Below are 288,358 nucleotides of genomic sequence, written 5' to 3' on the forward strand. Positions count from 1 at the left end.
GTGTTATATTACAGGACGTTCATGCTATAAACATGGATTTTAGGTCTTTTTAATTTGGTATGAGCCTGTTCAAGGATGAAATTTCATCCAGGCAATTCTTATCATTCATTGAGATAGGGACTTTCCTGCCTTTTAAAAGCATTTACTGATAGTATACCAGGGGCGTCACCAGCTTTTTTTCAAGGGGGGTGCGTTTTCACACTAAATGTTTACGAGATTTTTTTGGACAGACATTTGGAATATAGGAAGCTCTCAATCCCTAGACTTTTACTGTTTTTTTAGGGAAACCAAGCGGGGAAAGGGCACCGGCGTAGCTAGGATTTCATCTTGGGGGGGGGGGGGTGACATTTTACAGTCCCAAAACTGCCGATTGTAGCCATATTTTTTTTTTTTTTTTTGCTTTGTAAATTAAAGGGGGGGCGCACCGGGCGCAACTGCTGGCAATCACTGGCAGCAACATCAGGTGAATTGCATAATAATTAAATGCGAGCGAGCAAAGAGAGCGAGTTTGGAAATTTTGACATTTTACAGTCCCAAAACTGCCATTTGGAGGCATATTTTTTTGCTTTGGAAATAAAGGAGGGGTGGGGCGCAACGGGCGCATCTGCCGGTAATTACTGGTAGCAACATCAGGAGAATTGCACAACAATTAAATGCGAGCGAGCGAGCGAGCGAGCTTGAATATTTTGATATTTTACAGTCCCAAAACTGCCGTTTGTAGCCATATTTGTTTGCTTTGGAAATTAAGGGGGGCGCACCGGGCGCAACTGCTGGCAATTACTGGCAGCAACATCAGGTGAATGGCATAGCAATTAAATGCGAGCGAGCGAAGAGAGCGAGCTTGAAAATTTTGACATTTTACAGTCCAAAAACTGCCATTTGGAGCCATATTTTTTCTCTTTGGAAATAAAGGAGGGGGGGGGGGGCGCACCGGGCGCAACTGCCGGCAATTACTGGCAGCAACATCAGGAGAATTGCGTAACAACTAAATGCGAGCGAGCGAGCGAGCGAGCTTGAATATTTTTGACATTTTACAGTAAAAAACAAACAAACTGCTGTTTGTAGCATATTTCTTCGCTTTAGAATTTAAGGGGCGCATCGGGCGCAACTGCTGGCAAATACTGGCAGCAATATCAGGAGAGCATAATGATTATATTCGAGCGAGGGGAGCGAGCGAGCTTGAAAATTTTGACATTTTACAGTCCCAAAACTGCCGATTGTAGCCATTTTTTTTTTTTGCTTTGTAAATTAAAGGGGGGGGGGGGGGCGCACCGGGCGCAACTGCTGGCAATTACTGGCAGCAACATCAGGTGAATTGCATAACAATTAAATGCGAGCGAGCGAAGAGAGCGAGCTTGAAAATTTTGACATTTTACAGTCCCCAAACTGCCGTTCTTAGCCATGTTTTTTCGCTTTGGAAACTAAGAGGGGGGGGGGGGGGGTGCACCAGGCGCAACTGCCGGCAATTACTGGCAGCAACTTCAGGAGAATGGCATTACCACTAAATGCAAGCGAGAGGAGCGTTTGCAGCTATTTTATTTTTTTTTCGCTTTGGAAATTAAAGGGGGGGGGGGGACGCCCGGTGCGCCCCTCCCCTGGATCCGCCACTGGTAGTCAAGGGTGTGGGTTTATGTTCATGACTGGGGGAGGTATGACCAGCGAGGTGGCGTCGAAGTGACCAAGCGGGGAAAGGATGTCCAAAATCTGCACTTTAGAGCATCCCCTAAACTAATTGTGCGTGTTTGTTTGTGTGTGTGTATTATATACATGGTACAAGTTAGGAATTAGCCCAGGTCAAGTCTTTTTATTGGCAATGCAAGACATTTTTATATAGACTAGTATGTACAGCAACACTGCAAAATCAATTATCTAGCTTTGATATAACGAAGCGTAAGGTACAAAGGTGTACATTCTACATCACATTGCGCAACATTGTAGCGACTCTTCGTTCGGATGTACTGAGTACACTGCGCACATCCTGCTGTTATGCAGAATGCCAACCAGGAATCACAATCTTTTGTCGGGTCCGGTCTTTTTGAACAATGTTTCACACCATATACCTATTTAATTGTGGCTAAAAGAAATCATAGAAAAATATCTTATTTCTGGATCATCCTTTCATTCAAAAGCAGTTTACTAACACTTGAACTGCTATTTCGGTTAATCTTTTTTTTTTTCTTTTACCAGCGGATTGGGAGGGGGCGCACCCCCCCCCCCCCCCCCCGTAGTTACGCCACTGCTTTTGGGTGAAATAATTGGACAGATTTCTTGAATTCTAACAAAAAAGCAAGAAAATCTTTTCATCGCAGGAATTATGATTATGTGGGGTGGGGCAAATGGTGCGCTTGCCTTCCGATATTTTTATGGGGGCAACTATTTTTGTTTTCTTTCAAAAGCAAGAAAATCTTCTCATTTCGGGAATTATTAATTATGGGGGGGGGGGGCAAAACTAAAATATGCTTGCCTCTCCATTTTTTAAAATATTTTTTTTTTAATGAGGCTAAGGCTCGCTCTTGGGCTGGCAATATGGATTGGTCAGAAGTAACGTACATAGACCCTACATACTTGTAAGTAGCACACGTACATGCAAACATGTATAAGTGCTCCGTATCGTATGGATGTACAGTACGGTCGATAAATAGTAAACACTAATAGATATGTATAAAATCAGTGCTGCCAGAACCAGGGGTGCGAATTGTTTTTGCCGACGATTTCATTTGTGTGTGTGTGTGTGTGTGTGTGTGTGTGTGTGTGTGTGTGTGTGTGTGTGTGTGTGTGTGTGTGTGTGTGTGTCCCTGGTGCAAAATATTAAAAAAAAATAGAAAAGAATGATTATTTAGCGTCCGGCGTTGAGGTCGCTCGCAGACTGATTTTTTTATTATTATTATTTTTTTTTTTAAGGATCTGAAGGGGGGTGCGTTCGCACCCAACGCACCCCCCCTGGTGACGCCCATGTATACGCGAATTCTGCACGACTATCCACACCATGGTTAGAATTGCCAAATGAAATCAAGAGTCGAAGTGAAAACTTCATTTTAGTGGGGTGTTTTAACACAGTATACCGTATGTATACGCAATGGTGAAAAGAATTTGGGGCTTACAATCAAACAAGCTTGCTTTAGTGAAAGATCCGTCATACTTCATTTTGTACAACCCCGATTTCGACTACATTGTAATTGAAGTGTATGCATGTATAGTATTATACATATAGTTATACATATTTTGTTTGTATATTATTATAAGAACTTGTGCTATAGATTTATTACTCTTGATATTATGAGAAGTATATAAAATAAACTTAATTGAATTGAGAATTGATTGACAACTACAATAGGCATTTTTTTTTTTGGGGGGGGGTCAAATCGATCGGTCGAGGGGTAAAGGTGGTTTTGAGTGTTTGAGAATTTGTCGGATAGGGTCTGTCTCTCGATATACGTCGTTCTGTCTGAAAAAAACGGATACATAAACACCAGATTAATCCCGCAGAAGGGTGTTTCTCGAGATAAAATGGGTTCCAGCTAGTAAATGCATGGAATGCACGACGAGGTAAGAAGGCGAGTGTGAATATAAAAACCCTCAATTTTATACTGGTTTGAACGAGAAAATAATAGGCCTAGCTACCTGGGGGTGTTTCATGAAACTTTTCGTCAGTGATTTACACCGACAACTGTTAAAAGCTACTGAAATCTTTGCGTCTGATTGGCTGATAGCAAATTTGTCGGTGAAAACCTCCGACGAACTCGTTGATGAAACCCCGCCCCCCCCCCCCCCCCAGATTTATATAATGTGAAATGAACACAAAATAGTAAAATAGATGACGGCAAGCCTGGTGAGAAGACATCTACCGGCAAGGAAAATGACCAAAACATCTTGACTTTATGAGGGAGGTGAGACACCTCCCTGACTTTACCAAGTCACCTGGGTTTTTTTTAAGGTATCGTAGGGAGGTTGGTAATAGATGGGACATGTGCATTTTACCAAATCCAAGGTGCTGCAAGGAGGTATACCAGAACCTGCTTGGGTGCTGTAACCAGTGGCAGAGGGTCCTGTGTAGTGATACACCCATTCATCTCAGGCCGCGCGATGGGCTCTCGTTGTCATGCTGTCTGGGGATTACGTCATTGGTGATCGCGACTGAATCAAAAATTGAATGGGTTCGCCTGATTTCCAGAGCTTGAGACTGGATGACAGGTGTATTACATAACGGCGATCCGCTACTACCTACGTGCCTCGTGGTGAATAAACGAGAGTGGTGTGTGTACACTCCGTGCGTGCATGCCTCCATCTGGGGTCTATTAGACTTGAATGAGGGCATGCAGAGGGAATAATACTTTAGGAGGTCTGTATCTGGGATGCCGAAGTTGGCGGAACAACGACAAAACATTTTTAACTCTCGACTTCCTGGGGAGTCTCTTGGTGGAATCATCGGTATAAATTAAAAATATGGGCAATTGAGACAGCCACCCAAAACTGAGTGCGTGCATCCATGCGTATCGCAAGCAAGGCTAGGCTGGCTGTGTAGTTGTGTAGCTCTGCACTGATACTAGAAATCTAGTGTGATTCGGGTGGCTGTCTCAAAAAGAAGTCTTTCCAAAACATGTCTTCAGTCATAGCTTGAAAGATGGCTTCGAGTAAGGCGTTTCTGAGTGTCACCAAAACCCTTCCTCTGGTAAGTATCAGACATGGACACTCCCGCGATTTGAAAATGTGAGAATATGGACAAATCTATAGCGGTACTCGACACCGACGTACGCTCGCGCTTTACACGTGTTATTTGCAGTCGTGATGCATGAAGAACGGAGCAAGAGTTCTACTTCTAGATCCTAGAGTCTACTTGTCTCTAGTCTAGACTAGAACCTAGTTGGATTTCGCATAAAGTGACGATATGACTGAATAAATCTTTTAATATGTATGGCTCACTTGCGTGCTTGGATTAGCCATCATATTCACAGAAGGGTCAATTTAAAAGGCAAGAATTATACAAATTATCATATCCAGAGCTAGACAGAAAGATCCGTCTGTCCGGAGGACTCTTTTACATTTTGCCATTGACGCTGTCCATACGGAGGGGATCCGTGAAGCCAGACGCAGTCTCCGCGGAACATTCCCCGACGGACAGATACAGACCGATCTTTCAGTCAAATCCAGAGCTACCAAGTCTCACGCATTCTGAGTGAGACTCAAGCATTTAGCGTTAGGGGTTGTCTCACAATCACACGCATGACACCCATTTTTCTCATGCATCGGGCAAAGTCTGCAATTTGGGCCCATAATAAGGGGCATAGCTCAAAGGATAAAAGTGATAGTTACAATTGAAGGTATATTTTCCTTTTGTCTTTCAAAATAAGTAAAAAATAGTCACTTAAGTATGCACCTGATCGAACTGTTAAGAGCTTCCGTGGGAGGCCTCGGGGGAGGGGACCCTTCCCACACCCTCGCTTGCGCGCACATTCGCTCGCCGAGATGCCGAGTCACGAAAATCTCACTCATAAAGAAATTTTTGAACTTAGCATCCCTGCATATCAAGTTTGCAGACCCAATGCTATCCATACCGAGAATAGTGATTATTGTTGTTATAACGTGTGTGCATTTAGCCTATTTTAGGCTCTACTTTGTTTTCTCCCTCACAGAAGACAGTAGTGCTTCATAGGTCTTTCCATCACACCAGGATCGTAGGTAACATGGATTTCGCTTCTCTGATGAAAGATAAGACCCCCTTGGAGGTCAGAAAGGAGTTCAGAGAGGGAAATCACTTTCAGTGTCCAGTGGCCGGGGTGTGCAAAGGTGAATATCTAGACCTATGCTATATTTAATAAAAGCAAATTAATGACCCTGAAATGTAAGTACCGGTATGAACTGAGTTATAAATAAGGTTGTATGGGTTACACAAGAATGGTAAGAATCATTTAGTGTCCTCGGTCCGGGATACACAAAGGTAGGCCCTATACTGTAACCCTACCTAAGAACAAAAAAAAAACGAAAAAAAAAACAACACACACACACACATGAAAACCAGTGAAACGGTATACTGGCGTGAATAGGTCATAGCGAAATCAGAATGGGTTAACATTTTTTATGTTGTATAATGGGTATGCAAAGGTGACTATGTAGTTCTACGCAACAGTGAAATTGTTTGCTGAAAGAAATTAGTTGTTCAAATTGATAGGAGATGATAATAATTTTGCCATTGAAAACTATTTCCTGTGTCGGGGGGAATGCAATGGAGAATATTGTCATCATTATTACTACCATTGAATTTTTATCATTATTGTTACAATAATAATTATCATTATTATTATCATCATCATCATCATTATTAATCATCTCTTTCCTTTTCTTTTATAGTTTGCGAACTGCAAAATGATATTCATATGTATTAATGTGCCTCCAAAAGATAAAGATTATAATTATAAGCGAATAATACTTCCAGTGCCCTGCGTAGATGAATGCGTGTAGCAAGGTTTAAGTGGGTACTGGCATATGATTTGCCTGTGGTCTTTGGATTCATGTGCATCAGATACATTGCGCTGGGCTACGTTGTCGTTATTGTAAAAAAGGCAAAATCATAGTATCTTGATTTTCCCATAGCTCTGACTAATGTCATTCTGAGACTTAAGAGATTTAGTTAGCAGTTTGTTTTTTCTTCTCTAATAAGCATTGGTTCGTGAATTATGATTCAATTATTTTCTATTGTAGATAATACGGTTTCTGTTGGATAGCTGCACGGAACAGATTACGTATTTACCTTGAAATCAACATTTCAGTAATTTAAAAACAATCTGTTACAAATATTGTCGTACGGGAAGTTATGAAGCAATTTATATAAAAAAAAACAGATGAAAACTTAATATAAACAATACAGTGCACTTCTGTTATAATGAACACGGTGATAATGAAATGTTGGTTCCTATATAAAGTTAAGATTTAGGCCCCAACAGTTTACGCACAATTTTTTTTATTGTTTATTTGTTCGGTCATAACGAAATTTCGATATAACGAAAAGAAACTACTGATCCCGAGGACTTATAACGAGAGTCGACTGTACTGCCATGCGTATCCCTCATGCTGTTGTTTTTCTTTCTCATTCTCTCTCTCGTTCTCTGTCTTGCAGGGTTTAAGCAGGCTAACCTCATGGTAGTTCACAAGGATTTCGCCGGCGATCTGGCGGAGTACTGCCGCCTGAATTACGGACCCATGGCAAGCATATTCATTTCTAAACCGGGCCAGTTCGACATTCCACCCCTTTCTGACGACTCTGACGTGAGGTTAGTGTTAGTGTTCGGCGCTTAGTTAAGCAGTTTTCGTCTGAACCCCTACCCCCCGATCTGTTACTGAAAATGAAATTAGAAACCCATACCCTTCAAATCCAAGATCACTAGTGTATATAGCCAGCAGGACAATATTATGTAAAAGAGAATATTGATTTCAGTTTGCCTATTATATAGTGCACTCCCAACAGACACGACCTTTATATTTATTGCACCGCATTGTGTTTATGCTAACCTGTGATCACTTCTATAGCGGCTGTGCACTTGAGTTGTCCCTTAGTCACATGACACACTCAGCAACCACTGCGTGATGCACTAATGGTTCTACAGTACAGGAATATCTGTTTGTTACTTTATGAATAGTGTCATAAAATGGGATATGATCAAATAATTATCTCAACTCCTTGCCAGATTCATCGCCTGAAGTAATCCAGTTTGTATTGGCTTATTGGATAATAAAAGTCAGTAATTGTCCCCGCCGAACGAGTTAGAGCAGGGGACTATGAAACGGGCTCCGTACGTGTGTCTGTCTGTGTGTGTCTGTGTGTGTCTATGTGTGTGTGTGCGTCCGTGTGTGATCAAAATGTTCAATTTGCTACTTCTCTGTCATTTATGAGCCAATTTTGATTCTGTTTGCTTTATATGATAGCACTACATGGGAGCATTGAAACTTCTACACAGAATTTCAGTTGTGACCTTTGACCTTGACTTTTGGCCTATATTGTACATTTTGCTACAAAATGCTACTCCTTCGCCATTTCTAACCCGAAATCGATTCCATTTGCTTTATGTGATGGCACTAGGTGAGTGCTTCATAACTTCTTCACAGAATTTTGACCTTTGACTTCTTTGACCTTTGACCTTGATTTTTGACCTACAGTATATTGTACATTGGCTACAAAATGCTACTCCTTCGCCATTTCTAAGCCGATTTCAATTCCGTTTGCTTTATGTGATGGCACTAGGTGAGGGCTTCAAAACTTCTACACAGAATTTTGACCTTTGACTTCTTTGACCTTTGACCTTGATTTTTTACCTCTATTGTACATTTTGCTACAAAATGTTACTTCCGGCGGGGACATATATTACCCTCCGCGTAATTTCTACTTTTCCTTGTTTGAAATGAAATATGCTGAACGACAGAATTTTAAAATAATTTCGAAATACTGTAACATTCTTGACTATCAATGTACATCATGATGTCAAACCTAAGATGATAACAGGCTTCATGTAACATAGAGTTGCAGACATTTTATTCAGAGGTACAGTTTACCTTCGGGAGCAGTGATTTTACAAATTTTCGAGTTATCACATGTGATGCATTTTACGTGTATGTCAGTTGTATCACAAAACATCCTATCATATAAACATTTTGCGATAAAACCTAAAATATTGGGAGATATCACTGTATTTCTCATTAAACCATAACTGTAGATGGTTTAGCCTAGGAACAATTTTATTATAACTATTGTTTACATTTTGTATATTCAATAATAATTAACATTAATTATATTGATTCAAATTTTTACATTGGTTGTTTCTATCCCTAATGCACATTTTAGAACTATTTTGAAGCACTAAAGCTGGGTTTTTGTTTCATCTGTAAATGGTAAATTATGCCTTTATATGCGTTAATGGCTGTTTTAATGAAAACCCTTCGCGGACGATTATTAAGTCGAGTCGAATGTTCAGACGCTGAAAAGTTCAGACGCCTAACATGTCAACGTTTATTTTAACCCAAAGGTAGTTGAAGTGAATTTGGTTGTTCTCATTATTGACTATAATAGCGTTCACATTTCGCTCGCCCCCAAATCCCCCAAAACGCCTCAAAAGACAATGTTGCTGTTTGTTTTTTTTCAATATTTCCTCCAGGACGGACCTATCGGCGTACAATATGTTCGTCAACGGTGAATTCAAGGAGGTGATTCCGGATCTCATGCAATTCAAAGACCAGCTGAACGACTTCTGCTTCTTCTACTTTGGATGCAGCTTTTCATTTGACGAAGCGCTCCTTTTAGCGGGCATTCCTCTACGTAACCTGGAACAGAAGACTTCCAATGTTCCCATGTACAAGGTCTGACGAGTATTGTTTAATTCGATACATACTCATATTTGGGGAGGGTGTGTGTGTGTGTGTTAGACTGTGTGTGTGTGTGTCCTCCACTTGAATATTCATATACACAATGACCTCTGACTTTTAGAAATTCGATTCATTCCAATGGTACAAATCTGGTATTATGCATGACATGCCAGCGCAGCATGCATTGATTGCATTTCCCCCTTCTGTTTTTTTTTTCTTTTGGGCAACACCATACATACGAAGAGAGAAATCCTATCTACCCAGCTAACTTGAGGTATAAAGGGAGAAAACTATATAGTATATATCTTTACGGGTATACAGTCACTTAGCCGTCATGTTTGATATATATGCCATCCGGAAGAACAGTAACTGATACTCGAGCATGGCTACTGATTATATTCCAACCGGCAGACAAATGTTCCCTGTCACCCGTATGGGGTCTTCCGTGGCAACCAAGTGGTATCCATGAAGCCCATCCCCAAGAACCTGGTGGAAAAGGCTTTCCAGGTCACACACCCGATGGTGGACGTCCATGGAGCTCCCATGCACATTGGAGATCCAGGTAATTCTTCATTGGTGAATCCCGCAGAGCGCCAGATCGTGACGACGAGAATACCCCAGTAATTTTCGCCAACGTGAAACTAGAAAACATCAATTCCATTGATTTTTCCTATGCACTCTTGAGTCTTAGTAACATCAAAACAGGAACATTTTTTCGCACTTTTAAGAGACCAACTTTATACAAAAGAGTGTAGTGCTAATAAGGAGGGTATAAAGAAATTTTGTATTTGTTTTTTTTTTTTCTAATTATTTCTCTCACATCTTTTCGTAACGCTGATACCAAAATATTCATTCAGTATTATGTAATGATTCAAAATGCATGTCACAACAATGGGAATATCCTCAAGACCACCATTAGGCAATCTTTGTAATCAATGTTCTCTTCCGACTGACACACATGCTTAATTGGTTACACCAATGCAAATGTCTGCAAAGAAGAACTGAAGAGATGAGAAATGTAGTAGGGAAAATTTCTATGGCATTGAAAAGCCCTTGCAATATTTTTATGCCTCCGCCACGAAGTGGTGCCGAAGGCATGTTTTCGGGTTGTCCGTCCGTCCGTCCGTACGTCCTTCCGCTTTCGTTTACGCGATAACTTGAGTAATATCGACTGGAATTTTACCAAACTTGGTCGAAGTATAAAGTATGATGGGGCAATTACTCCATAAGATTTTGGGTGAAATCGGCCAAAGGTCAAGGTCAAATCATGAAATTGTATCTGTTTACGCGATAACTCAAGACTGGATCGAGCAAATTTCACCAAACTGTGTTGGAGGATGATGTATGATGGGGCAATTACTTCATTAGTTTTTAGTGAAATCGGACAGAGGTCAAAGGTCAAAGATCAAGGTCAAATCCTAAAATTTATCTGTTTATGTGATAACTCAAAACTGGATGAAGCAGCTTTCACCAAACTTGGTCCAAGGATGATGTATGGTGGGGCAATTAGTTGAGTAGATTTTAGTGACATTGGCAAGAGGTCAAAGGTCAAGGTCAAATGGTAGAAGTATTGCTATTTCCCCATATCTATGCAATGCCCGAAGGTATTTTCTTGAAACTTAGTGTAGACATGTACTACTGCGTAAAGATTCTCCAGAGAGAGTTTCATGTCATGAGGTCAAAGTTCAAAAGGTCAAAGGTTATGTGAAAATGTTGCAATATCACTTTTCTCGCAAATGGTTCAATGTATCTTCATGGAACTTGGGACATACGCATATTGACTGGCAGGTATTATCTAGGGAATTTGGGGGTCATGGGTCAATCGTCACGGGGTCAAAGGTCAAGGTCAACTCCTCAAAATTTTACTATATCCCTCATATACTAGTATATGCAATGCTTGCATTATTAGTTTTGAAACTTAATGCCTTACCCAGTGGAGATTCTCTGGGAAATTTCCAGCCACAAGGTCAAAGGTTAAGGGTCAAAGGTCGGGTTTCAATGCCCCCCAAAAGATCTATTTGGTACTGTAATTACACTCTTTCTTCATACCTTGGAAATTACTCAATGCATAAACTTATAAAAGGGTTGGTCAGAAGTCAAGTAAAAATTCTAAATTCCCCAAATATGTGTACCTGTACTCTTAGACAATTATAGCAAACCCAGTTCAAGGAAAGTGAACATTCAAGATATTTCTGACAAACCTGTCATTTCAGTATTTTGCCAGTTATGTGAAACTGTCATCAGTTCACACATTGTGAAGACATTGTACTATACACCTATTGGGAGAATCATGCATTATGGCCGAGGCATCAGTCGCCATAGCGACATTTCTAGTTATTCATATACCATGGTACTCGTTTTTATTCTATCTCAGTACTAATTTACTGTATATCAATTTACTTTAGAAAGTAAAAATGATAGTAATGATGATCATATTAATAAAAGGGGAGTGATAAGATTGATAAGAGTGCTGTATAAAGAAGAAACTGTACATCACGCAAACCATCTTGCTAATTCCAGCTGTGATAGGTGTGGAAGTGGAGAAGGTCTCCTACGGTCACAGCATTACATTCCAGGAGGGGGACGTACCGGTCTTCTGGCCCTGTGGTGTCACGGCTGTCGAAACGGTCAAAGCTGCAAGTAAGCATGTTTTGTCTTTAACTCTTACTCTTGCAAGGGACTCCTCATATACTACACACCATGGACTAATAGATTACCAATCTACAAAAGAATAGAGATAGGTACTCTCCAAATTCCTTAGGTTTAGATGAGGGACAAATGCAAAATTAGATTGAAAATCTCAGTCTGATTTAGAAGTCAATCTAATCTTTTAGCCTAACTACCAGTTTGTCCCTAACCACAATCTCATAGATTGATTTCCAATCTAGGGAATTTAGAGAGTATATTCATTAACTAATTCATGAATTTACTAAAATATGCAAAACTATGATATGAATCGGTATACAGGTTTTCGAGATATAGTAATCTAATGTATTATTGGATATATATAATATACTGGCTTGTATACTAATTTCTATATTTCCTATTCATTTCATTCAATTTCGTTTATTTATTTCCAAATTTGTTTATATGAACTTTACAAACGATTACTGACGATAAAATCATTTTAAATAGCCTCCATTGTAAACAGTTGTTGATTGTTTCATGTAGACACTTCTGTAAATTTCAGTGTTCCGTCGCCATTGATTCTCTGTCGATTTTAATTCATTGTTTCGCTATCGCCCTACACAAGCTTTTCGGGATCTCTCATTGCGCAAAAAAAAAAAGACATTTATTTTTCATATAATAAGATCTGACTCGGGGAAGCTCCTTAGTTCATTGAGAGGATTGTAGGGTAGGACAATGACCCAGCTGAAGCCATTAACTCAAACAATACAATGAAGACTGATATGACTCGTGATATGATTTGTATGTCAACTCCAGTATTCAATGAAATCGTTTAACATGCATGAAAAAGACGCACAACAGCCTCAGAATAGAGCAGATTAAACCAGATTGTGCTCGAATAGAGCCTACAAACAACACATATGCACACATCGTTAGTGGTATTTCAATGTAGTTCTAGGAAGCCAACAAGTGCTCAAAATGCATTCTCCTTTTGCCATCTGGAGAGAAATAAAAAAAGTTAGTCTAATTTGTTTTTCATTGAAATCCAGAGCTCCCTCTAGCGTTCACCCACAAACCAGGGAGTATGATGATCACAGACACGCCCTTGAAGAAGACCGACTCTGACCCCACCCCAGAGGACCTCCCTAGAGTGGTGTGGTTGTCTGAGAAGCCTCTTCTTGCCAGCGTTCTCTCCCAGGCAGCAATGGATAAAATCAAGAAGTTGGAGGAGGCAGCCATTGAAGACATAGGTAAGTTGTGTATCTGATTAATATCACCGACTCAGGCAAGACCGTAAAGACGAGTATTAATGTTTGTGGTTCAAACTACAAAGGTCAATCATTAAACCACGCCTGACGACTCACTGACACGGTATTGGAATAGAGTAATAACAAGCATGATTCCGTATACTTTCTGTTCCGTTGGCTTGAGGGCATTGAATTGCAAAAAGCAGCGTGAATTAAAACGCGCTGATTGCTCTATCAACCTGAATGGTGTGTGCGTGTGCTTTCGTATGTGTGAATATCTTGAATATCTTTACTGGATAACTTTGTTTTTTTTGCATTGTCTTGTTATATTTATTCATATTATTATCACTTATTACATACGCACGTGAATTAATGAATGAATCTTATCCCTTTAATTACGATGAATTAATCCGAACGATCGTCAACGAAAAAAAAAAATACTAGTTTGTAACAGTAATAACCGTTTCTCCACCTGGTCGGGAAACGTCAGTGCTGTAAGCTGTATCGGGATCGTCAAATCAAAATGAAATCTATAATTTGCTTCAAACTTGCAATATTGGAGACTTTACTTACTGTGATTTACGTCGACTTTATCGTGTATAGACAGTCCAGATTGTTCGTAGAACTATTCCTTTCGTGTATAGTTACGATGATATTTCATAACAATGATATATCCACATTTGTCATGAATTTGTTGTACATTTTGTTTTGCCTTGGGTAGGAAAGCGGCAAATTGGCAACCTGCTTGTAGAGGACGATCTATTGAAGTCTGCCCTGTCCCTATCCCACGCAACCTCCGTCGCCATCACCACCGGCTTTCCGGTCAAACTTGAGGGCGACAACGTGTACGAGAGTGACGGGCCTCCTGGCGCCATTGCCATGGCAACCACCCTCCAAGCCCTGGGAAAAGATGTAGTTCTAGTGGTGGATGATGAAGCCGGTCTGGTAGAGCTGATGCAGAAGACCATACAAAGACTTCTTGACCAAGGTAAAAATCTAGAGCAGCTGGTCTCTGTGCACGCACATCGCAAGAGGAGAATTTCAAAACAATGAAAAATATCAAACCTCAACCATCCTTCCCTTTACATGTCAACTACGCTGATGATAAGTCAAATGTTTTGTTGGACCAACCCAAGTGGAATTTTTATCGGATTATAATTATTATCTCTCTCATTAATCTGCATAATACAAGTTTGAGTGGAGATGTATTCTTATGACCTTTCTTGGCAGCTGACAAATTATCTGGCTCTCTCTTTATTTTTGTTTTGAGGGGTAGCACTTTCCATACCATTGCATTTGTACAATGTTTGAAAATTTTCTTCGATTCTCTGTGAAGTTCTCGTGTCTTGATCAACTATCCGCGTCATTCATTATCAATAACTTGCTATCAGCGCTTAATGATTTCCTTACTTGTAATGACCTATGATCATCACCTACAGTATTGTATGTCAAGTGAGTTGTATTCCAGGCTAGATATCTCCCCCTCTATGATTAAGATACACTTTGATTGACGTTGTACTAGTTCGTGAAACGGAAGTTCTTTATAGCAGCAATTATAATGTATCCAGTCATCGTTGAAAAAGAAATTTATTCTCTCCACTCCTGAACATTCAAAAGGACTCCATTTTACACAAAATAGTACACAACATTGCATCCTGTTTATCTCCTGCACTTTCACAGGTGATACATGGAAATTTACATCTTTTTGTCATTGTATACAAATGCTATAACAGTCAAGAAAAACAATGACGAAACTCTATTAAAGCCTTTCAAAGTCACGTTCCGTGTTGATTCTGACATTTTTGTTATCCGTTGTCAGTGCCGTGATCTTGAAATTGCTTGTCCACACCTTCCTGGCATTCTGGCAGACCAGTTCCGGACTTTGCTGAACAGGATTTGACGTCCCTTTGTTAGATGTTCTTTGATGAAAACGTTGGACCTTCGCAAATTGCTTCGAGAATGGTGGCACAGTCTCTCACATTGTACCTTGAGAATTAGACAAGAATGGGACTAGGGCTGTTTGAGTCTCCGGAGCGCTTGTTCTGAAGACGGTTTGGTCTGTCGATGTTGCTTGGAGCGAGTTTGACGCCCGACTTCTGCTTCCGGGTGAGATCCATGACGATGACGCCAGTATCCTCGTTGGGAGATTCAGCCAGGCCGTAGATCCTCAGGCAGTTATGTCTGCTGTATACAGTTCCTGTTTTGTGAGGTCGTCATCAATTTTTGTAAACTTGTTCTCAAAGTCAGCAACAGCTTTTTCAAGATCATGGACAACTTTGAGCCTCGTTTGAAGGTCATGGTTGATAGACTCGTAGACCCGCTGGGTGACAATATGCTTTTGAAGAGTGTCACTGAATTCTTCAATGTTGACAGTTTAGCGCACATGGCGCTCGGGTGACCAGTTGGACTGTCCCTAGATTCAGCAGCACACGGAAATTGCCCTTTGTCCGTGGACAGGGCGGTGTTGGTATCTTCGCCTTTTTTTCCTTTCTTCTGGCACCCTTACCACCACCTTTAGAGGCCATTTTGATTTGAAATTAGTCTCTCGATGCAGCAAGGGGAGTACACGCAATGAACAGATCACAAATAATGATACGTAGTATATGAAAGTGAGTGACGAGGGTAAAATAAGAAAACTTTACCAATGATACTGAGATTGAAGTCCAAAAGTGTCAAGCGCTGTCAAGCGCCCGTCAATATTTAAGTTGACCATGAAGCTATCGCGACCAGGTCATAGAAGCGAATGAAATAATTTTTATAAAAGGGTGCACAACCCGCAATTGGCGTTCAAGATCAGGCTTCCTGGATTATCCTTTTCCAACGCTGCGGAAAATTAATTAGAGCGATTGTTTTACTGACGTAATTTGACTCTGACTGGTTGTTAACATAAAGTGATAAAACATTGTTGTAATGGCGCGATGTTTAATTATATGAAGAATGTAAGATGAAAACTGTCAGTTGTGGACTTGACACAAACAAATGGTGCCCTTACAAGAGTAAGCACATTATGTAGCTTTCCAAAGAATTTAAGGTTTTCAGAATTTAAGTCTTCTACCTAGAACGTGATGACTAGCAATGACGGAAGTAGGTGAAATCAATTTTTTTTTTTTTTCTTTTAGAGATTTGCATTACCTTTCATGAAAACAAACCCTAAGACCTATTACATTTTTTAGGGCCTGTAGTACATTCTACCTGGTATCATCATTCTTGAGTGTAACCTCTACAGAGTCCCTGAAAATTAAGATATTGATACAACATGCTTTAGCTTCCTCAAAATCATTTTCTATACATGACAATACATTTTATCTAAACTAATGTCCTGTGTGTCCACTACCAAGGTGTTATACAACAGTCTATACCAGTCGAGTGCTACCCGCCGCGTGGGGAGAAGGCTTCTGCAGAGAGTGCCAGGGCATTCCTGAAGGATGGCGAAAACGAGTGCCGGTTCGACCACCTCGTCGCCATTGAACGAGCCGGAAGAGCCCATGACGGCGGCTATCACTCGAGTAAAGGGGTGGACAGAGGTAGCAAGATCGGAGGGATTGACGAGCTCTTCGAGGCGGCCAGGGATATGCCCCATGTATTTACTACAGGTGCGTTTCGTTGTCAAGTTTGAGTGTAATACACGTCAACAAAACTTGGCTGTATCGAATGTTGTTGGATCCGGGACTGGAGTGTGATCTGGATCTCTGCATGGTTCTCCATTTGATCTGCAATTGAAATTTGATTCGTGTCTGATTTGAAATGAAGTACTGCAGGTTTTTCAAAAGTGAGAATACATCAACATTTATCTTTTTATGCCTCCGCAACGAAGTGGCCGGAGGCATTATGTTTTCGGGTCGTCCGTCCGTCCGTCCGTCCGTCCGTCCGTCCGTCCGTACGTCCGTACGTCCGTACGTCCGTCCGTCCCCTTTTGTTTTTGTCGATATCTCAAGAACCGTGTGGTGGTTTTACATCAAACTTGGTATGAGGGTATATCCTTGGGGGATAATACTTTGTGTGGATTTTAGGGTCACAGGGTCAAAGGTCAAAGGTCACAGGTTATTTTGTGGAAAAAAAATGAAATTTCATGTTTTTCTCCATATCTCGCAAATGGTTCAAGGTATCTTCATGGAACTTAGTATATATGCTTGTACCGATGGGCAGTGATTATCTAGGGAAGTTGGGGGTCATGGGTCAAAGGTCAGGGGGTCAAAGGTCAAGATCAACTCCTCAAAATATCACTACTTTCCTTAAAATGCAATATGCCTGAATTTTTTTTTTCTTTAACTTGATGTATGACATGTATTACCCAATATATATTTTTGGGGAAGTTTCTTGCCAAAAGGTCAAAGGTCAAAAGGTAAAGGTCAAGTGAAAGTGCTAAATTGCACTTTTTCCTCCATATCTCGAAAGTTTGTTTGTTTGTTTGTTTGCTTTTATTTCTGCATTCAATCAGATGCAATTTGAATGCAAACTTCAAAAAGTACAAAGACAAAGAATAACAAGTGCAGTGAAATAAATCGATAACAGTACATAAATAGATTCACATAGGTGATTGCATTGAGCAATGTAGATACACAGAAACATAAAATAAAATATACAGTATTTTTCAGTAAACAGCAGAGATAATTGAATGCAGGAGACCACCATCATAAGCGATTAAGCTTGAAATGGATGGAGGCCTCATAAAATGACTATCCAACGACATAACTCTCTTGGAGGAAGGTGATCAGGTGAGTGCAGTGCAGTTGCAGGTGAGAGTGCAAGATGCAGTTGTAGGAAGAAAATTGAGATTGACAATAAGATGACAATCTATACTATAAATATTTGTTAGCTCAATTGGTTTGGAGAATATAATTGTATCAAATATCGTTTAAGTGAAGCTTTCAAAGAATAAATACTTGAACAAGACTTTATATTATCCGGGAGATTATTCCAAATATCCGGACCCGAATGTCTTATAGATTTGTGTGTCACTAATAATTTGGGATTCAAAAGGTGGAAATTTCTACATATACGAGTAGGGTACGAATGGACAGAAGTATTGAACCTAAACATGTTATCAAACGATGATGGAAGTTGATGATGTATATATTTGAACATAATTACTGCTACTTGAATAATATTCAAATCAAAAACCTTCAATGTTTTAAGCTCATGAAATAAAGAATCAGTATGAGCCAGAAAATGCGATCCTGTACAAATACGTATAACTTTCTTTTGTAATTTAAATATAGAATTTATTTTGGTAGAGCCGCAAGTGCCCCATACAACATTGCAATAACTTATATATGGGAGAATTAAGGAATTATATAATAGAAATAAAGTTGAACGAGGAAGAAAGAACTTCAGCTTGGAAATTATCCCTATATTTCTAGAAATACACGTTGCAACATAATGTAAATGCTCATTCCAAGTCAAACTTTCATCTATATATACTCCTAGAAATTTTGAATTCATTTTCTTTTCTAATGGGATATCATCAATGTTAATATGTATCAACGTATCTTCATTATGAGAATGAAGTTTGAAATGAATAAAATGAGTCTTTTTTATATTCAAAGAAAGTTTATTAGACTTAAACCAATTTGATACTTTACTAATTTCAATATTTAAAGTGTCATTTAAAATCTTAAGATCTTTATGAGAATAAAATATATTCGTATCATCAGCAAATAGAACAAAAGAGAGAAGAGAGGATGTATTTATGATATCATTAACATAAAGAAGGAATAATAATGGGCCTAAAATTGAGCCTTGAGGAACACCACATTTAATTAAAAGGGGGTCAGATTCACAACCATTAAAAATAACATATTGTCTTCTATTAGTTAGATAATCTTTAAGCCATAAAAGTGCTTGTCCTCGAATACCGTAATGACTAAGTTTGGTGAGTAAAATAGAATGATCAAGAGTATCGAATGCTTTACTCAAATCGCAAAATATACCTGCAACATGTTCTTTGTTTGCAAAAGCACTCGTGATTTTGTCATAAATTTGTATTAGTGCTAAATCAGTTGAATAATTTTTTCTGAAACCATATTGATTGGGAATAAGTAAATCATACTTATTAATAAATTTAAGAAGTCTATTATAAACAATTTTTTCTAAGATTTTGGATATACTAGGCAATAAAGAAATAGGACGATAATTGCTAATTTCATGAGGATCATCTTTTTTATGTACAGGATTAACTTTCGCTATTTTCAGCAGGTCAGGGAAAATACCTTGTGATAAAGAAAGATTAAATATATAACTTAACGGTTCTGCGAGTGGATAAACTATTTCTTTCAATAACATCATACTTATTTTATCAGAACCACAAGATTTAGAGCTATTTAAAGATTTAGTGATACTAATGATTTCACTGGGACTTGTTGGGTTAAAATAAATAGACTCTTGATTTTGGTCAAAAAGATAATCTGTAAAATGAGCAGAAGTATTGCTAATTTTAGTAGCAAGTTCCGGACCGATATTAACGAAAAATGAGTTAAATGAATTAGCATACATATTAGGATCATTTATTTTAATACCGTTTAATGTGATATCATCCGTTGGCGGAGAATCAGGCTTTTTACCTAGGACCTCTTTAATAATTTTCCATGTTGCATTAATATTCGAAGAAACCTTTTTCATTCTATCAGAAAAATATAATCTGCGGGATAAACGAATCAATTTTGTCAATTTATTTCGATAAACTTTATACATATTCAAATTAGATTCAGTTGGGTTACGAATATGTAACTTATACAAAAAATTACGAGTGTTTATGGATTTCAAAATACCTTTTGTAATCCAAGGATTTCTTGGTTTATTTCGGTTACTTTTTATTCTGCATAAAGGAATATTATTTTCATAATAATACAACAATTTATCATTAAAACATTTATATACCAAATTAACATTGTTAATACTATAAATATCTGTCCATTCCTCTAAAAATAAATTCTGTTTCAATAATTCCACATTACGTTTTGACTCTTTATAGTACCATATTTTATCATGTAATTTATTGCGACCCACTTTACATTCACAAATTGAAAATATTGGTAAATGATCAGAAACTTCAGAACATAATATACCCCCCATAATTGTATTATTATACACATTCGAAAATATATTATCAATCTGAGTTGACGAATGTGGATTTATCCTGGTGGGTTTATTGATAATCGACATAAAACCATATGAATACATTAAATGCATAAAATTAAGGGAATTATTGTTATCGGATGTGGGGGAAAAGTTAATGTTGAAATCACCAAAAATAAAAACATGTTTGCTTTCATTACCTATCTTATGGAGATATAAATCCAATTCATCACAAAATAATTCACAATTCAGATCAGGAGGTCGATAAATTAAACCTATAATAACGTTTTTAGAGATTGGGTTCTCAATTTCAATAAATAACGTTTCTGCATATCTTAACGTGATTTCAGAACGGATTTTGAACTGTAAATTTTGCGCAATATAAAACGCAACACCGCCACCCCTTTTTCCTTGACGATCAGCCCTAACTAATTTATGATTGGGTAAATTAAAGATATCTGGGGAGTTTTGATGTAACCAAGTTTCACTTATTCCAATAACAGAAAATTCAAAATTGTTTAAAGAGTGCAAAAGATTTTCCATATATTCAAAATTTTTATTCAAACTCCTAGAGTTTATATGAAGAAGTGAAATATTATCTGAACTATACGATACAATATCATTGAATTCAAGGGGTGTGTAATATTTACTGTCGCGCATAGGCATAATGTCAGCAGGAATATCGGGGGTATTCACATGTGACGACGCCATTCCGTAATACAGAGATGTAAATTACCAGAGATTTGAGAGACAACAACTGCATAGGTGCTAATGTGCATTTTGCAAGTGCATACTTCTGTGCAGGTGTGTGTGCAAAGTGCAAATGTGTGTGGGGTTTCAATATACAATACAAAATTTGGTACAATTAGACCCATCTTGGTCACACTTACAATAATTACTAGTACGCAATTACAACAGATCACCAGGGGATAGCCGGACCACTCAGTATAAAGGTGTTGTGTTTTAAAACACGTACAGACAGAGAATTCAAGGACCGTGACACTTGCCCCAAGTAACTCAAGGTATCATCATGAAACTTACATATTTATGCATGTTCAACCTAACAGTGATTCTCTTTGGAACTGTGAGGTCAAAGGTCAAAGGCCAGGTTTAGATAATGCTATTTTCGCATTTAATACTGAAATTATACTTTTTCTCAATACCTTGAAAATTACTCAATGCATAAACTTATAAAAGGGTCAAATGTCAAGTAAAAATCATCAGTTCCCCAAATACCTGCACTCTGACATTTTAATCATTCATCCAATTGAACGTAGTTCTAGGAAAGTGAACATTCAGCACATTTGTGTCAAACCTGTCATTTTAATATTTTGCCAATTGTGTGAAACTGTCATCACACATTGTCAAGACATTGTACTATAGACCTATTAGGAGAACCATGCATTATGGCGGAGGCATATCAGTAGCCGTAGCGATATATCTAGTTTATGGCTCAAAATGAAGTTTAAGTTATGGCAAATGTGATCGGATATTGTGGGTCAATTCAAGTCTAGCATTTTTCATGTAGGTTTTAAAAAACGGTTGTTTTACATTGTTGAAAAACCGCCATCGGTTTCAGACCAAGAATTGACAGATATGTATTTTTATGCCTCAGCCACCAAGTGGTGCCGGAGGCATTATGTTTTCGGGTTGTCCGTCCGTCCGTCCGTCCTTCCGTCCATCCTTCCGTCCGTCCGTAATGAATTTTGTGGACAGGGTAACTATCAAAACCTTTTGAGGTATCCTAATGAAACCTGGCATGTATGTGTATTAGGGGGTGAAGTTATGCCTATCAACTTTTGGGTGCACATGCTCAAGGTCAAAGGTCAAAAGGTCAAGGTCAAATGCTTAAAATTTCACTATTTCCCCCATATCTATGCAATGCCTGAAGATATTTTCTTGAAACTTAGTGTATACATGTATTACTTAATTATGATTCCCTGGTGAAAGTTTGGGGTCATGAGGTCAAAGGTCAAGTGAAATGTTAAAATTTCACTTTTTTCTCTGTATCTTGGAAATTGTTCAAGGTATCTTTATGGAACAAAGTATATATGCATGTACTGTCTGGCAGTGGTTATCTAGGGGAATGTGGGGTTCATGGGGTCAAAGGTCAGGGGTCAAAGGTCAAGGGCAATACTTCAAAAATTTTACTATTTTCCTTATATTTATGCAATGCCAGCAGGATTATTTTGTTTAAACTCGATGTATGCATGTATAACCCACTAGAGATTCTCTGGGATTTTTTTTTTTTTTTTTGCCAAGAAGGTCAAAAGTCAAAAGGTCAAAGATCAAGTGAAAGTGCTGAACTTGAACTTTCTCCATATCTCGGAAGTGGCTGAAGTTATCTTTAAACTTAGTACATATTTATTTATGTTCTACCCGACAGTGATTCTCTTATGAATCAAAGGCGAGATGAAAATGATAACAATTTATTGTTCAATATGCACTTTTTCTCCATACCTTGAAAATTACTTAAGTGCGTAAACATATGAAAGGATCAAAGTCAAAGTTAAAGTTCTTAAATCCCTAAATACATGCTCTCCTATTCATCCAATTAAACATAGGTCAGGGAAGATGAACATTCGATACATTTGTAACAAACATGTCATTTTAATATTTTGCCAATTTTGTGAAAATGTAATCACACATTGTCCACATGTACTATAGACCTATTAGGAGCATCATGCATTATGGCGGAGGCATACCAGTCGCCATAGCGACATTTCTAGTTGATAATTGTGTCACAGTTTCTTGCCGTATTGTCATGTCCAGGTATCGGAGACGGTGGAAATGAACTGGGCATGGGTAAGGTGAAGGCGAAGACTGCCGTACATGTTCCTATGGGGGACCAGATAGCCTGCACGGTAGCAACGGACTACCTCATCTGTGCAGGGGTGAGCAACTGGGGCGGCTATGCCCTCTCCGTGGCGCTGGCTGTTCTTCGCCTCTGCCCCATACATGATCGGTACAGGCGCCGTGCCGTGGGCGTGCCACCCACACAGGAGGAAGTACTGGCAATCATCTCAGCCACGCCCACCGTCAACAAGGTGGGTGGACCAACGGGTTCCATGACATTTGCTCCTGCAACAATTGCTCCCATAAAATATCTGCATGCTAAGCCGAACATAAATTCTACCCACAAACATAACCCTAACCCTAACCCTAAGTCCTTGGAGAAAAATAAGACCTGAACATATTGTCCCAGGAGCAAATGTCGCGTCACCGGACCATTGACATTGTTCTTATCAAGGAAAATTGAAAATATACTGGAACCTCTCTCCCTTTTTAGTATTAAAATGCCTTGTTATGCTCTGTGGTCGTTAGAAATGAACTGGGAACTAAAAGATAAGGCAAGGGCTGCATTGCAGTCCCGTGTAGAATGATGAAAAAAAAAATATGCACCAAAAAAAAGAAGTTCTGTGCGGATATGGATTAACCGGTGCTTTCGTGCGGGCGTGCAGTGAATTTTAGATTAATGTGCCTCGCAGGGCTATGTTGTATCTTCATTCCCATATGTCAGTCTACAACAATAAGATCTTTTTAGTCACAAAAAGTGAAAATGTTAACACAGTGCTCTCCCGTTGTAAGGAACACGGTTATAATGATATTCTTTGTTACAACGAAGTAAAAATTTAGATCACAGTAGAATCATCTATATTATCATAATAAGTACTAGTACTTCAATGTTTGGCCATAGCGAAATTTGGATATAAAGAAAAAAAAAATCGCCGGTACCGTGCACTTCATTATAACGGAAGTGCACTGTACCAGTGAGTGCCCTGTAAAGCTGCATTCATGGCATCAAATATTGAGGTTCCCCGCCTCTTGACATAAGTTAAAGACTTATTGCAAAATAGTATATCACCCTGTTTTTAAGGTAAGTATATGGAGTGCTCCATCTACCAAAAACTAAATAAAAAACAAACAAACAAAACAAAACAAAACAAAACAAAAACCAATCTTTAGTGTGAGAATGCGTCCACAAAAAACAAGCAAACAAAACATTTGTCGAACAATAATTTGCCAGAGGTCCCATGAACCAATTTTTGTGTTTGTTCTTTCCCTTCTCCTTTCTCTCCATCTTTTTTTTTCTCGTGTTTTTTTTTCTCTGCCTCTCCTTCATTTTTCTTTGTTCTTCTCTCTTCTTCCACTCCTCCTCCTCCTCCTCCTCCTCCTCCATCTTCTTTGTTGTGGTCTCACTTTCTTCTCCATTCTCTGTCCTCTTTGCTCTCTACAGGAGGAGAAGGTGCTACAGACGCTGGTGGATCTTGGATTCATGGATGCCTCGGGAGAGGTGAAAATGGCGGTCGACTGGCTTCCCTTCCATGACGTCCACGCCAAGAAGATCCAAGATATAAGCGATGTTTTACTCTAAGCAGTAAATCAGACTGATCGTCTTTGATGTAATCAAGGGAGTAAATCAAATTGATCGTGGACCAACATTTCAATCCCCTTGGTGATTCAACAGCATGGATGTATCTTTGATTGCTCTTTCTGCAGTCACTCATTGTCATTTTCTAACAACTCGTCATCATATGCATGTACCTTTTATTAACATGATGAAATAATATAACCACCGTGTCAAGGCTATCATACTCGAAAACCACTCTTTCAAAACACACATACGCTATTCACGATACTTTGTAAAATCACATCACACAAACATGTTAAATAAAAAAGAAACAGCATCATAAAAACCAGCTGCCTTTAAAACTCACTGGATTTGGAACATTAAACGTTCAGGATGTGCTAGTATAAGTTTTGTATAATTTGAAATGTTCCATGAAATGGATTTTAAGTATAGTTTTCTTAACCAGTGATTTGAGTTTGTGTCGGAAGTATGCTTGTCTCATGTTGCAGATTTCAAATTTATGGAATTCTTCCGTCCAGTTGTTTTTATTGCAACTGATTAACAAATTGCCCTACATTGACGTAAATAGGCACTGGTTGACCAGTGTTTTAGTTGTATATAGCCATGACTAAAGAAACCATGGGCATACATACTCGGGAAGGATTCGAACCTACGACCCCCTGATCTCTGGACAGGCTTCTTATCCACTAGACCACCGAGCTTCTGGCTGACAGCCAGTGCTGGTTCTGTGTCGGATGTATAGGGAAATTTGTTAATCAGTTGCAATGTTGCAGATTTCTTCGCCAGTAATCACATTTCTGCTCCAAGCCAGGGAAAGGATGTGACATGACAGCATCTTGTCACTGTCGTGCCAAACTCCTTACGGATAAATATTTCCATTTTCGCCTGGTTCACCTCGGAATGATCCACTAGTTACCCTTCGGACCTTGGCGTAGATTTCTCGCAAGGACTGATGTGTCATTGGCTTTGGATCAATTAAAGACAAACATGCGTGCGGAAGATTGGGGGGGGGGGGGGCTATATTTGCAGGATGAAAACTCCCATTTTTTTCTTCAGAAAACGCCAAATCATTTTATGGTTCTTTTTTTCTAAAAGGTGAGTGACTCCTGGTAAACACTCAAATTCACCTCTGAAATGTGTCAGACCTGCCCGAGTACAACGCGACAAGATAAGGTATTAGAAATGAGAGAAGAAATTTAATGTCAGCTCATTTTGATAGTTAGGGATGTCATACGCTTTTTGCAATGGACATATGAACTATCGTCTTTCGCATTTTATAAATCAAACAGCAATTCATCGCATATCTTAGAATGCAAACAAGGAAATAAAAAAAAAACATTCAGACACTACAATTCAGTGGCCAGAATTAATTACCTAAGATTAATGTTATGATATTATGTGTTGTTTTTTTTAATGTGTCAACGTACCATTATGTAAAAATTGGTAAAATTAAAATGAAGTTTTTTCTTAGCTTATATAATAGGCCGAAATGTATTTTTCTATGTCAAATTGGCGCTTAATGGCTCGTGTAAAGTTGTATAACATGCTCAGGGAAAAAACTGCCTATAATACTTAATCTCGAAGTACAACCAAATAATACCATGAAATATGTGTAAAATATATCATGATATGAAATATATTTTCTGTTTGATAAACATTTCTGAAAACTGATAACTTCGGTAACTGAAGCCACGACGGGAACACCCATCTGTCAGGTGAAATATACAATTTTCTTTTTTTCCTGAATGGATTCTGTCTGTTGACCGAGAGACGTAGTTAACACATTGCTTCGGGAGCTTTGGAAGTATAGGCCTGCTGTGTTTGAGCAGTCTTAAAAGTGGATTTTTAAAGATGTTCTTTCAGAAGGTTTCATTTAAACAAGAAATGTCTCCATGTGAATTGACTTGAGAGCAGTCAATCGCTTGTTCATATTTGCTATTGTCTGTTGGTAATGTGTGTGAAAATACACGCTGCAACTCTGTGTGCATCTGCCGTGCATTAAATGCAGTTATGCTCTGTTACATGTAATAATGTACATGGTATTGATGAGTTTCTCTGTTTATTTCTTGTTTCCGCTTGTTTTGTGGCATGACGTTTGTTTCCCATAATATATGCAGTAAAGCTAACGTTTTACTGGAGTGATAGTGTGTGTCATGTCTCATGTGCTTGCAAGCGCGTGTTTGTAAGTTTGAGCTTCGTACGCAATTGAGCGATCGGCTAGTCGACCGACGTTTAAGTCTCTCTGATTATAGTACAATGTAGTGCTTATAATGATGATCTGTGTTTTCCAACTCTGAAGTCAGAAAACATGTTTGCATTGAATCCAAGGTCCATGTAGGCAATGACTACAGTGAAACCCCGTTATAACGAGGTCCGTGGGACCGGCGATATTACCTCGTTATAACCGGTACCTCGTTATAACCGTACGCATCAAAAAACAAAGACAAACATAAATAAGCACAACGTCATATACCCATCAATGAAACTTAAGAACATCCTTTGCGTTGTTTATACACATATTATGGATCATTATTATTGAGAGAATAAAGGGAAATTATTTGTGAATTAGACGAAAAAGTAGGAGTTGAAATGAGTTAATTCTTTATTTTTATTCCGAAAATCTTTCCGCATAATACTTGCACATTATGTTCTTGAGAATTGTAGGCCTGTATTATTTTCGTGATTCTTTCTACATCTATCTCTTCCTCTTGTGTTGAACCATTTTGAAAGAATGATTTTTTTTTTTTCGTTTGTGAAATACAGTGTAAAATGATAATGAAGAAAATGAGATTGTATAAAATGCGTTTGTTAAGTTTTTCTAAACACCAGCGCAAATAGAGTAACATGCATGCGTGGTTTACCGTAACTTGCGAGGTATTTTACGCTGTTGGTGCCCAGCAGGAATGCGATGATTTCATGAATCATTTCGGCTGTAATCTTATACAATGTATGATCGTCGCGCCCGAAGGAATTAAAAATGCGTTCTTTATTTTCTTCCGAAAATCTCTTCGCGTTTTGTACATCCGTTCTTGAAAAATATGGGACAAGATTGAATTTGGAAGGTTGTGATCCTTTTTACGCAAATCTGTACCTGGTAGACCATTCTGAAAGAAAGAAAATCTTCATTGTGAAATGCACTGTTAAAATTGTGATAATGAACAAACGCAGATCTATTCAAACTAATAATTTATGCGTGTGTTTCATTTTCTGTTTTGGGCTAAAATGCGTTATTCAACTATTTTACGCTACTGTCACCTGGCGAGATCGCGATGATTTCAGAATAACATACATGCGTTGTTTACCGTTAACTTGCGAGGTATCTTACGCTGTTGGTGCCCAGCGGGAATTCGATGATTTTATGAACAATTTCGGCTGTAATTTTATACAATATATATATCGTTGCGCCCGAAGGGATCAAAAATGCGTTCTTTATGTTCTTCTGAAAATCTCTTCGCGTTTTGTACATCCGTTCTTGAACTGTTAAATGCGTTTGTTTGTTTGTTTGTTTGTTTGTTTTCTGAACACCGATTAAGTAGGTAAACATGCGTTATTCAACTATTTTTACGCTGCTGTCACCCGGCGAGATCGCGATGATTTCATTAATCATTTCGGCTTTAATCATACACACTCATATTTAAATTATCATTTGTTAAATAATGAACAAGACCAGATCTGTTCAAACTAATAAATGCGTTTTTTTTTTCTTTTTCTGAACACCGATTAAGTAGGTTAACATGCGTGAATATTCAACTATTTTCACGCTACTGTCACCCGGCGAGATCGCGACGATTTTATTAATTATTTCGGCTTTAATCGTCCACAAAAGAACTGGAAGTCAGAACTAAAAATGGAAAGGATGTAATGATTAGTTGCACACGCAATCCAATTGTCCATCTTTGGCCACAAGTGTCGCTACATGAAAAGTTTATGGCTGCGTTATCTTTTTTTTTTTCTCGTTGCGCTGTGGTCTGACCTAATAATTATCACGCACGTATATCTAGCGAAAAAGAAAATGGAATGATTATGTTCAATAATTTAGTAGGAACATCGGAAGGCATTACTGTGTCTTATCGCGTGGTTTAGAAGAAGACATGGAAGGAACGGGTCTCTGCAATATGAAAAAAGACGTGGATAGCGTGAATTCGGTTTTCAATGTTTCGTTTGTCGCGTGTTTGAAAGCGGCAATGTAGTCAAGGAATGGAACCTCGTTATATCCGATCAAATTGCTTATGTTTTTCTTTATCATGATGCACCAAAATTGTCCTCGTTATAACCGGAATCTCGTTATAACCAGGGAGGTGTAAGAAAAGTAAATAAAGGTAACGTGCAGAGGGGCGAGGTGCAATAGATAGTCTTCTTGGAAGCAGGCTTTCCTCTTCCATACAACAGCAAGACAACTTATCTTAATCCCAAATTGAACATTAAAGTGCATTCCACTTTTTTTTTCTAAGATCGTATGATTTGATCACTTAGATCTTACAGGCAGCATTTTGATAGTGAAACGCCACTCTAGGATGTATTTTTACTGATTAAAAAAGAATCAGAATAGACTGTCTGATTGTCATAAAATATCGACATTGACAGTTTCTGAAATAGAGAGAAAACATAAATTTACAGATCAAGGTTCAGGAGTTGTATAAGACTGTATATCACAGCTAATTAATTGCAAATTTGCTTTCATGGTAGACCTAACGGTTGTGTATACATGTTCATAATAATACCAATAGTGGCGTCTTCAAGATTTACAATGTTTGACATTAGCGAAATTGGCGCAGCATTTTACATGTGGACTGCTGGAGTTGATGTACCTGTCATTATTTCTTATTCACGTTCCCGTTAATAGTATCAAGGTCCGTCGGCAATTCGCTTCGTCATGCCACGCAAAGGGGAACCCGACTGCACAGGTGCTCGTGAAGTCAGACTGAATGCAGTGAAAATCGACTGAAAAACTTTGACCTTAAAAACATGTACATAATGGAAGGCTAAATTTCCACAGTTTCATGAAAGAAATATCAGGCACAACACATCCCATGCACGAATACTAAATGAGGCGATAACTAAGTTCCTCGTAGAAAGACGTGCAACAATCGCCTCAAAGCTCTCCATCATGTCTTTGTATGAAAATCACATGATATTATTTTATGACATAATTTAGCGCCCATACTTTTGAATACATGTACATTATCGCTAAACTAGTTTGGCGAGAAGGTACAATATACTGATTGTTTACCTTTATTAAAGAAAGACGTTTCTTCAAGAGAGAAATTAAGTGCAATCCATTATCATTTTTCAAAGCGTAGGAACCTATACATAAAAAAAATACTGTAGTTGGCAGTGATAATGGTGATGATAATGCTAGTGATACTGTAGTTGAAGGACTGGTGTGATTCAAGCACTCTAAACGAACTTCAACGCAGAAAAAATGCCACATCATGGGGCGACACAAATAAAAAGATTTCAAAGTGACGGTTAGATTGATAATGAACTACATGTATTAATTGATATTCAAAATTGCATTTGAAGAGAGGGTCCCTGGAAAGAGCATGCATTTTTAAAAACACAAAAGAACGTCACGGAAGTGTTTTCCATTCTCATTTTGCGACATTTTTGCGCCCTTTCAATTCGTCCTTTCAATTGCGTCCAATCAATTAAATCGACTTTGTGAGGTAAATTAAAAGTCAGGTACAGCTTCAATGTATTCACAGCCACTACGTATGGTCGATGAGGATGTACTCTCAGTGGCGTTGTGCAGCTGACATATTCCTTCCGATAGTTGTCCAGAAATGCACTGGTTTGTGGCGAGACACGCGCTTGCGCAACCCATCCAAGACGATGATTGGACGACCCCGATCACGTGGTCACCTAAACAGGTCTCTCGATTCGCTCGGCTCATGCGCCTGAAGAGACGCTGCCGTTTCCAAGGACCAGCTGGTGAAAAGAATGTGGTGACTTTTGTCAGTTATGCTGTACAAATGCCTTTTCATGCTACATCATCGAACTTGATACAGCATTTCAGATCCACATGAAATTATACATTTTTTGTAGTCCTGCACAATTTCTAACTGGAAATATACTTATCACGATTGAAAGAGTCTTACTTGTAGGTCTAATGATAGCGCATCAGATGTAGACTGAAGATCTTAGAACAGCCAAATTAAAGTTCCATCTTCTCACATTTTACTAAGAAGATTTAAAGCCATCTTATACTGAATGGTAAGGCGCTGATGTCCAACTGCGCCGTTTAACGATTCCGTTTGAAATACGCAGGCATATACAGTCATGTAGGTTTCTAGAACTTTTTACGTGTCTTACGGTGGACGGTCGGCGCTGCCCGTTCTAAAATTTGGACATGCATGCATATGTGGCAAGGCGATATGGGCGGAGCTTAATGTGGAAATTCGAAGAAAATTACAACTTTGCACAAATTATATACTGTGCTTATGCCAGAATCTTGAAAATGACAAAAATGTAAGACTTTTGCTAATTTCACAACGGGGAATGCAACAAGAGCAAAGAGAAATAACCACGTTAGTATGATGTCTTCGGTAATGAAAGCACTTCGGGTGAATTCTGGGAAATTCGGCGAGGTTTTTACTGCGACGTAAAATGACCCAATCTAACAGCAGCAGACGACGCGTCATAGCTAAAACAAATATAAGTGCATTCCTTGCTACTGAAGAAGAGGTTAAATTACTTCGAATTAGGCTAATTGTGATATTCTCCCAAAGAAAAGGTGGCACAGAACGCTACTATACCAGTGCCCAGCTTAGAAACCATCACTGGAAAGGCATATTAAGTTTTTAGAACAGTAGAAGGTAAGGGCCATCACATTTTCGAGTTTGAAAAGCCCACCTAACAAGCGAATGCTGACTATGACTTTAGCCAAAATGTTCGGGGCGGGCACGTGCCTGAGAGACATGGAATTTTACCTTTTTATTTGATAGATTGTCGTTACTGTTGATGTTTTTAAATGACACGGAAAAGCGTTAAATTCACTTGGCATTGGTATGGCATTTATCCCGCTTAAATATCATCACAACGCTCACTTAGGAAAACAGTTATTCCTTTTTATCTGTGCATTGTCTCCAAGACATAGTCCACTTTTGCTTGCTGAATCCATTCAGTGATGTCACAAAATATCAGGCATGGTCGGCGAGTTTCGGTGTAAGGTTTTCGAAATAGAAAGAATTCTTCTCGCTTTAAGTTGCTTTAATCTTTTCCATGAGGTCGGGAATTATAATAACTGGGTCTTGCTTAATCTCTTTTTGCAATTTCATGAAATATTCTTCGTGTTTAATATCTTTGAATGAGCAGTTTAAAAGATAGTGTGAGACATTGCCTTAAAAAAAAAAAAAAAAAAAAAAAAAACCTGAAGCATGACTTAATTGGACAATGGACCCACATTGTCTTTAATTGCATGAATGATACATGTTTTAAGTGCCTGAAACTTCGGATGGAACGTGGTAGACAAAGGTATGATTTTAGAAAAAAAAAAGAAGTGAGTTGATTAACAAACACAATTGCTACACGTGACATTACAATGAAATGTGTATCTTGATAGCCCTACATACCAGACATATGAATTGCATTTCGATCGATAAATCGATACCACCACAGAGCTCTCTCTCTCTCTCTCTCTCTCTCTCCCCTTTTGTGTTTGTGTCCGACTCACCAGGTTTCATACAGAGAGGAAGTTTTTGTTCATTGCATCTCAGGTCATTGAAAATTCCCTCAGAGAAAACTTCAATGCAGTCTTCATTTCCACCGGCATTATCTTGATGAAAGGGACCCCAATCTTCAGAAATCGAGTGGAAAGAGACAAATTACTGCTGTTCAGATTAAAGACAAACAGAATCAGAAATTAGCCTCTGACGAGTAACGAAGTTTTAGTTTTTTTTTAACGCAAAAAATACTTGTTATTCAGCGTTTGATTTCTTTGTAAGTATAGAACGTGTGTATAATCGATTTGCCCATTACTTTTACTTTACTTCATGTTCACAGAGTTATTAAGATGACCAAATTGAATTGAATCAAAGTGGTATATGCATTCCCATCATTTTCATCAGGAATCACCCTCATTTTTTTTTAAATCTCGCCTGCGAATTGTACAGAACCACAGATAAAGGTTTACTTTTATTCTTGATTTATACCAGTAGAATATAAAGCATTGAAAAAGAATCGTGGAGTTGAAATTGCAACATTTCAAATTTCCATTACATTAAAGGGACTGTACAGTACTGGTTAAGGTGGGGATTCATATTTTGAACATTCCTAAGTGAGATAATGAGAAACCTCTTATGAAATATGAAAGAGCATGTAATTTTAAGAAGGATTCAACGTTTATTTGATGAAAATTGGTTTTCAAATGGCTGAGATATCCAAAAAGTGACAATGATATAAGGCGACAGGCCACGCCTTTTATTAAGATCTCTTTGTTTCACCTTTTTTTTTATATCTCAGCCATTTCAAAACCGATTTTCATCAAATAAACTTTTGATACCCCTTAGAATTGCATGCTCTTTGATGACATCTCATAGAGTGGTTTCTGAATATCTCGCAAAACGTTAAAAGCTAAATCCTCACCTCGACCAGAACTGTACACACACTTTACTTCGATTTAATGTAAAGTGCAGAATTGTCTCAACAATTATCTATTTCAGCTTTGTTCGTCTCTATGTTGTGTTTGGTAAATGTGGAGGTTGTGCACATGCGTATGTTCTGTAACATGTTTATGAATATATATCATCTCACGGTCCCACGAACCGGTAAATTCATATGATAAGATTGCATCGTTGCTCGTAAGAAGGAATTGCCTATATGATGATTATCGGGAAATCTGCTGTTCAGGGAACCTCGTTATAACACGGTACCTATGTATCTTCGTTCACTAAAACCGTGTGAATGACGTGCTCCGGAGTTTCGCTCTCTTGTTCCTCGATTGATGGTGTTGCAAATCTGTGATTATCGTTTTCAAATACCTCTTTCAGATGACTTAGGTAGGTTTGCAACTCTCCGTAGTCCACACCCGATGATAAGAAAGCGATCGCTATATATACATATAGTTTGTGATTAATGTGAACCGAATCGCAGATATTTTTTCTATTCTTTCCTCTCATTCTTTTTTTTTTTTCGTTATATTCTCTCATCTCATTCTTCTAATTGCAATTGTTTAAGGTGGGTTATTGCTGTTGACTGCACTTTGACCAAGAGTTTGGGACATCCCAGTTTCAACTCTCGGTCTATAGGTTTATGTCACTCACTTTGTCACTCAATGCGTCATATATGATCGAGAGGTGTTTGACTAACCTTTTATTAAGCTAAACCAAAAAAAAAAAAAAAAAAAACTCTACGTACAAAGTATGACGATGACCATAATACTGTACACTTTTCCTTTCACCCAATCAGCTTCCACATAGAACAATAAGAACATTAATAGCAACACGCAAAGATTTAAAGGTAGCATGCGTCCAACATTTATGTGGCCAAAAAAAAAAAAAAAAAAATCCACGATCATCTTTGTAGGCGTGTGTTTGTGTGTGTGTTTGTGTGTGTAGGTCTTAAGTTATGTTCCCCAAAGATTTGCAAAGAAATAAGTTTAACTCTGATAATTTTGCAGACAGACCTGCTGTTCACTTACTGAAATACTGTTGCTGGTGTCGATCTTCACCGCACACCCAAAGCATGCTATATCTGGCAGCTCGGTAACAATCGAGCCAAGCTTTCTTTTCTCCCTCTATATTGGCGGCATTCAAAAGCTCCACAACAAAATCATTCTCTGACAGTGACGTGATTTGGAGTAACGCCGCGCCCATTTGGACGCAACGCGTCCGAGCTTCGGCTTGTTGCATCCTCGTCGGCACAACATGGAAGCAGCGATTCCCGAGCAGCCACCATCCATCTTGGCACCCGCTCGATACAGAGGCTGTATATGGGATGGCAAATGAATGGAATAAAGGATGTTAATCTCGTAAGCGGGTGGGAAATTGTAGGAGGAAACACTCTGGTTTGCTCATACTGTTTATTTGCAAACATTGGGATCGACAATTAGGTTGTGCTCTTTTTCGCCATTAGAGGAAATCACAAGAGACTGTCACGATCAATGAGGTGATGCAATGATTCATTGACAGGAAAGAAATAAGGAGAAGAAACCACTTATTTACCAGCGAAGAAAAGGTAACGTGCTCAAACAACTGGTTGTCACTCAACCAGCAAGAAAGTGTATAGAGGTTCGTATGTGATTGTGGTTATGACGTGACCCAGGAAAGAAGGAAGGGTGATGACGGGCCATCTCACGAACCAGCCTAAAAGAATTGTTTAGGTTCGCAAGGACTTTCGCACAAACCCCAAAGAATGAAGAATGAAAGATAATTAGTGCACGCAGGTTGATACAAGAACCGGCAGAGAAAAGTTAGTGTATAGTAAGGTGCGAATGAACTATCACAAGAACAGGCTAAGAAACATCAGTACCAGGGAAGCAAGTACAGTCATGACCCTCCGAAAGTTCCGCCCCCCCCCCCCCCCCCCCAAAAAAAAAGGAAAAAAATGTTCCCCTACCCCTGCTGATCGCAGGCGTTCGAGACCAAGTGACTACTCACCTCCTACGGGAGCACAAATCCAACGATTATGACGTGCGGAACCTAGTCCCTAGTAGTGGGAACCTATGAACCAATATTGGCGATTGTCAAACGACTGAAGATGGTATGGTTTGGCCACATCATTACGTCAGATGTAGGCAAAAAGAAAAGCCACAAAAGCATAAGTTTAAGTATTTTCGAAATTGGAAAAAAAGTGAACTGGGATGTTGTAAAACAAGAGTTTAATGAACTGAAGTGGGCGAATGTTTTGAAATGTTCTGATTGCCAGATTTCTTGTGACAATTTATATCAAACCATCACAGATAAAATTGAAAAGCATGCTCCCCAAAGAAATACCGAATAACAGATAAAATGTATCCCAGGATGACATCTGAAATACTGGGTCTGATACGAGAGAGGGACGAAAAGAAAAGTGAAAGCAAAAAAATCTTGTTCAGAAAAGGATTGGTACTATGAATACAAATCGCTCAGAAACAAAATCACGTCAATCATTCGCAAACGAAAACGTGAATTCATTGCATCATGTATCAATGATAATAATGGAGATCGAAATTCGATGTGGGCGTCACTCAAGCATTTACTACCAAACAAAATAACGCACTCTCTTGTCAATTCAGTCAAACTAGGTGATGGTCACTATACGTCACAAACCCCCAAAAATTGTGAATGCATTTAATACCCACTTTGTTAATGTAGGTAAGAATGTTCAGAATGAAATACCTCACGCGGAAAAGTTTGCATTGGATTTCCTTACTCAATTAGAAGATTCATTTCAGTTTCATGAGGTTTCAGTTCAGAAGGTCACTGATCTGTTGAAAAGTCTCCCCAAGGGTAAAGGTTGTGGACCAGAGTATATCAGCCGAATTAATTCACGAAATATTACCATGTATAGTTGTACCTCTTCATCATATCATAAATTTATCTCTGAAGAGTGGGGATGTACCAGAAAAATGGAAAATTTTAAAAGTAACTCCCATATCTAAAAAAGGTAGCAGAGAAGTTATGGACAATTACAGACCAATTTCCATTATGTCTGTATTAGCTAAAGTTATTGAGAAGATAGTATTTGAACAAATATATAAATATGTCACGGATAAAAAAATCCTAATTGAAAACCAATCGGGTTTCCGACCACATCACTCCACCTACTCTGCAGTTTTGAATACAACAGAAGATGTTTTAAATAATGTGGATGAAGGATTGTTTGCTGGCATGGTAATGTTAGATTTTAAAAAAGCTTTTGATAGTATAGTTCATCAGATTCTTCTGGATAAACTCCATTTCGTTGGCATACGGGGTACTACCCACAAGTGGTTTAAGTCATATTTGTCCTCTCGTTCTCAGTATGTTTACATGAATGGAATGCGATCAGAGCAAGCTACAGTTGAATGTGGTATACCACAAGGGTCTGTACTCGGCCTGTTACTGTTTTCATTATACATAAATGATCTCGCTAAAGTAGTCCAAAAGTCTAAACTGTCATTGTATGCTGATGATACTTGCATGTATTACAGTTCCAAAAATGTACCTGAAATTAAGTCAAGTCTTGAAAGTGAATTACAAGCTATATCGAAATAACTTGCTTGCAATAAACTAAAGTTGAATTAAGCAAAATGTGAATTTTTACTAATTGGTACACGAAATCGCCTTAAGAAGGTAGATAAAACAATTACAATATCATTAAATGGTGATGTGATTAAGAGAGTTAAAACTACAAAATATCTCGGCATTGTTATCGATGAGTATTGGAATGGGGAGCACATGCCAAACACATGAAGTCCAAGATTGTTAAATGTGTATACCTTTTAAAGAGGATTCGACCTTGTATATCTCAGAATGAAGCGCTGATACTGTATAAAACTTTGATACAATGTCATTTGGATTACTGTATTGTGATGGAGTTTGGGGAAACACTGGAAAGGGGTACATTGAACACTTAGTACCTATTACAAAAACGAGCACTTAAGATTGTGCTTATGGTGAATAAAAGATACCCAACTGAACAACTTTCCCACCAACTCAAGATTAATAGAGTCACAGAAAGGATTAATGACAGAATGATACTCTTCATGCATAAAATCGTATACGGGGTGGTCTCTGATTATACAGTATAAGTCGCAGGTTTATTTTTCAAAATCCTCATTATGTTACACGGAAGTCAGAATATAGCATCTGCGTTCCTCGAGTCAAAACAAACTATGGGAAAAGACGATTAGGATACAGGGGGGGGGGGCAGTGGCCTGGAATAATCTAACTACTGATCTCAAAAGCGTAAGATTCATATCTATTTTCAAGAAAAAAGAAAGAAATGGTCTAGAATGGCAGGACAGATAAGTCATATATATAATTCTTTGAAGTATTGAATGTAATTTCATATTGATATTTTAATGGATTTTTAGGTATAAATGGTAAATGTTTTGGACGTCTGGAGGGGGGTATATACACGAACTGGGAGGGTGGCACGGTGATATTTTTGTTATATTTATGTTCATTCTGTGATTATTGTGTAGATTTGTGTTATGAAAATGATCATGTTAAACCTTACTTTTGTGGATGTAGTGCAACAAATGTCGATGTTTTTGTTTGTTTTTACTTAAATCATTTCTTATCATGTTAATATAATTTGTGTGCACTGATTCACGGCCCCATTGAAAAACAGCATATTTGCTGATTGGGCTTTTTATCCGTGGTGAAATAAAATGAATGAAATGAAATGAAATTTCGTCACAACATCCCCTCCAAAACCATCCCACATACTACTAGACATGTGATAGGGTGATGTTGAAGGAGGGGGCAGACAAGGAAGGAAGGAATACGGTTCAAAAATATAAAGGATTATACCAGGATAACAGAACGACCTGGAGAGCAATTGCTCTATCTTTCTCATACAATTAATTATACAAATTATACAATTAACAATTGTACAAAGTATATCAGGGGCGGATCCAGGAATTCCGTAAAGAGGGGGCGCGTTTACAAAATTAAAGGGGGCGCACGCACCCCTCCACCCATTTTTTTTTTTTTTTATTTCTTCTGTTTCAACAAAAAAATTAAGGGGTGGGGGCGTGCGCCGGTTGCGGTCCTCCCTGGATCCGCCCCTGTATTACGGTAAAACAAGTATAAAAAAAGGGGCAGCAGCTGTACTTACCGGGAGTTGCTCTCTTAACCTCGCAATATACACCCACGATTAACAAAACAGTCAACAGCGCATGATGACTGAAGAGCAGGAAGCATAGGCTGGGCATTTCGTCAACGCAACCTCTTTCACGATCTACGAGTCTTTGTCTGGGGTAGATATTAAGTTCGTGTTCTGCGACTACAAAATCTGACACGCGCCCACCAGATACCGAAATGAAGTTGAGACCTGCTTCGATATGAGACCTTTTAGAGAGAAACATGTCGTCTGCAAGATGAATGTCACGATCATTTAGCGAACCACACTTCGATTTTAATAATGATATAGATCTCACCATAAAGGCTTCCGTGAATAATTCAATGCGAAATGCATGAACTCGTTTGTGGTTGAGGTCAAAACTGCAATGTGGTTACAATGGCTTGTTAGCAGTCGTTAAAGGTATTAGCCCACATTTGTAAACCTGCAGCAATTGGTCTCATAGTTAGCATGGAGTTTTGGTATGATTGTAGTAAAACCTGTGCAAAATTTCATACTTTCATAAAAATAAATGAAAATGCACCGTATGCATGCGTATAAAAACGCTCGCTAGCTCCGGTCCACGCACGTACTACATGCATGCGATACATGTGTAAGTTAATGTACGTAGCTAGCCCGCGCTCGTAATTCGATTTTGGGTCGGGTTGACCCGGTTTGAAAATTGATTTTAAAACGATGATTTTCTCTCTTTTATCGAATGGTATAGACAAAGAGCAACAGGTGAGGTATGTTACTGTTATAACTTGTACTTGAAGTCACATTGGACCTGTTTTATGCAGTTTTGATTTTCGTGGGTTTGCAAATGTGGGCTAGTACCTTTAAGGTTGCTTGTTATTGCTTTTACAAGACATAATATCAATAGCAATATCAATAGCAATATCAATATCGCTATTAGTTCTTTTCGTCCACCAACCCCCTTTCTCTCTTTCCTTTATTACGTCCCTACTAAGCAAAGCATACTCAGTTCGGGGAGCCTCTCTTCATATTGGTGGTTTACCACCTACTGTGGAAAATTTATGTAAGGCTTACCTGTTCACGGAGATGATACCTTGTTTATTCCAGTCATAAAAGTGTGGGCGTGAATGTGTCCATGTAAGTACGATTTTGCAGTCATTTTCGTACTTTGGTCATTCAGTTTGCTGATCGGGTCATTCAAATTCGGGGAAAAAACGGTGTCTTGAAGATGGTCATTAAACTTCGCTTTTCGATCGTTCAATTCCGCACTTCGGTCAAAAACTTTAGAATCTTGATCATTCAAATTAGAAAGCCCGTCCAGAACTATCAATTTCGTCGGAATGTGAGGGAGTGTGTTTTAGAGCATTCATGTTCGCCCGTGTGGTGGCGTGGAGTTAAGTTCAATTAATCCGGTTCTGTAATGTACAGAGTGCATTCAGATTGTATGCATGCTTTGTTCTAAAAAACTGCCCTTAACAACCACAAAGCTTGCCGGAGGCTTGTCCGACCTGGCAACAACCAAGCGAATTCCTGCCTATGGAATTTAATGGGAAGGAGCAGGTGAATGAAATGCTTCGTTACTTTAGTTTGTTGGAAAAGAAACATCCATGATGTAATAAATTTAATTACAGAAACGGTCTATTTTTAATGATCGCAAAACACGTTTAAATTTGACTGACGCACACACGAAATAAACCGCAAAAACCTGTATATACCTATTACTAAGTATTGTAGTAACCAGTAGACGATCTATACATTTATATATACATACATATATATATATATATATATATATATATATATATATATACATGTACATATAGGAACTTTCCACGTGTTTGACTTCGAATGTTGTACTAGTAATTATAAGAAGAAAGAGTCTCAAATACGCCATGGATCCAACGAGAAGTTTTTCTTATTACAATACAATTTTTTTAAATTTTTTTATTGTAATAAAAAAAAACTTCTCGTTGGATCCATGGCGTATTTGAGACTCTTTCTTTTTATGTACATATATATATATATATATATATAGGCCTATATATATATATATATATATATACTATATATACTATATACAATTTGTACTATATACAACATCAGGGCTAAACACTAACTTTTTTCTCTGGTGGCCCGTTCGGGCCACTAAAATCTTTAAACCTGAATTATTGGTGGCCCGAAAAAGAAATGAAGCTGCCTAAAACAAACAGAAACATAACAATCCTGGACCTTTTTAAAATTTTGTGGCCCTGCGCCATCAGGTCACTGCTAATGCACGTCGTGCCCTGTATATTACATTTGTATAGATATTTATTTATTCATTTACAGTATTTGTTTTGTTTCATTAGGGTAGCTCTGTCAGTGGCTACAAACACTGTTATTCTCAGAGGCCCTACACATACAGTACTGTACATCTCAAAATACAGTAACACACATTGTAGACACATTAAAAAAAAAAAAAAAAAAAATATATATATATATATAATGTAACATGTATGTATATATATATATATATATATATATATATATATATATGTATATGTATACACACACACACACATATATATGTGTATATACATATATATATATATATATATATATATATATATATGTGTGTGTGTGTGTGCATGTATGTGTGTTTATGTATGTCAATTCATATACGTACATAGTATGTATATGTTGGGTATCGATACTCAATGTGCGTACTCATTTCCATATTTTACAAATATTTTCTCTTTTCCATATAGTCTTCTCACTACTGATAAAGGTAGACAAGCTTAGCTGGACATCTCAGATAAACCACTGTATATCATGGTAGATTCACCACTAGGTTACATATCTTCACGGTTGCTGTATTACTCATACACTGTATTCTTGAAAGAATTCATCGGTAGACCAAATGATGGGGACATTTTTATAGCATATCTTTGTTTAATTTCTTCACATTCACTATATTGGCATACACATGCAATAAAACAATATTTTCTATAATATTGTCTCCTCAAGACCATCATAATACCACATAGTGTGTCATAATCAATGAATTTCTCATTTTACTTCACGCAAGACACGTTATAATCCTCCGGTAGTATCATTATTTCAAAATACACCAACGTCAATGAATGTACATATCCAAAAACCACACGCCACAAAAACGCTATCCTTGTCCATGTACTACAGTATTCGGCTAACATGACATTTGGACTTCAGTTAGAATAACAAGTGTCATAATACAAACGGAATACACATACTAGCACCTGAGGTTTCTGTTTGATCTTTGCTGTTGTTATCTAACCGCTTTGCAGAAATGACATCTTCTGATTGCAAATCCGCCCCACCCCATAACTAAAATATCCCATCATGGTATCATGCATGGAGAAAATTGCGGTACCCTCATACGGCAAAATTCAAACAAAATTGTTTGCTGACGGACGCACCTTAAAAAATTGGGACTTTATAATAATAATAATAATAATAAGGTCTGATTTACCCAGGGTAGCCTCTTCAGTGTTGCCACTGCTCTACCAGAGGGCCCTGCCATTATTATTACCCTAGCATTGCCAGGTACCCATTTATACACCTGGGTAGAGAGGGACATGGTGGGCAACACATCTTGTCCAAGGACGTCAGCACTGGGCTGGATTCGAACTCGGGTCCTCCGATCGGGAGTCGAGAGTCTTATCCACTCTGCCACAGCGCCCCCACATGCCACAGCGCCCTGACAAGACTTTCCATCTTGTCAGCATATAAAATGATGATATCACAACCCCCAAAATGTAGTACGACGCATTAAGAAGCATGTGGTACACACGCATGAACTTAATTCCCTTATCATTATTATCATTTTCATTGTTGTGGTCCTCAATTCCATCCAGTTTACCTTCAAATCCAAGTGACGATGATTGTTTTCTATATGGTATCAATTCCGATGGCATTCTGAGGATAATCTACGAATAAAATTGCACATGGCCACCAAACATCAGCATCACGCAAAAAGGTTGGCGTTGAAATTTTATGGACGCAAACAACATACGCAATAGAGAGGCGCCAAATTTGTCCCCACGTGTACCTGGATATAACGCATTCCTTTTCTATTCATGGCTTTTAGAAAGATCTATTTCAACTAGAGTGTGTCACTCTGATATACACGGACTCTTTGGAAGAAGTTGGAGAAAATTTTCACCTAAACAGTTACTGTACTATTTTATTGCCATATGATCCACATTTAGCACATTGCAAAGCAGAATCAGGAGTTCAGACTTTGGACATCATTCCCTAATGTCGTGTCAAAAAGGTATTCATAAAAATAGTTTCCACATCTGTCGTAATTGGGGTTCAATTTGGTGTCATTTTTATTATCGTGCAGTGTGACACGTAAGACAAAGTTGAAAAGCACTTGGAAGAAAAGATTGTCACAACATGATCACATGGCATTGTACGTAACATGAAAGCGTACAGGTTAATAACAATCTCTTAAACTAAAAATAATATCTAAATACAGTGTAGCTACTATTGCAGAAATAAGCCATGGAGCAAAATTATTGTTAGCAACATTTGCACATCCTTTCAGGATGCAAAGCAGCTTAAATTGACAAAAAAACAACAACAAAAACAACTTTAGAGCACAAGTTGCTCACTGTCAAACAGACTAATTAATGCTCTACCTGTCTATTTCATAGATGATTTGTAAAATTATTTACAGATCTTCTCTACTTCTCTGTCCATAAAATTTTCAACACAGACATTAACAAAATTATATACAAAACATTTTGCTGCATGAGAATAAAGAAATGTACATGACAAACATAAATTGTACATAAAAAACACATACATGTACAGATTAAATCACAGTGCCCTGAATAACACAAAAATCTGGTTGATTTAGTATCGTGTATGTGTATATATACACACACATATAGAGATTGTTTGCTGGGTATGTCTGACTGTAAATATGTATTTGGAGAGTTTGGTGCATTGATCAAATAATTTACATGTAAGCTGATTTCAGCACATTCGGGCATTCATTACCACACTTTACCATAATGCTGAATTCCTACCATCAATACAAAAAGTAACAATGATTCAGAAAGTCATGAAATATACCAAGTTCAGGCCGACTTTGATCATGCACGCACATCTGATGATAATCAAGCTTTGAAACAAAACCAGAGTAACGGTGTACACTGCAAATGCATGATAAATTTCATCTACCTCATCATGATTGGGAGTTACGGTTTCCCACGGAATTCTTTCCCAAGGTTGACAAGATTGGTGGCAGATAAATAAAGACAAAACACTTAATAAATAATACTATAAAAAGAAACATACATGACTGTAAAGAGAGTGTCCATTGTGCAGCCAGGTAAGATCCCACATATCGTGTGCAGCCAACATTTTTGGGAAACAGAAAAAAACAAAAGTCATTGTGCTAGTTTTTGTCACGTTCAGCTTCACAGAATCTCAAAAGATTTCCACTTAATTGAAACCATGACAAACGTTAATAATCAAACAATCATGCATAGGAACAGACGCTGTATATTTCCTTGCGTACATACTCTTGCTTCAATTCATATCTGTCTATTTTAAAACCAATTCTGGAGCGCAATTGTAAAGTCTCTATCAAAAATGTCAAAGCCTATCTTCACCATGTCTTAAAAAACAAAATGTGTAGACAGTCAAATGAATCTTCCAACGAGACCTTCTGAAGTATAAATTCCCTTGAAGTGTGTGAGGGACATTAAGTACATGTGAAAGCCCATTCAACAAAAAACACTAAAAGTCAGTCACATCACAGCATGTCTGGAATGAATAGCAATTCCATATAATATTTTCTTCATCACAAGAAATAACAACCATTAAAACAAAAACAATCCCATGAATTGCGGTTTGTTCATATTTGTACTCCAATCACTGGTGAGCTATTAATAAATATAAACTTTGAATAACAAAAGAAAACGTACACACAACTCTCTGTCACGTTTGTGCTCATGTCATTTGGAAGCCAATCATTACAAAATGATCAAAAACTAACTTGAATCTTTGAAAAATGTTGATTATTTTCCATAGAATTGGCAGTGTAACATAAGAGTGAAGCCTTATGCAGTTAAATCTGAACTGCTGTGATCCGAGAACAAAATCCTCTGGTGCCAACATGGCTTGTTGTTCCTACCTCTCCCCACCACCGCCCCCCCCCCCCCCCCCACACACACACACACACATTGCAACCCAATTGTGCATTGTATTTTATGTGGAATGCTCATTCATCACTGTAAGGTTATAAAGCCAGTGAGTTTCTACTTCATCTGTGTATACTCGTGTTCTATAGTATCACACACTGAGACGACGTCCACAAACTATCATGGCATCTGGAGCCAGTGGGAGCTACACTATGGAATTACTGCCATCATACCACTGTTGAGTGTGACAAATTTTAGCTTAAGCATGCACTATGGTTTGGCAAATAAAAGTAAGAGAAAGACTTCACAGTCATTTTTTTTTTTCTGTGTAAACTTCAATTTCATGTCTTCTGTGACAGGTTAAATGGTCCATTTGCATAATTGTGATTAGGCAATGTTATTAACTTACCCAGGACTAAAAAAAAAAAAAAATACTGGAGGTTATCATTGGTCCATGTTTGGCTGTATGGATGTCTGTCAACCCCCACCCCCCCCCATCCCCCCCCCCCCTTTGACCTTCCCTTTATGTCACAAGGCCCATTCTTCTGATTGGCTAATAACACTATTGACCTTCAGATTCACCTTTAACTTTGTGCACAAAGCATCAATGCTCCTAAAAGCCAGGATAGATTCTCTGTCATGATAGCATACAAATGAGCTCACATCAACAATAAAGGCATACAAGAATGATGTCATTCTCTGGAATGTCGAGTGCACGAATTTGGTCTTGTTTATTTAAAGTCTTGTATTATCCTACAGTGTCTGTGTGAAAATTATGAACATTGCAGGTGGTATTCCAGTAGATATCGGTAGGGGTTAAATGTGGACTTTTCATCTTTGGGGATATCTGGGATTGGAGAATGGTAGCTGTGCATCTTCATACACATCCGCACTTGAATTTTATTAAATTGTGCACCGCTGTCTTCTGTGGCATTGCGATGGTTTTCCCAAGTTTCTTTAATGTGTATTTCTAAAATTTTAAAGTCAGTATCAATGGCAGTGAACAACTCTTTTGTTTCCTCACTCAAAACATACTCTTTCCATAAGGTGCCCTTCACTTAGCAATACAAATTCTGCCACACAAACAAAGAAGACATTTACATCACCATGAGAGGTTCAGTCTCAATAATTAGGTCCTATTGATATCCAGAGAACATCTGTTTCCATGATTTTCGAGCAAATGATAACATCCCCAACCAAGATGACATTCTTTGGTCTTTGTGTGTGCATGGTTGTCTGTGTGTCTCTGCATAATATGTGACACAAATCCACTGGGATTACAAGAAATTAAATGACTATGACGGTCACATAGTTCTGATAATTTTGTCTGCTGAAAGCTGCATGTACATCATGTCACAGTCATACTTTGTTTCACTCATAGGATAAGTGAGACTGGAAGGCTAAAGTCTATGGCATACCAAATGGATCACAGATCACCAGGCCTACTCCACAGTTCACACGGACACACGAAACTCATTTGGCCTTCGCTTCAGCTCCATCAAGAGCAACATGCATTTGAACATTTCTGGCAGGCTTATAACAAGTCATGACCATTTACAACCATCTTAGTTTTAAACACACCCATACTCATACCACACAGAGTTCTTGGCTTTGGCGGGATCTTTGTCCTTTTCATCTGGCTTGTTGCTGGAGTCTGGCTTAGATTTCAGTGTTTTATCTGTGGCTGAAACAGGCCTTGATTTGGGCAGTGGGACAGGTGGTTTCCTACTGGACACCTTTCCTTCTCCACCACCTATTCCAGCACCACTACCACCAGCACCAACGGTACCACCACCACCGGTCTTTCCTGGCGACCTGCGGACATTTGACGGGCTCGAGTCTGGTGAGCCTCCGATGTTTGCTAGACGAAGTCTCGCCTCAAGATTTGCAAGGTTTTCCTTGGTGAGCAAGTCCTTGCCCCTGGGCCCTAGTTGTTCGGTGGACTTGCTCACGTCCTTGGCCACGTTTTCTAGCGGGGCTGTCTTGGCAGTGACGGGGGCCCCGTCGGGATATTGCGCCTTTGGCTTAATGACTTTCTGTCCAGCCTTCTGAGGGATGGCATATGAAGGGACGGATGGTACCTTGCTGTCCTCTCGGGAAAGTTGTTTGGAATATGGTCTCGGGGTGTAGGCTGATGACGCAAGTCCAGAGGACCCCTTCCCGAGCATCGACTGCCTCTCCTTGCGAGGAGATTTCACCGTAACAATGTGGTCCTCCTCATCGTCGAGCATTTCAAATTCCACGTCCTTCACCGTGCGTTTGCTTACGTCGGGAGCACTCTCGGTTTCGGGGGCGACTGTGACTTCGATTGAGTCTTGGGAGCCAAAGGACCTCTGGGTGGCAATGGCGGCGGCGGCGGCTTCGGCCTCAGTTTGAGGCGGATGCTGCATAGAAGGAACAAAATGGTAGAGGAGGTGCTGTAGGTACGTTGGTGGGCTTGGCCTAGCTTGCAGTGTCATTTTGCTATCATGCAGACCTCGCAAGCATTCTCTTTTTCCCACATTCCATTTTCATGCAAGCAAGCCGATATGCGACATGCTTCAGTCATCATAGTTCACACGAAATAAAAGATTACACAATATATCAAAAAATCATAATAAGTGGAAACGAGTCATTTCAAATCCTACTTCAACTACAAGAATGGACATTCTACAGCCAAATCCAGACACTCAATCTTTGAAGTCAGTCTGTTTAAAAGTGAAGAAAATGCAATGAATGTTTCACCACATTTTGACGAAGGTTAGAGTTCATGTTACAGTGTCTACAGAATCTAATGCAAGTCTATGATTGGATGTTGCAAAACCTGCCCATATCAAAACTACTTACTTGCACTTACTTGCATTCTATCCATACATGACAAGACGATGATATGTCAGCTCTATTGTGCCTGGATAACATGCACTACCATCTCTTCTATAGATGAGTGAGCTTCTACAGAGCAATCCGATTTAAATCTTATTACTCACTTATATCAAAACCCTAGCCACAAAAAAATTTGGGGAGAAATGAAAGAGACACAGATGAAACATTACAACCCTACATCAACATAACAATTACGATACAAGAAAATCGAGGAATTACAATAAATCAAGATATTTCATTCCATGCAACACGATCAATCTGCTGTGAAATGGTATGACAATAATTTCTCGGATTCTAGCAAATTCTACCTCATGTATGGTATCGAAGGATGCAACATCGTACTATATTAGACATGACACAATGGTTAACTGCTAGTATACATACACAAGTGCACACATCAAACTCGTCTAATCTACGGCAAAGAGTGGATTTGGGATACAGAGAGATAAATGCACATTGGACTGCATGCATGCAAAAGATTCCACAGCCAAATACACTAAAGGAAATGAGGTTGAGATTGATGCAAGACACCATGCAGGCAAGAAAGGTCAAAGGTGAGGTCAAGAAGAATAATCAATGCGACGTGACTTGGCCAACCCCCCTCCAACTTTGTATATTTTACTTCACATTAGCCTTTGGTCACACTTTGTCCTTTATTTAAGTCTACAAGCCACTACTGTACAGTAGAAAAAGTCTCTCTTTATTAAGCAACTAATACATTAGGTGGAGGCTACTCAATTATGCTGTATTTTCTTGTTTTATTATTTAGGTTGTGGGAATTACTGTACAGTATATAAATCACATGAACATCCCCTTAACCTATCCTCTTTGCATATTTTCCACACCAAAAGAAATCTAAATGAATGAAATGTGAAAGAACATCATCAATACTTGTACATGAGACAAAATCATGTCCATTTTAATGAGCACATAGCACCAAAAATGTACACTGAGCAGAACTACAAGGGTAGCATTAGAGGGCTAGTGTTACGTTACAAGAAAGAAATTGCGAAATTGACAACCACAAGCATTAAATACTACAACTGGTTGATCTGTTGATCAGACAATCACATACACAGTAAACCCAGAGAAAATTAAAGAAGCACACTTGCTATCAACAAAGAGTTGGGGCAAATTAGTGTGCAAGAGAGTTACCACCTATGAAGAAGATTGAGGGCGCTCTAATTTCATCACAGATAAGAAGCGATGTCTCAGCGAGATCACATGTTAGAAAGTAAATGAATGTATGTAGGTGATTGTTTGTGTTATTCTTTTTCCAGCTGAAATGATCTCTCTTTATCATCTTCTCCCCCTTTTTCCCCAGTCAATGGGAGAAGGGGTTATAAATGTATCATCAACAGATGATTAGACAACAAAGGTGTGGAGACTTTTACAGCATCTGTGTCTGTATGTTTCAGTGAAGCTTCTGCACAGTACCAATACAAAATTGTACCATTATTGGGGATTGTCACACACATTCTATATGAGTCATGTGGATAGCTGTGAAGCATCCTGTAAATCATCTATTCATCAGCTTCTTATACCACATATATCATGAAATGGATCAGACCTTTTGTAATAATGAGATGAAAAATATCTTTTTGTTTAGGATAAATGAAAGAAAGATATTATTCAGAGGGGGGAAGGCTCAGGTTTGAGTTTCTTCAGTTTGTCTCCCTCTACAAGTGAAAATTTGTTAAGATCGCAACTGCTGATCTGTAAATTAACAAACAAATCAATTTAATTTACAGATCAGCAGTTGCAATCTTAACAAATTTTCATTTGTAGAGGGGGACAAACTGAAGAAACTCAAACCTGATCTTTTTGTTTGTTTGTTTGTTTGTCCTTGTTTCTTGTACAGCATACAATGCTCCAAAGTGTCACTACTTAAATTTACTTTGGATGCTTAGATGAATACAGCAATCACAGTACTGATATATGATTGAAAATCACTTTAATATCACAAGGCATCGTAAAATTTCGTACTTCAGTAATTATCTCAAGCATGGCTAAAATTTTCATTCAAGCATCACTTCTAATTTACCTTCATTTGTTTCACTGGGTATTGTCACTTTTTATTTCAAAGTATGAACTTGGACATATCTTTGCAGAATAATATTCAAAAACCATTTTTGTTAAACCCAGTAGCAAGGAATACATAAATTTTGAAATAAAGTGTACAGAATGAATTTTCTACATGAACCTGTAAAGAGCATGGTGATATGCATGTCAGACATAATGGCCCGAATTCACGAAGGTGGTACAATCTTTGTCCAAGACTGTAGTTTTGTATGGGGCGCCAAGTGTCGCACGGCCTATTTCATTACAAAATAATCATTTCGTCAACGAAATGATCATTTCTGACGAATTAACTGATTTCATACCGAAACAGGGCAAGGAACACTTGGCGCCCCATACATTTGTCCATGGTTTAAACCATGGTCAAAGATTGTACCACCTTTGCGACTTCGGGCCGCTGTCTCCTAAATGATTCTGAGATCACATTGGCTATCTAGTGTTTGTTGGTCTGTTGTGAGTATTGTGTAGAAATGACACAATAGAGATAGGTGAGCTGTCAATCAGTCTTCGTGCTGGTCAATGGAATATGAAGACACAATGCAGGCATGCACCACACGGAATTAATCTTTTACGTGGACACCGAATGACAGCAGACAACAGGCAGAGTGGCAGAAACGAGCGAAGAAAGTGAAGAACGAAAAAACAGACAAATTCACATACAAGACAAACGTAAAATGACAGATACGCCACGAGCCACACAAAGTACACAGATATGCATGCAACAGAGTGAGTAAAGGGGCAAGCAGTTTCACACACAAAAATAAAGAATTAAAGAGAGAGAGAAAAGGCAATCAGGCAACTCAAATTCACATCGACACGAGACATCACAAGTGGGAAGTGTTTGATTCTGTCAGGGTGCCCTTTTATTGGCTGACATTTACTTGCATATATCACAAATCACATCAATGGGATTGGCAGGGCCAGGGTTAATACACAAGGGTAAGTAGCACATCACTGCAGTCAATGTGAGGAAAAAAACAGCAACAAAAAGAAAATCAACCAAAACACTTGAACGATAGAGATAACCTCCAAGTTGAGTCCTATATGAGGTGGATGAGGCAAAACAAATTTGCAGAATCGGGGTTGCATATGGCCATGAGGTACTGTATACGCCGTATATAGCGAGTCTAATTTTGTGTGTGTGTGTGTTAATCAGGACTTCCTCATGATTTAATGAGTGGTTAAATTCGCAATTGTGGAGTACTGCAGGGATGCCAAAAATCGCAAACAGCATTATAGTATTCTGAGGGCTAAAAGACATGTTTTTGCAGAAAAACAGTATTTGTACCTTTTATGCCATAGACGTACGGGTGAAGTAATACAATTTGGCAAAAACAGTTTTTTTTTTTTTTTGTTTTTTTTTGGGGAGGGGGGGGGGGGGGGGAAACAGTACAAATACTGCAAACACAGCAACAGATGGCATTTCTGGTATAACAATGGATGAAGAAATGTAAACATGCTGGTTGCTATTATGCCGGGATCAGAGTTAATATTTTTGTGCATTTTAAAATTCGCAAATAGCGCCTGACTATATGGCGTATACAGTACTCACTCTCTAGACTAAAAATGAAAATAAACCAACTTTACGACAAGATGCAATGTACTATGCACAGTACTCTGGAACTGGGTACACAATCCAAAGGATGAACAACTTTCCAGGGACTTTGTAAAACAGGAAAAGATGCCTGTCCTTATGTGATACTCTGATTTATAACGTATGACTTGCAAGAGCATTCAGCCATTTACAACATCAAGTATGGAAAGGGGCATTTACATGCATTGCTGTATCACCCTCATATCACAATACAGTAACTAGGGAATCAATCAAAAATTTCTATACATATTTACAAAATCCAAACATTCCTCTACATTGCTATAAACATTAAAATGTAGTATCAAAATACACTAAATAAGTAAAAGTCCAGTACAAAATGATGTATTTACACTATTTACAATTATTTTTGACACTAAATATACATGTACAATGGAGTTGTCCAGCATATCATTTACTCTGGATGTATTATCTATCTCTAGTACAAATTTGGCAGGTGAAGCACTGGAAGATTGGCAAAATTGAACGAAAAATATTAAATGCATAAATTATAAGTGTAGACATTTAAAATGCCAATTCCCTCATAATAACTTCTCAAAAGTAATATCATTTAACGATCGTACGCATTTTCAATGCAACCAACATTAAAAATAGTAAAAACAAAAAATATGGGTTCACTTTCAAACTACCTCAACATGAAATGTAAAGGTAAGAATAGTTAGATATCCACTCCTCATAAAATCAATACATTCATTTAAAATTGCATACATATCTCATCAATTTAAAAACGAACAACACACATGGAATGTTTGTCAATATTATTAAAGTGATAACAGTTCAACAAGATCTATAATCCTCTTTACGCTGCAGTTGACTGCACATTACTGCCCCTTTCAGTACGCACATCAATGTAGAGTACTCATCTGTGACGATCTACAGTGGTTGCTCCAACATAATGATGATTGTATTTGGTGATTTCAGATTTTAGTGATTACACTAAATGAAAATTTCTCTACGTTATATTGGCAGTATGTAAACTGATAACCACTTGCTCTGCATATGATAAACACTTAACAATAAAACATGTTGAAAAGACTTTTTTTTTACAATCTTGCTCAAAAGAATCACTTGACATTTTTGTTATCTTCATCTGCCTTTAATAAAAATGTTGTAGTATTTCTTTTTAAATCATTTGATTACTAATCTATCAATTTCTGCTCATCATGTCTTGAGGTATCAAAAGATTCAACAGTTGCAATTGGAGCCTAAACAGATTTCAGTTTTTCTCTTAGATATTGGTAAAGCTTGTAACCACCAGTTTTAATCTTTATCTCCCCCATTTCCCGAGATATTTAAAAACAATGAGCATGAAAACATGTCATTAGATCAACATTTATGAAGACATCTCCATGGAACAAGACGGCTTTGAAATTTGCACACAGAAACTGAGTTGTGGATAGAACCAATACAACTAGAGGTTTATGGCAGAGCAAGTGAACTGTGTTTGCTAGAATATCAAAATAGATGAACTGAATGAGCTAAAAGTAGACTACAGCATGTCCTGAGGTTAAAAAGACAAAATGACTCTAAAACATCAATACCGAATGAGTATGAAAGGTGTTTCACAGCCGTATTATTTGCTAGATAAAATGAAAACATGGGCTACAAAAAAAAAAGGCTCAGTAAATATGTCATACTTATTTAATTCTAAGTACCCATGGCAAAAAAATAAAAATAAAAATAAAATTAAAAAGACGTCTTGAGTGTAATCAACTAATGAAGCAGTAGTTGCAATCATATTTAGATTACTATTCTTTCAAGTCTTTCCACCTACTAATGACAAAGTGATTAGCTGGTGTAGGAGTTCAATTAAAATTCAGTGAGGTCATAACTCCACAACGTAAAAATCTGACCAATTTTGTCGTATGATTCATCTCGACAGCCAAGAGGTCTTTGCTCAATGGCATGGGATCTTTTGGAGCTACCACAACATGCATCAAATGGCAGGCCATTATCATCAAGATGCAGGTAAATTATACTGGTGTAACTTGGGGAGGTGTTTTAAGCAAGCAAACAAGGCATCAAATGCTCAATATTCACCATGCTCCATTGATATGCACAAACATCACAGCAAACAAGGGTAGGAACATTTCAAAATTATCATGAACATGGATTTTTTTTTAAAGGATAAATGCTACCACACATGGACAAAGTCACAAGTACCATGCAGCATGCTTTAAAAAAAGGTTGGGGGCATTGCTCTGATATCATGGTATCGTCTGTGCAAACATGGCCAAACCCAATACAGAAAATATATAAAAGTCTACCTAGCAGACCAGAGTACATTGACTTTAGGGTGCTTTAGACAATTTTTAATAAGTCACATCAAAGTCCTTTCAAAATGAAAAATACCAGCACAAACTAGTCATTGGTAACACATTGGCCTGTAGTCTGTGCCGTCACAGCGACTGAAACCCCAATCTTTCTGTCTGGTTTGAGTATGGAATGCTTTTTGTGTATGTGACAAAGTGTTTTGAAATCCTTATCTATAATACAGGAATGAAATCTTGACTTGTACCTTCAGAACCATCTCTGGGTTTACTACCACTATTTTAACATTGACTCATTTCTTACCCAAGGACTTAGGTATGGAACATTTTAAATGAATATCAAGACTAATATCAAAGTTCAAAACTAGACAGAACATTATATTGATAAAAAGAAGTGAAGTAAAACTAACTTCATAGGCAGCTCACTATAAAATTTCACTGCACACACAAGTTTAATCCACAGCAAATATACATATTTACATCTGGAATAAACACATGAACTGTGTGACAGGTTAAGTCAGTGTTAAGTGCAGAGCAAAGTTATTAACAGAAGGAGAGCACTGCAGCCAAGTTTGTCACTCTCCTAAAAAGATTTAAAAAAGAGACTATTAATTGATTTCAGTCATTCAAATTAGATGCACCTGCTACAGTCCAGCCAAGAAGATTACTGCACTTTTCCAATCTGCTCCCTGCCCATATCCAATTGGCACCTATGGGTGAATTGCTAGCACCCGTTTCATCGCATACGGATGACCTCCCGATTTGTTCATTACTGCCAGGGCCTTCATCCTTCATTCTCCTTTCCACTTTTCCCTTCAACCTCCAGTCTGAGGCAATGTCCGACTCCTCCTAATGCAGCATACTTCCTAGCCTGTCTCAAAGACATATCTATACTTCCCTACTAGCTTAAACACTAGTTGATTGAGGTACTGCATATTTTCTGGTCTTCTATCTTTGTCACACCATTACCATTCTAAGATTCACTTTGCAAGCTTAGAAAGCTTGCTCTTGCCTTTGCGCTTGGTACCTACTTTTACAACGTTTCCGTCGGCATCACGGGAGATCTCGTTGAGGTTCTCCAGGGACCCGGCCCGGAGGTCGGTTAGGATCTCACGGGAGCGGCTCTTGATGCGGGAGAGCATGCCCACGGCCCCCGAACGCTGACGCATCTTCTCGCCGCGGTTGGGATTCTTCACGTAGTGGCTGGCAATGTCCTCGTCGGTTATTTCTGGTTGAGAGGCAATCACATTATGATCTATCAGACATGATTCCTGATTAACCAACATGACATCTGCTCTGGAAATAGCATTACTCATCAATGATCTCTTTCAAATTCAAGTAGGACTATATATCATTTTTTTGTGTGTGTGTGTGCATTTTTCTTACAGCACAGTGCTTCACAATAAAAAATAAATTAGGAGAAGTAAACTTTCTTTAAACTTTCTTCAGAGTTGATTATAGTAAAATGAGTGATACCAAAGCCAAAGCAATGAATTGAGAAAATTTTACGATAACTACAAAATTTGTGACAGTTTGAATGTTGGTGTGTGTGCTTTCATTTGGGTTACCATGTGTCTCTCACAAGTCATCTTTGTGAAATGAAGACGAACTGTCGTTCTAACAAAAAAGCTAAGCTTTGATATCTATTTTTTGGATGTGAATGAAGGAATTACCATCAGTCATCTTTCCTGGACAATGAATCTGAATGCTATCAGGAAATCATGAAGAAAATGATGTCATAACTTTTTCATATATGTCATTTCTGTTACTTTCAAATCTCTCTCTATACACATTAAAAAAAATCTGTCTAGTTATGCTTTCTTTAAAAGTTTCTTTTTGGTGACCATAATTGGTGAAAACAAAAGGAATTATGGTAATGTAATCAATAAGTAGTTTTTATTCATTACTTCCTTTACTTCGTTTTATCTGGAAATATTGGAAAGGTAGCCAAATGTAAAACAAATTCACAAATTTAAGCTTAAAGTGTTGTTAATCAGTCATTGTTAGTCACTGCAGTGATCAAATCAAAAAGATTGTAACAATTAAAAGTCAACTCACACACCAGATCACAAATAGTATTACTTTTCAGATATCAACAGTAATGGTGAAAAGTGAACAAGATTCATCAGACATACCCCACAGTCAAAAGTTATATGCAAGAAACAGTTTTAGATTGTACATCATACAACACAATCATGACATGCAGCATTGCATAATCACAAATTAAAGCAAACAAAATAATTTACTCAAAAGAATCAAGTTCTCAAGGCTATAGAAAATTTGTGTGTTAAAACTGCTCATGGAAAGATGAAACATAAAAGATAGGCATTGCATTATGGCATGAATAAAAAGAGTATTACTGCCAAAAGCAACCTGTCAAATCTTCTACACACTAGCCATAATCTTTCATGTAAGCACGGAGCTACAACTTACCTGTAGCTCCACAATGTAAGTAAACAGGAAAAAAAAAATGGTTAGAAGTAATTGAGTTAGGAGACAGTATAAGTCATGTTCAAGACTAAATTATGAAATATGTGAATGACCAGGCTGAAACTAAAGGTGTGCTGTCACTTTCATTTAAGAGCATCTTCCCTGAAAATATCTGAAACATACAGATTTATATAAATATATATTTTTCTTTTAATTTTAGCCCATCTGATTTCACCAAACTGTTACATCAGTGATCATTACCACTGCCATTTGTGGGAGATCTTGGGGACTTTGGCGTCTTGGGCGGAGACGATTTGCTCTGGGCGGAGGAGTTCGGTGTTGACGTGTGGAGTGGGCGCCCGTTGCTGGGCAACGTCATCGCAGACGTGGATGGCGATTGGTTGCAGCTGGTGTTCAGGGCACCACTACTGACTGACGTGCGAAGGCCATATCTCCGCGTCTCTGATTCTGCGGGTGTTGGGAATCGGTTTGGTGATGGGGGCAGGGAAATGTGGATTTGTATTCAAGAGATTTGCATTGTGCAAGAATGTTGCCATTCATTTAATTTGAAGGTGACAGGCCAGAAGATTGATTTCATTTTGTGCGAGGTTTAAGCGTGTACAATGAGGAGAATGATTATTTTAGATTTTCAGAATATATCCATTTCAAGCAGAAGTTTATTCATTTTTTTTTTTTGAGCAATTAAGGTATGATGTATTTAGAGATAGAGTCATTAATATCGAGGGGCAGTGTGTTGGATTAGTAGTGAAAGAAATGAAAATTAATTGGTTAGTTGCAGGTTAGAAAGAAGACTGAAGCTGCTGCACAAACATCTCCCGTACTTCATTTGTATCAAAGTCCATGATGCATTTTTGTATGAGGTGATATTATCATAATGAAGCATAATGTATTTTTCTTCCATGTTTACAGGCAAAATATATACTCTGACATATTTCTGGTTCCCTCATAATCATGCTTTCTGATTTTAGATTAATAACATGGAGAAGATTTGCATATAAGATTTTTTGATATTTCTACTTCAAGCAAATATCTGTGCAGCAACTAAATTATGACAAAGCAAAGACATAAACTAAACGGTAAACGTATTTGAATGGTATAAAATTGAATCATTAATATCATAATCAGACAAATACAGAAGAACTAAATGATAACAATTCCTTTAGGAATTTGATCCTCCAAGGATCAAACAGAATGATTGTTCGACACATATCATATGACATAATATGACTGAGTAAGACCTGGTTACAGAAATAGAGACATCAAAATAAAATTTAAAGATGTTAAAAGTAAATGACAAATAAACATGACAAATGAGAGAGATATACAATAAACAGAATCAAGCTGTGAAAAGAAAGTGTTGAAAACAACTCATAATTTCAAAGTAACAGCCGTAAAATCTGTCGATATTTCTTGGGATCTTCCACAACTCCCCAATATCTGATGTGGCAATGTGAAGTTAGCATCATTGTGGAAATCAACACAGCATATCAATCGAAAGCAAACAAAAAATCATCTGCAAAACAAAAATTGACAGAGTACTATCAAACTCGACGCTGAAGAGCTTCAATAAATTGCCAGCGATACCGTGTAGCGAATGACACAACAACCTCATAGTTGACTTGTCCACATGATGACACGCACACACCGAGAACAAAAACTAGCGTCTAAAAAAAAAAAAAAGGAGAAGGCAAAGCAAGACCATGCAAAAGAGCGATATATGTGCACACCATGCCATTCTAAACAAGACAAGACCAAAGTAGCAAAGCAAGCACATCATGCACACACACGCATGCACACATGCTAAACAGTCAAAATGCTACCCCGTAAGTATCAGGAAGCAAGTTATAACTTTCTCTCCAACGATGTGTGAAAAAAATCCACAGCAACAACAACTAAAAATGCTTGAATCACTCAAGATGCGCTCACTTTTTATTGTAACTTCAACGGGGTGCTCTGTGCAAGCAACCACAGTCATAATAATACTATAATACACCAGCTCATAATTTATGTCATTCTATTGATTCGTTGTAACTTGCTTCCATCTGCTTGGGCAGAATTCACGTGACATGATAAAGGGGAAAAAAGAAAAGAAGAAAAAGAAATACATTTGACAGAAACCATGGCATTAGTGTGTAAACATTGAAAAGTGCTTCAGAGGCAATGTGTTAGGTAATTCAACTTTATAAAGAAAACACATTCTTTGGTCCAGAAAGGACAGTTTGGATTTTGGCTGTGTAAACCCACAAAACACAGCAGGTATCTTGTTGCTCCGATTTATGACATAAAATCCTGCCTTTTTTTGACAAATTGCATGTGTATCACTCTTGTGAATTGATTCACTTCTACAATGCTACTGTGCTAATCTTCTATGCGGTCTTAAATATCAAAACTAGCTTCATGACACAAAAGAATCTAGTTTTGTCTTCTAACAATCTGCCCAGGACCACGTTTCATCCAAACTTATAATGGATTGTAAGTGAATAAAAGTTATCAATGATTTCACAATTGATGATAACTCTCAGTTGATAAAATGGTGCCCTGGTCAGCATTTGGTTATGATGGAATGAAACAGTCCAGCACTTAACACATGCCCAACACTTTCTTGTGTATGGATGAGATGCATTTGTCAGCACTTAGAAAAAAAAAATCACCTTCCTAACCTGACCAAAAAAATCTTGTATTTGTCACAAAGGCAAGCATTGTTACATTAACTGAAGCACTGTCATGAGCAGCCACAAATGCCATGGTTTCTGTTTCCATCACATAAAGACACATTTATGGCAACATAAGAGTGTACAGAAAATATACTATGTGAGCTAGCTGAAACAAAATGTGGAGGCACACACAAAAACTAATGATTGAAACAAAACAAAGTATGCTGGAAATGAAAAATACTCAGTAGACAAGAAAATAAAAGGGAAACAGAAAGATATCAACACGAGGTGGAGATGAGAAGGGCCAAAAAGAAGAACTAAACAAAAAGGATATTGAAAAAATGAAACAAAACAAAAGAGATTGACGGCGATGGGTGATTACAAGTCTGAGTGGGCATTTACGGAAGGCATACCAGAGTAGCTGAAACTGTTGGAGATAGTTGAAGGAGAAACGCTGGAAGGAGGGCTCTCCTCCACAGAGTACAGGTTACTACTCCGCCGCTGCCCTGTCGATCCAAGGTGATGGGGGGTGTGAAGGGGAAGAGGAGGGGTCGGGGAACGGAAGACAGGAAAGAAACAACAAAGAAAGATAGAGAGATACGAGGATGACACCACGAGAAATGACAAGGAACACAAAAGACGATACATAACAAGGATCTCATGGTAAATGTATCCATGGTGATAGCCATGGTTCCTCTCTTCTCTCGTCTGTTCAGTTCTAGGGACCATCACAGTCAGTTCATGTGACAAAAAACAAACGCAACAAAAACAGAAGAAAAACACAATACAAGCATAGTTGCGCACACACACAAACACACAAAACAGACAAACAAACATGTATTTGACAATTCAAAAATACCACATGAAGGTAACATATATAGACACAAACAATGAACTTGAAATTCACATAAGAGAAACATATGCGACAAATATTGAATCACACTGTCTGCTGAATGCTAATCAACGTTTACTCTGACTTGCTACTGCTAAATTTTGCCCCATGAGCAATTCACTACCACACGCTGCAGTATGAAATTCAACTTCTGGGGTTTTTTTTTCAAATTTCTACAGGTGAATTAGACAGAGGGTGAAAAATAGCCAGCTTGGCTCATTCTGAACTGCACACTATTCTACACGAAAATGGGTTTCTGAATGCTGAGGCTGTCCACATGTCAATTAAACTTTTATGTGTTCATTCATCTTTCAACTGGCACATGAAAAAACACTCATCTTTGGAGGCAGCCACACAAGATAAGCATGATGTAAATGTAGTGGTTCATCAATCTCCAAATCATACACACAACAATCTCAACCCATCTGTATGATATCCATTGATGAGTTGAGTGCCAAAATATCACCTATGCAATCGTATACAGTCAAACCTGTCTTAGTGGCCACCTGTTTACAGTGGCCACCAGCCGTATATGGCTACAAAAAATAATTCCCCCAAGAGAAAAGCCATGTTAAAGACCCTGTCTATAACAACAACTGTTTTTTGTCTCCCTTGGGTGGTTGCTATACAGGCTTGACTGTACAGGAAGCCTTGCTTAAGTCAACCTTGCACGAGTCGGATAACTGCCTAAGTCAAAGGTCTTTTCAAGTCCTCTTCTCGTTATATTCTATTGATTCTAATCCCTCTAAAGTCACATTTTTTCAAAGTCGAAGCTGTTTCTTCAGTCCAAGTAGATTCGACTTAGGCAAGGTTGACTTTATTTATTATTATTTTTTTCATTTCTTTTTCTTTTTCTTTTTGAGGAAGTAGGTGAAGAAATGTCTGAATTCACTGCATAATTCTGAATGATACAAGATACAGGGTCAACTGGTGTCTGGTGGGTGAAAGATTAAACACTGTTGTCATGGCAACAGTGTGAAATTGCCTGCCTAATGCCAGATAGCCTGGTAACACAGACATCTGAGATTCCGGGAACACTGACTGTGGTTGAGGCATTACATGGAGGGAAGACGCTACAAGGGTTTCCAGTTTATATCAGTCACTGGATGAGCGACTGACCAATAACATGTGATGGTCAATGATTGGCTGTCTGAAAGAGAAAAAAAAAATCAGGCAGGGGCTTTATGGTCTGCCTAGAACTGTATAGAAAACAGAGCTATGGCCATGATCCCCTGTGTTCAAATAGGACCAGAAGTGAACCACACCAGTCTTTTCACAATCACAACGGTAGAATTCTTACAGGAATCCCTCCATATACATTTGTATATGAACCCATTGAGGATGAGTCCCAAATATACTCGGGCAGGTGTCTATGGGAAATGCATGTTGTAGCAAAATAAGTCCGTCCTCAACGGGTACATATTGGAGACTGGAGCTGTTGAGGGGGAAAGAAAAGGGTTTCTATAGATTACAGTCCATGGAAATGAGTCATTTGCAAGCTGGGTGTGGGGGATGAGGGTGAATTTGATTAGAACAAATGCAAAAGCAACAACGGCATTAAAGATAACAATAATGTGTCACAGAAGTACACAAAAGCACAAAGCATAAAAAGTGTAAGTTGGTTGAAAAGAGGGGTTAGCTTATACAGTCAATGCTACAAATACTGCTGTTGATTCAATTCAATCAATTTGAATGGTTTCCTTTGTCTGACACGGCATGCACCAAAAATTGTTTGCTGTATCTTATTCCTTTCTATATTGATAATGAAATTTGGGGATGAAAAAGCAATGCAAAAGCTACCTTTTCTATTGTGAGTCACCAAGGCATACTGTGACAGTTGGTGGCACTTTTCTCTTTCTTAATCATGCGTGGTATCCATCAACAAAAGAGTATCCACATGTGGATATTTTGTGAGTGAAAATGTGGCAATTCTTCTACCATGTATTCAATACTGTAGCAAATCATGCACCACAGCGGTTTCTTGACACCATGATATTTTCCCATTGTTCTTCACTGGACTGAATGAATCAACAGCATGGCTGTCAGTGAGACTGCAAGTTTTAATAGAAATGATCAAACAAATGCTGAGAGTTAGTGCAGCAAATAAAGCATGTCTGTTCATCAAACAGGCTTGAAAACACATGAGGGTAACACAAGATCGGTAAGGCAGCAAATCAACACCATAACTAAAAAATGCATTAGTGTAGCTTGACAGCAGGGATGGTTGACAGGTGTCAAAGGAAGCAAAAGAGATAGAGAGGGAGAGAAAGAGATGATATAAAGAGAGAGAGTAGATATTGTTACCTCGGTCGGAGCTGTCCTGTGACTGCGTGTCGGCATGCAACATAGGAGTGCTGACACTGGGCGCTATGCCCTTGTCCAGGGAGTCGCGTGACATGCGCAGGTCCTCACTCGACATACTGAACGCTCCTGGATCCAGCATTGCATCGTCCACATGAGGGGGGAGGGGGTGGGGGTGGTGGGTGGTGGATGGGGAGAGGAGGTTTGTGAAGCGGAATGGAGGTAGGTTGGGGGAGGCGATGGGAGGGGTGAAGAGGGGGGGGCGGGCAGGACGCGATTGGGAGCAGTGGAGGGTGTGTAGCATGTAGTATGGGAGATTGGAAACGGGTGGAACGGGGGTGGGGTAATGCAGGAATGAGCCAGCAACAGGTGGAGGTAAGCGGAGGTGGTAGACAGAAGGAGTCAGAGTGTTTTCAAGTGAAGCGCATGGTGAAGAGCCAGTGAGGGGGAAAAGTGTGAAGTGGAGAGCACCGATGGCAAAAAGAATGTTGTACGTATGAGTAAATGGGTAGGAGAAGGGACAACGGTTTATCGGTTTGGCCATTGTTCAACAGCACAGGGATCAGACCACATTTAATGTGTCAAATTGAGACCCAGGCAGTGCCATCATGTGAATTTCATTTATGGAAAAAGTGCAAATACAATGTAAGTAATGATGGTTGTAGGGTCATGCCAAAGAAAGAGAATTGAATTCAAAATTTGATCAAATCATAAGGGAGTAAAGTTTAGGTTGTTCAAATATTGAGGTTTGTGGTTTATGGGTAAAGTACAATGTAGTGCATAAAACACAAGCCCAGTGAATGGCCGTAAACAGAGGGAGGGTTAAATATATTGGTTGCAATAACATTTCGTAACAGATTTTCATTTCGGAACATAGTGGAATATATAATCACCAAAATCAAATTGATAATATTGCAATACATCAAGCACAAAGTGCAGGTTAAATGTTTAGATGTGAAATCAAAAAATTATCAGAGGATTCCAAGGATGGTGAGGTAAGGTAAAGGTGCAGTGGATGTGTTGAGTAATGACCAGTGTTTATGACAGGAATTCATGGGTGGGAATGACATGTTTTGTGACATTTAGGGAGACGGGTGGAAATAAGAACAAAAATCAATTTTTGAAGGCAAACGTAAAAGAATTTGTGCTAAGCAAGGCACTTGATTAACAATGTTTTACATAAAACTGTCCACATGACTAAAAAAAATATATATGACAATTTTGAACTTGAAGCAGAATACACATGGGTATATTCACAGGCCATTGCCGAACAACCATAGCAAAATATAAACATAATAAACCTCAACATCTAACAAAATCAAAAGCTTCATGAATACTAACTCCCAAAGTGCACAAGAACCCAACACTTTCACTTAAGAATTTCTCCCAATGCATGCAACTATCAACAAAAAACACACATATATTCTTTATCTATTTTTTTTTTCAAGCAATATGCAAATCAATCTCAGCTTTGACGTAATTTCATGATAGAAATGAGACTTATCCACAATGGAAAAAAACATTCAAAGTCTCCCTTATATAACACATAGCATACAAAAATAAAAGGAATTTGCAATCTCTAACGGGTATGACATAACATACATAGGTTAAGTATCTTAAATCCTGTATCATTTCATGTCTCATTGTTCCAATAAGACTTGAGAGTCTATTCCAATTCATCCAAATAGCTGTCAAACGACTTGCAGTTAAACATCCTGTAGCATGGGGGGACTGTGTGTTGCAAATGTTGGCCCAACTCCGATATATCCAGAAATCCAAAAACAAATTGTGTAAAGCTCTATACTCAGCACACACTCAGCAAGAGGATCTTGACTAGAGTCAAATGCTACTATTAAGCATACACTTAGGTGCACATATTCACTGATGGGCAATTCTGTTACAGCAGGCCTGTGCTGGTCGTAGTTTCCAAATGTGCCCCAGATGGGCAGCACATGACAATCGATTCAAATGGGACAACCCTCCCATTACACAGTCTCCCCACATTACAGGGTCTTAAATACATTTGTACAACTCTGAGGCCAGGGCATTCACAGAAAGCAGGGAAAACTAAGATGATGATGATGATGACAACTCTGGCTGGTCTCTGGTAATAAATTCACACAGAACAAGACAGGGACACATCTACCAATGAAAAAAAAAAGTTGGAAAAGAAAAAAGAGGGGCAAGAGATATGAGGAAGTAAGAGACAAAAGTGAAAGCAACAAGAAGGAAATTAAGGGAAGAAAAGAGAAGAAAAAATGAGAGGAAGGTGGAGGTGATAACAACAGGAATATTCTACGACACAAGACAGCAACACCAAAGACAGAGATACGCCGTGGTCATTTCGTCCCAAGTGAACTGCGCACTGGGGAATCTGACCCACGACCCACAACCTTTCTGACCACCAACCTTTGGGCACAGAGTCGGAGTGTGCCTCCATGACATGGGAGGGCATGGACTGCCTATTGGCTGCCGAGGAGGAGAAGCCGTCCCGCTTCCTCCTCACAACCGAGCTGTTACTGTCCAGGCTTGACCGCCTGTCGTCTGTAGTAAAGAGAGTCATGTGGCATGACAGGTCTGGCCTCCATTACGATATTACCCCCCACCATGCAGGGGACTGTGGATTATCACTTTAAATGGGTATCTCTCTCCCTCTCTCCCTCTCTAAGTTTATGTGACATCAGGGCCCTGGTTCACTAACATGGGAACTATATCATGCCAAACATTGAGCCCAAAGTTGGAACAGATTCAGATAAGATCTCGTTGGGATACATACATAAGACATTCAAGATGTATTCTAGAATGTGGCAAGGTGGGTGCAAGATGTTGTTCCTAAATGGCTTAGTGAAACAGTGTCTAACTTCTGAGGACTGATTAATTCCAAAATTGTCCCTAACATTAGTTGAATTGAACTTTATAGCGCTTAGTGAAACAGCCCTAAGTGCTACAGGTTTTAAATATAGTCACTTGGTCTAATACCAGTTGGTCTAATTTCAAAATCGTCTTGCACCAATACCGCTGAACCCATTTGGTATTAACAGGATTAGACCATGTTAGATGAGACCAAATGGGCATTAGACAAACTGGGATCAGACCAAGTGGCAATTTACCATACTACAGCTGGAATAAGTGGGTTTGGAGGTAAACCTTCTTCCTCTGTCTACATTCATCATTTGATAATAGTAATAATAATGACAATAATAATAATAACAATAATAATAATAATAATAATAATAATAATAATAATAATAATAATAATAATAATAATAATAATAATAGTAATAATGACAATAACAACAACAATAATAATAATAATAATAATAATAATGACAATAACAATAATAATAATAATAATAATAATAATAATAATAATAATAATAATAATAATAATAATAATAATAATGATAATAAAAATAATGATAATAGCAATAATAATAATAATGACAATATTACATTTCTTCAGTGGTCAATATTGTATCTTACTTTAAAGCTCAAGGCAGGTTTTAAAGAAATTTATTCTTAAAACATAGGGAATTACACACAAGGAATACCAACATATCATAAAGTGAATAAAGGGCAAACACAAAAACAAACACAAGGTAAATAAAAGTGTGCAAGTTTTTAGTGCTGTTAGGCAAAGCTGAATTACTGCATGAAAAGATTTGCTGTAGATATAATCTTGCATCAAAGAATAAAACAAAACAAACAAATCGTGTCTTGAGTGGATTAATGACTGCTTGTCTGCAAATGATATCAGCATACCTGTAATGTATTTGATGCAGTAAAAAGTATTTTTGTTATAACAAAGAAAAAGTAGAAATAACCCAAACTCATACAACCATATTCAGTCAAGATTCTCCAAACTACAAAAATTTCTGCCAAAGTCAAATTGTAACTTAAAACCACAAAGCCTGTTTCAAATAAAAAAAATAGGCAGAGACAGTGAGAGGCGAGCACTAACCTAATTTCCTGTGTGATTCCATGACAACCGATCCGTCGAGGGAGTCGATCCCGGAGCCGATAGACGAGGCATCGCCGAGGCTGTCCTGGGCGACGTCGAGATGGTTGTCGGCATCCAGATTTCTTCTCCTTTCTTTCTCCTTCTCCCTCTCTCTCGTCTTCCCGCTCTGTCACATTAATTCATGAATAATTTTGATTCTGTATTTTTTTTTAAATATCAGTGAACTTTGCAATCGTTAGCAGTTTTACATATCATTTCATATCTTGTCATTTTTCATCACTCATTCATCACCTCCCACCATATTTCATTGTCATCTAGTTTTCTATTCATGAACAAACTGTAGTCTACCCATACTTGCATTAAATATCAGTTTAGGACTCCTTTCCCACCTTTGACTTTAATAGCAATGTCATACAGATAATGAACCTTGTGAATGGAAAAAATGTTCTGCTGAATTCAAACCCTAAAAACAAACAAATCATTACAATTTATTTCATTACAAAATTGATCTAAAAGATTGATCTGATGCATGAAACAGTTGTTTCACCTCAAGTAAAAACATAATCTGAGTCGCAACTGCTGCATTGCAATCTATCATAGGCTTACAAAAAATGAACAGAAAAAAAAGAGACATTTATTTCTTTATCAGATTTAAAGTGCATCAGTATCAATATCACATACCTTGTAGATTTTCTTCATGAACTTGAAGTTGAGGCCACCTCTGGATCTGTGACAAACACAATAAAGCCACAGTTGTCAAGTGACAGGAAGAAATGAAAAATAACAAACAAACATATGCCCATTTTTATCAATAATCTTTCAATTTCTTGTAGAATTGTATGCTCTTTAATATTTTATGTAAGTGGTTTCTAATTATCTCAGAAAAAGTTAAACCAGAATCTCCATCTCATTAAAAAAAAATATACCATCCCTCTAATTCAGCATTTTTGTATGCATCTACGTTTGAAAGGAAAGTTTCCATATGCAGTCAAAAAAGTATTTAAAAAAAAATTAAAAAAAACCCACTTTGATATCAGAGATATAACACTTCACTGACTACAATTTACTTGTACAACTGATGGAAGCCTTACTTCTTTGTTGGAGATGTGTAGCTCTTGTATTGCTCCATGATCTTATTCTCCAGTTTCTCCTTCTGTCGGCGCATGTTGTGCAGCTGGTCTCTGATCGACAATAAGACATTTACAGGGGAAAGCTTCAATTAATAATTTCCCCATGTGAACAGAAACTGCATTCAGGACTAGAAGGAATGTGGAATGGAAAGGCTTTTGTATATTTATTGATACCACTACAGTCTCAGAACCCTAATGATCAATCATCTTAAGTACACTCATACAAATGAAAAATGGTGATATGATCCTCATGAAAGATTGAAACAGGCCTCGCAAGACATTAGCAGTGTCAACCAATCTGTGTCACCTCTTATCAGTCAACACTTTAAAGTCACGTATACCACAAACTGTTGAAGGATTACCTTTGGTACAATCTTCTCCAGTTATCTTCAGGCTGCCTTCTACACATTAACTTAAAACTTCCTCTGAGTGCTCAAGCTATCTTTTAGTCTCATTCAGATCAGAGTGTCAATCTTTATCTAGAATTATTACTACCTCCACGATGTGGCTATAATTTTGCATGGGAGTTGTCATTTCATGTTGCTGAGAATGCACAGTTATTTAGAACATCAAACACTTCTCTTAGTTTGTGAGTGTATATCAAATATCACAAGACTATTTTGTTTTTTGAGAGGCTTGGAAAGGAAGAGAGAAAACTGTTGCCTACTCCAGTTGTCGCTGCTCCTCGTGGTGTAGCTCCTTGGTCTCCAGAGTGTTGACAAGGAGTTCAGAGTTCTGAGCCATCAGCTGGCTGAGCTGCTCCATCAGTTTACGGTTCTCCTCCTCTAGGTTTGCATTCAGTGTGTTCAGCATCTGGGGAGCACAGGAGGGATAAAAGAGTTTCTCAAACTCAGAATATAATCTCAATTTTTTTTTGAAGCATCATGCTTTGTTTGCTCACTTAATTTTGTCACACCTGACTTCCAATCAGGCTCATATCTTGTATTGATGCAACCATTCTTACATCGCACATCATCCTTTACACAAGGTCGCTGCACACTTGATACATAAGAGGGAATAGAAAAGTGTAAGACATAACGGAAAACAAATTACTGTCCTCATAAAATCATTTTGCCCTTTAAGTATTTTAAGTGAGCATGCTGTATCCTAGCATTATGCCATGAATTGTGCCCAAAAATAACAGCATGTGTAATTTTGAAAGTACATTGTGAAAGCTACCACTAAAAAAAAAAAAATTGTTTTGTTGTTTGTTTGTGTCTTTTCTGTTTTTTACTCTGTCATATCAATTCAAAAAGCTTGGGCACTAGTATGTGCTGTGGGAGATGGCTCTGGAGTGCCACATATGTATACTAAACTAGATATATCGCTACCGCTACTGATATGCCTCCGCCATAATGCATGGTTCTCCTAATAGGTCTATAGTACAATGTCTTGACAACGTGTGATGACAGTTCACACAATTGGCAAAATATTAAAATGACAGGTTTGACACAAATGTGCTGAATGTTCACTTTCCTAGAACTAGGTTCAATTGGATGAATGATTAAAATGTCAGAGTGCAAGTATTTGGGGAACTGATGATTTTTACTTGACTTTTTACCCTTTTATAAGTTTATGCATTGAGTAATTTTCAAGGTATTGAGAAAAAGTATAATTTCAGTATCAAATGGGAAAATAGCATTATCTAAACCTGGCCTTTGACCTTTGACCTCACAGTTCCAAAGAGAATCACTGTTAGGTTGAACATGCATAAATATGTAAGTTTCATGATGATACCTTGAGTTACTTTTGAGATATAGAGGAAAAAGTGCAATTTAGCACTTTCACTTGACCTTTTACCTTTTGACCTTTGACCTTTTGGCAAGAAACTTCCCCAAAACTATATATTGGGTAATACATGCCATACATCAAGTTTAAAAAAAAAAAAAAAACCTTCAGGCATATTGCATTTTATGGAAAGTAGTGATATTTTGAGGAGTTGACCCTGACCTTTGACCCATGACCTTTGACCCATGACCCCAACTTCCCTAGATAATCACTGCCCTTTGGAACAAGCATATATACTAAGTTCCATGAAGATACCTTGAACCATTTGCGAGATATAGAGAAAAACATGAAATTTCAATTTTTTTTTCACAAAATAACCTGTGACCTTTGACCTTTGACCCTGTGACCCTAAAATCCACACAAAGTATTATCCCCCAAGGATATACCCTCATACCAAGTTTGATGTAAAACCACCACACGGTTCTTGAGATATCGACAAAAACAAAACGGGACGGATGGACGTACGGACGGACGTACGGACAGACGTACGTACGTACGGACGGACGGACGGACGGACGACCCGAAAACATAATGCCTCCGGCCACTTCGTTGCGGAGGCATAAAAAGGTTAAACAGCACATTTCCTGTGTCATAGATCATAAAAGAAGGAATAATTTGTTCTTCGGTAATGTTCGTTCATTTGTTTTTGTTTTTTTGTTTCCTTTGAAAGACGACAGCTCCACCTGCTCCGACACGAAATAAGCCTAGATAGAATTCAGAGTTATGTTTGGACCTCTGCACATACCACACCCTCCTAAGAGAGGTACAGCACTGGGCAGAGTTCTACTTACCTCACACCTGTGCTCTAGCTTGGCCCTCTCCATTTCCAGGGACTGGTACTGGTCCCGGGCCTCCGACAGCTGGCCTTGCATGTTGGTGTGGTTCAACTGGAAAGTCCTGGTCCAAGAAACAAAAATGACAAATAGCGTCAAAGCCAGAACCTCTTTATTCTTGCATCCAATGTATGACTGCAGACACACATACATCGCTTAATTGCAACATACATCACTTAAATGCAAACTGACCACTGTTAACTACCTGGCAAGCAACTACTAAAAGATTATCTCAGATATTCCAATCAGAATCTACTGCTTCTTAGGGAAAAAGAAGAAAGAAATCCATATGACTTTTTTTTTTGTGGACATATGGGTGCATAAGATAAAAGAAAATGTTCAGCACACTTACATGCAGGAGAGAAGTCTTCAAACTCTATCATGGAGGGCAAACACAAGCTATTCAAAGTTACTTGGAAGGCATCTCCAAATTACAAGAAACCATCTACCAAAGGTCAAACTGACCAATGCATAAATTAAGTTATGTCCAGTGCTCAATAGCTCTGTTATACAGTTTTGACAGGCGCAATCATGTGAAGACACACAAGAGATAACTCCTATAAATATTACCCATGGTCTTCTCTATGTCGTTACCAGTGTGACCTTTGACCCCGTGACTGACCTTTGTTGACCCTTGATTCCCTTGAGTTCCTCCTCCACCTTGTGGTACTCCTTGTCCATGCGGGTGTGTTTCTCCTGCAGGGCGTTGTACTCCCTCTGGAGGGACTCCACACTGAGGGACTCGGACCGCATCCGCCTCACCTTGGCCTCCTCCTGCTGGAGAGAGCTCTTCAGTGTCTCCAGGTCCTTGTACTTCTTCTCCGCCTCCTGCCGGGTGTAGAGCAGAACCACCAAAAAATGTACGGGTGGGGGGTTGGGCAGTGGTAAGATAAAATGAGGCAGTACTTTTAAAGGGTGTGTACAGTTCTGGTTGAGGTGAGGATTTAGCTTTTAATGTTTTGCAAGATATTCAGAAACCACTCTATGAGATTTCAAAGAGCATGCAATTCCATGGGGTATCAAAAGTTTATTTGATGAAAATCGGTTTTGAAATGGCTGAGATATCCAAAAACAAGGTGAAACAAAGAGATCCTAATAGAGTTGTGGCATGTCGCCTTTTATAATTATCACATTTTTGGATATCTCAGCCATTTGAAAACCAATTTTCATCAAATAAACGTTGAACCCTTCTTAAAATTACATGCTCTTTCATATTTCATAAGAGGTTTCTCATTATCTCACTTAGGAATGGGCAAAACATGAATCCCCACCTCAACCAGTACTGTACAGTCCCTTTAATAATTAGGATATTATACTACAGTGGGTTAGAGTCCATGAAACATTAGTGGATCACATTGGTAATATTTGAAAAACTCCCACTCTTTTGATATTTCATGACCAGTAAAATCAGTGTTGTAGTCACTGCATCCACACATTACCAATAAAGATGTTGGGCAGCTGATTTTACTAACAGGCAGCAGCTATAAGAGTCTTTGTTTTTACACGCATGAACCCTCCTCCTCCTCAGTCCCCCCCCCCCCCCACCCCCCGGAAATCTAACAACTGCAACAGCATAAGAAATGTATAGTGCACACTTGCCCTCACTTAAATTTTCCTCATCACCAGCAAACAGATGATTTCATGTAATTTTCTACAGATTAAAATTTCTCATTATAAGCAATGACAAAAGTCTTAAGAAAGAAAAAGCGTGTCTCTCAACAGAAGTTAAGAAGACCCTTGGATTTGCAATATAGACAACTTTCAATCACATTTTCCCATGATGCAGACACGACATAATCATGTTAATTCATCCCTGCACCACATTTCCAAGAGATGAGTGGCCGTAATATTGAACACATCAGGAAGATACGATCATAATAGAAACTGGAGAATTCACAAACGATGACTGGTAGAAGAATACCAAGTTTTCCAACCCCACCTGGCACTTCTGTTGCACACTCTGCAGCTCCGTCTTGAGGTGGCGGTAGTGCGTCTTCAGCGTGCCGTGCTCCGTGTCCAGCGACTCGTACTCCGTGGACAGCGTCTCGTGCAGCTGCACCAGGTTCTCGTGGTCGTTGAGCAGGGCCTCATGGTTGGAGCTCAGCTCCTCAAAGCGGTCCTTGAGCTTGTCGTAGTCGGTCTCCTGCGTGCTGAGTTTGGTCTTCAGGGACGACATCTGGGCAGAGATGGTGGAGTGTTCCACCTGTGAAGGGGCAAAATAAGACACACACAGGAGGTTAATCAAACAGTATCTACAGCTGAAACAAGGGGGCCAGAACATCAAATCCTTTATAAGGATTAATGAGCAGATGGTGGACAAGCTGCACAGGGCAAATTAAACTTTGTAAACATTTACCAAATACCCCTACTGGGGTATGTCTGATTCCAACAACAGTTGGAATGAGAAATGAAGCGTACACTTCATGTGCACATTATAGCGCTCTATAACAGGTGATGTCCACAGAAAAATATAAACAAACAATTGCATTAATGAGAAATTGAATGCACTTTGACGTATCTCTTGAAGTTTAAGGATTAAGACAGTAAAAACTACACTTCATGGAGTGTTTGTTGTTTAAGACGCTTTATACCTTAAGATAGATGGATCTTCACATATTTAATATTGCATGGTTGTAAATCAGCTGAAGTGCTTGTTACATATCAGACTTGTTTCTATAAAAAAAACTTGAAATGCAAGGAAACACCATCCATGGCACCTTGCAAAACTCCATTCCTCAGCTTACCAGTCGATACTACAATGTTTGGCATTGCAGCTAGTGAAACTACTACCAATATTTGTTCGACAGGGCTCTGGCATACCAAACAATACTGCAGCATCACAAGCAAACAAGGGGGTGGGCAGAGTGCCACTGCCATTTACCTGGAGCTTGGCATTCTGTGCCTGGAGTGACATGTTCTGATCCTGCAGCGACTCCACCTTGGACTGGGAGGACTTGCAGTCAGAGCGAAGCGTGTCAGACTGCTTCTCTAGGTTCTGCACCTGGGTCTGGATGTTGGTATTCTCGGCAAGGAGGGTGGCATTCTGATTCAGGAGACATCAAGAGAGCAGAAGAGGCACTTGTTTAACAATACTAATAATAATTTCAAAGAGAAACACTTTCTTTACCATGATGAGACCTCATTCGTAACCCTTCTGACTTCCAATTGAGACATCCTCTGGCCTGACAATGTCACCCAGTTCCAAATTACCCTGGATGAATTCTCACTAGAAGTGTCCTTCAAAGACACAAAACAAGTCTTTTCCACTTTAATCACAGTCCCTGATTTCCTGCATCACTCATAGGCAAGATGAAATACACTCCTTTCTTCACATTTGAATAAGAAAGCTTTAGAAAACAAGGCATAGAATATGAATGCCACAAACTGTTAATCATCTATCTGTCTTCAGAAAAACAGCCTCTGATATTCACAGAGTCTTAGCTTTGCACTAATTGAATGCACAATCCATACATTTTCTTGACACAACATAAAGCATGGAAAAAACATGAGGATAATCAACCTTGAAACACAGCAAACACTTGTCTGCTTTCATCATACTCACCTTTCTTTCAAGTTCTACGAGATGATCCTTCATTTGCATAATTTGTTTGGCTTGGACTCGGTCACTGTCAGATCGCCTTTGAAATAGATCACAGAAAACAGGAACAAACTTAGCATTATATATACACATCAGCAATGTTTGAGTATCTCTTTAATCAAGTTCCATCCTATGCCACAAATAGATACATCATTCATCATCAGGCAAAAACATATCTAATGTCTTTTCAATCCCATACAGAAACAAGAGACCCAGGGGTCTTGCGCTCACATTGCAAGTTCACCTTGAACACATTCTTGCTGATTATTACCCAAGAACACAGCAAACTTGGGGGCGAGGGGGAATTTGAGGGCCTCCACGGGGGGCATGGTGTCCATCTGTATATTCTATCACACTGGTAAAAATACCTGTCGTGTACATTGAATTTAGGAAATCTGACTATGCAGTTTCAAAAGAGATCAAAATGTAAACATTGGCCCCCAATTCGGTCCCCACCCGACCCCTGGACCTACCATTAACAACCTTGAAAGTACAGTCACCCATGTATTTACTCAGAGTATTTCTAGTCAATCACTTGTGGTTTTAGAGAAGATTTTAACAGATTCATTAATTTGGAGTAAAAGGTGTCCATTTAAACAAATTGACATCTGATCCACCCAGGGATGCCACCTGCCAAGTTTGGCGAAAATCCATTATAGGGTTTTCAAGAAGAAGATGAAAACGTAGAATGCATGATGGACGACCGATGATAAATGATTACAAAAGGTCAACTGAGACTTTGGCTCAGGTGAGTGTAAAAGAAAAGGCTCAAGTGAGCTTAAAAGAAAGAGACGGTGCTGATTGTGAATAAATACATATGTTTCAATTGCTTCACTATTAAGACCGGTTTAGAAAAGGCTATTGACACAGATTGAATGTTAGAAATATTCTTTCATGACCAAAGGTTGATATGTGTTTTTTGACTTTCTGAAAGTGGCCTAATGACGAGAACTCACTTGACTTTGACCTCGTGCGTAGTGTTGGACGACGGTGATTTTGCGCTGCTCGTTTCTTCTTGGAGCTGTATCGTTACTAATTCCTTCTCTTTCTGGACCTTCTTGAGCTCCTCGCTGAGCTGTTGATTCTTGTTCAGCGTAGTTTGTAACCTGCAAGACACAGAAAGTTGCACGAAAATTATGCAAATAAAAACCAGAACATCATCACCTAGCAATATTTCCTTGCATGTCTTGCCTACAAACTGTAAACTGACATGCAAAAAATGAATTCATGATAGATCAAATAGTTCTGGCGCTGAAATGGTTTTACCTCTGTAAACCTTTCAGTAACAGTTATAAATATGTCCACGAATAAACAATGAATGAAACACTGTGGAACTTAGTGAGGCATGATCGAGCAGAGAGCAGCACAACTAGGATGTCTGGTGGTAAGAGACTTCGCAAGACAGACATGAAACAGCCCATGCTCAATCTTTTATACAGTGGATAAATTGTCTCCTTATAATCAGTAGCTGTGGAGGCCATGGATTGGGAGATTAGACAATGCAGAGAGAATCATGTGGTAAAAAGTTTCTAATCATATGCGAGGCCTTGCTCATGCTTTCATTAATCTGTTCCTGTCACTTTACCTGACTTAGTGAAGAGATTTACATTTTCCATGGTGTCAAAAGTTTCAATGGGATGACATAATTAGTATCAGCAAATATAGACTTTATTTTTTAATAGGCAACAACTACAAACACAATATAAATGTGACAAATATGATGACCATTCAGTTGGTAAATGTCACTTACCTGGTTTCTAATGTGCTAATCTTATCATCTTTAATAACAAGGCTCTTCTTCACGGCATCTTCCATTCGACTCTCTAGTGCCTTGTAGCGACTGAAACAAGAAATATTAGATAATCTGCATCAGCACTAACATGTGTAATGCAACACACCTTCTCAAAAAAAAAAAAAAAAATGTGTGCTGCAGTTTCAAAATTGATGTGATAAAATTAGTTAGGCATTGAAAAAAAAACACCTCAAAGGCTTGTTTGAAGAGCAGTATTCATTAATAGAGGATTGAGGCCATGTGACTCTAAGGTAAAGCACAACTAAAAATCTGCAAGAAATACTTTTGTCATATCATAACCGAGACATTGTTCAACATCTCTGCAGGTAAGATTTAGATGATAAAAAAAGTTCATGCCCAAGACTTTGATCATCAAAGTATTAAAACACAATTGTTGGTCATGTCTCTTGAGAAAAAAAAAAAAGTTGTGTGTACACAATACTCTGCCCTTCATATTACAATATTCATGCTGGGATTCACATATACCCAACATCTTCACCAGAAAGTGAATTCATTTCAAGATTTTAAAAGATTTTTTTTATTTTTTTATTTTTTTTGTGGTTCACAAAGGTTCACAACTTGATGTGGATTCAAATTTACACCAGTATTGTTACCACACCATGGACCCCTAGAGTTGAGATTTCAAGCACATCTTTCTATTCCTACAATAGTCAGTTGACCTCAACAGTTGAAATTTCAAGTATATCTTTCTATTCCCACAATAGTCAGTTGATCATAACTAGGCATTACGTATTGGTCTACTCCATATGCCATATATTTGGCAGGAGTTTTCATTTTCATTCATTTTTCAAGTCAAGTGTTCATTGCGAATCTAACAACATGATAAAGATATTTACTCTGATCCCGACATAAATGCAAAGTGCACGCGTACATTTCTCTATTCACTTATTATTGGGAAATCAAATTATTGGGAAGTCCTGATTCGCAAAAAATTAGACTCGCTATGCATATGGCATACATACACACGTATATGGCAAAGTTGGATCATCCTCTCTCACCTCTCGTCAGCGCTCAGCTCCTGCTGTAGTAACTTCTCCTTGTCCAGGCCAATCCTGTCCAGCTCTGAGGTCAGTTTCTCCAGGTCATTGCTCAGCTGCTGGGTCTTGATCTTCTCGTTCACAAGCTCCTGCAGAGTGGACAAGATGCAAAGCAATGCCGACACCTGTTGCTATTGTTCTGCCCCGAAGCGTGAGCGACATGTCAAATTTTGTTGTGGGCATCCATCAATAAACTTTTTCATATTTGGTTAATTCATTTTTTTAAACAAATGCACACCCTGCACATTTTAAACCATTTTCTCGAGTAATACTGAACAGAATAGTTCTAATACGATTCTGGAGAAATGGCCAGTGTCATTAGATGTTCAAAGACTTTATGGCATCAAACATTTTCTTTACTTCAGTCTACTGTTACAATACTGATGCAACTATGACTACTTGACATTATAGTTCCCAAATTGCTTTCTCACCTCACGTAACGTCGCGAGAGTTTTCTTGTCCAAGGTGGACTGCTTGAGGAGCTCCTTGTTCTCCTTCTCCAGCTCCTTGGCGCGGTCGCCAGAGCCCTTGTTACGGCCCACGGTGCGCTGCAGCGTCTTGTTGTCCTGCTCCAAGGTGTTGATGCGGGCATGAGCCTTATCCAGCTGCTGGTCACGGGACTCCATCAGGCCCCGCAGCCGCTTGGCCTCCTTCTCCAGGGCGTGCTTCTCGCTGGACAAGTTCTGCTGCTCCAGCTCCAGGCTCTTGTTGTCCTTCTCCAGTTCCTCCAGCCGCTTTTCAGACAGCCTGCAGGGTTGGGGGGAGGGATCAGGTAAGGGGATGGGGATGGGAATGGGGATGGGGAGGGGAAGGGGGAGGGGGAGAGGGAGGGGGAAGGGGATATAAAGGATTTTACACATCTCTTCTGTAGGACTGAGAGCAGGCTTCTTTTCTGCCCAGCAGACAAGGCGTTTAACAGCCTTCATTCCTAGATCTAAACTAAAACTAAGGCTAAATCTAGGCTCCAAAGGCACAAAACTCTTTGAGCGAATGCAGAGTTCTGCTTCTACTCTGTGACTTAAAGACAGCATAAAACTTGATGCATTTGTCGGTGGTGTGACAAGACCTTGAATCTCAATTTTTGGTGAAAATCATTTTTTTTTTTATTGTCAGACAATCATTAAAGTGATGTTCTGTCCAATTCCTAGTTGTCTTACCCCAAATATAAAGGCACCATGGTGCATCAAATGAAAGACAATCCCATTTGTCATAGTGTTTGGCTGCCATGTATTTCGCTCTCCTGAACATTTGACATTTTTGAGATACAAAGTTTTGTCGCCCAACAGTCGAATGTAAAGTATGTATACTTACTGAATAAATAATAAATACATAAACATATGCAAATACAAATACATACATACATACATACATGCATACATACATATTCAATTCCTCTACAAACTTGTACAAGAGCCATACACTTCACTGTGAGAAAAGAAAGACTCAAGTATCATACTTTAACCAGAAAAACATCAAGACATGTTTATCCAAACATGAGATTGCATGTCTTCAACACGCACCAGGAAATAGAAAGCAAGGTTTGGTTTCGGGACAGTCAATCAGAAATTTGATCCCGCATTTCCTGTATAGGAAGGTGTCAGTGTTGTACAACCAATCTAAACTTGCTGGTGTGCATTACAGATAATATGTCAGCTGCTGTGAAAAGGCTATCATAAAACATGATTACCAGTGAGGAGTTGAAATGCTATACAGAGTCTAAGGTCTCTTCAGGGAAGAGCATTGTTAACCTCAAGGTAATGACGGTCAGTGACGTTTTCAAGGGATCTATAAACTGAGACAAAGACATTCATATTCTCTCTGTATTTTTCTCCAACCTGTTTGATCCAGGACAGGGCAAAGATCACATGGATTTAAAGGCAAAATACTCTGTCATTTCACTTGCCATGGGGCAACTTGTGGTTGTCCCAGGGGCAAGCAGCACATGGATTTGTATCATTCTGTTAATGAGAATATATCTACCAAGGATTACTTCTGGTTATACCAACAACAAAAAAAGACATGAACATGAAAGCTGTGAAATAATAAAAAAACAGTACATATATCAATTAATGCAATTCTTACTTGGCTGACAGCACATCTCTAGAAAAAAAAAACAAGAAAAATGCTAAAACAACTATGTTACATAATATAAAAGACTTATCTGCCATAAGTAGATGTGAACTCATTTATGTTTAGATGAAGAATGCTGATATTGACCACTGATCATCTTGAGTGCATAGTATGCGTGGCACCATGATAGTGACTGGTCATTGGTGACCTGTTCACCATCCATTGATATGGGTGTTCTGGACATAACACTCCATACACTGCTACATAAAGCTGTGAATAACCATAAAGTGTCATGTCAGAACACCAATATTTAGGTATCATTATGTAGCACATTAACATGTAGACATTCATCAGTTCCTAAACTATACCCATACCTCAGTGACTCCACCAGCTTCTTCAGTCGCTCCACCTCTGTCTCCAGGTCTTGGTTCTCCCTCTCCAGCTTCTGGATGGTCTCCTTGTTCAGCTCCACCACCTTCTCAACCCGCTTCTTCTCGCTCTCCAGTTTCATGTTCTCCACCTCCAGCTGGCCTGCCTTGTCCTGCAGGGCCTTCAGCCCACTGATGGTCTTCTCCAAGTGCCTGTTGTCCCGCTCCTGCTCCTCCTTGTCATGTTCCAGCTCGGTGATGCGTGTCGCCATCCCCTTCATGGAGTCCAGGGACCGCTGCAGTCTCTGCGTGTCGGCTTTCAACCGCACGTTCTCGTTCTCCATGTGCTCCAGGCGTTGGATCCTGACCTTGCTGGAATCCAGCGCCTTGGACAGCTTGCTCTTCTCCACCTCCAGCTCCGCGTTGCTCTTCTCCACCTCGTCGAATTTCTCGCACATCAGCTTCAGCGTCTCGATGTTGCGTGTCAGCTTCTCCTTCTCCAGTTCCATCTCCTCGTTTCTCTTTTCAAGTTCATCAATCCTGTCTGTCCTTTCCTTCAACCGCTCATATGACTTCTGAAGTTGCCTGTTGTCGTGTTCCGCCTTGGAGAGCTTGCTCTGGCTCTCCATTGTGTCCTCCAGGAGTTTCCTGTTCTCCTTCTCCACATCCTGTATCCTCTGGTCAACATCCTTCTTGTTGCGCTCTCTCAGCGTCTCAATAGTCCTCTCCAGCTGATCTTTCTCCATGTCCCACTCCTTGTCTAGTCTCTCCGAGTTCTCCTTGACGGTCACAATTGTTTCCTCCAAGGCCTTTTTCTCCCGCTTCAGTGTGCTGTTCTCCTGTTCCAGTTCCAGGTGGTCCTGGAGGTCCTTTGAGCTTGCCACCTGGATTTTCTCCAGTTTGCGGCTGAGCCTCTGGTTCTCCTTCTCCACCTCCATCAGCCTCCCCTGTGCCTCCGTCACGGCAGACTCCTTTAGAGTCTCTACCTCATGCTGCAGACGCTGGTTCTCCTTCTCCAACTTGAGCACTTTGCTGGAGGCACTGTCGTTGCACTCCGCCGACAGGGAATTGACAGCTGCAACAGAAACAAATAAAGGAGATTAAAAAGTGACTTAACTTCAGTTCCTTGAAACTGAAGACAAAGGATTTAAACATTTTGTCCAAACTGCTGTTAATCTGTCAGAGAACATAGCACATTATCAACATTCTGATACTCCTGAATTCTCGGCATACTTTGTCTTCCCAGAGCAATTACTACTCAAACACCTTCTCACAAGTCATATCTATGGAGAAAATGCCTACCAGATGTGCTGAGTTTGGCCTTTTCCAGCTCAACGCCTAGGATGGCAGACTCGTTGAGGCTCTGCTTGTGGTCAAGGCTTAGTCTTGAGACCTCTTCCACCAGTTCCGCTATCTTGGCTCGGTCCACGTCGCGTTCCTCCTCAAACGTCTCCACCTGGGCCTTGAGCTTGAGGCATTCGGCCTCCGCCAGGTGGCCACGGTCGATCTTCTCATTGGCTGCGGTCAGCTGTTCGTCCAGCAATGACTTGGTCTCCAGCAGCACTGTATTGTCCTCCTTCAGTTCCTGTTAGTTTTCACACAAAGTAGATCAAAAACATATTTGGGGGATGGGCATTCTATGTGGATTGACACACTTCTCCAAATTCTTTCTATTTCTTTCATCAAGGTGGCTACACTTTGTCATTTCCTGACAACATTCTCAACTTCATTTTGTAATTCATTCATTTTGATAAGCACTGGATATAGGTGCCAAAGATGGCACAATACACATCAGGAATATAAAATTTCATGTCCTATTCAACACCTGGCACAAAACCTGTATTTCTCTTTTGGCAACCGAGGTGATGAAACTTAAATGAGCAAATGTGTCTTTTTTGGTTCTCTTGGTCTATCATGATCTCACTTACAAAGTGCTACAGCAAACAATATCCATTCACAGTTGTCACAACAGAATCATCCTTCCTTGTCTTTAATGCACTGGTTTTATTAACCACCCAGCTTACCTCTACCCGTTTCTTGAGGTATTCCAGTTCATTGAGTTTCTCCCGATACTTGGCGATCTCGTTCTCATACTTCTCAGCCTTGCTTGCCTTCTCCTTCCACACGTCCAGCTCATCCCGGTAGGCCCTCGCTGACCGCGCATCCTGGGTCAGCTCTAGGTTCTGGACGTCCAATGGAAGACATGAAAAGCGAGATGCTAAACTGCATGTCTTTGGATCACTAGTTTTTTCATGTTTGTTATCATGTATCACATACTCCCTAGAGCAACTTATGACTACTAAATGTAAATCTTTACTTCTTCTTTTGTAAAGGCAAAACATGCTCTTTTAATACTTTTCATCAACTACTACAAGTTACTGAGCAGTCATATCAACACAGGATGTTGGATCATCAGATAAGGTATTGTCTAGTCTTGATTGTCAAGTACATAATAGAATCCTGCTGTAGCCAACAAGAGAGAGAGAATCTACCAAAATTTGACGAGGCATTCTCAAGTGGAAGATGAAAATGTACAATAAGGGCCCAATTTTTTCAAGATTCCTTAATTTGGGGGAATTGGGGCCCCCTGGGGCCCTCTGGGTGGGGCATGGTGCCCAGTTTGATAAATTGAGATCCTGACCACCTAGGGATGCTACCTGCCAAGTTTGACAAAAATCCATCATGAGGTTTTCAGGAAGAAGATGAAAATGTACAATTCAGGCCCCCATTTGGACCCTTCCAACCACCCCCCTCCCCCTACCCCCAAGAGGGGCACCCCTGGATCTCCTATGAACAAACTTGAAACTACAGTCATTAATGTACTCACTCATAGTATTATCTCAGCTCTATAACTTCTGATTCTAGAGAAGATTTTTAAAGATTCCTTCATTTGGGGGGTTTGGGCCCCCTGGGGGCCCCCTGGGCGGGGCATGGTGCCCATTTTAACAAATTGAGATCCTAACCCCCTAGGAATGCTACCTGCCAAGTTTGGTGAAAATGGGTCATGGGGTTCTCAAGAAGAAGATAAAAATGTACAATTTAGGCCCCATTAGGACCCCTCCTCACCCCCACCCCCCCCCCCTCCCTGGGTCCCAAGGGGGGCACCCCTGATTCTGCCATGAACAAACTTGAAACTACAGTCATCAATGTGCTAACTCATAGTATTAACCTAGCTCTATCACTTCTGGTTCTAGAGAAGAAGGTTTTTGCGGATTCCTTAATTTTGGGGGGTTTGGGCCCCCTGGGGGCCCCCTGGGTGGGTCATGGTGCCCATTTTAATAAATGGAGTTCCTAACCCCCTAGGGATGCTACCTGCCAAGTTTGGTGAAAATGGGTCATGGAGTTCTCAAGAAGAAGATGAAAATGTACAATTTAGGCCCCATTAGAACCCTTCCCCACCCCCCTCCCCTGGGTCCCAAGGGGGGCACCCCTGATTCTGCCATGAACAAACTTGAAACTAGAGTCATCAATGTACTAACTCATAGTATAAAAAACCAGAACACATAACACAGGACAAGGACTATGCTCATCTTCAGAGAAAGACACATCAACTAAAAATTACTAAAGAAGTATGCAACATATAATCTACTGCTTGTAGAATAGCAAGACAACCGTGGGTGAAAATAGCTAGAAGAGAATGGATGTCAATATTTGGGAGGAAACCAGGAGACAAGGTCTTTCTGGTTGGGTCTGAAGGTCCACCTTCTCATGAAGCTGAAGGAAAAATCAAGTAATATATCGTTGTCTTTCTTAGTTGAAAAAACAAACAAACAAGAATAAGTTGACCTTCAAACAACACAAAACAAGAATAAGTTGAAAAAACAAGTTTATTTGGGACTAGCATTATACCTCCTGCCTGAGTTTCTGGAGTGTGGCATTGTACTTCTCCACCTCCTCCTTGTACTCCAGCACCATCTCGTTCTTCTCCTCCAGATCCTGTCGCAGTCTCCTCAGCTTGGCCTTGGTCTCCGCCAGCTCCACCGTAACGTGCCGCTTGTCCGTCCCCGGGCTGGTCAGGGACGGGGACGGAGAAGAGAGGCCACGCCCTTCAGCCTGGGACTGGAAATACTCTTTCTCTTGGCTCAGCTCCACTATGGTCTAGGATGGAAGAAAATTGAACAGAGCAAACAACATATCAAAATAATGATGTTTGGGAGGAATTGTTGTGGCAGTTTTCTGAGAAAGTCTGTAACTTTCATGGAAGCATGACAGACTGATAGATTGATCAATTGATTACCTGATTGATTGATCGACTGATTGACTGACTAATTGACTGATTGATTGATTGATTGATTGATTGATTGATTGATTGATTGATTGATTGATTGATTGATTGATTGATTGATTGATTTGATTTGATTTGATTTGATTCAGAGGGGCTGTTGTGGCTCAATGGATAAGGCACTATCAGTTATGAGGTCTCTCGTTGACTTAAAATCATTGGTTCTGTGGTTGCTTGCTTTCAAGCTTTCATTGCCTTTTTAGAAGGCACATTAAACAAATCAAACTCAATTAAATTAGCTGTTTGAATGACAGAATGAGTGAGTGAGACATTAGGTACTAAAACTTGTCACTGACACCTCAGACTCTTGTTTCACTCTTCAGGTTGGTAAGGTTTCATGACATTTAGAAGGGTGAGATACAAAACTTCCCCCCGGGGCTGAAAATTTATATTTAGCACTCCAATTTAACATGTACATAACCTGTCATGTCCCCAAATTGTCAATTTATCATGTTGCACACCCCCTGCACCTTACCAGGGAGAGGAAATCAAATATGACTTTCCCTGAATCAAAAGGAGGTACCGAGATGATAGCCTGTCAAGCTAACAATTTATGAATATCATAATAAATTTGTATGATGAATTCAGAGGGAAAATTTTTTTTCACCAAATCACTCGCTCTGTAAGTCACAGGGGGAAAAACATGCAGTGACTTTACCAAGCGGCTTTCTTTCAACAATGTCATCGAGTCCTGTCTATGCCAGTCACGCTCAAACGAAGAACCTTTTGCAAGAGGAGAAAGTGTCAGCATCTGGCTTTGATGAGCAGAGCACATTGGCCCCATGGGAGGCACATAAAGTGAAAGGAATGTTAAAGGGACTGTACAGTACTGGTTGAGGTAGGGATTCATGTTTTGAACATTCCTAAGTGAGATAATGAAAAGCCTCTTATGAAATATGAAAGAGCATCATATTTTCAGAAGGATTCAACGTTTATTTGATGAAAATTGGTTTTCAAATGGCTGAGATATCCAAAAAAAGTGCTAATAATAAAAGGCGACATGGCCCAACTTTATTAGGATCTCTTTGTTTCACCTTGTTTTTGGATATCTCAGCCATTTCAAAACAGATTTTCATCGAATAAACTTTTGATACCCCTTAGAACTGCATGCTCTTTGACATCTCATAGAGTGGTTTCTGAATATCTCGCAAAATGTTAAAAGCTAAATCTACACCTCGACCAGAACTGTACACACCCTTTAACAACATCCACTTTCACCCTCAACCCAACCCACCTTCCATTGAGTGCACCTCTCAAATAAGATGGAGAATGAATTATGTGACTAAAGGAAGGAAAGTTGGGTGTGTTTCTGTCTTGGGGGGGGGGGGGGGGTTGGTGCAGCACACACCTGTAACACCTGTCACAGTGGGGTAATTTCTATGACTGGGAGAGCTTGAGGTACTTGAATACAAAACACAGAAAGTATTATTGACAACAAGGAGGAAACTATGCACAGGTTACATCTGCAAACTTGTGAGGAGTGTAACAAATTTCAGTGGAATAGCGTGATATGCACTAGCTCAGGACTTAGTTCAGCAGTCATTTTGTGGTCTTGGCTATGTCCACTGCCCTACAGTGATTTTAGAGCCCCAACAGAACAGACAAAGTGCACTGTACATAGGCATGATTCACGGGTATACTAGTCACAATGAAGGAGGCCTGTAGAAGGACAGGAAGTTTATTTCAAACATAATTTTGGACAAGACATGTGCCACATACACATACAAAAACACACACACACACACACACACACACACACACACACACACACACACACACACACACACACACACACACACACACAACACAGCGATAAACCCAAAAATGTAAGTATGCATATTTATGATCTACATTTTGTTACATTAACCCTCCTAGCTTGCTTCGATTAACCAAGCCTTTATGGAAAGCATTATGGTATGGTTTATATGCACACATACTGGTTTATCATCCATGATAAAAAAGTGATTTTACTTTTGTTGATAATATGTTCTTCACACTGTTGCATCTTGCCATCCACATCCATCTACCTTCTGTAATCTTGCAGCAGATCTAAGTCCTATATACAAAAACACAGTAGAAGCTGGTGATAAATGCCACGATGAAGACACCTACATATCACCAACAGGCACCTGGGGAGACAATCCAGAGTTAACTGCCTGACAATATGGCCGCATAAATCACCAGTGGAATAGAAATGGACCTGCACTCCCCCCTGACAATTTACGACCTACTAGTACCCATTGCCTAAACACTATGGATGTAGTGGCAGCTCTCAGCTGGCAATTGACTGTTTCCTGGGCTATTCTTGATCTATCAGCCGACTTAAAACCCCTGACGAGACACTACTAGTAACAAATTACATTTCTACCTGCTCTGCACAAAGAGCATATTTTCCAAGTTATTACAATATCTACTGCACGATATATCACTATCATTGGAACACAGACTACAGTGCAATTACAGTCACACACACACACACACACACACACACACACACACACACACACACACACACATACACACACACACACACACACAAATAACAGGATGGCTAAATTTGGGAAACCTTTGACCTTGAACTTCAATATTTTATCCCTGTCATTAGTGGCATATTAACTGTTTATTCATTTCTATCCCCCCCCCCCCCTTGTACCAGATAATACTACCACTAGATATTTAAAGCTGAACTTACGCCTAGAGAATTGGTCACAAAAGTACAGTGACTTTTGACAAGTTTATACTGTCATAACCTACTATGTTCAGTTTATTTAGTTATTTCAAACCTGTCAACCAACTTAATCATCCCTGGACACTCTTAGGTGAAGTAATGACTGGAAGTAACGATTCTAATGGGAAAAAGTGGAGTGAGCTTTTTTACCCTAAACTTTGATCTTTTTCTTTTGTCATACGATATAAAATTTGACATTTACTGATCTGTGAATAACTGTAAGTCAATTTCTATCCTTTCTACCAAATTGCATTACTACTGGATTATTCTCTTTGAAGTTACATAAGAAAATATCTAATGCGGGTTTTTTTTCTCTCTCCAAATTTCAGTGATCTTTGAGGCTGGACCTTCAGGTACAATGTTTAATTTGCCTAAATCTACGCAGTGCAACTACACCTCAAGTAGTACACCTGGGCCTTGAACCAGGAAGATCCACTGAACATTTCTGTTTTAATTCAAAATATGGGTATGTGGGACTAATGGATGCACCAACCAGCTCCTACTATGGGGGCATTAGATCATGATTCACAGTTTCTATCATTAAAAGAGACTATTCTTCACTTTACTAACATTAAAACTATTCCCTGTCTTCACACTAAACTCTCAAAACACTGTACATGAAAGAACGCCTAAATCAAAATATGTAAGCTATCACAGAACCAAACAAGGGAATGCTAATCTTAGGCTTGTTTCGGTTTCTACGAGATAATGACAACATTGCAGTGTAAACATGAGACAGAGTATTTCTCTACACGTAATTACCACTTAAGCAATGGTCTGAGGTACCGGTAGTCAAAACGAGTTCTGTCATGACTGCGAAATGAGCGCAACAGAAAGGAAGCAAAACAAAATCTATTACAGATTTAGGAGATCATAAATCTATGCATCCACTCTCTCCTTTCTGTGATCATGTAGTTGAGATATACAGTAAAACATACATGATAGGAGGTAATAAGAGTTGGCCTTGGTATGTGTAGGCACATTTACTATACATTGTTGGTTCATGGGACAGAAGTGTCTGTATCTCACTGTGAATGGCATCCTAACTGATGAAATATCCACAGCAAATATGGAAACGTACATCCTACATAAATGAAATGAAACCCCCCCCCCCCAAAAAAAAGACAAAGAAAATTATGCAAATGGTAGGAATGCAAGGTGAAAACACTCTTTTTATTCCCCCATAGTCTTGGCACTTATATAGCAGACAAACACAGAGAAGAAATATCCATGTTGTTGAGCATGACCCTTGAAAAACACTAAACTGAGGTGCAACTTTCAGGGAGCAATGGCAGAAATCACATTTGTCTGAATGCAAACATGATCTTCAGCGGATATTGGATTATCAACCGAGGCATGGTTCCTGCGAGACAAGAAACCCTGTGAATTACTGCAACGTACGGAGTCAAATGACGACTTAAAAATGGCATGATTTCTCAGTCCTGTTTTCCGACTAGACAGAAGCCTGATTATTTTCAGCCAATTAAGTTAAAGGAGCAGAGGAAACCATGTCAGTGACATTATTTTTAATTTATTCTGATTATGTCGCAGTACTTAACAAGCCACAGAAGCTAACGCCCCTATTGTTTATTGTGATGTGTTAGTATGAAGTCACATATGACACTTAACACTGATTATCTACAAAGCTAATTCCTGATAATTATTTGAAGTCTAGGCAGAGAGAGGATGCTGAATACTTGAGACAAATTTAAGCCTGTCAGAGGTTGATTTGCTATGACATAAAGCATGCCTAGTATATCATATGTATAATAAGCCTTCCTTTTTGTAAAAACGCTAAACACTCTTTAATTCCAGAATTTAGAAATGTATTTCAGAAACGTGACCGCCGACAAGTTCTTTCGTCCAAGACCCTTCTTTGACAGACGTGCATGTGAAGTCTATGCTTAGATTTTTACTGATGTGCTGGTGATGCTGGGAAGTGTGGTACTTTACATGGACAGAGGGTTTCAATCTACCTGACAGGGAAGGGCAATTCACTTGAGCCACTATACTGCTGCAGCGAGGCAGCATGTCATGAATCATGCATGGGACTAAGGAAAAGCCACAAGGCTGGGGGAACACAACTCCTTCAGCATTCACTTTAATTCAGCAGAGAGAGAGAGAGAGAGAGAGATGGATAACCATAAGTAGACAGATAGTTGGAGAGAAAGAGACAGACAGAGACATAGACAGACAGACAACCATAAGAACAGAACGGAATAATGAGAAATAAAGACCTGCTCAGTTTTAAGTCATAGCAAAAACAGCATGTCACTATTACTCTGTATGCCTCTATGCTTGTAGTTTAATCTGCGAGTGTACAGTGTAACTTTTCACGAATTGGGGCTTGTAAGACAACTTCCTGAGTCAGTAAGCTCACTAAAGGCGTGTCTTCATCAGCCCGAAGTTCAAACTAGCGGGACATTTTGCGGTCTTAGAAAATAGCCCGATACGGTGAATGTGCGTCTTCATCAGTTCGAACAGCCTGCTTCGGGAAATTAGTCCGAAAATTGACGCATGCGCACTTTGCAATATTACTCTGCCTGAATCGCGGTTCGAAAGTGGATTTCCCCGCTCAAAATCTCCTATATCACCGTATGTACAATTCTACAGCCAGGGAGGTGAGCAGTACAGCAAATTCTCTCCAAAGGGATACTAATAACGCTACTCTTTCTTCTGTCCAGTGAGGCATCTGATATGAAATTAATGAATTGCAATGTTTAAACAAATCCAAAATGCACACAATCTGCAAGAATCTTTAGCCAAGGTAGAGTGGACCAGAAGAAGAGGTTTACCAAAAAAGAAAAAAAGAAAAAAAAAACCCAGCTAGCATGCACGGCACTGAGTTTTAATAGGGAGGTGAGAGAAATCACCTCCCTGCTTTTAAACATGACAACAACAGTAGGCCTATAGTACATGTACACACAAGTGATCCTTGAATACACCGTGTGTGTAATGTACTATACACAATCACTAGCTTGTACATGCGCTTTCCATTGCCAGCTGGCTAACCAGAAGCGGTGAGGGATCGATAAAATTTCGGACTGATGGAGACGCACCCAAAATAGCGCGCTATTTCACGAATTAGCACTCTAGTTGACGAACTAGACCAAGATTTTGGGGGAAATTTTCCCGATCAAATAGCGCACTATTTGCGTCTTCACTACACAGATAGCGCGCTATTTTGACATCGAACTAGATTAGTAACCGCAAGATAGCGCGCTATTTTGAAACTTAGGGCTGATGAAGACACGCCTTAAGACCCACACCGACAAAGCATTTATACGAAACAGTAGTCTGAAGTTTTAATTCCGTACCACACTGGCAATATGTAAATATATGTAGGCCTACATTGCATCTTTATATCTATGGACACGATGCTCTGGCCTGTTGCTAATTTCACACAACCAAATGACTTGGAAAATTTGCCAATATAAAAGCATCTCCACAATATTCATCAAATTCATTATGTCAAAAAAAAATCACTTGCATTTAGTGAAATAGCATTGATGAGTGAAATTTTCTGCGGCACATTTTTGTCCTTGCCTCCATTTATGAAGCATGATATCATTGGATCAGACAAGACACACCATCCAATTTCGTGCAGTCCTATAATTGGAGTGAAAATCCTAATCCTACGAATCTAATCATGTAAATTGGGTTTTCCATGCTTCAAAGACTTGATTTGCCACGGGCAATGGACGGATCGGACATAGGCTCCCTACTTATGCACTGAACATGGAACATCAGCTGACAATCCAAACACTCCCCCTAAACTTCCTACGACCCATCCATCCGCTTCAGCTCTACACAGCAACTTTATTATCGGGATATAACAAGCCCAGGCAGTTTGTCACACTCCTGTTACATTCAACTTTACAACAGTGTATGCCACTGCAAATGGTCCATGGCAGACAAAAACATAACAAAACCAAAACAAGAACCACAACCAAAAACATGCTTGTAAACTGAAAAGGGAAAATGGACTCTGACCTCATGCAGACTGGCATAAAAGCAAGTTTGGTTCATATTTCCTATAAAACGTAGCTGGAATCTCACAAACCTATAAGGGATTTTAGAATCCTTGCATTTTTTCATTCTCCCAGTAGACCATATATCCATAGTGTGGTGGTGGTTGTGTACATTTCTAACATTAATGTCCTAGCATATGGAGACAGTCCTAGACACAGCCCTAGACACAGCCCTTGGGCTCAATGCCAACCCATATGCACCACCATTATTATTCTGGGTTCCAATTTTTCTCAGACCAGAACTGCAATGACTGCAAACGGTTAGTCGCAATCGTTGCATTTAGTCGGACAGCAGCCAGGAAACAATCAATCAGCTTTGGGCGCTGAAGTCACGGCCGGGATTCAACTGCAATAATTGCACACCTCTGAACAAAAGGATGGTTTGATCATCAGCACTCAGAGTCAAAAATTCACATCAATCTTCCCCAAATTCTACACCAACTGGGCCTTCCACAGCTTTGTCTCTCTGTAGTGTCTTCGATATGATTCCATCATGACTGATTTTTTTTTTCTGCTATCTACTTCCTTTCCCAACCCTATAACGTAAACGTCGAAATTTTTCGCGGGATTAATTTTTCGTGCTGAGCAGCTTAAAAACATATTCGCAGGTTCTTGAATTCGCCATGCGCAATTGTCAACCCATCCACAATGTCCAGAGAAAATTGTGAAGATATTTTCGCTGTTATAGAATTCGCGCTGGCCAGAAGTAGCGCGAAATACGCAAAAATTAATGTACCAAAAACATTTCTGCGTTTATAGTACCTCATGTACAGTGTACCTTCTATATTATCAACTCATGTACACACATCTCTCCTCTTTTTTTTTTTTTTAATCAAACTTGGATTTTATAAATACCTTAGAAGCAATTTTGCAGTTTACAGAGTCAAGTCTAAACAATTAGCAGCACATCTGGAACAAGCACATGGGGGGAGGGGGAAGAGGGGGAGAGGACACTAAAAGGAAATGGTACTCTAAATGAGTGAAATCCACATGTAAGCACATTAGATGAAGTCATCATTGTGTCTCAGGCTCCAATAGATTTGCATACCTGGTACACGTGCCTGTCCTTATTACGGGTCCTTCATTTAATAAAATAAATTAAAATTCACAGAGGAAACTATGATCTTTTGAAATGAAGTTAATCATCGAAGGTTGACACGTTTTTGCATTGATGATATAGGCCTATATGGGTATAGAAGGGGAAGAGTGGCTGCAGGATCAATGACCTAAACCTGTGTGTCTGTGGTCTATGAACAAACCAATGGAAGATCTGTTTGGCAATTACAATACATCATCAGGGGATGAGATGGTGGTATTGATTGGTCTGCCGATGGAACAAACGGAACAGATGGAACAGACGTATCCCCCACACTGCGGTATGGGTGCTAGTAGGAGGTTCCTGCATCATTTGCCTCTTTGGCACAGTCAATGTGTTTTTGTTATGGTGAATTAATTTTGAAAGTTGTTTTTGTTTATGAATTTAGAATTGTTTTTGTTTATGAATTTAGAATTGTTTTGGTATATACATTTCAAAGAAAATTAGGCGGACATTTTTCTTTGTTGCAGCACAGCAGAGTACATCATGTATAATGCACTACTGAAGAGATGATGATGTGATGTAAAGTGCTACGAAACAACTTATAGCTTGTAAGAGCCCTGTATAAATTAATTATTGTATTGTATTGTATTGTATTGTATTGTATTGTATTGTATTGTATTGTATTGTATTGTATTGTATTGTATTGTATTGTATTGTATTGTATTGTATTGTATTGTATTGTATTGTATTGTATTGTATTGCATTGCATTGCACTATGGTCTCACCTCTGAGTAGTCGTCCCTTTCTGATGCCAGTCTGCGCAGGTGGTTGATCATGTTCTTGGACACGATCTCTTTCTGGGCCTGGTCCAAGTCCCCCACTTCTCCAAGCTCCAGACTGAAGACATTCTCTGAGTTGTCTGTGATCTGTGAGGGGTAATCAAGCGTTCAAACAGATATGACCCAATCCATCCTTTATATGAGATATTTCAGATTTGGGAGTCTGTTCAAAGTAATAATTCTAGTGTTGAGTTGCTCTTAATGCAAGTGACTGACAAATTGTCCTTCACCAACGTAAGTAAACTCTGATTAATCAGTTATTTTGAATAAATACACAGTAGTCACTGCTATGATGGATCAGATCCATCACTGGCTATTGGGTGGAAGCTTGGTATTTTAGTGGATACAACGTCTGTCTAGCAATTAGGAGGTCATTGGTTTGAGTCCAACAGGAGTTTGTATTTGTATGCCCATGAATTTTATCATGGCTACTACTAAAACACTGAATAATCAGTGTTTATTTACATTGATGAAGGGCAATTTGTCAACCAGATGCAGAAGGGAGTCTTTCCTCAAGTAAAGTTGTACATCAGGTTAGCATCTTTCTGCTTTGATTGAGCTATGGTTGTACATGTACAATCAATAAAGTGAAGCACCATGAACAAGATGTTTTATCACGAGTATTTTTGGTAATTCTGCTTTGAATTAATCTGATCACTAGTGGGGTTTCAAAATGTTTGCTTGTAAGCAGGTATGATGACAGGTACATTGCAAAAAGTAATTCAATTTGTCTGATTGATCATCATTATTAACTTAACTACACTAGAAAAAGGAAAACATGACCTCGCATCCCACTGACCCCGAAAGGATATTGCTCTGAGAATGAAGGTTCCTTCTCACACGGTCATATTTCTTCATAAATACAAGACTTCCTCAAATTATCACACATGGTTCACACTTATGTGGACAACACAGGTATGTCGCTCCAATGAAAATGCCGCTACCTCAAAGTTGTGGATGGTTCCCTTTGCGTGAACCCTGGCTGGCAAAGGGCCAATCATGGAAGATCAGGAAACAATTTGAAACTTCAGTGTTTCCTTCCTCTTTAGTTTATCAAAATGTGGTTGTAATGCTCAGTAGTATAGTAATGTTATGATGATGTTGTCTTTTTCTGTGACCTGTCTGAAAAGATGTGATTCAAGATGAAGCACATGTATTCAGGCACGTGCATCTTGATAACAAGATTAAAGACATAATTGGTTAAAAGCACAATTGATCTGAAGACCTACAGGTCAAAAGAAAGAAAACTCTTTAAAAGTAAACATTTATATAACAATCACTATAATTCATTCAGAAATTGCTCTTGGAATGAAAATACTTCTACATCTCGTAGCAGTGTTGCTATACAGATTGCATGACTAAAGCAACTACAGCCTGTGATATTTAGTTTGACACTTGAGCACCAGTCTATAAAAATATCACAAATATGGCATTTTGAGTTTAAGGTAGAGTACAAGTTCTAACTTAATGACCTAAATCATGTAACAGCATGACAGATTTGTATCCCACTTCATTACTTTGCAGGTAATTGGGACAACAGACAAGCAATGCAGTGGAATTGGATTTCGATTAGAACACTCGGCAGGTTGGAATATCCTCATTTTGCATTGTATGCATGAATTTCCTTCATCCGCCTCATGCCACGCTCTGCTCGGCTAAAAACATCGCCTAATTACATGCCTCAACATCTCATCAGGAATACTCAGGGCAGTGTTATTGATCGCTATTTCCCGGCCATGACACAGTGACGTTAACACTGGCATTCATTAACAGGGCTGTCTATACACTTGGAAACCCATTTCACTCTTTGTTTTCTACCCTACAGTGTCCCCTTGAGACCAAGATCTCTTAAAACCCCCTCGGGGTCTGTAAATGAGGGCAAGTGACAAAATAAAGACTCAAAATATGAAGAGAAGTGAGATGGTGGAATTAGGTGATTAACAAGATGACAAGAAAGCACCTGAAGCTAATCATTGAGCACAATGATAAAGTACTCAGAGCAAGGGTGAGGAACCTCGACCAGTGCAAGTGCTGTATCAGAAATTATCAGTTACATGTATAGAGAATGAAAATAATACAGGAGAATGGAACTAACAGGGGGGACTGAAGGCTGAAGAGTACTACAAATTGTCAAGAGGTAAAAGTGATCCAACTACTCAAAGAAAGATAGCACAGTGGATTAATGACAACTGAACTGAGAGTCAGTCAGTTTTCAGTCATTAGTTATTTTGTTGTTCTTGATGTCAGCCTCAGGGGAATGAAATTAACATCACAAAGGACAATTCACTTGGTTTATATTATGTACAACATAAATGTTTTTTTTTTTCTTTTTTGCATAAACTACATAAGCAAGGAAGAATGACAAGATCATGAAAGAGAGACAGACAAAAAGACAGACAGACCAGGGAGGTGACACCTCCTGGACAGACAGACAGACAAACAGACAGACAGAGAAACAGAGACAGACAGAGAGGGAGGGGGACTACACAAACCAGACAAGCTTGGGGGGGGGGGGGGGGGAGGGTAGCATCTACGGAAGACTTGTTATTAAATAATTCACTAGAGAAGAATGGGAAACAACAAATTAGAAGAGTTGATGGCATAACTGTCAGACATATTCACCGATGATTAATGACAAGACAACTCATCTTTATAGAGCTAGAACTTTAAACTTGTTCCAGAATGCAATATTTGATATCCCCACAACAATGACTGTTTGAATAATCACACAGTAAAAAGTCCCACTTCATCAGTAATCAAACATGCTGATAATCATAACCTAGCTGTCTTAAAGTACTCCTCCAGCAAGATTTCCGCTTTACACAGCATATTTTGTCACAGTACATGCATTAATACATCATCTACGAAACAATTTTCAGTGGGATAATAGCAGATGCATATAAATAACAATTGAAATAAAGACAATTCGCGAGGCAAAAATACAATCAATAAACAAAACAGGAAAAAAAATGAGAAAGTGCTGTACTTGAGGTCATTGCATTTTCTACAGTGTGCGGGTACTGTATGTCAACATCCACCAGAAATCAATAAAAATCTGTGACTCTATCAAAACTGAAAATTGCAATATGTTTTTACTCTACATGATACAGATTTTCCATAGCATATAGCCAGTTCACACCCTGATGTAACCTTCAGATATAGGCCACTTTAATAAGTTTTCATCAGGTCTGATCTCTACGTGGTCTGTGGAAGGTGCACTTAGATAAATTTGCATAAAATTTCCTCCACTTTCCCCGGCACTCCACTCCCATCTCATTTGATCAGGTTGATTAGATCTGAAGCCTGCCAGCTCCGAAGCCTTCGCTTCATTTGTCCAGAGCAGAATCTGTTGACACTCTGCAGCGTAGACAAATTACGCTCCATAATTTGCGCCAAAGATATCGCGGCGGAGCTCCAGTGCCGGTCTGCGCGGCGTTTTGCGTCACTACCGAGCGAGGGGTGGCCGGCAGCGAGTGAAAACGTGAATTGTGCCGCATCACGATCAGATTTGTCATAAAACCCAACTGAATGAAACTCTGTCCCCCTTTCCCCTCCTTCTTCCTGTTGGGCGCTGCCAGTAATTTCCTTCTCGGGAGTGACGAATGGCTCCCTCGCAAGTCTATATCTGTCTTCGCTATTCAAACCAGGGCTAACAGGGAACATCCCTGCAGTTGCACAAATGATTTGCAACACAGAACTAATGTTTTAAATGTAATTTTAACATACTTAAGTGCATTAATGTAAGGTATGTGTTTATCATTCAACATTTCTAAAGATAGGGGCTTTCTTCTCCTTTTTTTCTGATTCTGAAATAGCAGGAAGCTTGACTTTTCGAAAAAGCAGTATGGGGAAAAACTTCATTACAATGCAATCAGCCAGCCATGACAAGATATCAGTGATACTCTGCCATGATACAGGCATTCTACTTCTATGTTAGGCTGACTGAACCAAATCCTTTGTACTTCCACAGTCATAGAGTTCAGAGAGCATGGAAAGGTCTCAGACATGATGATCACCTTTGTGTTCTTTATTTTTCACCTTGCTTCATACAGTTTGTGTGGAGTCATAGTTGTAACTAGGTTTGCATTCATGCAAATTCATGAGACATTCATATAACTTGACCAGTCACGCATCGCTGTGAAGCATTCATATTCTGGATTGACATTCACTTTTAGTTTTGTACATGTACCTAGCATTGGCAGAAACTATGAAGACATGATACTCTACAGCACAGTGCCTAATTAATCTACATAGGCTATGTTTCGTTAACAGTAAAACATAGCTTCTATACCCCTGCAAAAACTGTCTATTTTTTATCTAAAATGGACACAATTGCAAAAGAAATGTGTGAAATAACACTGTGATAACATGACTTCAGTTGGAAAACAGCAAAAATGTGAAATATTAGCCTTAAGGTACACTGCAAGTATTGCAAGCTCAGAGCAAACGCGATCATGGCTGCTACATAATGTTGAATTATTGATTATCAATAATCGACAAATCAGGCCACAGCAGCAGCCATCAATCTTCTGCACAAGAGTGAATTGCATGTAGCTTGTTGGGAAATAGGATTGGTAGGCACAAGCGATCATCACGCAACATTCTACCCTCCCACTACTGAATGGGAAGATCTCTGCTTAAGGAATATCAGTCATGATGTTTTGATCTCAAAATATTTAAAAATAAGTCATTATTCTGGCAAATCGCATCAGCCAGACAAGTTTTCTTCGAAGACCTTTTTGATGTATTGCAAGAAAATTCCAAATGGTGGAAGATGAATTTTGAGCCCTTTTGAGAACTATGCTTTGCCTTTAATGCAATCATTATCATAACAAAAGGTCAGTCCATTTATTCCCAAAGCAACCCAAATTACTACCAACCTCCTGGATGTGCACGACGATCTCCTGCTGGACGTCGAGATCTAGCCGCTTGATCCGCTCAATGAAGAGCTCCTTCTTGTCACTTTGAACGGCGCAGCCGAGCATGAGGAGCAGGACCTTCTGGACCTCGATCAGGGCCTCCTCGCTGAGTGGATCCTTGGCGATGGTCAGCACGTTGGGCAGCTTCATCACTATCAGCTGGTCAAGCATGTCCTGTACCAGACAAAGAGATAGGACACAAGAAGAAGAGATACCATCAGTAATTGACAGAGATGATGAGAGGTCAAAACATGTATTTGCTTAAAGGAATCGTCCGGACCACGCTCATATCATCATTAACGAATAGAGGAGAGTAGAACAAACAGAATGAGGAAAGTTCCACTGAATTCTGATGAAAATACGAAAGATTTGGAATATCAGAGTATTGCACATTTTCACCAAATTACAATCATACATACTGTAAAAAGAGAAATAGTCGTGTGCATATCAATTTTGCAAGAGGCAAGATTCACAAGATTAAAATGCATGCAAAAGTCCTTGTTTTCACTATATGCATTGAATGCCAGTGACAATTCACAAAAATTTCTTCGGGCGAAAAAGGCCATCGGCTCCGATTCGCAAAAATTTCATGCCGCAAAAATATCTTGCTCGACATTATGCTAATTGGCATGGCTACATTATCACCTAATAGCACTTCATACACCACTTGTATCTCTATTTATTAAACCAACATCTTTACAGATCTTTGACTTAGTTCTTGGTATGACATTAATTTCTCTGGGAAGAGGAAAGGATGTTAATGACTGTGGCATGACACCTACCCAGAATCGATACCTTTTTGTGGAGTAAAATCGCTAACAGCCTCAATTAATGTTTGAAGAGGAAAACAAAACTACAGTAAAAAAAAAAAGGTATCAATTTCAAAGTGACGTACACAGCACTTACAATGTACAACTTCAAAGAGAGAATGACAGTTTCAGAGCAAGAATTGTGTTATTTTGTTGCTAGGAGACATAATTACAGATTATGATTATGTTATATCCCTTTTATGGATCCTCAACTATAATGATCTGGGAGCTGGGGAGGCTGCTTACATGGCCTTTTACAGGGATACTTAATACTTCTTTTGTTCACATGGCTGTAACATCTAGTTTTGATTACTATACTTTGTTTATAGGCATCATGGTATTATTAAGATAGAAATGTATGTTTTAGAATCAAATATTGCATATTTTGATTTGTTTGTGTATAGATGTATTTTTTTTTTTGCCGATTTGTTCATGATTATGTAACTGTAATTGCTGAGTGTGTTTTTTATCATGTAAGATGTATTGACATATTATTTTGTATTGTCCTTGGTCTTTGCCTTGCGTCTCCTGTTTAATCCAGGAGGCAACCTAGGCCTTTCAGGTCACATGAAATTCATATCATAAAGAATGTTGAACAACTCCTGCTTGGCATATTTTCTCTACAATCTCTCTTCATGACCCTATTTAAGATACAATCAAATATATTCTGTAATTTCATATCACTTGTGATATGAAATTAAGCCATTCAGTCCTGTCAAAAATATTTTGGTATATCCAGTTTACACACACACAAATACAGAATTCTATGGGAGCCAAAATCACAGTCTTCTGACTAAGAGAGCCCTTTCAAAGTCCCTACGGAATGCCACGTTAGATGACTCACTGACATTCATATGGTAACAAGCTTTCTCTGTAATACTTCCTAGGACTTCACTCTTCACTTTTCACGGTTCTGTTGCACTGAAAAATCAATCGTTTCACTCAATGCATCTATCACATTGAGATAAAATTCCTTTTTCTTTTCTTTTTTGTCAAAGGGTCATTCATTGTAGCACCTCTCTGAAGATTGAACATATATACGTTAAGGAGCAGAAGGCAAAATCAGCATTCTCTACAACAGACAGAGTTTGCCTGTAGATTCATAGTCAAGACTTGATAATTACAACCTGTCACATTACAGGTGGGTGTGACATGTGTATCATCATGGTAATATAGAGAGAAGAAATTGGGGAAAGAATGTTCTACATGGAATGTCTGCCATACAAGAATTCTGGAATGAAATATGGAGAAATGTCATGAATGATCAAGTAATCCTTGACAGGATCTTGAAAGAGATGCAAGCAACACAATTAGTCATCCTCGTCATGCAGAATATGATCTTTCAACTCACATACACACTATTGAAAAGATTAAAATGCAAAGTTTTCCAAAGTTTGTGAATTGGTGGACAACAAATAATGTTCCAAGAGGAAATGACATGCTTCATAAAAAGACTTGCTTTCAGCAAGAGCTGGTGTACAGTTGTATGCATCAAAGCTTTGCACGCTCACTCAAATCTTAGAAATTACCAGTACCACAAAAAATTTCCCACTTTGCACAATCATTTGGTAATGTGAAAAGTTAAATCTTTAAGCACAAACTAATTCTTTAAAAAAATGCCACAAAACTGTAAATAAAGTAGCAGCTAAACAGGTGCCCCAGCTGAAAGTGATGATAGGGAGAGAACCGCGTTGTTTGTGAGAGGGTGGTAATCGATGAGGGAGCAACCTGATCGCATCCACACCAGGCCCAGAGACAGCGAGTCTGGTGGCGAACCGGGAGGTTATGGGAGGGAGTTGATCTCGCGCCTAACTAAACTGAACTCCCTCATCACACGAGCGTGATGGGAATTCCATCAAGGTCTCTTCTTTAATAATCTGATTAAGTCATCACAGTGGTCGGAATTCAAGATGCGGTGGCATTCGGACCTGTTGGAAGATGACTTAGTAATGGTGGATGGGCAGCTGCAAAGGGTAGCCTTGTGAGGTCCCAAATGAGGTGCAATGTGTGGCTTGAGCTTCACAGTTCTCGCATGCAATTCATGTTCGCTCTTAGAATAAAATTCGGACAAATTTAGCTCATTCTTCAGTTTCTTTCCTAGTTGGTTGTCATCTTCTTTCTTGGGGGAGGAAATGTCCTGATTATTGACGTGCAAGTCTCACTCCTGTTTGTGTCACAATCAAAGAGGTAATGCCCATCACATAAATGCAACTTTTACTCTTTCTTTCATTTACTGCCTACTAAAATCACATATATGCACATACTTTGTGTTTGTTTTTTTAAAAATCTCAACAAGAGAATGCTTCCATTCTGGATTGAGTGCACAGAATCACTCACATAATTGGGATGATGACATTCAAGCTCAATTGCTGCAAAGTCTGGCTTCTGCATGGTTTCAAGAATGGTTTCAAGCTATGTTTCATTTCCATGGTAACACAGAGAGGAGTAGGAGGCAAGCCGATAATGCACTGCACAGTTAACCCACAGCTTGCTGGCAACTGGGTGTGCTAGGTACAAACTCTATAGGAAACTACGGCATCTCGGGAGACAATGGGTTAAGTTTAAAACATCATGCTGTAGAAGCTGGATGGATGCAAGAGCTAAGTGAGCCCAGCAGGAACCTAATGAATCCTGTCACATCCTGGAGGACACCACGGCAGGAGTCCCCTGAATCCCTCCCATCACTGCCTCCAGAGAAAATGGTATGCTGGAGAAGATCCGAATGATTGGAGTGAGGAGGAAAAAAATACATTATTTGCTCCCTTCTGTGGCAAAATGTGATCTGAAACACGACCTGAAAACAGGAAAGATTGTTTCCTTTCACCAATATCAGGTGTGATGACAAGAATAAACACATACTCCCATTTTACTTGTGAGGCATGTGGAACCAAAACTACACACTGCTCAACATCAATCCACGCTTATCCAATAAAATAAATTGTGATCTACAATGTATGATCGGTTCTGTTTGATCTCACCAGCTTCATCAACTTGAAGGTCCTTTAAAAAGCACACCAACTACTTTCAAATTTCATAGGATGTATTAACAACATTATCTGGACTGTACCATCGTCTCTCAGTGCATTACGTGAATATGAATTTGCTTGTGTGAAAATTACCAGAATAAATCCTTTAAGAACACAAAACCAGCCAGCAGCTTGTGAAGTATAGCCATATTGCACGAATCTCATTTCTTTTGTCCCGAACAGACTTCACAGAGAAAAGTCTGACCAGTAACTACTTGAGTGCGACTTGTACCAACTCCCATGAAAACTAAAACACAACAGTTTGTTAAATATGCAGGAAAACACCCACAGGTATTTTTTAAACCATTTTTTTAAAGTAAAAAAGGAGGAAAAATATTTCTCCCCAGGCAAAAACAAATACAGCACAACCAGATATGGTGCAACTTTGACCTTATTGTTGTGATCAGGCAATTCAAATCTGCCATATTACCACAGGCAACTGCACTTTGTGATATATTAGTCATATTTCAAAACAGCATTCTACAAGGGGAATGTAAATATGGCGTCCTGGGAGTTGTGACAGGGCATTGCAGACTGGGCCATCCTACATGTACCATTCAGTGATTGATTTTTGCTGGTTCTAGGCAAAGAGCCGCAACTCAACGAGGGCGAACAGTGATTTTCAAGATGGGCAGGCTTGGGTATACCAACCACTGTGTTGGTCCCAAACTTTTGACCTTGTACCATCCATCAAATGGGGATCAGAATCTCTGGTCTGACTCACAACTCTACTCATAGAATGGAATGTCTTTTTTTTTCTGCCTTTATCTTGACAGATAAACAGATAACTCATGTGGTATTACATGCCTTATATTCTACACCGTTGAGAGACGTGACAAATTCAAGTAAGTGAATTGTTTCTTCACCGATTTCTGCCATCACTGTTCTCTGTTTTTGTTCAATCATTACACAGTGAACAGCCACAGTCACATTTGCAGTATTCTTTCAACGGCAAGATATATTGCTAGCTTCATATTTCCATATGATTGCACAGTAAACCTTTAAAAATGTACATGGCTATATACAAGCAAGAAATATTTCCATTCAAGACAAAATACATGAGGCAAAACATCTGTCCTTGTGATCCCCTTAATCAGCTACAATGGCACAACAAATGAAAACAGTAAATGCACTTCATTCTGTAAACTTGTGTGATAGAGCTACTGTATCATGTTTGGATTCTGTACTTCCGCAACAAGGACCCCCCCCCAAAAAAAAAAAAAGAAAGAAGAAGAAGAAGAAGAAGAATAGCAAGACTCAGATTATCTGATGGCGTCTTCGCTGTATCAACCACAGAATAATTCTGAATGGTAAGTTACTTTTTAAATACTTCCATAAAATGCATTCATGCTAAACAAAGGAAAGTTTGCTATCCATGCAACCATGCAATGTGACACCAATATATCCGGATGGAGTTACAAGAGAACAGATTAATACATCACATGCCTGCTGAACTGTTGTATCTCAGTAGTGATTTTGCAAGGCAGAACACAAATCCTACCATAATTTCATCTTCTTTTTTTTAACCGAATTCTTTTTTACTTCAGTTGTTTACTACAGAATATAACAGAAAGCTATGAATGAAAAATGCCAACTATTTCTCCTTCATTTTCATGAAGGCTTGCGACAGTAAGCCTAATCCTCTAAAATTTTCCCTTTTCAGCATGAGCAAAGTATATTGAAGGTAACTGTTCTGCATAATCCTAAAGGTCATTTTTCCAAGGGCCTTTCAAAAAAAAAAAACATATAGGCCTATTTATACGAATGATATCAAGGAAAATGAGCTTCCAGTAAAATCACTCCAGACTTTACTTTTATTCATCAAGCAGTTGAAATGAATATTTCTGCATTATGAAAAATCTTTTCCACTTTGATATACAAGTAGGCCTTCTGTACCATATATCAATTTATTATTATTCAGAGTTAGTCTTGAGGTACAGTCTTCAAGCAACTTCACTAATATTGAGACTACTCTACAAATTGCCATGGTTATAATCAAAAGAATACAAAATGAATGGCTTAGTTACAATCTACTTTCTGTTGTCAAGTCTGTGTTTCTAAAGGGGTCATAGGTTAAGTAGTATTCGGTTTACAGTTGTCAATCTCTTTCCTGGATTTGGTTCCTTTTCATTTTCCTGACAAATTTGCTTCAATTACCTATGGTTGGCATGTTATTGTTGCTTTTCTGATTCACACCTTTCCCCCTTTATGAGACCCATGAACTAACCCCGACTGAATTTACACACTGTGCCTTTGTGTAGGTTTTCCATGCCGTGCATTCCAGAGTGTTCTCATTTCACTGAAATCAGAACCCAGGTTCGTGCCGACTGCCAAGCCGACCGCCTGCATTCGACACTAGATTCTCACACCACTCAGTCGCCGCAAACTTAATCCTACATCAGTCCATGGAAAGAAAAGCTCTACTCCACTGACCTCCACTCTGACTAATTTCAACAAAACTTGACACCCAAAAATGTGGATTCTGGGGAAAAAATATGGGAAGAATGTTAGTTTATTTGTCTTGTGTGGCCTTTGCAACCAGGCTTCAGGTTATATTCAATCATATCATGTTCAGGTCCAGGTCTGGGCAGCCCCTCCTTTGCTAAAGTAGCAGAGAATGTACTGCTTGGATGCACCAGACATAGCAGTGTCACTTAAAGGGGAGATCGTCATATCAGGATTCCATCCACACAATACCACAGAGAAACCGTTTTCCGCGCCTTTTCTAAGCAGCATAAGAGAAGCAGACAATGAGTGTGTTTCTACTGAGCAATGAAAATTCGAGGTGATGCGAGGCGATGCGAGGCGATGCGAGGCGATGCGAGGCGATGCGAGGTGATGCGCAGTGATACACGGTGATGCGCGGCGATGCGCGGTGATGCGAGGTGCTCCGTCGTCCGCCTTTTGAGGTGGTCGATGCGTGGTGATGCGAGGGAGGATTCTCAGTAGAAACACACTGGGTAGCGAAATTTGCAGTGTACCCGATATCTTGAATTATTGGGAGCTTTCACCCCGCGCTTTTCAAATCAGTTCATCGCACACTCCGACACTTGTGTGTACACAGCGACCATAGTTTCATAAGCAATAAGCAATATCAAAACATTTTGAGGGAAAGTTTGAGGAAAATTGGACAATCCATTCATAAGTTATGAATCTTAACATTTCTGCTGGATGAGAAGACTACTACACTTCATGATGTAACATGCAGAGAACAATAAGGAAAATATGAAGAGAATTCCACAAAATTTCATATATTTTTTTTCAAAAAGTACACATTCCCTGGACTTGTTACTGTTGCACGTTAAGGGTAATATCATACCCCCTGCCTTCTAAAAGAGGTAAGTCAAGTGCTCTTTCCTCATGCGCTAAAAGTGAACATATGTTGAATTTTCTTGATATTTTCTTTAGGCCTATATTGTTCTACACAAGTGACATCATAGGATGTAGTAGTCTTCTCATCCAGCGATGGCGGCATTAAAACTTCAAAAATTCATAACTTTTGAACGGATTGTCTCATTTTCCTCAAACTTTCGCTGATGTATTCTACTAATATTGCTGCATTCTCCCAATCCACATGTATATGAAAGTGAACTTGTCCTTTAAGCCTCTTCCGATCCACAATCCAGAAGTACTCCTGCCCCTTCTTCCTTCCTGTTCTTGAGGGGCTGCCGAGCCCTCCTGCCTGCTGCCTCCGTGAATCAGCCTTCTTCCACTACCTTCAGAAGCTCTGCCCAATCTGTGATTACTGCAGGTGATTACTGCAGGCCATCGATTTTCCCCGTTCTTCCTCCCTCCATTGCTGCCGCGCGTCAATATCTATTAACCAACCGTGCTGGCCTCGATAAGGCTACAGTGGGTTCGGGAAAAGGGCACTGCAAGACTTGCCATGTGCTGGCTATGACATGTTGCAGACACTTGGGATATCACCATGTGATTTCTTTTCTCTTTGTTATAAGCAGTGCACAGAATGTGAATAATTCAACTGAATTTATCATCTGTCTACCATTTCTTGCAGCAATTACTGACGTTAGAATTTAAGCCCTTATCACATGGACTTAAGATTCACACATCAACTCTTTTGTATATCCTTTCAAGAGTAGGAACACACTACAGTACCGAAAGAGATTACACATTAAATGCGACAAAAGTATGGGAATATGATCAATTTTTAATGCCATCAACTTTCAGAATTTCTTGGGTTTTTTTTTTAAACAGCTTTCAAAAATGATCACAGATAACCAAATAAAAATGAGAATTTACGCACACAGACATGCATATGGATAGCTCTAAAATATCTGCCATCATCCCCATGAATGTCATGCATTGAGGGCGCCCAGAACTTGCATTTGTGCCACACCACAACCTGACAATTTCTGGAAGGTTGAACAATGAACAGAAGGAAAACACACAGCAGAAAGAGAAGTGCAAAATTAAAGAAATAAGAAAGCAACCAGAGCCTAGAGGAGCCCCACTTCAACGGCACACAAAAAGGGGGCATGCGGTAGGTCGAGAATCAGGTTCATTCTCCGCATGGTTAGAGCGAGAGAACGTTAACAAAAAGTTGCATAAAGAAATGCAACAGTTCTGATGGAGTATCCAATTTACGGGAATACTCGCACGCATCCTCCAGCTCACCATCGATAAGGAGTAATGAAGTTGATAAGTCGAGTCTTGCCATCTCTCCCCCTGCCCACCCCCCGTCCGACATCAACCATCATCGGCTCCCATCGGATATCAAATGCAATCCTCAAGTCCACAGAAGGGGGAAGGGAGGAGGGGAATGGGTGAGGTATCTGGCAGTTGAGGAAGACTACATCAGACAGCCAAGAAAAACTAGAATGCTTAGCAGAGAGGTATCTCCTCCAAAGCCAGGCCAAGGCTTATAAATCTCCGCCGCCATCTCATCAGAGGAGTGACAGATGAGGCAAACTTTCAAAGAGAAACTCCACTCTATGTTGTCACTGACTTTAATTAATAAGGTTCAACCTTTAATACAGAATTGTACAAATTGGTAAGAACTAGCAAAATATTAAGAAAGTCATGGACTTTTAAAGTTTACTTGTCACAAAAGTGTGATACCAGTAAACTAACATATATGCACACGAGATGAGACATTACTACCTCACAACTGGCCGACTGGCTTGCACACAAATCTACACTCATCAAATTTGCGTCATTTATTCTAACCAAGAAAAAAAAAATAATGCCATAACTTTTAAAACTCTCATACAGTCACTCATTTTGCCACACACATACACTCACACTCACTCATATCTTTTAAAACTTTTATACAATCACTTATTTTGACACACATAACACACCTGCATGCATGCCCAATACAACCTACACAAGGTAGACTCAGTACAACTCAATACTTCCTTGATCTAATGTCACATATTTCCAACACTGTATTGATATTGATATCACAGTATTATATCCCTTGTATTCCTATGTAGATAAGCTATACCTGTGTCTTGTATGAATGCATTTTATCATCTATGCATTCACTGCTGTGTTCTGATGCATGCATGCAAACAAAAGAAATTTCCAGGAATGGGCAATAAAATCAAATTGAACTGAAGGTGAAGTAAAGATAGTAGGCCTATAACTTTTGCAGCAAATTAATGAGGGCTGTACTTAGCATTGGCTTCTAGCAGGAGATTTTGGTGTTTACTTAGATTTCTTAGAATCACAACATTTTTTTTTTGTAATCCCATGGGAAAGTTCTGAGGCAACAACAATATCACCCTGTCTTTAGAATCCACATCATGTGCTCATGATTGATTTTTCTTGTTGGTGAAAAGCAAAAATCACCCTTTAAACATTTTACTACTTGAACACAAATAACATGGAATGACATGTTCACCTTCCAAGGTATCATCTCTGTTTTTGATAATGCCACATCATTGATTTCCACACAACTGGATCACCATATTTTTTGCATATGAATACATATGGTATACTGGTTTTAAGGGGTTATGCGTTTAATGCATGAATGCTACCTGCAACAGTAAAGTTTTAGAAATCCATTAAAACACTTATTTGCTTGCGGGCAAAATAAGAGGTCAACATCCTGTGGAGATGTATTGATCAGTTGTTTTTCCTTTGGATCCATTACCCAACATATTAAACACAGAAATGGATAGAATTGCAATTCATGGACTGAAACTGAAAAACAGTCTGTAATCATGTGCATGTGAGTCAAGAGAGGTTTTGCATTACTTGAAGTCAATTGATAACACTTGTAATTCCCTGTAATTGTAACTACCCTCAACACGTAATTTGATAATTGCACTGAACAAATAATTTTGAATTACAACCGCACTAAGGGCAAAACTAAGCCAAAGGCATCTATTACTGCTTTAGAAGTGATTTCATTCTCATTTTTTCTTTTACACTACAACTCTTTTACATGTTTTGAATTGGCCATCTTCTGTCAGACCCTTTCACATTCAAATGTTTTAGATGGATAAAGTATAATATCATGATAGTGTGGCCCTTGTTTCTCCTAATATTTTGTTTGTATTTAATACCATGAATGAAAGTAGTATTTACATTTCTTCCTACGCCATAAGGTAATTGTCATTATAAACTAGAACACTAGAAGTGCCTCCTTTATGGCACCAAGAATTGGGCTGATGTATCCATCCTGTGAGCAACTGTTACATCCTTTTCTAGAATCCTTGATTATGACCATTAATTTGTGTTTACTTGAAATACTACTTGTATGCAGTGAACATGAAATCATTGTATCCCATTTCATACAAGTCAAATAAATTCCAACGATTTCATATTATGCTATGCTCACGTCTAAACCGACGAAGATTTTTTTTTTTCACTGATAAAACCGAATGTCATCCACTTAAATCCCTAATGGTCAGTGTCTCGAAATGTCACTGCTAATGCACATGGCAGTCTTGCCCCTAGGTGTCATGGGGTTAACAAACTCACAGCAAGGAAGCTCCTTGCTCACAGTGATATGAGCGCAGCCTCTATACAGACGGGTGGCAATTAGACAGAAACTTGCCATCACAGATCACCTCCCAGACGTGCAGGACAATTGCTTTTCCTGCATCATCCCACTATAAATAGATAGTGCCTAATGACTTTTCCCCCCTGCTCTACATCATCATCTCCTTGTTCAACATTCCTGATCACAGCAGCTTCTGTTTGCAAAGACTGGTATTACCTCAGTTCCTCACACAACTTCGTGATGTAACAGAAGAAACAAGTCATTAACAATAATTTGAGGTAGTTGCAAGCAAAATATCTTCTTTTCTGAGAAAAATTTGAAAGATGAGCGGAACATCTTTTATTACTTTTTATTCCAGTTCTATTAAATTTCCTGCCATGTACGCTGCTGTAGGAAATCAATTAGACAGTCTACATCCTTCATTAGCCCAGCCTACTAAAAACATGCAGTCATCCAATCACAAAGCTCACGTAGGTAAAACTTCACACAATCAATCCACATCTGATGTTTTCAACATTCATAAGCGACACTGTGGGAAGCTGCTATTGTGGGTTTTAGCTCCTACATGTAGGTATGAAATGACCTATGGCCTGTTCACACTGCCACTGAGTACCTGCTTGGTCATATGCTTGGTATGGGCTAGGGCTAAGCTTCATATCTTCTCCTATTTCATTGCCTTCCCTATAGCCACACGTACGTACATACAATTAATGATTTTTGTGTTGCGATGCAAAACTCAAGTTCATTTGGCACCGTTCACACACGCACTGCACAGGACAAACAAGCATGCTGTTTCAACAACAACAGAAATCAACAGTGACTGCAATGTGGCTACGGGGCATCTGAGTGTACTGACCTACTGTGTCGCATTGCATTGTGAACTTGAAAAACTTGAGTATCTCTTTGCATACCATGGGGGACCCTACACCGCTCAGGGCAAATTTTGGGGATGTTTCCCACAATAATCAAGCAGGACTGATTTTCGCATGGCACTGCTGATCGCGATAATCAACTATTTTTGTGTGTACACAAATTTAACAGTTGTCAAAATGTGATACAAACTCGAGTTTCAAAAAGAGTTAATTTGGGTGTGTGTGGATGGCACATATTTTGTAAACCTTGAGATGAGAGACCAATAAGCCAGTAAAAACTTTCAAGTGCTTGGATGTGGTAAACAGTGACAGCTGCTGCTGATGCACAGTGGCTTCATGTCATATACTGTAGCCTTGTCAAGAGGCCTAGATCGTCTCTATTGTTCTACGTTTTTGTTTCTGTCTTCCGTACCTCACAGCATCACATGCATTTGCAACTAGTCTGAATATTCTTTCACCCTTCCCAGCTGAAAAAGATTGTGGTAATGTCAGTGGTAATGACTGTTTGACAGTTTGATGACATTGGTTTGACAATGGGACTATGAAAATATCATACATGTATGTACAATTTGTAGCTCTGGTCCACAAAGAAAACAGGCATGCCAATATAATGTGCACATATTTTTCCCAATTCACTGTACCACTACCAAAATACATGATAAAAAAACCCATCAAATTTGCAGGATTTGAAAGAATTTTACAGGATTTGAAAGAATTTTACATTAAGCATCTTGTATGTTTTGAAGGATTTTCACATCATGTTTTTAGGTCATTCAATCTAGATCACAAATTTGACCCACTAATAATCTGAGACCATGACCACAGCTTCCCTTAAATTGGCAGCTCTGCAGGTACACCCCATCAGTAGCCGAGTGCATCATGCTGTGTTCACGGGGCCTGGGTCTAGCGGCAGGCCAGCAAAGTGCCACTGCCAGGTGCCACTGGTTGTGACATGTTGCGACAACTGCACTCAAGGCACTGACAAGTCGTCTGCTGCTCGCTGGCCAACTGTTCGGGTGCAGCGAGACTGGTGCAAGGTCAAAAACACCTGAATATGAAAAACAGGCATGAAGCACACCCAACTCGCAGCAAGGGATTGCTACGGCAACCTGCTGGTCTACTTTCACACACGGCTAGGTCAATTTCACACATATTATGATAGATCTGCATTCCTCACCACATACAAGCATGATCTCCAGTTTCACATTCGTAAGAAAAATGTTTCAAACAAGTTTGCTAGTCATGAAAGTGCTGGTACTTCTAAAGTGCAATGAATCTATGATGCTGTATACTATGAAACATACCTGTCATTAAAATTGACAAAGCCACCTGGAATGCATTTGCTTGCCCAACATGTAGGCCTAACCCTTGCATGGATCTGTGTATCACTGTCACTCCACGAACAGCATGACTGTGATTTCGGCAAATCATGTGACAGTCACATGACACAGACCACTGTGCTGAATTGCCAAAAATGACATATTGTAGGACAACCTGGATTCACATTAAAACTTTCTTGAAATTCGTCCTAGTTTGCTCAAATTCTAAGAAACAATAATGGATTTTTTTTTTTTTTTTTTTTTTTTTTGGGGGGGGGAGGGGAGCTTTACTGCATTTGTAACATTCCTTGCATTAATCTTCTTGTTCTTTTTTTTCCTGGGGGTAAATTTTCAAGCTTCCAACTACGTAAACTATGATCATTGTGCTATGAAAACACACACACACACACACACACACACACACACACACAGAAGTAATTTTGAATAAAAGTAACAGGAAGATGCCTCAAGGAAAACTCAAGAATTTCAGGGATATTTTTTTCTCTTTCATTTCCGATCACAAGTCTGAATATCAGGGGGAACTTTATAGTGACAGATGCCATGTGAAAGCTTTTTTTCCTTTGAAAAATTACAGGTACTACTATGAATGTTATGAGAATTCACAAAATCAGGTTTGCAACAGGAAAATAATAAAAAACACATGACATCTACTCAAAACCCACAAAACTAGAAATGTCACTAAGGCGTCTGGTATGCCTCCGCCATAATGCATGATTCTCCTAATAGGTCTATAGTACATGTGGACAATGTGTGATTACATTTTCACAAAATTGGCAAAATATCAACATGACAAGTTTGTCACAAATGTGTTGAATGTTCACCTTCCTTGACCGACAGCTGTAGGTTTAATTGGATGAATAGGAGAGCATGTATTTGGGGATTTGAGGACTTTAACTTGACTTTGACCCATTCATAAGTTTATGCATTGAGTAATTTTCAAGGTATGGAGAACAAGTGCAATTTCTGTATTGAAAAGTACATTGTTACTATTTTCATCTGGCCTTTGACCCTAAAATCACATAGGAAAATCATTGTCAGGCAGAACATGCATAAATATGTTGTAAGTTTCAAGATAACTTGAGCCACTTCCAAGATATGGAGGAAAAAGTTAGTTCAGCACTTTCCCTTGATCTTTGACCTTTTGACCTTTGAGGCAAAAAAAAAGAAAGTTTCCAGAGAATCTCTATTAGGTTATACATGCATACACCAAGTGTAAAAAAAAAAAAATCCTGCTGGCATTGCATAAATATGAGGGAAATAGTAAAATTTTGAAGTGTTGCCCTTGACCTTTGACCCCATGAACCCTAAATTCTCTAGATAATCACTGCCAGTCAGTACATGTTCCATGAAGATACCTTGAACAATTTCTAAGGTACAACTTTGTACGGAGAAAAAAGAGAAGTTTTAATATTTTACTTGACCTTTTGACCTTTGACCTTTGACCCCAAACTTTCACCATAGAATCTTAATTGGGTAATACATGTATACACTAAGTTTCAAGAAAATATCTTTAGGCATTGCATAGATATGGTGGAAATAGTGAAATTTTACATATTTGACCTTGACCTTTTACCTTAAGCATGTGCACCCAAAAGTTGATAGGCACAACTTCACCCCCTCATACACATACATGCCATGTTTCATTAGGATACCTCAAAAGGTTTTGTAGTTACGCTGTCCACAAAATTCATTACGGACGGACGGAAGGACGGACGGAAGGACGGACAGACAGACAACCCGCAAACATAATGCCTCCGGCACCACTTCGTGGCGGAGGCATAAAAACGCAAGAAGGCAGATAAGAGACAAAACAAGAAGGCATTTGCTTGTATCACTTGCGATGACTTGTTATGGAGTCACTTCCTTTTAATCCTGCAGCAAGAATGAGAGAGAGAGACATTTTTAAGATCACTTCACAGGGCTCCAACTCACAGACTGCAGTGACGAGGAGAAATTATACGCTCCCCGTGGATAATTGCTGATCAGCGATTCCATACTGATATGCCTGATGCAGAGCAAGGCATGGTCATTGATCTCTGGGAATCTCCCCCCACTCCCCCCCCCCCCCCCCCCCCCCCCATAATCATCGGTGGGATTGCCATTGACTTGAACAGTCATCTGGGCTCCTCATGCGCAGATCTCCCGAGGATATGGGGAGGCAGAGTGGATGCAGGTAGGCAGTCGGGCAGGGTTCGTGCTGAAGTTAATGAGATGCACATTTATTGGCCTGGGTACGGAGAGAGAGAAGTCCCCGCATCATCGTCTTCATCTACTTTCCCAACTACTTCCTATCATCATCATCCGGGCACCCTCTTGTTTGATGTTGAATATCTTGTGTCTCCATCAGATTAGCATAAAGTAGGTCAAGTGACATCTCCGCTAGTTAATGGTTTGCACACATAGTAAATATGCATCCAACGAGGAGGCACCACCCTCGTTTGACCAGTGAGACACTGTGCCTCCGGTGGTTGCCTCTCCCTTTTACCCTGTGCATTGGTTGCACTGAAGATTAATTGTAGTGTTAAACTGCTACATTTCATCAATTTTGGAGGATATTCACATCTGTCCATGTTGTAGCTTCGTTCATGGTATTACCACGGAGCTACATGTGTTGCAGGTTTAAAACATTGCGCTGTTGGACATTAGGCTGCTACTTTGTATGACAAGCACCACACACCCACCTATGACAACAACATTTACTCATGCTTTCTTGCCAGACACGGTCAACAAGCGGTCGTCATGATGCCTCTGCACATAACAGCATGTTTACGACCCGGAATATGCCCTTCCCACTTTATCTCCCTCCGTATCAGAAGTGCGGCGTACAGTTACCCTGGTAGAGGATAAGATTCAGCGAGGTTTCAAAACATTTGATAACATCTGGTTATGGGCATTGCCAAAAAGCCCCTGCCTTGCACGGATTATACAAGAGCAACATATTTACAGGCATTTACATACACTTCCTACAGGAGTGAAATATACACACAGTCGCTCATATTATCTGCTGATCATATTTCACTGATGATACTCATACAAGTAATGTTGCATAAAATATCACAAACTGCTGCTTATCTGTCCTTTCTACTCTCCTTTTACATGCCGTACTACGCATCAAGATACTTATCACTACAATACATTACCCCCTTCCTCTCACTTCCCACGCAAAACAACAACTAACCAAGCAATAAAAAAAGCAAGGAGCTGGGTTCATAAACCGTTGAATAAAGTCTAAAGAAAAATCTTATTAGGCTAGAAAGTTGGCTGATAGTCTTTATGAAAATTAAAGGGTCAACAAAACTTGGTGTGGAACTGATCACAAATTGCATACAGTGCAAGAGGATAAAGTTCATATTTTTACAAAGAACAATGAATCAAAAGATCAGATCTATCCTGTATATCACCTAATCAGAAGTGGCAAATGGTATTTTCACTTGAAAACTTCCATGATTAATCAACAACTGCAGTTATCAAATCACTGATGTAAAGGTGCTTATCAACGAAGATGACATGTGGATGAGAAATACATTATATGGCTGAAGGAAATTCAACATGCTCATCAGATTTAATATTCTCTAATGATCCCAATGGCCTTCTATAACCTCTAGACCATTCATCATCATGGACATGTAATCAGCATTAATGTGGGGGGGGGGGGGTGAGACAAGAGAATGACAGCCTTATCTGCATTCTTTCTGGGCTGTTGATTACCCTGCCACATGAATCATGAATGCAGCACAGAAATTCCACAATTTTTCAATTCTGCGGCAGCAGGAAATATCTGCTCCATCACTTTCTTTCTTCTCCAAACCATCCTAACCCCACCCCATCTTCCTCACCAAAGGAAATCAGTTTCCAGTGCAATGATCTTGTATTGTTGTTGTTGCTTTTTTTTGGGGGGGGGGTTGACATATTGCAAATCCTGCAAAGAAACAATTAAGGGATACATTTCACTGCGAGTAACAGTAAAAAGCAAACCATTTGCCTGTGGAAGATTAGATCAGCATGTAATCATTATTCCTGCTTGGGGAAGGAAGTGTGTTATGCTTGTACTCGGGGTACAGGAGACGAGATAGCTCGGCCAGCCAATCCATTAAGGGTTGATTAATATACTACTCCATAGTTTCTCTCTGGATCTCTCACATTCCATACCCAAGCACACACACTCTCTCTCTCTATCTCTGCCTGCCTGTCTTGTCTGTCTGTCTGTCCATCTGTCTCTCCTATTCTCTTCTAACACTTTATATCCCATGTACAGGTATGTTCATCTTATTGCTTTAGCACAACTCTCTATTTTCTTCTATCCCCCTCCCATCCTGCCTCTCCACCAAGTTACAAAATGTACACACCATCGGTTATCTGTTCATTATCTCTATCTCTCTCTTTCTTTCTTACTGCCCATTTCTCTGTCCTTTTTATCTCTCCACATCATCACTATAAAGTGTCATAAAGTCTTTCATGAGGACAAGCATGAAAAATATTTAATGTGGTATTGTATTTACAGATCACAGCCATTCAGCTCATAAACTAAAGCAGCTTTTTGCTGGTCATAGTTACTATACTAGTGGGTCTATTGCTCTTGAAATCTACACTCACACAGCCATTAATAGTCCACTCCATAGATTTATGAACTCTTGCCTCTAATTGAAATTATCAATTATGCAAGTGTGTTTGTACAGCATCAAGTTGATCAAACTGATCAGCACAGCTATGAAATTTTATATTGATTTCAGATGTTTCCCATGTATCAAATATCAAAAGCATATGCTGTAAGTGTCATGAAAGTACATGATCTAGACAGCATCATTAAATAATTTCTTTTCTTTTTTTTTCAGGCTCAAAATTCTGCAGAGGATCTGAATTCTTATACATAGACATAAATACAAAATTTCAACATTTGTTCAGTCAGAATTTTTCATCACTTTGTGAGGGTATTTAATAAATCTATCATCGCACATAAACTGCTTACTTGCACATTGGTGGGAATACATAAATTTTACAACTAACATATTTCCTTTCATCCATTGTTACATACCTAGATGGGCACTGACCTTTAAATGAAAGTATGACACGTTTGTAGCATATCCGTAAAACCGCAGCCTAGAAAGTTAAGATTCGAAGAATGAAATCTTATCTCCTCCAGCGGACCTTGCGTATTCACCTTACACAGATTTGCTGTTATTTTTGTTTTTCTTCCTTCCTCTTCCCACTCAATGCCATACAATGCATACAATGTGGGCCATTTGAGACCCACTCCTTACACACTGATCCACATATGAACTTCTGAACTTGGCGCAGGCAGAGTGTTATCGGGTGCCTTTTCATCCTGATTACAGCGTATCATCTCAATAACACAGACATGAATTGCAGATAAGGAATTCATTTCAGTCGAGGACATTTTCTGCAATGCACTTGAGGAAGAAGGTGACACGTCCCATCCATGCTAAAGCGGAAGTTTCCGTATCTTCGAAATATCAATATTTTTGAAATTCCTTTTAGATTTTCTTTAAAATACAGTTATACTACTCAGGCAATGCAAACTGTTGTTAAATTACCCCATTTAGAGGGGTAGCATGTGAAATTAACAGAAATTTACAAAATTCCCAGCTTTTGATCTGATAATCATATCATCCTGAAATTTTCACAAGGTGTTTCACTAATCTTTCTGCATCTGCTGCCTTCCAATACAAAGCTTGGAGAAACTTACATTGTAATCCTTTGCACAGCACACCTAATCATAACTGTACATGTGAGATCATAAGTAACCATTGCATAGTGATCAGGTCACTTTGTCATCTTGCCCTTCAATCTTCTTACGCGATTAACAATAGGTAGGACTAAAATGAACCAGGGGACAAAAAGCTACTTGGGAATAATAATAATAATAATAAACTGTGCTTGTATAGCGCATATCACATTCAGGGAGAAGTCTCTATGCACTTTAAGAATGAAACAATACAAGTAAAGGAAGTAAGGTGAAAATTGGACAGGTAAATAAACAATAGAAAATTAAGATTAAGCTGACACTTATGGAAAAACTTATGGGTAAAGAGAACAAATTCATTACCTACAGTACAAGACATTCTATAAATATTCATAAACATAAAGTGAAGGTAAATACTACTTACATGTACGTGCCTCTGAAATTAATTTCTTTCAGGATGAAGAAGAGAGTAAAGAGAAAATGTACAATATATAAAAAATAGGAAGACATGGAAGGTTGAAGTTTAACCACACAGGATGTACTATTGAACTGCAAATTTTTACCTGGCCAGGTTCTGCCGTGAAAGTACCACTTTTCTTTTTAATTATATCATGAATATATATATAATAATTTTTAACAAGCTTTCATGCCTTGTTTTTATTATGATTACCACTTCAATCAAGTTGATACACACTTTCATCTATGAGAGCTGAAGAAAGAGCTGTTAAGTTTCACTCTTAATTTGATATTGAAGGAAATGTTTAACCACACATATACCGCACATCTTTTATCACTGAAACATAGTTTCTCTCTTATAATCCTTCTCTCTGGTACTATCTCTACAGTCCTTCCTCATCACTCTCTATTTTCACTCTGGTTGTTTTGGTTTTGGTTTTTAACTACATGCATTTCTGTATGCCTATGCATACAACCTCAACTTCAGTTTTACAAAGACAATGCCAGGGTATTTTCTTTTCCCTTGTGGAGTGGAGTGTACACAACCTGTCCACTTGGAGGCCCTGGTACTTTGAGGGATGGTTGTTATGTCTGCCGCCAAGCGATGCCTAGCATCTCATCCATCCTCCCCAGGAGCAGGAGGAGTCCACGGAAACGTCAGATCAGTTCCTCATCAAAACCAATAAATGCCAACGTCCTGGAATTTGGGACATGCTCTGCTGCTCTGTGGTAACAGCCTGGTGACAGTATTTCTTTCTTCTTCTTTTTTTTTTTTCGTTACATACGCATTGGCTTTTTGGCTATATAAATACACAACCATCCACTTACAATTATATAGATTGATAAATTGAACTAGTGAATCTGTCTTGCTATATCTACATTAGACTTGCTGATTCCTGATACCAAAAATGAAGCACTGCAATGAGCATAATGATACCAATTACAATGACATTGGTACAAATAACTACAGAATATCAACCATATCAACAATATCAACATCAACTCCATAAACAATACAACAAACATTGTCCACATCTATGAATTGAAATGCAATGAAACCTAGATGAAATTCTGTTCGAAATCTTCCATAACAAGATTCAATTTCTCAGTCATATTTCAGGAATATCAAATGCCTTACTTGGATTATCGCCCATCCTTCATCTCCCCCTCCCCCTCCCCCCCCCCCCCCCCCCCCCATCACCATCCTCGAAGGCATCAGACAATCACCGGATCAATGCAGCTGGCTCCAGACCTATTTCAGGCTCTTAAGCACGAATATAGGCTCTCACTCCAGCAACTCATTAGAATCTCTCCCAGTGCAGCGGTCCAAAAGTCTGCCCGGTGATGAGCAAACAGGCCCAGGGCATGATATCATCTCTGGTAACCATGACAACAGTCATCCATGCAATTATTTATGGGCAGCAGAGAGACTCCTACATTACTCTCATCAGGAATCTCCTCCTCCCATAACAAAGTAAATATTACAAAAAAAAACTTTCAATTATTGTGCAAGAGATTCCTTCACCCCTCCCCCACCCCCCCCCCCCCACCCCAATAATTTGCATTGGTATGAATTTTAGGGGAAAACAAAAATTCCAACAGTGCTCAAGTCTCCATTAATCAAGAGTTTGTTTAGATTCACTGACGTTTCATCTCATATTGTTCACTCAGGGATGGCAAATCTCCGTCACTAATGTCAGAGATGATGTCACAACTGCATATATCATGGGCAATATTTTCTTTCCCTCCATCAACAACAGAGCTTCATTTTGACAACGGTTTATTTATCTTTACTCTGAGGCGAAATGTAAAGACCGAGTGTCTGCACATTTTCTCCATCCATGACACACTTCCACATTCAGAATTTGAGAATTTACACCATAACTGACAGGCAACAGAGCTCCCCTCCCCCCCCCCCCCCCAAACCGATGCCTTGCAGCCAAAGTGGCTAACAATAATCAATCTGGTCACACATTCAAGGGGAAGAGGAGACACTGCCATGGCCAACATCAGGACTTCACACAAGACACTGCTAGTGCTAATGGATTCATGTGACGCCCCGAAGAGGAGGAATATGCTGACAGACGCATGGGGAGAAAACAGCTAATGAATGCAACTGATGACTTATCAACATTTTTCACCCACTTCTTGCTATATGTGTTATAATGGTGAAGCATAGGGCTTGTATGTCTAGAATTCTCAAATAAAGAAAATCATTTATTATCTCTTCTGCTCAGCATATGTGTTTACAAAATAAACAACAAAAAACAATTAAACAATGTTTCTAGTTTCTAGTAAAAATACATAAAGATACATGTAGATCAATTTTAGAATTGTCAGACTCCCCTTGAATATTTGTCATATCTTCTTTGTCATCTCTGTCCCCTTTGAACTTATTTTTCCATTGTGTCATTGTTGTTTGTTTGTTTTTATTACTGGTATGACACAAATCTATATTTGAGGGTTTTTTTTTAGATAACAATTTCTTAGATACACATACATATACAGAGACACACACATACACACACACACACATACACATGATATTTCTAAGCACCAAATCAGACATACATTGTATCACCACTGACTGCACCAGAGACTAACTACACAAGTGATCTGCAGGGAATGATGAATGCTCTCGCCAAACTCGTCTCGGCCGCGGATTCTACTTTCGGACCATACTCAAAGGTATCTGCCATCAGTCACCAAAGACTCGTCAGCTGAGCAAACAGGTTCACTGCAGCAAATTGGCAACTTGTGTCCGCAATCATCCATCCAAGCACCATCCAAATTGCTAGGTCTTTCCCTCACCTTCCCCTTGTTTTCCTCTATGATATCCCAGCTAAATCATACCCACCCCACCCCACCCCCATCTTCCAAGAAATTATACCCCTTCCCATTCCAACCCACATCTTCTAGATCCTCTATCGTGTCTCACCCAGCCAACTGATTTTTTTTCTCTCTCCTTAAATCAACATCATCATTTCTATGTGTGTATGTGTTTCTGTGTGTGTGTCTACCCAAACAAATACGGAAATTCAATCAAAAGTACCATTTCTAGAAAACAGAAATGAAAGTTGAAACAAAAATTGTGCAGTTCCAAAAAAAATCAGGGTACAATGTGTACACACAGTATGCAGTAGAGGGAAATACTGCATTGGGCGATGCATGAGCTCAGGAAATAAATATAATGATGTGATTCTCCCCTTTTAATAATCTAGCCAACAAATCACCTCAGGGCAGAATAATGGTCTTGACTCAATGCCAAATTTAGCATGTCAAACATGACACACACACAACACACACACAAACACACACATTTGCTGTAGTCACTTTGTGGTATGCAGTATTTGTGCTTGAAAGCTTCAGAAATCTTTTATTGACAAAATAGTTGCTCTGAAGAATGACCTGCCAAAAGTGGCAAATGACTATTGTGGACCATTTCTTGTTACTAAATGGGCCACTCCATTTTTTTTTTTTTTTGGGGGGGGGGGTGATCTGTTTTCTAAACCAGGACACATCCACACACATCAACACACACACACACACACACACACACACACACACACACACACACACACACACACACACACACACACAAATTCATTCAGAATATTTGAGTCATGGAAATGGACTAACTGAGAAGAATAAAAAAAAAATCCATCATAATAAAATTGCTTTGTAACAGATGTTGGCAGGTCCAATAATTGATTGTTGAACATCAACAGTCTCCAGTGTCAAGATTGAGGAAAACAGCTTTTAATACACTACAGGGTGAAACGTTCATAAGTCTGCCAGTCAGATAAACAACATTCCCAGTCACGGAATATCTCTGGGTAATGTAAAGCCAGAAATATTCGTGGATTAGAGCCAACAGTCTTTTTCGCGGCATGAAATTTTCGCGTATTGCCATTGGCATCCAATGCCTTATAGTGTAGACAAGAACTTTTGCATGCTTTTTATTTTTGCAAATCTTGGCTTTCGTGAAATTGCACATGAACATTTCTGGTTTAACAGTAGTCTCCCAGCTGATTTGCATTGTGTATAATTATCCCTTGAACCTAACAGGATAATGGAAAAGTGGAGAGTTTTCGCCTCATTAATTTGCAACACTGGACCAATTTTTAGTGAACTTCCTCATATATCGTGGATGCCTGTATTTCTGTATTTTATACTATACTTCCTTGAAGGTGAAACTCCAAACATTAACACAAACTTGAACATGAAGTGGTTAAAGTATCATAAAAGTAATCCAGTGAACACGGCAGCTTTTGTGAACTACAGAGAGCTCTATTTTTCTCTGGTCATGCTGGAAATATTTTCATACAAGGGAAAAGACACACGGTGATTACAAAGGTGATTTACGGAAATGTAGAGTGATGGACATGTTGCAGCAACTGACATCCATCTATCAAACAATATTTGGACACGCTGCCAAGCGTTCTCTGCCTCTCTGGATGAAACACTCACTGCAACATATTAAAAGCAAGTAAAGCATTCCTCATAAGTTTGTTTCCTCTTTATTTTTCTTTTTACAGGATGAATTGTATATCGTGTATATCGACATTTGTTGCAAAGGTATAAAAGCAGGGCACGTTCCTCTTAGCAAGGGTGTGGATCAAGGTTAATGCTGCAGTACCACAGTATTCAGGATGTACAGTCTACAGGAAGACTGAGCTTCCGTCTGTGGAGACTTCTTATCAGGAACATGCCGAGCTGAAGATTACAAGCAGAGAACACAAGATTAAGTTTCCACACTAGGATAGACAGCAGGAAATGGGTAGAACATTACCAGGATGTTCTTACATAATGATGAACCACATGGTACATCTGCCATATCGATACCCAAGATAAAAAGTGCAATGCATTGATTTCAAGGTTCAGTTCACTCTGTGTATGGTATAAAATATTAATCATTTGTCTGGTTAGTCACACTGCATGTATGACTGTTGTTAATATTTCCATATCTAAATGACAAAGACATGCCATTTTTACACTGTTATTCTAATTAAATATTAGCATTAAATGCCATTATTCAGATGTTTGCTATTTAATCTTATAATGCAGTGCCTATTGGACATACATTGTAGTCAAATACCTCACAGGTGACAGACCATGTATGTGTAATTCTGTAAAGTGGCATCACCTATCACACACTGGCCTTGTCCACTATCATAGCGACAGGACATGATCATGGTCATCTATTGCTTCATCCAGGCTTGCTCAAACCCACAGCTACATACTCACTGCTATCACTGGCACAGCGCGCCTCCTATCGCGTGGCACAGCCAACGGCTATGAAGGAGAACGGCCCTTGAAGAAGAGTTTTATCGCCCGTTTTCCAAGGGAGCAATAAGCTTAAGATCCCTTTGAAGTATTCTTGCTCAGGTGAGCATGACGGCGTTTGGGAGCTGCATGCATCTATCCATGCAAAACTCTTAACTCACTCGATGCTCACTGAAAGTGACCCTTGCTCAAAGCATCTACAATCAAGATTATTTTTAAGTGATTGCTTCACCTTTGACCTACACACAGCACTACTATACAGACACAATTTAGGATGGAGCCTATCTCTACTTTTTTTTTTTTCATTTTTAAACCTACAATTGAACTTTGTAAAAACAGTAATCATGATAGATATCATTTACACCTAAAGCTAGTACGGTACTTGATATCACATATGATCCCAGAAAGTTAAATCTGCTCCAAGGCTTCAGTCCAGTTATAGTCTCCATTTCAACTGTTAAACATTCTTTCTATCAATCATATTTTCTGAAACACATAGGGCCTACATTACATGATATGCTTGATGTGACATGATTGCACAATTTCCAGTAACATGAATGTCTGAAATACATAAATTACCTTTCACTGTTTTGATCATCTACAAATGAAAAATTTCTGTAGAATATTCTGTTCATGATGTATTTAGCTGAGATCTGCTGAGCTACACTTGTAAAAAAAAAGAAAACTTCAGAAGCAGCAGTTTCTTACACAATCTCCAAAGCAGATAGGGTCAGATAGGGTAACAACTTAAATTTATCGAATATGATTCATAATTCTGAGTTGAGTGTGAAAGTTCATGACAAGGTCAGTGTGAACAAGACATTCATTCATGGCACCAATGTCAATTGCCAATGAAGCATCATACTGAATGAATTAATGATGATCATACCACGCCTCTCAATGGTAAAATTCTTCAATTTCTATACTTTAGTAAATCAAATTAACTCTAGAGGATGGATACTCCTGAAGCATCACAAAGTCATTTTGTGTTAGGACCCCGAGACGTAACACGGAAGTGGTTATGACTGTGTGGTTGGTGGCAGCACACACGGAGAAGCCACACTGAGCAACCCACTTCATCTCAACACCACCACAGTCTCCCCTCCCCCGCCCCCTTTTTGCTCCCTTCCCATAAAAGTACTGAAACAGCGCCCTCGCCACGTGTCTCAAACGATATGAGGGGTTTCCTGCATTTTTCGTCATGTGACTAGAACCCAAGCTAACGGGGCACATGTGTTACGTGACTAAACATGACTACACTGCCAGTGTCACAGTACTGATTAGATGAGGTTTTTTTCGGGTCAAACATCAGAATACACAGTTACCAAGGCTGACATATAGGCAGGCTTACAGTGTATTAGAAACAGTGTTTCCATGTGCAGTAGGGACCTAAGTACATGTACCTTCTGTAAAACTATCGTGACGTAAAGCTGCAGGGCAACATGAGTAATTCTTTATGAGACTTCCTGTGCTGCAATAGCCTCAGAGTAACTAAAGCAAAGATCAAGGCTCTGAAGTAAGTCAACTGGGTAGTTGCTCATATCATATTAGCGGAGATCTGTGCTGACTTTATTTTTAACACACTTAATATTACACTGTATCTTTGGAAATCACTGCAACATACTTGAGACCTGTGTGCACACTTAAGTCTCATTCTGACTCTTGACAACAGCTTGTATGTTGTTATCATTGTTTTACTTTTTCTTTTTAACAGTTTACTTGGACCAAGTCTAACTGCAGAATGGACCACAGAACTTAAAAATACAGCACAGTTCAAATGATAATGAATTAAAAGCTGCAAATCTATTAAAAGTGGAAATATCTTTGAAGTTGATAGCAACATTCCTAGTCAGCGTATATTCCCATCAAACAAAACTTTCAATTTTGAAATATGTTATGCAAAACCATTACCAAAGCTTTGACTGACAATTACACAGGACCACAGCGTTTTTTTTTCTTCATTTTATTGAATCTCATGATTCAGTTGGGTCAGTTTGGAGTTTTCACACAATGATCAGCACGGTGCTAGAATAAACAGAGAAGAAATATATTGATAGATAAAGTACACATACATGCAGTGTAAATGGAACACTTATGGCAGCACTTAAGTCTTAACATTGCTTCTTAAGATATTGAGATACAGTGTATCTCTGAAAGCACTAAAGGTCACTAGACGACTAAAGCGTTTAACGTTAACATTTAGTGCGAAATGGCTAGGATAAGTTTTGAGGAATAAACACGGCTTAGTATCCCTGGTGTTGTGGTCGTCTGTGCTTGCAAACATGCTACAACCTGTTGCTAGGCAATGGAACGCAGTGTCGTGATGAATGCGATATATCTATTTCATGACTTGTACCTGACTTGTGGCTGAAACCAAAGGGTAAAGTCCAAGTATGTGCTAGCACAAAGAACTTCTCAGAGACAGAAGTGATGTTATTCTTAGAGGGCCGGTAATGTATTCCACAGTCTAAAGGGCTTTTTACACTTGTAAATTTTTGCTTAGCCCCGGACTATCGGTGGGGCTAAGGGGGGGCCTTAGCCCCACCGTTGGTACGGGACTATCCTTAGCCCACTTTCTGTTTACACTCGTTTTTGCCAAAGTGGGCTAGCCCCACCGATAGTACGGTACTATCTGGCCCTGCAAAATAGCAGGGGTTAGCACCGCAATTGCGGTGCCAAGCAAGTGAGTGTAAACAGAACGAAAAAATAATCCTGGGCTAAGCGACGGAGACGAAGTCCGACCCTCACTGACCAATCAGAAACGAGGCAATCAAGTGCTGCCGGTGCGTGCGTGTACGTGTACAGTACACAGCGTAATTATGAATATTCATGTGGTTTGGAAAGTCCGGGGCTAAGAAATACGAGTGTAAAAAGGTCAGTTTTCTCCTTAGCCCCGGACAAGAGATAGTACGGGACTAATTGGCCAGTGTAAAAAGCTGAAAAAATTGGAAGGGACTAACGATAGTCCTGGGTCAGAGAAAGTCCGGGGTTAAGAAACACAAGTGTAAAAAGCCCTTAAGTATTCAAATTCTTGTGATAAGGGAGATATCAACAAAGGTGATAAGAAATTGTGACTGTGTAGGACTCATGCATGAAGAATTCTGATTCCCGCCAGAGACAAATGACTGTAGTTAAAACAATTTTGTAAACAGTCCTTGTCACAGAGTTGAATCCACTAGAACCACTGCTACAATGAACATGATATTTACTTTTAATCAAATGCATAGTACACTGTACTAGTAATTAAACTAGGCTGAGTGGAGACTTGGTTTGAACAGTCATATGACAGACATTCATGAGCAATCTAGAGGTTGACTGAAGTCAGACTGATGTCTATGAATATATCACTTGAACATGCAACACAAGACACAAGATGTTATTGACTACATTCATACAATGTACAAGCAGCTCCTGAACCAGTAAATACAAAAATACAAAATGTAATTCACTCAAAATCAGCCAGCATTTTGACTCATTCTGCAACCTTGACAGTCAAACAATTATCACTTCACCCTCACAAATATACTCGGATGCAACATACATGTAAATTGATGTATCACCATCAAAGCGCCTCAAATCATATGCAGCTCTACACTCTCGACACACTTGAAAAATTTTATGGCACAAAACAGCTTGCCACATGTACACAAACAGATAGAATAATACAAAGACAATTAAAACACTATGGATACTGTCCCTTCACAAAACAATTTGTTTTTGTTTGTATATAAACTTAGATAGGGTGCCTAACCAAGCAAAACCTACAGTACAGTACCTGGACCCTTCAATTCTCTTTTCTCATGATCACTCAGGTGATTACACAAAACACTAATTTTATACTCAATGAACCATGTGCCAGTACATGTATAAACACCACAACACAACAATTCATCACATGAAGCTGCCCACACAGATACAGAAATATGTAGCTACACACAAGTGAAACAAATCATTTCATGGGATAAGTGTTGTATTTACATTGATTAGCCTACAACTGACTACATTTGGGAACACGTGTTGTGCTAACTTCTTTCTCTGAGGAATGTTAAGCCCTATTCTCTGTTCCCCCCACAGCAGTATGTGCCCTGGCAAAATACTCCTTTACAATATACTTCATACAATGAGGCGATGATGCTCCCAGGCAAAATGGTTGCATTCTTCAGTAAACGGAGCTGACGGGGAACTTATCCCCGACAGCTTACAGCAAGCCTACAAAAGGAAGGATCGGCTTCTTTCGGCAGGGCCTTCTGCTGGCTCTTGCACGCCATTGTTTGAGAGTGATCTGGGAAAGAGATCAATACTACGCGCTGGACCGGCTGACTAACGAAGCGGATCAATTCGAATGCGCTTGCTGCCGAGGGCACCGCATGGATCATAAATGCGGAGTGGCTTTTGCATTTCCCACACCAAGATGTGGCAGAAAGAAACTGCATGTCTCACCGACAACTCGCAAGCCACATGTGAGGAGACAAATGGTACTGTGGGGCTGAATAGGCGAAAGATCTTTGTTAGCAGTGACTGGTGTTTGCATTGGACAGCTGGCAGCAAGATGAATCCATGACCTTGGCATTTCCACTGGACAGAGAGAGACAAGCTCAAGGACTGGACAGTACAAAGCCAAACCACTGTAGAGGACAATGCCAACATTCTGCACAAGACTGACCTCTTGCACTTTGCCGTCCAGCACGTGTCACATGCACTGGACATTGTTATGGATTGTGTAGGCCTATTGTACAGTTTCATACTGATTTTTTTTTTCAGTAATGTGACATCACACATCTTCCTCCATCAGCATCAGTTGTTCAAATCTGAAGATCTTTTTGTTTATAGATAATCAACTATGATTTTTCTTTGTTTTGATACAAAACAATAAAACATTAAAGAATGATTCTTTAGACTGGCATAAAACTAAGTTACAATGCTGCACAAGTCAGGATTTCATGCAAAAAAAAAGAAGAAAGAATGAAAAAAGCTTCAAACAATGCTACAAAACACACTGCATGGCCTTATTTTATGAAGAGTTATAATTGATTAATAAGCCTATTGATTTCTATCATAAAGTCTATGGCAGCCTGTGTAGTAAGGAAATTGATAATACATTCATCTTTTGATAAAACGGGGCCCAGATGTACTAAGCTACGTTTTTGACATGGCATTGATAATCCTTAAATCATTGGTGCTTGGGCATGCTCAATGACTTTGCACACAATCGGATTGGGTGTTGTCCCCTGTTATGATTCACACTTCCACGCACACATCTGCTGACTTCACCTGGTATTTGCGGTTTCCAAATCAATACCTCGTCATCTGCTGTGCTGCTCAACCATTGCCGCACAAACGCAATTCTGCCAATCGCAGCGATTGCACACACAGGGTTAGCAGACTCACTTTCAGTGAAATATACATTAGGAGATTCTCCACACGTTTTAGAGCATTCTACGCCAGCTAATGATTCTTGCCATGTACTCAGTATGATGTATTTAACAGCTTGTAGATACAGTATATCACTGACATTCCACAAATTGAATGATGCATCCAAGCATAAATTTAGAAATCACTGTAATTACACTGCAGGATGTAGGCCTATTTGTCATTATTCACATGTTTGAATGTTGTATCATGTTGGTAGTTAAGGTTACAGATAAATTCACATTTATGATGCAAGAAAGTCTCTTTCAGGGTGATACTGATTTATGAAATTACAGTACTGTACTTCCCACAATTACACAGAAGAACTAACATACACTTCTTGAGTGTAACGAGTGGCAGCGTGTAGATCATTCAGTCTACACGTATTCCACACACTGATGAATGAGGTAACGATCATGATCTGTAAATGATTGTATTGCACAATATTTCTTGTGTTATGCAAATGAGAGAGGCGAATATTGGAGCATTCACTGATACATGAACAAGTTGACGTTTTAATGCTATAGTCAATGAAATGACACCATGTCCACAACCCCTATAGTCAGTCCTTTGAAAGCTATGACACAGAATGCATGTTTACTGTGAGAATCCAATTTTATGGCCATTCCAAAACGATTGGTACCACTTTGTCACCATCTTGAGGGCCACAATAGTTTCAATACAAGCTCTCTGCTTTCCTCCATGGCATACTGTGCATCTGGACCTGCTGCCCATTTAAAGCCTCAATTTGCTCTAGTTCTTGTGAGGGCTGGCTCGGTCCACTAAGTTGTGCAAACTGGTTCTATTACCCCCACATTGGGCTCTTGAATGAGTGCAGTCTTTAAACAGCCACCCTGTTAGAGACTTGAGGTAATATGAAGTGTCAATAGAGACCTGCGTATTAACCATCCTTCATCAAGCCTAATGGATACCGGATCTGACAAGCATGGCACACATGTATTGTTTAGACTAACAGCTGATTATTGACTTGAGCATGGTTTGTTTACACCCACAGACTGCAGATGCCAACAGTAATATGGACAAAGTGCTCATGCAGTATCCAAGAAGTGGCAACTGATAAGGAATGTGATACACAATGTACCACTCTGCAGACCCTGTACACAAAGATAACATACAAACTGTAGGCCTATGGGCCCTAAATGTATGGATACATGTCTGTTCATTTTTCAGGGCTGGTAGACACTATGCACTACGTACATTGTACATTTAAACATGTACAAGCTTGTAGCCAGGCCTGCATGTAGGCCTACACTTCTGCTTTATGATATTAACTCTCATTACATGGAAACTATTTTCTCCATAAAGTAAAATGTTACAATTTCACACAACATTTGTTTCTATAAAGAGATACAATGTAAGTAATGTTATATTTCAAAAATCTTTTTTAAGACTAAAAAATATAATGGCTACTTAGGTGATAATATGTACAACCTGTAGGCCTAGGCCTACCCAATTCAACATACTGACCCAACTCTTTTTTTTTTTTCTTTTTTTTTTGTTGGGGGTGGGGTTCTGTTGTTATAATCACCAGAAAATACAACACTTAGAGGTGTTCACACTTGCTGCAACAATGGAGATCAAGAAAGGAAACCAAGACACCTGGCACACAATTCTCAGTTTCCCCCTATTCATCCATTCTGCAGCTCAGGATAATACTATTTTTGAACTAGGGATATGTGTGCTGCTTGTACATGTATGCCTACATACTTGCACCTCACCCTGACCCCAAAACTTTTTTATGGGTAAGAAAGAGGGAAAGAAAAAGAGAAAGAGTCAGGCAGGTGCAGGATGATTCATTTCATGCCACATTAACTGAACGAGAGAACATTAAATTGGTGTATTTTTCTACATACATATCCCACTTGCCCTCTGTGCTTTCTTTTTCTGTAGGCCAGGTTAAGAATGTTTTAGAACTCCCATGACTCAGCATGTGCAGGCTGCATGTCCACATACCTAAACCCTGACCCTTCACCCCAATGTAAACATCCTACATGTACAGCTGTAGTAGAAAAAACAAAAGAGGGAAGGGCAAACAGGCATACATGCCGGACAACCTACATTTTGTATCTTAAATGAAATTTCGACTGAACAATGAAACATGAAACTCCACACCTAGTCTCCCAAAGAAGAAAATGTTCATTCTTTATAATGCAAGAGGTCAGTGGGATACACCTTTGTAGCACTGCTACTGTAATCAAGCCATTTCTATGCATGGGTGTATGCAAGGGGGGGTCGGGAGGGTCGTACGACCCCCCCCCCCCCCCCCCAAATTTTCAAAAGGTCCACTTTTTGTAAAAGACATTTTTGTTTTTTGAGGGCTTTTTACTCTATATAGGCCTACAACAGGGAAAAAAAGTGACCGGTGTTCCAGCAAATTGTCAAAAACCTCGTAAATTTCGTAACTTAGTTTTAATATGCCATAATTTACCTTATTTCTAAGCCGCACTGCCATGCCGAAAAAGTCACTTTTGTATGCACCAAATGGCCCCATTTTAAGATACAAAATTCAAAAACTCCCTACCGTGGGAGGGGGGACACCCCCCTCCCACACCCTTCCCCCGCTCGGTCGCTCCGCTCCCTCGCAAAGGCAAAGGTCCAAAAATTTTGATTACGACCCCCCCAGAAAAAATCCTGGATACACCCCTGCTATGTATTAAGTATGAATACCGGGTACACTGTCATTCTCATAACTTGCAAATATCAGCATGGTGAAGAGGAAATAGATTGATATATAATAATTGGGATCACCTGAGGACAATGTTATCAGATTCTGGATGAAGGATTTATTATCAAGTGTGCAGCCAGACTCTAGGGTTGCAGACAGGAACAGGAGGCCCTTGACCCTTTGACCCCGCATGACCCTACTATGATAAGGTTAATCTCCCACTGGCCCTAAAGATCTGAGGGTCTGATGACTAAACCACTAGAGCCAGGGGTCACCTAACACTGTGGATGAGATCGAAGGTTGGGCTTTCCTCAACACACTCACTCTTCCATTATGCCTTAGTCTATCGCGGAGGAAACGAGTGAGCAGGCGGATGCCCTGGGGTGGCCGACTGGAAGACATGTGTGAGCTCCTGCTGTTTCAAAAATTACACACACAGCCTGAATCACCTGGAATGTCTCCCCATTTTACCGAGAATGAGACAAACCTCCGGATTCTTGATTTCCTCAGAAAACCACAGAACTTTCACTCCTACATTGATTTAACCTGTGGCTGATCTTCAGTAAATTCTAATCATACATTGTATGGTGGGGTTCTATTGACAAGACTCCTCTATCAGTTCCTCTTTACTACAGCACAGATATATTGTACCTATCAGTTCACCCTGAAGCTGAGGACATCAGAGTAAATGGGAGTAAAGCTGCAAAATCAGAGATTTTGATCCATCTCCAATTCTTCAGTTTGAACAAGTTCAAGTTTACATGAAGCCTAACGTTCCAATCAAATAGGAACAGTTGGCAGATCTAACTAAACACTTTTGTGTGCATAAAACATTCACGAACCTCGTGAGGAGCCAAGATGAACGAAAGTAAAATGCATGTGAAGGTTGTTGTCTACCCAATGCATTGCATGCCAGTCAACAATTAGTGAATGTTAATCATGCCACGAAAAAGGCTGTCGGCTCCAATTCGTGAAAGTTTCATGCCGCGAATGTTTCTGGTTTTACAGCTACCACTCTAGGGGCCCACATTCTGAATCTTATGCAAATTTATGTGGATATTGGCACACCTACCAGATAGAAGGACTTGATCCTCTTCATTAGGGAATCCAGGTTCTGGATGCGAAGATTGATTTCACCATTGACCTCTCCGTTGACCCGTAAGGAAGATGGCCTGGCATCTCTGCACAAAGGAAGGAAACAACAGATATTACTTATTAGTTTGGCAACCTTCACGGATAAACAAGTTGAGAAATTATACTTCTCTATCCAGCAAATTTATAAAGCAAACACAAAATAAACAATAAATTCACAAATAAGCAGAAATAGACTATTCTGATCATGTCAAATTATTTGAATTATCACCAGAAGCTTATAAAATGCAATGACACGATTACATATATGTTGGACCTATTACTATTACGGGAGAAAAACAATAATCTGAACATTTGTTCATAAGTGATTTCCGCCAGCATTTAATTGCTTCGAAGAATTAAAGGACAAGTTGACCTTCATAGACATGTGGGTTGAGTGAATGCAGCAATATTAGTAGAACACATCAGTGAGAGTTTGAGCAAAATCGGACAATCCGTTAAAAAGTTATGAATTTTTGAAGTTTCTGCTCAGTCACAGCTGGATGAAGAGACTACTATAGCTTGTGATGTCACATGAGTACAACGATACAAAGAAAGAATAAAGAAAATTCAACATATTTCAATTTTTATTGCATAACAAAAGAACACTTGACTTCCCTCTTTCAGAAGGCATTGGGAATATTACCCCTAACATACAGTTTGTACGTCAGTCGCAAGTCGAAGAAAAATGTGCACTTTATTCAAAAAGTAAAGTTTTATGAAATTCTCCTTTTATTTTCTTTATATTACTGTATATACAAAGTAATATAGTTATATAGTTGACCTTATATAGTTTGTAAACTTTGATATGAAGGAGGAAGAAGACTTGCAAATAATCTTGTGTGGGTCTTTTTTTTTTTACTTTGTACTGACAGCTGTAGGCCCTGTTTAAAGGACAAGTCCACCTTCATATACATAAGGATTGAGAGAATGCAGCAATATTAGTAGAACACACTAGTGAAAGTTTGAGGAAAATTGGACAATCTGTTCAAAAGTTACGAATATTTTAAGTATCTGCGCAGTCACTGCTGGAAGAGAAGACTACTAAAGTGTATGATGTCACATGTGTACAACTATAAAAGGAAAATAGAGAGAATTTCACAAAACTTTACTTTTTGAATAAAGTGCACATTTCTTCGACTTGCTACTGATGTACACTGTACATGTATGTTATGGGTAATATCATTCCCCCTGCATTCTGAAAGAGAGAAGTCGAGTGTTCTTTTGTTGTGCGAGAAAAATGGAAATATGTTGAATTTTCTTTATTCTTTCTTTATATCGTTGTACTCATGTGACATCACAAGCTATAGTAGTCTTTTCATCCAGCCGTGACTGAGCAGAAAAATATTCGTAACTTTTTAACGGATTATCCGATTTTGCTCAAACTCTCACTGATGTGTTCTATTAATATTGCTGCATTCACTCAACCCACATGTCTATGAAGGTGAACTTGTCCTTTAAAATATTCGTAACTTTTGAACGGATTGTCCAATTTTCCTTTAACTTTCACTGATGTGTTCTACTAATATATATTGCTGCATTCTCTCAATCCCAATGTATATGAAGGTGAACTTGTCCTAAGGCCTACAGCTGTCAGTACAAAGTAAAAAAAAAAGACCCACACAAGATTATTTGCAAGTCTTCTTCCTCCTTCATATCAAAGTTTACAAAGAATAATGCTTTATAATTTTGAAAGTTTCTATACTTGCACTGGTGATCTCGATTTAGAACTCAGGATTTAATACTACAATGTACGCACAAACTACAACTGTCAATGCTGATAGGACAATTTTGTTTTGATGAGTGGGGGCAATTTGTTTTCTTCTGTATTGTGAGGCAGTGCAAGAAATATGAAAACAGTAGCAACAGTTATTGCAAACGTGATCTGTCAGTTTAACCGTTAAGTGTACGTGACAAGCATATCAAAGTACATTAATTGCAGTCTACATGTATACGTACATGTGTACATGTAATATGTAGGTAATCTAGATATGATGGCAACAGCAATAAAGAGTATGAGTCACGGAATGTGAGTTGTGCAGGAGAGGGCTGCCTGTCAACATGGTATGACTCCTGTTACATTCAATGTCACTGCGTACTTTGAATGTCTGCTGACAATCCAAAATATAGACGGCTCATATGATGTAGCCTCGCACTCAGTCTCTGATAATCCCTTTCAAAAAAAGGGCAGTAATTAAATTTCCCCTATCAAGAATCAATTGTGTGAGCACAGTTTGGGCATGAATCACATCCTCTCAGCTCAGATATGCCCCAAAAATCACTTTGATTGAATATTTGCCCTGGAGTTACCCTCATGTCTGGAGTTGTCCTAGTGTGTGAATATGGGCAAGTCCAAGATAACACGCGCGTTACGTATGGGACATTCAGAGACTTTTATGACCTGAAAAATAGTGTTAATGGCCTTTGATCATATTGAACTTTATCATGGTGATTGATATCTAGGAGAAGTATAATCATGTAAAAAATTGAGAAAAATGACCTTGACAATTATATTCTAGAAGAGAAAATATGTGCCGTTACGTATGGGACCAGAAAAATTTTGTTTTTTGGAACATTTTTTTCAACCTCAAAACTCTCTGAAAGTATTTCATTCTACAACTTGTAACTCACTGTGATGAAAGTCACAACACTCAAGATTATCACAGGTAAGTTTCATGTCATTAGGCAAAAAGCTCTAATTACAGGTTCTAATTAAAGACAGACATGACGTGTTACGTATGGGACAGTTATGTATGGGACACTTTGTCCCCCATTCATTTAGTGTGTGGAGAACCATGTTTATGGGTATTTTGCATAATTATTGAAGTAAAATCAGTTGAAACTACTCAAATACTGATCCAGATTGTCAAGGAAACAATATTCCCCAAATATTCATCATCATAGTCATATTCAATCATATTTTTATATTTTTATGACCAACCTGAGTATGCATGCCCTTTGTCCCCCATTCGTTTAGTGTGTGGAGAACCATGTTTATGGGTATTTTGCAAAATAATTTTGCAAAATACCCATAAACAAATTTTTGCATAATTATTGAGGTGGAATCAGTTGAAATTACTCAAATACTGATCCAGATTGTCAAGGGAACAATATCCCCCAAATATTTACCATCATAATCATATTCAATCATATTCTATATTTTTTATGACCAACCTGAGTATGTATGCCCTATTTTTATCAGGATAGTTACTACTAAAGCATTGAATAGTCTAAAGTGTTTACTTCCATTGATGAAGGGCAGTTTGCCATTTAGTTTCAATAAAAAACAACTTGACACAAAAAATATTAATTTTAATAGATAAGCAATACCTGCTGCGTGGAATTCCAGTAATTGAGTAGATGTATGATGTCTGTCTAGCAGTCAGGTCATTGATTTGAGTCACACCTCAGTATGTATACCCATGAATTTTGTTGTGGCTACTATTGAAAACTGAATAAGGACAATTTGTGTATCACTTGCAATTAAAAAAAAAAATTTACTTTATTTCATTTAGTTTTTTATATCACAACCATTTCAAATTGGATCTCCATCAAATTAACTTTGAATTCCTCTAGTCTTAGAATTGTATGCTCTTTAGTAATTCATATTATTGGTTTCCAGTCATCTCATAAAATGTTGGAAACTGAATCCCCATTCCTACAAAACTATACCATCCCTTTAATGCTGATTTTCATTGTGTATTTTGCCATCTTCCCCTCCCCCTTTCTGAAAATTGTTCAGTCAAGTACATGTATTGTTTCAAGTGTCTATAACTAAAAAAGTAGCTACAAAGTTGGGATGCTTTCTCCAGGATGATTGACCATTTGTGTACTGAGAGACCTTCCCAGCTAGTTACATGCATTCACATGCAATATATATGAGGATGTCCCATACGTAACGCATTTGTCCCATACGTAACATTATTTCAATGCCTAATAAAGAACATTTCTTTTACTGTTTTTTCTTTTTTCTATGGTATTTAATTTCTCTAAACAATAAATTAGAACTTTCCAAAAGGGCATTCAAATAACCTTAGCAATTTCAGAAAAAACCTAAAAAAATGACCTCATTTTGTTACGTATGGGACATCTCATGATAGGACACGAGCTAATTTGCATAATCATTTGCATAATCCCTAAATTTTCATACCAAGTTAAACTATTTGATGAACTTCTTATGTCCACATATTAATCAAATATCATTTGCTTTCCTTTGAATAAATATGAATTTTTATAAATGTCCCATACGTAACGCTGTGTTTTACATTTATGCAAATGAAGCCCTTGAAATTTGCATAAATTTACATAATATCATTTTTTCCTCCATGGAAATCAAAACTTCAACTCATAAGCTTTAAAATGATACCAAATATGTCAATATTGAGCAAAGATGAAATTTTGCCTTCTGAGGGGACCTTATCTTGGACTTGCCCATATACATCTCACGAATACAAAAGTATGTTTTAGATTTTTTTTTTAATACTTTAAAATGTTACCTAAATAAATTTTTCCTTAGAATTTATAATCATTGTTTCATTCAAAGGGTGTGTACAGTTCTGGTCGGGGTGAGGATTTAGCTTTTTAACGTTTTGCGAGATATTCAGAAACCACTCTATGAGATGTCAAAGAGCATGCAATTCTAAGGGGTATCAAAAGTTTATTTGATGAAAATCGGTTTTGAAATGTCTGAGATATCCAAAAACAAGGAGAAACAAAGAGATCCTAATAAAGGTGGGGCATGTCGCCTTTTATCATTATCACTTTTGGGGATATCTCAGCCATCTGAAAACCAATTTTCATCAAATAAACGTTGAATCCTTCTTCAAATCACATGCTCTTTCATATTTCATAAGAGGTTTCTCATTATCTCACTTAGGAATTTTCAAAACACGAATCCCCACCTCAACCACTACTGTACAGTCCCTTTAATAACATTGTTACAAAAGTCATTCTTCTGATAAATGTGAGAAAAAAAGATGGTCCCAAATAAAGCATGATAGTACAGTGTAGCTACAATGCTACTGTAAGTATTCCTGTAGGATATATGTAGCATTACACTAAGCATGAACAACAAATAAAGGGGGGGGGGAATATTTGAAAAGCTGTACACCATGTACCCTACTAGTTAGAAATTCACTAGGCTGTACAAAAACTGTAATAAGCTGGCAGCTGCATGAGGCTGCACAATACAAGTCTCTCTCAAGGTCTACAACATGTACTACTGTACATACATAGGCTCTCCAGTCAGCCTCGTAATTAGTCCTGGAATGAACCGCAGACACGGTCCCCTTTCAGATTGCACAACTTTCTCGTTTGTAATTAAAATTCGGGAATACACAGTATCTTCCTCATACAGCATGTTCACACTCTGAAATGAGTCTATACTACCACAAACTGCTCACAACATTTACAGCAATTAAGACAGCCTTGTCACAAACCCTATGGCCTACTAATTTTAAACACAAAGCTCCTTGTACACACATTATACGCATTGTCCACACTTGTAGTGTAGACACCCTGATCCAAAACAGCATCCTATGTAATAGTGGAAATGAACAATGATCAAGCAAAGTCTCATCACCTCAAAATTGTAAGGTTTAATCCATTCAGATTATCAACTAGAACCCAGAGTTGTGCAAAACTCAAGGAAATTGGAAAATGATTCCTGAGCGTGACTGACCAAACTCAATTTGAACTTGATTAAGTTTGCTTTCAGACTTACATCTAAGGACTAAATTGAGTGCCACAAAGCACGTTTCAAACTCCGACACAAACCAATTCCTTTGTCAGTCTGAAAGAGCTCAAAGACACACGCATAGGGAAGACTTCCTCTCCCAACCTGCACAAAACACATCCCATTTTCATCGTCTCCCGCAACTAGCTTGATTTGTTGACACAAGGCACTCCTGCAAACAGCCTCATTGGTAGATAATGAAACTGCAGCATCGTCACCGTCATTTCAATATTGATTCTATGCCAGCAAATGCTGTGTGGAATATGGAATATTGTAATATATGCATGCTTGGCAGAATCAATGACATGTACAATGTATCTTTATCTGAAATGGTTATTTTGTATTTTGTAATTTCAATATCCACAGTAGCACACAATATCTAGAGCATCTCTAGAGTCAGTGCATTCAGCCATTTAGAAAAAGGAAGAATAAAGTATAAACTGTTCACATATATGCAATAAAAGCTGTTTCAAGGAAGCAAATGTGGTTGAGTTTAATAAACAAAAATAGACAGTTACATTTATGGGTCGTTTAAATGTCAGCAAACACTGGTTGCTGCATCAACATACTGTAGGCAAGTAAAAATATTGGTTGGAGCACCATAGTTATCAACTCTGAAAAATGAGAAATGTCAGCACTTGCATATTTCTCAAAGGAAATCACATGACTCCAGTCTCCAAATGATATCAATGAACTCCTTTAGACAGTGTCCAAGGTCTGTTTGTTCTTTCTCAGCAACAAAAAGTGAATAATCATGTGAATAATTACAAGCAGTACACCAGTGACATCACACACACAGACACACACACACACACACACACACAGACACACACATAAACAGGCCTGACTCTGTATCTGTATGCAATAACCAACAGACACAGTACTGCTTGATGTATACAAAGAAACTATCATTAATTTCTTGTTTTTCACAAAAGTTTTGCAATGTGTTTAATGTTTGTTTGTTTTTTTGTTTGTCTGTCTGTTTGCTTGCTTGTTTGTTTTTGGTCATCAGGATGACATTGACTTCAATGTCTTTACCTTGCAGTTACAATGTACAATGTGTAGTTTACTATCCACTATGATGGAATGTTGTCTGTATCTTTAATACAGACAATGAGGATAGCAGAAGACTGTACAGAAAGGAATAGGATATCCCAAAGTGTCAATTTAATGAAGAGCATGTATCATAATATCCAACTGGCCATGATGCAGCATGCATGAATAACAAACAAGGCTGAATTCTTTTTCTAGGCATGTACAATAAATATTGGCAACTACAGTGTAGGCCTACATGTACATTGTAGGTGTCCAAAGAAGCTAGGCAACGAGTGATTATACAACTGAATATGATATCACACTTGCTGGTACACCAAGTACATCCAGCCAGGGCATTTTCTACTCCTACACAGGATTGCATGCTGAGAACTGTCTGTACAAGTATCGGTATGTGGCACTCACATTCAGTATAGTGTACAAGTGTATGTTATTATGAGACTGAGAGACTGCAATGAAATTCAACACCTCCCTGTAACCTTAGAATTCCAGGGTATTTAAAATCAGCAACCGCTTTAAGCGAAGCTCATGCACAACACAAAGCAGTGAATAGGGTTGATATAATGTTTTTTTCCTCTAAGAATTAGGAATACGAAATATGAGACATACAAGCCTGTGTAGGATGGTGAAATTAACACACAATACAGGCATCGCATGACATCACAGGTGTCATTATGAAATCCAACCCGACTATAATGGGACAGTATTAGCAAATAGTAAATGCCTATGAATTTGAAATCATACACTGTCAGGTATACATGCAGTCTTGTATACAGACATTGAAACGGTTTGTGGGATTAGCACATTATATACTAAAAAAAGCCAGTTCGGAGTTTTAACTCACGGGCACATTGGTACGAATGACCTTTCTTTTTTTCTCAGTCGGTTAGGGGCACTTCTCTCATTTTTAGAGTGACACAATGCATCATAAAGCTTTATGTAACAATTTATGGGATTCATCAATCCTGTTCAAACAGAGAATGAAACAACACAGACCAGATGACCAGGATGATCTGTCCATTAGATTAAAATAATAGACTAAAATAATTAATGAAATCATGGCGAATTGATGTTGGAGGTGCAAGCTTCCTTTAAATTGTTTCTTTATGCTCGTAATTGGCTTTTCATGTTTTTGCCTAAATGAGCTGTGAAAATATTTGATCACTTACAAGTGTACACATGTAATGTACCTACATGTATGTTTTACATACAGTTACCTGTTACTATACTTTATATTCAAGCACAGTACTGTAAAACATGATATATTCGCGGCATGAAATTTTCGCGAATTGGAGCCGACAGCCTTTTTCGTGGCATGAAATTTTCGCGAATTGCTACTGGCATTCAGTGCATGTAGTGTAGACAAAAGCTTTCGCGTGCATTTCAATTTCGCGAATTTTGGCGCTCGCGAAATTCACGAAATCAAAATGCACGCGAAAATTCCTTGTTTTACAGTATACTGTACGAGCTGAAATTTTCGCATACTGCTACTTGGAGGACATTTTCGCCTGTTGTTAATTTCGCGGTTGCAAGGGTCTAACTGAACTTAGTTCTTCGCGCGTTGTTATTTTCGCGTGTTGTTATTTTCGCGGTTCAAAGGCGATTAGCGAAATTTGCAAAAATAAAACCACCGCGAAAATTTCAGCTCATACAGTAAATACAGTGTATGTATACAATGTACTTGGTGGAATGATTGCATTTCAAACAAAGCGGATATTAATAGATAAAGGGAAAATAAACAATACAATCTGTTCTCTGATCAGTTCAATATTTGCTTACACCGTGTATCAAAGAGGTGTATACACGCACAATTGTAATTTTACTTCTTATGACTGACTGGTGTGACTGCAAATCACTCCCCATCATCATGTATCACATGGATACCTCTGGCTTTTTCTTTACTTAACCTCACCAAAGAGATATTTTTACTGTAGATTCAAACAGAAATGAAGGTGTTAAAGCTGAACTGTCTTCATATTTCAACAGGCCCAATCAATGCATACAGTAGTCTTTGAGAATGTGGTCAAAATCCCTGCTTGCAATGTCTTGCAGTGATACAAACAATCTCCTTTACTCCACCCAGACCTCTTCAGGTCTACAATGTATACAGTGACAAATGGTGAACTGTAAACTCTACACCTTTTGTACATTCATTCCACTACGCCAACTACACTGTACAGTACCTCCAGTCCCTCAAGGAACATACCTGGTACATACTATTAATGTACAAAGTAGCCTTATACAGCATTTACAGTGTAATAAATTATTTTCATTACTTTCATTCCCACAATTTTGGCAGAAAAGTTTGGTTTACAGCCACTGGATGATTAGGAAAGAGTGAGTCATTCCATCATCTCCTGGTAACATGGACACCTTAAAGAATAACAATACAGCATCTGACGTTCTGCCACTCAACAATGGCCAAGGTCAGAGGAAAGGTTAACCCTGCTGGAGTCATCCAATCTCCTAAAAAGGACCGCATCACTCAGCTGCCGGTATCGGGATACCCGCGAGCCCGGGTGCTCTGTGTACATTACTGCCAATCGAGGCCGAGAGGCACAAATTGGCGACTCGAGATGGCCGTGCTGTCGTCACATTAGGCACCGCGCTAAATAGCTCTTGAGGGTACCAGGCACGTGAAACTTGACCATCACATCATGCACTCAGGCATGTGCACTAAATCTCCTTAAGATATACCACAATCACCCATCTTCCTTTTGATGGCTACTTACCGGTATACATAATACACTGTACGTTATGTACATGTACAGTCAGGTGCAGGATTGCCATTCAAATGTCTTCTATAAGGCTATGTACAATGCAGTTGTAACAACGTCATAAATGGATGTGTTGACAGTACCCGCGTTCACATAAGACCCCGCACTAAGGGGACATTTACCAGAGATCTTATCTTTTTAATGAGTCGTACATGTCTGGTCTACAGTGTAGTTGTGCCACTTTCAGTAAAAAGCACATCAACATATCAGTTCTACACATGTTCATGCTGATCTTTGTAGTCCGTAAGATACACTGTAGCCATCATTAAGATCAATCTGATGCTGCTGACACCTGTTGACCTTTTAGTCAAATCTGGCATTTCTTACTTATCAGTCAAATTGGTTGGTTAAACTGTTCAATTGTGATGAATGAAATTCATGTCATTATTAGTACATTTCACTTTTCGAATTGTTTTCCCGTTCACCTACAGTTTCCAAGCAACCAAATAAAAATGTGGTTTGCCAAAACAAAAACCTAGCAGAAAGGTATTGAGAAATACTTAACAAACCAGTGCACTGTAGTCGATAACATGTACCTGGTACATGGTTTCAGAGCTAAGGACATGTCAAGTAGCAGAAGGCAAGTTCAGTGGCCCATACTGTGTCAAAAAGAAACTCAATGATGTGAACCATGTGATCAGTACACCAGACAGATGCAAAGATCAGAGAATGTGTCATGTCAACATGTTGAAAGAGTGCTATGACAGAAAGTCAGTTGGTGTAACATAGGTAGTGGATAGCACAGTAGAATTCAAGGGTGAAAAGGTTCCACCGCATATCATTTCCAGTGTATGTGTTTAGCATATTCATTAATGTGTGCAAAACAGTTTGATATGATTGTATAAGCTCCGAAAATCCAAGCAAAATCATTGTAAATGGTACCCATGAAAAGAGAACATGGAATTAATACAGCTATCCAAAAGGCATGTGATAGTATGTGATTATTGTAGCTTGACTTGGATTTTACCTCACATTCATTGTAAATAATAATGAGAAATTGTGAAGGTAAAAGAAACCCTTGCTACGGCAAGGCTTTCTTTTTCCCATGGGGGATGGTGTCACAAATGTACACACTAGTAGTTATGTACATATATGTATGATGTACTGTATGCATGGCTGTTTTAATGTGTATGTACACAGCTTGACCAGATTCATGGAGAACATTCTATGTGGTATAGATATAGTACATACAGGCTGACCAGATCAGTGGAGAATTTTCTAGGTGGTATACAATGTAACTACACAAGTACATGCATGTAAGAGGAAATACATTATAACTCACTCAATCTAGAATGATTTCACCCTTTCCAGAATTTTCTGGGAAGTGCTTACATATTTGGCTGAGTGAGGCACTGTCCCTGTAGCCCAATGTGATTGGTAGTTATTCTTGGCAATGATGTTTTGTACATAGATAGGCAGTGAATCATCCAGGATTCCTGGAACTTGGACTGGCTAGTAGGTTGGAGAGAGTTATAGAATGTGCTAGAAGGGGTGAATAGATAGTATATAAGCTAGAGAAATTCTGCAGTAAGCAGAGTACCCAACACCTCTGCTCTGAGAGTTACGTCATTTTTGGCTCTGAAGCGACTTGTTATAGTCGGTCCTGTGTTACCTGCTGACCTGTTATGTTTGTGGAGATAAGGCCTGGGAGACATTTTGCCTGCAGATAATTAATTTGCTTACATTGAAGATAGATTCCATATTTTTATGTCAATGGACATTGCTACGGAAAAGCTGTGACGGGCTGGATTCCTAGCTGGACAATATTAAGTGAATCATCATTCAACGCATCAATTGGACGTGGTCGTCACAACATTTGGACTCTGCACGTTTCGCCGTGGACGTATATCGTGGATTTTATCCCGGATTTATACCGTGGACTATCGTAACCTGTACCTTTGGAGTTACGTCAGAGGAATCATTCATCGGTGCATCGCGGATCATTCGTTTGTGCATCAAGCATCGTATTTGGACATTTCCAGGGACATTGCGTGTAATGCGTACGTAAGTGATTCCATTACTGATTATATTTGTTTTTATTGATCATTATTGTACTGATGTGAAACCGATTACCAGTCTGTACCCACAATATCACTGTTAATAAACCGCCTGAACATCAGTTGATTGTTTTTTTTGTGCGATCATTCTCAGAGTGATTTTGGTCGTAACAAAATTGGGGGCTTGTGTCCGAGAAGTGAATTTAAGCCAAAATTTAGAATTTGGAACGTTCCGGAACTTAGAATATTGGTACAGACATAATACCAGTTGAATTGATTGTTCAATTGTATATTGTGTGTATTACAGTGACAATGTCAATCAGTACAATGGATGTTCAGGCATTTGTTCAGAGGACAGATTTGTCCCTCAAAGATTTGCAAAGGTTACGCAAATGTGATTTGACTGCTGTTGCACAGCATTTGAATGTAGATGTTCCACAAGGTGCAAGAAAGGCAGAGATTCTTGACTTAGTAGCTGGTCACATGGAGCTCAAAGAAGAAATTGACACTCCAGATCAAGCTCAAATTTCCGATCAAACACGGCTTGAATTTGCTAGATTGGAAATGGAGAAAGAGAAGATGAGATTAGAAATGAAGGAAAGAATAGAAATGAAGAGAATTGAAAAGGAAATGGAGCAACAACTGAAATTGCGTGAGATGGAATTGACTCATGCACAGACTGTTGGAAATCATGAAAGGGCTCCCTCTGAATTTGATTTGGCCAAGAACATTCGATTGGTGCCAAAGTTTGAAGAAAACAGAGTCGATGCATATTTTGTGTCATTTGAGAAGGTGGCTGACAGTTTGAACTGGCCACAGGAATTTTGGCCCATGCTCCTTCAAAGTGTGTTTGTCGGCAAAGCAGCCGATGTGTACTCATCTCTCTCAAAAGAGCAATCACGTGACTATGCTACAGTCAAGAAGGCAGTGTTGAATGCTTATGAGTTGGTGCCAGAGGCGTACAGACACAAGTTCAGAAATTCGTACCGCAAACCAGGCCAGACACATGTTGAGTTTGCTCGTGAAAAAGAAATGACGTTTGATAGGTGGTACAGATCCCTGAAAGTGGATCAGGACTTTGATAACCTACGTGAGGTTGTTCTTTTGGAAGAATTCAAAAAGAGTGTTGCTTTCAGTGTGAGGTCACATTTGGATGATCACAAAGTGACAAGTTTCCATAAAGCAGCCTTGATGGCTGATGAGTATGAGCTGACCCACAGAAATGACAACAGACCACCTTTCAGGAATTTCTCTGGAAATAAGAGAGACAAAATTCAGTCGAGCAGTCCAAAGAATGTTGGTTCTGAAAAAGGCACGAGTTCTGAAACTTCATCAGCACCAAAGCCTCAATCTGACAAAGGGTCCAGTACAAGTGCAAATGTCATCAAATGTTTTCACTGTAACAAGACAGGGCATGTTAAGTCACAGTGTTGGAAGTTGCAAAACAAAACAAAGAAGGACTTGGGATTTGTTATGTCAAAAAGTGTCCTACCTGAAAACAGTGTCCCGTTCAGTGAAACACAGGCCATTGAAAGTCAATCTCCCAAATTCAAAGATAGGCTGAAGCAGGTGGATGAGAGCTATCGTAGCTTTTTGTTTGATGGTGAGGTGACCCCATGTACTTCTGGTGAGGCAGGTAAGCCAGTAGTCATCCTACGGGATACGGGGGCCTCTCAGTCGTTGATGGTGGATGGTGGTATGACTTTTCCACCAGATAGTGCAGTGAATGCAAAAGTCTTGATTCAGACTGTTGATGGCAGTTATATGTCAGTGCCACTGTATAGAGTGGATTTGAAGTGTGACCTAGTTTCTGGTCCTGTCACTGTTGGAGTTGTTCCTGAGTTGCCCATGGCAGGCATTGACTTTTTGTTGGGGAATGACTTGGCTGGGGACAAGGTGGTTGCGTCTCCAGTTGTTTCGGAGAAACCAGTGGTGGTTGCTGAAACTGAGCAGTTGCAGGAGGAATTTCCTGGGATTTTCCCAGATTGTGTTGTGACTAGGTCTCAGGCTCGTAGAGCTGTTCAAGATGATGTGGATTCTGTTGATGTGGAGGAGAATTCCGGTGTTCGGTTGGCAGAAACCTTTTTCAAGGATTTGAATGATGGGGTTGCTGTATTAGGCTCCGAGGCTAACAGTGATGGGCTGTTTAGCAAGTCTTCCTTGGTTGAAGCACAGCAGGCAGACTCTGAGTTGAAAGGCTTGTCTCAGACGGCGTGTTCTGAGGCTGAGGCTGAAAAGGTCCCTGAGTGCTATTATGTCAAAGATGGCATTTTGATGAGGAAGTGGAGACCTCCCCATAGGCCAGCTGATGAGGATTGGACGGTGGTCCGTCAAGTTGTTGTCCCTCCTAGTTACCGCGGTGAGATCTTGAGGATTGCTCACGAGTTACCAGTTGGCGGCCATTTAGGCGTCAGAAAGACAAAGGATCGGATCATGAGGCATTTTTATTGGCCAGGGTTGAATGTGGATGTGGCTGAGTTTTGTAAGACTTGTCACACATGTCAGGTGGCTGGTAAACCACAGCATTCAGTGAAACCGGCGCCATTGATTCCAATTCCTGCGTTTGAAGAACCATTCAGTCGGGTTCTAGTTGATTGTGTTGGACCTTTGCCTAGGACTAGGTCGGGTCACAAGTACCTCTTGACAATCATGGATATGTCTACACGGTTTCCAGAGGCTATCCCATTGCGAAATATCACTGCTAAGACTGTGGTAGATGCTCTAGTGCAGTTTTTCACTAGGTATGGGTTGCCCAAGGAAGTGCAGTCTGACCAAGGGTCAAATTTCATGTCAGGCATATTTCAAGAGGTGATGTATCGTTTGGGCGTGAAGCAGCTGAAGTCGTCAGCTTATCATCCCCAATCCCAAGGTGCGTTGGAGCGCTACCACCAGACCCTAAAGACAATGATTAGGGCATTTTGTGAGGAGTATCCCGAGGATTGGGATAAGGGCATCCCTTTCCTGCTGTTTGTAACGAGGGACTCCCCAAATGAGTCGACGGGTTTCAGCCCATTTGAGTTGGTGTACGGTCATGAAGTTAGGGGCCCACTGAAGCTCATCAAAGAGAAATTCATGACTGAGGATGATGAGGTCCACCTACTTGACTGTGTGTCAAAGTTTCGTGAAAGGCTTTCAAAGGCTTGTGAGGTAGCTAGGGAACACTTGAAAGTGTCACAAGACTCTATAAAGAGAAAGGCAGATAAAAATGCCAAAGCTGGAACTTTCGAACCAGGTGACAAAGTTCTTGTACTGCTGCCCATACAAGGTGAACCACTGAAAGCCAAGTTCAGTGGCCCATACTGTGTCAAAAAGAAACTCAATGATGTGAACCATGTGATCAGTACACCAGACAGATGCAAAGATCAGAGAATGTGTCATGTCAACATGTTGAAAGAGTGCTATGACAGAAAGTCAGTTGGTGTAACATAGGTAGTGGATAGCACAGTAGAATTCAAGGGTGAAAAGGTTCCACCGCATATCATTTCCAGTGTATGTGTTTAGCATATTCATTAATGTGTGCAAAACAGTTTGATATGATTGTATAAGCTCCGAAAATCCAAGCAAAATCATTGTAAATGGTACCCATGAAAAGAGAACATGGAATTAATACAGCTATCCAAAAGGCATGTGATAGTATGTGATTATTGTAGCTTGACTTGGATTTTACCTCACATTCATTGTAAATAATAATGAGAAATTGTGAAGGTAAAAGAAACCCTTGCTACGGCAAGGCTTTCTTTTTCCCATGGGGGATGGTGTCACAAATGTACACACTAGTAGTTATGTACATATATGTATGATGTACTGTATGCATGGCTGTTTTAATGTGTATGTACACAGCTTGACCAGATTCATGGAGAACATTCTATGTGGTATAGATATAGTACATACAGGCTGACCAGATCAGTGGAGAATTTTCTAGGTGGTATACAATGTAACTACACAAGTACATGCATGTAAGAGGAAATACATTATAACTCACTCAATCTAGAATGATTTCACCCTTTCCAGAATTTTCTGGGAAGTGCTTACATATTTGGCTGAGTGAGGCACTGTCCCTGTAGCCCAATGTGATTGGTAGTTATTCTTGGCAATGATGTTTTGTACATAGATAGGCAGTGAATCATCCAGGATTCCTGGAACTTGGACTGGCTAGTAGGTTGGAGAGAGTTATAGAATGTGCTAGAAGGGGTGAATAGATAGTATATAAGCTAGAGAAATTCTGCAGTAAGCAGAGTACCCAACACCTCTGCTCTGAGAGTTACGTCATTTTTGGCTCTGAAGCGACTTGTTATAGTCGGTCCTGTGTTACCTGCTGACCTGTTATGTTTGTGGAGATAAGGCCTGGGAGACATTTTGCCTGCAGATAATTAATTTGCTTACATTGAAGATAGATTCCATATTTTTATGTCAATGGACATTGCTACGGAAAAGCTGTGACGGGCTGGATTCCTAGCTGGACAATATTAAGTGAATCATCATTCAACGCATCAATTGGACGTGGTCGTCACAACATTTGGACTCTGCACGTTTCGCCGTGGACGTATATCGTGGATTTTATCCCGGATTTATACCGTGGACTATCGTAACCTGTACCTTTGGAGTTACGTCAGAGGAATCATTCATCGGTGCATCGCGGATCATTCGTTTGTGCATCAAGCATCGTATTTGGACATTTCCAGGGACATTGCGTGTAATGCGTACGTAAGTGATTCCATTACTGATTATATTTGTTTTTATTGATCATTATTGTACTGATGTGAAACCGATTACCAGTCTGTACCCACAATATCACTGTTAATAAACCGCCTGAACATCAGTTGATTGTTTTTTTTGTGCGAATATTCTCAGAGTGATTTTGGTCGTAACAAAATATTGACTGTGCATTGACCATTGCTTTTACCTTTTCCTCCCCAGATGCTGACTTTTATGACACATCAGTATATATTGAAGAGAATAAAACTCACTGAAAGCGCACTGCTTCTACTACTGCTCCAGTTTGCCTGTCTCTCTGACTCAACATACCAGTAAGCAATGTCATTCGTTGTGTGTCCCACCATAAACCCCACCCATAAACCAGTATGTAATCATACCGCCACCAGTGCTAGAGGTGCTCGTATGAGGGCTTTACGCCTGGGTGACGCTCAATTATCCATGTATTAACAGGGTAAAGGAATTCCCCTCTGGATTCATCTCACAAAAGCCGCCTTTGCTCCCTGCAGCCCTACTGACATTTCCAGGGATGACAAATTGAATTGAAAAAACTCAGGGAGCAGTGAAGCTTTGACACCATTTCCGACTGCATGCTCAGATTTGTGATCTCACGTTTAAAATGCCTCCTTTTGCCGAGGGATATATTGCACCGTGTTATGTGTAGAAATGAGTGCTACTTAACTATACTTTTAGGTATTTCATAATGTAAGGAAGTCTGTAAATTACCTGCACGTACACTGTATGACCACACAAGTAAGTGGATACATTTTGTACAAACATACAATTGAATAAATGCAGAAAAAGGTTTCAAATTTACAGTCTTGATAGGTCCAATAACAATATTTGTACCTCAGTTTTACTGTTTCACTGTTTTACCCAACTGGATAATAACTGTGTTAACATTTTTTTTTTCTTATGTTATTATTCCCTGCCATAACTTTGCAGATTGGGACTTGTACGACAATTTCGAGAGTGGTTGAATTTGGAATCAAGAACTACGTGTAGGTATACTGCCGCAATATGAGAAATTAGTATTTAAACAGCTATCCCTTTAGAAAAGACAAGTTATTTTTTTTTTTTGACCTTATACAGCATTGTGGTGCAAGAGGCAATAGTTTTGCAAGTTATTAATTTTGCAAATATTAGTGGACTCACAAAGTTCACAAAACATATCAAACACACACACACACACACACATACAGAGACAAAAAATATTTTGTACCACATACAGTACATTGTACAAGCCTACATCGGTTGTAATTACTGATGTGGGGTACACTTTCAACAGCAGCGAGTGCACTACTCCTTCATTGAAAGGCAGGTTTACTGCGGACGGGGGGGGGGGGGGGGGGGGGGATTATGAATCATTTTAAAGGCAATATAAATCTTATGGATCTGACATAAAGTGTCAGGCAAATACATACCTGGCATGTTAAATGTGTTTTTGCTCCAGAAATTAGCAGTATAGCCACTTACAGATCTAATTTGGGACTGATGGTGAAAGGCAAAAGCCCTGTCACATTATTGTAGCTAATAAATTTGTGTTCATCTGAAAACTGACATATAATACCGATGAAGATTGATCTGATTACAGAGGGCTACAGAAATGAAGTGTCCCCATGGAGAGGGGCTGGCCCTTCATCAACCCAGAATTGCAAGACCGTCAGACATCAGAGGCTGATTAATTTCTTCCACCTCACAGGAAACTAAGCAGTAGGAGTTCATTGAAATTCAGAGTTACTCACACACACCTGTTGACTCTAATTCTGTGTTGAGGCAAAGTATGTTTTCAAGAGCACCGAACACTTTGGCCTGAATTCACGAAGGTGGTACAAATGAAACCATGGTTTAAACCATGGACAAAAAACCATGGAGCACCAAGTGGAATATTTAACTACGAAATCAGTCATTTCGTTGATGAAATGATTATTTTGTAACGAAATGACAACATTTTGAAACTAAATGAACATTTCGTCCACGAAATGATAATTTCGTTAACGAAACGGTCAATTTGTAGACGAAATGACCAATTTTGTAATGAAATATTCCATGCAACACTTGGCGCTCCATGGTTTTTGTCCATGGTTTAAACAATGGTTTCATTTGTTGTATACCATCTTTGTGAATTGGGGCCTTTGTGTCAAAAGCATAATATACACTGTACACGAAACTGTGAACTGTTATGAATTATCCCAATATGCAACCATTATATTCTGTCTAACACGCATAAAATACAATGTAGGCCCTACACCCTTATAAATACAATGTACACAAAATATGAAGACATTTTATTAGATAATACTAAATCCCTCTTCAACAAGTGTTGATAGAATGTATGCTATGTACAATAAATGTATCAAGTATCAAAATACTGAATTCGTAATGTTGTACAGCTGTACATGCTACACACACATTGTAAACTAACTACTTATCACGCACAATTACTGTACAAATTTGTACACCTGAGCGAGTTCATGCATACAACTGGAATTAAAAATAAAAGCATACTGGTAGGCCTATAGATATTCAATCTTGTCTTGGTACAAGCTAAAGCATGTACATTTTGTACAAGGTTGTATGCAGAACTGACATCGTACAATATACTGTAGCTACACACTTGTACATTGTATACACATATCATGTACAACACAAAAAGGGCAGAGGAGAAAAGGTTTGCACAATCCAATTTATATTTTGCTGTCTGCCTGCAAATCACAGGTAAATCAAATCATTTAGGATCACAGATTTTATAACTGTTTTTTTTTTTAATAATCAGAGACTCTCTATCAAAGGTTTTCCACATGGCTTCCTGCAGTGATGACAAACTAGTGTATTGTCGTATACACTACAACTGTACAGCAGGTGACACAGAAACAGCGTATTGTGTTGAAACCGTCACTCAGATTGCATGGAATATTGATCATTTCACAGTTACAGTAACTTTACACTCACTAATTTACAGCCAGCTGCTAAATCAACGAGCAAGAACACTCCTCTGAATAACCTTCTATTAAAGAATGATGCTTTTGATGAAACAGGGATTTGGGGTTTGTTTGATTGTTGTTGTTTTATATGTTGTTGTTTTCTGGGACAACTACTGATTTGTATGTTCTAATGCAATGGAACATCCACACCTACTAAAACCGTGCATAATACACACATAGCTAGCTTTCATACATTGTTACCAATGTATCAACATAGTAACATTCAAGATTTCATGACGACCTACATTGTATCCAGTTTTTCAAATACCTCAGTCACAAGTCATTTTCAAAAGGTCTGCAATGACCTTTAATACTTTATCTGCACATTATTATACGCCCAGAATGTTGTGAACTGGCTTAGTGTTGTACTCGCTAAACACCAACTCACTTTTTGAGGAACAGCTCTTTGGGAAACATTGTCAACTTTTCTTGTGCTTCCTTCCAGTTAAGTAGAGTGACTGATTTTGAGAGATACTGTGCAGTCTGAACTTCAACATATTGTACATCACAGCAAAGTTGATGATAGACATAAACCACCAAATATTGATAAGTTGTTTCTACAACCACATCCCCAGTATCACATCACGAGACTCAAGAATGTGTGCAAGTCTGTATAAAATTACAGAGTAAATGTGCTGTGTGGATTTCCGAGTGTGCCTGGACTGAAATAAAATGCGAGAAGTTAAAAGACAAAACGGATCCTGTCCCCACATGCAGCTGGACGGACTCCTGGCGGACAGTCTCTTCTGAAGAGTAAACAGGAAATTGGGCTGGCGAGGGAGGCTCAATGCCCTGCCAGTCAGCTAACACGCAAAGTCTCTGCCCATCTATAGATGCCGACATAATCCAATTAGGCTAATGTTTCCACTTTTTTTTTGAACAGGCCTAAACTAAATCAAGCAGATTCATTAATCTTGTTTTTCTTTTATTTTCCTTATTATTTTTTTTTATGGAAGCCTTCACCATCATCATGATTGGGGGACATTGCACTTGGGCTGATTTTAAGAGAACTTTGGCATAACAAGTATAGTGTACAATGTATCACAAAATTGACCTCTCTGTTAGGGTTGATGTGTGTTCATGATCTTGAGGGACTACAGTATACAGTGTACATTGTATGCTTCTATGTATTGTTTCAACGGTTTGAATTGTGGCCACGAGTTACAAACAGGTTCATTCCAGGCAAATCAACGTTCAGCATATCTGATGAAGACATGGAAGCAATCTCTAACACAAATAATCCAGGTTCTGTGAGTGTTTTGTTTTTTTCCTTTCATGTGTCATACAGTATTGTTAGTGCTGATACCAGTTTTAATATCTTGATATTCATGGTTTCAGGAAATTTATGTATGAAAAACTTACCTTTCACCAAAAAAATAAAAATAAATAATAATACAGTAGATACTCAACTGCAATGACTTGCCACTGCTTTTGTTTTTAAGTTATAGGAAATTCTCCATGCTTTCCACATGTTCTCTGGAGTAGAGATAGACATCATTAAACATGTGATGACACACACATTTTGAGAGGCAGTAATATCGAAGAAAAAAAAATTATACAGTTTAAGATGGAATGTAACATTTGACATTATCTTGATCATACTCACATTTGTGCCATGGCATCATTGAGTAATACCCCATCCACCAATTCCATATAATCCAGGGGGTCTCCATCCTTAAAAGTCTGCACCTGTTTCCATAAAACACACCCATCACACATAGGGGAGAAAATGTTGACCCTTAAAAATTTACATCATATTAACTTGCTGCACACATTTATATCAAATCTTTTCTACATCAGTAAAATATGTCTGCTATAAGTTTCATTTCAATACATACACAGTAGCAAGCACAACAAAGGAACAAGAACTGATGCCCTCCATTGATAATTATGAGGACAATTTCATATTCACTGATATGAATGATTGATGGAACAAAGACAAGTTAGCCTACTGGCTGTGTTCACGAGACAACTATTAATTGCAGATTTTACTTGTACTATACAAATTTATATAATACGGTACTAACAGGAACTTTCTCCAAAACCTTGTAAGTCAACATCCTTAAAGGCATTATTTATCATTTGCAGATGAAACAAAAACCATGCTTTAACAAAATAGTTCTACAATGTGAGTTAGGGATAGAAACAATTACCAATGTAAAAACTTGAATCAGTATGATCAATGTTAAGTATAGTTAAATATACAAAATATGTTATAACAAAAGTGTTTCTGGACTAAACTGTTTACAGTTATAGTTTACTGAGAAAAATAGTGATATCTCCTTATATTTCACAAGGCTTCATTGCATTTGTGTGTGTGTGTGTGGGGGATGTTTTGTGGTACAAATTTATCTACACATATGAATCAAATGTGATATCCAAAACATTTTTTAAATCACTGCTCCCATTAATGCCTAATGGTAAACGGTATAGAGGTGTATCCTATTAACGAACAATTTTTGTTTTATTGCTCCAAACGGGCAACATTATGCAATAATTCAGCCAAAAATATCCTTATAGATAATTGAAATGCTGATGACTTTAGCTGTAACGAAAATACTTGAAAAATAAGCCAACTTCTAGAAAAAAATCCGTATTTCAAATGACCCTTCCACAAAAGTTGTCTCTTTTTACCGACGCAAATCATATTGTATTACCGAACATGCGCCCTCTGTATGGGGAAAATTGTACATTGTATTTTCGGTCAATGTTTATTAATGCAGGACAACGAACATCGAAATTTTAGCAATTATTACGTAAATTTGAGGTAAATTATATTTTGTTTTGTCTTTTTGCTGCAGTTTAGCAATTTTCGGCACTGGCTTCCCCTGTGAGATAACAGCGCGTAGTGCAATGAATGCGTATTCGAGTTGTTGTACGCGCTCCATTGACAAAGTACGCGTTCGGTAATAGGATACCTGACTATACCTTTAAAGTAAAATGGCATTGATAGATACTTTCCAAGTAGTTTTGCAAACTACAACAAAATCTAATCATGTCTTGTTACTTGTTATACTTAATAGTGTTAAATAACCCAAAATGCATCTTGACCTTGTTGGTGATTCTTACCCAAACTACTAATGGATGACTCATAAACTCCTCCAAAGCTGCAATAGTTGACATTTTGAATTAAATGTATCCTCCTCATTCAGTGAATGTATAAGTGAAGACTATCTCTCAGCTGATGGCAGGTCACATGTCACAAGTATGCCTTGGATATCTTCAGCAAGTGAGGGCCAAGTAATTTGATATTCAGTTGGTTGACACTCGGCCGGCTTTACAGTCTGGTGAAGTGATTTTAACTTGTATGAAAATGACAATCAGTACATCATCACGTGTACGTTACTGCAGAGTTGGAGAACGGTAAATTGAAGAAGACCGACCGCTATCCAGCAGTGCAGCAACTATCAGCCAATATATCCTGGCTTATATGAAAAATCATCCCACTTAATATATATATCAAGAAGGGCTGATCAGCATCAGATCGCCATGACGGTCGGACGGATTCGCCAGTTGATGCAAAATAGCTAGCTAAGCTAGCTCCCTCCTCCGTCCGTCTTGATCGGGCCAGACACGGCCGAAAACGACTGAAGAATACACTTAGCTGAGCTGAGCCGGGCCTATGGAGAAAAACGTCTGGTAGCGTGCGACAAACGGTAGTGTAAATCCTCTAAATTCCCAAATATGTCGCTACTAGCACACATGTAAGGAGCGAGGTGGTGATCTGATGAAGGGCTTGGCTGTAATTTAATGAGAAGTCACCGCTGAAATCCCTCAGAACGGTGAGCAAGTCAGAGAAATATCCGGCAAAGCAAAGATGACTCACCGTCGCGACGCAAGCATGCTCGCCATCATTCGGCGAACGAACACATTCAAAATTTTGTATACAATCCGAACTGCGAATGAAGGGCACATCTCACACGAGATGCTGAGATGGGAAGGGGGCTCTACCGTTCGAACACACACAAAACGTACAGTGACGTACACACACCGAGTACGGTGCTTTGGGGTCTTTCAAAGTTCCATACGCATTAGTCAAAGCACTGACCAATCACAGCTGGTAAATTTGCATAAATTGTTGCGAAGACGTCGAACATCAATCGTTCACTAACAATGATTTTTGTGCGCAACAGGTTGTTTCGGATCGATCAAAGTCAACAAAACTCTTTCGGATCCTTACTCACAAACAAAATCACTGATACTCAATATTCTGAATGACAGAAAGCAATTGACAAAGAGACATCCTTGTACCCACACTACCTTTTCTTTTGGCGAGCGATAACAACAAAACTGAGAATGCCCATGGCCAACGTTCCGTTGTGGAAAATTGATTTTGTCTTGAAGTTGCAAGTCAAGAGGACAGATAATGACACATTCAAATATTGGACTTTATATAATCAGTGATTATGAACACATTTGTCATTGTTTGAGTGAAGAATATCATAATAGCACATATCATGTACTTGTGTTGGCCGGACAGCTTAGAATGTGCCAGATATTCTGGACATTACCTCAATGAGCCTAATTCAAGTGGTTTATTGATTTATGTAGGCAGCGCACAAGTTCAATCCAGTGGCGTTCATGCCTTTCTTGATATTAAACGCATCAATCGCATTACTCTTCAATTTGTATCGATATGAGTAAGACAGGGATGAATGATCACAGAAGAAACCGAAAATTCAAACACTTATATTTACCGATTAAAGGTAAATCATACCCCTTCAAACATACGCACATACACACATGACACAATACATGCATGCACAAACACACAACTTGTCATATTCACTATATTGTATTGTCATTGTGGTGTTGTATTTTGATGTAAGATTTCAAATCATCAAGGAATACTAGTACTTTGACTAGGATCTTTAGTGCAACTCATGTTCTCTGTTTTTATATGCCAATTTTGAATCAAGGGAGCTTGTGAAAATAGTAAATGTCCCCCCCCCCCCAAAAAAAAGGAAAAAATCCACGAGCGCATGCATTCAAATGTACACTAAAAATATGCACTAAAAATAAACGAATTAAACTGATGATAGGTAGGCCTGATGGTTTTCTTCATGGAAAATCAATCTGCATGAATATGACTTAAAGTGAAGAAGACAATCTTATTTTGCTGTTTTTTCTAAAAGAAAACGTGTAAAATTCATGATAAACAAAACAAAACAGTTGAAACAGGCAGGTGCGGAAAGACTTTCCACCTCCCTGGTACAAACGAGTATCTCGGAACGGGAACAAGGCCGCATGAGATTGAGCTTTCTACGTCTACAGCTGGCGCTATACAGTTAATGGAGAACAGAGCCGCGGCGGGCTGCGATGTCAGCTCATTGAGGGTCCAGATATCAGTGGTCAGTGATTGACAGTTCGTTCGTTTGTTTGTTCGTATTTATTCTGCTTCTCAAATCGAATCAAGATATTACATGGATGTGACAAATTTAAACATTATCAAATGACAAAGGAGAAATACGAAAGTGCAGTTTATACAGATACTAAATCTGTATTCTCTTTTTCTGGTCAGACATTCTGAAATTCTCTTGATAGTATATATATTAAAAAAAACTTTAAGTTTGAATACATTTACCTTTAGATTAAAGAAATTTTAAAGAAACCTTTACATTTCAGAATGAGTTATAGCTTTGTAAGCTTGACACCCCTTTATTTGGGGGAGCTTATCATGCCTCACGTGCCCTGGTCTTGATCCATCATCTCCTCTTCCCTCTCCCTTTTCTCTGTTCACTGTACAATGTAGTATAGTCTCCTGTCATTCATTCCACGCTTACTTTCCTCTTTAACTCATTACACGAGAGATGTTTTGTGTTTGTATGTGTGTACTACGTCTCTGTCTTAGTTATACTTTACTTTATTTACCTCTTTTTATCAGTTTTGCACTCCAGTTTGTTTGTTTTTTTATGAGGGGACTGCAGACTACAAGCTCTGCTCTGTAGTATAGGGAACCCGGGGCAAAGTGGACTAAAAATGTTTGTCCAGCCAAAACGGGAATTGAAAGCAGAGTAAAACGAGATTTTTTGTTTGTACTATTACCTGAGGACTACCGCTAACAAATGACAGTAAAATTTGTTTCCAAATTATCAGTTTTATCAATTACTGTGAATTTGAAAAAAGTATGAAAATTCCACTTTGCCCCAGACCGTTGGGGCAAAGTGGAAAACAAAACGCAAGGCATGCGCCGTGCGTGGAAACGCACCAAACTTCATTTTACCCACAAGCCCAGCCGTAGCCCATGTTCCACCTTGCCCCGTCCACTTTGCCCCAACCATGTATAATTTTCCCAACATGCAGCACTGTGACGTCGTCCAACATTTGCTAGCCCTGATATCACGATTTATGGAAGCTTAAATTACTTTGTATTACTTTATATGGAAATAAAATCATTTTGAACTGAATTGACTTAAAGGGATGGTCCTGTTCCTGTTTATGTGGCGTATCAGAATGTTATTTGCTAGTATTTGCAGAATACTTGATGAAATTGTGTTGAGGAAGGATAGTATCAACATCCACGATGGTTCGTTTCACATTACAGGGTAAAATAGATGAGAAAATTACGAATTTAGTACATAGTAATTTGCTGCAAGAAGGCAAAATCTTTCCAACATCTATCAGGATGACCGTTACATACAGAGCGCCACCTGCCGTTTCCATTGCAATACGATACTGTCTCTGCGTTTTGCGAGCCAAACTCCAGCCACCTTCCACGCCTTCCATTCCACCAAGCGACAGGCCCTCCTGACCCCTTGACCGAAACACATCTATTTTTAGGCTTTCCTATCACTCTGCGAGCTCCCCAAGGACTCTCGGCAGAATCTCTCTCCCCTTCTCCCAACTCTCGCCGTACAGACCTACACACACCAGAGAAACACACACAATACCCAATGCCCAGCCACTTGCTTCATTTGGTGTACGGTGGAACACTCACCGGTATCGTAACCCCATTGAACGTGTTGGGTCGCCGATACCGGTATCCCTACCTACCTGGTTATGGAAATGATCCGAATGTCTAGTAATGTGCAGCTCCATCCATTGAATACTATGTATCCAAGGTTGTGCCATTGGGTACTAAACTTTGTGAGTCCGAAGAAAGTAATTGAATGGTTATGGCACCGACTGTAGATATTTCACGTATGTCTGTACTTGAGAACCACCGGCATCAACGATTTTATCATCTATTCGAACATGAAAGTTTGAAGACTAGACACACGTGTACTAGCTACTACACACACACAGAAAAAAGATCCTAGATGGATTTCGATTGAATTTTTGATGTTCAAACCGCCAGCTCAGAGATATGTTTATGACTGTCTTGACACAGGCTTGATCAGCGCATGTGAGGCACTTATTGAATAATCGCGACTAGCCACCCTCACAATTCCCAAAAGTAGGAAAAAAACTCGATCGGTAACTTCCGATTTTTTTGTGTGTGTGTGTGTCAAGACATTTCAGAAAGTATCCAAACAGATAGACGACGCCAATATTTGAAACGCTACACCTATATTGCAGTCTGCCGCTTGACACACATGAAACTAAAGAAGTTTGCATCAAGATTTCAACCTCCAAATGAGCCAAGATACATTAGTATAGACACTACATTTTTAAAGAAATTAATTGTGAAGCTACAGCCCCCCCCCCCCAAAAAAAAAAAAAAAATTGCTGGGGTGAAATTCAGGCAATCTATCGTCCGGTCATTTATTATCATTTTTTAATCAAAATTTACCGCATACAGTCACTTCCCGTTACAACTGCCGAAAAAAAGCTAACGAGCAGAGATTTGTTTACGTGAATGACCCATATTACGGGCAGGTATCACGGAGTACTTCCTTGGTATCACAACGTTTTGTACGTGAAGCATTTATAGAATATAATAGAGACAATACTTGGTTTCTTATCATCAAACGATGATTATAGATTTAGTGTTAATTTACTGTTACGGAACTATTGTGGCAAAGTCTGTATTATCAATCGCGTCATGAATAATATGACTTACCTGCTTGACAAATGGTTCATTCTGCTTTATTCTGCTTAGCGCGTGTAAACAAAATAAGTAAACACGTACCGAACGCGATGTGATGAATCATTTGAATCAAAAATATTTTAATCAGAATTATTTTAAGTAAGACCCCCTGGCAGTGACTTGATTACATATTTATGTTGTATATAAATCATGGAAACTTCTAGTTAGAATGCGGTTACAGCTCGTTATACCGAAGGGTCGTTATTCCGAAGGCTCTTTATTCCTAAGATTCGTTATTCCGAAGGTTCATTGTTCCGAATTTCATTTTCGGATTAACCAATCTTCGGAATAACGAACCTTCGGAATAACGCCACAAATTTTCGGATTAACGAACCCTTTTTCATTTTCGGATTAACGAACCTGTAGGTATAGGGAATTTGCGTGTTTCGGATTAACGACCCTTCGGAATAACGAACCTTCGGAATAGCGAACCTTCGGAATAACGAACAGCACCCTTAGAATGCTATATATACTATCAATTGTCGGGTTTTTGTCACCGATGGGATCGTATGTTTTGTTCAGTATAATTATAGTGGTCGAGATTTCACTGATTTCACTGTGCATAGCATACAAACTGACTTGCCCATGCCATGGATCGAGCTACAATAGAGCTCCACCGGCGATATTGACAGAATGGAGTTATATGGTTCACAATAGGCGTTTTCACATCAGCCCGATAAAAATCCAAGCTCGAGATATTTTTTAATTTCCCAAGTCAGAAAATAGCGCGCTATTTCGAAACATCGGGCTGATTCAGTGAAAGCGCCTATTGAGTCTTACTGAGCGTTATATTGTTATAAACAATGTATACGTTGGAGGCGATGTGATAGAACCATACACAAGTTTCTGTACGGAGGAATCAACAATGTTTTAATCAAATAATTTTTAGTAAGACCCCCTGAAAGACATTTTATTTAGGTTTATTAATTATTCTTTATGGAAATGTCGTGTTACAATTTCAAATCAATGATAGCTTTTGTTACCAATCGTATAATTCGAGGCTGAGATTTTTGTTTACGTGAATGACCCATATTACGGGCAGGTATCGTACGTAGTACCTCCTTGGTATCACAACGTATACGTGATCGAAGTATCTATAGAATATGATAAAGACAACACTTGGTTTCTTATCATCAAACGATGATTATAGATTTTGTGTTAATTTACTGTTACGGAACTATTGTGGCAAAGTCCAAAATCTTCGAGTGATCCCTGCGGTCACTCCAAAATGAGTGAACATGAACATGTTCACTCGAAATTCACTCCAATTTCACTCTAAATTCACTCTTTTTTGTATTCACTCCTTCGAGAGTGAATATTTTCACTCGATCTTTTTTTTAGAGAGTTATGTTTGATAATAATGTGAGTTATGCGACATGCATTTGTAATTGTCAATTGAAAATCAACGACACTGCAATTACCGGTAGGCCTGTAGGACTTGAGTTTCTGAAATTCAAAGTTTTTTCTTAATCATGTCTTTTCAAAGATGGAAATAAAGAAATTAATACATTGAATTGAATTAGAGAAGGAAAATATATACCATTTATTGGCTGGTTCCTTGATTTTGACTGCCAAATCGGTATGTTTAGCAACCAAGGGTCATCTCTATAGGTATGTTAATATTTCAATCTCACTGCTGCTTCTGAACTGTATGAAATTCATGTCCGAAATCATGCGACAAAATAGTAATAATACACGTTTGCATGAATGAAATCACCTTTTTTTAAATAGCTGTGTCTGATACACATACAGTCACTTCCCCGTTACAACTGCCGAAAAAAAAATAAGAGCGGGGATTTGTTTATGTGAATGATCCATATTACGGGCAGGTATCGTACGTATAGTATCACAACGTTTTATACGTGAAGTATTCATGGAATATAATAAAGACAACACTTGGTTTCTTATCATCAAACGATGATCATAGATTTTGTGTTAATTTACCGTTACGGAACTATTGTGGCAAAGTCTGTATTGTCAATCACGTCATGAATGATATGACTTACCTGCTTGACAAATGGTTCATTCTGCTTTATTCTGCTTAGCGCGTGTAAACAAAATAAGTAAACACGTACCGAACGCGATGTGATGAATCATTGAATCAAAAATATTTTACTCAGAATTGTTTTTGGTAAGACCCCCTGGCAGTGACTTGATTACATATTTATGTTGTATTATACTTCATGGAAACTTCTAGTTAGAATGCTATATATAATATCAATTGTCAGGTTTTTGTCAGCGATGGGATCGTATGTTTTGTTCAGTATAATTATAGTGGCCGAAATTTCACTGATTTCACTGTGCATAGCATGCAAACTGACTTGCCCATGTTTAGTGGATCGAGCTACAATAGAGCTCCGATGTATACCTATAATACAAGTAAATTCGACAGGATCATGCTGGAACATTCAACTCCCTAGCAGTTATCATGATGTACATCTCTCAAACACCCCACAGTGAAATTCGACTGCGAAACTCGAAATATATTGACAGAATGGAGTCATGGTTCATATTACACAAATCTTACTGAGCGTTTGTTATAAACAACGTATACATTGGAGGCGATGTGATGATCCATAAAAGTTTCGGTACGGAGAAATCAACAATGTTTTAATCAAAAATTTTTAGTAAGACACCCTGAAAGACATTTTATATGATTCTATATTTAGGTTTACATTATTCTATATGGAAATGTCGTGTTACAATTTCAAATCAATGACAGCTTTTTATGATACCTATACACTCACGTATGAAACAAGGTGTCTTGGCTCATCTGCAGGTTGAAATCTTGGCTGTACATGGAAGGGTGCTGTTCGTTATTCCGAAGGTTCTTTATTCCGAAGGTTCGTTATTCCGAAGGTTCCTTAATCCGAAACACACAAATTCCCTATACCTAGAGGTTGGTTAATCTAAAAATGAAAAAGGGTTCATTAATCCGAACATTTTTGTAGCGTTATTCAGAAGGTTCGCTATCGAAGATTTTGTTAATCCGAAAATGAAATTCGGAATAACGAACCTTCGGAATAACGAAACTTCGGACTGAAGAGCCTTCGGAATAACGAGCCTTCGGAATAACGAACCTTCGGAATAACGAGCTGTAACCGTATGGAAGACGATGCCGTCAAGCAAAAACTCATGTCAATCTATCTCCACAAGCAAAATCTATAACATGCAGTGACCATCATATCACAAAGTGTTTGACAGTGTTCATACAGAGATGTGTGTACATGTGTATTTGTTGTAAATTTTGAACACCGCTTGTATTCGCGTGTCTTTTCCCATTCTTCAGAATAGAACTGGAAATTTGAGTAATTTCGAGACAGTTTTACGTATATATATACATGTATATATATATATATATATATATATATATATATATGTGTGTGTGTGTGTGTGTGTGTGTGTGTGTGACGGAAGGAAAACTTGCAGTATAGACGTTGCAGTGATGTTCAGTCTTGCCTTTATTCCCCAAGCTTTCGGCTGTTTCACCAGCCTTTTTCAAGGGCTTGATGAGACATAAACATAAAAGCAAAATAGCAACCAATATGCATGCATTTGAACAGAAATAGAAATAGTAATAACGACAGGCCTATATATATATATATATATATATATAGATATATATTGTAATAAGAAAATTGGTCTGCTCGGCATCTTGATAATAAGTACAAGAATTAGTAGAAGAACGCCGTAAAAAAAAATAAATCATAGATCTTGAAGATCTTAAAAACGGAGCATAGCTCTCAAATACTGAAAGGCAAGGTCACACTCTTGAACTGATGAAGAGTGTGACCTTGCCTTTCAGTATTTGAGAGCTATGCTCCGTTTTTAAGATCTTCAAGATCTATGATTTATTTTTTTACGGCGTTCTTCTTCTACTAATTCTTTTACTTTATATATATATAATACCTATATATAACATATATATATATATATATATATATACATATATATATATATATATATATATATATATATATATATCTGTATATATAATAAATACTTGTATACATGTACCTATGTAAACCACACCACATAATTTTTTTTCAATCACAATTCTGACAGTGCTAAACAATGTATCTTGTTTGATGTGAAAAGGTAAGTAGTATAAGAAACAAGCCTTATAATAAATAATGATAAATCTGTTGATCTTATATACAATAACATTGGAATATTAAAAAAAAATGCGTGTATTATGGTAAATAATTTTCACATAGTATAAAAATACAACGATAGGCCTACAGACTGCAGCAATTCTCTTTAAATTAAATAGCAAGACTCTTTTGGGCTATTTTGGAGGGGAAAACTATAAAGTATCAACATGGAGACAATTCGCCAACCATAATACAGATGAGACATTGGTGTGAACTATAGATACATGTATCATTTTATAGAAATTGTATACATCACATCCAACTCATTTCGGGCATATACAGATACATAGATGTAAAAGACAGTGTACCAAAATTTTGTGTAGGAATAAGATGTCAATATATTCCTGAAAATCCGGAGATCAGGAGGTCGTAGGTTTGAATTCTTCTCGATTATGTACATCCATGATTTATTTTGTCAAAGATACTTCAAAAACACTGATCAGATTTCTAATGCTTATAAACGTCGATGTATAAAAGGCAATTTTTCAATCGGATGCAGTAAGACGAGGGCTGAAAATGTGCGGCAGTACACCTCCCCGACCATGGATTACATTCAAATCTTTTCCGACAATTCTGATGTAAAAACTGAAACAAAACAACACGGTAAGCCTGAAACTAAGGTCAGAAAGAGGGAGAGAGAGAGAGAGAGAGAGAGAGAGAGAAGGAGAGGGAGAGGGAGAGAGAGAGAGGGAGGGGATATCTTTCCGTTCACAGTTCCTTGCTGAAACATGAGGTCGACAAAGCTGTGAACTTGACGAACATAACGAAACAAGGTTGATCTTGTCAAGGATTACAAACTCGGTCTAGTTTTATTCACCATCATTCAAGTACAATAAAGTGCAATAAAAAGACACTAAAAATAATTGAATTACAAAATAAATAAATTAGAACAAAACAAGAAGAGTTGATCTTGAAGGTGAACCCTACATACATATTTTCATATGCTTTATATTCCCTGGAAGAGCATTTCAGTTGTGGTTAATCAAGTTCCCTCGGTTGTTTAACAGTTAGTTTCTCGTCAGTGTATAAAGTTTATCTTGCAAGTGCTCTGGATCGGCATCTCGCTTTAAAATTATCCCTCTTGAAGCTAACCGAGCTAACCAGTATCCACGATTACTGCACATTATGACCTCGGACAGAACCGGAGATGGTGATATCGGACCATACATACCAACATTTCAAGGGAAATGTAAGTACAATTACAAGACGAAGTGTCAATCACTTTTGAAAATGAATATTTCTGTGATTATTCTTATCAACTCGTATAACAGCTAATGAGGCCAATGTGGTTGCGTGAAGTAATTAATGCACTTAACTTTTTTTTTCATCAATCACAAACACGCAGTTCGTGGTATAAAAAAAAAATCCGAGGTTATTGCTAAACAAAACAGCTAACTCCTGGAATTGGTATTGCCGCTTGAAATTGTTGCCTTTGTTGTTACCGTTTTTTATACCATTGTAATGATTATCATGAATACTGTACTATTATCATCATCACAAATAATTTCATTCTCTATATAAGTTGTCATTACAAACCTCCCGAGAACCTCTGTTTTGATTGAGGAGAAAATATGTTTTGTCAAGATTATTTTGACGATGCTCATAACGCCAGAGTACGTGGAATCCGTTCCAGTTAGTGCTAATGCTATCGACAATAATTATCTGATATCATTTGGCTCCCAGCCATTAGCCTCTTCACGATTCGCGAGATATAGGCATATAGCACACATACAAAAACAAAAAACACCAATGACCAATGACCAGTAACAGGAACAACAACGATAGCGAGACATACTAATAATGTGAATATTATACAAAAATGAATTACTGATAATACTGAGCAGTAACATGTGAATTATCATTATCTTCGGTTTGACAGTGTTCTTCCCAGTCGTATTCAATACAACAATGTATATCACCTATAATAATTCCACGTCAAGCATATCGCTGTGCTTGAAAGCGCAAATTTAAACTTCTCTCTGCCATTATTTTAAAGAGGTGCGAACATTGCCTGTTTGTTAATAGCAAAATTTACATACTTACCGATGTAATAGATTATCTATAAGAAACTTACGGTCGAGCCACATATTTGCAAAGAAAATTCATACAGGGACAATTCACAGGGATAATATGAGAAAAGGATGAGAAAAAATATACCTTTGACATAAAAAAGGAAATGTCTGAAAATCAAGCTTATCCGAGGTACTAAAAAGGACAGATTACGAACATCTTGTGGGAATTTACCAGCACGCCTGTACAGCGTATTGCACTACCAAAGAAATTAACCAGCATACATGTAAACATGTGTGTATACAATGTGTGAACTAATGATTGATCGTTGAGTCAATGTTTTTACTGTTTGAACGTCACTGTACAGTGTAAATTAGGCCCTACGTCCATGTGACGGGGGATGGGCATTCAGGGTAATATCTTTGGAGTGACTGTTGCGTAATGTATACTGAGTATAATATTATTATTTTGTATCGTAATTTGTTGTTTTGTTGAATATGACAAGGGCAATAATAAACAAACATACAGCCTAAATAAACATGAAAAATAAGTGAAAACGCGCTGGCACTCATTACCCATCTATACACGCCTATAGGGGGATTCACACGTATAAAAATTACTGGGTAACAAAACGAGAAATTTGTAACCCGCTAGTAAACTGAGTTCTTTGCACGAGTGGACAAAAACCCAACAAGGCGCGGTCAGCAGCGCAATGCTAAACCCAAGAAATCTTGCTGTTATTAGCACGCTAATCTTTGTCCCGCAGATACGTGTGAACGGTCGACCACAAAAACTCGAATCTTTCATATCCCATCATTCATAGCGCACGCCACAACGGCGTGCACTCGACAATGTATGTGAGGTTCAAGAACAATGCTTGTAGTTTTATCGATTTATCGATAGGCAATTAGCGAGTTAGTATTTCTGTGAGGGAGAAAGGCTGCAAAAATAAAAACAGACAAATAAAGAAACAGACAAAAAGCCCAACAAACTCTAGTTTCCGAGCGCATAGTATACTCTACTAACCAATTAATTTGCAGAGTGTCGATTAACGATTTCAACAAAAACAAAGAAAACAAATAAAACAAAACAAAATAAAAACTCGAGTTTCGGGGAGCTTGGTAACCCGCTATATGGTACGTACAAACGCGGCTACTAAGTAACACTCGTGGACCTTACGTACAATTTCCTTCATAATACCCTATCAGTACAATGAAACAACACGCGCTTGTTCACCCGGATCGTTCGCATTCATGATCATGCATGTCTTGATATTGTGTTTACTATCTTTCCAGTATGTAGAATATCTACGCGCCATTAGCCGGATCCACACGTATAACAACATAGCGGGATGACGACCCAGGATGACGATTGAACTCCAAATCTCGAGATTTTTCCCCCTCTTCACGCGTTTGCATGTACCGACAATATTTACGCAGCTGCCACACAGTAGTGTGATGTTGTCATTTACCCATTATTGTGATGCTCGCTTGAATGATGGAATATAAAATCTGGAGATGAGTAAAGTATTTTCGGTCAGCCGTTTACGCGGTCACCGGGAGCAAATCAGCGCACTATTTCAGAAATCAAGTGCAAGATTTGTTGGGGGTACCGTCGCGATGCTGATCGCGCAAATTAGTGGGATTTTGTGTGCACATTTGCAAAAATCTCGAGATTACGACGGTCATGTAAATCTCGAGATTTGTATCCCGCTTTTTGGCATGAGCGCGAACCCTAATAGTGGCTCTTGTGTTTGTGGGGATATACTTGTGTGCAAAACTTAGAACAATGTACAGTACACTGTATTAAAAAAAAATTACGGCCTAATAGTACACCATGATATAGTCTACTGCCGATTCCACAGCAGAGTAGATTACCAAAGGAGCTGTTCACACAGTTTGAACAACCACCGTGGATACTCGCTGTGATGCCATCAACGTCGTTCCCCAATGATCAACTCTTTAGACAGGTGGGCAGTGGTAGCAGCGGGCCAGATGGAATGACAGGCCTCGGGCTGGGCATGGTTTTCGCCAGGAACGTTCAGGCTGTGAAGGGGCTCAGCCGAACTTCGGAGAGGTGGAGGAAGAAACTTTTCAGGAGAAAGACAGATGGATAAAGCGACTTGTCTCTGGCGATACTTCGTGGCCGGGAATAGAAAATCGGCATGTTCGAACCTCTCCAATTTTTTTAGTGCTTTTGGTTTTGGTTTTGTTATTTTGTTGAACACATCTGCCTGTGTAATAAAGAACAAAACAGAAACATTTTCATATATAATTTTATCATTACCATGGTTCCATGAGTAGACATTTTCTTCAACTGATATACGATTCAATTGCACATCCCGTAGTTTATGTACCAGAGTAAAATGATATTCACACAATGCCTTCCATTCTGACTAATAAGAAATTCGCGGAATAAAAATAAGCGTCATATAGGCCGATATAGGCCTTACGTGTTTTCACATTCTACAAAAACAAAAACACAAAACAAAATAAAGCAAAAACACAAATACACATGCACACACACACACACACACACACACACAATGCGAAAAAGAACAGGTCACGTTTGTTGATATATTTATTAGAATAACATTACCTTTGTTGACTGGCTTCCAATGCGCATTCCTGTCTTTTCTCGATTTGCTCCTGAGATCTATAAAAAAATTGATACAGTGGAATAAGAGATTCATTCTTTTTTCACGCGTAAACGTATATTGAAAGAGTAACGTCGGGTCATACAACGTATCTCATTGACTACCATGATTCATCGTAATATCCCGCGTTCCCTGTTAATGGAATCAATTGAGTTTTCACAAGTTAATTCCGAGACAAACTTGAGTTTTATTTATTCATTTATTTTTGGTGCCCTGTTCGGATCCCTTACAAAAACGTTCAATTCGAATTTTGATGACCCGAAAAAAGAAATGTATCGTGGCCTACCAATGAAAGGAAATTTTTTTTTTTTTCGACACAGTTCTCCGATGGAACCGTCAAAATATAAACTGTTTAGAAGTTTGGTGGTCTGATTTCATTTTCAGAGGTCCCGAGAAACCACTAAAGTGCCACTTGAGATGTAGAGTATCCATAGCCTACTGAAAGTGTAAAAGGAAAAGACATTGGTTGCATTCATAACCGACAATCTATGAAAAATTATACACGCATTGTTCCCAGGATGAATCCCTTTTGAGAAAAAAAAATACATCTGAAGATTTTTTTTTTTTCTCAGAAGGGATTCATCCGGGGAACATAATCATAGCATCCTACGAACCTGACATCAAGCTGTTCTCACTGACTGTGATAACAGATTATGAAATGGAAATGGAATTATGCAACCTGCAAATCATATTATAGCTTGTCAAATTACAAAATCTATTTCATATTTCCATTTATTATAACTTTCATAATTATTCAGTACTTCAAAGAAAAGGGCACATCAAAGCAAAAAGCAATTCATCATGATGGATCTATGTACAGTATGTACGATCTACATAGATGGACAAAACTGACACAGTGAACGAACAACCTACAGTCTTCTACGGCATATACATGTAGAGTCTCAGTCAATTTAATAATAACAAACAGTAATTGAAGAGCTTTGAAAAAAACAAACAAATCAAAATACAAATCAAAATACATATAAAAAAGTATATAGGATACTACGCAGAGAAAATTGAATGAAAATGATACGCAAACACACGCACATTATCATGATGCATCGGACCACTGAACCTCCGCCAAACGGCCAGCGTTAGTCGTTATGTTGCAGGTATTGTATACTTCATTTTTATGATTATGATATGACAGATTAATTACATCATAAGGATGAGCTATGTAATATGATGTAGAAACGGTTATTATAAATAGGGGCTACTCAAAGGTAGGGAGAAGAAAATGACACGACGAGGGTGCAATGCTGCCGCGCCATTGTGTTCCCCTGTTTCTGATACTACCTAGTAGTATACAGTGTAGATCATCCCCTTCCAAATCTCATGTAAACTATACTCGACAGAAATTATGATCACCCCTTCCCCCATTCTCTTTGGGCACATATTATTCACTTTTAGAATTAATAACGAATATTCCTTCATTTTTGACTAACGAATCTCCTTTTTGGAATAACGAGCCTTATTTCGTTTTCGGATCGATACACATAATCTTGAGAATACTATGGACGCTTCAGAATAAGGAAATTTATTTCATTTTCAGATCAACGAACACTCGGCACTAAGGGACCCTACTTCATTCTCGTTTGGCCGATTACCCCTTGCGAATTTCATTATTCAGAAATCTATTTTTCTGAACTTTTTACACGCATAAAACCTTGAAAATCAAGGTGAAAAAATAAAGTAATCAAGCCTTTTGTGGGTCATCCTACATACATCTTTTCTAGCAGGCACAGGATATTCTTCACGAGATAGCTCTCACATCATGCACTTACGGATAAAGATGGGTCGGACTGACTAACTTCTACACTAAATGCCTGTATACTCACTTTTTCACTCAGGACATCGCGAGCTGGGCTGGGGTCGGTAGATCCAGGTGTCGCGTCGGTTCATTTCTACGGGATGAAGGCATCTTGTCCAGTTTCAATAATCGCGATCCCTTCGTTGCCCCCTACGCCTCATTTCGAAAGATTCTATATTCTTTTGCGAGATTTCTGGGTCGGAGACGTATGTATACCTCGTCTTGCAAAACCTAACTGTTTTAGTTGCTCTCGAGTCGGAATCCGTAGAGCTCTATACGCAGCATCACACCGAGGAAAAGAGACTATGCATGTGCCCTCAAGTAAACAAACGGAACGACGCGACGGCTGATAGCGCAGTGCGATCACAGAACTCCACGCACACACGACGTGCATACAGGTCTGCAAATGTGCCATGAACCCCCATGATTACGCAATATTCCCTCGCCGCGCCGTCTCTCTCCCAAATTCACGGAGGTGAAAAGGTCAACCTCCCAGACCAAGCCGTGCGGTACACATCGCTCGCGTGTGCGGAAGAAAACGGTTGAAAAAGCCCCAAGCCCAATGTAGTCAAATTCAAACGGTAGAGGGAGGTAAGGTCGTATCACGGGGGAAAGTGTGGGTCCCACACTTTTATCGGACGACGTATTTTTGCATTTCTCAGCCATTTCTAGACCAATTTTTGTCAAACAAACTTTGAATTCCCCATAAATTTCAATGCTCTTTCATATTTCACAAGTAGTTTGTCATTATCTTGCCAAAAAATTTCATCCCGACGTGCCATCATCAACCAAAACAGGACCTTCCCTTTAAATTGAAATCCATGCATCGTTGTTACCATGGTTTTCGAGATACATAAGCATGATAATTTGGCATAAAATATATAATCATCAATTGTTGGTTTTGAGGTATGCAAACCACATATTTTCCCTAAAGACACACATACAATTATGTATTTACACAGCTCTGATATCAAAAGATGGAGCATCCCTATGGAGGGATCTTGGTGCATGAGCTTTAGATTCAAGACTGAATATAGGTTTAATGCACTGGCGTAGCCAGGGGGGTGGGGGCGATGGGGGCGGTCGCCCCCCCTAAGATTTGGACCGGGGATTTGGGAGGCGGAAAAAAAAAATGCGTGTATATCTGTATGCATGCACATGAAGCGGGTCTCCTTTGCAACCTTTCATCAAATAAGATATTTTTTTGAATATTTCACTAAAAGTGTGCACCAGATCGTTGAATTTCAATTCAAAATATGCAAAATCTCTCGTGCTTGGGAGGGGGATACCCCCTCCCAAACCCTCCCCCTCTGTGCCTCTTTCCCTAGCTTAGTACACTTTTTAGATTTGCAAAAAAAAAATATGAATAATTCTGAGTGCACAAGACTTATCACTTATATCCCGAAAACCTTAGGTTCCCTCATGTATAAGGGGAGTTTCCCCTTTTAATCGACCCTTTCCTCCCTCAGTCCCGCCCCCCATCAGTTGTTTTGTGTTGTTGTTTTTTGTGATTTCCCAAATGTTGATTCCATCAAATATGCGTATACGAGATATCTCAATTTCAACCTTAAAAAGGCAAAAGCTCCATCGGAAGGGAAGGGTGGAGATAACACTCGCCCACGCCTTCTCCCTGCTCGCCCGCCCCTCCCCCCCCCCCCCCCCTTCCGCCATGCATAGAAGTAGACTGTGGCTATACCAAGATCGCTTTATTTCAATTCTAAAAACGCAAAAGCTCCGCGAGCGGGAGGGGAAATCCCCCTTCCCCTAAGCTCTACCTCACTAGACTTTATACATATACACACAGATGGTGCACATTCGGAATAAGAGCTAAATTCCGTGATTTTAACACTTCGATGAAAAAGTATTGCACCAAAAATGTGCACCAGATCGCTGAATTACAGGTCTGAAAACGCAAAATCACGTTCGTGTGGGAGGGGATATGCCCCTATCTACACCCTCGTGTGCATGCTTTTTCTGTTTGATTGCTGAACAGACAGCGTTCATGATATTCAGTGTAAGAATTAATACAAGAAGATTATCTAAATGATACCATTTTATAGGCAAATATTGTTCAATAATAATCTACACTAAAATATACTGCAACCTTAAACAAGTGGGACTGTTTCAACTCGTTAAAACATGCAAAAACATGCATCAAATTGCACCATTTGCAACATCAAAATGCAAAAAGTTCTTACCGTGGGAGGGGGACACCCCCTCCCACACCCTCCCCTCCCCCTTCGCTCGCTCCGGTCGCTCGGGTTCAGTCGCGTTCATGATATTCAGTGAAAAGAATTAATACTAGAGTGTATTTAAATGATACCATTTTATAGGCAAATTGTTCAATAATAATCTACACTAAAATATACTGCTACCTTAAACAAGTGGGACTGTTTCACGTCGATAAAACGCGCAAAAACATGCATCAAATTGCACCATTTGCAACATCAAAATGCAAAAAGTTCTTACCGTGGGAGGGGGACACCCCCTCCCACACCCTCCCCTCCCCCTTCGCTCGCTCCGGTCGCTCGGGTTCAGTGGCGTTCATGATATTCACTGAAAAGAATTAATACAAGAAGTGTATTTAAATCATACCATATTATAGGCGAATTGTTCAATAATAATCTATACAGTAAACAATTAGTATACTGCAACCTCAAACAAGTGGGACTGTTTCAACTCGTTAAAACAAGCAAAAACATGCATCAAATTGCACCATTTGCAACATCAAAACGCAAAAAGTTCTTACCGTGGGAGGGGGGACACCCCCTCCCACACCCTCCCCTCCCCCTTCGCTCGCTCCGGTCGCTCGGGTTCAGTCGCGTTCATGATATTCAGTGAAAAGAATTGATACTAGATTGTATTTAAATGATACCATTTTATAGGCAAATTGTTCAATAATAATCTACACTAAAATATACTGCTACCTTAAACAAGTGGGACTGTTTCAACTCGATAAAACGCGCAAAAACATGCATCAAATTGCACCATTTGCAACATCAAAATGCAAAAAGTTCTTACCGTGGGAGGGGGGACACCCCCCTCCCACACCCTCCCCTCCCCCTTCGCTCGCTCCGGTCACTCGGGTTCAGTCGCGTTCATGATTCAGTGAAAAGAATTGATACAAGAAGTGTATTTTAATTATAATTTTACAGGCAAATTGTTCAATAATAATCGACATCAAAATAAACTGCTACCTTAAACTAGTGGGACTGTTTCACGTTGATAAAACGCGCAAAAACATGCATCAAATTGCACCATTTACAACATCAAAATGCAAAAAGTTCTTACCCTGGGAGGGGGACACCCCCCTCCCACACCCTCCCCCCCCTCGCTCGCTCCGCTCGCTCGGGCTCGGTCGCTTCGCTCCCTCGCAGACTAACCGCCCCCCCCCCTAAGATGAAATCCTGGCTACGTCGTTGGTTTAATGGGGGTGTTTCACTTTGCCCTGTGTTCCTCTTTGCCCCGGGTTCCCTTCCTAGTTTCCAACCATTTTATGTACTTGTCTAAAAATTACAAAATAAATATTGTTCATAGTTTGTTTTTCATTTCAAGTCCCTGTGTCTCCTTTCTTTTGCAAATTTCAGCCTTTTTCATATTTCGTATATTTTGTTATAGTGATATACAAATGCAACTTCCCTTCATCTCTATATACATAAAAGATGATTCCTATAAATTGTCTTCTCCTTAACACATCTTTTTTCGTGTGTGAATATGATGACTTTATGTTCAAGTTCAAGTTCAAGTTCAAGTTCAAATTTATTCGTTTTTCCACAATATATAAACATAAATCTCACTTTCTTGAGTGACAGAACAATGCATGTGATTTGTACAAAGGAAACAACATTAATAGAAAAAAAAACAGTAGCAATGCGTTGCAATAGTTGATGAGGTAACGAAAGTGAAATAGTTGTCTATATACATGCATTGTGTGAAAAAACGGAGGGACCCACTAAAAAGTCACTATGAAAGACAGAAAGGAAAGCAAATTTAATGAATGAGATAGATAGACAGGCAGATATTAAGATATTCAAATTCAAATTCAAAGGAATTTAGATATAAATACATAAACAGGGAAATGTGTCGGTGATATTTTATTGCATTTGCAATCGGTCTGTATGGGTAATTATCACACATTTATATTTTAGCTGGTATGGATTTATATAACTACAAACTTATTTCAAGTGCAAAAATGGATGACAATGATTTTTTTGCGCTACTTTCTTTTCTAAGTGCCTTTACGCATGCAGCTCGGATAGTATAATTTCTTTCAGGACGATACAATGACATCCGAAAGGATGGACAGAATATTTTGTGCTTGGTATAGGTTCTTGCTAACAGCTCATCGCATTGTTAAAGACATTGTTTGTATTTGTATCGGTGCTTCATGACATCGCACCTTTTCACCTGTTTCTACGAATCAATTGTGCTACGTTGGAATTATTTTGTATTATTTGGATATTGAAACAAATGAATGAAATGAAATAGAATTTTCATTCTTAGGCCTAGTTATAGCATGAGGATGCTCTCATAGCTCCGTGTTGTCTTTTTTTCTTCTTCTTGTAGTCTGATGTCGTTTTCTTGAGTTTGTATAATCAGCAATCGAAATTTTGAATAGATGTGAAATCAACCAACTGCAATGAACAGTATATAGATATTAGATCAACTTGATAGGTATATATATACATATATATATATATATATATATATGTATGCGAAAAAGTGCCCAAGGTAAATGACTATATATACATATATATATATATATATATATATATATATATATACATAATAATGTGTGTTGAGAATTCACGTATTGGCTCCACGAAATAAACTGGTAATGCATTCTTTATTGGCAAAAAAAAATGCATTACCAGTTTATATATATATATATATATATATATATATATATATATATACAATTGTATATATATACATAATATATCATAGCAAAGAATAGTAGATTTAAGGATTAATAGATGAAGGAACGGATTAGTTAATGTAAAAATGAACGAATGAATCGAGACATATTCTTATACACAGGAAATTATAGAAATACATTAATGGCAATAAAGACAAAACAAACGAGACATGAAAACTCGTCACATTGAGGACGAGTTAGGTGATACGCTTGTGGTCATCAGATGACAGTCATCTGTGATCGACAAAGAAAAGAATGTGATATAGGCACCTTGAAGTTATATTGAGCGTGCATGCGAAACCGTTTCTGTAACCACTCGGCCACGGGTCATCCACGGAAATGGTAAGACAAAAAAAAAAAACAATGTATAGATATAACAGGGGGAAAGTCAATGCCCACTCAACTAACGTGGCCGTGTGAACATCTATTGCATTGCTAGACGGAAAAGCGGCCTTGTAACGACTGAGGTCGCTATGCCATTTCTGGCAACTTGGGAAAAATACGTCCCGCAGACATAAAACCTATAATCGGCTGGTTTTGATACCTTGCCTTTAATCACAATTTTCAGTGTAATGACGTCATCAAATTACAAAACAATGACATCGTCTTGAAAGACAATTGTTCAAAGTACAACACCTCAGTCGTCGTCATTACATACTATGATCGGTTTGACAAAGTCAACCTGCAAAATGTTGCTGCAGTCGAAGCAATGTGGTCTCCAACACACAAAAAAGAGGGATATGGCGTGTGTGTGTGTCTGTGTGTGTGTATAGGTGCGTTTATATACGAACGTGATTTCTACATGGACGAATATATAATACAAATTGAAGAAAAAAAAGTAAAATAAAAAAAAATTGTTTCGTGATCTTGTGGGGTTCGAACCCGCAACCTCACGTCTCTGAGACGGCGCCTTTAACCACTCGGCCATACGTCTCGACGAGAAAATATGGGGAACGTAAACTTATGTATATGAAAGATACATGAGGAATCGTTTTGTCCACATTCCATTTTCATTTTCAGTTTTAAACTGCAAAATTGTCAATCTGATGAGGAGATTTCAAAGAATAAAATGCATGATTACTGCAGCTTATTGTCTCAGCTACAACATACTAAAGTTTCAGAGGAAATGAAGCAAAATCAGCTGAGATAAAGGTGCTTAAACGTTGTTAAGTCAATGCATGCTTTTAAAAAAAATCACCTCCCATAGACATAACACGTAAACTTGTCCGATTTTGCATCTTTACTTTTAATCACAATTTAAAGTATGATGACGTCATCAAATTTCAAAACCATGACATGGACTTGAAAGGCAAATGTTTAAAGGACAACATATGTGAATTTGGGATAATATTGAGCTTAAACAACAGAGATACGAGCAAATGAATGTCAGAAACAGTACCTCAAAAAAATCAATTCCACTTTTTTTATTCAAAATGACGATATGATCACTTCATCGCGTTTTCCTGGCAATATTGATACTAGGAATGTTATTTACAATTCATATGCTTTTGTAATATGCAATAGAAATATCGGGTCAACGGACGATTTAAAGAGCTATGGCGAAATAAACAAAGACATGTTTTTTCACTATATTTGCAGAAAGACGCGCGCGCGGAATTTCAACTTTGACGCCAGTGCATTCCTTTGTTATAGGTCAACATCGATCGGAAATCAGTGGATATTGTTACTCAAAGTATCAGGAATCCAAATCAGTCAAAAAAATTGCATTTTCATGTTGGTTACGCCCTCTGCGCGTGAAATTGCGCGGACGGACGCGCACGCGAGAAAATGTTTGAAACGCTTAAAATTGTCTGAAACTTCGAGATTTCCCATTGGGAAGTCGTTTTGAGCCTTTTAAAATTTTGACGCGCGCGTAGGCGCGCGTAATGAAGACCTGGGTAACTAGCGTTAAAAAGTAAGATAGAGCGTGACCTGAACTTTATGTCCACCGAAAATGATGCAGAAATGACATCTAGTTATGAAGTTATGATCGATCATGTGACAAGGTCCGAAAATCACAAAATGGCGCCTAGATGACGTCATAGATATGTTACTGTCATGAAAACCTTATTGTGGCTAGATATTGTTATGAGACATGTTGACTGAAAATTTCATGTCATTCCGTAATGTCATTGTTGAGATATTGACGACACAAAATTGTCCAGAAAGAAAGAAGAATAAAAAAAAATAAAGAGAGATTTTGACAATCACAATAGGTGATACGCTGATAGCGTATCACCTAACAAAATGCGATTTTCAAAAACGTATATTTTTGCCCTTCATTTATAGTCTGCATTGTGAAATATGTAACGGGAACCGATAAAGAAAACAGGTCACTCATGATAAGTATTATCACTTGTAGACAGCTTTTGAACTGTTTTTCTTCGGCTTGAAATCTGTTCGTTTAATCAGATGATTTCCCGTTGGGTTTTTTTTTTTTTCACGCCTTTTAGGCGATTCTGGTTCTGCTGATGCTTGGCTTATAACAACCCTATAGCTTGCCTTTATAATGAAGAGCTAAGATATTTTCCAGAAACGCGCAGTCTTTTGTCATTTCTCTCAGAATTAAATCACCATTCTGGAAGGTAACTGAAGTCAAGGCAGACAGGCTATCCTGCAATCAAACTATTCATATCCCTACCCGAGACTGCCACGGTTAGGAAACGGGAAAATTCTAGCTGAGAATATGTGCTGCATGCAGTCAAAACAAAAGGTGAGTATCTGGGTGACTTCTCCTTGTGACGGACATCACCGACAATTATGTCTTAAATCATCGCAGCCTGACAACTCCAGATGACTGTTATAACGAGCTCCAACATGTCAGCGTCAAATTTACAAGAGGATTTGGGCTACTTTGTTGTCTATTCATGGTGCTTATTATAAATACACCGTATTATGGGAGGATAATGATTATTATTGCTAACGATTTCTCATCTCTCATCCAACCATTTTTTGTGTGTGGTATTCTGGGTAATTTTGATTGTCGAATAAGCCACGATTCATATATATCTCTATGTTAAATTCACATAGAACCCATATTCCTCAGTATACTACGTTTGCTGCATAAGTTAGTATAGTACATGACAGTATATTGAACCTTTATACCTCACTTACATATAACTACACTATAATGTATATGGGCACAGGCAGGAAGCAATAAAAGAGTCAGGAGTCAAGAGTCTGTGAAATTACAAGCGCGTTGATTTGACCATGAAGAAGCGGAAAGGTATAAAAGGTATAAAGGTATGAGGCCCCATCTATTTCAAGCTTCATCGCCCACGATGGCGGTCGGTCCCCTGCATTCATTTATCTCTGTTATTCACTGAAAAATACTGTATGTTTCATTTTATGTTTCTAGCTGTGTATACTGCTCAATGCAATTGTTTATGTGTATCTATTTGTGTACTGATACTCAGTACTGTCGTTTTATATCACTACACTTGTTTGTATTTAATTTGTATTTGATTGAAAGCAAAAATAAATCAAATCAAAATCAAATCAAATCAAATTTAAAAAAAGAAGGTTTTATGGCACTGATCACGATTATACACAAAAACAGTAAGTCCTCCATCACACAGGATTTGCATGCATGTGTACTTTATTGCATTAGGTCTAATCTCTCATATCAAGTGAAACAAAGACCATCTTGTCTCCTTTATCCCAAAGTGGTCATTGACCTGTATGTTTTATGGCATTATAGGCCTGATGGTCATAAGCGAAACTAAGACTAGCTTATATCCTTAATCTAAAAGACGGAGTGGTCATTGTCCAGTATGTTTCATGGCATTAATATAGGCCTGGATGGTCCTAAGCGAAACTAAGACTAGTCATCTTGGCTTAATCTGAAAGTGGTCATTGACCTGTATGTTTTATGCCGTTATAGGCCTGGTCCCTCATGATAGGTGAAACAAAGACAAGCTTGCACCCCTCGCCTATAAGCGGTCATTCCACGCCACAATACAAACTCGCTAGGAGCAGCCAGACTCTTATACCTCACCTGCCTCGATTGTGGGAAACATAATATGTTGCAGCTTTCTACCAGAGAACTGTAAGTTCTGCCTGTCTTCGTATTTCCACACTTTACTAACATCATGTGATATCTATATGACATATTGTGTTTAGTATTTGGCTGGATATGTGACGACGAAGAATTTCATCGACGTGCCTGTTATTTACATTATTCTCTGTTCGAAAGACTTAAACTTGAAGTATTTATGACAATTTGTTTTCATTTTATTACTTTATATTTCACTATGCGCATGTATAGTTGTCCACCCGACAAATATAATCTGATCATTAGTGAGTGAAACATTCAGAAGAATTATTGTGTGGGGAGTATCCCCCCCCCCCCCCAACCATCTATGAAGGGGAAGTCTGTTTATTGGAAGGGAATATTCCCCTCCAACATGAGGGAACTGAGGCATTTTTTAAATTGAAATAATGAATCTGGTCATGGGCGGAGATCCCGGGGGAGCGTTCCCCACCTCCGCGGATTTTTTTACTTTTTTGTGGGGGGGGGGGGGGGGGGGTGGATCGTCCCCATCGATTTTTAAAATTCAATGTTCTTATATTTCTATTTTGTTAGCATTCTTTCTGTATCTCCGAACTTGCAATAGTACACATTTTTTATTAAAAATTTGCCAATATTCCATCAAAAGTGTGTAACAAATAGTTTATGGATTAAAAAAGAAATAAAACAATCTTGCTTCTAAAATAATAATATGCAAAAACTCGCTCGTGCATGAATCAATGTAGTATTAGACATCATGGTCCTGACGTATGGAACTCATTACCTGTCACATTTAAATCACGAACAGCACTTTATTTCTTCAATTACTTAACTATCAAAAATATTTATTGTCTAGATATACCAATTCATTGAATTGATACTGTGTCTGACATCAGAACTTGTTTCAAGTATCTTATTTGCATTATGGTCTTGATGCACTTATTTCTGAATCCTTTTTATTCGTAGTTGTCCATTATTCTGAGGTCCATGCACTTCTGTACTTAGCACGATGCAACTTGCACAATCACTCCCACTCTTTTTCGATTCTTTTTTCCACTACCACCTCCTCAGGCCACTATCATTCAAGCACACGCTTACGATATGTGGTCCGATGCATTTTTCACCTTATAAACATTTCCTGTATATGGCGTCGTTTATCATCATCGTTGATAATTTACTTGAACGTTACGTTTGCACTGTATTTTCTTTCGTTCGCAATGTTGAATGATATTATTGATGATGTTATTTTGTATCGAAAATGTAAATATTCATGATGTTATTTTGAATATGTATATTTTTTATGTTGAAAATTGTGTACATTTTCCACAAAAGGTGTGGCACCAAAAATCGTTGTATTTCAATTCTAAAAATGCAAAAGCTCCCTTGTGTGGCAGGGGTATCATACCCTGTCCCACATCCTCCACTAGTTCTGCCGCTGAGCTATACCTTGGGTGCCCCTCCCCCCTCCTCTGCCATAAAACTATACATTATAGGCTCCTTTTCCCGCGCATTGGAAGTTTGTCAGTTTGAGTACGTATATGGAAAGGGACCGAGGGGGATTGTATTCATATTATATGGGGCCACGGGGAGATTTTGCATCATCAGAATTGAATCTAAGCGATCTATGGTGCACACTTTGGGTGAGATAAAAATTAAGGTTTTTTTTCGAAAAAAAAACTGTAGGAAAATTTCCACATCTTGGGAATTATTGTGGGAAGGCAAAATAATTCAATTCAATTCAATTCAACGTTTATTTCATTTTTCGACAAAACATACGTTTCACTTCTTTTGATAACAGAGAATAAGGTAAATAGAACATAGTGAAATGAAAAGACCGTACAACAATAATTGAGGACCTATAGTAATCATACATTGTATAGTAAAAAAGAAACAGAAGTGATCAAAGTGAAGTACATGTATACCGTTGCTTAAAGTGCGAAAAATGGAGGGACCCACTAAAAAGACAGAGCTTGTAGTATGTGGGCCCCGCCCCTAATACATCTACCCCAACATTTTCAACAGTTTCATCATTCATGGGTGTGTGGGAAGGGATATACCCATCCCCTATACATTAGCTTCCATACGAAGAACCATTTGCATTTTTAGAACTGAAAGTAAATGATGTCACATAGGCCCTAGAATTTTTCAATGGAATTAGGGAAATATAGTCAATCAAAAAAGTGTTTTCTATATCTATCAAGGGCAAGGGGAATTAATTGGAAAGGGATATCCCTCTGAGAGAGAAGAGTTTTTTTTAAGTGAAATGACAAATCTGGTGCACACTTTTGATGAAATATTCGGAAATTTGTCCATCTCAAAAGTGTAATAAATATATCATAACCACATTTTGACAGAGTCGATTTTGGTATTATCTCGAGCAATGATGCGAATGTGTGTGCATGTGTGTGTGTGTGTGTGTGTGTGCACTTTACTTGTCACAAAAGCACATGCAATGTATCTCATTCTTCACTTATAATTTTGCGCATTTTAAGTCGATTTTTGCACTCTCGCGATCATACTCGCACAACGCCTCATGCTCATCCAAGCGTGAACACATACCACACAAAAATTATATCGAAGCTCCCGCCTGTTGGTGGAAACATTACAAACGTTTGATAAACATGTCCACCCTTTTCTTGAAAATTCAAACGAAAGTAGTAAGTCGTTGTTTTGTGTCTTCCTTTAGACCTACACCTTCTCTTCAAGTATTGGGCTAGGCAGGCGTGATGCATATTTTGTGTGAGCTACATTGCAGTAGACACATCTTTAGTCCGTCACAAATAACGAATGGGAGCTGAAATAGAATCAAAAATCAATTCGAAGGATATCATCATGTTGGCAGTTTCTACTTATGTTATTTGTGTTTGTTTGTTTGTTTTCGCTTCAGTCGCTCTAGTAAATATGCTGAACAGGGGCGGATCTAGCTTTTTGCCAAGGGGGGCAGGGGCGGTTGACCCAATGACGATGGGTCATGACAAGCAAATCAAAAAAAAAAAAAAAAAAGCAAAAGAAAAAAAAGAAAGAAAGAAAAACATCTTCAAGTTTTTTGCTGCCAGTCGTCTCCCTGATTCCGATGACAAGCAAAACAAAACAAAAAGACCCCCCCCCCCCCCAAAAAAAAAAAAAAAAAAAAAAGAAAAAAAGGGGGCCGTAGATCCGCCACTGCTATGACTAGAGCAGGTAGCAGGGATTCTCTTTCCACCTCCTATTCCCCCACATAACAGTGCTTCCTCCTTGATACATTACTGTGCAGTAGGATTACTCATACGGCATTCCATACTCTCTTTCTATGGCCAACTCATTCAGCACAGCAACTACAAAGCGTCCTTAGAGTTCGGCTGGTGATTGAAATATTTCGTGGTACATTGTATCTGGCTTCGGAACATCATCTTTGAAGCACCATGGCAGAGCAAGAATGGGTAATGGACGGCGTTGTCGGCTTCTTGCACAGTCCAATTTGGAGGGTGCCCATTCTCTCGTACATCGAACAAAATTGCATCGGTAATTATGCGACATTTCACAGAGTTCTGCATTCGAGTTGACATGGTGCTGGTGGTGCTACATTACAGGTAGCTGGTATGCCATTGTATGATATATATGGAGGTGTATCCTGTTACCGAACGATTTTTGTTTTATTGCTCCAAACGGGCAACATTATGCGATAATTCAGCCAAAAATATCCTTATAGATAATTGAAATGCTGATGACTTTAGCTGTAACGAAAATACTTGAAAAATAAGCCAACTTCTAGAAAAAATCCGTATTTCAAATAACCCTTCCACAGAAATTGTCTCTTTTTACCGACGCAAATCGTATTGTATTACCGAACGTGCGCCCTCTGTATGGGGAAAATTGTACATTGCATTTTCGGTCAATGTTTATTAACGCAGGACAACGAACATCGAAATTTTAGCAATTATTACGTAAATTTGAGGTAAATTACGTTTTGTTTTGTTTTTTGCTGCAGTTTAGCAATTTTCGGCACTGGCTTCCCCTGTGAGATAACAGCGCGTAGTGCAATGAATGCGTATTCGAGTTGTTGTACGTGCTCCATTGACAAAGTATGCGTTCGGTAATAGGATACCATTCGGTAATAGGATACCTGACTATACTGCATGCAATTGGAATGGACAGTGCAAAGTAAAGTGCATAGCCGCATTGCATCACACCTTCCCTACACCTTAATACCGGGCTTCAGTGTGATTCTTCTACATTTTTGAACTTCGTAAGAAACATGCTTAACACTGTTAGGTGTGAAATATAAGGATAACTTTCGGCATGGCACTAACTCTACCTGCCTGCTGCAGTCACAGTAGAAATGGACCGAAATATGCCCAGTTGATGCCTGGAGGCTGTGAGCTGTCCTCATCCCCAACAAATTTATTGTTGTTGATGTCCCATTGCTCTACAACATTAGACTTAGTTAAATTCTGAATTATGATAAATAAAATAATGATAGGCCCTTTCATTATTTTTTCCCTAGTGTTTTTCCAGGTACCCATTTACTAGACACAAAAAAAAATCTGTCTGTCCGGAGGAGATTTTTATCATTTTTACATAGGACTCAGTCATTAGGAGGGGATTCCGTGATAAGGCTTGAAGCCAGACGTAGTCTCTGCGGAACATATCCCCAATGACAAGATACAGACCAATTTTTCGGTCAACCAATTTTCTTGTGTATATACTGTACACCTGTGTCATGTCAAGTAGGGCCTTCGTGGGCAAAACATAATTGTCATTGTCAAAGACAAACCCACAGGGTTAACCCCAGCCCAGACCTTCGGTTCTCTTATCATGAACCTTAATATTCACTATACCACATACAGTATTTACATTCACACGAAAAAACAAAAAAACAATTAAAAAACCCACAAAAAACCAGACAACAAAAACCAACAAAAAAACAACAACTGATATGTGGTAGGAGTTTTTGGCTGACAGGCTGCCCCAGATTGCCTGTGTCATGTATACACCATGTATGTAATCATGTTTGAAGTATTTGTGTGAATGTATGTTTATTTGATGTTACAGTCTTCAATCCAGGAGAGGAAAATATTGATGCCTACAAAGAAATTCACAAGAAATATGAAATGCTGGTAAGCCATAATGTTTTACTGACTTCCATCATGATTTCTGTATTTACTTGTATGTAATGTGCATTTGTGTTTTCAGTTATGCAAACCAAGATATTAAAATCTGTTAAACTCATGTTGCATATCATAGTGCTGGACAAATGTTTAAGTTTATAATATATAATGAAATAATGACACAGAAAAAGAGCTGGGGTTTGGGTTTCTTTGTGTTTATTTATAAATATTATTTGCTGTTTGCATTTTATTTTGCTTTTTAACATACAGACTATATCCATTCCTCTAGGAAGAAATGTCGAAATCATGTTCATGGAGAAGAATCACCCTATATTAACTGCATTTTAACCACTGCAGCTGAACAGATTACATCTAACTGCTAAGGGATAGGTCACACTTGTGCAACATGTCCATCTTTTCAAATCTGCTTGGATCGTATTGATTTCAAGATACAAGGAATTGTTTGATATCTTGCAATTGATTTTTTTTTTGACTGAAATAATTAATTTTGTGATGTTATCGTACACAAACCAATGGGAGAGTTGCAAGTTGACGACATTACCTCAAATAGCATGCCTAATTGATTGCAACCAATACCACCATTTGATGACGATATGTGAAACTTTCAAATGTCATGATAATTTTCTTATTTCATATCTGATTCGGATGAAATTTAGCCATGCTGTTTTAAACATTGTGTACACCCTTAACTGCAAGTACCTGGTACTAAGCAAGCTCTTCCTCCCTACTAAACTTGGACCAGGTGGACAGTCTACTGGAGAGCTTTCTTGAGGACCTTGGTATCAACGAACGCGCATTCCTTGATGTCTGCCAAGCATTCAAGAGTAAAAATTCTCAAGCGACAATTGTAAGTGTCATTTTACTGTAAAAACAAAAAATTTTGCGCCCAGGAAACTTTCCCAAATTTCACGAAGAGGTAAGATTCGTGAAAGTATAATGCAGATGAAAGCTCTTTTCTACACGTTTGTATTGAAGGCCAGTGCCAGTTTGTAAAAATTTCATGCTGCAACAAAGGACACCAACTCCAATTCACTAAAGTTTCATGCTGCAAATGTTCCTAGTTTTACAGTACTGAGGCCTTTCAAGCCATTAATACGACTACCCAAGTTGTTATAAACATTTAAGTGCAATATGCCTGAAATTTTCATGCAGTAAACATTATGACTGCACAGGATCTATTGCTGTTGATTTGGCATGAGCTGAGGTGAAAAGCCAAAAGAAGTTTAAAAAGAAAAAGAAATTTAAAGGCAATGAAGTTCATGAGGTTTGTAAATCTGACAAAGAAATTAAACTATAAGAGGAAATGTGCACATTTGGGGATACATAAATTTTAAGTTTAAATGTGAGTAATGTTTGTGTCTGTGAATTTCAAGGTAAACTACACTCTTTTCGAGATTTAGATACTCCAGTTATCAAGCCTATGAAATGTACACAAGTGTAATTGAGACCATGTGGTCTTATTTCAAACTGTGCTTACTGGTATTTGTGAAAGGTCATTTAGATATTTGCAATAAAATTTTCAAAAGTCTGACTGACCTCGTGAAGGGAATTTTCAGAAACTACATTTGATAGGAGGATGGTTATGCTTTCGTATGATGAGATATTCATTTTCTTGTTGGGAATTTGTGGCGTACTGTCAAGGCTACCAACATCTGCATGTGGTAAGCCATAATGTGTACATTCCCCCTCCCACTCCCCCTCCCCTCCCCTCCCCTCCACTCCCCTCTCTTCCCCTCCCCTCCCTTTCCGTCCCCTCCCCTCTCCTCCCCTCCCCTCTCTTCCCCTCCCACTCCCCTCACCTCCAACTCCCCTCCAACTCCCCTCCCCTCTCCCCCCTCCCCTCCCTTCCCCTCCCCTCCCACTCCCTTCCCCTCCCTTCCCACTCCCTTCCCCTCCCCTCCCACTCCCCTCCCACTCCCCACCCCTCTCCTCCCCTCTCCTCCCCTCCCTTCTCTTCCCCTCCCCTCCCCTCTCTTCCCCTCCCCTCCCTTCCCCTCCCCTCTCACTCCCCTCACCTCCAACTCCCCTCCCACTCCCCCTCCCCTCCCCTCCCCTCCCCTCTCCTCCCCTCTCCTCCCCTCCCCTCCCCTCCCATCCCCTCCCACTCCCCTCACCTCCAACTCCCTTCCAACTCCCCTCCCACTCCCCCTCCCCTCTCCACCCCTCTCCTCCCCTCTCCTCCCCTCCCTTCTCTTCCCCTCCCCTCCCCTCTCTTCCCCTCCCCTCCCTTCCCCTCCCCTCTCACTCCCCTCACCTCTAACTCCCCTCCCACTCCCCCTCCCCTCTCCTCCCCTCCCCTCTCCTCTCTTCCACTCCCCTCCCCTCCCCTCCCCTCTCCTCCCCTCTCCTCTCCTCCCCTCCCCTCCCCTCCCACTCCCCTCACCTCCAACTCCCTTCCAACTCCCCTCCCACTCCCCCTCCCCTCTCCTCTCTTCCCCTCCCCTCCCCTCCCCTCTCCTCCCCTCCCCTCCCCTCCCCTCCCCTCCCCTCCCACTCCCCTCACCTCCAACTCCCTTCCAACTCCCCTCCCACTCCCACTCCCCCTCCCCTCTCACTCCCCCCTCCCCTCCCACTCCTCCTCCCCTCCCACTCCCCTCCTCCTCCCCTCCCAATCTCTTCCCACTCCCCCTCCTACTCCCCTCCCCTCCCCTCCCACCTCTACTCACCTCCCTTTTCCCCTCCTCCTTCCACTCCCTCTCCCTATCAGACTGTGCTGGAGCAGGTGTATGCGGCCCAGGACTTTGAGACCTTCAAGGTCATGATGACCCAGAAGAACGTAGAGCTGGAGCTGCAGGCCTTGACCCTTCTGCAGCAGAGGAGCGGCCAGATCCCCAGCATCATGAAGCCCGGGGAGGAGACTCCGGTAGAGCACTCCAAGGCATTGGTGGACAATGAGGAGGAGCGCATCTTACAGGAAATTATGCAGTGAGTTTTTTTTCTTTTTTTTTTTTACCTCTGCCAAGAAAGAAGGAGATTAAGTGATATAAGTGTTGGTTTGTCTGTTTGCAAAATAACACAAAAAGTGTAAATGGATTTGAATGAAACTTTCAGGAAAAGTTGATAATGACACAAGGAACAGATGATTCAATATTAGTAGTGATCCAAGAATTTTTAAAGGATTTTTTATCATTTTGCAGATAGGGTCAATGAACTTGGGAGTGGAAGCTGCACGTATTTGAGGTTTTCGTTAGCACTCTAAAGCGTGTGCTCTGCTCGGGCGAGGCGCTACGTAGCTGGAAGCTGATGACGTGAACAAAAGGCATCTATATTGTGAAATTGGGCGATTTTCAACATGCATGTATGGGTGGTAATGAGCTGCTTGGAGGAGGTCTGCGCTCTACAAGTGCTTTTCTAGTTTTGAATTGTTGTTTTGTTGTCACATGCATGTGAAAGCCTGTTATTATGGGATAAAGCTCAGAACCCTTTAACATGATATCTTGGATGGGAATCCTACGTCCTCGGAAAAGTTGTTTTATCCGCAATGTCTCTCTTGACCGTAGTATAAAAATGGGTACCTGGCTGGGGTGATGATAGTACTAGGACACTCATGGAGGGGAAAACAGTGCCAAATCTAAACATGGATGATCCAAAGATGGATAGATATGTATAGATGTATTTCAAATTGCCAACTCTTCGTGAAGTAAAAGTATCTAATACCAGGTTTTCCTATCCTTTAAGTGTGGCAATGGCATCTTGTACAGTGATGCAAAAGTGCATTTCAAAGTGTGAATGGGGCAACAACTGCTCTCTAAAAAAGTTTTAGTGAAGCAGTCAGGTGTGGACAAGCAATGCACATGAGACTTTATCTCACTGTGATTCTATTGTGGTATTGCTCCACTCCGTGCCCCCTCTCCTTTCAAGGAAATCCAAAGAGGAATACGATCAGATGGTAAAGAGCAAAAAGAAGGCGAGTCATGTGAATCCTGCCATGGACAAGTCACTGGCCACAGGCAAGGAGGTGCAGCAGCTTCAGAAGCAGAAAGAGAAGGAAGAAGAGGTCTTACAAAAGGTAAGGGATCGGTTCCACTCTCAGGCCCACATTCACAAAGGTGGTTTAAACCTGGTTTTAACCTGGACCATGGTACAAATTTAGACCATGGTCTCATCTAAGTGTGAAATAGGCGTACCTTTGACATGCACATATTGATGCATGTATGTTACTGGATGTATGTTGGCATACGCACTCTGTTAATCGTATTTATGCAGAAGAAATTTGCATAAACTATGGTTTAAATTTGTACCACATTTGTGAATTCGGGTGTTAAAATGTGTGTGTGTGTGTTTTATTTTCTGTTTTCTGTTGTTTGTTACATTCACGTTAGAGCTAGAACATTAAGGGCTAAAAATGTATCTTTTCCCAGTTTAAATTGCCAGCAATATATCGGAGAGCTTTACCAAGAAATTGTCTAGCCGACATGATTTGCCGGGATAATGAGGTATTTCTTGTAGAATTTTGACATTGTATAGGTGTGACGTAATGAAAGTTTGTGTACCGATATTTATTCATATCTACTTAATTTTTCTCTATCTTATATTCATCCAAACCAATTATGAATCTAAAAACAAAAACATGTTCTGACAATTAGATACAAAAACCTCTGTGTCTTAGCTACCAGACATTAATTTGGCAGCCTATTGATTGCCAAGTAATGCACATTATCTTCTTGATTGCTCTTTCAGGAATTGTCCTGATTTTGGAATCGACCTGATTTTGATAAGGAAATGTTAGTAGCCCTCCATAAGTACTCACTTTTCAAAGTGACGCAAGGAACTTGTACAACTTGTTGAAGGAGTTGTAAACGTGATCCAATTTGCGACACATTGTAGCCTGCTGCCTTGATGTAAAGTCATGCACCATCAATTCATTTAAAAGAACACCTTTTACCTATTCTCACTATGGAAAGAGATTCAATCATTTACATTTACAAATTTTGTTGTTGTTATTCATAGTTGTCATAAAAGCAAAGTATAATAAATCAGAGATATGATTGTGTTAAATCTTTGCGAGATTTGTGAATTATGTGCAATTTACATTTGCTGGAAGTACTGCATATGGAATTGCCCACAGATACCATATCCTGGTATCAATTACGGTATAGCTGCATTTTTACCACACTAATGATGTTAAAAAGAATAAATAAGAAAAATAAAAATCACTACAATTCATAGAAGAAAAATCTGCCTTCATCAAGGAAGCAAAAAGTAGCCTGAACCACACTCAACGGCTTGTAGTAGAGTGTTGACCCGGTAGTAACGGCTGAATCTTTTTCATCCACAGACTCTGAAGTTAGCCATTTCTGACAGTTCATCAGGAAAGTCAAAGTCTTCAAAACCTGAGGTAAGATGTATTGCTTTTGGCAAATCCATATGAATTGATCAAACAGTTGTTCACAGCCATTTCATCTTTGAAAGGAGGTGGGTTGATATGAATAGTTTCAACTACAGATCAAATTGAGTATAAGACCAACAGTGACTGTAATTTTCTCAGATGTTCTTGTCATCCATATTCTAACGATTGCTCTAATCCATCAATTGCACACGTGAGTGGTAGGCACAAATATGACCCTAGGGATGTTAGAGCAGCTCTTAAAGGGTGTGTACAGTTCTGGTCGAGGTGAGGATTTAGCTTTTAATGTTTTGCAAGGTATTCAGAAAACACTCTATGAGATGTCAAAGAGCATGCAATTCTAAGGGGTATCAAAAGTTTATTTGATGAAAATTGGTTTTTGAATGGCTGAGATATCCAAAAACAAGGTGAAACAAAGAGATCCTAATAAAAGGTGTGGCCTGTCGCCTTTTATTATCATCACTTTTGTTGATATCTCAGCCCTTTGAAAACCAGTTTTCATCAAATAAACATTGAATCCTTCTTAAAATTACATGCTCTTTCATATTTCATAAGAGGTTTCTCATTATCTCACTTAGGAATGTTCAAAACATGAATTCCCACCTCAACCAGTACTGTGCAGTCCCTTTGATATTTAGTAGATGTTTCTAGTTCTCGGCCTTTTTAATCCGAGGCCTGCTTCAGCTCTTATAGATTATTTTGATGCCCAGTTAGATAGAATACAATTTTTTGCCAACATCGTGACCCACCTGTGAGAGCCTTGCGACCCACTAGTTTAGAAGCACAGTTTAGTAGACATGTAGGTCAGGCAACCAAGAAGCCTCAATGAATGTCAGTTTTATGACACCTATACTCGATGTACTTGCAGCGACCACAGTGTACTGTGAAAAGCAGAATCCGTGTAATGCTTCAACATGATTGATTGTGGCGTAGTTGTAGCCATGACAGCTACATGGCATTGTATATCAACTCTTAACACAGGCACCGGTCAGACGGTCCCAGACTGTTAAAAATCACTGTCGGGCTAGTAATTTTTCAGGAATTGTCAAATTTACTGGTCAGACATCACCAGCAGATAAAAAGTAACATTGTCAAGACCAGTTGAAAAAAAAAGAAGAAAAGATCAGGACCAGGCAGCAAAGTTTTTGTTGCAACTGAATGTCAAACTGCCTAACATCAATGAAAGTAAGCACCAGAGTAATCAGTGTTAATCAACTTGATGCAAGAATTTCAGGAATTTGAAGGACCAGATAATTTAAGGGTCAGACCAGTAAAATTGGAAACTGAGTATCTACTAGTCTGTCAGGGACAGGTCGGACCAGCACATATGGTTCATTCATTGCACCACAAACTGCTACCAAGTTCTAGCATTGAATGCCTGTTTTGTCTCCCTAATGCTTGTCCTCCATTAAGAAGTCTTCTGCCAGCAAGTCATCATCCTTAGCCAGCCTACCCAAGTCCCCCACACCGTCATCCACCAGCACCACCAGCAGCGCCTCGTCTGCGAGACCTCTCACTGGCCAGGAGGCCGCGGCCAACTGGTTGCTTAGCGCCAAGGCAGAGGCAGCAGAGAGCAGTGGGCGATCGGATTCACGCATCAGCGTAAGTCATGCATCTAGACTACAGCATATTACAGACATGTCCTGCTTCTCACTTCGTACTTCTAACTTTTTGTTAATGAAGAAAAAAACTCAAACAAGCAATCTAATTTACTTAAACAAGGATACTTTTTGTTATAGTTGACTGTGTAATGCTTTACCCCAGCTGCTGTCTGCCGGTTCATATCTGAGAAGATATCAACATGTACACGTGTGTTACACTCTATCAATTAGATAATAAATTCAGTCAAAGCACACATGACATACCATATTTTTGGATGTATTTGTAATTTGAAAAAACCAAAAAACAAGAACAAAAAACACCTAAACAAACAAAATAAAGAAAACTGTACAAAACTTTCATATCTCATCCACCTTATTATCCACCCTTCTCCCCCGTCTCTCCCCCCCCCCCCCCCCCCCCCATCTTCCAAGCAGAATCTGTCAAATGCAGACCCCAGCGACCTTGAGAAGCGGGCGCAGTATTTGAAGCAGCAACGCGACATGCTGATTGCCAGGAAGAAGAGTGCTCGGGAGAACAGCTTGGATGAGTTTGAGAAGCGCCAGACCACCGCCAGACCAAAGTCGTCTCGGGTGGCCAGACAAGCCATCCAAGGTATGTGTATTTGTATATCTGTGGTTCATCCACACTTGTTGCCTTGCCTTTGCTATTCCACTTTCCATTCAAGTTGAGATCCAGAGAATTAAATATGTCCAGAATATGAGATATATCAAGGTAGGACATCACATGAAATAAGAAAGTAATGATTTTTTTTTTTTTAAATACAAGTTTCATATGTTTTCACCTGTAATGGGGTATTGGTTGCAACCACATATATACTAATTACTGAATGTGCCGTACATATTTCATGTTTTTTTGTATTTTCACAATTTTTTTACAAGTCCAGTACAATGGGCGAAAATTTTTACTGTGGATGATCCTGATCCTGACATGAATGACATCCATGCATATCGTCGCTGGGGCGACAAGACCTCGTATCTACAAAATGTCAAATGTTCAGGAGAGCCAAAAAACACGGCGGCCAAAGCACTATAGCGAATGGGATAACCTTTCCTTTGACAAACCGTGGTGGCTTCATTTTTGGGGTAAGACAGTTGGGATTTGGACAGGAAATCACTGAACCAATTATTTGACCATTAATCAAAAAAAGTCATTTTCACCCAAATTTCAGATACAAGGTCTTGTCACCCCAGCAACGATATATTACTGCTGGATTATGTAATCATTTTATGTGGTAATTGAATTGTTCTTAGGAAAAGAAAAGATAACTAGACAAACACTGTATACATCGAATATTTCGTGAGTTTTTTATTTTCGCGAATTTCGCGAGTCAGCTGCTATTCGTGAAATTAAAAACACGTGAAAATGTTGACTCTGATCCTGATATGAATGTGAGGTACACGTACACATTTCTCCATTCAGTACAGGACTCCACGATCGCGAATTTAACCACTCACGAAATCGTTGGGAAGTCTCAATTCGCGAAAATTTAGACTTGCGAAATATATTGTGTATACAGTAAAGTGTATGTGTGTGATGAAGAAGGTTGACTGTGTCCTTGTCTGCCACATTTTGTCTTCCATTCTCCTCCTGTGCAGGAGATGTCAAACCGGAGCCAGAGGCTCAAGTCGACGAGAAGAAAATGGCGATGAGGAAAGCCCTTGCCCAGTGTCTGAAGAACGAAGTCATCGACAAGAAGTAGGAACAGATCTTGTTTCCCCCACTGGGTGCCAGGCTCGTAGTCTCCATGAGAAATGTGCAAAGTGGTATCTTATCTGAGAAATGTGTGTAGATAGTGTATCCAAGATTGAATTATTGTGTTGTAATCTTATGGGAAGGACCAACTATGTTGGTTCTACCTAAATGAAAAAAAAAAAAAAGAGTACATGTCGGTAAACTGACAGGGTTCTTTGTCACCATGTCTAGATCATGAAGCGAATTGTAATCTGAACCATTTTTTCCCCCCAGGAAGATGAATTGTCATGCGAATTAAAACTCTGACTATGTTAACAAAGGGAAGTGTAATCACTAATGATGTGCTGCCTATAACTCTAGAATGATTGATAGTGGACTTTGACCAAGCTGTGGTCAGATAGAGAAGTAGGGATGACTGAAGTGCTCGACCAAGGAATGCCTTTTTGCTTTTGCTCTATCGGATAATAGATGAGGATACTGCATGCACGAATACTGACATATGCAGATGGCTTTCCTTTTATTGAAGAAGTTGGCATTTGTCTTTTGCATCAGAAAAGGAATATGGGAAATCTATGTGAGCATTTTGATCAGCACTTACTACCACTTGTTGAAACTGAGATTACAAGTCTTAAATTCATTCTTACGTCTTGTTTATTTTACGATCATAGATGTGAGTATTGTTAAAAGTAGAACCATCTCACACTGCAAGTTTAAATGTCAGTGCAACTGTAGCAGATTTGCATGGGTCTTTTTTTTTTTTTTTTTTTTTTTTGTATATGTGTAAGCTCTGAAATGAAAGCATTTGAAATAGTATGCACTGCCCCGAAGATGCATCAGAGGTTTCCAGACAAATTATGAACAAAGTTAGTTCCATTGCATTGTGCTTCTTTCCAGACAAGAGACATACACAGCTAGGAATGTAATGCACATCGCCAAGTCACTTCTAAAACTTCTTCTGACACACTCATCACAATTTAAGTAGACTTTTCAGGCACTTAGAATCATTTACAAACTAAAATACTGTGCTCGTCATCAAAGCATTTTAAACAAACAGACAAAGCCATTGCAACACTTCAGAAACCAGTAGAAAGAGATAGCTAACAGCTTTGCCTCTATTTTAACAATCACTTTTTTTTAATCACAATTTTGGAAACTGCAGTGTATACATGTACTTGTGTATTTTCTTCTTTCTTTTTAAAGGGAAAAACAAACATTAATCAAATTATTAGTGTAAACACACACACACACACAGGGCCTTGAGTAACATTTCCTACCATGTATTTACGGTGTAGCAGTCCTTCCTGTGTGGAATAACTTGTGTGAACAACTTTTCATAGCAAAACTGATGTGCTATTCTACAGATAAATGAGAGATGCTTTTGGGGAAAATGAAACAAAGCAAAGGGCACGCACTTGCTCCAGATTTAGGATATTGAGTGGATAAGAAGAGCAGTCACCACAAAATAAATCAAAATTGTTTTGCAGTGTCCAGCATCCTATGTGTGCTACAAAATGTGGTGGCAAGAGGTAGTAGTATGAGTGCACTGGATTTGATATCTAGTGACCATGACTAAGGATATGCCATAAAGTACTTTGAGCACTTTGACCCTTTGAAGCAGTACTAGTTACAAAACAGTGACCATTACTTCTCTATGGTTGTTTCCAAGAGAATTCATGTGAATCAAAAAAAAAAAAATGTTTCCAGGCTACTTTGGTTGCTTTTAGTGGATAAACTTGTCACATTTCGATTAGCAAAGAGATTCAAAAGTTTTGTGCATAAATTCTCTTGAGACTCACAGTCGTGGTAGTTTTAATATTTAAGGGAATTCCATATTTCAGCAAGATGTTTCCCATTCATTATCAGGGTGTGATCAGTAGTATTTATGGTTCAGCCAGCATTATGCACAAGTTGTGTTGTGCCATGTACCAAGATTTATATTCAACAGTGTAGTTTAGAGGGAGCTTTTTAAGTCCAGTTTGAGAATATATGTATATTTAGTATTTCCTAGAGATGTATTGGGTATGAATAGCCCTATCTATATAAGAATTGACATGTTTGTGTCTGTTTGTGGTAGAAATTGTATTGAACACTAGAAATGATGGCATAATGATGAATGAAAAATCAAAGCAAAATTTATACCCAGTATGTGATGGAGTATGCTCCGTTGTGATGTTTTGAGAAGGCCATGTAATGTGAAAATGAAAATGAATGAATGTGATGGTGCGTATATGAAATTGCAGTGTTTTCATGTAACCTTCTCTCAGCACGGAATAGTTTTATTCTGATTTTATGTTGATTTTATACTCATTCACTCATGGTCTTTCTCACCAGCACTCATAGTTTATATTTCCATGTATTAACATGATCATGAAACCAGAATGTAATTCGAATTTCAAGCTCAAAGAGTAAGCTCCCCCCCCCCCCCCTCCTTTATTTCTTTTGGTCATTGTTGTATAGTTGTTCATGAATGCCTCCAAAACCAAGCCTCCGTACACTTCATATAGTAGTGCAATGCACCAAATTTTCTACAAGTCAGAACCAGGGGTATGGGTATCTTACATCATTTCTGATATGGAGATAAAACACAAAAGGGTAATGTTCTAAATGCCTTGATTGACAATCATGCGAGACCAAATGGTCATACGATTATACATTCCATGACTACACCAAGTGGAATGCTTCAAATTATAAGATTTTTATTTTTTCTTAGATTCTACTGTCCACATTTTCACCCATTATATGCTTACCATAGATTGCTGTGTAGTGGACTCGACTGTGTTTCTTTTCTTGTTTCAATTTCTGCCACACAATTTCTGTATACAGTAGTGGCCATCATTTGTAACCAACAGAGGAAGTCTTAATATTTGTATGAAAATATCCTTCAATTTTGTATTTCCTTTTATTTCATCTTTATTAAGTATTGTTGTTATTATAATAATCTTTTTTATTTCTTTTTTTATTTTAAACAGCCCATAGATGAGACTTGTTATATAGCATCCCTGTAACATCTTTCAGACTTTTGGTAAAATTTTGCTGGGAAATTATGTCCGCTCATGCCTTGAGTTGTGAATACACTTGCAGTTTGTGGATCAGCGTAATGTTGTGCATCAGTAGTAGTGTATTGACTGTCGCATTGTAGATAATGTGCAATATTGCATACTGTATGTGTTGAGTATTCACCGATGGATTCCAGCCACTGTGTGCTGCTTTTAAATCAAACTTTGCAGACTTTATACTGAGTGAACTGCAAGTCATTACACACCTACACAAAGGCATGCATGAAGTGTTGCGAGTATCATACTAGTGGCCTTATTTTAAAGGGATCGTATAGTTTTGGTTGCAACCTACTCAGTAATTTCAGGTTTCTAACATTTTTTGGTGAGACAATGAGAAACCTCTTATGAAATCTGAAAGAGCATGTAATTCTATGAGGAATTCAACGTTTATTTGATGAAAATTGGTTTTGAAATGGCTGAGGTATCCAAAAAAGAGGAATTCTAATAAAGTGTGTTACTCACACTTTATTACAATCACTTTGTTGTACTTCGTTTTTGGATGTCTCAGTCATTCCAAACCCAATTCTCATCAAATAAACTTTGAATTCCTCTTAAAATGGTATGCTCTGTACTATATCATACATGTTTTCTTGGTGTCTCGCAAAAAGTTAAAAGCCCAATTCTCATCTCCACCAATACTGTACCATCCCTTTAAGCATGTGTAGGAAGTATGTGTTTATAAAGCAGACTACATACCAATAATTGTTAATGTGTGTGAAACTAGGTTCCTATATTGATGATGACAGTGCAAACCACTACTTTATTTTATACAGAGGTGATTCTTCTCTGGTAGTTGAACCTGTACACGGCAGCATTTATCTTCATTATCATTTTTTTTTTCCAGATTCATGGAAAATTGTATTATTTCACTCTGTGACAATCACATCTTACAATGTGCTAAAGCTTGCTGTCAAATGTTCAGTGTGTCTTTACCAAAAATGAAAGAAAGAAAAGAGCATGTTGTGTGTATTCATAGTGATGTATTTTGCAAGAGTAGAAACAGCAGACTAAAAAAATGCTATTTTGTATGCAAAGATGTCTAAACAAAAATATAGAAGTAAATTAATGACTTGTACAACTGTATAAGATATCCTTTTGACTGTACAAGGGTGGTACCATTTTGAAAAGCAACCAAATTTTTATTGTTGGTTGTTTGAACAAATTCATCTTTATCAGATATATCATAGAGAGGGAAATAAGAAATCATGCGTACATTATTATTCTTCCCACAGACATGCACATAAATTATATTTTTTACAAGCGTCAAATCTGTTTTGAAATTACCAAATGTGTGTCTATTCACTTGTATAAGAGAGTGTCAAAACCCTTGCAGCGAGCCTGTGTAAAAAAAAAAACCAACCAAACAAACAAACAAACAAAAACAAAGACATGGCAACTTGGGTTTCCTGTATAATACCATCACATCTCATATCAAGAAAAAAAAAAGTAACAGTACCAATGCATGTAGAGATATCTTCTACGATGACGACGACGATGACGACAGCGACAACAACAAACAAACAAACAAAAACAACAACAACATTGTGTGGTTATAGCGTGTTTCTGTGATACAGGATCTAAGTTGGGATAGTGAATACATGACCACCATGATTCTATTAAATAAGATGATCAGCATTTTACTGACTGCCAGTCTAGGGATGGTGAAAGATAGGTTAAGCTTGAACACTGTCATAGCAACAGCCTAGGCTATCTGTGAAAGTTTCCAACTTGGAAAATCTTTGTGTAATGTCTGCAGTATTATTTCTAGCGCATTTGATGTTATTCGTGTCATTCACAGTATAAGCTGTTGTTGTTTTCACATTGCTAGCTAGTGACTACTGCCTACACTTTGTGCCTATTGTGTTTACTAGAGGAAGAGAAATAAAGGGTGAATCCAAGTTAGTGTGCAGTTTGAGAGTGAACATCCAGTTTAGGCTGTTGTTACATTACAATCTTAGATGGTCCAGCCCATTGCTCATGTGTGCAAAACGTAAACATGAATTTTTTCTGTAACCTCACAACTTTTGTTGTTGTTGTCAATGGCAGTGTGAAAAGAAAGCTCAAACATCACTATTTAAATGTAACTGCATTTGCCAATGAAAATGGGCCATGCACCTGATTTTATTTATCATTCCTTATCACATGATTCTTAAATCATATTATGGTCTATCTATTAACATTAGAGGAAATTTTGCTCAGAGAGAAGCAGATAGGTGTACTATTTGTGTTTGTGGACTTCTTTGCATTCTTATCAGGATAAGGCACAAGTTGAAATTGTGAAATTGTGACTTCTTTCTGCCGCTGGAATTAGTGAAAGTGTTAATAGTTGACCATTTGATCAAACCCAATTCAAACAAATAATAATAATAATAGATATGACAGCAAAGACAATCGAGGTGGAGGATCTTCCCTCAAAGCCAAGCTTGATTGTAACAGCTTTTTTTAAGTGATCAGATAACATTTAAAATGTTGTATTATCATTTCTTGAAAGTAAACTCTTAAATATGATAACAGAGCTAATGTGTTTGAAGTGATGATGGTGATTCATATGGTCAAAAAAGAATAAAAAAAAATAAATCAAAAAAATTCAGAGTCGATTGATCTCCACGACACAAGCTTTTCTTCTGCCAATGGCATAGATAACGGGTCAAATTTAAGTCTAGCTCTGGGATGCTACTATGTGGAGAGCATTTTCTTTTCTTTTCTTGTTATGGATGTACTTCTACTTCTACCCAAGATTTTTGTTTGTTTGTTTCTTTCTTTCTTTCTTTCTTTGCATCCTGTCTGACTAAAAAGTACAAAAAAACCCCAAACAAAACACAAAAAGTTGATGTGGGTACACTGCCCTCGGCCAATGATGGTATATGACTGACCTAAGAATGGAACAAACCAAAATTACATGCTATGTCGGGTCATTGTATCCTCAGGAATGACGTGGAATTTGATCTGGAATCGTAGCATTTTTTTTTTTTTAAAGACGTTTAGTGTCAGATATGTATGTATTGGACTGCGTGGAGAAAATTGAAATAAAAGTGCTTCTAGACAGTCACATACTATGATATATTCTGACTTTGTTATTGTTTTTGAATGTGTGTGTGTGTGTGTGTGTGTGTGTGTGTGTGTGTGTGTCATAGATGTCAAGTTCAAAAAATTTTTATGAGTGAGATTTTCATGACTCAGCATCTCGGCTTCTAGAAACACCGGGTTTCTGGAAACCTGTTTAGGAAACCTGTTTTGGAAAGCACAAATTTGCAGCTTTCGAAAAGGCTTTCCGAAAAGGCTCTCAAAACAGCTTTGCGTTTATCGTCTCGTAAAAATTCCCTGAAAGCCGTTTGGAAAACCCGTTTCTGCCGAGAAAAAGAGTTGATAAATGCACACTACGTCTGCTACCCTCCACTTCAATCCACTCATTGTGTGATCTTTTCTGATGATGCTTGAATTTTCTCAACCCAGTCAGTGAATGAGTGTTCAATCCACCCCATACTGGTGACACAAACTCTTTTTAGCCAGTAGCTCATGATTCACTTATTGACCCTATCATGCTTCCCATTTGAACCTTGACCCCTTGACCCCTGAGAGGACAGCCCTGATATCTCATCTATTGTGGCTTTACTCGTTAACACTTGTTCATCTCACCCAAATCTATCATGCTTCTTCAAAGGTTTCTTTTTTTAAACATATTTTCAGGCAAATTAAATTTAAAATGTAATGGAGTTTTGCCCACTAGTACATGTATTGACCACATGCCTGTACATGTATAACCCTGAATTGTTTTTAGATTGATAGAATTCCACTGAATACTTCTTGAATGTTGTGTCAAATACGTTATATTTGTACAGTGCACTCCCGTTATAACGAACATGGTTACAATGAAATTCTGGTTACGATGAAGTAAAAATTCAGGCCGCAACATTGTCCACACTATGTATTTTTATCGTTTTTGTTCGGTTATAACAAAATTTCGATACACCGAAAGAAAACTGCCGGTCCCGAGGACTTCGTTATAACGGGAGCCCACTGTACAGTCATATATTCACATTGAGCCACAATGCCCTACATGAAGACCTTAGGTTCTATTGGTAGAGAGAGAAATACTGTATACGGCAAAATGTTTCGCGAGGTTTTTATTTTCACAAATTTTGTGCTATTTGCGAATTTAAAAACATGTGAAAATATGAACTCTGATCCCGACATGAATGTGTCGTGCATGCATACAATTCTCCGCTCATAACTGTAAACCACAACCGCAAATTTAACCAGGCGTGAATTTGTCAGGAAGTACCAATTCGCGAAAAAACTAGACTCGCTAAATATATGGCGTAAACAGTAATTCATGAGGATAAGTGGGTCTTTGGTAAACAGTCATTCCAAACACACCACCTCCCATGCCATTACACTGAAGAAGGGGCAACCTACTGTAAAAGTGGATATTTTCCAGACTAATTTTTCGCGCTTGGCCGCGAAAGAAGAGTTTCGTGTGTTTTTAATTCCACGGAATCAAGACATCATGCACAGGAACATATGGCAAGCAAAAATATTCGCGTGCTTTATTTTCGTGGTAGTTTCTGGTTTCGCGCGAAAATTTCAACACCGCAAAAATTTCCCCTTTTACAGTACCTGGAAACCTTTGCTTCAGAGGAGACAAACAGTGCTGCCACTACCAGAAACTAGAGCTCAGTTTCTTAGTGGACAACCACTGTTTATAATGTACTACAGTGCACTCCCGTTATAACGAAATGCTCGGGACCGGCAGTTTTCTTTCGTTATAACGAAATTTCGTTATAACCGAACAAATACAATATATAACGAGAACAAGGAAGCCAAGCATATATGATATTCTGTTTATTGAATACTCGTCATACACTGGAAAGCTATGTGAACAATAAAACAAATAGTTAATCTATTTCAGATTATTGTATTACAATAACGCAAATTCCCCTTGGAAACTGTGCGTGACACACCAAGCGAACACACAGTGATGTGACGCGTTCGCCCATGCAGAGACGCTGTAAATGCCTTGTTCCGCTACATATTTTCGAAAGCAATCTGCATTTCATTATAACGGAGCACATTTCTTTTGTTTTTCTTTGTCAGTGGTGCTCGGAAAAGACTTCGTTATAACGAAAATTTCGCTATAACTGTGTTCGTTATAAGCGAATTTTGTACCATAGACTTTAATGGCGATAATTTTGGGACCAGAAGTTTTACTTCGTTGTAACGAAATTTCGTTATAACCGTGTTCGTTGTAACGGGAGTGCACTGTAGTATCACTTCAGTAACCATGGCAGCAGCCAGGCACAAAGAAAAAGAAGGACCTGTGAGCGTTTTGGCCACTGCCATGGTAACATGATTATGTTCACTTTGGTGATTGCCCACCGTCTTTCACAAAAGAAGGGCTTTCACCGCCAATTTAAATACACTGCACAAACACCACAACCAGGTACAAGTACAATTCTTTGCCTCCAGTGTGGAGACTTAGTCCACATATGACAGCATTCACAAACACAACTACAAACGTGCCCACTCAAAAATAACGTCCACATTCTAGTTCATAAGAACCCACTCAGTCGTTAATCTCAGGTTAATGTCAGTCTCACTGTTGACATGTTTTACTTGGCAACCACAAACCAAAGCACTCTGGGAAAATGCAGTTTTCTGTGCAGCAACCAAGACCTGTCCTTACATACAGTATCAAGGTTTCCATAAACAGCAGTTGTTTTTCCCGTTGACTATTGGTAGATTTTAAAGCTTGAATAACACATCTGCACTCCTGCAAACACAAACACACAGACACAGCTTCCAGTAATAACGAAATCGAGTACAAAGGAACCATTTCATATTTGCTTTTTTTTGTTTCATTTGTTCTGCTCCAAAGAATTTATTTACATTTCACAAAAAGGTGTGTCTGCGGTCCATTTTCCGACAGCCAGGCACCCATTATATAGTTCATATCATTGTAACTTCATATCTCTCTCTCTCTCTTATTAAAAAAGTCTGCTACAAATATAAGACCCAGTACTGCCAACTGCCATTTAGTTTCACAATCTCAACAAAACGACAACATCGTCTTAAATTAAAACATTTCCTCTTCTTTTTTAAACAGACAAGAGACATGACGATTAACAAGAGTTACATCACTGGACAGAACCTGAAGGCAACTGATGCATGAATGTTTGCACCAATCCCGTTCCTTGGTTGTTGTTTTTTGTGAAAGTAAATGGCAGAGGGATTTTTTTGACATATGTCACATTATGAGAACCTCTTGAAATTGAAGATGCGAAGACAAGAAAAATGTGTCGGTTTATCGTTCCATCTCTACATTTGACTCACTCTCTCAGGATATACTCTGCAGTCTCCTCACACTGTAATTGTTAAAAAAAAAAAAAAAAGACAATTTTGTGATTCACAGTGAACCTAGCCGTGATGTGCAAATACTGTATTGATGAGGTGTTCCATTCACACCCAGTGCGACGGAACCTTTCGTTCGGCATCTATATCTAATGACTGCGCAATTACACATCATCCCCCAGCAGACATCGTACAGCCGTCGGACCGTTTCGTTTGCCCTTCAGCTGTGACGAATCAAACTTCTAATGGGACTATCATTTAAAATGCATCCTGATGCAATACAGGCTCAAAGAGCAATATCTATGGCCAAGTCGAAATATCGGGAATGAAAATAAAAACCGTCTGTAAAAAGTTCTGAATTGACCATCAAGTGAATTCAAACGAGAATCTGACTGGCAAATATTCAACTCAATAATATAATCCAACAATGATTTCAATTTCATTACTCTCTGTATCATTGGCAATAGGTAGACAAGGGTACTGAAAACATTACAACAAAAATTTGAAAAAAGGGGCACAGAAATATATTACAGGACAGGCACCTTTAAATACAAAATAATTCCACTACATTGTGTTTTGTATTACACTGGTAAACAAATGCTCAAATATTTTGCCACAAAGTGCAGACTAGCTGTACAAAGTTATACAGGTTTTGGTACACTCTGATATTTTACACACAGCATAATAACAAAACACATTGGCTTCTTCTCATATTTTTTCCTCTTTTTTTTTTTTCTTCTTTTTATTTTGTTTTGTACAGATAGTACAGGACTGTAAGATCCAATGATTACACAGCTCCAATCATTTCTGGCATTCACAATTTGAAATAAAACACGCATTACAATAACACCAATACACTGGTATCAAACACAAATGTAATGTAAAGCACTCACTGAGCAAAAGCTTAGAGAGAAAGATAAATAGATTAGAATGAAAAGATTGATAGAACAGGACAGACAGATAGATAGATAGATAGATAGATAGATAGATAGATAGATAGATAGATAGATAGATAGATAGATAGATAGAGAGAGAGATAGAGAGATAAAGAGATAGAGAGATAGGTAGATAGAGATAGGACAGATAGATAGACAAGGGATAGGGTAAAAATAAAATTTGTATTAAATAAGCCACAGAGCACAGACGGGAAAAATCAGTGGTAATCGCATCTTCCATTTGTGCTTTAAACTTGGAATGCATTTTTGTGTATTACATCTACCTATATTGTCTGGAGAACGGGTGACAAGGAGCCAAGTAAAATAGTTGAAAACATGACACTTGTAAACTACGTGCATATCAGAGTCCTGCCTATCTTTAGAGGCAAGACACCAAGTCAGCGCCAATGATAAAACATACAAGCAACAACACCCAAGCTCAACTATTAGTGACTTTCATGATGACACAAGCCCAGCTCTCTGTGAAATGCAGTGAAAACAAATGGGTGACTTGGACATGCAAGCACTGTGTCCACAAGGGAGGCAATCGTGCCCAGGACTTGGTTTGAAAAATGGCCAATTTTACGGCCAAAATTATCATCTCAAATGTTGTTGAATTTTGGTGCTGCCCCTGTATTCATCAACGGCTTTACTTTGCACAATGCAAGAGTGAGTATGTGCGTGTGTGTGCGTATACGCATGGGTGAAGAAATAGGGGAAGATGCAGAGGATCGTCAGGAGGTATGATTACAGGCTTGACCTGGAGTTTATGCAAGGAATGTCAAGAATGAAATCCACTCATTGCTCATGTGCATTACACACCTGTCAAACAAATATCAGTTTCACGGTGTATGGAAGCTGATCTTGAATTTACAACACGAGTTCCGTTTGTATAAACCATCTGCCAAGCATGATGTACAGAGCAACACCGAATGAGTTCTTGGTGACATATTATCATTTGGCTTCACATCTGAACTTTCAATACCTGGTTATCATGCGCGAAACAGGTGTGGAGGTAGCGCTGAACTCGTTTTGTACCGCAACTCACATACTGTATACACCAAATATTTCGCGAGGTTTTTATTTTCGCGAATTTCACGAGTCAGCTGCTATTCGCGAAATTAAAAACGCGCGAAAATATTGACTCTGATCCTGATATGAATGTGACGTATGCGTACACATTTCTCCGTTCAGTACAGGACTCCACAATCGCGAACTTAACCACTCGCGATATTGTCGGAAAGTCTCGATTCGCAAAAATCTAGACTTGCGAAATATATGGCGTATACAGTAGCTTACAGCAAATATGTGACTGCGTAATCCCCCTTAATTACCTATGCAAGTACAAATGGCACCAAATATTTTGAAAAGCTCGGATCACACTACATTGCATATCATCTGCAAGAATGGTGCAAGGAAATGTGTGCCTGCCTCTAAACTAAAACAATCAGATTTTGTTATGAACAAAAGCATGAGTAAATGAAATCCCTCAACAATTTCACTATCATTGCATATACAGACATATGGGCATACAAACAATGACACACACACATGCACACACACACACACACACACACCCTACACACACAAATTCACATCCACAGAGGGAACCCTGCAATTGCAAAGCCATGTCCAAAACTGATGAGCATCTGATACTGGGGACAAACATGTGCGTCACTCTGAAAAGAGTCAGCAAACATCCTGCCAACTTGTGTCCGTTCGCACTGCAGAGCTTGGGCATTGATGGGGGTGTCTGGAGTCATCAAATCACCCCTAAAGTTTTCCTGAGATACGGTGCAGCATAGAGTCTGAGGAGGAGGGGGAAAGAACCATGTCACACGACAACCCAGTCCTGGCGGATCTATCTTCCACACATACTTGCACACTTCGGTTGGTTTGCTCCGACGGTCCACTCAACGCAGGGAAAGCGGACTTTGCACACAAGTTGTTGCCGCTTCAACCAACCATCTCCTTCCCCTGGAGCGGGCAGTAAATCGCACCACAACGAACAATGCCATCCGGGTACCAATAGCACGGTGTCACTTCTCACAGGAAACAGCATGTCTTAAAAGATATGTCGTCAAAATAAAAACAACGTCTCAATGCTGATGCTACAATTTAAAAAACAAAACAAAAAGACAAGATTTGCCATCTCCGTCAATAAAAAGAAAATTTGAGTAAAATACAGCAACACAAGCAGCCAATTTTCACACGCGACACACAGTTGCATAATCCATGCTGACAACCACTGCTTACAGGGTGGGAAGTGAGACGGACGGGGAGGTGGGGAAGAGGGGAGGAGAGAGGTAGTGATGACACCAGGCCTCTAGCTACCCTCAGTTGGCTCAAGCAATGCATCCTCTGATGGATCCAGCCCTTGTTTACTACCCAAGACTGGGCCTCATCTTGTTGATAGGACAATTTCTGGCATTGGGCACGAAGGTTTACAGAAACCCCCCGGGGCTTCACCAGCGGGTGCTCCACCTCTCTCAGAGGGCTAACAGGACCTAAACTTAACACATCTTTCGTTCTGCGAGCTGAGGGGGACCAAATCCCTCCCAGCTGACATGCACTACTGAAAGCAACTAAAAGGGAAAAAGGAGATTGACAACAGCAGACTGGCACAGATGGATGTTGGCTTGTGGTCAGTCTCTCGCTCTCTCTCTCGCTCCCTCTCTGTGTTGTCTTTCGCTCGTTCTCTCTCTCTCTCTCGCTCGCTCCCTCTGCTATGTGGGCGTGCATCCACCCGTGGCTGACCGGCCGGCAGGTCCGTTTGCAGAGACTCAAGGCATTGTTGACTGGTTTTTTGAAGGACGGGTTGACTGAATGGGATGCTGCTATAAGAGACGAGCCCTCTTCAGTGGGGGGTGGTCCTCTGCATCGTCGTCCTCGTCGGAATCCTCATCGGGGTAATCTACTAATCCCACTAATCCTCCCTGCAAGAGGAAAAAACAAGAGATAGACACACGTTCTTATTGTTACAGAGTCTGAAAAGTCTGAAAAAATGTGAAACATCTGAAAAATGGTCCTAAATGCATTAATCTGTGAACATTTCAATGCATTTCAACTGTCAAAAAGTCTGGTAAGTGGGTTTGGGGCAGAGTAAAAAAGTCTGAAATCAACTGTCACATCCCTGTAACAAGCCAGTACATCCAGTACAAGCACGTGCCAGAAAAATCAACCGAGTACTGTTGATGCACAAATTTTCACGGTGCATTAATTTTCGTGTATTTTGCGCTACTTTTGGCTAACGCGAATTCTAAAACCTGCGAAAATATCGTCACGATTTTCTCTGCACATTTTGAATGGGTTGAAAATCGTGCAGCATGAATTCAAGAACCCACAAATATGTGTTTGAGCCACTCAGCGCGAAAAATCAATGGCACGAATATATGGATGTTTACGGTATCAATAATCTTCTTTTCCAGAGAGTGTTACCCTTCACTGTCATTAGCTCATAATCCAGAATTGATGTCATCTTATACTACATGGAATTATAAATTTCATGCATACCCTTGAGAATGGCAAGGGAAACTAGAAATATCCCTGACGGTGATTAATAGTCCTACCTAGTACTTCTGTACTGATACACTGCAAAGAATAACAAACAGAAACTAATGTGCTGTTACCATGGCAACATATTTTGCACTCCTGTTGAAAAATGCATTCTCAACACCTTTACATTGCAGTCAATATGGGTGCCAAATTTTGTTTGTATTGCTTGAAAACTGGAGAAGTAGTTACAATCCACAAAATTTATGACAGGTCACCTGCCCAAACACCCATCTGACTACACGCTGACCCCTATATACCCCTTCAAACTCTGTTACGCAGCGGTATAACTATGTATAGTCTGACTGCTGCATCTGTTGGAAACAACCCAGTGCGAGGCAAACCTCCTACAATTTCTACGCACCTTTGTTGCCACACTGTTCGCTTTCACTTCCGGCGAAGGTGTACCCGTTAACTTCTTGGCGACGCTATTAGTCTCAGAGTCCGAAGCAAGCTTTTTGAGGGGTGGGGTGTTGACCACATTGGACGACGGGATGGGGACAGGGCTGCTGGGCCTGTTGGGTAGTGTGGACGCCCTCTTAGGACTGTTCCCTGAAGCTGGTCTGAGGGGTGTGTCTACCCTCCCATTGCTGGTGCCCAAGTCAGGCCGGTTCAAGAGTGGGTTTTCTACAGACGATGACATGAAATGATCACATTAGCCACGACAGTTTAGTTTTTTGTGTTTTTTAAAAAGCAACCATCCTGCACATGAAAACAAAATGACAAGTGAGTTTACTGCAATGAGTTGTACAATGGTATGGTGTGCAGACTTAAGAAAACACTGCATACAGAAAGTTCAGGCAGCTAAAAGGACACAAGTGAGAAGCAGGTAAGCTGGCCTTACTTACACAATCATTTACAGATAGCAAAGATATGAATTGGGACAAATGACGAGAAATATGATGAATGCCACCGATCCATTTCTGCTCCACAATAAATAAAACTCACAAAGAAAAATGTCAGAGATCCAATATCACCCTGCAGAATAAAATTATTGCAAGACCATAGTGAGTTATGCATCAATAGCTGTCAGGTGGAGTAAGCCAGCAGGCATTCACACCATCCACCTGTCTCACCTTTCTTGTTGCCGATAATCCTGCCCGTGTCTTCCACATCATCAATCACATCGTCGCACAGCTTGGCCGACCGGAAGGCACTGTCCACAACCGGCACCACTGCCTCCGAGTCCTCACCGTCTTCATCCTGGTCAAACCACAGCTCCTCCTCTTCCTCCATCTCCCTGGGGTCCCGCCGAAACCGACTGTTCTGCAGTATGCTTGCATGCCTCAAGCTGCAAAGGTGACGTGCACAAGAACACATGCAATGTAATAAACAGGTGGCATACACATTAGGCAAATTAACCCATTCAACCAATCGTTGTACCGTTCATCATTGTATTTCAGCATGTAACAAACCTACAGAAACCACCACTTAACATCACTGTCTTTCATTCTATTGTCATAACCTTGATTGCCTGCCTACCCTGAATTCTATAGAGATCTGCATTGTTACTACTCCTGATCTCAGCCCAATTAGGACAACTAAAAACAGGAATCATCAACTCCCGACCCCAATCCGTACAATAAAATGTGTACGAAGTAATGTAACTAATGGGGTGGGGGGGGGGGGGAATTCCATACCAATGATGATGTAACTAACTGATATATGCATCACTGTCATCACTTGGGGGTTAAGAGTAATAATACCTGTACCAGAGCCCTATCTCACATATAGTACAAAGTGTGATGTCCTGGCCATTCATCATCACCGAAACTGGTCCTAAACAACTTCACCGCGCCCAAGTGTTTATGTCCACACCTGGTTTCAATCAAAGCTTTAACACAAGATAGTGAAAATATCACTTCGGTACTCTATACCAGGAACAAGCAAGCTTTCTGTCAGTGCCTTACTCACTTGTCAAGATTTGGCTTGGTGTTTATCCTGTCCATGTACTGCTCATACTTGACTTTGAGCCCCTTGAAGGTGGCCACGTAGTCCACATCCTTCAGCTCCTCCCCGTGTTTCTCCACGATGTGTGTCAGTAGCATCTTGATGCCCTCCTACATGACATGGGGAGAGAGGAGATGGGAATGTAAGGCTACGGCTAGGAACAGAGAAAACGACGTAGTGAGGACAGTGGCGCAAGAATTGGCCTCTCCGTTAAGGTCTGACCAAAGCACAAGCAGAACTTATTATCCAAATGAACTCCTAGAATTCAGTGAGGAGGACTTGCTTTCTTCGCACACTCAAACTGTAAATGAGATTACTTCACAGTCTAGATGTACTCATGAGAGTTCATTATCTTGCCATCCCCAATGTGCTCAAAAATTCAGTGAGGGCTTGTTTTCCTAATGCACTTCATAGTAAACTGAGAACTTGCTTTCCTAATACACTCTAAATAAGATTACCTTACAATCCTAGTGTACTAAAAAATAAAAAGGACTTGCAGTCGTTTCTTAGACTAAGACTTTAGATGAGAAAAACTTACTATCCTGATGTACTCAAAGAGTTCAATGAGAGCAGAGTTCAGGAGGTTGTACTTCGGTCCATTGGCCATGAATGACACTACGAGTGGTCGAAAGAGGTTTCCCTTCACGATGTACCGGTCATAGAAGTCGTCCCTCATTGCAACAACTTTTCGAAAAAAGCGGACAGCACCTGCAGAATTCAAAGAGGAGGAGTGATACGTTACGTACTGGGCATCGTTTTCAGTTTGTGGGAAGAGAGCATTCCATCCATGAAGTGCGGCCCATTTATGTTAATTCCAATCTTCAGACTTTATTTCTCCAGTGTCAGAAAATACACAGCAAGCATATCTCAAGTGCAGCTTACGAAAAGGGCAAAGAATTTGCACTATGCATATGTTCAATGCAAGACTGCTTGTTACACAACCGATAATTTGTGTCACATTGAAAGTAAACTACATATGATGCAAAAATGTACTGACCAATCACTCCGTGAGAAATTGGATGCAGACTAGTCTCACAAAAAAGAACTTCAAAACAAAACATGGCACCCTTTACTACATCAAGCATTCATAGAACACAAACTTACATAGAACTAGTCTCACAAAAAAGAACTTCACAACAAAACATGGCACCCTTTACTACATCGTGCATTCATAGAACACAAACTTACATAGAACCAGGAACTGGTGAGAAGACTTGAGTAATACTAGTATCCTTCTCAGGAGGTCTTTGCTAATGATGTAGTTCTTGATGTGGTATGTATGATGCTCAACAGCAAATGTCAGTAACTCTAAGATCAAACTTAGCAGTTGTGACGTCTGATAGTCATCTACAGCACACAAAAGAAAGAAAATATAATTTCGAATGAAGTCGGAAGGCAATGCAGATTCACAGCTAACAGATAACATTTATGTGATCAGAAATTCTATCATTATCTTTGTCAGTGCAATGGCAGGCAGAGAGCTCAAAGACATACACAGGATTACAAACCAAATGCATCAATAAAACAACAAACTTCTGGGGGCATTATTCCCATCTGCCTTTAAACTTTCTGTACATACATGACCCAGGCATTCCTAGGAATACGAAAGACCTCCACTAGTGTATGAACGAAGGAAGGTGCATATAGTAAGCCACTTGAACACATGGTATGTAACAAAACTGACGGGTAATGTGGACCACCAACCTAATTTCAAAAATAAATGTAAACAATGACTTTAGAGGTCCCTATCTCTGCTCTGCCGTTGACATCACTGCCAGTTGGTGATCACTGATAGTGATCCTTCTGTCATCATTTGAGTCCAGCACTGTTAATTGTCTTTTGCCTGTTATCTTAGCAATTGTGGACAAAATTTTTGTAGCGTTTACTCTTCAAAATATGTATTTCGGCATTTTCTAAAACCTGTGGAAAATCAGCACAAAAGCAATTGGATACCTTGCCATCTCACAGAGGCTGGCTTCTAGCTTAAAACAAAACAAGAACAACAACCAAACCCAGACGACATACAACTTCAAAAGATGCCATGACACTATACTGCTTCACAGACAAAGACCATCTTCTGATGGGGTATTTCCACTTATTTTCTGAAAGAATTGACTTCTACTTCGCGTCAGTTGACTGCGCGCATTGTCTTGACATGAGGTAGTGGTTAGTTAGACAAGACTGAGGCACATTGTTAGAAAAACAGCTAAAAATCCACATTTTACCTTTGCTTGGTTTTTCCTCCGTCGTGTTGGCAAGGAGAGGAGCAGTGAGGACGTGCATACAGTGCTTGTAGAAAAACGTCAAGAATTCCGTCTTCTCCGTCTTCTGCAGCCAAGAATGAAGAAAATACTTGCAATGCCTTTTTATAATCATGCTCCATGGAAAATGCAACAAAACTGTTCACATCAATGATATTTCAGCACATCTGGCCAAGAGATGATTCAAAGAGCCAAAGTTCAATACATTTGCAAGGGTTGACACGTAACTCCTTGGACAAAATGTTTTTACCTACAAAGTGTTTCCCTAGCCACATACGTCTATATGGTTACCTAGCAATGCCAGGAGCATTGATAATGCTAGGGCACTCGGTTTTCACACCACAAAGTCTACGGTGGATATGTTAAGATGGTATCATTCTTATCACAGTATGGTAAAAACATTGCGACACACCTCTTTAGGCACCCTTCTCCTTACTAGCACATTTTATCAAACAGCTGGCATTTGGTACCAGAACGGAAAACACCAAAGTTAACTGAACCTTTTTACACATACAGCAATGACTGATGAATGAATATACTGTATACGCCAAATTAGCGAGTCTAAATTTTTGCAAATCGGAACTTCCCGACGATTTCGCGAGTGGTGAAATTCGAGATCATGGAGTCCTTGAACCGAATGGAGAAATGTATACACATACATACGTCACATTCATAGCTTGATCAGAGTCAATATTTTCGTGTCTTTGCGAATAGCACCTGACTCAGGAAATTCGCGAAAATAAGAACCTCGCGAAGTATTCAGCGTATACAGTATTCTTTCAACTCATTCTGGATCAATGAATAAGGCGTCCTCCTGTCATCAAAGTATAAAAGGTGGTAATTTATCATAAATATGGCCTGGGCATATTGTACTAAATGATAAATGTCTATTAGTCATCACTCAGTGCAAAGATGAATACCGTATTCTCCTGCAATAAGGCCGCATCTCCGCATACGCAGCACCCCGACATTGGCTACAAAAAGAAGAAAAAAAAAATCTTTCAAAACTTCAAAACTTTCAACCTTTTTTTTCTGAATTTTGAAAATAAACTTCTTATGTATTTCTACCTGGTTTTGGATGTTTCCAAATTCTTGTGCATGTGTGTGTGTGTGTGTGAGGGTGTGTGTGTGTTTTGTGTGTGTGTAATTCTAAGTTTTGACTGTATGAACACTGAATGACGCAAACCCCGTGTCCCATAATGTGAAGGAAAACTGAGTGGTGTGCTTGATGTTCATGAATGAATTTATGGAATAAATCTTTGTTGAAGAAGAGCGTACACGCTTGTCTTTACATTCACGCAGCTTGCTGTACATCAATAGCAGAGCATTGTGCAGCATGAGATTATTGTAATGCAGTGGCCAGGACAGCTCTGCGAAGCAACATGTTCGTGCTGCCCAAAAAATGGCACGGAAACAACAGCAGTTAGTAGGTGATGACAAAAAAAGTTGTCACTTTATTGCAAAACATAGCGTCGTTTATGAGATTGCTCAATTTCTTGTATGATATCGAGTTGCTCATTAGCACATTGCATAGTCCGTTACACGATTATATGTGTCGGTTCACCAGTTTATTCTCTTTAGATTGAACAGGCCATGATATGGTTGTGCTGGTGTATAGGCCACGCCCTGAGTTTATTACTTCTTTTTCGTAAAAAATTAGTGCAGCCTTAACGCCGGAGAATACAGTGACTTTTTTGAACGCTTACCACATTGCTGTAGTGATGAGGGTCACTATATGACAAATACTGGCCTTTTAACACAATTAGTTGATCATAATCTACTGCCAGGTCATGCACTTGTTCTTAATAATTTCCACCCTCCCCTCCTCCTTCAACATTCCAACATCACTTCAAAGATGTACTGCATTTAACATGGTAATCTGTTTACGTCATAACACCAGATGAATAGGGTCTTTTGTGAAATGCAAAACAAAAAGCTTCTCACCACTCCTGTTGCCATCATGTTTTCTGGATCCAGCAGCATCCGCAGGATGTTCATTAGTTGGAGAGCACTCCCGAGATCTGTGACATGAATGAAGTTAATGCATTTAATCTATATAATATAATCATATTCATTATTTGATCATAATACATATAAAAAATCTTAAAATATACACCAAGACTCGCGGTCTGTTCAAACCTCAGTTACCTCGAGGGAGCTGTGACTATACAGGCATCAGGCAAAACAGAGCAAACCAACCATGTGCTCTCCATTCCCTTTCTGCCCATTCACAGCATGTTAACTTAACCTGCTATACTAATCAGTACGTGTGTACATCATGACACGTTGCAGCTCCATACAAACTGGAAGAAGGGGGAGGGGAAAATTACACATGGAACAGTTGGCTTGGGTTATGCAGCGCTGCACACTGGCACTGGTCCGACGGTCCCTGACCAATAAATATCACTGGCAGACCAGTAACTTTTTCAGGAATTGAGTTTGACCAATAAAAAGTGGAAAACCTGGGTACCTACTGGTCCTACCTCTCTGCTGGACCAGTAGAAAAATGGGTTAGTGTGCAGCCCGGGTTTATGATATGATGTCTGGGTGGAGATGGGGAAGAGCATATGGACAAGACTTTCAATTATAAAGCCTGTTCATAATTAGCTAATGTGTCTTAGCTCCCACATGACATTTCTTTTTTCTCAGTTGGTCAAGCACTTCACTCATTTTCAAAGGGACGTGATGATAATACAAAAGCTTGTCACATGGGGACCTAAAAATTAATCTCAGGAATTCTTACTCAAATGTAGAATGAACTTCGGTAGACCAGGTGACCAGAATGGCAAGTCAATTAACACTTGGAGAAGCATTCATTTCATTGTTTTGCATTTCATGCATGAACAAATTTTTACTATCATCATTGCCAAATACTGAGCTTCATGAACACTCTGTCGCTGTCTAGAGGATGTGCTGGCAAGCATTACTCATAATTATTGCATTACATTACTATGAACATGTGAATGATGGTTGAATTGTGCATTGCAAAAAAAAAGGGTTGACAATAATTACTCAAGTTTTCTAGCACACAAAATCCTCTATCACATGTGAATAAGTAAACAATTCATTGCACATACGCAGGGCTGCACACTAACCCATTTTTTCTGCCGGTCCGGTAAATGCCCCGTTTTACCATTTTTTGCCGGTCGGAACAGAAAATTTACCGGTCAACAACAACAACCTAAAAAAACATTAAATGACTTGCTAACTTATTTTCTTGGTTTTTATGGACGTACCCCCCCCCCCCACCCATGTACATTTTACAGATTAATATATTTTTCATAACTTGCATTATTTATTGCACAAAAAAGATAGGAAAAAATAGAATGTTTGTTTGTGAACAGAATCAAAACAAAATCAGATTGTATCAAATGCGTTTGTGACTTTTTCTAAACATCGGCACACAAACTTGCTGCGTAACCTGCTCTTGGGTCAGTTGGATTGCGATGATTTAATGAATTATTTTAGCTGTGATATTTTCTGGTGCACACGCTACAAGGGTTCTTTATTTTTCTCCCGATAATCTATTCGCATTTGTGCATGCGTTCTTGAAAGGTACATGACATGCAGGGCCGAATTCGTGATCCTTTTTGCGCCCATTTCCACCTCAAATATTAGCGGGATTGTGACGATTTCATAAATTACTTCGGCTGTAATATTTTCTGATGCAAGCGCCAAAAGAGGTTGAAAATGTGTCCTTTATTTTTTCCCGACAAACTCTTCGAATTTCCTATTAAAAGTGCGTTCTTAAAAAGATGCACCACATGGCCGAATTCATGATACTTTTTTCGCCCATTTCTACCTCAAATATCAGCGGGATTGTGACGATTTCATAAATTACTTTGGCTGTAATCTTTTATGATGCACGTGCCAAAAGGGGTTGAACATGTGTCCTTTATTTTTTCCCAATAAACTCTTCGAATTTCGTAAGTGCGTTCTTACAGATGTTCCACACAGCCGAATTCATTGATACTTTTTGCGCCTATTTCTACCTCAAATATCAGCGGAATTGTGTGGCGATTTTCACGTATTACTTGGGAAGTAACTTTTTGTGATGCACGCACCAGCAAGAATGGTTGAAAATGCGTTCTTTACTTTTCTCCCCATAATCTCTTCGCATTCCGTACATGCGTTCTAAGACACGGCCGAATTCACGATCACTTTTGTGCTTATTTCTACTTCAAATATCAGCGGGATTGCGATGATTTCATGAATAACTTCAGCAGTAATCTTTTATGATAAACGCGCCAAAATGGGTTGAAAATGTGTTCTTTATTTTTCCCGGATAAACTCTTCGCATTTCGTAATGCGTTCTAAACAGATATACGACACGGCCAAAAATCATGATTCTTTTTGCGCCTATTGTTTCCTCAAACTTCAACGGGATTGCGATGATTTCATGAATTATTATTCGGCCGTAATCTTTATGATGCACGGGCCAAAAGGGGTTGAAAATGTGTGCTGCATTTTTTTAACCCAATAATCACTTCGCATTGCGTACATGCCTATACGACCGAATTCACGGTCCTTTTAGCGCCTATTTCTACATCAAATATCAGCGGGATTGCGATATGTCATTAATTATTTCGGCTGTAATCTTTTGTGATACATTCACCAGAAGGGTTGAAAATGCGTTCTTTATTTTTCTCCCGATAATTTCTTCATATTTGGCGTTTTCAAAATTATACATTGCATGCAGGGCCGAATTCGATATTCTTTTTGCGTCTATTATTGTTTACTCAAATTCCAACGGGATTGCGAAATTTTCATGAATTACTATTCGGCTGTAATTTATATGATGCAAGCGCCAAAAGGGGTGAAAATGTGTCCTTTATTTTTCTCCCGCTAATCTTTTCCCATTTGGTACATGCGTTCTTATCTACAAGGTATACGACACGGCCGAATTCACGATCCTTTTTGCGCCTATTTCTACCTCAAAATATCAGCGGGATTGTGGCGATTTCATGAATTACTTCGGATGTGATCTTTTGTAATACACGCACCAGAAGGGTAAAAATGTCTTTTTTATTTTTCTCCCGATAATCTCGTCGCATTTGTGTATGCGTTTTTGATAACCAAGACGGCATGCAGGACTGAATTCAAGATCCTTTTTTTTTTTTTTTTGCGCCTATTATTTCCTCAAATTTCAACGGGATTGCGTTGATTTCATGAATTGTTATTCGGCTGTAATCGTTTATGATGCACTCACCAAAATGTGTCCTTTATTTTTTTTCTTTTTCTCCTCTATAATCTCTTCGCATTTCGTACATTATCTTTTGGAAGATACGACGACGGCCGGTCGAATTCATGATCCTTTTTGGGACGATTTCTACCAGAAATATGTAAGCGGGACTGCCATGATTTCATGATTTTTTTTTCTCCCTAGTATTATCTCTTCACATTTTGTGCATGCGTTCTTAAAAAGTACACGGAAGGGCCAATTTCGTGATCCTTTTTGCGCCTATCTTCGTTATGAGAACATTCTGAGCGAATGAAAATATTAATTTGTGAAATGACTGTGCAAAATGAAAATAAATGCAATCAGATCCATTTACTGTATCGCTGAATATCGAATGCGTTTTTACTTTTTCTAAAAATCAACACAAGTAATTATTAGTTCTAACGTAACTGCCACGCTGCTGCGAAGCCGGGATCGGATCGATCTTGCGTTAAAAAATCATGAGTAAAATGACCCAGAAATGCGTGCGCTTCTTTCAATGCTTCTTGTCTGGCATGACCGCCGATTGCAAGCAAACGAGAAGCAGTTACACTGTACATGCTTTGCATCGTTTGCTTTGCATGTATTGCAGCATTGCATGGCAGTGCGTAAGCAGTGCCAAATGCGCAAGCGAGCGCGAATGTAACTGGTCGATTGCTAGTGCTCATAACTATGTTTACTGTACAAATTGCACCGGTAGACATAAACGAAAACTTGCGTAAAACTTGTTGAACAGTGCGATATCTTGCATTCTGTTTCTCCCTGATCGGGGCTGCTCTTTTCCTTTCTATTGACCCCACCAATGCTTTTTTTTTTTACTGGTCATGTCGGACCGGTAACTTGTGGATTTCCTGAAAAGTTACCGGTCCGACAGTGACTTTTACCGGTCTTGGACCGTCGGACCGGTGCCAGTGTGCAGCCCTGACATACGGATGTAATCTCTGTTCATATTCACTGCTCTATTTCCCCAATAACATTCACGATATACTACAAAATGTGAAGAGAAAGTGTCATAGTACAAATGCATCATGGCCACTTTAGACTTGTTTCATCCAGAAGAATATTATACTTGCTAAGATGTGTAAAAATCTATTTCTTGCAAAGCTAAAACAGATCTTATAACTTATCTGACATTGCACACAAAACAAAAGTAGCATTTTGGTGCTGTCCAACTTTACAGCCCAATATTTACACAGGACATGTACATTCATATTGGAATTTATCTGGGACACAGCCCCAAACAAACATGAACAAGGCCAAGGAAATGGGTTTTAGTACCCCTCTGCTGCTGCACAGACACACACACAAACACATTACACTGTTATAAATAACTGGACTTACCTGGATCTGTGTCGCAAATCATCTGCTCAATGACAAGGTTGATTAGAAGAACATCCTGCAGGGTAGGCAATAAATAGAGACAGGCGAAGGTCACACACACTTTTCTCTTCGCAATGGAACATGAATGTGACAGATACACGGCTGAACTGCACAGAGACAAGTGGCCCTCGAGAGCCCAAAAGTGTTGGCAAAATGCAATCATTTTGCAAACTGCACATTTGCTGACTCCTGTTACTCATAGAGGAGAGTTCATTCCCACTCAACTACAAAAGGAGAAAGCCAACTATTGCTGGCTGGTGCTTATTTGTTGGGGGGGGGGGGGGGAATCCATGAATAATATGATGGAAACTAAATACGAACAGTGACTGCAGAGGTACAGAGCACATAAAAAAGATGTAAATGCGACTTTACATGCATTTATACCAACTTTGGACATGTTTTTTGAACACCAGGGCCCCATTTCACAGAAAAGTTGATATGACAGCAACTCTTACTGGAATGGCAATTGTCATGGTAATGACAAGAATCCAGCTTCCTGACTGGCTGTTGCTATGGGAAGTTGTCATTCCAGCAAAGAGCTGCTACCGTAACATCTAATAGGAAACGTTGCCAAGACTTCTATGACCGGAGGAACAAATTCGTAGGCAATTACAGTTCGACAGGTCTATTTTAGAGTCCAGGTAAAAAATAGGGGTACACTAAAAGTCAGATGACAATCTTGCTCATGATATTGGTCTTATTACTCCTCACAAGTGCTGACTGACCTTTGTGGAAAATAAAACAAACACAGTTTTACATGTCACCACATTACAATCATCACTTCCCACACCACTTAAAACTTGAGCGTGGGTGCTACGTCTTTCATCCCGCATGTCAACTTGGCATTAACATTCCTACCCCGTATCATCTTCAGGCCTGAATGAAACATTCTCTGCAATACAACTTGGATGATGAGGTACATTACAATTACTGTTCATGGAAGTTTGCTCTATAAATCATGAAAGTTCCTTTCTTCCGGTGAACCCAAGCTTGAAATATCACTGGAAGGGTTCTGGGCTCCGCTGGCTTCCAACTCATTTCCTGCTATATGAATAATGTGCTGTTTGTTTGGTTTCATTTGGATATCTGTTTTGGTTTTAGGCAGTCAAATTCAGAACCACACATAATATTGCTTGTTCTTATCATCAAGAGCCAAATCAAATTTGCATACATCATCTGGCAGCCAGGACAGCCTAGGCTTTTTACCTTCTTGACTTACATTCCCTGGAGGGATTATTCAACATCAGATTTGCTTTGCTGCCTACTTAGCTCAAGAAATGAATGTAAGAAAACAGCTCTACCACTGACAAGGTGGCTTTCGCTGGTTTCGAAAATCTGCTCTAGGCAAGGAAGAAAGCATCGCAGCGATCAACTTACATCATCCGATGATGACCCTTCGTGCATAATGAATTCCCGCACCATGGAGGCATTGAAGCCAACGACCAAGGAGAAGATATCTATTGCTGCTTGCCTTACATCTGGGTCATCCATACCCTGTTGGGAGAGATGAAGGCATCGTTAGCCTAATTATCACTCATCACTGCCTGCATCAAAACAAGTATGGTGGCGGAATGTACGAACCAGAGCACACACAAGTGGCTTGTGTGTCTTGTGTGTCTATTTTAGAGTCACTATAGTTTGCTAGAATGCCCAGGAGCTGCTTCTCTTTGGCACAATGCCAAAGTTTACCTTGAGCAATACAATTGTTTATGATGTGCCAGAGGGGTTCAGTATCTAAACATGCTTGCTAGCAAAGGGGCATTGACAGAGAAGAATTAGAGCTTGGTCCACATTCCAGAAAACTACATCAAAGTAATGCTTTACTATCAGATCTGGCTAATAACCAATGAGGCATGTTAGGTATAGCTTCATATACTGCAACTGACTGACAAATTGCCCTAGGTGTATATCAACGTAAATAAGCACTGTACATAAGCAGCCACACATACTGCTGGAAATACTGTGAATCGACAATAATCTCACTTAGAAAATGGTAGGGATACACGACACAAATTGATACTCACCAACACTACTTCCAGGGCAGGAAGAATACCTAGACTTGATAACGTCTGCAGAGTCGTTGTTCAAGGAGAAACAAGTGAACAATAAGAGAAACAATCAAATGACACCGTAGATTTCCAAATCCCTGCATTATTTTACGCGACCGACATATTTCACAGCCCCTCCACGTCTACAAGACTAGAAAGGAATAGTGTAATCAGATGTTCACGTGAATATCTTCTCTCTTCAGATATGGCCACACTCAAGTAAAATTTAGAGTATATGTGTAGTGTGCTGTATCACAGGCAAAGACAGAATGTCAGCATATGAACACAAGGGTACATGTAGAAATCATGCCTGTAGAGAGCCATAGATTGCTAAGAATGACATTTGGAAATGCATCATAGGGTTTCACTGCGACATGACTGACAGAGCACAGAACACAAAGAGAGACATAACAGCCTCCTTTGACAATGATTGAGATGAAGCAGTTTTTTAATGTGCATGACCTTATGGGACAGGCCAGTATCCAAACAGGGCCTTACATGTAAGTCAGACATTTCATGAGACTTCATGGATGTGTATATGAACTGAAATACTCAATGGCTTAATATGAATATTTGTCCGAAATTTTAGTATCTTCTAACAAAACAACAAAATTGCCACTTGACATGTTCTCCTACCTTGAAGAAGCCCTCTCTGTTCTGGCAATTCTGCGCAAAGCAGCAGAATTCTTTCAGGAACAGGACGAGATCTCTCCGCCTCTTGTTATCTGTATTCTCGTTGATGAGTTGTGCAAACAGCTCGGGTAAGAACTTCTCGTCATCCTGGATGGAAAGATGGCAAAATCATATGAATCAAAACATCATCACAAGTCTGTCCACCATTCACCTCATTCCATCCACCATGAGTGACAATGTCACAGTATTACCAGACACTCCACTAGCTACATGGCTGGAAAGTAACACTTTTTAGCCAATGTTCGGTGACTTTATGGTCTTTGAACTAGAGAGATTTTGCCCCAAATAAAATCAGCTTTATAGTACCTCAAATAACAAACATTGCACATACTGATGTGCCATATATCACGACAAACCATTAAAGACTTTCTTCTGTTAATAAGATTTAAGGCATACTGATAGACAAATGAACAGACAAGCCAAATACACAATGCCATTACTGTTTAGGGTGGAGGCACTGAAGAAGAAGAAACGTCAGTATGAAGCGCCATATAAATGCAATTATTATTATTATTATTATTAAGAAATATGAATCAATGCGTAGAGGAAGTTAAACTTGACACATTAAGACTGAAATCTGATCTAAAGGAGCACAACAAGGTACACAATCTGAAAGATCTGTTTAATTACTCCAATTTAAAAACACAAATAATACAAATAACTCATAACTGAGTTTGAAGTACTTCCTGATACTCAAGCCTCACATGAATGGCCGATTGTAGGAATTGGCACCATTCTACATATCATTTTACTCATCAGGTATCAGGTAACTGATCAATAAAGCTGAATGCTATGCTTCCTTCTGCAGCAAACATATTTTTAGACATAACTCCTTCATTCACTTAAGGCAATCAAACAGACAGATAAATGTACCATCAATTGAGTAAACACCATGAACTAACAGGGACTATAGTTCAATATCTTAACTGTGATGATTAAAGTGTTCAGTTGATCTCCAAACACTACCACTCAGGCAGGGCTCAATGAATCTCTAAAAACTGCACAGTTGAGGTGATACTGAAATTTTGTATGCCAAGCTCACCTACACTCCCCCCGTACATGAGCGGGATGGTAAACTTTATTAAGATTCAGGTTGTCATGAAAGCAAAGTAGCACATTCAACTGTTAAACATATACAAACATACCTTGGGGAACATTGTATGTTCACCTACACATCCACAGGTGATCATTATTACCACTTCTTCACAAAACTTCACAATTTGCTCATTCATCTGATCAAACTTGGAGAAAGATTTCCGAACATATGGAATTCACTGGCTCTTATAATGGGCTTGAAAATGTGTACTATTTGAACATTTGATGGTATACCACAGAGGAATTCATACAATATTATTTGCAAATTTGTTAAAATGCACTAAAACCATTCTTTATCTTAACCCCTCTCAATTAAAACAGAGGAAGGAAAAGAGGCTGAATTAACATACATGTATTTTGTGTTTCTCTCTTTGGAACATTAAACTTCTGACAAGGCCAACGGTAATATGAATACGAAAGAAAAAACAACAAACAACCACACACACATATACATCCCTAGAAATCAGAACATATCCTTGGTTCATGTCCTAAATATGCTACAGCTTGTTTCCCCTAAAGAACATGATTCACTGCCATGTTTAAATCACTGCCCTTCCCTTTTATACCTGATGACAGCTGCACATCAAGCACAAACATGATTACGTGATATGGTGATTTAATGTGGCAGCAATCGTCGGAATATCGCAGCAACCTGGAATAACCAGGTACCGTGGCTCTTGGGATCCTTATTGCTGATATATCATTTACGGCTAAGGCCGCAACACTCCGATACCTTCACAATAGCTCTGACAAACACGTCTGAGCAAAATCTGGGCACTCTGCCTGTTGGCTTTTCATTGTGTTTCCAGAGGAAGCCCCAGATTACAGCATGAACAGTCATTGGTCAAAGTGTGTGCGGAATAATCAGCTTTTTCTGGTCAGGATATGATCCTCAAACTGCATCTTTGAAATCTTGCGCAGGAAAAGCTTGGAAATTGAGGTACTTTGCTCTATTTCCGCACAGAATTATGCATGTATTAATACCCAAGCATGATTGTACTGGGCAAAGTTGTTTCGACGCAGTCAAGGAGAATGTTATACAAGCGTATAGAAATAACAATAGATGTGAAGGATAAATGGTCCAACTGCTGACTTTACAAAATAGAGCTACCTAAACTTGCCAGGAAAAAACAAAACAAAAACATGAACAAAACAGAGTCCATTTGGACTACCAAAGAATTGACCTCTTAAATCTAGCATATTTAGCAAGCATTTGATTATCAAATATGTGGATGATGCAGTGATGATGCAGAAAAGGATACTGTAAAACGAGGAATGTTAGCGTGCATTTTAATTTCGCGAAGTTTGCAAGCGGCAACATTCGCGAGATTAAATTGCACGCATAAGTTTTGCCTACACAATATGCATTGGATGCCAGTGGTAATTCGCGAAAATTTCATGCTGCGAGAAAGGCAGTCGGCTCCAAACAGCGAAATTTTCATGCCGTGAATATATCGTGTTTTACAGTATTGATAAATATTTTCATAAGTTGGAGAATTACATATGATAGGTGTCAATAGTTTTTGTTTTAACTGTAAATGTTGAGTCAATGTATTACAGTTGTTACGGTGAATGTGATATTGTATGTTAATATGTTTCAGTTTCAGTTGCACCTCGTGACATGTCTTTGGGTGTACTTGTAATGTAATGTACTGTATGTAATTTGTTGTAATATCCAATGTACAAAAAATTCCACTGCAGAACAATATCAAAGCAATCATTCTATTTTCTTTTCTAACACTAATGTTAAAACTGCCCTATTAAAATATCTTTACAGTAACCAGGAGACAGCGCATTTACAGTCCAACATTATTACCATTATAATGTACGGTGTATATAATGCATGATCATACAGGACATTCACCACTCCCCTAGTGAACAGACAGCATTCTAGCATTGCCATCCCAAAAGGACATCTAGCATGCTCTTGGATCCGTAACTACATAATGACCCAAAAATGTTGCGATGATGTGGGCAATAACCTCTTCATGGGGGGGGGGGGGGGGAAATACCTACGTCAATTCAGCAGACAATTTTGAATCTCTGTTTATAAGAGGTTACCCTCATTTTCTAGACAATGTAATACACCTAAAGACGGAATCCCCTCATGTACAATTAAATGTTCAGTCTATGAGGCAGACATGCCACATACTAATCAGGGCTCCAACATATCATCATTTGTACGGTAGTAGACCTTTTCACTTTGAGGCTGTCTAGAAGAGGTCGTGAGCACACTGAGGTAAAATATCACAGACGGAAATTCATGCAACGCTTTTGTTGGCACTCCTAGATGCACAGGTAGCTCGAGCAGAAATTTGACTTATGCCATTTAGCAGACCCTGCCGCCATATCACATCTCCAGACAAAATTTGATGTAAAAGGCTGGGAGAGGGAGGGGATGGAGGACTTGGGGAAAAAAGTGCTCTTACATCTAGTGTACTGCATTCTGAAAAGGTAAGGCAGTGTATTATTGATAGATCCTTATATCACTGTGTACATCAAGAACACCCAAGTCTCCCAGACTGAATGTTCCACTTTTCCTAACACTTCTGGTCAATTCCATTGTGACTTATGGGACAAAGTGACAATTTTCGGCAATTTCAAACCAGTATTTTGAGAAAATAGTTGCATCAAATGCATTTTTCTCAGTTCATGGTTAGATCCATCATATCACAGTTTATGAAAACACCATACTTAGTTTGAAAAGTATCATTGCATTACGTACAGCAATGAAAAATTGCTGTCGTAACTTATGGGACATTTGAGGACCACCGTTTTTCACATGGGAAAGTAAGTTCTGAAATATTCTTACACACAGAGTCTCTGGAAAGATATTTTCTTTCCTGAATGTAGCAAAGGGTTGGTGCTTACCCTGAGCCAAGTGGTATGAATATCTAGTCATTGGTACAGTAGCAGGATAGGGAAAACCAGTGTGACTGATGGGACACAAAAACGTGACTTATGGGACGCTATCAACTACCACATTTTGAGATTGAGAGAATAATATTTACTGATGCCGGAACAAGTTCTAGAACATCATGAAACCAATCTATGACCAAAGAACATTCAGAAAATATGCCATCTGAGAATTACACAAGCTGTATTATGGTCATAATAGTGTATCAGAAATGATACATAAATTCTGCAAAAATTGGCAATTTCATGAAAAATGAAGGTTTTTCGGACATAACTCCACTCCACGTTCACCGATGTTCACAAATGAGGTATCAAAAATCCGTTGTGAAAGGCTGCTTTGAGTAAACAATACCAGATCATCTAATTAAGCTTCATTAATCATCTATACTCAATAGTTTGATTTTCATAAAATGCAACCTTTCCGAGGAATTGACCTGCTAGCAAATTTATTGGTTTTCTTGGTTTGAAGTTTGCAGCAAAGAAAAACCTACATTGTATCAGCATTTACGGGTGCTTACAATAACTGTACCCACAGCAGGGCACTACAAGACTATGTATCAGCTTACAATCCAAGTAGCCCCAGTGTAACAAATATTTGCCTGACAAGCAAGTGCTATTTTTGCAATAATATGCACAACTAATTACACAGAAAACATTGCTTAACTATCAGTGAAGAACACCGATAATATCATCTGTATCAGCAGCCAATAAATCATCTCTTTTTCTATTTCTTTTCGTTAACATGTAACAGAAAAGTATCCCAAAGCATTTACTAAACATTATATGTGGGTATAATACTAACACTCTTTAGTGTATGGGTGTGTGTGTGTGGTTTTTTTTTAAAGAGACCTTGGAATAAGGCGACAACTTTCTTTACACACTGCCTACATTACAGTGTATAGTGAGTTGAAGTCATGTTAGTGGCATCCCACACAGGAACATGATTTAGCCTCTTGCTTCTTTCTGTCAGAGCCAAGCGCCTTCAAGCAAATGCAGCAAAATCTTATCTAAAATGTACCACAAACTGTGCATCATGTATGGTACACCCCTTTCACCACCTCCACGCACGCTAACACCGTAACACACAGGTATGGCACTGACCCACTTTGAAATCAACAACATAACTCAGGAAACAATGAACAATGCATGTTTCACATATACAGTATATACATTGTACCTACTCCATGCTTCGCCTGACACAAGAGTAGAGTGATTACTGAGTATTTTGTTTGCTTTCTGCACCGTGTCAAGGTTGTCATCTCAAGTTTGGGCCATGTGCCAAGAGAAACATACACATATCTGCACTACATGGTCCTCATCCTAGCCTTGAATGCAACCCACATAATATTCAGTCATATTTCAACTTGAGCAACTTTCCAGTATGGTGGCTAATTGACAATGTCTACGTCTGAACATGTGCCTTGCTTGCAAGGAGTGTAACGACAATGTAGTTCACCTGGTTGGGACACACTCTGAAAAAACATGACAATTTATCAAAACTCTACATGCATGGTAGGGCTAAAAATAACCTGAATTGTGACCCAGATAAATTATTGAACAAGCAGATACATGTATAAGGCAGCTGGTGATTTGAGTGGCTGGCTGTAACTTATGTAAACGTGTAATATTCTTGGGAACACACCTGGAACTTCAGTTCTGATACCACACCATACATGTACCTTCTCCAAATCCAGGACTGCCAACAGTCAGGCACCAGAGCCAAAAAAAGGTTTTGAACAGCACTCAGGGAGATATCTTTGTATAATGTATATCTTACTAGTCAATTACACATGTGTACTGTATGCAAATCCAAAATCAACAAGATTTTCACATTCTCACTTCAGAATACTACTGTTTTCAGGAAGCCTCTTGCACAATCAGTGAGACTTGGCAGGCTCTGGAATTCGAGGCAAATATCTGCCTGTGCTTAATTTGGTTCACAACGAAAGAATGATTCCATAAATTACCTCTTATTCTCAATAGCAAATGACTAGTAGGAGTCATACCAAAGAAAGACAAACTATGAATGTGTCTAAATCTTGTGAACCACCCCATACAAGTTACCACTTGAGTTATCACTTGAGCAAATTACAGTGACCTTATAACACAAAGCCTACAAAAGGTCTGGAAACATGCATTTAAGGTCCACCCACTAGTTTCAGGTAGTCAGTTCTTTCTGACAGTAACCCTTTCTTTGGATCTCAATTAGTAGTATGTGAGTAGAAAAGTACAAGTAGCAACATAAAGAATTGACCACACACATAGAGTAGGTATAGACACTACAGTGTGCATCTTCCATGTATCATCACACATGCATGAAAAGTGGTTTCGACTGAGTGCATGCAGGGGCCAGCACTATGTAATCTATGCTGCATGGTTGCATGGAATGGTGTATCATAACAGCGCATCAACTCATCAAAAGATTGCACAAATACTGTCCCTTTGTAGAGTCAGTAGGGATTTTTGAGGTGAAAATAATATGTGATGTGTGTTTACGAGTTCTTTATATTGTATCCGTCTCATAAAGAACAAAGTCCTTTCTCAGCGGTACCCTTTGATGAATGTTTCAAGTTCTAGTTTATCAAATAATATCTTCACAGTGGTGGCCATGGAGAATAAATACCCTTTTTCATTCCACGGGTAATAAAGGATGGCTCAGTGCACTTGATTAGATGCTAAACTTCAGTGACTCTTGTTTATAAAAACATCACTCCCACATGTTTGGTTTTCCATCATTTATTTTAACAGATTAGGTACGTCGAATTGTGATGAATCGTACTTCATTCTACCGCTGAGAACCTCCTCACTCAGATTTTAACACTATCAGAAAATCTTTATCGGGGAACATTTTATTAGTTCTAAGATAAAGCTCATAATGTTCCTGGTTTTGATATTGACCAGAACACAATGATCTGTTCCCTTGAAGTTCAACTTAGCCCATATTCCTTTCAGCAGTGATAATCATAGTGCTTGTTGATAGGATACAAGCCCTACAACAGTATTACATATTGATATACCATAGGTCCACCATTTTTCCCCCCTAAAACATGCCTAGTTTTTCATGTCTCTAGAAAAATTTATCTCAAAGAACCAAGCAACAGTTTAAAATCTAATGAAGTTACAACCCGTTATTAGAGTCTGTGCAATCATCATATGTTGCTGTTACAGGAAGTTCTGTATGTGACAGATCCTACCAATTTACAATGAGCAAATGTCAAAGAAATACGCATATAAACTCACACACACACACAAAAATATAAACAGTAGTCTACGCATAATTGGGTACGACTTTCATGGGTACTCTGCTTAATTGCCGAACAGGCTGAACAAACAGTATATCGTTCTTACCAGATAATCAGGTAGGCATTTCAGTTAAATGGATATAAATTTTTCAAACAAACATGATCTACTTTTATAGTTTCCCATAGAAAATATTCAAAATAGGTCTGAATATAAAGTCTGAATACATTCTGAGATGCTGATAGGCAATGGAGCTCAGTTTCACGTATTAACACGTTAAATGTGCTGAGTATGCTCTATTTGCTGTATCACTACAAAGTAGAGGTACATTTTTCATGTCAAGGATGTTGTGCGACTTTAGCCTTCACGAGAGTCAGACAGACTAGCTGTGGCCGTAGCATGACATACCATGTAGTGTGTGTGATACAGGTAGGTGCATAGTGTGTGGTATCTGTGATTTTTTAATACTGAAACACACTCGGGTAAATCAGCTGCACAGCTTAATTGGGTGAAAAATGCTCTGGGCGACAATACCCAATTATGCGGCGACTACTGTTCTCATTTTTAAACAAATGGGATGACGATCTTGATGTCGGGATTAATTTACCTGAATCATATCTACTATGTCCACTTTGTTGAAGAAGACAAACGAACCCAGCGTGGAGAGCATGTTCTCCTCAAAGACTGACGGCGTTGGGAGGATGACATCCTGAATGTACTGAACCCGGTAAGTCTGGTGGATTTTGTTTAGAAGGTTCCTGTTCGTGATGGGTATCACTTCGTGAAAGCTTGCCTTCGAATTCAAATATTCCCTATGTCTGTGGGGGTCGGTGCAGCTGGGGTCATACTCCAGGCAGCCGACCACGTCGTAGATGAGTTCATCCGAGAAGAGGATCTCCAGGAGTGACGTCTTGTTGAGGAGGATGGTGTTCTTCATAATTTCATACAGAAAGTGCAAGCTCTCCGTGTTCTCGAGGTCCTCACAAATACAAAACAAGTCAATAAGCTTGCGAATGTAGTTCTCCTTCTCTATTGCTATGGCGAGCTTCTCCCTTTTGATAGGCGACTGCAGCGAGGTGCTGAACAGCTCCGCAACCTCTTCCAGTCTGCTGAGTTCACAGGGAGGTAGCTCAATGGGCGTGGCTGCTTCTGGCAGTTCCTCAAACCTGTCCTCTTCCGATTCGTCCACCACATCTTGGGTGATGTCGACTGACGGGTCCTTGCCTTGCACCTGTTGATAAGAAAGAGTAAAGTTTGGATCATCCGAATTCTAACATGACTATAATCAGAATATGAAATCATCAAGCCTATGGATTGTCTTGTTCAATAACAGAACATGTCTTTTACCAGGAGAAAGTATCCTTGCCAGAAATCTCATGTGAATAACAAACACACGCAGCACATCGGCAGACAATTGACAGAAATTAGACGAATGTTTCAGTACAATATCCTCAGTATCGGTTAAGTCATCTGATTTAACATCTAATGGGTGCTGTTGATGAGTCTTTCTGATGGCATTACTGGTAAAAGTTTGAGATATTTATGAGACTGTTCACTATGCATTTCCCCCGCTCCTAACTCAACGGAAATCTACAACTGAAGAGCTAGCGGCGGAGCTGTGATAATGACTGGACATGTCTTTCCCTTGCTGTGATTAGCTAGCAGCAGTGCTACATGTAGCAAAGTTGCTATTCTATGCTAGCCTCAGCTCTCTTTGGCACAGTGCGCAAATGCAGAGACTATGTACAATGCACACACTCTCCCTACCTGATCTTGGCTGCACTAGTGCTGAGGGCAGCTAGCTAACAGCACATGTAGTCAATGAAAATGCAGGCTACAGTTGTCCCATTGATATATCATGGTAAATTTTCCACTTGCTCTACAAGCCAGATGTATTTTAATCTAGAAGGTAATGGCTGTAATGTCAGATAAAGGTGTTTTCAAGAAATGGTTGCATTTAAACTTTTGAGTACTGGCACTGAGATACAAATATTCCCTCAGAGGGAAAGCTGTGTACTTTTTTTAAGGGGTATCACTCTGTTCCCCATATGATCAAAATCATACCGTACAAATGCATGTGCATGCAAGCAATCGTTGATGGGCACAAGAGATCTTGATTGCACACTTCTGAAGTGGCATTGGTGCCTTTTTCATTGGCCTTGGTGCCATTTACAAAAAGAATCAAAGGTCATATGCCTGCAAGTACAGATGTCTTAATTTAAAGGAGACTTGATGCCCAAATAGTGGCTTTAGTGCCTTTTCTATTGGCCTTCGTGCCTTCAGAAAAAAAGAATCCAAGGCAATGTGCCCTATTTTTACAGTTGCCTTAATGCAAAGTGGCCCTAATTTAAAAAACAACAACAACAAACAAACTTAATTAATTTGCGGCCTGAACACTACATTAACAATTGATATGATAAACAAAAACATCACAATCAATTACACTTTCAAAGAATTAAGGAACTGGACAATTAGCCATACTGTTCTTCAAACAGGCGAGTCTTAAGTTTCTTTCTGAAACTGTCGATGTGGTTTCTGTCCTGAATACGGGTAGGGAGACTTGTTCCGATGATGGGGGGCAAAAATGGAAAAAGCTCCATCACCACAACCACATATAATGATGGGAACGAGGACAATTGTGAGCTGTGCTCCACATGATGATCTGAGATTCATATGTGTAGCCTACTTGAGTGAGATAAGTACCTGACAAATGATTTCCCAGATGTCATCACAACCAGCTCTCTCCTGGAAACTGAGAGCCAAGTCATAGTGGTCATTCTCAGACCATACGATCAGAGTTTCCTGGTGAACAAAGACAATGAATGACATGAAATCAATGTTTACAATAATTTCAAAAAAAAAAAAAAAAAATCCGACAATCGTAATTCAAGACAACCAATTTGATATAATATGTTATTGTGCTTGTAGTATGATGACAAAACAGTAATGACTGGACATGAGTTACATCACTGTGTATGTATACAGATGCAGTAATCATTAAGTGATAAAATCCTTTCCTGAATAAAGGAGGGCTCCTTCAAATGTATCTAATTTCACGTATCCAACTATTTCTATAGAAAATCAAAACAGTCAATACTTACATCAAGAGCTTTATAATAAAGTTATTTTACTTTGATGGTTTGGAGATGGAAGTCCATTTGAATTATTTTGATATTTGTTACTGAATTTTGTTTTCTTACATACTTACTGTTACTGGATGACTAAGTTTCACTCACTTTGCAATCTGCATCATCTAAACAGGTAGATTCTTGAATAAATGTAGTAACACTTTTGAAACGGAATGACATCAAAATATATATCTGATCTTTTTCTTTTTTCTTTCCTTTTTAGATTAAGGCAGATTCTTGGATAAATGTAAGAACACTTTTGAAATGGAATGACATCAAAATATCTGAAATTTTTCTTTTTTCTGTCCTTTTATGCTTGCTCTTGGAATTTATGTAGTAATGGTACTGATAAAAAAGAATGGTGACCTGAAGCATAGTTAATTTGGGATTCTATTTATTATTAACAACAAAGTGTCCCATTGTTTTTACTATTTTCTTCTTTTTTCTTACAAAGTTTAAATTATTGAATGGTGTCTGATCATCAGAGGCAGTGTTATGAAGCAATCCTTTACAAGCTGCAAAAATGAATGTTGTTTTTACAACTATTTCAAGGTTTTGCTGTCTTCTGGTAGCATATTTTCATTCCAGCCAGTACAACTTACTTGCATCCTCAATCAAATTAAAAGTAGTATTAGCTAAAACCAGTCAAGTTGAGGGATTTATAACAAGCTTTTATTGTGTTCAGTGGAACAAATGGAAATGAACAGAAAATTGTTTTCATGAAGATAAAACCTTGATGAAAAGCTTTACATATCTTACTCACTTAAACTCATCCCACCCACCCACACACACACACACAAACACACAAAAAATACATGATATCACTGATCATGTCACAACACACACAGAATAAAACGATTTCAGGAAAGACGTACTTTGCACCTGTTGAGATACACAATAACACCCACTACAATGAGGGATATTTTACACCTTGGGTATGTTTTTACACACTCGAGTGCGATCTTGAGCTTTGAACTCCTGCAAAGTATGCATTCATATTCACGCTACGCTTTATGTTTCATAGAAATTGCAAGATATAAATCCAAAGTCCATTAAACACAAATCTATCACGGAATGGCAATGGTATCTGAACTGACATCTTTTAGAGACAGTATGTCATCCTGGATAGTATCAGAGATTATATAAACAAAGCAAAAGGTTGACAAAATCATACTGAAGATTAAGTTTCAGAGTTTACAGATGAGTCAAAGATATGCATGTTGCTGCTGAATGAAATCTTAATTATAGCGTGTTATAGAAATTGTAATCAAGCCTGGTTGACAAAGCTATTCAGTACCAGCACCAGTCTAAAAATCAAGGGAACTTTTCACTGTATTTGCACTAGTAGTAGAATAGAATATCAGCATCTCATTCCACTGTCACCATATCACTGGAGAACATGCACTTTTCCTGAAGTAAAAATCAGTTTTATATCTCAACTGTGTGGCAAGGAATGCAACAAAAACTGACCTGTTGCTTCTGGTATGCAGTGTCTGGCTGGATTTTGGACTCCAGTATAATAGAACCTGTATCAAATTACACACACAAGAAGAAAACATAAATATGAGATATCAAACCTACAATGCATTTGTCTCATTATGTTCACGTAAGAATGTGGTATGAGCAGGCAGAAAAAAACATTAAATAATCAAATAAAGTAAATACTGTAGGTGGAGTAAAATATGCATTGTGATTGGTTAGATTGCATCACATGATTGTGGAAAAACTTCCGTGTAGTAAAGTAGCACGGCCGTGCCACTATACCGAACGCTTACAACACACCTATGCCTTGTCTACGCAAAGATTCGCGCAGCGAGGGACGTAGGACAGACAAGGCCAAGCCTTTTTACATGCGCATGTGTAGAGCACAGGACGTAGAGTCTGCTCAGAAATACGCATACGCGGCTCTGCTAGCTATACATGTTGTACGTACACAAAGTTAGTGTTGCTCTGCATGCTCCGTGCAAGAAATCAGTATGGTGAGTCCAACGTTAGATCAAGCAGGCCTACTTCTAGGTTATAGGCCTACAAAATGTACGGAAAATGCATGTAGAGTGTAGATCAAGGGGCCTATTTACTGTAACTCCAAATACTGAATTATCCCTCATGCAGTTCTACTGGTATTTACCTCAGCCTACAGCCTCAGTGAAACAAAACAACACTCGCGATAATTCAGTATTCATCGTTCTACAATCCAGTATAGTGCATCTCAGACCATGCCCTATTTGTATAATATTGATCAGTCAAATCTAACCACATACAAGCAAACAACTGCAAGATCTGGACAAAGACCATTTGTGCTGAAGATGGATAGCCTTAGGTGAACATTTCTGTGCCACTGGTAGATGCAGTGATTTTACACAAGGCATAAGATCAACAACTTTCAAACAGACAACGCATAATCAGTATGCTTTGCAAATTGCTAAAAACTTCCAAGACAACATAATAAATGTTTGTTTTCCATGACTTTTTGTCAAAAACAAACACATTGTACAATTCTTTGAGGTTACTATGACCACCCAACTGGTAAGGTAACTGCAATTAAAAAAGAAAAAAACAATTCTATTTATCACACACACAACACACACACACACACACACACACACACAAACACAAACATACACACACAACAAACCCTGAAGAGCATGTGATATCAATAGTCCATCACCATGTCTTCAGGATAGAAACACTAATGCATTGGAAGGCATGAATGATGAAACTGGCATACTTATGTAGATGTACAGTAGCTACATTTACATGTACACCGTTAATTTTCTTTCAACCTTTCACGGCATATGTTTCAAATTTTCAAACTGCACCTGCTCTTATGCAATCACTACATAAAAAGACACAGGTGTACCTCCACCTGATGGTGTGCACATTGTAAACAAAGCAAGCAATTATGGCAGGTGCAGATTTTCTCTGCCATAAATACAGCAGAAAGTAAACATGATTTTAAGCACACAAGAAACACATGGCACATTGTGTTCATTCATATTTATAATCGTGTCGCTTGATCATCCATACAGGCCCACTGATGTACATGTACAAATATATGAATACATTGTACATGGCATGCAGCATACTTGCTCATCATCCAATGCAACATTTTCCTCATGCCCCCCCCCCCCCCCTCCCCCCCGGCATTCACTTAAAATTCACTACATGTAATTTTTGCCAGGGACAGGCAAGGTTTTCGCAAGTTTTGTGGTTGTTAAGGGCAACTTTTGTGAATCGAGCATTGATAGAATTTGAATCCACTACCAAAACTGTTTTATTGTCAACTGCAATGACATGTGCACAAATGTCTACATACACAGTGACAAATTACATTCTTGGTAGGTTTCCTTCGTGTATATGTACATGTAGGTTTCAGGTTTTACTACATCCTTTCAATATGAGCTACTATGACCCTTGAGCTTAAAGAGGATGCAAAAGAGTTCTATGACCCAGGTTTACACTATACTCTCCATATCAACACCATGGCTAAAAGGATCAAAAGTTAATTCTGCTTTGCCCATTGCCTATTATACCTGAATATTAAATGTAAGCTTTCACTCAACAATTGTTTTTCCTTTATTTACATGTATAGATGAAATACTTTCCAACAGTGAATGGAGAAGTTTTCATTTTTTTTCTTTCTATAGAAAGACTGATTATTGGGTGCTGAAGTAGAACTATCTCCAAAAGTCTTTAGCCTGATTGATCTGAACAAAGTTAGTTCATGAAACCAAAGCTGTTAATACTCATTTCAACATCTTTTTTTTCTAATATACCTCACTTTCTTTCCATCTTGAACATATTTCTTACCCGTCCAAACTGACATGCTGTAGATGTTTATATCATGCCACAAAATAGGGCATGCACAAACAAGGCTCAAGTCATTACAACTGTTTAAGACATAATTCACTAAAAAATTACTCTGATGTATAAAAATAAACAATTTAAAAAAATGTGATTTCACGACACAAAGCATGATTTTGTCACTTGACAATGGAAGGGAAAATGTGATAATCCTACATTTATAACAGAGTCAAAAGGTGCTGTTTAATGGAAATACTTGAGAATGTCTGGCACAGGTTAACATGCAGACATACTGTACATGATGTAAGATCACACAAACATTCTGACATAACACTGCTAAGGAAGAAGTGAGGATATTATGTTTCTACAAATCCTCAAATCTAAGCAAATCTAATCTTCAAGCAAACCTTCAAGCAACACATAATCCTCAAATCTAACTGTACACATCTCCTCCAAAAGGTAATAGAATCATAACTTGGACCTCATTAACATAGTACATGTTATCTTACACAGTAGTAATAAAATGACAAAATAACCACATAGCAAATAAAGCCACCATGCTAAAATTTTGCTACTAGTGAATTTCTTTTTTTTTTACTAGTGATTAATAATGGAGCCTTCGGCAGAATTTCATGTAAAGAGACTTTATTAGTAGGTCAGCATATATTTTACTATACATACTCTTGCTCAACAAACTAATGGTCTTTCTACAGCGTACTTGGTTGCCATGAAAGCATAAGTCATATACAAATGTACATGCAGGCCTACTGTAATCAGATTAGAAAAGGTTATTGACTGATATGAAGAGCTGTGGTATCAATTTTAAGCATATTTTCCCCCAGCAACTGCAGTCTAACAATACATACAGTACATACATCCATTGCTTGTAGCACATGGATACATTTGTATCTCAGACCACGGGTATCATTGACATGTTACTCACACTTGATAACAATGATGCTAAGATTGACTGACAAGTAATGATGGTATTTTCCTGTGTTTTTGCTGCATGAGAAATAAACATCTACATGGTTACACAGTGAGATTAATACAGTTGAACCTCTCTTATCCGGCCTCCCTTTATCCGGATCTCTCTATTATACGGACGCAATCTCGCCGTGATTTTTTTAAAAAATAATTACGGGAGGAAAGGGGGATTCCAAACTCCTTGAGAACTCCTACACAAACACACATGAATTACATATTACTTCCAACATGATTAACATACATTACATCAAATTTCCTTCCAAATTGCTTACCTTCAGACATTTTAACATCCCCAAACATCCCCAAATCATCGCAAGAACATGGACAGATTATAAGCTCGAGTCCTCTTATATCGCATTGCCACATATAGGTCCATACACAGCCGTCGATATGACTAGATAGACATGCATTGTTTCGAGTCATTGGCTGAGGAACGAATGATATTGAACACTCAAAATTTTGAAGCGTAGTTTAGTCGACTCGTACTGTTTATTTTCAAGATCTACTTGATACATTTCTTAATAATTATTTAGGTAAATCATCCCAAGAATTTATAAAAGAAAATGATTTCATTCTTGCAAACACGAACCTCTATTTTGGGGTCTGTTACTGAGTGTAACAATGAAAACGTTGCAGTATACATATTACTACATGTGGTACTACAATGGGCTACATCAGTACATGTGTATGTATATGTACATGTATAAAGCATTGAGTCTCCCGTATCCGGCCAAATCCCTTATCCGGATGAGCCCCGGTCCCGACTTGTCCGGATACGAGAGGTTCAACTGTACTACAAATTAATACTGCAGCAAAACCCCCAAGCAAACTACTGATGCAGCATTATGGTGAACTGTGTGCATACTGATAGATCAAGAGTATCAGGCCAACTTCAGGTCAGATATAAATCGTATCATCTGGAACAGGTGCATGGTCAACATTAGCAACTGCGCCAACAACATCTAGTCTGACATGGTTTTCTCAAATTTCAAGTTTCTGCTTCAGACAAGCTAACCTGATGCACGATGGCGATATCTCCAGTTTCAACTTTTCTACCACTGCAACAAATGTCTCACCTGCACCTATTGATGTGGTGTGTTTATCCTCTAGCAATATTGGATAGGGTTTACAGACAATACAATGTACACTGTATATTAACCAATCTCATGTTGAAACTTTTCAATGGCATTATTCAAGGCCAGTTTGCCCTCTAAAGAAGAAGTACCTACAGTACAGTGTAAACAACAATCGCAAGAGTATTAGTAGTATGTGGTACAAGCATGTGAGTGAAATTATTATTCCTACGCCACAGCACTTTTTTTCTCTCTCTTTTTTTTTTTTTTTGGGGGGGGGGGGGTCACCACAGAACTATGTATCAAACATTTTGGTCTTGCCAACCCAACTGCACAAGTTACCAGAAGAGACTGATTTTATGTCACAAAGTCTACAGTAGGTACGGTACTTTAGATTTACCCTCATTTATATCTTGTAAAATTGTACATCATACCGGTATTTTGTTGTTATTTTGCACCACAACATGGGACCTTACAAGTTTCATGCATCTTTCTTGGCTAATTATAGTAAGGTACATTGTATATGTACACTGTACATACAGGCAGCACAACCACTCAATCCCTTTAAATTTCCAATTCACATATTGTACCATGTATTTTCTTTTACTGCAATTTTGTGTGATACTATTCTGATATTGTTTACTTACATGTATGGAAAGAATTACTGCAATTTATCACAAGAACTACAGTACATTTTTGTGAAGAAATTTTTTTTCATTTTTGTAATCATGTTTTGTTCAGATAAAATGAAATGTCATTCATAACACAACTAATAAAATAAAACTGATAAATATCACTTCCAATATCACTATTATCATCACTGACATATCTCTTTTTACAGATACAACACTATACAACTGGCAAGAAAATGGTAAATCCTTGTACCTGTACTCTTTCTCTGGATTGTCTAGATGACAATTTGTAAGAGTATGTGTGTATGATAAATCAGTTAATCACATGACTTTCAATATCAAATCATAACATTTTACTGTTCTTGTCAAGTTTTATGAGGGTCAAATTTCAGAGCAAACAGCCTACCAGTACATGCAGGCAGGGAATGCATGCATTCTTTTGCAGTGTTGTCAGCACCAGCATAATCTGTTACACTTTGATTTTGCATTTTGTTAAATTGCAATGCTAAAGAGACGGTGTGGATCATGTTCCTACCCACGCGAGTTGTCCTATGTAAACAGTTGATCATCTTTATTGCCGAGTTGCATGCATCTGTTTGAAAACTTGCCAAAATATTGAGCATTTTCTTCTTCCTCTGCCACACTTAAATCAAGTTTGGTAGAAAGACCTGATGACAGCATCTGTAGCATACAAAAGGCATTTTCACATCAGCCTGATAAAAATCCAAGCTCGAGATATTTTTCGTGATCGCAAAGTAGCACGCTATTTCATTTCCTATTCAAATCAGCCCGAAGAGAATTAGCCTGAAATTTTTTTCGGGCTAATTCGACAGCTGAGCATGCGCAAACAGTGTCGGGTATACCAGTAGAGCGCGCGCTTTCCAAAAATTACCCGTGTGATCGCCATCACACACGCTAGGCACGATGGGATGCATCGCGCTAATTTCTTAAGGCGATTTCACATTATCAAATAGCTCGCTAGTTCGCAAATTATCTCGCTATTTCAGAAATTTCCCAAGTTGGACTCGAGAAGTTTTCTCGATCAGAACGATATGTATTCACATTATCAAATAGCGCGCTATTTCATGATCGGGTTAATTTCCCAAGTCAGAAAATAGCGCGCTATTTCGAAAGATCGGGCTGATGTGAAAACGCCTAAGAACTCCTCAAGAAGCACACAACTCTCATTGATGGTGTGTAGACATGTCATATTTCTACTTTCTGTCAGCCAAAAGGCATGCGATCACACTAAAATCATGATTATATTATGTTTGAACATGAAAATACCAATAAATCTTGAAGCTGAAAATGGCACCCCATTCTTGTAAATGAAATCAATTTTGAAGAACATCAATACACATTGTAGCTCTTATTCTAGTGCCTATTGTTGTGTATACATTGTATGATATGATGAAACTCATTCCAATACATAACCTGTGAGTTTTCTTCCAATCTTACTCTGCTGAACTTCAAATTGAGCTTATTGAAATGTCAATTAAAGTATATCAGTTGGCATTAGCCTGTTAATACAGTATATGCTGTGCAATACACAAGGTTTTAATTTTTTTGCGAATTTTGCAAGTCAGGTGCTATTTGCAAATTTAACACCAAAAAATACTGACGCTGATCCCCACATGAATGTAACGTGCATACATACATTTCTCCATTCATTACTGTACTCCGCAAACACAAATTTAACCACTCACAATATTGCTGGGAGGCCCCAATTTCTGAAAAATTAGACTCGCTAAAAATATGCCATATACAGTAACATAAATCTCAAGTCATAATTTTTCCCATACCACAGCATCCCTCTACTACTGGGAATTCAAAGGTGTGGTGTTTGCTGTTGTTGTTGTATTTGTTTTTTGTGACAACTTTTTTTTTTCTCTCTCATTGCTGCCTTTCACCCCAGAGAGGTGCTGCCTTAAAGTACAGCCATCGATATATTTTTTTCTGTATGCCGGTCTGTCTCTCTTCTGAATATTCAAGAATTGATCCACAGCTGGTTTTTGTCATTGCTCGCTATACTTCTCTATCAAACTGTTACATTTCTCTGATATTTAGAAGTCAAATGGTGAAATAAGTGAAATAACATTGTCTTCAAAATCTTCTTTCATCGCTTTTTTATTTTATTTCTCACTTTTTTTCTTTTTTCTTTTTTTTTTGGGGGGGGGGTCATTTCAATAGATTGTGAGCACATCTCTTATAATTTCTTTACATGTTGACAACTTATCAAACAATTGAGGTATTGCTCATATGGCCAAAATTTTGAAACAGGACCCTAGATAGACGGGCGCTTATGCAGTTTTGTACTCCATCAGTATTTTCATATTCTATGCTAGCCACAACGTGAGATAGGGCCAATCATGCACTTGAGGGTCCTATATTATCGGTACCTCAATTCGGGTACATGCCAAGGTGATGTCCCATGAACCACCATGCACTGATGAGCAGCTGGCAAGCTCCTCTGGTTGTATGGAACGCCGTTTGACAAGCAAGGTGGCTAAAGCCCGCCTCACACTGAGATTTTGACTAGCAATAGCTTACAATCCGTTTCAATACAACACTGAGCGATACAATGCGCCACTGCTCTCTGTTGCAGGACTATCTAGCTTGTGTGTGTTGAGTTCCATGGCACCCTGTCCCTGCTCATGAAGCACATGGAAGGGCATTAAATTTCATCGTATGCACCTTTGTGTTTATACATGTATGACATGAAAGTACACTGCTGAAAGGTCATTTGATTTTATACACAAATATCAAACACAATTTGATAATCACAGATTCATATGCAACTTTGCATGATTCTCATTCAATGCAACGTTTTGGGTGATATTTGCATTTCATGTCAAGTTGCATTTAATTGCAAGTTGAATTTCTAGCAACAGGGCCCAGTTCAATACACGTTTCAAAAGCCAGTATACCCCGACAGTGACAATTCATCACATTTGCTTGCTAATAAAGCGGAACATGTGCCTGTGCCAAGCATATGCGCATACGCATACAGTATGACGAGTAGCGAGCGGATCTTGAACTTGCATTCATACAAATTACATTGTAAATTCTACACACACTCGGCAATGTTTATCACAATAATTTCAGTTTCCTTATTCATGGTCAAAGTTGCATCATAAGACATCGTAAAAAAGCTGAAACAGGCGAGAATAAAAGTCGGTAAAATTTAACACAAAATATAAATTATTCTAGCGTTAGAGTGCTCTAGGTTCTACAGTCATTTTGAGGTCAAAACTGTGTGGCCCCCAAACAACCCCAGGATAGCCAGATATTTGGAACATTGAACGTTAGGCCTAGATTTAGATACTAATCAGAAGATCATGAGGATAATATTATATTCTGCGGTCTCTAGTCTATAGATCAACAATCAATGCAACATCAGGCCTAGGTCTACAACATGTACAAGATCTAGCAATGCCGGCAATCGTGTACTTTATGGCCCTCTATTATCGGTACCTCATTTCCCGGACGCCAAGGTGATATCCCATGAAACACCATGCACCGAGCAGCTGGCGAGCTTCTCGTGCTGCATGGAACACCGTTTGGCAAGTGATACAGTGTAAGGTCACTAAAAGCCTGCCTCACTCGCTGCGCTTCTAGCTGCGCAGCTGACACGTCGAACACTGTGCCATCGCGATATTGCATGCCTTTGCCCTCCGCGGCAGGATTATCAAGCTTTACATTCATACTGTTGGATCGCAGAAACTTTACATGATCATGGTGCAAAGTTGGCAGTAAGCCTGTGATACAATAGCTTCCATTTTTGAACATCCTAGCTAGCCACAACAGTTATGTGATTATATTTTATGCCTCCTTCATCCATCCTGACCCCATCACAAATCGCGCCAACCACCCACGCGGGCGCGGCTTGTGTGTACGTGTGTGTGTGTGTGTGTGTGTGTGTGTGTGTGTGTGTCCATGTAGTGGCTGCCCATAAATCAGTAACTATACACAGCCCGGTCAATGTACACGAGTGCGTGCTTTGCATGGCGCTTGATCGGGCCGATCGGGCAAGTAAATCGGTAACTGTGTAGATCTAGACGATATAAACACTAAACAGACTGACAAATCGGGATAAGATTTTGGTGGGTTTTTTCCCATTATTTCACAGAATAATTTTGGTACTTAAGGCAATGGAAATACTGTAAAAGTGGATATTTTCGCGTGACTAATTTTTCGCGCTTGGCAGGGTCGAAAGAGTATCGCGTGTTTTTAATTCCGCGGAATCAAGACATCACGCACAGGCACATATGGCAAGCAAAAATATTCGCGTGCTTTTATTTTCGCGCTAGTTTCTGGTTGCGCGAAATGCGCGAAAATTTGAACACCGCGAAAATTTCCACTTTTACAGTAATGTGTCCTCTGCAATTCGTTGATTATTGATCCCCTGTTTGAGATATAACGTAGCGTCAATTTATTTAAAATCATGAATGAAGGACGAAAGTTTACCACTGGTTGCGTTCAGTTGTATGCCAATATGCACAGCACCCTGTTTGTTTCTGCCCGATTACGCTGCGCAGGGAAGGCCTGGGTGTTAGAGCAGGGAGGTGGGATCCCACCCCCCTGGTTAGAGCAACCATGGGTGCGTTTATAAGATTTTTTTTTTTTCTGGCCAGAAACAGTGTTTTGAAACACTGTTTCTAGCCGTAACTTGAAACAGTGTTTTAAAACGCACAAAATAGTGTTTCAAAACTGTGTTTCTGTAGAAACAGTGTTTTAAAAATCTTATAAACGCGACCGCGATCTCAAACACTGTTTAAATGACTTCACAATGCCTTGCATGTGCCCTGTTTGACCTTTTGCTGAAGAACAAACTGCACAGAATGAGTTGCGCAATGGCACAGTCTGAGAGAGAGCCCCAACATGCTCGGGGGAAAAGTCTTATAAACGCACTCCTTACAAAACCGTGTTTCAAATCAGTGTTCCGAATCAGTGTTTCAAAACAGTGATTCTCGGCATGCAAAATCTTATTAACGCGGCCTACGTGGTGTACAAGTGCTTTCATTATGCACACGCACACTGACACATCACACTGCATCCCAACGCAAAATCTCATATACAGGAACACAGCACTTGAACCCGCGGTGCCTGATAGGTACTCAAATTCCCACACACTGCTCGATTAGGGTAAAATCTCACACCGATAATATAGGGCCGGAAAGTTCACGATTGCCCAGTGCCAATGAAAGGGAGCATGGTTAAAAATGAAATGCACATCCTACGATTCACTAAATTAGATCACGATAGACTGTAACATTAGGGGATTTAGTAACTAGACTGTATACACAGCTCAGTTGCTGTAAAAACGAGACAGGGCTGTACCAGGATGGTGCACAACGTGAACATGGCGATCGCGTTGAGTTTTGATACTTGACATCATTTTTGTCACCTCAAACTCATTAAAGACAATCTTCATTAATTAGACTTCATGACTATGGTATCGACATCGACATACGCAACTCACAACTTACCGAAAACAAAGATTGTATGCAGCGTGTGCGAACGGTACAATGTCTTTCACTGATAATGTACATTGTACAAATCAGGAACTATAGATAGAGATCGCGTGAACTCCCGATTATTCAAAATGGCCGTCAGTGAAGGACAATGTGTGATTGAGGGTACCACCTATCGTCACCCACTGTAGCTCATTTACTCCAAAAGCGCAGAACAAATTCGCCTGAGTTTTGCCTCAAATATGCCATAAATACTGCAGTTATTGTGACCGTCCTGTTGATTCTGAATCTCCGTAGTGAAATAACGCCATTTTAGTGCATGCAATGCATTTTCTTTGCGCGGCTTAAAAAGGCACCTCAACATCGGCACCCCCTCCCTAAATAGGTAATACACATGAATTTCACAGTCATGCTTGTGTAACTGTGTTTTTTAGTTTGTGTACGAGTTTGTTTTTTGTGTCTTCATTATTATTATTTTCATAGCTTATGGCGCTTAATCCCACGCGTACTTTATCGTTCTATGCGCTAACACTAACAGCTATGATTAGGGTGTCGGATCGCGCCCTTCCTACCTTCGTACCGTTTGCGCCCTATCTCACAACACGCAACTCCCATAGGACGCTGTGCAAAACGCGGGGTGCGCCGATTTTGGCAAGCGATTTTGAGCCGGATTTTGCCTTTATTGCATTTTCCACAGTCGATGCCGACATCAAATCCTCACAAGTTTGGTATCATATGAAAGAAGAAGTTTGTCTTCACATTGTATTAGAGCGCTGGTACATGAGTCCTTCAATAAATTGGTGTAAATGTCGTTAGAAACACGTGGATCCCCATATCTCAGCGTCTGCTTCGGTACTTATGTGTGTATGTGTGTGTGTGTATTGTATGTGTGTGTACCGTACATATACATACGGCCCGCCGCGTCTGCCGCTCGCTGCACACCCAGCTAGCTAGCTAGGGCATCGCAGCAGCTGCAGGCATGCATCACAGCTCTAACAGTTGGGCCGCCAGGGCAAGCCCTGTCAGTAACGTCAACCGGGCCACTTGTGTTGCAAACTGCGCTACCCCGGTCGACAGCAATCAACGCACGATGTTTGATACACACCAATTCCACAATTTACACAAGGATAATGCTAAATGCCATGTGCCTTCGTGTAGACTAGCTTTATACATAAAAGCAACCACAGTCACAAACAAAACACTATTGATAACATTGACTCTCGCTTTTCTCAGACAGCCGATGTGGCAGTTATCACATGAGTTTAACCATGCAAACAAACAAGTTGTACGTACGTAGAGCCACAGCTGTAAATGATCGGCCTACGCGTGGAAGACACGATTGAACAGGAAACTGTGAGTAAGATCGAGTAGACCTATTAGTTACAAATACCAATATTTGTTACTGAACTTCTAATCGAGGATATTTTCAAAAGACTGCTTTAGCCTGTAGGCCCTTTTGTGATAAAATAATGCTTTTATGGATGGTGGTAATTTGGCATCACTTTCACGCGAGTTGCTGCTGGGCGATTACTAGTACTAGTATGCTCCCTGTGCATATTATGCCCATGTGCTGTGTATGCAAGCTAGCTGCCTAGCTACATGTACATAAATGTACTGATACTGGCGCGCGGTGGCAAGGCTAGCTGCCGGAGGCAACATTGCGTGCGCTGTGGTAAAGGCATATGGGCACGGTCGGCTGGCGCATATGGCATCCTCGCTCTGCAGCGCAAATGCATGCTTTCGCGCTAGCTTTATCGCAGTGATGGGGTTGCGTGTGTGGGTCTGCAATGTAAACAACTGCGCCGTGTGTGGTATGTAAGGGTCGCGAGCACGTTGTATACACACACACACATACACAGTCACTACATGCGGTGTGACGACATTGTGGAGGAGTGGCTTCTGCGCTTGCTACGCATATTTTCTAACCGCTGTACGCTCATTATCCGATCGCTTGAGATCCTCACGCGAATGCAACTTTCTGGAGTAATGATTTGGACACATTTTCGAGTGTGCTCGACAAAAAAGTGGGTAATATTGCTGTGATTTGAAAGTTAAATTTCTCGAGATAGAAACATCATTTCGCCATGAAATTTGAAATGTGCCTTAATGATGCAATTCTCTTTCACATGAAATAGTTCAAAATTCATTTTTCAGAGAATTTCAAAAGTTGTAAAAATGCTTCAGACACCCTACTATCATATGCGGGGTGCCGATGCTGAGGTACCCTGCCGATACGTGGTACCCTTACCATACCGTTCGCACACACTGCATGTAATCTTCATTTTCGGTAAGTTGTGAATCGTGCAGACCCTAGACCCCGTCTATGTCAATATCGATAACGTAGACATGAAGTCCAATTAATGAAGATTGCTTTTAATGAGTTTGAGGTGACAAAAATGTTGACAAAAAGACCGGTCTGTATATGATTGTCGGGGATATGTTCCGCGGAGACTGCGTCTGGCTTCACGGATCCCCTCCTGGAGGAGAGCGATAACGTCAAAAAAATAAGACTCCTCCGGACAGACGGATCTTTCTAACAAAAATTGTGTCAAGTATCAAAACTCATGGCGATCGCCATGTTCGCTTTGTTGTTGTGCACCATCCTGGTACCGTACTAGCGTACTAGTATGGGTAAACTCAGCCCCCCAGCGCGTGCATAATAACAAGTTGTAATGCACGCGCTGGGGGCCCCAAGTTTACCCGCTAGGCCGAGTTTACCCATAACTACAGTAGATTCTATCGTCAATTACCGTATAGTCGCCACTTGCATGCATTTCCTATGCACTCCCAGGTTGGCAAACTAACGATGGGCACTGAATTAGTTCGCCGCCTATACTAGCGCGCGTGTTATTAGCGCATGTGTTTATACACACACTTCAATGTAGGACGCATTGTGTATCAGCACGTTTGAAAAACTTTGTTAATCTGCCACCTAAAATCCATTCATATCAAAAACATTCTCGCATTAAAAATGATTTTGTCACTTGTTACATGATATGGTAAAATACATTTGGATTAGAATCTACGTTACTACGTACGATTAATTTGTGTTTTTATGGAGGAAAAAGGTGAATTAGGAATGTCTTTTTTTGAGGGCGATGAAAATCCGTCGCCCCAGCTGATCTCCGATTGCGGCATGCGTTACATGCGATGTGAATGTCTGGCGACTTTTGGTAGTGCCGACTTAATGGTAATCGACGTTACAGCCCCGTCGCATTTTTACAGCGGCTGGTGGATGGGCTGTGTAATGTTTACAGTTAACGTTAGGGATTTAGAGGATTCTACAGAAAATTCTCGATGTTTTTAATTACATTGGCAAGTTTAACCGTTTAATCGTTAATAGGAGATCAGACTAGATTCTAACTGTATTTATTACTAGGATTCTAACCATGCTAACATTACCCGTTAGCCTAACCTAGGTGGCTTACTTTAGTTTTGATCGAGAAAAAGAGGAGTGCATGCATGGCCCATGGGATGCCAAGCAAGCCAAGGATTGATGTGATAAGCTACAAGTAAAAATTTATTTGTAAACTTAGCTGTCGAAGTTGGCATGTGAAGAAAACATTGGCTCTAGTTAGGCCACTGAAAGAAATAGACTATAGAACAACCACTATGTAATAGTCATGCATGAAAGCAAGCTAATTGTCAGTGAACGGCTACGGTACATAAGCTAAGAAGCAAGTGAATAGACCACAGTCTCGTTCAGTAGTTGCCCGCAGGTAAAGGGCCATCGCCTATTGCAGTTGGGTCTAGCTACGTACCGTCCGTTTCCGAACAAACGAGCAAACACATCCCATTCAGTCGGTCCACCAAACATGACGATACATGTCCAGTGCCTTTATCATCCCACTGACGCTCATCATTCAGCACATAAAGTTTAACTCTCCTCCTTGTATCTGACATTTTGGAGGCCAAATACATTCCCGATCCACCAGAAAATTAGGATTTTTCAGGGGGACTTTCTCATGTCGCGATACGACGTATCATCTACGATAAACACTTCACTTCGCAGCCATCTTGGTTGGGCTTTACACACAGCCTGACGGGTTTCCCGCCCTATGAATATACAATTTCCAACTTAGGTGGTGGTCAAAGGTCAATGTTGCTGCGTGCGGCAAGTTTAAATAACTTTTGAGACATCTCCAAGCCGAAGAACTCAGATCTTTGGGACATTGTTGAGTGAAAAAAAAATAACACAAAAGTTAACCATTGCCCTGAATCCCAGGAAAAATATTTCTCATTATTGAAAATCATGCTGATACACCTGTTAGTGTGTTAAGTGGCCATATAGGCCTAGCTCCGTAACAGCAACTGGCCAATACCACGATTTTGCCAACTGTCTAAAATTTGTCTAAAATTGATTGTTTGTTTGTTTGTTTTTTAAATCGAAATTAAAGTTGACCAGTTACTGTAAAGCTTTGATCTCGATTTATCAGTAGATCATGATATAATATTTCCCGCTTCTGAATTGAGTAGGGACTAATGTGTGGGTTATGTCATCACAATCCCGGGTCTCAAAATCATGGTAAATTAATCTCAATCACATAATTCCAGTCACTGGTGAAGAGTTGAAAAGAAAAAAAAAATATCTTGGGATATTACAGTAATACATTGAAGCAATTGTATGGAAGTGGCAAAGTCATATGAAATAGCTTTGTATTTACTTTTCTTCACTGTGCATCCATTTTGTTAGTCTTGTGAGGTATATAAGGGATATTATATATATATATGCCTATATATACTTGGTGATTCTATCCTTCTATGAAGAGTGCTCGATATCCTCAAAGGAAGAGCTTTAAATAACCGAGTGGACTTGTTCCAATACTTCTGTCTATATATATACATATACAATCATATATATATATATATATATAAATGATTGTATCATGAACATGGGGAAGCCCAAGTTGAAGATTAGACCTTTAATGATGCTCACCTTTTGTTAAATATAGAAAATCATCAATGTTCTATTACACTGCATGTTTCGAGCTCATATTTCAAATAGCAAAGCAAAGCAAAAGTTCACTGAAATCAGAAAAAAAAGCAAGTGTTGACACTTAATTCATATTTTTCAATATATAGGCCTCTATTTTTTTGTGAACAATAAGTCACTGTCCACTTCAATCACAATGCAAATCACAAAGGTGTCAATTGGACAACATAATACATTACATGGACAATAATCTAGCATCACCTCTCATGTTAGTTTGAAATTTACTGGAAAAAAAAAATCAAAGCAAACATCCACACAATCACTAAAAACCAGAGGAGGATGATTTTGCAAAGTTATGCTACTGCAATGTTATGAATAGACAACTCAAGAATACTGATCTTCATAAACCCTGAAATAAATAGGATACCTATCGCTTGATCTTGTCACTCTTGCCATGTGCACAGATATAGGTCCCCTACATAAGCCTCGGTCCTTTGAATCATGCATACAAAATCATTGTCAAATTAGAATGAGTATAGGAGAAACCATGCAGGCATCTGGAATAATCTCCAGATCATGCATAGTCATATGAGTCACTACACTCTTATTTCTGCCGAGTCAAAATTTCAACTCTGAATCCGAGTCAAAAATTTTTCACTCCGATCCATGTAAATTTAACACCAACCGTGTACTTCTGACTCAAATCCGAGTTATCATTTTGGTTATCGGACTTTTTACACCTGCGCAGAGTCACATCAGAAATACCCAGCGCGGTGTACATGACATACGCGCGCTACAATTGGACAAAACATGTCATGTGTCATATGTGACGTAGTACCCCCACGAAAAAAAAAAAGCGTCATTTCTCGACGATCTGCCGCGAGATGTCTTGCAACTTTTTGTCTTCCAGATAGACAGTTTTGTGTGCACTTTTCCAGAGGAATGCGGAATGGAGGAATACATAGGAGTTTTCATCGGTGAGTACCCACCTCATTCACAACACTCATATAAATAACTGCCTGAAACATGGTCTAAACAGTCAGTTTTATTTAGGGCAAAATGAACTTTCGACACGGACACTTTGACTGGTAATGGCGTAGCCGTATGGTAGCTCGTACCTTTTGTACGTAGGCTAGCCCTGGGCTACTGAGTATATGCTATACGTTAGAACCAATCTACAATAGATGCTCTATCCATCTAGCTACACCTCCACTGTACATGCATAAAATACACATACGATCTTGATTGCTAATTCGAGCTACCGTACAGCCGCCTACGGCTACGCTATCACCAGTCAATGTGTCCGTGTCGAAAGTTCATTTTGCCCTAAATAAAACTGACTGTTTAGACCATGTTTCAGGCAATTATTTATATGAGTGTTGTGAATGAGGTGGGTACTCACCGATGAAAACTCCTACGTATTCCTCCATTCCGCATTCCTCTGGAAAAGTGCACACCAAATCCGAGTCATTACTACACCAAAATGGGTTACTTACAATGCGGGAAACGACACCGTATCAGAGTGAAATTGTGATCTTTTGATTCGGAAATCCGTGTCATATTTTGCTGGAATAGATTGCACCTAACTGACCCCATTTCCGAGTCAAATTTGACACTTTCCGAGTTAATTTGACGCCACAGAAATGACTCTGAAAGTGACTTGGAATCCGAGTGAAATCCTTTGACTCGGAAGTCCGAGTAGCTTTTACTTGGAAGGAGTTGACTCCCAGCTGGCGCCATTTCCAAGTCACATTTCACACTTTCCGAGTTATTTTTGACGCCGCAGAAATAAGAGTGTAGTGTTTTAGGCGAGGTCACTAATTGCATGCTTCATTTGAACTATACAATTAAGATGGAATCCCATGAAAAGATAGATTTTCTATTTGCTGTGCTCTAAAATGTTTCATAAAATTCTGTTATAATTAATTCAATTGGCATTCGTTATGCTTTCTGACAGAGAGGGAGATAGAGAGGGGGGGGGGGGAGAAGGAGTGGAGGTGAGGAATCGAGTCACGGGAAAGTGGTGAGGGAGAGAGATTTCATTGAGTTGCACAAGAGGAACCTATATCTGCGTTAAAAAAAAAAACCGACTACAAAATAATTTGCTTCCGTGCGTGGAGTTTCTATTTTGCGAACCTACATTGTCGTCCACTCCACTTTGCCATGAAATAATGTTGATTGATACTTGATCAGTGCCCATGCTTATTTTTATTTTGTGCAATAAAATAAGTGCGTGCATGCGTGCGCCTGTGTTTGCGCTTTAGTTATAGATGCCTAAAGGCCGACATTATTTTCTCCCCTGTGACGTGCGAAAATAACAAACATTGCCGTTTAATCGAGCTTAAGGTATTACATTTTGCTTGTTAAGGACCTCACCGAATCATAACAGGAAATATCGAGTCATTATTTTAATTCATGATTATTGGCAGGTGTAAATATGTAAAAATATGTTCACTAGATTGTACATTTCATGGAAAACATCCCCCAGGAATTACGTCTCTTTCGTTAGGAGGTATTTCATGAAGGAATTATTCATCCTCATCACGCAACTTTAGCGGGGCGCAAATAGGGCCAACACTGTATGAAAGTACAAAAGGATTTTTGTTTCCGTGGCAGCCCATTTGCAAACGTCACAAACGTTTGCATGGTTGAAGAATAATTTCTCTCAACATAGTGTATAAAATCTTAGGGTAATTCACCTCGGAGTTACAAAAGAAAAAAGGAAAAAAAAAAACTGTAACCCCGTAGTATTCGAGAATATAACGGTCGGAATTTTTCGGGGTCCGGATAAATTCACTGGAAATCTACTGTATTGCCATCATAAAGAAGTTTCCGGTTTTATTATTCTGAGGAAAGGCCTGAAGAATCCCACCAGCCATAAAGGACTACAGTTTCCAGGGTTGTAAATAGGACCCACTGCGTTTAGTATTATGCCAGTCCTTTTCATGGCTTAACGATTGTTTGATATTTAATTCACGGTTCATAATCCATGGAACTGAATTGTGACTATAGAGGACGCTACTATACATTCTTGATAAGGCTAATCGAGCTGCTGCGGCGTGGTAATGAACTTCCCGTGCATTCCATAGAACTTGTACGTATTTTTATCTCGTCAAATACATTGTAGTCTTATTTCTCTCGTCCACAAGTAGCTTTGGATAAACTTTTGTAAAAAAGCGGCATAGTGAATCTATTTCCCCCACACTTATTTTGTTGGAATGTTTTACCTTCTCAGATTTAAAAAGTTATCATTCCTTTTTGAAGTTTTTGTCAGATTGCCTGTGTTATCATATTCAATTTTCTAGGTCTATCTACATTATTTCAATGTATGTTATTCTATCTTTTTCATTCTGTTAGTATTCAATTCCGTTATTTTCTATTTTGCTTTGCAATAATGCAGGGATAAATCTCCAGATTAACAAATGAGAGGGAAGAATTAAAGGTAAAAAATATACATGTATATTACTTCCAAAATGGGTGTAGTGAATAGGCCTACAATATATATATAATATATATATATATATATATATATATATATATATATATATATATATGTATATGTATATATATATATATATATATATATATATATATATATATGTATATATATATATATATATATATATGTTTCAATTTCTCTGAATATATATATTTTTTCCCTGAGGTGGTTCACATGATTTTTCTACTGTAATAAAATAGAAGCATTACTTTTCTTTTAAAAACTTTATGTGATCAATTCTGACAAATGTGATTCTTTTTGCCATAGTTTACAGGAATGATTAAATCAAAACTCTTTCATCATGGCTGTGCCAAGTTTATAGAGGGCTGTTGTACTTGACACTGACCACTAGGAGCAAAACTACTTGAAATCACAGATGTTGAGAGTGATCACCATTTTTTCTGATTATTATGTGATGTGAAGATCACATTGTAAGTGTTTTGATGAATACAGATTTTGTTACACTTTGGGATGCAACTTTTGTTGAAAATGCATCACTTCAAACAGAATTTGAGATGTAGATGAGCTATAGCCTATAGCAAAGATGATATGATGGGGGAAATTAGTTCGTGTCCTGGATGATGAATGCAAATAACATTTTATCATCAAAGCTTTACAAAATGATATACACTCAGCAAAAAAAAAGAAAGTAAATGCTTTTTCAAGTTTAGATTTCTCATAGAATATTTGGCTGAAAGCTAGTGTATTATATACCATATTGAAGGTAATTTAATTGGCTATCAATCTGGTGGATCATCAAAAAGGGAATTTTACGCATGAGTGAACACCATTGTTTTTCTCTTCCAGGGCACAAAAGTAAAAATTGCAAAACTGAACAATTTGCCATTCATGCGTATGTGCTCTTCCATAGAACAATAAGAACAAATAACAAATTTCACACAAAAAGAAACATGAATTAAGTTGCAAAAACAAACCTTTGATCTCTATGATCTCTTTAAAGACCAAAAGATGAATGAAGACTAAAAATAAAAGGGGAAAATAAAGCATCTTATGTCAAATCTAAATTCAAATGAAATGAGAGAAGTAATAATTAACAAAAATGATAGAAATTTGAGGGGTTTTTTCAAATTTGGAAATTGTAAATAATGTTCGGTTCTTGAAATTTTCACATGGATTCTTAAATCACTAGATTGAAATAAATAAATAAATAAATTCTGCTCATTTAACCATCTTTATGCTTATTATTCCCTTTGTCATTTGAAGTTTGACTTGACAGAACATTTTTGTTTTTCCCCCTTAGTTTCCCACTTTGTTTTCTTAGAGGTTATAAAGAGATAAAGAGAAGAAAAACTTATTTTTCCTATTTCATTCATGTCTCTCATTGTCTTAATCTGGTCTTTTGTTGTCAATGTTATCGTGAAGGGCATTTGCAAATGAAAGAGAACTTGTCAATTTTTGCAATTTTTAATTTTGTGCCTTGGAGGACAAAATCGAATGGGCTTACTCATGCGTAAAGTTTTCTTTCTAATTAACCTATTAGCTTAATAGGCAATTAAATTACCTTTAATATGGTATATAATACATTGATTTTCATAAAAATCTATGAAAAATATGACCTCGAAAAAGTGTTTACTTTCTTTTTTTGCTGAGTGTATAATGTCATGGCGTAAGAAATCCACTGTTAGAGTTTGGGTATAGAGGTGGGAATAGAATTTTTTTCATTTGTTTTGCAAAATAGATTTCACAAAGTTATGTGTTTACTTTGTTTGATTATATGTCGTAACCTGATCATGACAATTCAATGTCAAAATATTGTGACATATCTTTAGCTATTTTTATGGCAAGTACTTGATTTGTTCTTCAAGTAGAATCCATAATATCGTTTCGCTTAATTTGATGGCACATTCAAAGTGATCATGTAAATTTCGTTTTTATTACATAGTATCATGGAAAAACGTTTTGTGTGTAGGGACATGAAAAAAAAAAAGATACCTATGTAGCCAAGACCAATTTCAACGAGGAGGGGATTTTCAGGGTCACTGCAGGGGAAGCTAGTGTTTCTTTGTCACCTGGTTACCTGTTCACACACTTTTGATGACACCAATCTCTGCACTGTAGCTCTATATGATAAAGTCAGTGAAAGGGGCATGTGTTGCTTATGGTAATGTCACTTTATCTTCTAAAAGTAATACTTACAGTATGTACACCTGACAGCAGTGTTAGTGAAAACACTTTAATGTGCTAATATCAATTTACTTATAGCAACAAACAGACAGGCACACGCTCAAAAACATGTGCATTACACAAATACACACTTACATACAGGCATGCACATATCAATCACACACAACACACATAACACCCACATACACACATTTACACATACACAAGGGTATTACAGCACTTCATCAATGGATGAAATCTCTGGACCATCATCCCAAAACCCTGCTGACTTTTAACCCTTTCAGGACGGATTGATTTTGCTACAACACATATTTCCCAAAGACACCTGCCCTTTATACTTGGGGCTTGTCCTTACTGAGTTAAAACACATTGCCCATGTTACAACAACAAAAAAGAAGTAAAAAAAGTAACATATATCTTCAAAACATGTTCATTGTTTGTCTTTCTTTTGACTGAATATATAAATGTTATCCAATGTTATAAACAAATGATGGGGCTCCGTTAAACTGTACTTGCTATAACATCTTACAACAAATGAAGATTTCTCTGTTTCACATTCTTGAAAATGTTATGGTCCTATGATGTTACACATATCATTGTAACAATGCGGTCATATGTAGTATACAAGTGTATATTTTTCGCATATGCATGACCACAAACTTATGATTACAGTGTGTGTGTGGGTGTGTGTGTGTGTGTGTGTTTGTGTGTGTGTGTATAATTATATATATATACATCACATTTACACTGCAAATTGATGTTATCACTAAATGAGAACAAAAAAGCTTTGCAAAAATGTCTGTCACACTTTACTAATGAATCTTATTTAAGTTGCTATTGCCTCCTAATAATCCAGGACCAACAGGGTATGCCAATAGGTCGATTGTGGTATCACCTCAGGTTTCAATGGCAGAGTAGAATACTTGGTAAAGGAAATTTCGACGACACAAAACACTCTTGACAAGTGCTATGAAGTATTGATGTTTATAGGGAATAGAATCAACATTATTTCTTGTTTGTCTCAACTGCCAAGCATCTTTGTAACACCATCAGAAATAAATATGTCACTCCAAAACAATTTTCTCAGAGAAGAGACAATGCAATGCTACATAATTTTCTGCTACAAATGGTAGACACGAATTTAGATTACAAAGAACATTGGTAAACTGCAAAATGCACAAATCATAGTGGTGGTAATTTTGCCTTTTTAAAGAAGTTATTACACTCTTTATCATAACTATTTTGACATTTCTCTCTATTTCTGTTATACTTATCATATATACTAGGTAGTCTCCCCAAATTAATATGTTCGATTACAAAATAATTATGTATGGCAATTTGTCTCAACATAGTAATGATGACTCTTTGTAGTAAAGAGGACAAATACATCTAGGAGGTGACTCTACATATATCAATACACTGTACAATAAAGAATTAAGTTTTATCTGCTTTTTTTATTGAACATTCATTTTAGACATTAAAATAAAAAGGAAAATTTGATTTTTAAGGAATGGCATAATAGTGGTTGAGGTGAGGATTCAGCTTCTAATTTTTTGCCATAAACATAGAAACCACTTATAAAATGCTACAGAGCATACAATTCTAAGAGGAATTCAAAGTTTATTTGATGAAAATTGGTTTTGAAATGATATTCAAAAACAAAAACAAAGTAAAAGAAAACGATCCTAATAAAAGGATTTATTAGTATCTCTTTGTTTTGGATATCTCAGCCATTTCAAAACCAATTTTCATCATATAAACTTTGAATTTCTCTTGAAATTATATGCGCTTCCATATTTCAAGAGAGGTTTTTCTGTATGTCAAAAGATCATCATCTAAAAACATTGGAAACCCGAAGCCCCATCTCAACTTAAACTGTACCATCCCTTTAGGCTTTGAAGCAACAACTACTGGTGTGGTACTGATGCTACTTAATCTGCTGAGAATAAAGATATATAAACTTTATATAGAGAACATGTTTCAAAACAAACATGCTGATGTGGAACAATATAGGCTTTACTAGAGCAGTTCATATATGTTTCAGATACTTGGTTCAAAAGCAGTTTTTGTGACAGCTACAGATATGGTAAATGAAAACTCCATGTATATTTCCAGTCCACTAAAGCATGCTTTGTTGCAGGTCAAAGAAAATCTTAGTCTTCTTATCAAGGGTTATAGATTATATAGATGGTCATCTTTGGGTATGAATCCACATAAACTGGTTCTTTAAATGCAGTGTAGGCAATGTAGAAATCATTACTTGCTCATGGTGAGCACTGCCTGTCAGCGGGCTGAAAATCTGCTAAATAATCAATTGGCTTCATTACTGTATACTTTTAATGTTTTAAAACTTCTTTAATGTGGGCATACTGGATGTTATATGTTATGGGTCAATACTGATCATTTCTTTCCACTTCAGGGAACAATCCACAACAGCATATCAAAGAGATATGTGCAATCACAACCCAAACTCTTGTGATGCGAGACATCTTCATCCTTGATGCATATGAGACAACATCAATTCTGTTCTGTCACTGTAGTGTCACTTACAGACGAGAAGCTCCACAATGGTATTAACTGTGACAAACTGTTGTCATTCTCAAGTCAGCAAACTTGACCCTTCACAGACTGCACATGAGAGGGTTATATTTAGTGTTGGCATGAACACTGTCCACTTTCATCACTTCCTGTCCTCTATGCTGTCCACTGCAGAGGTCATCGCTGGCTGGATATGCATGCAAAGTCACCAACATAGCGGCAATCAGGGAAACTTTGTGGAGTCACAATGGTCGTAACTTGTCACAACATGTACAATGATGTCCTTCATATTCCTTTCTTTTTTTGAATTGTCAAATTCACCACTAATCAGTCAGTTTTCAAAAAGTTTGTCAAAATCTCTCTGCTGATCTGCTCGCTACTGCTCGCATGGTTCCATAAACCTTGGATGGAGGGCTCCCTGAAGGCGCAAATGAATGCAGAAACGTAAGTGAACTATCAATCTGTGAGGAATGTTTACACACTGACAAAGCTTAAAGAACAATAACAAAAAGACTTAAAAACTATTGAAGATGACCATGGCACATTTACTCAGTCCGTATGGATATTCCTGAACTAATATGTCTAGTGCAAAGTCGTAAAAGAAAGCAATATGGGTACTCCCGGCAGCATTGGAATACAAACAAAATCACAATGACACAGATTGATCAGAGTAATTGTTTTTTCTCGTCACCATTTTGTCACATTTTTTGAAACTAATCTCAAGTATGACAGAATCAAAATTGTCTTATTACAGTAGAGACATATCATTTTATTGCTAATGAACACAACCCATCATTCTAACATAGTTATATGCCATGAAATATATATTGGTAACTGCAAACAAATCACAGTGAGGAATTGCACTTTGGTGAGAATATGGTTGTTCTTACCTAGGATCAAATTACATATAGCTGTCCTGGCAATCTTGATGTTTTGAAACGAGCCGAGGATATGGATCTTGGAATCTGCCAGCACGATCCTGGTCTTGGTGACATTCTCAATGGTAAACTTTGTCTTTCCCCCTTTCCCAGCTATCCTCCCGATGGCCCGTGATAAGTGGTCCCCCTTCAGGGGTTTGACGTCGGTCACCTCAAATGACTCCAGAAACAATTCGTCGAGACGCAGCAACGCCAGGGCGTCCTGCATGGTAAACCAGAGTTTATTGTACGATAAATTAGTAAAATATTGGTGCAGACCATTTTCAGATTGTGCAATCCTTGGTTCGACAGACATCAACATGATTTTTTTAAAATGACTAAGCAAATAAAATGACAATAATAATAAGATAAACAGATAAATAAATCTCTATTTGTTTAAAAGACATATGAATACAGCTCATAAACATATCATATGACAAGAATCAAATTATGTTGCGCTTTATCTTGAGATGACTTCTACATTATTGAGATTGGCAAAAGTGCATTATTGCTGCTCAAACCAAATGAAAAGTAGATCTCTCGATTATGACTGATAAAATGTTGTACAACAAGCTCAACAGAAACTTTATGAGTAAGTCCCTTTGCCAATCAGGGGCCTGAAGTCTACACCTGTATCACCATAGAGAGTCATTATTAACTTTTCTCACAAGCCAGTACTCATGGATGATCCAATCTAGTATATTATGTTTGTGAAATAACATGATGTCAATTCTTTCAGGTAGCACAGAACAGTAAAGACATCATTTCCAGACAACGACTGTGACTAATATATATATTACCTCAACTTCAAAGCCAAGAATGAATGCCTTGACAAAGTCATGTCCCTTCTGCAGGGCACTGACCTCTTGTGTCTCCTCAGACGACTGAAAGGAAGAGATCAAGGAAGAATAATGAGTGAAGAAAATTAATGTCGTGGCAAGGTATAAATAGAAATTGTAGTGATACTGGAACAAATTAAACAGGGTAAATGGCATTGCAACATCTATCCAAGCAACCATTCATTATGAAATGGAATCTACACTGCATAATTATGAAGGGCCACACATGTGTTATTACTAGCATGTTTGTCAGCACATTTTTGAAAACTATGTGAAGGATGATGTCCACTTAACCAGTCTCATTTGATGGCCACTTACACATCTCATGATTTGGTTTGTTGGAATGGACAACATTTCTTACAGCACATGCACTAGACAAATACTACCATTGAAATACACACAAAAAAAGGGGGGGGGGGATAGATACTGTACCTACCTAGAGTGCCTCAAGCTTCATAAAATATGGCAGTAATATAAGGCAATTCCAAATATAAGTTCTTGTATTTTGTTGTTGTGTTTTTTTTCTTCATGATTTACAGCCAAAATTTATTTACCCGTAATTCCACTTGTCTTGTTTTGAGGTTAAATCGTATTTGCAGCTTGATATGTTCTACCACAGGTGTGAAGATCTTCATCCAGTTCTCCTTGAGTGGTGTGTATCTGTTGGCAGGAACTGGTATCTTGCGCACTTCTGTGTTTCCTTCCTATATCAACAATTCAGAATTAAACAAGTATTCATTAGCTTTCTTCTCACACTGCATTTGATTTCAAAACCAGGATTGAATAAGATGTGTATCTGTCCATCTTGCCCTATGAGTTTTTGGAGACAAAAAAGGCAGCCCCTACAACTAAACAGTACAGCCATTCATAATTTCATTTCATTTTATCTAATCATTTGTTTGTTTGTTTGGGCTGTCTTGGCCTGGTTTATTCAATATCATGTAGAGTCTACTCTATGAAATAGTAGCTACATGCAAATATCTCCCACATACATTTTGTACATTCCAGTATTACCGGGTATACAACAATGCACACATCTGGTACAAAGACAAAAGTAACTGTACATAAAATCAAGAATGTATATCTGTCATGTTACAAATACTTCAATATTGATACTTGATGAAATAATCAATAATTAAAAGTCAAACATCTTGAAGGAGAGACATGAGTTGGTGAATTGCTACACAGAAAAATCTGTCTGTCTGGAAGGTTTTCTTTTTTTTTTTACTTTATCAGCTCTCCTCCGTATAGGAGGGGATTCCTTGAAGCCAGACGAAGTCTCCGCGGAACATATTCCCCACGACCAGATAAAGAGTGATTTTTCGGTCAAGTAAATTGCATGTATGATGGTACAGAATTAAAATCAAACTGGATCATGATGCATGGTCCAGTCCATGCCGACCATGAGAACAGGGAAGAGATAACATGGTAAGTAGATTAGTACTCTTAGTACACTGTAGTTTAATACTTTAGACTACAATGTAGATGGAGAATTAGAATGAGTGAAACTGAGCATCGAGCATGCAGCGCAAAGCAGGTGCAGTGATCAGTTTGTCTCCATCGACATCGCATCGCAAGGAAACCAAGTGCGAGTGGTTCAGCAGTTGTATTATTAATTAGATTAGATTAGATTAGATTAGATTTTATTCGACTCTTCCGACCCCATTCCGGGGTATGAGAGTACAACACATATAATGGTCATTACAATATCAAAGAATACACGTTTGTGATATATTACAATGATGTATATAAAATAGTCTACACCTACTAAACATACATGTATATACAGTGATATACAAATTGGCAAGCAAGGTTAACTAATCGTATGAACCATACGACCAAACAATCGTGACATACAACTACAAAATATGTACTAGAGATCGAGTATCACTGGATGCTTAATTTTTCTACCACTACGAGTTACAATATCTTCTTTCTTGACTACTGTACACTCAACTTGTTCAGGCTTCTGCAAATTTGCAAAATATGACATGATCAGCCTCACAAATAATACTACTTGTAATCTTTTAAGCTGTCCTAAATGCAAACATGAAAATAATCTGAACATGTGTACTGAGCAAGGATGTTTAATCAAATAATGATTCCTTAGATATAACTGTCGTTCCTTTTCATAGAAGGGGCATACGAAAACACAGTGAAATTCATCACCCATTTCATGTCTATCACAACAAGGGCACTGAACATCCCTTTCATCAAATGACTGTACAAATCTTCTATTATTAACTGGCAACTTATTTGACCTACATCTAAAACGGCTCAATGAAATTCTATCCCTCTTACTCAACTGAACTAAATACCTTTCAAAGAGACTATTTGTCTTAAAAATCCTGTAATTTAAACATAGAGTAAAATATCCCATTTGCAGCAGTTTAAGCATTGTTAAGGGTTTTTCCAACTTGTAAACAAATCAGGCAAATTATTTTCAACCATTTCATATATTATAGACAAGATTATTCATTAACGCAATTGTTTTCATAAAAGAAATTTACCATTGACCGACGCAGTTTTCATGATTTACCAGGGCAAAACCCGGCACAATTTTCGCCGATAAGGGCAAGATGCGACGTAGTATTTCTGCTTGCGGCACGATGTACAATCCCTATGCAATACGCGCGTGCTCCGCGTCCGCGATCTTTAGCTGAACGCCTTCACGTCTCGCGAACATTGCGTAAGCGCCAATTCCCATTGCGAAAGCACGTGAAAATAGCGGGTGCACATGCATTGGCCGCAAACAAGATCGTAATTCTGGCGGTGTTGTTGATGTCTTTCTCGTGTTTTTCTGAATTTTTTTGATGGTAACATCCCCTTTCCGAACAAAAATGGCGGCCCACCTCGGCTCGCGAAAGTTGTATTTTATGTGAGGATATGTTTTCAAAATCCATGAGCATCGGGAAAATGACAAAAAATCAAGTTTCTTGGACCATCATTTCTCAATTGTTATGTTAAGAAGTAACGAAAATTTTATTTTGGATGCGATATGTTGTCATTTAGGTGAGAAAATTTCACTTTCGTCAGAGATTGTGCCCATTTTATGGGTTGTTTTTTGTTGATTGCTAGTGCGTTAGTATATGTGTAGTGTGCATGTAACGCCTAACGGTGCAATGCTGCGTTAAGCGGTATATTACCGTGTATGTTGTACCTGCCACGAACGGCTGCACGACTGCTTGTTGCCGCAGTTACTCTAAACTTTACTCTTAAATTTATTTCACTTGACCAAACATTTGCCATCAAATCCTGTTTAGACATAGATCTAGTCTATCACTTAATCTCAGCTTCAAGGTGCTCAATATCCAGTTATTACTAAATCCAATCCTTCTCCTTTTCTTAGCCATACAACACCAAGGCCAGCATTGTTTAAAATTTCCTCAATATGAGATATCCACTTAAATATTAGTAGCTCATTGGTACCACTATTGACACTAACACGAAAATGGAGGGATGGGGATACACAGAAGTAGCCAACTTACGAGTAACCTCGCTCCTTTGAGCGGAGGGAAGTGAGGTCTTTTCACTGTCTTATCCAAACTTTCTTGTGTTTGAACAGGTAGTGTATCCATCTGATCGCTATCAATTTTTCGTTTCCTGGCTGATTTTGATTTGACAGATTGGAATTCAGCAGATTCCGTGCTCTTCTTCTCGGTCACATTGTCGTCTTCCATCCTCGTGGTTTCAGCAGCACTCGCCATTTTATCGACACACGTACACATATGGATAGTAGGGTAAGCACTATTTGGGCACCCGTCCCGCTTCATCATAAATATTCATCAGGCAGTAAGATACTGTACTAGTAAATGGCAGAACGCTGGAGACGTGCAAAACGTATCGCCGGGAAATGTGACTCCAACTCTCCCGTTTTCGACGGGAGATCTCCCGCCGAAAACCCATTTTTGGAAAATCTCCCGTCCTCCCGTTTGAGATTTAATTTCTCCCGCCCTGGCTCAATGTCTCCCGTTTGAGAGGATTTCTTACTTATTGCTATCGTATGTTGCAAAAATAAGCCTTAAATAGCACCAGAGAGCATCTATAACCCTAGGAACTTCGCGCTTCGCACACATAAACTTGTAGTCCAGTCAATCTAGCGCTTTTTAGGGGGTAACCCACCACTAATTGCAACAGTAGGAATTTCACTGCAGTGAAAGTCGTTGAGGCCTCCTGAACACCATACTAAAAGTCCCAAAAAATCCAGTGGGGCAAAATAGTAAAATTTGCATAATATGCAAATTAGCACCTGTAATGAGAGAAAATTGACAGATCTTAGCTTCCCGTTATCCAATTTTAAAGATTTAAATGTGTAAACTTATATTTTGTAGGTCAATGAACACGATGGATGCCTTTTCGAATTGGTCATACAAAAATAATTTACATAAAATGCAAATTAGCGGTAGCTGTAAGAGTACATTCATAACAACAGTACTCACGTTGGCATAACGCGCGTTTTGCATATGGGGACGCGGGGTTGAGGGGGTAACTTAGGGCGCCTCACAAGGGGCCGCTTTTAATGTGCACCCCTTTTTACTATGTAAGTATTGTAAAGCAATGTATCCTGCATTGATTACATTGCATTTCTTGGAAACAAAAGTACCCTTGCTATAAGGCACGATCGAATTTTGATAGCATGTACGTTTGGAACATATATATTTGCGCTATATGATATTATATGTTTTCTATATTGCCAAGTGAATAAAGGGCACTTTGGGGGCACACGCCACAGGATTGCCCTTCAATAAGCACCCTCTTTATTGCGTACATCTTATAAAGCAAATCTTCTTCTATCATTTTCGTGACTTTTCATTTATATAAGAGTGTATTTTCTGCATTGCCGGACCTACTTTTAAAACCGCTCACGCTAGAACAAATGTATTTGGGTTGCTAATATCTGTATTTCGTAATAAAGGGGTGTGCGTAGGCGTGCATTTAGACACCTCCCCAGAGATTACCTTTGATTGTTCACCTCTTTGACAATGTAGTTATTGTAGAGCAATTTTTCCTCTATTTATTAGTTGCATTTTTTGGAAACAAAAGTGCCTTTGCTATAAGGCATTTCGAATTTCGAAAACATGTACGTTTGGAACATATTATTCGCATTATTATGATATTATATGTTTTCTATATTGCTGTGAGGGTGGGTTGTTTTTTGGCACATCCCACAGGGTTGCCGTTTAATGCGCACCCTCTTCACTGTATAGATCTTGTAAAGTTAAGTCTCTTCTATCATTTCCATTACTTGTCATCGATGAAAATTGTATTTGCTGTATTGCCGGGACTACTTTTACAACCATTCACGCTAGAACAACAGTATACGCGTTGCTAATATCTGTGTTTTGCACTAAGGGGACGTGAGCGTAGGTGTAAATTTGGACACTTCCCAATGGATTACTTTTGAATGTTCATCCTCTTGACAATAAAGTTATTGTAGAGTAATGTCTTCTCTATTAATTAGTTGCATTTCTTGGAAACAAAAGTGCCTTCGATATACGGCACGATGGAATTTTAGAAACATGTACGTTTGGAACATATATATATTCCCGTTGTTATGACAATAAGTTTTCTATATTGCCGTGATGGTGGAATATTATTTGACACATCCACAGGGTTGTCGTCTAATGTGCATCCTCTTCTCTCTATGGATCTTGTAAAGTTAAGCCTCTTCTATCATTTCCATGAATTTTCATTGATAAAAAGTGCATTTGCTGTATTGCCGGGACTACTTTTAAAACCATACATGCTTTATAGAACAATGGTGTTTGCGTTGCTAATATCTGTGTTTTGTCTTAAGGGGGCATGAGCGTAGATGTAACTTTGGACCATTCCCAAGGGATTGTCTTTTGATGTTCACCCTTTTAACAATATGGATATTGTAGAGCGATGTCTCCTCTATTAACTAAAACATATTTTTGAAAACAAAAGTGCCCTTAATGTACGGCGCGATCGAAATTTGAAAACATGTACGTTTGGTACACATAGTATTCGCGTTAATGATATTCAATGTTTTCTATATTGCCACGAGGGTGGTGTACTTTGGGGCACATCCCACAGGATTGACATTTAATGTGCATCCTCTCACTGCATAGATATTGTGAAGCAATGCTTTTTCTATCATTTCCACGACAGTCACTGACATAAAAGTGTGTAACTGTAACAGTATTGCCGGAACTACTTCATGCACGAAAGAACGTCAGTATTTGCGTTCATAGTATCCTTGCGTTGTAATTACGAGGCTTGAGCGAAGGTGCAATGTTGGAACACTTCTTAAGGGATTGCTTTGGATAATTGTTCACCCTTTTGACAATAATAGTTAATGTAGAGCAATTTTTCTTCTTGTAATTAAATTGCATTTCTTGAAAACAAAAGGGCAATTGCTGTACAACCGTAACGACTATATGAAGGCATGGAATATAGGAACATATTCGTGCTATGTGGTAGTGCATGTTTCCTATATTGCCCTGGGGGTTAAATGACTTTAACACATCCCACTCTGTTGCCTTTGAATGTGCATCCCTTTGACTATATGATTATTGTAAAGCAGTGTCTCTACCATTCAAAAATCATGAAAAGTAAAGTGTCTTATTTACCACCCGGCAAAACGACTTTCTATATGCATGTTCAACTGAGTTTGATTTGGCATATAATGCATGTTTTGTTAACCTGTTTTGGGACCACGACGGTCAGGGTAGGAGTATCTGGGCACTTCCCAAGGGCTTGCGTTTGAATGTCCACCTTTTTGACAAAATAGATATTGTACAGCAACGTCCCCTATTACCTTAATTGCATTTTAACGAAAATAAAAGCGTATGTGCTATACAGGCGGAAGAACTTTTCAGAGGCATGTACCCATGGAACATTTTTCGCGGTTGAATATTGTACCACGTTTTTCACTGCCTTTAGGATGCACGGGGTTACTTTGAGCACCTCCCACAAGGTGGTCTCTGCAAGTGAACCCTTTGTACTGTATAGATATTGTAGATCAATGTTGTTATTTTATCTTTACCCCGGCAATTTTTATAGAAATAAAAGTGTCTTGATATGGCAGGAATTAAATTCAATACAATAAATTATTCAATTCAATTTTTATTTCATTTTTCGACAATAGACATCACTTTTTTTGGAACAGAAAATGAGGTGCGTAAAACTATGTAGGATGAAAAGAATGTACAATGATTGTATAGCACCTTATAAATATTTATACATAGTCATAAAACTCAAGTGATAGTCATAAAACTTTTTGAGACATGCACTTTTTGAACGACTGTAATTGCGTTGGTATTTGCGTTATAAGGTCATGTATAGAGGCAATTAATGTGGGCACTTCCCATATAGGAGGCTCCCTTCGAATGATCACCACTTTAACTATGCCAGTGTAAGTCAAAATTGCAGAGCAATATATCTTCTGTTAACCTCATTGAATTTCATTAAATAAAAGTTTCTTTGCTAGAGGACCAGAAGGACTGTTGAAAGGCATGTACTTTTAGAACATAATTATGTATTTGCGTCGGTACATGATCATTGCATGTCTTAGACTGCCTTCGGAAGGGGTAACTTTGGGTACCCTCCACGTGGTTGCCCTCGTATGTGAACTATTTTTACCTTATAGATATTGTGAAACAATAATTCTTCTATAACTTTCACTGAATTTTAATGGATAAATGAAACAAAAAGGACGTTATAGAGTTTTTTTCGCTTCAAACAGCTGTATTCACGTGCGTATGATTATGTTTTGTACCGGGCCGTGAGGGTATAGGGATAAATTTGGGTACCTCCCTGCGAGTCGCTTTGACTGTGCACCACCTTTTATTCAAAAAGATATACACATTGTAGAAAAATATCTCCGCTGTCAGTGCCAATTCTATTTCATGGAAATAAAAGAGTCTTTGCTAGACGGCCGAACGACTTTTAAAAAAAATGTACGCTTAGAACAACCGAAATCGCGTTGGTTGATGCATGTTCTGTAATTGGTCGTGTCGATAATTATCGATAGGGGTAACTTTGGGCACTACCCACAGGGTTTCCCAAAGTTGACTGGCCATCTTCAATATCTCAAAACCCTGAAGGATGCAAGAGCTGAATCATCAAGATTCGAATAAATCACCCTCCAAATAGAGTTCATTCATTACAAAATTGGAGTTATAGATGTTGACACTTGTTTAATTTCGTACTTTGATTCTACGTTATTGATGGATTAGCTATCATTATCTGTCTGATGACAAAATTGTAATTTGCGTAATATTATTCATGCTAGGTTACTAATGCTGTAGAGTTTATTTTTGGTGAAGAGAAACTGAAATATCACATTTGAACACTCTTAATATGCTCATATCGGGCGCTTTGAAGCATTTGAATAGTCCGTTGGCTCGGTACCCTTTCCATATCATGCAAACGAGGCCCAGATTATGTACATGGAAATATTTGCAGCGCACTAACTGACATTGTAAACATAGGTTTCAACACTTTCGGTGTTCCAATCTGAAACCTAGAAGCGTAGTTTTCATGAAAACACTGTATTTTTATCATTATGGGAGCTAATTTGCATATTATGCAAATGAGGTCCAGATTATGTACATGGAAATGTTTGCATCGCACTAACTGAGGTTTCGACACTTTTGGTGTTCCAATCTGAAACCTAGTAGCATAGTTTTCTTGGAAACACTATTTTAATCGTTATGGGAGCTAATTTGCATATTATGCAAATGAGGGTCTGATTGTGTACATGGAAATGTTTGCATCGCACTAACTGACATTGTAAACATAGGTTCCAACACTTTCGGTGTTCCAATCTGAAATCTAGAAGCATAGTTTTCATGGAAACACTGTATTTTTATCATTTTGGGAGCTAATTTGCATATTATGCAAATGAAGCCCAGACTATGTACATAGAAATGTTTGCATCGCACTAACTGACATTGTTAACATAGGTTTCAACACTTTCCGTGTTCCAATCTGAAACCTAGAAGCCTAATTTCCATGGAAACATTGTATTTTTTATCGTTATGGGAGCTAATTTGCATATTATGCAAATGAGGTCCAGACAATGTGCATGGAAATGTTTGCATCACACTAACTGACATTACAAACATAGGTTTCAACACTTTCGGTGTTCCAATCTGAATCCTAAAAGCCTAGTTTTCATGGAAACACTGCATCTTTATAACTATGTGAGCTAATTTGCATATTATGCAAATTTAGCCGATTTGCCCCACTGGATTTCTTGGGACTTTTAGTATGGTGTTTCGGAGCCCATAACAAGATGCACTGCAGTGGAATTCCTACTGTTGCAATTAGTGGTGGGTGAAACCCTATTTTGACTGGACTATTGGGTCTCCCGGGGTCCGTTTCATGAAAGTCTTAGGAGAGACTTTCTCTCTCCTAAGTCATACTTAGGAGAGACTTTGCTAAAAACCGTTTCATGAAAAAGCTATCGCATAAAGCTATCACATAAACTCAGACTTAGGAGAGACTTTTTCTAGAAACCATTTCATGAAAAAAGCTAGCACATAAAGTCTCTCCTAACTTGGCAAAGCTATCACATAAATCTAGGAGTGGTCAGGAGCACTCCTAAGTTTATGTGATAGCTTTTTGAGAGAGCCATTGTATCAAACTTTTTTCTCATTTTGGAGTAATTGACCCTAAATTTGGCATGTGTGACCACTGTCAAAGGTAGATATGCAAGATATCTTTCGTTGATATCGCATAATACGTTGTCATGAATGGCAATGGCAAATTTTCACAAAAACATACAAATTGTTGTGGATTGAACTACTGCCCTCAGTTTTAAAGCAATGCTGTTGAAATTCTGCATAGAATCAGATAAATGTAATATGTAGTTGTGCAAAACACTTTTTTCATGTGTGGTGTGAAAAAATCTGTTGCCATGGCAACAAGTTTTTCTATACCAATCACACAAAGAAATATGTGAATTGACCTAACTTCCTTAAAATTCTTTTAACATTTGACCAAAAATTTGGCACATGACCATTACAGTATGTAGATGTGCAAAACTAATATTTGGTTGATGTTGAACAATCTGTTGCCATGGTAACAACATTTTTTCACTTAAAAGCATACAAAAATTGTGAATTCGCTAAATTTGTCAATCTTTGTGCATATGACATGAAATTTGGCACACATGTGACCGGCAGAGTACGTAGATGTGCAAACTTCATCTTTCGCCATTGTTGAACAATGCGTTGCCATGGTAACAGCAGACTTTGAATGAAAATCATACAAAAATATTGTGGATTCTGCTATCTCTCAGCTTTTGAGCATTTTGCTTGAAATTTGGTACATGTGACCACCATGATATGTATAGTTGTGCAAACTTCATCTTTCACAGATATAGAACATTGTGTTGCTATGGTAACAGCATTTTCAATGAATATAATAAAAAAGGTGTAGATTCAGTTTACTCCTTCAATATTTGAGCATTTTACTTGAAATCTGGCACATGAGACTGCTAAAGTACACAGACTGATGTGCAAATTTCTTTTGTTCTTTTTCACACAATGTGTTGCCATGGTAACAGATTATTTTGAATGAAAATCATTCAAAAATATTGTGGATTCAGCTAACTTCCTAAGCTTTTGAGCATTTGACTTGAAATTTGAAACATGTGAAAGTTATACTATGTACTTGTGTATATTCATCTTTCGTTAATACTGAAGTGTGTTGCCATGGTAACATCATTTGTGAAAATCATAGGACTTTCCAGTTTATTCATTTAATTTACTCAGTTTTTGAGCACTTGACTTGCAATACATATATGACACATGTGACAAACAGATTTTTTGAATTAACAAAATACTTTATTCAATGTTGAACAACGCATTGCCATGGTACAGCTTTTTTCTTTTTTTGATAAAACCACATAAAGTTAGCGCTGGTTGAACGAACTCCCTCAGTTGGAGGTGGGAGTAAAAATCACAATGATACTTCTAATTTCAGCAGGTATTCTTTGTTTCGTACTTGGATTTGATTTCACTCATCAATTGCCACAATGGGAAAACATTTCATTGAAAGACGCAGTGTAGGCCGACAATGATTCAATTACACTGTATTCAATTCATTCACTGCTATCAATTTCATACTCATTAATATCAATTCCTCACAATTTAACTACATGTCATGTGACAGATTATGTAACTGCACAAACTATTTCATGTATTTCATTCTAGTTGCCTGATTCATTAGAAAATCTGATCTTGAAAACATTATTTCATTATTCAATGTCATCATAATCACAGCACAATTATCACAACCACATTGATGATACTGGTAAGAGTCCTTGTGAAATTATTATCACTCACAGTATTTTCTGGTATTACATTCTACTTGATTTCTACATTATAAGCTATGCTTGATTTTATCTTTCTAATCAAATAATAATTGCCCGCATAGACATAATTTCTAACTGGGTTACATAAATATTGCCTTCACATGCCTGGAAATAATAACAACTAGAAATGTCGCTTTGGCGACTGGTATGCCTCCGCCATGATGCATGATTCTCCTAATAGGTCTAGATAGTGCATGTGGACAATGTGTGATTACATTTTCACAAAAATGGCTAAATATTAAAATGACAAGTTTGTCACAAATGTGTTGAATGTTCACCTTCCTTGACCTAGGTTTAATTGGATGAATAGGAGAGCATGTATTTGGGATTTAAGGACTTTAACTTGACTTTGACCAATTCATCTGTTTATGCATTGAGTAATTTGCAAGGTATGGAGAAAAAGTTCAATTTCTGTATTGAATAGTAAATTGTTACCATTTTCATCTGGCCTTTGACCCTAAAATTCATAAGATAATCCCTGTCAGGCAGAACATGCATAAATATGTAGAAAGTTTAAAAATAACTTGAGCCACTTCCGAGACATGGAGGAAAAACTTAGTTCAGCAGTTTCACTTGATCTTTGACCTTTTGACCTTTGAGGCAAAAAAAAGAAAAAAAGATCTTTCCAGAGAAGCTCTATTAGGTTATACATGCATACACCAAGTGTAAAAAAATAATCCTGCTGGCACTGCATAAACATGAGGGAAAAAGTAAAATTTTGAAGTGTTGCCCTTGACCTTTTGACTCCTGACCTTTGACCCCATGAACCCAAGATTGTCTAGATAATCACTGCCAGTCAGTACATGTATGTTCCATGAAGATACCTCGAACAATTTCCAAGGTACAGAGAAAAAAGTGAAGTTTTGATATCTTTGATTGACCTTTTGACCTTTGACCTTTGACCTTTGACCTCATGACCACAGACTTTCACCAGAGAATCTTAATTGGGTAATACATGAATACACTAAGTTTTCAGAAAATATCTTCAGGCATTGCAGAGATATGGTGGAAATAGTTAAATTTTATGTATTTGACCTTGAACTTTTGACCTTTGACCTTAAGCATGTGCACCCAAAAGTTGATAGGCACAACTTCACCCCCTAATACACATACATGCTAAGTTTCATTAGGATACCTCAAAATGTTTTTTAGTTACGCTTGCCACAAAATTCATTACGGACAGACAGAAGGACGGACGGACAGACGGAAGAACAGACGGACGGACAGAAGGACAGACGGACGGACAACCCGAAAACATAATGCCTCCGGCACCACTTCGTGGCGGAGGCATAAAAACAATGCACTGCAATGTTCACTGATGTATTTATGTTTGGATCACTTATACATCGACAGATCTTTCATAATCATTTGTATTATTTTCATGGTTTATTAATCATATTATGAAAGCAGCTGAACTTCACACAATGCTATCATTGCAAATATTTTGTAAGCATAAAATAATATGTGTTGCAATCCACCTTCTTTGCACTCTAAGGTTCCCTATATCAGAATATTAATTATGATATTAATACTAATAATAATGACCTAGTCTACTGCACAATAGCTTTTAATCATCAAAGATCAGAAATCAGACTCTTATGTGCTGACTGATACAGAATTTGCATTTATCCATTTTAAAATGCTTTCTTACACTTTACAAGGCCTATAAATCTTTTTTTTTTCAGAGTGCTTCAATTCACCCATTTGCTTTTCACTGAATTGTTTGCACGCTTAATTGTTCTGTTCTGTTTTGTATTGTAATGTTTTTGCTTTTTCTTTTGAAGGGGGATTTTTCTCATTTCTGGTTTGGTTAATACATGTACCTGGCAAAGCACTTATGCCATCACCTATGGACTCGTCTATGACAAAACTCAGTGAAGTTCAGCAGTCAGACTGCAATAGTCTGATTGCAGCTTCATATCTAACACTGCAATTGTGACTCTGTATCACAATATCAACAGAAAGTCACCAAACATGGATTTCTGGTTAAAGGGCTGGTAAAGTTTTGGTTGAGACCTGGTTTCAGATTGATAACATTTCTTCTCTTTTTTTTTGGGGGGGGGGGGGGAGGAGGGGTGATATAATAAGAAACCTCTTATGAAATATGAAAGACCATTAATTCAAAGACGAATTCAATGTTTATTTGATGAAAATTGGTTTTGAAATGTTTGAGATATCCAAAATAAAGGAATTCTAATAAAAGGTGGAACCAACCTTTTACTAGAATCGCTTTGTTTTACTCTGCTTTTGGATATCTCAACCATTTCAAAACTAATTTTCATCAAATAAACATTGAATTCTTCTTTGAATTAATGCTCTGTAGCACTTCAATAGTGGTTTCTTAGTATCTTGCAAAAAAAAAAGGGCCAATCCTGTTTCTGAAAGAGCACACTCTCAGTTTTAAAATGATGTACAACTGAATTCAGATGGACTCTCCTATGTATTTGAATATTAGAAAGAAAGCACACACTCTGCAAAAGCATAGCTAGCAAATAGGTTCTGAAGTATGTGGTCTATCTTACCTAGCTATGTTCTGTGCAATAAATGGGACAAAAACCAGGATATAAAACTCTAGAGCAACAATAATGAAGAAATTATCAGATAAAGTTGAAATTGAACATGCCAATTATGTGAACAAAAAATAGAAAAGCAGACAGAAAACAATCAAGATGTTGTTAGGTTCTGTAACATTACTCATGTCATTTGCAGCAAGTGCATAAAATTTGAAAATCTATCATGTGTGTAGGTCTAGCGACAATAGACCTATTCTTATTTTCCAAATGATGTCCTGAAAGACATAATATTCGCACTCCATTTTAGGAATTTTTGTTGTGCAAGAAGCTTTTGTCATAAGGATCTATTACAAAATCACCATGACATTTGCATTCATGACTTTCATTACAGTGCTGCAGGTACATGTCAGATCCTCACATCTAATGCAGCCACCCCCCCAAAAAAAAATGTATACATTGTATACCATCAATTTTTGAAGGATTGAATCCACAGCGGTCAAAACCAACATATGTTATATTCAACCTGTCTGCATCACCTTTGGCAAGCTCCATGCCTTGAGAATCTATATGAAAGAAAATAGAAAGAAAGGACAAAAGAAATAGAATATGGAAAAATAAACAATACTGGTTACATACTGAAATATTGTGACATGCAAATCACATCCCCTCACCCTGACATTATACAGAGTGGTAACATGTGGGTGTACAGTTGAATGAATACACACACGACTACCACACATATCATTACACAGAGCTGCTTGTCAGCAATTTCATATACAGTATATTAGCAACAGAGTAACAGCATCAAGGAAAAAAAAAACAAAGAAAATCGTCTGGGTTGTCATACACAAGAATTAGTGTATCAGATTCTTCCTGATGAACAAAAAAGGTGTGACACAGACTCAAAATGAAAATGTGATTGTGACTTAAAACACTCATCTGACATAATGCCATTCATTCATGTCAGTAGAGACTTATTTGACTTTTTTTTTAGAAAGGATTGTAATTTATGTCAGGCAAGCTGGGAATTCCAAAATAAACAGAAAGATGATTCAATGGGTTATGCAACAAGTCAGCTGCATTGCTATGTCAATGCATTAATCAACTCTTGTGAGCCGTACTGAATTCCCAATTGTGGCTGATATAGACATAAACATTAAATCAACTCCCAACTGGGGTGTATGAATGCACTAATTTCTTCATTTCTCGTGTGGAACAGTTCACATATAGAGGTGACATTGTTTGTCCACCAAGTCTACAATAATTCCTAAAATAAGAAAGACCGAATTACCTGTAACTGATATGTCATCAACAGAGGTTGCCTTTTTTCAACTGTTACTCAAGTTGTTTATTTTGTAAAATCTTTATACTTTCAAGTTTAATTTGAGAAACGCATACCTGTGTTCTGTCGTAGATAAGATGCTGCTATACAGTTTGTAGTCCAATTGCAGTCTGACTCTGACCTGGGTGAAGTTCAGCTGCAGTTGTCAGTCCCAAGGGCTTGGTGAGGTTCAGCTCTCTTCAGGCCTTTGGGTGTGCAAATATAAGAACAGTTAAATACCATACAAACAGAAACATCGGATGCACAAATGGGATAGTTGGAAAATATTTGAGATGAGTGTACATCTTTATTAAAACAAGCAATAACAACAAAATGTTCATTAATGAATATCAATTTTGTAAGATATATTATGTGAACGACAAGTTGTAATTGCCAGTTTTCAAAGTTTGAATCACTATGTAATGAGCCCCTGTTAGCAAATTGTAAGAGTATGAGGTAATTTTAGTAATGAATGAGAGGGGAAATTAATAACAAGCATTCACTTTATTCATTTGGCAGCAGAATTATGAACCCCCTTGCATTATGGACACTATGGCAAAATAAATAACATTACAATTACTAAATCATATACAAATGGTGAACAGATAGTTTATGACAAATGCCTACCTGATCAATAATCTTTGATTTGCATATAGTTAGAAACTTTGATCATTCATGCATGAAGAGATAAGGTCAAATGAGTGCATTATGGTCATTTCAGACCTTTCTGTGATCACTGAAGCATGACATGTTATGGTCTGATGATAACGATTAATTTCTTTTGTTCTTATGGAATTTTAAATAGTATCTTGCCATTCTATACATAACTCTTAGCATTTCATTGGGTTATATTCATTTTGACATGACTTAAACTTTGAATTATTAATATCATGGCTAAACCTCTGTACAAACTCTATGGTGGCAACTTTCACTAGAAATTAGTTCATTTAAATATTTTTGTACAATGAAAAATGCCAATTGAAATATTAAGAATCCTACATCAAATTCCATCATATTGTGTCACCTATCAAAAGATTGAGTGAAACCATATTCAACGAAGCATTTCAGTGATCACTGAAAGGACTGAAAATGACCATAAATGTGCCCACTGGACCATATCTCTTTATACATGAATGATCAAAGTTTGTAACTATATGCAAATCAAAGGCTACTGATCTGTTTTTTACTTGTAGCAAACTATCTGATCACCACTTGTATGATTTAGAAATAATCTCAGTTATAATGTAATTCATTATGCCAGAGTGTCCAACATGCAAGAGAGGGGTTGAATAATTTTGCTGCCAACTGTAGATGATCAAGATAACATGATTTCTCAACTTGCTTCAATAGCTAGAAATAATCATTTAACACACCAGATGAAGATGGTGGAATATCCATGACACTGTCACTTGACTTTTCCATTTGCATCTTGCCCCCAGTCCTTAACTCTGAAGTGGATGAAGTTCACATGTTGTCTGGTCCTTGGATGTTTGGAGTTTATTCAATATACAAGAACAGTTAACATCTTACAAACAAAACAATAGTGCAGGACATGGGACATTAGAAAGTATGTTAGAGATGGGTGCTTTGCCTTTCCTATAACAAGCTATAGCAATCAAATTGAAAAGCCCTACTATTGATTTTGAAACACTAAATTCACTAGTATCTACTGATCCATAAGCTGTAAATAGGACTTTTCACAGTTTAAAATGATTAGCTATGTCGAATATTCTTGTTTCAAACATTGTAAGAGCACGAGGTTGTTTTGATACTAGAAAAGGGAGAGGGTAAATAAACAATCATAGTAGGGCCTACAATATTAAGATAACGTGACTGCTAAAGTTTGTTTCAGGAGCTTGATACATGTAGACATGCAGGTACCCCCCCCCCTTCCATGAATTATCTCTTTTCAATTGGATCAGTATGTAATATTCTACAGATAGTGAAATAAAAGAAAAATGCAAAAAACAGTTGTTTCTAGAAGGGTCACTATTCACTGGATAAGAATGTTTGTTTTCAATTACCAAGATGGACATTACAGCAAACATTGTTTTCAATATTTCCTGTCTAACACTATTCAACTAAAAATCCAGAGACAATTTGATGTCCAACTGTAAATAATGTTGCAATTGTAGTATTTGAAAATATACAGATATGTTGTCTGCTAAAATAGTATTATAAGCTAAAATACTTGCATTCTGTTGAAGGTGACCATGCTGGTAGATAAGTCTCGACGAAGTTCAGTAGCAGTCTAGCTGTGGAGAAGATGGAAGTTCAGCAGTTTGGTTCTGTGTTCAGTGAAGTTCAGCAACTGACTCTGGGCTTTATGAGATGCAGAAGTCTGATTGTAGCAGTCTGACTGATGTTCCATATCTAACATTATAATTAAAAATGTGAATACAAAATAGAAAGTGTGTTTTCAAACTGTTGTTTGATTATACAAGATTTTACACACAATATCTAGAATCTGCATGAAATTTGAAATCAGTTCACATACAATTTGCAGTTTAAATATATAAAGGACCTTATATTATTATTTTTTGGGGGGATGATTAAAAGACATACTACTAGTATTTGAGTTGTCTCAATTCAACATGTGTAAGCCTATAGTTTGGGGTATTATGACATCTTGAGGTTCTAGATCTTGTCGATAGGCATCCACGTTGCAAGGTCTACATCTACCTAAGATCTGGTAGGACCAGCTGTACTGTGGCTTCACATTCGGGTTGATCACAGTTACAGCCTGAGATGCAGCCACAATCTGACTCTGATCATCAACTGTTGTCATGTCATCATCATCAATTAAATTGCTAAAAGAAGTTGTGTAAGCAGTACTAGCATCGGAGTATGGACCTATAGAATCTACTAACTGCCTAGATAGATAGTGCCACTATTTAGAAGACCTATTAACTTCCTTACTGATGAGTGATAGGCCTACTTATGTTAATGATAATATGTTTAAGAATACCAAGGCTATAAAAGGGTCTAGTCTGGTTATACTTTTGGTATACACTGGTTAAGTAGTATCTAGGTCAGTAGGTGCTACTCAGGATCACTATACCACTGGATTCTAGATCTATAGACACCTGGTAGTATAGCAGTAGAATTCTAGAGGTTCCAGGCCAATGAATTTAGGTAAACATCATTCTCTATCTTATTGTGACACATGCATTGCGATTACAGTGCTGTATGCATTTAGAATTGTGGAAGATAGCTTTCAAGTCTGAACCAAGATCTGAACCATGGTTTCCAATTCATATTCTGTGTAGACCTGGATCTACGTACTACTACTAGACCCTACTACTACTACTAGATCTAGTTAGTCTAATCACTTTCGGACTCTCCAGATAGTACTACCTGCCCTAACCCCAGGGCACTCCCTGTTATTGTTGTACAAAGTGCTTCGCGTTCGGGCTGGTCGCTGTTATTATAACCCCTAACCCCTAGTATTTTACAAGTTTTTGTTGTAGACCTATAGTAACGTTAGATAGTAACATTAGGACTTGTAAACGTGACAATGACACAGGTAACGTACAGCTGGTTCTCTGTAGTGTAAATGATAACGCTATAAGTTCACGTTAGGGCCTAAAAAACATTAGGCTTAGGCTAGGCCCATAATTCTGTTGGACAAAATAACCTAGATTTTCTAGACTGAAAAAAAAACAACAGATTTTTCCTGTCGATTTGACACAAAACGGAAAATTTGTATCACTTCTGAATACTATCCACACAGCTAGTGACAGTGTAATTATTCAATGTTAGACACGTCTTCAAAAATATAGGCCTAATAATATTAATAATGAAATGCAGACCAATTCTTATGAAATTTCCGGTTTCTTCTTCGCTCCCTTCACTATTCAGGCCTTGGTAAGTTACCTGCAATTGACCCACACATGAACAAATCGGGAAATTGCTCTCATGAAATATCTGCACGCTAAATATATCATAAAAATCAACCCACAAACATTTCACTATTTAATACTTGTAGAAGTTGTAGTAGACCCTATGCCCTACCATGCTAAGTAACAAACTACCTATTGTAAACTCAGCTGGCCATTTGGTCATTCAAACAAACGGCGATGTGCCTACGTGGGACTATTGTGATAACGCTACTACCGGTAAGATTAGATCTACATCTAGCTAGCCCTTGGAGAATTGTAGACGATTCGAACAAAAATATATCCAAATGATATCACATTATGAATCCACATGCATTACTCTTCAATTGTAGACAGCTTTAATTATACTCACTAATAGAAATATGTACTGGTAGCGGTGTAGAATGCAACTTAGCCTCTAGAATCCTGCCTCCGTCGTAGATCTGTTGCCTCTGCGCTGTATACACTGTGTGTATACGTGCTATGTCTATGTAGCGAGTGCTCAACGCATGTACTAAGGGAGAAAAAGTTAATGATATGCTAATGATATGTTAATTAGTATTACCCTCGAACATGACGATTGAAAAAATTAAAGTCTCTCATAGCTTAGGAGAGACTTCGTGAAATGGTTTTTACTTCTCTGTGAAAGTCTCTCCTAGCTTAGGAGCGGCTTGGCCATTTTAAGATTTATGTGATAGCTTTTATGTGATAGCTTCATGAAACGGACCCCCGTTTGCTAAGGGTTGCAGGCGGGAGAATCTCCAGATCAGAAGGTGCTTGGGGTTGGAGTCTCTGCGGGAGTATTCTCGAAAAAATGCATCAACGGGGAATGTTAAAACGTCTCGCCGGGAGATGGACAAATGTTCAGCTTTGCCGAGAAATGTAAAAACGCTGCCGGGAAATGAAAAAAATATGTATTTCCACGGTATTACGGATACATGTAGATGATGAATATTCATGATGAAGCGGGACGGGTGCCCAGATAGTGCTTACCGGATAAAAGTAGACGGTATTGCGCAAGCAATGAGCGCCCCAAGCGTGCATGCAGAGCTTCCGTGTGAAACAGTCCCACACACTTAAACTGGTGTAATTAACTAGCCATGCATAAATTACCATTCATGTATTTGTACTTAGTATTTGTATCACTATCAGATCTAGTGCAAGCATGCTGAGCGCGAGCAGCAGGTATGTAAATTACTGCGTTTCTGCCTTCTGTTTGTGCGTAATCGAAGGAATTCCAGCTGTAAGTGTAAATGCCTTCACTGAATTTGAAGTTAAATTGACATTTGAAGAAGAATAAACAGATAAAGAAAGAAAGTGTGAGTGTCCCAACAAGGCAAGAGGAATTAAAATTTGTATAACGTCATTGTCATTGACGACGTAATTAAGTAAATAATATAATGTAAATTATAAATAGTGTCGTGTTGCACTGACAAAGTGGCATATTTTCTATACCTAAAAATCATACACGCATGCACTTATGTACCCTAGCTTATTAAACTGTGATTTAAAGTATTCGATGCTAGTCAGCAATCCTCCGGATTCTGAGTGCACGAGTGCCAGGATGGACCACACATAGATTAACCCTGGGGTGCTCCTTCACACAGTTGTACTGTGGGAGCGTTCGCCGGGCTGGTCGCAGTTAGCCATATCTTGATCATTGATGTACATTGCAGTGTATCCTGCCTGCCCCTTTGACAGAAAGATCGGTCTGTATCTTGTCGTCAGGGACAGGGTATATCTTCAGCAGCTTCATGGAATCCCCTCCTGATAGAGCCATAAAAGTTAAAAAAATGATTAAAAAACTAGCTTCTCTGTACAGATGGATATTTCTGTCTATGTACCCCCCCCCCCCCCCCCGCAATCTTTGTGGGAGCTGGGCGCCTTTGAATGTTTCTACAGATAAATGGCGCTAGGCCTATATAAATGCTGTTTCATCATCATCATCATCATCATCATCTCCAGTCCGGGTGCAGTTAAATTACATGTACACATCATGATTATTATACAAGTAAGTTATCCCTGTCAGTGAAAAACAATTGTTCACTCTACTTCCTTCCTTCCAAGTATCAGTGCGTAAATGCACATGCACTTGACACGTGACAAGCTGTACAAGCTTGCCCGTAGACTCATTGCATATCTTTAACTTAGTAGACTAACAATATATAGTGACATCTAATCTACTTTGTGTAGTACTTTGTAGTAATACTACCAAATACTACTACATAGTACAAAGTAGATTATAATAATAATAATAATAATAATAATAATAATAAGGTCTTATTTACCCAGGGTAGATTAGATGTAACTATTGTTAGTCTACTATAAAATCAAAGATACCGGGTACTTCGCTTCTTCCATTGAGTTTTGGGTGGGTATTTTTTTCAAATTTGATGTGATACACTTAGAGCATTTAATGAGAACATGCAAATATCAAGTCTATCATTAATGTAAGATGTACAATTTTATCTCTGATTTAGATTGAAATTATTTGTGCAAAAACTTCCTTGTCTATACTTATTATCTTGTGTTTTGACTATAATGGAACAGATCTAATCATGAGATGAGATTAGGGGATGAGATGCCACTTGTATCGAGTTGAAACCACCACCATGGACACATTGAAGAATGCAGAAAGTACTTGATGTCCTACATTGATGTATATACCGGTAATTATGATTATTTTATGTTAAGGTGTAATTCATTCCCTTTCTCTTTCAGGATACCTGATAAGACAGAGCGGAGAATATCGTAGTTTCTCTTTGTTGTAGCCACTACTCCTGTATCTACAGAAATGGCAGAACGACATGGTTTCCATGAGGCCCACTTCACTTCCCTGCCATGTCAGAGCAACGTCTATGGCCTCACGTCACTGATGTATCCAGGTGGAATCGGGAAAGTTCTTGTGGCTCCCCTCAAGGACAAAGTTGTCTCCCTGGAGTACATGACGGACCAGGAACGAGGCAAGCTCAAGCCCGTCGCCAAGGAGATCCACTTTGCTGGAATCCCAGGTTTGTATTCACTTTTGTTAAAATGAATGGGTTTTCTGTGTCATAGATTAACCCATTTGAAAAGCATGATCAAATTGGTATCATTCCAAAGTTATTATGCATGATGCATTTGAGATGAAAAAAAAAAAATGAATGCACTCATTATAATAATTTAGTACCATAATCATTTAGAAGTTGTACAGGCAATTTTGAAGATGAAAGTCTGAAAATGAAAGGATGGGAGGACAGCATTGATAGCGGAAGGAAGAGTGGTCTGATGAGGGCTAGCCAGAGTATCATCAGAAGTTGAAGAAGGATGGTGATGATGAGGAGGTATAGTGTCTACTGGTAGAAGATGATTATGAAAATGATGTATTGCCCTCCTGAAGTTAATTTCGTAAGACATGAGTAAACTTCACGGGCAAAGTCAGCAACAGAAAATTCCCTCTCTGTTCTCTTTCCTATTAAGTTCATTGAGGTAACAATTTTAGATGTTAATTCATCTGTTTTCAGGTAATTTCTGAAGTTTTTGATATTTTTTCTTTGAGTTTAACTCATCCACATGCCCCTTTGTGTATCAGGGAGGTTGGTGGAGGGCGAATGAGAAAGAAAGATTCTGAATATATTTTAAGTAAAGCATATGAATGTGTCTATCCTCAAACTTCCAACAAATTGCTTTGTAATCCATCTTTAATCTGTTTTCTCATTATGTCCCAAAGCCTAGAAGTTTTTACCCTCCCTATCACCATATGTTCAACTGGTTTGTCTTCTTGCCATCAGAAGTCTATGAAATATGATGAAAACTATGGTTTCTACCAAATGACTGTGATGCATTGCTTATTTTTCAGATGATGCAGAAATTATATCCATTCACTCCTACAAGAGACTGAAGAAAGATGGAGGACACATCATTGGGATCACATTCACAAAGGTGATACAGAGTTAGATACCTGTAACTCTTTCTCATTAACATCCATATAGGGATTTGATTTACAGATGACTCCCGTTGTAACAAAGTCCACAGGACCAGCAGTTTTCTTTCGTTATATCAAAATTTTGTTTTAGCTGAACAGAAAAAGAAGAAGAGTATATAAAGATATATAGAAGATGAACATTTTTGGACCTGACTTTTTATGCTGATGGAACAAAATTTTGTTGTAAATGTTATTATGGGAGTGCACTGAACCATTTTCTTTTCCATGTAGAAAATGATTAGTAAACAACACTTCCAAATATCAATCACTCGTTCATCACTTACAGTCCCAATTGTACAGATTGTTGTCATTTTATTGCTAAAAATTCTGGAAGTAAGCAAAGTTTATTTCAGAATAGCAATATCAGTAGAAATAGTACACTTCCGTTTGCATAGAGCAAAGTCGAACAGTAAGTTGACTCCTTAGGTACAACAAAACTTGTTAATGAGGTGAACTCTTATGAGAACATGCAATGAATATTATTCACTTCTGAATTAATGTATATGGTTTCATATGTATCTTCAGTAATTTCATTGTCCATATTGTACACAACCTCCTTGGAAATGTCAGTCATCAGCTATTTTCAGGTTTGGATGTCAGTCATTGTTCATAGGTTAGTTCACTACTATTTACGTTGTCATTGTATCTACATGCAGGATGCACAGACCGAAAACCCAACCCACAATCTCAATATATATGCCCCATGGGAAAAAGGCTCAGAATATGTCCTGGAGAACATTGCCCGTAAGTGTTGTGTTGAAGTGTCAAGTGTGGATTCATCTAAGGGTCGTCAAAGTTGTTGTATCTGGTGCCTTCTAAATTAAGCAGGCAACAATACATGTGCTGTAAGGTTAGATTTGCCAGATAAATGTATTGGGCACTGCCCTGGCAAAGGTTAGGTACCCATGCCTTGCTCTTATTATGATGATACTAACATTGTTCTACTGTGCTCAAGTATGCAGCAAACTGAAACAGTTGCACAATAGCAGCTGTTATTTTGGTGTGTTTTGATGCATATCTAGTAGTTACCTAGGACTGCTCACAATGATTATGAAATTTTTACTTCAGACACATGGAAATTTTAGTTTTCTTGTTCATCTGTTGGAGAAAGAGGAATTAATGTGCAAGGGCCTGCCACCAACATTTCAAAAGCAATCATTGTGCAACCTAACACAACTGTTTTTCATTTTCCTTGTCTTTACAGAAACTTGGACAAACATTGAGTTGGATTTCACTCCGTTCTTCCTATGCCATACAGAGTAAGTACATATTTTTATGCTCTTTGTGTACTACTTTTGCAGCAAGAAGTAAATTGTGACCATAATTTCTCATCAATCGTCATCACTGCATTATAAAAAGCAAAAACAAAGCATGAAGAGCATGAAACCTCACTGGTAATTCAACATGACAGTGCATGTGATATTTTTGTATGGTGAACGATGATGATAAAAGGGCTATACCAAATAGCAAGTAGTAAACTCTTTTGACTTTTTGGGATGCTGCGTTTACACCATGTCCCTGGCGGCCATGGCAGTCACATTTCAGGCCACCTTAGACAGAACGGGAGGCATGTGAGACAACTGGATAGGACGGGATGGGCAAACATGACAGGCCGTAATTGCCATGGATGCCATATCAGATTTTTAAACAATCAAAAACTTTGCCATGGTAGGCCATAATGAAAGGGGTTGAATGCAACAAAACGTGATGGCACGTAATACATGTAGGTCATAACAATACTTGGAGACGGTCCATAGCAGGACGCGATGGAAAATGTTGCTAATCTAGCCTGACTAGACACCATGAGAACAGTGTCTGATGGCTATATGTTCATCGGGGTGAGGACTGGAATGAAAAAGACTGGAATATGAAGAGGAGAAAACAGGAGAATGCCTCATTATACAAATGGCACACAGGTCTGAGTGCGTCAGTCGGAATTGTGTGCATAAGGTAACTATGGAATGCTTAACCCACGAGGTGAAGCCGAGTGGGTTTAGGCTTAATTCCATAGTTACCGCATGCACACTTTATTCCGCCTGAGGCACGAAAAGACGTGTGCGTCATCTGTGTTATAGAATGGGTAATTTTCTTGCCAAAAATCCATTTTTCTATTGTGTTACCCAATGACAAATTTACTGGATGCCTTTCCTTTTGGCTTGCCATAGACGAGAGTCCAAAAATCATGCATCAGTTTTTACTGGATGCATGGTTTTTCTTCAGAGCCATGCATCCAGTAAAAACTGATGCATGGCTATTCTAGCCAATAGGCGTCTCGTACTGAGTGCGCGAACGCTTGCTTAGTGCGCGAACCTTTGTTACAAGTGCGCGTACTCTTGCTACAAGTGCGTGATAACATGTTTACCACTGTGACTCAGTGTGCGGCCAGTACAAAGTCAACATATAGCTCTCGACCAATGAGATCGCAGGATTCTCGCTACCCATTTTACAACTACCCACGACGCACTATGCTTTGGGCAAAGGGGCTGCCGTGGCCGCCGGGAACATGGTGTAAATGCAGCTATGATGCTGTTCTGTAAACTATTGTTGTACTGAAGAGTTATGTTTGTAATTTTCTCTCCAGAATCATGGAGGACGGAAAAGGGGAAATGGTATTTCTCCTGACTGGCTCTGATAAGCAAGTTCACATGTACAGGGATACAGTGCAAACATGGAATGTAAGTTTTTCTTGCTTCCTTCCATAAAACACTCTACAAACAGCTTCAGTATTGATAGAGAAGTATAACTTGATGTTGAACATTGGAAGTAAGTCCTCTAACTCACAATTGTATGCTTAATCACTGATTGATTTTTCTTCCCTTGAAAATTTCAAACGTGGGCATGTATGGTTTATCAGTATATCAAACAATACTAAGCAATAATCTGGAACATAGACTTCAAGGAAACATGCTTTTTTCAGCAGGATATGTCCAACAGTGAAAATCGATTCACTGGTTGAGGGCAATATTTGAGCATTGTTCAGGATTGAAATCCAGATTAAAACAGATTTGCTATTCATTATATAGCAAGAAAATTCCAAATGGTTAAAGATTTTGAGCCCTTCTGACAACTATGCTTGAACTTTAACATAATAGGCTCACAATGATTTGTAACACACAAATGTTTTGGTAGAGATGTCCAAACAGAAAAAAAAAATACTGTCATCTGCAAATTGTAGAAGGACAAAGTTCACTCTAATTTGCCTGGCACAAGAAACTAGATCACAGCAAAGTTTCCATTTTGACAGTACAGTGTACCCGTTTCTCCCGAAATTACAGGAAGTTGGCAGTCGCTTCTCTGAGCACCCAATCAGTGGCAGTTTTCCAGAGTTTGCTGATTTACCCTGTGTGTAAGTTGAAATGGTGGTCAGCAGAGTGAAAGGCATGCTGATAATGTAGCATTGCTTCATGTGCGACACTTTGAGCACTGTTTGGATTTTATTGTATATTGCATTATCCATGCAGCCATATAAGCATGTGAAAATAGTAGCATATGGTCCCAATTAGGCAAAGCTGGACCATGAATGTGATGTTTTATGGTATTGTGAAGGTCTATGGAGGAAACATTTTAAACCATTAAGAAAAAAAGGTGTATACTCCAATTCAAACAGTGAAAATGAAATCAGTGTCAAGATTTCTGGAGATGATATGGTTTGTCAAGAAATACACATTTGTTTTTGTGGAATACATGTACATGTAATAAGAAATCTACTGTTTGTGTGTTTCTTTGTTGTCCCCATAATGGCTCTAAGTGTACAAAAAAATATAAATGTGTGCTATTCCACTTTCTATCACTGAGCCTTTTTTTTTATATATATTTATCTCTCTCTCAGCAAATATTTCAAGATTCGTGAAGAATGGAAATAATGAAAATGATATGTCTTCAACAAGATATGATCCAATGATAGTGAAGGCTTTAGGTAGAATTCTGAATTTGTTGATTTTTTTTTGTATTTGTTATTATTATTATTTTTTTTTTGCTAATCACTTAGAATTAACAAATTGATAAATATTAATGGCTACTGAATGCTCGGAATATCACCACACACATACAGAGCTCTCTGGCTGGACTGTAGAACCCTGGGTGATAGGAAGCGTGTGAGCGTGGTTGGGTGCCGCAGTGGATACATCCGACTTAGCATAGTGGATACGAAGAGTAATGGTAAGGAGATATTTTATCATGTTTGTTCTGTATTGTTGACCCTGTTTATTATATCTGTGTTAAGACACAGTTTGTCAGTCAGTCATATTTGAATCATGGAATATAAAATCTGTGACATACCTACCTTTGTTCATATTTCAGTGGGACAAAAATTGTTTGATAGGAATGAGAAAAGCTTTGCCAAATTTGATTGCTGAAAGGAGGACATTGCATGTAGTGACATATTTTAGATGCATCTCAGGCTACATCCCAGGAACAAATCATGTGTAACTAGAAAAGCCCTTATGAGCATAGACCTTCACTAAGCAGTTATTTGAGTTATTTTGTGAACAGACAGACTAACAAACCAGTGCCGACAAACCTCCTTGGTGAAGGTGATAAAAGCGCATTACAAGACAGTATTAATAACTGTTTTCAGTTTTGAACATTGATGAATTATGAAGCAAGGCATCTTGCAGGAATTTAGGAACATTGTCTTTTTCATTTGACAATTTTATGTACATGATGCAGTCATTAGGTTCATGTAAGAACAGATCTGTAATTTTATATGTTGTAAATTTGTCAGAATGTGCTAGGACAAAATGTCTGTTATGAATATTTTGTAGCATATTGATGAAATGTGTATTCTTTTGAAAACATGTAACATATAACTCCCCCCCCAAAAAAATAAAAAAAAAAAGAAAATAACATAAAAAAAAGAATATTTCAAATATCACACAGTACTGAGATGATGCAAACATTTGACCAAGACAATATCGGGATATCCCCATTAAAGATATGGTAATAAGGAAATTGTAGTGTTTTCCATCACGCTGCGATACTCTATGATGTGAATAAATACCCAGTAACTGGCATCAAACCAGAAAAGAGAAGAATGCAGTATCCAGTGATAGCATCCATGGTGCACAGCTTTGCAAATATCTGTGAGAATTTGTAGGGGTAAAGGAGAAAGATTAATTTGTATTCTAAAGACGAAAATCAAGAAGAATAAGAAGGATGAGGAGGGCAAGCAAAAGAAGGGTAGGAAGGAGAAGACAAGGAACAAGAAGAAATAGATGAAGGAGAAAAAAAAATGAAAAGAGGAGGAGATGGAGGAGAAGGGAGGAGTAGGAGATAGGAGGACATAGACATGCAGTAACTCACTTCATTCACTTAGGAGGATATCCAACCATGCCTCAGCCATATCTTAACTTTCTGGTGCTTACATGCTCACTCTCACTACATTTTTTTTTTTAGCTACCTATTTGAAATTTCATACACATTGTACAATTGGGTATAGAGGAAAGATTTTGATTACCCGGTAGGTCTCTTTCTCATGGACAGAAGTGCAACATTAGGGCTCAAATCCTGGACAGTGTCTCCATGAAAAGGCGTGTCTATTGCTGTTTCTTTAATTCCAGTGTAATTTCTACAAGCATAATTCTGTGCATTTGGTAATTCTTGCATTCAGGGTGCTTGTCATTTTTTGTGTTTTGTTTTTGTTTATAAATGAGGTCACAGACATTTTTATATGATGTTGTTTTCGCGATTTAATGCCGGGGCTATCATAAGTGCACTAATGCCTTGTCCATATGTGATCAAGATCACGTGGTTATATTGTCGCGTGTTGTTAAAGGGACTGTACAGTACTGGTGAGGTGGGTATTCATGTTTTGAACATTCCTAAGTGAGATAATGAGAAACCTCTTATGAAATATGAAAGAGCACGTAATTTTAAGAAGGATTCAGCATTTATTTGATGAAAATTAGTTTTCAAATGGCTGAGATATCCCAAAAAGTGATAATAATAAAAGGCGACAGGCCACGCCTTTCATTAGGATCTCTTTGTTTCACCTTGTTTTTTGATATCTCAGCCATTTCAAAACCGATTTTCATCAAATAAACTTTTGATACCCCTTAGAATTGCATGCCCTTTGACATCTCATAGAGTGGTTTCTGAATATCTCGCAAAATGTTAAAAGCTAAATCCTCACCTCAACCAGAACTGTACACACCCTTTAAATTTGCAGCTCCACAGTGATTCATAAAATTCATGACAATTAAATCCTCGCGAAAATATCAGCTTTTACAGTTTTTAACTATTTTTTTATTCCTATGTGATTTGCCTGCCCAAAACAGAAATTGTGAAACAGTGGCATACTCACCACGACAGTGCCATAACGTGCTGCCGCCTCTTCACCAGGACGACCCATGTGGAGTCAGCATCATCCTGGCTCCAAAGAAGGCAGGAGAGGATACTGGATGACGAGAGGGGATCACCCTCCCAGGAGGAAGGAAACCATGACTACAGTTTGCTAGTGACAAGTGCGCTGGAGGTGGCTGCTGTGTATGGGTAAATAATTGAAGCCCTCCCTCGATTGTCCACAGATGGCCAATGTGGCAATCATTTCCGCTAAATCTCATGCTTTACCACCTGTCATCTCGATAGAGAGAAATAATGGAATTACTATTTTTTTAGCAAGGCAAAGAATGCAGTTCTTGATAAATGCATGATTTTCCATCTTCCATGAAAGATCTACGGGAGTTTCCCTGTCCTGAATTTTTGTTGTAATTCATTGGTCGATGGATTTGATTTATTAGCCCATATGAAATGTGTGATCGTAATCAATTTATGCATAGAGTGATATTTGCCAATATTTCCAAGAGGTTATGATGACCTTCATATGCTTTAATACATTGACAAGTTTTGCATGAAACCTTCTCAGACATCTGCATTAACAACCGTTTGCATGGAAGTTAGTCCACTAAGGGCTGTTAGTGAACACTAGTAATTGCGCTAGGCCACTATAAGTGTCACCATTTATTGCTGATAGAAGTAGTATGTGGTGCAGAGATGTGAAGCTGATAAAACCAAGGAGGTTCAAGAGAATGGAGTCACAACTGTCGTATGTCCTTTGAAGTCACATTCGATGCCGCCACTCGAAAGTATTTGAAGCATGTGGCAAACTGGATCTGCCGCGCAGATAGGAAGACAATTGACTCATGTCTCATTGCATAATCATCAGCCACTTTCTAACGAAAATATGTCTTTGTGATGGTAATTACTTTTCGCCATCCCTACTTATAAAAGATAGGTGGTATATAATGGTAAAGACATGGGGATGCATGAATAGAAATTGCGCAAAAAATGATGAAATGAAAATGAAAATCGCTCGACTGGCCGTGCCCGGCCACTAATCTGATATATCTATAAATATAGAATTATACTCGAAGATTATTCCATATCCGTTTTATTTGGAGGAATTAAGTGGAAAAGTGATAAAACCGGTTTTCCGGGAGGGTACAGTTTTAAACACTTTCACATGATACAGCTCTGATTTACACTTTTGCACATATTTCTTGAAGGGATTGACCTTTGTTTAATGAGCTTTATCATTAAGTGAGATTTCGTTTCATTTAAAAGATAAACAAGCAAAATATAGCCAACATTAAGTTAACGTTCAAAATGAATCTTCAGATTGCTCAGCAAGATGACGGCATCAAATCCCGTCACCAAAGGCACAGATGCACCTGTGGAATTCTTTTATACATCAATAGAAAAGTGACAACTGTTTGAATAATTACAGCCAGTTGGAACTCCATCTATTAAACCTCCTTGATAAAACAGATTTTCATCAAAATGTCTACACTTATCAAATATATAGCTGATAGACATCCAAGTGTGTACTTACACTGTTGACATTTTACAACCATTGATAAAATCCAACCCTGTGTTATGGCAGTGTTGAGCATCAGGAAAAATTTTGATCTTTTTTTGTTTTTAGGAATGAACACTGAGGGTAAACAGTCTCTCATATGAACATTTTCCAGTTTCCAGATTCCTGTACAAAGTTACAGAAAGAAAGGCCAACAATGTTGCTACCCCTGTGCAGTGAAACGACAGACTGCATTATTGAAATCTTATCACATCTTTCAGCAGCCTTTTGAATTTACAGGTTTATCTCAATTACATTTTTTTTTTCTCTATCTTATATTATTTCATCCATTCAATTCTATGTACTGACAATAAATGTAAAAGGAATGACTGCTTTATGAGTTCAGTTTAGCTTATTTGGATCCATGTAATGCTGTGTAAATGCATGCCTTTTAAATGTCTCTTTTGAATGTCATATTTTTGCAGTCATAAATCTTATGTATAATTTGGAAAATGTCAAAATTGGGTATCACAATACTCTTGTGTTGAAACAAACAAAATGATAAGCAACAGAAAGAAGAGGCAATAATGTCAAATATGGAAGTCACAGAACCCATATAAGTATTTTATTTCAAAATAGATGAGTGATTTTTTGTGTGTGTGTGTGTGTGTGGAATTTCTGGAACTATTTATGGCTCACATTTCCTGCAAACAAGCCTGAAGTCTTATTTTGTGAATTACATAGTGCTCCAAGGTCATCTGCCCATGATAGCTATCTGCACATAAGATGTAAACATAAAACTCACTTTCTGATGTATGTTGCCTAAAGATTTAATATGATGATTTACATCATGATATAAGACTTTGTGCTAATCAGTATTCATTTCCTATTATTGGGCCATAGACTAAATTTGCATGAAATGATGGTGAAAAGTTGCAAACTTTCCGAGCAAAAATTCTGGGGAAAAAAGGAGCAGTGCAATTCAATAAGTGTTGTAGTTTCAGGACACAAAAGCCATGTAGATTACATGTGTACAATGTAACTTTGAACCTGGAAAGTTAAATGCATGAACATTCTAGGACCCCGTTTACAGTGCGAGGCTCGGCCGTGGCTCAGCCGCGGCCGTTCCCAGCCCCGCTTCAGTGTAAACGCGCAAAAGGCCAAATGCGAGGCCAAAATTGGCCTCGCATTTGGCCTCGCTCTGGAGGTGGTCTCGGCCGCGGCCGAGCCGCGGCCGAGCCCGGCCTTTTCTTGGTGTAAACGCAAACTGGGCCAAATGCGCGGCCAATTGCGCGGCCAATTTTAGTCTGGCTTCCAAACCCTTTGCCTGTATCTTTCGCTATTCAGGATATTAACCCCCTCAACGTCGAAAACTAGTATAGTTTAAGGTGGTTTTGTCCTGCAAAGGATTCTTTCCTTCGGCAAAGGCCTTTGCCCGAACGGCGACTTCGTCGCCACGGAATTCATTTGGCAAAGGGTCTGAAAACCAGACAATACCAAATTGCATTTGTTTACAAGCAGAGCGCCACTACGACAAAATATTGAAAGGTTTGAATCAAAAGCGCGGCCGAGCCCAGCAGTGTAAACAGACAAAATTGCGAGGCTCGGCCGCGCAATTGATCTGAGCCGCGGCCGAGCCCGGCCTCGCACTGTAAACGGGGTCTTAATTGAATGAATGATGATGTGTCATAAAGTCATTCATGGTTGCTTTGAATCTCTTGTGAATGCAAGTGGCCTTGGAATTGCATACTGCAATGGGTTCCTGACTGCAATGTTTGAAAGAGGCAGACATGCACTCTTCGTTGTTAACCCTTTCCATGCCAGGGACTTTGGGCAATGTGTGCAAAGCTGTGGGGTTTTCTGTGCCAATTGGCACTCAAAGCACACAGAAGGGTAATCTGGTACATGTATTTGACTAATCATGTGACTTTCCCCTTTGTCATGTGTTATGTCCACCAGAAATGTACTGCAAGATGGGTTCCAGCACCAGAGCATCTTGCCACAGAGCGACGTGTTTGACTGTGCATTGTGCACCTCTGTGGCTGATTTGGACTGGGATGGCTACAACGAACTCCTTGTCGGAACATATGGGCAGGTAAGGGAGAGAATTTTTGCAGACTAAGTTTTAATTTGTAGGGTTTTTTTTTTCTTGTAACCAGCACTTACTTTGTGTTACTTCATGCCACAGCAGGATTCTAAGCTTACTGCATTATCACAATTGTTGTAAACTGGCAGTTCAAGAAAATCACATTTTTTATGCCTCCACTCAGAATTGTTAATATCATCATTGATACAGAGTGTATGACACCAGCCTGCACAATAGGTACAACAAACAGCAGAGGTATATTGTATCTATACTACATCAGAGCAAACTAAACAATGGTTGTCAGATTTTATCATTGAGAGAGATGAAGCTTGTAATTCTTTTGGAATCATATGCATAAAGAGTCTAGTA

The 288,358-nt window shown here is 38.7% G+C and overlaps 6 protein-coding genes across 7 annotated transcripts in view; 3 read left to right on the forward strand and 3 right to left on the reverse strand.

Moving 5' to 3' along the window:
- The first annotated feature begins 4,839 nt into the window (after positions 1–4,839).
- On the forward strand, positions 4,840–26,619 carry LOC139722773 (D-glutamate cyclase, mitochondrial-like). Its single transcript, XM_071634059.1, has 10 exons — positions 4,840–5,784; positions 7,112–7,265; positions 9,141–9,342; positions 9,760–9,910; positions 11,869–11,988; positions 13,026–13,226; positions 13,945–14,211; positions 16,562–16,816; positions 23,070–23,344; positions 24,535–26,619. Exons 1-10 carry the CDS (start codon positions 5,682–5,684, stop codon positions 24,670–24,672), a joined length of 1,866 nt encoding a protein of 621 aa, XP_071490160.1. The 5' UTR covers positions 4,840–5,681; the 3' UTR covers positions 24,673–26,619.
- An 18,683-nt stretch (positions 26,620–45,302) lies between these two features.
- LOC139722774 (girdin-like) lies at positions 45,303–153,016 on the reverse strand. The gene is made up of 30 exons (XM_071634060.1): positions 152,141–153,016; positions 150,678–150,760; positions 129,755–129,863; positions 96,086–96,298; positions 91,152–91,292; positions 82,136–82,384; positions 80,311–80,469; positions 79,589–79,871; positions 78,293–79,361; positions 76,280–76,595; positions 75,810–75,937; positions 74,749–74,838; positions 73,955–74,104; positions 72,963–73,038; positions 72,282–72,443; positions 71,340–71,603; positions 70,023–70,228; positions 69,359–69,464; positions 67,447–67,592; positions 66,741–66,830; positions 66,331–66,376; positions 65,650–65,815; positions 64,098–64,232; positions 61,692–61,817; positions 58,909–59,001; positions 56,082–56,288; positions 54,409–54,618; positions 52,953–52,994; positions 50,741–50,751; positions 45,303–46,951 (listed from the first exon to the last, which is right to left on the reverse strand). Exons 1-30 carry the CDS (start codon positions 152,192–152,194, stop codon positions 46,139–46,141), a joined length of 5,943 nt encoding a protein of 1,980 aa, XP_071490161.1. The 5' UTR covers positions 152,195–153,016; the 3' UTR covers positions 45,303–46,138.
- Positions 153,017–180,021: 27,005 nt separating this feature from the next.
- LOC139722763 (uncharacterized) lies at positions 180,022–191,000 on the forward strand. The gene is made up of 9 exons (XM_071634049.1): positions 180,022–180,158; positions 181,689–181,753; positions 182,508–182,612; positions 184,473–184,690; positions 185,627–185,774; positions 187,044–187,103; positions 188,529–188,714; positions 189,149–189,326; positions 190,331–191,000. Exons 1-9 carry the CDS (start codon positions 180,059–180,061, stop codon positions 190,432–190,434), a joined length of 1,164 nt encoding a protein of 387 aa, XP_071490150.1. The 5' UTR covers positions 180,022–180,058; the 3' UTR covers positions 190,435–191,000.
- Positions 191,001–203,180: 12,180 nt separating this feature from the next.
- On the reverse strand, positions 203,181–244,209 carry LOC139722775 (serine/threonine-protein phosphatase 4 regulatory subunit 3-like). 2 transcript variants are annotated; one of them, XM_071634062.1, is made up of 16 exons: positions 243,979–244,209; positions 229,718–229,773; positions 227,823–227,921; positions 225,727–226,350; positions 217,812–217,955; positions 217,152–217,196; positions 216,505–216,621; positions 215,089–215,143; positions 210,474–210,550; positions 208,494–208,593; positions 207,457–207,615; positions 206,807–206,976; positions 206,233–206,378; positions 205,395–205,609; positions 204,683–204,945; positions 203,181–203,702 (listed from the first exon to the last, which is right to left on the reverse strand). In XM_071634062.1, exons 1-16 carry the CDS (start codon positions 244,136–244,138, stop codon positions 203,604–203,606), a joined length of 2,529 nt encoding a protein of 842 aa, XP_071490163.1. In that variant the 5' UTR covers positions 244,139–244,209; the 3' UTR covers positions 203,181–203,603. The 2 variants fall into 2 exon arrangements, with proteins under 2 accessions (XP_071490163.1, XP_071490162.1); XM_071634061.1 differs by having other exon boundaries at positions 203,183–203,702; positions 208,494–208,596.
- A 9,473-nt stretch (positions 244,210–253,682) lies between these two features.
- LOC139722764 (RNA-binding protein pno1-like) lies at positions 253,683–258,795 on the reverse strand. Its single transcript, XM_071634050.1, has 5 exons — positions 258,577–258,795; positions 255,643–255,792; positions 255,050–255,133; positions 254,223–254,472; positions 253,683–253,750 (listed from the first exon to the last, which is right to left on the reverse strand). The coding sequence occupies exons 1-5, from the start codon at positions 258,793–258,795 to the stop codon at positions 253,683–253,685; spliced, it is 771 nt and encodes a 256-aa protein (XP_071490151.1).
- A 16,531-nt stretch (positions 258,796–275,326) lies between these two features.
- LOC139722768 (KICSTOR complex protein kaptin-like) overlaps positions 275,327–288,358 on the forward strand; it is a 14,279-nt gene continuing 1,247 nt past the window's right edge. The window contains exons 1-10 of the mRNA XM_071634053.1: positions 275,327–275,390; positions 276,919–277,158; positions 277,986–278,068; positions 278,768–278,855; positions 279,316–279,370; positions 280,693–280,786; positions 281,387–281,457; positions 282,163–282,269; positions 284,387–284,600; positions 287,863–287,998. Of these exons, the coding sequence (XP_071490154.1) occupies positions 276,942–277,158; positions 277,986–278,068; positions 278,768–278,855; positions 279,316–279,370; positions 280,693–280,786; positions 281,387–281,457; positions 282,163–282,269; positions 284,387–284,600; positions 287,863–287,998 (1,065 nt within the window). The 5' untranslated portion in view covers positions 275,327–275,390; positions 276,919–276,941. The remainder of the gene's footprint in view (positions 275,391–276,918; positions 277,159–277,985; positions 278,069–278,767; positions 278,856–279,315; positions 279,371–280,692; positions 280,787–281,386; positions 281,458–282,162; positions 282,270–284,386; positions 284,601–287,862; positions 287,999–288,358) is intronic.

The sequence above is a fragment of the Diadema antillarum genome, unplaced genomic scaffold (assembly GCF_040938485.1).
Source record: "Diadema antillarum isolate AM-2024a unplaced genomic scaffold, OU_Dant_1.0 scf00000171, whole genome shotgun sequence".
Taxonomy (NCBI): domain Eukaryota; kingdom Metazoa; phylum Echinodermata; class Echinoidea; order Diadematoida; family Diadematidae; genus Diadema; species Diadema antillarum.

Coding starts and splice junctions, on each gene's coding strand:
- LOC139722764 (XM_071634050.1), bottom strand. CDS start 258,795: ATGGCGAGTGCTGCTGAAACCACGAGGATGGAAGACGACAATGTGACC. Junction 255,793..258,576: donor TCAAAGGAGCGAGGTTACTC/GTAAGTTGGCTA, acceptor TTGTTGATATAG/GAAGGAAACACAGAAGTGCG. Junction 255,134..255,642: donor CAAGACAAGTGGAATTACGG/GTAAATAAATTT, acceptor TCTTCCTTTCAG/TCGTCTGAGGAGACACAAGA.
- LOC139722773 (XM_071634059.1), top strand. CDS start 5,682: ATGGATTTCGCTTCTCTGATGAAAGATAAGACCCCCTTGGAGGTCAGA. Junction 9,343..9,759: donor CCAATGTTCCCATGTACAAG/GTCTGACGAGTA, acceptor TCCAACCGGCAG/ACAAATGTTCCCTGTCACCC. Junction 13,227..13,944: donor GGCAGCCATTGAAGACATAG/GTAAGTTGTGTA, acceptor TGCCTTGGGTAG/GAAAGCGGCAAATTGGCAAC.
- LOC139722775 (XM_071634061.1), bottom strand. CDS start 244,138: ATGTATTTGGCCTCCAAAATGTCAGATACAAGGAGGAGAGTTAAACTT. Junction 208,597..210,473: donor ACATGATGGCAACAGGAGTG/GTGAGAAGCTTT, acceptor TCTTGGCTGCAG/AAGACGGAGAAGACGGAATT. Junction 205,610..206,232: donor ACCAAGCCAAATCTTGACAA/GTGAGTAAGGCA, acceptor TCACCTTTGCAG/CTTGAGGCATGCAAGCATAC.
- LOC139722774 (XM_071634060.1), bottom strand. CDS start 152,194: ATGTCAACTATTGCAGCTTTGGAGGAGTTTATGAGTCATCCATTAGTA. Junction 129,864..150,677: donor AATGATGCCATGGCACAAAT/GTGAGTATGATC, acceptor TCCTTTGTGCAG/AGATGCCAGGCCATCTTCCT. Junction 96,299..129,754: donor GGATCAAGTCCTTCTATCTG/GTAGGTGTGCCA, acceptor TGTCTGGTACAG/GACATGCTTGACCAGCTGAT.
- LOC139722763 (XM_071634049.1), top strand. CDS start 180,059: ATGGCAGAGCAAGAATGGGTAATGGACGGCGTTGTCGGCTTCTTGCAC. Junction 184,691..185,626: donor ATCTTACAGGAAATTATGCA/GTGAGTTTTTTT, acceptor TCTCCTTTCAAG/GAAATCCAAAGAGGAATACG. Junction 188,715..189,148: donor GATCGGATTCACGCATCAGC/GTAAGTCATGCA, acceptor TCTTCCAAGCAG/AATCTGTCAAATGCAGACCC.